Raw genomic sequence first — 288,358 nt, forward strand, 5'->3', positions numbered from 1 at the left:
CCAAACAATCACCATTGGCCATTCAAGTGCAACCGATGCAAGAAAGGTACGCATCAATGTTAGCATAGAAGGACAGCCATGCGAGATGGAGGTGGATTCCGGCTCATATCTGTCCATGGTATCATGGAATACCATAAAGAACTTGATACCAGACATACAAAGAAAAGAACTAGAAAAGCAAAACCTGACCCTGAAAGACTACCAGGGAAACAGAATCCCTGTAGTTGGACTCGGACATTTCAAAGTCAAGCAAGAGACATACTAAGATCCTCCCGTTAATGATCGTCAACGGGGATCGTCCTAGCCTGCTTGGACTCGAATGGTTCACACCCCTGGGAATCGGAGTGACCGGAATTAACAGCGTCACCGAGACGGACTGGGAGGAGAGCCTGATGAAGGAGTTCCAGGATGTATTTGACAGGAAGCTAAGCAAGTACCGAGGGACCCCTATATCATTTAATTTGAATCCTAACATAGCGCCAATCAGGCTAAAGGCCAGACGAGTCCCCTTTGCATTAAAACCAAATATCGATGAGCAATTGAATAAACTCATCGCACAGAGGGTGTTGGAACCCATCGACCACGCAAGATGGGAAACTCCAATTGTGACTCCCGTTAAGCCAGATGGGTCCGTGCGCATCTGCAGAGACTATAAGGCCACCCTCAACCACGCGCTACAACAAAGCGCATACCCAGTTCCGGTAGTCCAGCACCTTTTACACTCATTAGGGGGAGGAAAAGTTTTCGCGAAGCTTGACCTCGCGCAAGCATATCAACAATTGCCAGTCGACCCCAAGACAGCAGAGGAACAGACAATTGTGACGCATAGGGGGCATTCAAATGCAACAGACTGCAATTCGGCGTCAGCGTGGCCCCAGGCGTTTTCCAAAGCCTGATGGAGTGCCTTTTGAAAAGACTCAAGGGGGTGGTCCCTTATTTTGATGATGTATTGGTATCTGCCAGGGACAAAAAGCAACTGAAAGACCAATTGAGGGAAGTCTTGCAAAGATTTAGAGAAGCAGGACTCAAAGTCAAAAGAAAAAAAATGCCAGCTAGCCACCAATCAGGTTTAGTTCCTGGGATACCTCATAGATGAAGCAGGGATCCACCCCACTGGAAAAAAAATAAGAGCTATCAAAGAAGCGCCCAGACCCAAAAATAAAGCAGACTTACAGGCATTTTTAGGACTCATTAACTTTTACAATGTCTTTTTGCCGCAGAAGGCAATGATAGCAGAACCATTGCACAGATTACTGGATAAGAAAGCTACCTGGACTTGGGGCCGACAAGAGGAAGCCGCATTCCAGGGAGTTAAAGACTTATTAACATCCGAATCTGTGTTAATTCAATACAGCGACACCCTGCCACTAACAGTCACCTGCGATGCATCGCCTTTCGGCGTCGGTGCCATACTCAGCCACACCTTACCCAACAGCAGAGAAGTACCGATCACCTTCTACTCCAAAACACTGTCAAAAGCTGAAAGAAACTACAGCCAACTGGACAGAGAAGCCCTAGCCGCAATAACGGGGGTCAAGCAATTCCACGAATACCTTTACGGTAGGACATTCTCTCTAATTACAGACCACAAGCCACTATTGGGAATACTCGCGGGGAACAGGGCCACTCCCAACATCCTGTCACCATGGATGACACGGTGGTCAGAGTTCCTCGCCGCATACAGTTACAAGTTAATCCACAGGCCAGGAAAGGACATCCCCCATGCAGATGCCCTGAGCCGTTCACCCCTACCAGAACTGGAAGACGATCCGGCACCTACCACGTCCACTCTACAAATTGAGACATTACCGAACCTTCCCATCACCGCATCACACATCGCGAAAGAGACCGCAAAAGATGCTCAGATGGTGCGGATTTTAAACTGGGTAGGTAAGGGTTGGCAGGAAACCAATAATGATGAAACTTTTAGACCCTTCCGTAACCGACAAACTGAACTCTTGATTTTGAAGGGATGTATACTGTGGGGGGATAGGGTTGTCATCCCGGAAAAACTACAGGAAAAAGTACTGTGTATGTTACATGAAGGACACCCGGGTATCGTAAAAATGAAATCCCTGGCCAGGAGTTACATCTGGTGGCCAGGGATGGACAAGGACATTGGGACATGGGTGGGAACATGCACTAAATGCCAAAAGTCCAGACCTACCCCCCTCCTGCACCTATCCTCAACTGGGAGACACCCAGGGGCCCCTGGTCGAGGATCCACATAGATTTCGTAGGACCCACAAAAGGTTATACATTTTTAATAATTGTCGACGCTTACTCCAATTGGCTGGAGGTCAGCGTCATGCATTCCATGATGACAGAAGCCGTCATCAAACAGTTAAGAAAATTATTTGCAACGCATGGTTTACCGGACCTATTAGTCTCAGACAATGGGCCACAGTTCACAGCGTTGTCATTTGAAAAATTCCTCGCCAAACAGGGCATACGGCATGCCCTAACAGCGCCCGCTCACGCGGCTACAAACGGACGGGCGGAACGCATGGTTCGGTATACCAAAGAGGCATTAGATAAACTAGACACGGGTGACATCCAAGACAAAATCAATAAAATGCTAACCATCCAACATATAACACCGAACACCTCGACTAACAAGAGCCGAGCAGAACTTCTGATGGGCAGAAAATTACGGTCGCACCTGGATAGATTACACCCCACATACAACCCTGAAAAGCCGCCAGACTCCTCCAGTACCGCACATTTACAACAGGGGATCTGGTATATGCCAAAAACCTTACGGGGGACCCACTTTGGATACCAGCTAGAATAACCCAAATAACAGGACCCCGGTCATACCGACTAGAAACGGAGGATGGAAGAAGCTGGAAGAGACACATAGACCAACTAAGGTCTAGAACAATCGAAAGAAACACCGACAACCCTAGGAACATAGAACACACACACACACAAATACCACACCAAACAGACAATAATAATAAAGCCAGAGAGGGGGGAGATCCCTCAAACGCTAATAAAAGGGGAGGGGGAGACCCTCCACTAACACGACAAAAAACAAATCACCAACCAACACCACCAATAGGCCCATCAAGAAATCAAAACTACTTACCTGCAGGCGACTTCGGAAGAAGGGAGCTGGCAGCGGAAAAACAACACGAAACCACTCCTGGAAGAAGCAGCCGAGCCTACTCAACCAGCCCGGGTAGACCGGGTGGGAGCGGCATGGCTGACTCACCCTTCCAGGAGGTTCCACGGAGAAGGACAGGAGAGACAGCGATCCCGTCTGAACCAGCTGAAGACAACACTGCAACTGAATTGCGCAGGTCAAGTAGGAACCATAAAAGGCCCACCTACTTACGTGACTACGTAACGTAGTTTGGACCAAACCAAGAGGGGAGGGTGTTGTATATATATATTTGAATACTCATAATACTACATTCTGATTGGTCCGCCGTTGCCACCTATTGATTGGTTACTTGAATACTGTTGTAATTGATCCACCTGGCGGCGGGAAGTTTAAGAAGCCTTCATTGGCCGCGAGCCGTGAGCAGCCGCTATAAAAGAGGCTGCCGCGGCTCCGGTTTTGTTGAAGTTACTGATAGCAAATAAAGAGCTGAATTCACACTAGTCTCGAGTCAGATCTTTCCCGCGACAGAACAATTACCATTTTTGCCTTCTTAGCTGCCTTCTGACAAGCAACATCGATGAGGGAGCTGGAATTTGTATATCAACCTCAAGGTTCATTTAACTACAATGATTCACTTAACAAATGTGGCAAAAATAGTCATAAAATTAGGCACAATTCAGCCACCTTGCTTAGCATTGGAAATTCTGGCACCAAAAGGTGTTGTAAGTTGAGAACTAACTGTATAATAAAAACATCAACTTTTGGAACCTAATCAAGGAAATTAAGTGCCAGAGTATCTTTAGTGTTTGAGTGTGTAAAGATGGGGTAGCCATGGCTGCACCATCAAAACATCCCTAGCTAGAAGAATAGGCTTTCACTTTTTCTATCCCAGTTTTTTCAGGCGCTGCATAGTATTCAAATACAGGGGCTTAGTCAGGGGTGGGATTCACTGGTCTCAGAAGAAAATGCATAATTCATATTCCAGTTTTAGAGGGTAGAAAATCTTAAAGAGTGTTTCATCAAAAGGTAGTACAGATAGTCCTCAATTTACAACAGTTCATTCAGTGACCATTCAAAGTTACATTGGCACTGAAAAAAGTGGTTTATGACCATTTTCCACACATATGACCATTGTAGCATTCCCATGATTATGTGATCAAAATTCAGATGCTTGGCAACTGGTTCATATTTATGACTGTTGCTGTGTCCCAAGGTGACTTTTGTGATCTTCTGACAAGAAAAGTCAACGGGGAAGCCAGATTCACTTAACAACCATGTTACCAATTTATTCACTTAACAACTCTGGCAAGAAGTCATATGGGCCAAATGGGCCAAAATTCACTTAACAAATAGGCTCAATTGTGGTCATACGTTGAAGACTACCTGTAATTTAAATATTAAAAAAATATTAAAATATATTTCCTGGGTAGAATTTCAACTTTGTCTCATTAGCTAATTGACAGAAGCAAATAGTGCAGACTGGCAAAGGTATTTCAACATGTAATTTATATTAGCTCTCATAGCTATTTTTTCCTCTTTTATAATGTAAGGCTGTGAAGGATGATTCAATTTTAAAGTTATATTGGCAATAGGATGAAGGTAAGGTTAGCATTAGGCTTCTTTGAAGTCTGTGATTCAGTTTAGTATGACAGATGGCCTTAAGTCAAATGTTTTTGTAGTTTTATACCATGGTAGGAATTATTTGCTTTATTTTTTGTCGTTAGGCTGAAATCAGGGTTAGGTTTCTTTGAAAACGGAGATAATATGTAGTGAGAGGTTAGTTTTTAGATCAGTTATTACTTTTATTGATAAACTTGAAAATTAATAACAGGGATTGCTTGTTGGACAAATTTCAGCATAACAAAAGTATTGGCAAACCAATTAAATTAAGAAAAGGATTAAGTTTGTTTAAGGACTATGACTTAACAGGAACATTAAGTTTAAAGGTAGTTTTTAAGATTAATAGTAATCTTACATTTATGGAACTGTAGTGGTTGTTGTTAGAAAAGCTTTGAGGATGGTGTATTTGTATTAACGCAAAACCCCTTAACATGTTTGTTTAGAAGGGATTATATCTCCTTTTCTTTTAGATATAGATTTATATTAAAATATTAGCTTGTATTATGAATTATTTATATTGATTATTATATTGTATTGAATAAGAAAAACTCTTAGCTCAATATTGTTTTAGTGTAATTTTGGCTTTATATTTATATGATGATTTAATTGCACTGGTCACATTACTGAAACTAATACTACTACTGCTACTGCTGCTGTTGCTGCTGCTACTACTACTACTACTACTACTACTATTACTACTATTACTTGGATGTGGTACTGTAGTATATGCAGAAAAATACTAATCTAACCTATAAATATTGGTTAGTTAGAAGAAGAAGAAATGCAATAATTCTTGGATTCTCCATTTTGGAAATCTAAAAATTATAAAAGTTATAATTATAGTTCAGTTATAAAAGTTGAATCTATTTCCATATTCAAATATTTAGATATTCATACAGGTATAAAAAAAGGAAACAGGATCAAACGGCAGTAATTTCCCTTTTCTAATCAGTACTGCTACAAAATAAGTATTCAAAGTCCACTTTTCTCTGGCCAACCCAGAGCCACAAAACCGTGTGCAAACATTTAGGATCTCTTCATGAAGCAAAATTGGTTTATTACACAATGAGGTATAAGAAGAATGATAGAGAAATCAAAACTGCTTTTGTCCCAGGCATGAGTCAGCATTTACTTATAGTCTGGTAACGGAAATATAGAGTGAGCATGAGCTAACATTTGTTCCAGATTCACTATATTGGCATCAAATTTGAATTGTAACTGGCTCAGATGCAGGCCAGGAACATTTCAGCCTTCTAGCTGAAATAAATTAAATGAGTAGGAACACCAAGCATCCTTGACAACATACTGAGAAGTTTTTAGATTTCACCCACATGTTGTCCTTGGAACTTCCTTATCAGAAATAGCTCTCTGCTTTAACTGTGGTATCTGGAGCCGGTTGAGAAGATATGTTGTTATGATTTACTGACCTTAACAAGGACTTAGCTTAGCATTTTGTTTGCATTTCTATATTCTATCACTTCGCTTGCAGACAAGAAAACCTTTCTTACATAACAGCAGCGAGTGATAAATAATTTCCTTCTTGTTCATAAGGAATGAAAGTCATCAAGCAGCACTACCTGGAAACCAAATTCATATTAGTTAGAGTATGAAATAAATAATAGCAATACTTTGGTTAGTCACAGTTGTGGTCATCACAATATAAAAAGATGTTGAGACCCTGGAAAGTGTGCAGAGAAGAGCAGAAAAGATGATAAAGGACCTGGAGGCTAAATCACAACAGAGAAAGCTAGGTATGCCTCTAGCCTAATGAAGAGAATATTAGGAGGGACATGATAGCTGTTAGTACAGGTAGTCCTCGACTTATGACCACAATAGGCCAGAATTTATGTTGCTAAGTGAGACATTTTTAAAGTGACTTTTGTCCCATTTTACAACTTTTCTTGCCATATTTGTTAAGTGAATTACTGCAGTTGTTATATTAGTAACATGGCTGTTAAGTGAACCTGGTTTTCTGACCTTGCTTGTCAGAAGATTTCAAAAAATGGTCACATAACTCTGGGACATAGACCATCATAAATATGAACCAGTTGTCAAGATTCCAAATGTAAATCATATGACCATGGGGATGTTACAATGGTCATAAATGTGAAAAATGATCATAAGTCTTAAGTCACTAAATAAACTATTGTTAAGTCGAGAACTACCTGTACTTGAAAGCTGTGACAAAGAATGGGGATTGACTTATTCTCTAGAGTAGCAAACGCCATGACAAGAAGTTATGGATGGAAGCTTCTCAAAGAGAGAGACAACCTAGTAATAAGGACAAATCTGACAGAGAAAACAATTAATCAATGGAATAGCTGGCCTCCTGGGAGTTTGTGGGTGTTTACACTGGAAGTTTTGAAGAATAGACTAGCCACCATTTAACTGGGTTGCCCTGAGCTAGGTGAGCTGAACTAGATGACTTCTAAAGAACAAGGAGCTTGGTGGCACAGTAGTTAGAATGCAGTATTGCAGGCAAACTCTGCCCACTACCAGGAGTTTGATCCTGATGGGGCTCAAGGTTGACTCAGACTTCTATCCTTCCAAGGTCAATCAAACCAGGACCTAGATTGTTGGGGGCAATATGTGCTGACTCTGTAAACTGCATAGAGAGGACTGTAAAGCACTGTGCAGCAGTGTATAAATCTAAGTGCTGTTGCTATTGCTATCTTCCAATCCTATGATTCTACTACAGAAATGCAGTTAATATTTATTATATTTTTGTCTCCAGACTAGGTAACATTAGTCAAATTCAGGCTGGTGGAGAGGGAAATACATGCAGTCCCTGATAAGACATTGTTGCAGAACTATGGTTAATCAATCAATCGCTTTTTATGTGGTTATAAATCAGCAACCAAAACAAAAAAAATTCAATTAATTAAAAGAAAAAAAAACTTCTAAAATACTTAAGATGATTAGAAAGGAGGTTATGACATACTGTACAAATAAAAAACAGTACCTAACTATAGCCAAAAAATGTGTAATCAGATTGATCTGAAAATAATAAATCAGATAAAACAAATTAGAATTACCAAGATGATTAGTAAAGAATGAAGACAAAAATTTCCGCTGACCATTTGCAGAATGGGGGAAATTCAAAACACATTTTAACAGATTAACAGAGTTGGTTGTAGGTCATCTAGTCCAACCCCCCACCCGAGCAGGAGACTCTACCTACACCATTTCTGACAGATGGCAGTTCAGTCGTTCCTTGAAAGCCTCCAATGACAAAGCTCTGACAACTTCTGAAGGCAAGCTGTTCTATTGGTTGATTGTTCTGTCAAAAAAATTTGACTGGTTTCCATACCGTAAAAACAGGGGTGGGATTCTACCAGTTCACACCTATTCACTCGAACTGGTTGTTAATATTCTAAGCAGTTCGGAGAACCGGTTGTTAGAAGAAATTACTGGCCTAATCCTGTAAGGAAGGCAGGAAGGAAACATTCTGGTGTTGCTTACAGAAACTGCCTCTCCATTAACCCTTACTACATTCTTGGCAGGATAGACTTCCTGTCTCAGGAACTTCTCTGGAGTTATTTTTCCCTCCTTTGCTGGTACTATGGCCATTTTTCACACTTACGACTGTTGCAACATCCCCACAGTCATGAAAGGCCAAGCGAGGAGATGCATGCCTCGATGTGAGTGATATTGAGTTGGCCACACCCAGCTAATAACATGACCACCAAGCCATGTCCACCCAGTCACATGACCACCAAGCCATGACCACCACCTAAGCCATGCCCACAGAACCGATTGTTAAAAATTTTGAATCCCACCCCTGTGTAAAAATAAAGTAAAGGTTCCTCTCGCACATACATGCTAGTCATTTCCAGCTCTAGGTGGCGGTGCTCATCTCTGTTACAAAGCCATACAACCAGTGCTGTCTGAAGATGTCTCTGTGGTCATGTGGCTGGCATGACTAAATGCCAAAGGCACATGGAACACTGTTACCTTCCCACCAAAGTGGCCCCTATTTTTCTAGTTGCATTTTTACATGCTTTTGAACGGTGAGGTTGGCAGAAGCTGGGACAAGTAACGGGAGCTCACTCCGTTACGTGGTGCTAGGGATTTGAACGGGCGAACTGCCGACCTTTCTGATCGACAAGCCCAGCGTCTTATCCACTGAGCCACTGCGTCCTCTTCTGTGAAAAATAGATAGCCTCAAAATACAATCTGATGTCCATATGGTGTATTTTGATTTTCATTATACTTTTTAGAGATTCTTTATTATATAGTTCTTCCCTCCATACCTTGTTTCATCTTCACAGTTTTGTGACAAAGCTTAGTTGTCTGAACTTGTGCACTGTGCTGAAACATAATGTGGTTTGGTTTGTCTTGGCTTAGTGTAGTATAGTATGCAAAACCAAGTCCTACTGCATGTAAACTATGGTTTATTCCTCTAAGCTCTACGAAGCATCAGCCATTGTCAAACGACTTCTCAAATCTTGCCAAACAAATTGCAGGGTCTTGTTCAGATAGTCATCAAGAATAATGCTGACTCGAAGGCAAATATACACAAGTTCAGGAAAAAAATGATTTAGTGCAATGTGTGAAGTCAGGAACTGTGAAAGAATGAGTGGCCAAATATAATCCACCCAACTGTGTGGTTGGATTGGCTATGAAAATAAAAATTTTCATCTCTACTCCAATCCACTGATACCTGCCTTTCATGGATTCTTTATGAAATAAGACATGAGAATGGTTTGCAATTTCTGCATGTGTTCTTTTGTACAGGTAGCCTTCTACTCGGTGGTGGGTTCAAAAACTTTTACCACCGGTTCGGTGGGCATGGCTTGGTGGGTGCGCTTTGCGCGCATGCACACACTTTGCATGCACGCACATGCCAATCACACACTTTGCACAGGTGCAGAGGCATTTGTGCAGGTGCAGAGGCATTCCAACTCATCTCCTGGAAGCCTGCACTCTCCCGGTCACTTCAGCACTGCCACGCAGCACTCTTCTGTGCTACGCAAAGCAGCTGCACTTCAAAAGCAGAAGATGAAGATGAGTATGGGAGCCCAGTCGGAAGGGCCCGCCCAACAGCAGAGCGGTGGACAGAACTGGTTTGATCTCCGCTGCTCATCGCTGCTACTGGCTCGGCAAAACCGGGCAGAACCAGTAGAATACCACCACTGCTTCTACTTATGACCCAACTGAGCCTAAAATTTCCATTTCTGAGCCAGACAGATGTTCAGTGAGTTTTCCCCTATTTAATGTCATTTTTTGCCGCAGTTGTTAACTGAATCACTGCAGTTGTTAAGTTAGTAACATGACTGTTAAGTGAATCTGGCTTCCCCATTGACTTTCCTTGTTAGAAAGTCTCAAAAAGTGATCAAATGACACTGGAACACTGGAACCATCATGAATACATGTCAGTTGCCAAGTGTCTGAATTTTGATCACATGACTAAGGGGATACTGCAGCTATTGTAAGGGTGAAAAACAGCCATAAGATATTTTAGTCAGTGGTGCAACTTAGCAGCCACTAAACAAACAATTGTAAGTCAAGGACTACCTGTAAGGCATTGTGTTTCAAACTTCATCTCAAAAAAAGAAGCAAAGAGAAATAATATTTGAATAAAGAATTATTGGGACTTTAACTTCAGGATGAAACCCTGTTTGATTTCGTGATTAAAATACCAGACTAAAAACCAGGAGACTGTTGAATTCTAGTCTCTTCATAGACATGAAAACTGGTTGGATGACTTTGGGCCAATCACTCTGATCCTAACCCACCTCACAGAGTTGTTGTGGGGAAAATAGGAGTAAGTGTGTTAGATCTGTTTGCTACCTTGAGTTCCTTATAAAAATAATAAAGGCAAGATATAAATAAAATAAATAAATAACATGTGCAGGACAAGAGGTTGGATACATGTCTGTGTGTCTTTGGGAACAGATTAAAAATTAAATCCCTCTCATTCTCTCTCTGTCAAATCACTTGTTATTTTGTCTGCCTGAATATACTTGCCATGTCTACTATAGCATTAAACAAGACTATGGTTCTAGTCTCTTGCACAAGATGGAAAAGGGCAGCAAGTAGCTTTCTTGCACAGAAATAAGGAGAAATTACATTTCTTCAGCCTTTTTAGTTATTTAAAAGGGCAAATATTTTTCCATTCTTTATAAAAGGAAGCATATTTTCTCAATTCTATGATAGTTTGTGATCCCAAATTGTTTAATTTGAACATTCTGTCATGAATCCTATGAAATACTAGAATATGAATTTATTTGAACATGCTCATTTTGTACCAGCTGAAAGATCAACCATCATTTTTTTGTTTCATGTGTATCTAATATTTACAGCACTATCTAATACACACTGTTCTAAAAGCAAGTCCCTAGGACAAGCTACCTTCATGGAAGTGGGTACTCAGATAAGGGTTTGGGGGAGGGAATCTTGCTATTGTAAACTTTCCAGTTACACTGCAAAATAGGCTGGGTGGAAACTCAGAAAGACTTGCACAACACAGTTAACTGGTTCACCTGTTGTCCAATGAATCCAACGCCCTGGATTTGCATAAAATATTGAATCATAAATTAAATGCATAAGATGGTAAGATTAGTGCCTTAAACTAATTAATGATTTCGTCTGCAAAAAAAGCATTGCAAAACTCTTAGACTAGAACATGTATATCATGGAACTCTTCTGACAACCATCAGCTCTCAAAAGGCTGATTTACCTGCAGAAATACATCTCACCTATTTCTTTGTAAATAAATGAACTAACTGAAAGGAAAGGGACTTGAACCTTTAATACCAACCATGAATGTTGCCTGTATCATATTAAGCCATGTGTGAAGTAGCTAAATTCATGTAACCAAAAAGCTGTACAGCTATTCCTTGTTCATTTAGTGACCATTCAAAGTTACAACATCACTGAAAAAAGTGACTTATGACCAGTGGTGGAATTCAATTTTTTTTACTACCGGTTCTGTGGGTGTGGCTTGGTGGGCGTGGCAGGAAAGGATACTGTAAAATATCCAATTAGAGGTGGTATTTGCCGGTTCTCTGAACTACTCAAAATTTCCGCCACCAGTTCTCCAGAACTGGTCAGAACCTGCTGAATAACGTCTCTGCTTAAGACCATTTTTCACACTTATGACCGTTACAGCATTCCCTTGGTCATGTGATCAAAATTCAGACATTTGGCAGCTGACTCATAGTTATGACAGTTGCAGTTTCCTGGGATCGTGTGATCAATTTTCGCGACCTTCTGACAAGCAAACTCAATGGGGAAGCCAGATTCACTTAACAACCATGATACTTTACAACTGCAGTGATTCACTTAACAACTGTGGCAAGAAAGGTTGTAAAATGGGGCAAAACTCACTTAACAACTGTCCAATTTAGCAATATTAATGCTCAGTTGTGGTCATAAGTTAAGGACTACCTGAATTTACTTTCCCTCCTGAGAGTTACATTGCAGTTGACCTCATCATTAAATTGTTTTAAATTCTTTTGACTAGGCCATAAAAGTTTCACTTAAGAAACATTTTATGGACAGTATGGGACTGAGTACTAAAACTCCTGGTTCAAGGTCTTGCTGAGTCATTTAAAAAAAAAACCTGCTTACCAAAACCTTCCTTACAGAGTTATCATAAAAATAATGCACTGAGATAAATAGATAAAGCATACAAGATAACAGACACTATGTGCCCTTTGGATTAAGGGAACTATTCATTGGCTAGATTTCTAACAATTTCTAACAATTGTACATACTGAAGAACATTTTTTTTTTTTTGCTTTGCTGGAATTTTCTTCCCTCTTTCTCCCACTTAGGAAAACGTTTAAATTCTCAAAGTATTCTCCCCCCACCCACCCACTCCCCATTCCCACCTAACAACCTAATTTTGAGATGGAAGCAATTACAGTAAATCAGATGGCAGCTTCCAGGTGGAATGAGACAACTCACCACAGCCAATTCACCATATGTCAACTCACCGTGGAACAACTTGCCATGGCCAATTTGCCACAGAAAAATTCACCATGGGAGAATTCAACCATTCAATTCAATGACTTAAAATAATTTTTAAAATATTTTAATTTTTGTCATTCACATTTCATTTTGTCCTCCCTTTCCTTTCTTTAATGATTCTATTTCATTATTTTTTTGGTGTTAGGGAAACTCTTATCCCCCAACGAGTTCTGCCATGGTAGTTGGCCATGGCAAGCTGTCTTGCAACGAATTGGCCGGGGCAGTTGGCTGCAATGAATTGGCCATGGTGAGTTGGCCATGGCGAGTTGTTCTAGGCCCACCTCTAGTTGTTTTCTGGACCCTTTTCTCACTGCTAAGCTGAAATGCTACCAAACCATTCCTAAGATAATAGAAAATGATAATGGCTTGAAAACTGCTGCTTCCTGTTGACCGACTTACCTTCCATCCAAGGTAATGAATAGAAAAAAAGATACAGGTAGTCCGTGACTTACAACAGTTCATTTAGTGACTGTTCAAAGTTACAACAGCACTAAAAAGTGACTTATGACCATTTTTCACAGTTACGACCTTTGCAGCATCCCCATGATCATGTGATCAAAAGTCAGAGGCTTGGCAACTGGTTCATATTTATGACCGTTGCTGTTCCCCAAGGTCATCTGACCCCCTTTTGCAACCTTCTGACAAGCAAAGTCAGAAAGCCAGATTCGCTTAACAACCGGGTTACTAACTTATCACCTGCAATGATTCACTTAACAACCATGGAAGAAAGGTTGTAAAACTGGGGCAAAACTCACTTAACAAATGTCTCACTTAACAACAGGAATCTTAGGATCATAAGTCAAGGACTACCTGGGTAAAGGTAAAGGTTTCCTTGTTTAATCATGTCCAATCATGCACATCTCCATTTTTTAATTGGGGAAGTCCATTGGTGCAGTGGTGGGATTCAAAAAATTTTTACTACCAGTTCTGTGGGCATGGCTTGGTGGGCATGGCAAGGGAAGGATACTGTAAAATTTCAATTTTCTCCCCACCCCACTAACCTGCTTTCCAACTCCATTCTCCTGTGCAGGGCAACAAAAGAAGACCCAGCCAATTAGCTGGGACTCGGGAGGCAAAGAATAGAGCAGGGGCGGGGCCAGTCAGAGGCGGTATTTGCCAGTTCTCCGAACTACTCAAAATTTCCGCTAACGGTTCTCCCGAACTGGTCAGAACCTGCTGAATACTACCTCTGCATTGGTGTCTGAAAACACTTCCATGGTCAAGTGGCCAACATGGCTATACTCTGAGATCCATAGAAGGCTGTCTTCTTTCCAACCAAACTGCTAGGAGAGCAGAAACTGGGGAAGGAATGGGAGCTCACCCTGTCATGCAGTACTGGGGTCTTGAACTGTCAACCTTCTGGTCAACAAGCACAATGTCTTATTTGCTAGGCCACTGCAGTGAGTGGTACAAAATACAGTTAGTCCTCAACTTACAACAGTTTCTTTAGTGACAATTCAAAGTTTCAATGGCCCTGAAAAAAAGAGATATGACCTTTTTTTTCACGTTTATGACTGTTGTAGCATCTCTATGGATACATGATCAAAACCCAGATGTTTGGCAAGTGACGCGTAGTTGGGACAGTTGCAGTGTGCCAGTGTCATGAGAACACCTTGTGTGACAAGCAAAGTCAATGGGGAAGCCAGATTCACTTAACAATCGTGTTACTAACTTAACCACAGTGGCAAGAAAGGTTGTAAAATGGAACACAATTCACTTAACAACTATATCACTTAGCAACAGAAATTTTGGGCATAATTGTGATTGTAAGTGGAGGACCGTCTGTAAAGGGGAATTACAATTAAGCACAATTCAAAATTTCCTGGCTTATGGTCTGTGAATGAGATGACAGTAATATGATCACAAGGAGACATGAAAAATTATGTTCCTTGGACTGGTTTATGTGTTGGTTAAATGCAAGCAGGGCAGGACTGTTACAGGCCAAGATTCTGCAGGGAATTCTTTATATATATATATATATATTTATTTTTAACAACAAACATAAACAAGCATAAACATAAACACAAAACATAAAACCTTCTTTCCATTGAACAGTGTGTCAGTCGGTACAAATCTTCTTGTGCACAATATCAACAATCCTTCCCTTCTAAATACATTATTAAAGTTTATATTACATAAATATGCATATTGTATTATATTATTATTATTAGCTACTTATTGGATTTTACTTATAAACTATATCATCCTTTTTGAGCGAATACTCTGCAGGGAATTCTTTTGCATCCCCTAAAATGTAATCCAGTGTCAAATCCCCTTCCTCAGCACCCAGCAAGATCCCTGCACTGCCTCAAATTAATTTTTAAGATTGCTTAAATGAAAAATAACAAGATGGGAAGTTGTTATTCCACAAACATTGCAATTCCTGTGCTTTTTTTAATGATTTGGAGAGTAAGATGGCTGCAGCTAAGTCCTCCTTTTGAAAAGTGCTCACCTGCCCTGGAAAACAAAACAAAAACCCAAGTAGTTGCAATACCCAGCATCCTAGAAAATCAATTATTAGAGAAGTTTGTTTTTTTTCCATTCTTCCCCCTTTCGTACCAGAATTATCATTGTGGTAAAGAGATTTTCATGAGGGACATTTCGGTTGCCAGCCTAACTGTCTCTGTACGTGGGACTTTGGGAGATCATCTTGACTGGACCTCGATGTCTACAGAGGCAGCCTTGAAGGCTGCAGCACATTCTAGCAAATAGGATAGAATATCTTTGTTCTGAATTTTTTGTTTAGTGTGAAAAGTGAATCCTACAGCCTCAAACTAGACTGGGAAATCGGGGACTGGGAGAAATATCTCCCAGTAGAAGATAAAGGGAAGCTGTTGTTTCTAAGAAAACTGCGTCAGTATGTTGCCAGGAGTCTGAGCTCCATGATTCGAGGTCTTCCTATTTACCTTACCTTAGAGAAAGCAGCTGTTCTAGGAAACTTTTTAGCATCCTCCCCAGCCTCTCCAGCTCCGGTGGTGATTGGTGTAGAAGGGTGACATTGGGAGTTTACCTCGAAGTGTCACTCCTGAGGGAGGCGCTCCGTAGTTGGTTCTTCAATATCAAGCCAAGCCGAGAGCATCAGGACCACATTTCTCCACGGAGCTCTTCGGCTCGTGGGTACCGAAATCAGGCTGCACCATGGGGAAGCTGTTGCTGTTGATAACAGTCTTCATTGTCTTTTGCGCCTTGTTCGTGGAAAGGCTGATAGTGTTTCGGTAAGTACGGCATCGGTTTTAACCGGTTTGCTTCAGCACGAAATTATCTAGACACCGCGCGATCCTACGTGGCAATTTCGGCGATTTTCACCCGTTTTACTCGAGCAGGTATACGATTGCGTGTCATTTTTTTTTCTGTCACTCTTTCTCTTTAGCGCTGCAACCTGTTTGAATACAAGAGGCAAGGGTAACCTTCGACACATTCAGTTGAGAGTTCTCGTTCCTGTGCGCGTTTCTTGTTTTTGTGCATTCTGTGCTTATTTACTTAGAAATTAAGATAAAACTCTACAATAATGCGGTGTAATGCTTGCTGTGAAATTACTAAGTGGCTTGGAACAAACGCCGCCGCCTTTTCTTTTTCTTTGTAATTAGGATTTTTCCTCCAGGACGGCAAGACAGGTGGAACCGTTTTCTTCACTTGGTTCTAATATTTATTCTTTGACTTTGTGGGGTTGTTTGTTAATGAGAAATAAAATCTAAAGGTGTCCAGCGAGTTTGGATTTAGTTCTGCGCAATCCATCATTTTAATGCAGCCTTCTAATTGCAGTTCCTGTAGCCATCTAGAGTGATGTTTTGCAACATTAACATATATTAATTATACCAACGCATTTTAGGTTGAGAAGAACTTAATGACTATGAAAGCCCATCTGATTAAAGAACTGGTTTTAGCTGTGATTTCACATATTTGTATATATCATAGTAATAAGAATTGTTGGCTATTCATATCACCCTAGCAATGCATCACACAAACAGGTGTATTTGAAACTATGGCAAAGCTGCTTTTTTATTTGAAACACTGGGCTGTATGGGGTCCATTTCCCCAATTATAGACGGTCTTGCATCACTCTTGCAGCATCCCATTGTAGACGCTGTACCTGTGTCTAAGACTGCAGGTGGGGTAAGCACAGAAACCATTTTATGTTTTCAGGGGTTTGGTTTTTTTAACCACAGCAGTTTTGTTTCCATAGCATTTCAGGTGGGGAATTGCTTGTGTAGTGTTCTTTGCTTCTTTTCACATTTTGACTTTGGTAGAAATGAAGACCAAGGAATTGTTTTCAGTTTGCTTTTCAGGAATTGGGCTGGACAAACAATAGCAGCATGGAAGTGCCTTTTATTTAGCAACAGTGTCTTGATGTTGGGTGAATTTTGTAGTTTTTTTTTTTCCTTGAGTGGTTCTGAGAGGTGGTTTCAATGTATCCCATCCTTACTGCTGCAGCCAGCTCAAGAGTGTGACTTTTAATAGCATAATTCAGTATTATATTTATGTTTTGCTTTTCCTTTGTGAATTATTCTTTCCCCAACTTCTTCCCTGGATTTGGTGGAGAGGACCAGTCCGTTCTGGACTCTTGGTGAGCTCCTTATCTGTTTTAGTACTTTAACCAGACTATGTTGGCTGTTTCAGAATTTTGTTCCTTAATAAGCAAAAAATATTTAGTGCCTATGCAAAAATGAGTCTGAAATTAACAAGTTTTTGTTTATGACTAATAAAATATATGCATGTTTTGCACAAGTTTATAAGGCAGTAATTATTGAAATCCTTGCTATCTTGGCAGAAAGGCTTAATGCATGCATGATTATTGAAAAATCAATTGCTAATGTAATTTTCTTTTCTATCCAGGCTGATCTCCACTAGACGATCCAGCGAGATTGTCTATCAAATGAGGAAAAAAACAGACATACACTCTCATGCAAGCACAACCCTGAACATACAAGGCTGCTACAGATGTGGTTTATTGATATGTGTTTCTCCTTGTGCTATTTCATTTATCAGAGTGGAATAGCTGGCATTTCCCATCTTTACTTTCTATATGGGTTGGGCTTCAGCTGTCATAAGCCCTATTGCCCAGAGTGGGGTATTGTTATTAGCATACAAGGAGGAGTGGCTTGCAGTTTTTAACTGTACAACTAAGCCAGAAGAGCAGGTTTTTCTGTCCAGATAATGGTTTTGGCTGGGGATAATGGGAGATTTAGTCTAACAAATAGGGAAGATAGACAGTGAGGAAAAGCTGTTTTAGCCTACACAAAAGATTTTCAAACTTGGCAAGTTTAAGACTTGTGGGCTTCAACTCCCAGAATTCCTGAGCTAACATGACTAGAGGAGGAATTCTGGGAGTTGAAGTCCACAAGTCTTAAAATTGTCAAGTTTGAAGACCCCTGGCCTAAACTAAGGAGATGATGGGGGAGAAGCTTTTGAAATGTAGCATTCCATCTATAGCTAGTGGAAGGATAAAATTAAAAGTGAACTTTTAAATTGTTTGTACTTACAACACATACCACTTTGCTTATTAGCAGCTAATTAGCAGAGGACTTCTGTAGCTTTCATGTAAATTTATAGATGACACTCTTTGTAGTAATTTAACATTAACAATGCTTGAACAGCAAACAGCATCCTAACTTTTATGTATTTAAAGGATTTTATTTTGCTGTTTAAAGTTTTGTGAATACAGGTTATAAAAAATAGCTTAATACAGTAGGGCCTTTTTCAGAGAATCAGTCTTTCTGTGGTGGGATTCAATTTTTTTTACTACTGGTTTTGAGGGCATGGCTTGATGGGTGTGGCAACGGAAAGACACTGTAAAATCTCCAATCAGAGGTGGTATTTGCTGGTTCTCTGAACTACTCAAAATTTCCGCTACCAGTTCTCCAGAACTGGTCAGAACCTGCTGAATACCACCTCTGTTTCTCTTAATCCCTTGAATCCAGTTTAAAATGCCTTTGAGATTGATCTGGGATGTGCTCACAGATATATTCAGATATCGGAACGCTAGGAGTACAGAATTGATAACATGATTGTTTAGCAATGTTTGTCAATACCTTAGCATCTTTAAGACAAATAGACTTCAACTCCCAGAATTCCCCAGCCAATGCTGGCTAAGGAATTCTGGAAGTTAAAGTAAAAACATCTTAAAATTGCTGATGTGTTGAACTTAAGAAAAGCTGCCAGCTAATAGCTTTCTGACCAGTAGCTGAGCATAGAAAACCTGTTAGTCTATTTTTATTTATTTATTTATTTATTTATTGTCAATTGCTTACAAGATAATAGGTATAAGTAAAAAACATAGTTATGAATACATGGATACATATGGTATAAGAAAAATAAAAAAAATAAAAGAAACAATAAGACAGGGACTGTAGGCATGTTGGTGCGCTTATGCACGCTCCCTACTAGTAGTAGTCTAGTAGTACTCACTTGCCAAAAACTGCCTTAACCTACCTCTTCAGACTCCTGCCTCCATGAGTGCCTTTTACACACAGACACACACACAAAAACTCACCACAAACGTACAAAATCTAAAGAACAAGTTTTCCCAATATTTCTTTGCTAACCATTGTTGCAAATCTCAGCTATCTTCCAGAATTTGGATTCCTTTCTCTGTTCATGCTGGTTTGCAACTAGAGCAAGATCTCCGGATCTGGAAGAGAGACTAAGACAGGCCTTCCTTCCCCTGAGACCAAGAGAACATTTTCAAGCACAAGGCTGCCATTTCTGGGGGAGCATGTCTTCAATTACAGATTTGGTGACATGAACTCAGGGTTAAGATGTCAATTGCTTGCAAATTGTTATGTCCCCCCAATTACAGCATCATATAATTGTGGGGTTGTTTTTGTGCCCTTCCTTCCCAAAAACCAAACTTAAAACTGACAGTTAAAAAGTTTTCTTCCCAGCTTGTGTTGGGAAAAATAAACAAAACATTCTATCTTATGGATTGGTGACAGGTATGTAAAGGAAAGGAGCCAAATATCTGTGAAGCTAAATGCAATCTTGATATTTCCCCAGCTGAATGCCCTGCAAAAATATAGAGCCTGAGGTCTTTCATAAATATATTTCCTTTTCTTCCATCTCCAGATACAATTTTTTCTTTAATACACCACTGTACTACCAATATTGCATATATAAGGGAAGCAAGGAGCAAAAGAGATCAATGCACATTTGTCACAATCAAAAGCCAAGTCACTCAGAAAGCAAATGCCTATTGTTGTAGATTATAGCAAAAATTTCAGAGACTGCCTACATTATTAGGCAGAGAGCATTAATTGGCAACCCCAGTGTGTAATCATAGGAAGCAAATATAAAAATATCATTTAAAAAAATAGCAAAGGTTAGTCTGTACTAAAGTACAAAAAAAAAATCAGAAACATATTGCTTCACTGTTTGGTTTGGCTGAAATTAACTTTCAAAATTGTTTTAAAAAAACCTCCTTTAATTCTTTTTTATTTTTGCCACAGAGGGAGCCCTAGCAAAAGAGCAAAATGAACTTTTGTTGAGAATTACAATGGGTTTAATTTGTAATGTTAATGCTAATACTAAGAGCCTTCATGCTTTTATCCCCTTTCCTTGTATACTAATCATATACAATGTTATTGACCATTAGTGAACTTTCTGTTTGGTTTTTTTTTATTCTGAATATTTTAATCTGTTTGATTTTAATTTAATGAATAGAATTCTATGCATAAGATTACTTTGTTTTTTTTCCCATATAAGGAGAAAGCAGAGCTGAGACTTACTCAACATGGGACAAATCTAGTTTTATCCCTCTGCTTCAAGTGATTCAAGCAAATGCTTCCCTAAATCACTGAACTGGAAGAGGAGGAGGAGATACAGCACAAAACTTGCAAGATTCTGTCATTACAGCCAATTCAATAAAATTAGTTTTATATTTGCTGTGAGGTACATTGTCCAATTTTATTTGTCCATTTTATTTAGCATATTGTTATGTTTACTGCTTCTCCTTGCAGGAAGAAGCTGTTTGCTGACCGAGAATTGCCTCCCAAGCGCCTTCCTAACTGTCATCTCATTCCAGGAATTGGTAAGTCTGTGGCATGTTTATTTATTGTTCCTTATGCAGAATAATTGTGCATATGTGCAGGGAACATTCACCAATAGCTGGTAATATATTTGCCAAGGAAATCATATAGTTGTTCTACTTTCTATACAGTTAGATGTTTCCTATTTTTTAATTCAAAGATTTCTGTGCAGAGAAAAGAGTAAAATGCAGGGGAAACATCTCCCACCAATATTTTTTCTTAACTATCATTTAGAAATATTAGGCAAAGCATACATCATACACCACCATAAACAGTGGTCTTCAAACTTGACAGCTTTAAGACTTGTGGACTTCAACTCCCAGAATTCCTCCTCCAGTCATTTTAGCTCAGGAATTCTGGGAGTTGAAGTCCACAAGTCTTAAACTTGCCAAGTTTGAAGACCCTTGCTCTATGAGCTTTCTGACTGACTAAGATTTGTAATCAATTCTCTGAAATCAATCTTCAATTTGAAGATGCTAAGCCAGGAATTACATACAAATCAGGCCAATGGTTTGTTCAACTAAATGTCTACATAACACTAAACTAACATTCAGCAAACCACTTTCCGAGTTCATATTGTTTCAATCAGTGCTTATCTAGCACTTCAGGAATTGGAAATATGAAATGAACTCTGCCAGCCTCTGCTACTCTGGTATGTAGAAGCCTGTGGCTTATAAAGTACAAGTAGCCTTTGATTTATGACCATAATTGGGACTGGAACTTCTGTCATTAATTGATGCACTCATTAAGTGAGTCACACAGCTGATTTTACAATTTTTTGCTGTGGTCATTAAGTGATTTACATGTTTGTTAAGTGAATCCAGCTTTCCATTGACTTCGCTGACTGGAAGCCCCTAGGAAAGGTCATCAATCACAAGAGTCTGCACAGAATAAATGACTTCTATGTCATTCAAGCATCAATTCAAAACAAGCACAACCTTAGAAAGATGAAACAGGGCTTCAGAAAATGAATCCTTCTCAGACAAAGATTAAACGAATTCCTTGTGGCCTTTCTTTATTCTGCAGGATTTCCATAGCAACAGAATTTTTGTAGCCTTTAGTTACAGAAAAGGAAACTTACCTTTGGTAGCTCGTTCTCGTTCTACAGATTTAAAAAAAAACCACTTTTCAAAAGAATGAAGCTTTTCTTGCAGCACAGGAATGATTAATTTAGGAGGGCAGGCTGAGATATTCTTGAAAAGACTGGACAAGATCAGCTACTTTAATTGACTGTTTTTTTCTTTCTCAAATGGATGTCAGCCCAAGGATCCTGCTCTTAAGAAATCTTTAAATGGAGTGTTGCAAAGATTTCGCTGTAAGGCTGTTTATTGCACAATCTAATGATCCATCTCTCCTATAATGTCTTACACAAAGGATGTCTTGCAGTCACAACTTTGTGAGGGAGACAGTAAAGGAAAGGTTGTATAAAACCAGGTAGAAGTGGTACTTAGTCCTATAGTCAGAGAGTGATACTCATGGACTGCTCTGGTTTCAGTACAGCTAGTTCTCAACTTAAAACAGTTCAGTGAATGGCCATTCAAAGTTACAAAGCACAGAAAAAAGTGACTTACTACCATTACAGCATCCTCATGATCATGTGATCAAAATTCAGATGCTTTGCCATTGTTTGACATCTTATGATTATTGCACTGCCCAGGGGTCATGTGACAAAGTCAAGGGGAGAGACAGATTAACTTAATCACGTTAGTAATTTTACAACTGCACTTAACAACTGTGGCAACAAAGGCTACAAAATGGGGCAAAACTCACTTAACGACTGTCTCATAGAAACATAAAATTTGGGCTCAGTTGTGGATTACCTGTAACTATATTCTTCCCTGAATTAGGATTTCATTTAAATATCTCTAATAAACACTCTCTTTTTTTTTTCATTTGTAGACAATGGTGCAGAAGATATTGATGTACTTCCTAATGGGTTGGCTTTCATCAGCTCTGTAAGCTGTCATGGTTGCCTTGATTTCCCTCCAATTCCTCCTATGTAAAAAGTTGTGCTTATTATGGATTAACTTTTAAGGTTGTCAGAATGGGTTAAGTGAGGCTCAGTTTTCTGATAATCATGAGGTATCCTGTATTGCATCTCTGCACTTGAGTTGGATGACACGGGGGGCTGAATTCTAAGCAATGGTTGGAGCCAAGATAAATATATAGGCAGGGGGCCAAAGCTAAATTTTATTTTATTTATTTCTGTGTATGTTTTGTCATTTTTTTCTTTCTATTGTTTTAAAATAGCTTGCCTCCAGAAGTTGTGGGTGTTCCATCACGGGACTTTTTTTAAAAAAAGAAGAGATTGGCAGCCATTTGTCTGAAATGGTATAGAGTTTCCTGATTGAACAGGGGGTTAGACTAGAAGACCTCCAAGGTCCCTTTCAACACTGTTATTCTATTAAAAATGATAGCATCGAATTCCTCTGGTAGAAGAAATTCCCAGAGTTTTGGAAGCCTCAAATTAGTCACCCCTGCAAATAATTAATGAATGGAGTGTTTCACTCTAAGCCCCAGCTGTATTGACAAAATGGTCTATTGGGGCAATGCAGCTTTTATTTGGGGCAAGTAAAGAAATTATTAGACACTAAAGGAGTTCAGCAGGAATACTGGAATTTCATTAACCCACATTTTCAGCAACTATGATAATCTGTGGATCATTTTCTTTCTATACACACAATACGATGAAATAAAGTAAAATAATAATAGAAATAAATTATAATTTGTAAGGATAATGTTTATTGAGGAGCTAAAGAAAAGAAGAATAAGGTACATTGATTTCTACTGTAATTGTTTCCACTAGCTTGTATAAATTATGAGAGCATGCTTAGAGCAAACGTGGCTTTGGTTGCATTTTTCACTAGCCAGAAGATGTCAAAACTGTCCCAATACTAATAGTTTACAAAGTTTGCTGCATGTGATATAAATATATTTGTTGCTAATAATTTAGGGATCACTTTCTTTTCCAAAAGTGATCATATGAAAGTCAAAATTGATCAAGGCTTTGCTAATTGGCAGTTACAGTAACAACTGTTGTCATACAGAAAAGGGGGGGGGCGGAATTGTGCACTGTTCTGAATTAAGACAATCCAGGGGAAACAATTATTCCTCTATGTTACATTACATTACAGGAACTTAAATATGAGGTTATCAGAACATGCCCTCTTGTAGCTAGACTATCTGGTAAAGAGCTAGTTGGAATATCAACTGAATTATTGCAAAACCGCCTTTGGACTTTGCATTCATTTTTGCTGTGGTTCAGGTAAAAGGTGTCCAAACAAAAGGGAAATCCTTAATCTCAGCAATTTTGATAGAATATTGATTGTCGTTGGACCAAAATTCCTTTTACATTTCTATTTCAAGGGTCTGAAATATCCTGGCTTGAAAACCTTTGAACCTCATAAAGGAGGGCAAATATTACTGATGAATGTCCTGGCAGAAACTCCTCGTCCAGTTGAACTAAAGATTGAAGGTGGATTTGATCTGGATTCTTTTAATCCACATGGGATCAGTTTTTATATGGACAGGAGTAAGTAAGGGAACTTTTTGCATGTCCCTAGTTTTCTTCATGTTAGCTTTGCAATTTGAGTGGATTATGTTGATTAGAGTTAGCCTTTGTTGGTAATCATGATCTTGGGTTTGCCAAAAGGATAGGCAAAATTTTCCACATTGCTTAACAATTGTTTGAAATTAAGATGGACCAGGAACAGATGCTTTGTGACCCATAATGCACTTCTGGCCATGGTAAAACATCATTCTACTCTCCCATGGTCATATGATTGAATTTTGGATACTTAGCAACTGATTTGTCTTTACAACATGCTCCATGGTCATGTGACTATGATTTGCAGCCTTTTTTCATTTTTAGCAACAACAACAAAAATCAGAAGCACAAATTTGGATTTACAGCTGCAACATTTGTTTAATTAACTACAATGGATTACTTAATATCTGCTGTTATTCACTTAACAATTGCCACCAAAGTTTTATAACATCAGATCCAGCCAAATAGGTGCCTAGACTTACGACTTACAACCAGCAACCCAGCAGAAAATTATGATATGCATGCTAATAAGTTCTGCATATTTCAGGAAAAAGTTAAGGGAGCTTTTTAATTTTGATCATCTGTAGTTCTACCTCTAATAAGGGATATAAGAGATTTAGAGTAGCATGAAGAAAAAAGAAGAAATTGTCTATATTTATTATAATAATAGATGACTAGGTGAGGGTCGGTAATTCTATCTCTATCAAGGGATAGAAGAGATTTAGAGTAGCATGAAGAGAAAAAAAAGTCTATATTCATTATAGTAGTAGATGACTAGGTCAGCGAAACAGTTACTTTAGCTTATTACATGAGTTCTTAGAAAACTATATGTTTATGTTATTATTGTGAATTGCATTAACTTTGCTGAAATATTCATTTTCTCTAGATGAAAGTATATATCTCTTTGTGGTAAATCATCCAGAAGGCAAGTCAGCAGTGGAGATATTTAAATTTTTTCAGGATGAAAAGTATTTGCTCTACATAAGAACTGTCACTAATGAGCTCCTAACAAGGTATATTAGAAAAAAATATATTTTAAATGTGTGTTTGTGATTGGAAAGAGAGCGAGAATAACTGGAAAAGGGGATTGAAAGGAATATGAAATGATGTGATATACATGCATAATGACAGCTCACAGCAATCAAACAAATGGCAATAAAATCAATAAAACATAAAAAAGATAAAGGCTGTAAAAATAGGTGTTCAATACAATATGATTTAATGCTAGTACATTTCAGCAGAGTGCACAAAAAAATCCAAAAACAAAAAGTTTGTAGAACTGATAAATATTATAAAATAAAGCAATAATCAAGTTGATTCCTTATTAGCTGCAATGTGAACTTTAAGCAAATTACATGTTGCAGAAAACAATTACTTAGGAATATGTTGTGTTACAAAACTTCCAAATGTTGCTGAGTAGGAAAGGGCAGAAAGAACTGGAATGAATTAACTGATTGCCCAGTAAGAAGCGAGAAGCTAACATTTGGGCCATTAAGGAAATATTCACAACATGCATGCCTTATTCAGTATTGTCAAGTTACTGTTGGCATGTTACAATCTACCACCTTTCTCAGACAAAGAAACATAATTTGTACCAGGGGATATAAATCTCTGGTATAGATACATTTATACATTTGTAGACTATTACACTCAATTTCACCCTTAGGATTTTGGGGAATATATTCATTTGGACACCTTATGTATGCTTATCTTTTGTAACATTATTTACTCTTAAATAACTTTTCTGCAGACAGCAAAGTCGAACAGAGCCTAATTGGGTGCAATTGCACAAAATTCATAAGAAATTTTAAAAAGCAACTAATGCAACATCATTTGTATAATGTTATGTTTTATATTTTTCATTTTTGTCATTAAAGTGTCAACGATGTTCTCGCTGTGGGCCCTGAACATTTCTATGCCACCAATGACCGTTACTTCCATTCAGAGACTGTCTCAGTATATGTGGAGATATTTTGGGGGTTGAGCTGGACAAATGTTGTGTACTATAGCCCAAAGAAAGTTAAAGAAGTAGCATCAGGATTTTACAGTGCCAATGGCATTAATATGTCACCAGATGGAAAGTAAGTTTCTTTTTTTAACTCAGTTCTTCCTTAACTTAGTTCTTTATGACGTTGGGCTTTCATCATTAAATTTGAGAACACATAATAAATTGAATTGGGAAAGTTTTTTTAAAATCGAATCAATATTGGCTTCTGAGAACCACATTGGCATGTCATTGTTTTTGTATTGTCAGCAATAAGTAAAAGAAATACCTTCGTCTTATTCTGGGGCTTTTTCTCATCTTTCTACTTTTAAGTCACTGGGAGAATCTATTCTTGGATCCTGCTTAACTTTATTAAGATCAGCAAAGGTTGACTGGTGATGTTATCTGTTGTGGTTTAGGTTAGTTAACAAGGCAATAAATGTTGTTCCTCAAAACTAATTTGAAATATTGTTGTTTTGAGGAAAAAACTACAAATATAGTTGAATGGTTTCCCCAACAAATACAACTTGTAGCCTTCTAAATATATTGCATTACAATCCCTGTAATTCTGGAGTTCAACTATATTTCTAGTTTTTTCCTCAAAACAACAATATTTCAAATTAGTTTTGAGGAACAACATTTATTGCCTTGTTAACTAACCTAAACCACAACAGATAACATCACCAGTCAACCTTTGCTGATCTTAATAAAGATTTTCTTAAAAGAAAACAGAGTGGTATTAATGAAATAAAATTAATTTTAATAATGATTTTAAAAGATGTTGTGATTAGAATTCACTAAAAATATGGAAATTCTACCTTAATGCAATAGTAAACTATTTCACAGGGCAGGGGCCCCAGTGGAAAAGGGGCTTCTCAATCCCACCAATGCCCCACCCCTTTATACCAAATGGTTTTATAGTTGGTCATTTTATCAGATTCTTTTTAATTGATTATTTTTCTATATACTCTGGGACAGGGGGTATAGAAGTAAGGACAAATAATTTACAAATGAAATAAGTAAAATTAACAATATGTCATTTCAAGGTTTGTCTACGTTGCTGATATTTTGGATCATAGCATTCACGTCTTTCAAAGAATGTCTAATATGAATTTATCTCCTGTGAAGGTAAGTTTGGTTCTCTTTGGCTAAAATCAAAGACTGGTATTCTTTATATCTGAAACAAAAATTAGATCTTGAATATATTTTTTTAAATTTAAGCTCTCTTCTATGATATCTTATATATTTCTGTGAATATGTATCTTCTGTTAATCCTAGTGAATTAATATTATTGGCATTTGGTAAGTTTATGACCAATGTCAATGGAATATTAATACTGGTAACTCAGGACCACTAATAGAATTGGGCCTTTGTAACTAGAAGAGTGATCAGTCAGAGCCATTTATGAAGGATAGATATTTCCTGACAGCATATGGTGTTATCTGTAACTAAAGGAAGATGGTGTTGGAATAAGAGAAAAAAGTGGATAAAATTGTGTAGCAAATGTCTTGTATTTATTTCAAACCTAAGAGATATACAAATGTTTTTGTGTTCATTGTAGGCCCTAAAATTGGAAACTGTCCTTGATAACATATCAGTTGACCGTAGAAATGGAGACCTTTGGTTAGGATGTCACCCCAATGCTGCAAAACTCCTTTCTTATGATCCAAAGAATCCTCCTGGCTCAGAGGTTAGTTAGTAAGAATTATTTTGACAAGATATACTATAATTTATCAACCAGAATGAATATGGGTAGTCCTCAAGATACAACAGTTCATTTACTGACCATTCAAAGGCACGTCACTGAAAAAAGTGAATTGTGACCATTTTTCATATGACCATTGCAGCATCCCCATACATGATCAAAATTCAGAGTTAGCAACAGGCACATATTTATGACGATTGCAATGTCCCAGGATTGTGTGTGATTCCTTGTGGTGACCTTCTGAGAAGCAAAGCCAATTCCCTTAATAACCATGTTACTAACTTATGATTCACTTAATAACTAAGGTAAGAAAGGTTGTAAAATGGAGTAAAATTCACTTAACCAATGTCTTGCTGGCAACCTATATTTTGGTTTCAGTTGTGGTCATAATTCAAGGACTACCTGTAAATTAGCTGGTAAAAAAATCTGCAGTTATTTGAACAAGAACAAAATGCTTCTTTAAATAGAACAAGAAACATTTCAGAAGAGTTGCACTCAACCAGTCTAGCCAATATCCTATTCCATGTATCGGACATTACCAGAATTCAGGAACTCAAAGCAGTGTTTGCAGTGTTTTTGCCAGAAACCAGCATTTATTTTCAGTTTCTAGCAAAAAATGTCCCATAGTGAATAATGAGTTTGCTTAATGACAGCCACAACACCATAAAAAAAAGCTTATAAAATCCATAGCAGCCATAGAATGACCTGCTTTATGACCATCATGATTTACAACCAAAATTACAAGCTCAGTTTAGGTCATAAATTGAGGATTACCTCTACATCATGAAACATGAAATGAGAACCTCTTTTCTTAGTTCTGTAATTCATTCTATTTTATTTAGTCTTCTGGTATTCCTGAATTATTCTTTTAAACCTAGCAGAATGGAAAGTTTTAGCAGGATTCTTATTATAAAGTTTTATGCAAGTGTTTGGCTAATTTATTTCTGTTTGATTTCTTCCAGGTCCTTCTTGTCAAAGATATTCTTTCTGACAAACCTAAAATCACTCAAGTGTATGTGGATGATGGGTCACTTATTCAAGCAAGCTCAGTTGCTGTCATGTATGGCAGGCATCTCATCATTGGCACTGTGTTTCAAAAAGCCCTTTTTTGCCACCTGTAATTGGCACACCCACTAGCTTTGCCTCAGATGAAATAGTCGTAGTCACTGAAATCTGAGCCAAGCTTTCTGGCACATGTGGGTCTGTCATGGTAACAACAAAAATTAGCAAAAATATTGTTGTACTCAAAGAAATCTATATAATCTCAAAATATACCTACTGATCATTCTGTCCTGAAATACTACTTATAATTCAGGCTTGATGGAGAAAAACTTGATGAACTCAGATTTCAAATCCATGTTAGCCAATCCATTTATCTAAAAGTTATAAGTGTAACCACATCTATCCAGCAGTTGTCCAAAATATCAGAGATCTGGCATATATTCCCTGTCATATCTGAGGAGTCGTCTTGCCCCAATTTGCCCCTGTCTTTTGGCCTTCCAGAGGTATTAAAACCTGGTTTTTCCTGGTTTTGCCTTAAGGCTTCATGGGAGGGTACTGGAGATGGTTAATGAGCTAAGGAGATCTTACCCCTGTGCCATCCATCTCCTGGGTTCTAGTTTTTTATATAACTTTTTAAAATTGTATTTGTTTTTATATTCATCTTTTTACTATTTGTAAGCAGCATTTAATAAATAAATAAAAATATTCCACTTGCCTTTGTTTTTCACTGTTTCCAAAAGTGTAAAAAATGCTATATAAATATAAATTCATTAGTTTTAGGGTTACGATACCTCTTAATCTTGCTTGCTGGAACTTGGAACCAAATGGATTATGTTTCTCCACTGATGGTATTTATCATTCAAGGCAGATTCAGATATTTTCCAACCAGAAACAGAATCATGGAAGTATGCCTTACCCAAAGCCCTGATAGACATTGCTGTGGTAGCCTTTTGTGTCTTACATACATTGTTTAATTATGTTGCTGATCAACTCCAGTATTTTTTAAAAATGCTTAGCCACTCTCTGTTGTCTGCAGCCACAGATATTAAAAGAAGAGCTCTGGATGAGTCTGCACAGTTTTATAACCAGTCTCATATATTCAAGCCTTTTTGTGGCTAATCTACCTCCATTTTCCTAAAGTGCTGCCAAGTTTTAGCATGAATATTTAGTGCTGCCAATATCTGCTACCTTTACTCTTTACCTTTTCTTTTTCTACTGAAATGTAGGAAGAGATTTATAAATATATTTTTGTGTATAAGTACACAAAAGCTTTCACATTTGGTTCTACCTCTGTGAAGCTTTTAAAATGCTGCAACTATTTCTGATTTTTTTAAAAAGAAATGTTCCATTTCAAATTAGCCACCAATAAATAGTATACCCAGAAACAATAAAATACTGCTCCTCCCGAGTTTAGTATATCAACACAACATTTAATTTTTCCACTCAAAATCTTCCACTTTTCCATTTTCTGTATGTCAAGATATCTGCAGCTCTATTTAATTATTCTTAACAGTAAATGTTCATGGCGTCAAGACAATCTCTCAACAATAAAATGTAGGCAGAAGGACAGTGAAAATATCTTCCTGCTATATAATCTCCCAATTTTGTTTTCAATTATTTTCCACTGATGTTTCAGTACCATTCTTTTAATTCTGAGATTCTTCCTGATAGTACTAGCCTAGTCAGTTGAAGTTACATTTTTTTAAAAAAAAAGTTTCACTACATATTATGTAGGTAATTTAAGATTATTACTTTCTCAATCTAATTTATCTCACAGAGGTTTTGTTGAATAAAGTTGGAATAAAGTTGGAGCTGCTGTTATGCTTTTCGGGGACAGACTGGACACAGTAACAAGTAAATTACTCTGGGAAGGAAGGAAGGTGTACTTTCATTAACCAGGCAGTGGATCAATTCCCTGTTGTGGCACAGAATTCTTGCACTTTCAGTGTCCTGAAAAGTTATATAAGACAAATCACAACAATGCTGAACATAATACAAATAGGCATTACACTTTCAAAGCATTTTGGAAACCAATCTGGAAGTACATCCATACTCTTGGCCCAGCTACACATTAATTCATAATTTGATCAGATAAAAGAACTTGATTAGCTATACTTTCATGTGTGGCAACCCACTACTGTTTCCAACTAAATTAAAAGGCAATCAATTATCAATATGTTTCATTTATGTTACATCGAGATTGACCAAGGATTTTAATCCTATCTTACATTTTTGTACCCTCAAATGTAATTGTGATGTGGGAACAAACAAAATGCTAAATTCAAAATTAATTTTAGAACAATTAAACAGTTGGCTTGTGAACCTTTGTTAATAGTCAAGGATGGTGATTTATGTCTTTCAGGCATATATACAGGTCATAATGCTGATGTAAATGAAAGTTCATTTTCACCTACTTTCTCAAATTTCTGTGGATTATTTCAGGATTAAATCCAATCCAGCGATATATGCTATAGTTCTGTGTCGCCCAGCTGAAGGAACTCAACGGGGAAAATCAACCAATCACACTCACCTCTGAATCTCAGACTTTTTTTTACGAAGCCAGAAACAAAATATTGATGTTTTAAAAGCCAGTTGCAGTGCTAAAGTTCCTGGTGAAAAGAGGCGTAAAGAAATGAGACACCATTTGCTGTATTTATTTATTTTTGTACACTATCCATACATCATTTAATACAGTATTTTACTCTTTTTTTAGACTTAGAATCTTTTCTTTGAGAAACTCATCGGCCCTATCTAAGCATGGTATTCCTCCCCTGTCCTTTTAATCAATTCATTTTTTCTTTATATATTAATTTTGTAATCATTCTCATTCATTCTTTGTGACTCTTAATGTACTTTTTTCATACTGATTTTGCATTCAGTCTGTACTCAGTCTTCACTCTCTTATGTTGAAGCACACATACTTCCATTCCTACTGCATTCCACTTGTCTTTATGGTCTTGGCATACCCAAAGCTCTCTCCTATATAATGTGGACAGAGGCATATTTCTATTGATAGATAAGTTTGTTTCTTCATTACCTTTCTCCTATTTCTCATTACCTTTCTCTTAGCTTTTGTGGATCTTAAAATCCTTCTACCTTTGTTTCCCATTTTTAATACTTGTGCTGCCAAGAAGCAAATATTTACTGACTAATTCATTCAGCCTTGTGTGACTAGGTGGTTTATATTTCAGTTCATTGTGTATACAATCCATTATGAGAACAAACTAAAGATTTAGATCAACAATTTTCCATATAACTTTTTGCTAGCTTTTTACTTGCTTTATGTATTTTTTCCTGCTATTGATGGGATTTTTATATATCCAATCATGCATATTCCCCAGTCAGAGTTCCTACTCAGTGGGAGCAGCTGCAAAGATGTGTCAAGAAGGCAACTGTGACCCTGCTATTAAAGCTCTGCCCCTTTTTATTATGCATCACATTGAGACTTCTAGTGGTGATGTCATGGTGAAAGGGGGAAAGGAGAACGGTCTCCGTCCCTGGACCCCATTTTTCCACTTTTGGGGACCTTCAGGGGCGTGAAGAGCCTGGAGAACTGAGCAGAACAGAGGGGAAGCCTGGACGACGGTGAGGCGAAAGGCAATCACCTGCCACCATGAAAGGAAACTCCTGAAATCTAAAGTGAAAGTGCCTGTCATACCAGTATGGCAGACCCAAGGCCATGACTAAGCTACAGATGAGAAGGGAGTGAAGATATTGTTGATTAGAAAATCCCAGAGGCGCAACAGTGGTGATTTGCCAAAAAGAAAGTGAGTCCTGAATATTTACTGAAAAAGGAAGCTCTGGCAGGTGGGGAATCCCTGAAAAGCGGGCGGCAATTTGGCGGAGTGAGCAGTGAATCAGCTCATAGATAATTAGGTTCTTAATTGTAATCATATTCTCTTTCTCTTTGTAATAGACATTTTGATTAATTAGATTGTTATATTGATAAAAGTGTTATTACTATTTTACCTATTGAAACATTGAGTTATTTTTAAGAAGATTTAAGATAACTATTATTTAATAGAATTAAGAACATTCAGCATATTGATCAAAAAGAATTAATGTAATATATTGTATAAATAAGATAAGAACAGTGTGAAAAAGCTTGGCTGAGAGGTAAATATTGGTGATAAGTGTATGCTTTGTGATTAGTAGAGATATAGTAAATTTAAAAGTATTTAAGTATTTAAAACAAGGAAAACCTGAGGGATTGGAGTAAGTTATAAACAGAAATAAGTAGAGAAATTAGTAAAAAAGGAAAAAAGACTAACCTAAACTAATTCTTAAAATAAAATATAAAGTGGATGGTAATGTGGGCAGAAGTAAATAGAAACTTAAGAAATATGACAAGTGCCATTACACAATGACAAAGACAAAGAAGACAACATCCAACCCAGCACTGACAGTTTCATCTCCAGCTGGCCAGAAGACAATTGAGGGAATGCTGGGGCCAAAAAACAAAGCACAACATCTAATATGTAAACAATACAAGCATTGTTGTTGATGACCCAAGAAACCATGATGAAGATGCAGGAGAATATGTCAAAGAATCATGCAGAAATTAAGGGGACCATTAATAAACTAGAAGATAAAGTAGACACTGTACAACAAACTATTGAGAATAATGAGCAAAAACTACAAGTAGTGGAAATCAGATCAGAACAAAATTAGAAGAAACTGGAGTTAGTAGACAGAAAAGTGATGACAATGAATAAGGAATTAGAGGAACAAATTATCCACCTTGAGATGGATCATGCTGATTTTTTATTTGAGGTTCCAGAATGTTATGGAGAGCAAAGAGAAAGACCTGAGCACCATCATGGCAGAGCTAATTGCACCAGTTCTAGAGAGACAGTCACGAGATCCTACTAGAAATCGACAAAGGTTATAGAATCCAAACTAGCTACACGAGACACAATAGACTACCACGAGAAGTTCACATTAGGTTTGCTAGGAAGAAAGTAAGGACATAATATATAAGATAATGAGGGATGAACCATTAATATACAAAAATAAAGAGATACAAACTTTAAAACAGATCCCAAAGAAAGTAAGAGAGCAGAGAATTTCTGGCAATGCAACTGATTAAAAGAAATATGTTCCAGTGGCTTACCCCAGAAGGGATGTTGGTATCATGGCAGGAGAAGAGGATGAAGATAGACAATCTGGATAAAGCACAGGATTTGTATGATTAAATAGTAGGAGTGGAAGAAGAAACTAGCAGCAGGGATGAACTGGAGACAGGAAGCCAAGAAGACCAACAACAGGAATTGGGAGAAACAGAACAGGAAGGAGGAAACAAAGAGGAAATTAAATAAGGAAAGAAGGAATAAAACTAAGAACATGCCCACAAAGAGAAATAAGAATCAATAGAAGACAGATACCAACCTGTAAGTAGGATGACGGAAGAAGAAATCAGGCTAATATCATTAAACATTGACGGACTGAACTCACCCACCAAAAGAAAACAAATATAACAAGATTAGCAAAAGAAAAAGTAGAAATAATATGTCTACAAGAAGTACACATTAAAGAACAATTTCGGAAATTTTTAGAATATCCAAAATTAGGAACATTATTTACAGCCCTGGCAGAACATAAACAGAGAGGGATAGTGGTATATATCAAAGAAGGAATTAAGGCACTAGAAAAATATGTGGATCCGAATGGAAGTGTCTTGATACTTGAATTAGAGATATGTCAGAAGCAATTTACAATTTAGGCCCCGAATAAATCAAAGTGAATTCTATAGTAAATTACATAACAAATTTTTAGAAATTGGTCAGGGAAATATATGTATAGTGGGGGATTACAATGCAGTGGTAGACATAAAAAAGGATTATACTAGTAGTACAAAAAAGAAAAAAAAGGAAAACTCTGCCAATATCCTTCTTTGATATGATAAAGGAACTAAACTTGTTGGACCAACGGAGATTAAATTTGGAAAAAAAAAAGAATAAACTTTCTACTCGAACTTGCATAAGTCATGGTCTCGATTAGATATGGCATGGATGAACATAGATTAGGAAACAAATTAGAATTAATAGAGATTATGACAAATATATGGGCAGACCACAACCCTTTAAAAATAATTTGGAAAGGAAGGTATTATGTATCACATTTCCCAGTGCATGCAGAAAAGGGCTTGGAATGTGTGGGTCAGAATCACCATTTTGATATAACAGAATAACAGAATTGGAAGGAACTTTGGAGGTCTTCTAGTCTGGCCCTTTCTTAAGCAGGAAACCCTATTCCTTTTAGACAAGTAGCTGCCCAAAACCTGCAGTGAACATTCAGTAATGGAACATCCACAACTTCTGAAGGTAAGCTGTTCCACTGGTTAATTGTTTTCACCATTCGGACGTTTCTCCTTAATTCCAGGTTGCTTTTCTCCGTGATCAGTTTTCATCCATGGCTTCTTGTCCTGCCCTCAGGTTGTTTGGAGAAGAGATTGACTCCTTTGTGGCAGTCCCTCAAATATTGGAACACTGCTATTATGTCACCCCCTAATCCAGTGGTGGTATGCTACCAGTTCGGCCCGGTTCAGCTGAACCGGTAGTAAAAACACTACCAGTTCCTCCGATGATCAGCTGAGAGGATCAAAGAAGCGACATGCACATGGGCGGGTGGGAGGGTGACTCCTAGCTTTTCGTTTCTTTGTCCTCTCAGCTGATTGGCGTGTTAGGGGCGTGCGTGCAATCACCCACCGAACCAGTAGTGACCAAGGTAGAAACCCACTACTGCTCTAATCATTCATTAAATTAAACACTCAATTTCTGCAACCATTCTTCATATGTATTGATTTATATGAATCGAAATTCATATTTTGATTTCCCCTCTTTCATGCAGTGTATGTAACATAATGGTGAATTTAACAGAAAAATATGCTCACCTAATTCTCTTCCAATTCTAATTCTGGTGGAGAATGGTGCCCTCTAATGGACAAAGATAAGTAGAGGTTTTTCCAGTTGTTCTGTTGAATTTGAACTGTCATGATCTCTTTTTATAGACTTCTGGGAAATGCACTTTTACACAAAACTTAAGTGTACAAGTGCAAAATGCTTTTCTAAGAACCATTTTCATTTGCAAGTGACATAACTATGACCTTTTAATATTATTTGGGGTGATTAAGGGCATATTTCTACTTGCCCCTTATAACGGCACAAACATGGCCTACTAACTCAGTTTTGCTCTTAACGTTGTCTTCCTCTTCTTCTCAGCCTATGAATATGATAGTTTAAATTTTCCTTAGCTGTATCACTTTGTAGATATTTTGTCTCTTGCCTGGCATTGTTCAAGAGCAACTTGAAAGCATGTGAGATCTGCTGGACACTTGGAACAGAGACAATAGGAAATAGGGCAAAAATTGGCAGTCAGGGAAGCTCATTTCAAGGTAGTTTAGCTTTCTATTGATTCTATGATACGTGGATTACAACTGAACTCTTTTGTAAGAGAAAAGGCCTGGTGGAAAAATGAATTCTATTTATTTATTTGTTTTATAAAATTTATTGGCTGCCTTTCTGTAATATTTTTATTACTGTTTTACTCCCCATTGCCTTTAAAAAACTGTAATAATTGAATTGCTTGTAATTTCAATCTTGAACTTTTCTGTTTTACTCCTACCTACCACCTCCTATTAGACAAGCAACAATACTTCCAACCATAAATGATTGGTGCCTACGAAGTAGAAAAGAACAAGGTAAGTTGACATGGTAGCTGATTATATAATGATTATGTAATCAGCATGATAGGGTTATTGTTGTTTTTTGAGGGTTGCAAGAACCCTGTCAGTCCCCCTCCTTAGGAAGACTGGGACTAATTCAGGGATGGCAAACCTATGACATACATGTCAAAAGTATCATGCCGTATTTTGGGTGACATGACAGCATTCCACAAGCTCCAACAACTATTCTCAAATGCACACATTGTTGTCCAGTTCTTGTAGGTGATGGAGGCAAACTGGAACCTCCCAAAATTGCATAGCAATGGGGCATGTTTTTTACCCACAAGTCCTATAAAGATTATAGGCATTTTCTGAAGAAAAAACCAAGAATTACTGGGGGAGCAGCATACTTTTAGGTCAAGATTGAAGTTCATTTCCTTTTCCACTATAGACAGAATTACGTTTCAGTCTGATTTGGATTTTTTTTCCCATTGCATAGGTAAAATGATAACCATACACTTCAAAATGACAAATTCAACTGATGAGTTTTAAAGTTCTTTTATTGCATTCATTGTCTAACAATACTTGTTGGCAATAAAGTAACATACACTAACAAATCAATCACAAACTTTAAAAATCTGTAGTACAAATGGAAACTGGCTTTTTTGTTTTATGCCTCCAAATGTAGACAGAATATTTTTCTGGGAAGTTTTTTAAGGAAAATAGAGAAAGTACAAACATAATGTTTCACATCTTTCATGCAAAAGATTTGACACCCAGATGTACAAAATTAAAAATCAGGATTACATGCAATTGATACATTAAAATCTCTAAAATAGCTCTGTCATTTATTTCTTTTAGACCAACAAACCAAAGTTTTAAGCTGAAGAACCCAGGCACAGAGAGGATTTGAATTTAAGCTGCGTTAATTTAGGAATATAGTTTGTTCTGAAGTATGGCTTTACAAAAACAGGAACTAAAATGTGAAAGTGAGAATGTTTGAGAATTTCTCAGTGTACTGATTTAGTTTCCTTCCTCTTCATTTTATTTTTGTCCTTTATGGGATCAGCTTCAATAGTCTCAAATTAATCCTAGCCTAAATAGCAAAACTCCATCCAAAATTAACCACTGTGAATTATCTCAGGTTTCTGAAATTATTGGTAACACAGCAGTACTTCAACCAAGAATCAGCAAAATTTCACTAGATTCTGTAAGTTTTCTTACTTCTTTTCTGTCTTGATTGTCACAGCATTATGAAGACATCAGGAGAATATAAACAAGTTATGAATACATATTTTGACATTTTTCTAAGGTGACCACCCAACATGCTTGGAGGGGGGAGTTACCATAAGAAAGATATGTATTACGATTGTCTTCCAGTTGACTTGCATCTTCTACTGTTACCATCACAGAATCATATAAATGATAAGGATAGCAAGTTTATTGAAATAACATAATATTATTGCATAATAATGTTTGGTAGAGTTTCTCTTCTAAAAGTTCATATGAAAGAAGCAGTAATCAACAATTAAAAAAATAAATTTCAGTGATTAATAAGCTACAAGTACTGCATAATTTACGCCTACAAAAGTGTCTTCCAGTACAAGAATGTCTCTTCTTATGTCCAAGAGACTATTGGAAAGTGCTTTTTCAAGGCCGTATCACAGACGTCTAAATAGATATTGTTCCAGTATCATACAAATATAATAAAATCAAGAAGAGTATTAATTGAATATAATTTAGCAACATAAATATGGTTGATACTAAAGATACCCAGAAGCAACATTAACAAATGTAACTTTGAAATGTAATTTTCTTAAAATCTCAGATCCCACATTATTAAAACGGGCAGTTTCACTTACTAATTCACAGGACAAGGCATGACTAAATTCATTCTGTGCCTCATGGCTAAAAGCAATTCTGTGGGTTGTATATATGATTAAATGTACACACCAAAGTGGACTCTTCTCTAAAAATATATAAATGAAAAAGTATCTTCCTTGCTTAAGAACATTATAATGAAAGTAGTTTCCTGAATGGGCCATTGACAGAAAAGATTCAAATCCTTAACTTCTATCTATGCAAACCATTCTTCAGTCAGATGCTTGCTTGACAGTACTCTAGAAACTGCTAACTGTTACTGTCTCACTGGGTTGATAGTAAAGCAAACTCTTGAACAAATTATTTTTATGCCAAGGACTAAATCCAGTGAGTCAATCAAAGTGCAAATGCTAGGCAGTAAGACAAAGGTAAGCCTATGTCTTTGTAAATATATCCTTGCTAAAGATTTTTCCTCTTCACTTTAAGTTGAATAATTGTAAAATGTCAATGCCTTTAAACAAAAAGCTTTAAAAGTTAAATAGTAATTCAAGGAATCCTTCTGGATTTTAAGTTTCATGACTGTTTCATGACATGTGAGACTAATAAAAGCTTTCATTTCTTAACCATTTCTGCCTTAGTTCAGGAAAGATGCAAGCATCAAAGCAACAAAGGTCATACTTCAAAAAGGGAAAGAAACTTTGAATGGTACCAGTACATGGGATTATTTGGCAAGTAATTATTCTTCCAGATATTTTAGCTGGACGACCTGTAGGCTTTGGCAAGTTCTTACATGGGTTCCCTCAGCCCATTCAAGAGCCATGGTGGTGTAGTGATTATAATGCAATACTTTTGCTGACTGCTGATTGCCAGCAGTTCAGCAGTTCAATTCTCACCGGCTCAAGGTTGATTCAGCCTTCCATCCTTCCGAGGTCGGATAAAATGAGGACCCAGATTGTTGGAAGCAATATGCTGACTCTGTATACCGCTTAGAGAGGGCTGAACAGCACTGCAAAGTGGTATATAAATCTAAGTGCTATTCTCAGTAGGTATCTTGAGTCAGACCTGTATCATTAAAAGTTTTATTTTACTAGTACTGGGATCCTTGTGATGGTTTACTCAACAACCAAAATACAAAAATGTTCTGAATACAAAAGTGAAGGTTATGAAGAGGTGAATTAGAGGTGAAACCTAAATAAGAGAGGAATGGAGAAGGACCTCAATCTTTGAGGCACAGGTTGCTAATCTTCTTTACTATTAGTTACTATTTTTCTAGTAGTTTGGATACAGCCTGGTGGTGGGTACACTTATTTTATTTATTTAATTTTTTTTTTTTTTTTGCATAGCTGCCCATTCATGACTCTGGGCAGCTTACAAAAAAACCCAATATACAAACAATAAAAAACATTAAGTCCCCCCAATGTCCTGGTAACACCAATCAATCAGACCAGCCACTTGATGGGCTCTATCCCACTCTGGGTTTCCCCAGCCCATAGACAAAACCAGGATCTTTAGGGCCTTGTGAAAGAGTATTGAAGGCCATTCTAATCCCTGAAGGAATGATGTTCCAAAGGGAGGAAGCCACCATGGAGTTGGCTCTTCTTTTGGGTCCTGCCAGATGTATCTCCTTAGGATAGGAGACATGCAACATATCCTGCCTGCTCACTCTGGTGGGCCATCAGATGTGACCAAGAAAAGTCAGTCCTTCAGCTAACCAACTAAATATTTGATCTGTTTGGAATCTTCCAAGATTTTCAATTTCTGAGTTAACAAAGGAATGAAGGAAGACTTGATTCTGCTTCCGGTTAAAAACTACTACAAGCAATCCATATAATCAATACATTTAACTATTGGTTTATTTATATGTTATCCTGCAACAATTCAAATAATCAATAGATGTCAGCAAAGAAATATTACCACTCTAATTTTTTCCTTCAATCTAGTGGTCATTGAATGCTTACAGTCTGAAGTAGCAATCCTTCTCTTGTTGAAGTATCTATTCGTTAGATTCTGCCAACATCTAAGGTAATTTAATGGCTATCTAATGGTACCTTTAATGCACTGGTGGGATTCAATTTTTTTTTACTACCAGTTCTGTGGGTGTGGCTTGGTGGGAGTGGCAGGGGAAGGATACTGTAAAATCTCCAGTCAGAGGTGGGATTTGCCGGTTCTCCGAACTACTCAAAATTTCCACTACTGGTTCTCCAGAACTGGTCAGAACCTACTGAATACCACCTCTGCTTTAATGGTTGTCCAACAAGCACTAGCTAAAGAAGTGCAGGTCTTCCACAATGTATACTTGTGAAAGAGAATAGTGTTGTTGTTGGGCAGACATGATCAGCCAGACTCATCTTTACTATATATATAGATTTAACAGGCAGGGATTAAAAGCATTGTCACAAACACCTGGATGGAGGGAAATGAAGAGGAAAAAAGAAACACAGCAAATAAGATATAATTTAGCTCTTACCAGTGGAGACCAAAGTTTGGTTTGATCCATTCTCTATCTTTTATTTATCCAACAGGAATGTTAATTTTATATATTTTTTTCTTATGTATAAATAATTACTTTTACTTTAAAAAACTTAAAATTCAATGCTCAGGTCTAAAATTATCACAAACACAAAAGAAAATAAGGGGATAATTTGCAGAACTTATGTCAAATTAGTTATCTGCAACATCACACACTTTACACAGAAGGAATGTAAAATCCTTCTACAAAGTAATATATAGCCTCAGGAATCTTATACAAAATAAAGAATATAAATTATATAAAGGAGAGGAACATGTCCTTAGATGTTACTGATATATACCTGTACATCCATCTTAAATTACCAGCCTATAAATCTAACAAAAACAGAAAAAATGCATTTAATTCAATTACCAATTTCAGAGGTAAAAGAAAGTTGCTTTTCAGATATCCTTCTTTTGCTCAAACAGAGCATTTAACCAGTACAATAAATCAAACAGTTGAATTTGATCATTCTCAGAGTTTTTTGTTCAATCTTTCTCCTAGAAGGCAAGTGTCTTCTATTTGTTTTTGTTTTTTCTTTCTTTCTCTCTTGGTCCTTTCTGGCTCAAAAAGAAATGTTAGGACTTTCAAGTTATCAGATATGCTGGCAAAGTTTGTTATTATAGCTGTAGGTTTCAACTTGAATATTGCAATACAAACATAGAATTACTGAGTAGGATTGCAGGGAAATGAGGATCCTGGCAATTATAAAATGCATATGTGATATAGAGCATTGCAAGTAGAACAGTCATAACAAAGCTACTGAGACTGAAATGGAAAATTGAGCTCCTGTAGTTAAGAAATTATCTTGTAAAAATTCCAGAATTAAGTCCAGAATTAAATAAAATATGAATGCTAGCTAAATGATAATAAGTGGTCATTCTTTAAAGCCATGTATGTTTCCAAAACATTCAGTTTCAGTTCATAGTTTTATGTCATGGGTATCAAACTCACTTCGTCGTGTTGCTGTCACGTGACGCTTCACGATGTTTTTCCCATTTGTGGAGCTGGGATGGGTGTGGCCTGTGCGTGATACATTCAACCTGCAGGCCACCCGTTTGACCCCCCCTTTTCTATGTAAAGTAGTATCACCAAAACCAAACAAAAAGAAAAGCCTATACTAAATTTGGTTAGAATCAGATCTTATTTATATTATTTTAATCAATTAAAAGGGAAGAGACCATAGTTCATCATTTGGCAAAATATTAATGGCCACAACTAAAACAAACATCCTATTGATTTTAAAGGAGAGATAAGTTAAGTGCATGGTTAAATCTCTCCAATGAAATCAATACAATTTTAAAGAACCTACTTTCATCTGGATCATGTCCTCAATGCTTAAAAATTATAATTCTTCTTAAGTCAAAGATTATGATGTTTTTTGACTCACCTATTTAAGTCTGAGCTTTCAATTCTACCTGGTTATTCTGCTTAAGGGGAAAACATCCAAATTACATTTTTATAGCTATAGCTTTTTTACTCCAGTATTTTATTACAGGACAGTTTGCAATACTTTATTATTTGGCAGTTTAAAAAACACATTGCTTTTTAAATGGCAAAAAATCCTTCTTTCCCTTAGAAAAAAGAAAAAAAAAATATTTGAAAGTGACTTTAAAAGTCAATTTCAGCAGGTGAAAACTCGGCTCGCCAAGGAATATAATTAACTCCAGCTTCTGGTTTAAGGAAGGTCAAAAGGTAGATCATCTTGCTAATCAGAGAAATGTTAATTCTTTTAGGAAAAAGAAAAAAATAAGAAAAGAGTAGCATGCTACTGGAAAGTGTAATTAAATACCTTCCTAAGGAAAACATTGAAAAATTGTACTTTATTACAAACGGACTTAGATTTAGAAATCCAACTGTACATATAAATTCAGAGAATAAATGTTACTCTCTAATGTCACACAGCACATTAAGGCCTTGCTTTCATCGTTCTTTAGCTACAGTACCTGGGAGGGGAGAAATGTGGGATGCTAATAACAAAAGGATTGCCTTCCCCATTGGAATGCAAGAGGGTGCAACTCTGCTGCACTTGCTATTTCGGTATCATGTCAGATCCTGACACTGCACCCATGCTGGGATGAAGCAGAATCCTCTCTGAGCACAGATGTGACATAAAGCCCACTTGCGGAGGAAAAGATTGAAATTTCGATGTGTGTTGTTATCCATGTGTAGCCACTAATACACAGTTTAGCTGGTTATTCACCTTTGCAGGTCCATTGAATCTCTTCTTTTAAACCTGGCCTGTTTCCAGGGCACTTTAATTTATAGTGTAAAAGTTACATAATTCTGTGTCTGAAGACAAAGAAAGAGGCCCAGGACAAACAAGGACAAGTATGTCAGGGCCGCGTTGATTGGTGAAAGAAGTAACATCCCATCCTGGATTGCTGAGTCATTAAAAAATAAAGTGTAACCATGGTCTGAATTGCCAAATATATCCCAAGTATCTACATGTCTTCACGGGCAGAAACTATAGCAAGTCATGATTTGTTTCCCTTAAGTAAACCTTCAAATGCAGGTGCAAAGCTTTCTTTTTAATGAAGAAAACAGCATTCACTGTTGCTTCTCAGAAACTGTCTTCATGTTCTCAGAAAGCACAATTAATTCTGGTGTCTCACTGCTCATTAGCCCCCTGAATTGGTTCCATTGATTGCTTTTCCAACTTTCTGCACTTCCTTTGAAATCGATCGTTTTCTTTCTTCTTAAGTTTCTCCCTTTGCTTTTCCATCTTCTCTTGAGCTTTGGAGGCTTTCTCTAGATTTGCTTTCATTTCTTTAATTTTCTTTTTAATCACAGCTCTCTCCTGGGAAGATGTCATGCCAAGAAACTAATTTTTTTTTTTTTAGGAAAAAGATAAACATTTTAATGTATGGCAAAATTACAGGTCCTTTAAAATATAACTGGGATGTGTATAGATCACCGTAAGCAGCGGCATGGTCTTTAATAGAACAGTAAATAATAACATTCTATCAAAACAACCCATCCAGTGAAGAAGAGCAAAATTACTATTACTAATACTATAACAGTGAAAATATGCTTACACCTGGGCATTAAGAACAAACACAATTCAATTTTGATTCACATTTGAGTTTCTCCAGATCAAAGAATTATTATGAGAACCAGACTGATCTAGTAGTTAAGGAGCTGGGCTACAAAACAGGAGATGGTGAGTTGTAGTCCTGCCTTAGGCATGAAAGCCATCTGGGTTACTGTGGGCCAGTAACTCTCAGTCCAACCCATTGCACAAGGTGGTTGTTGTGGGGAAAAGAGAGAGAAGAAGTAGTATTAGGAGTGCTGATTTATTTTTAAAGCAATAAAGGTGAGATATACATAAGTATGCTGTGAGGGTTGGCTCTTTAAAATTTAATTTTAACCAGTTTCCTTTTCCATGTGTCCAATATAAAGGAACATCTCAATCATTATTCCTCAACTATATTAATGCTACCTAGCTTGGCTGGCATCACCTAATGTACAAATGCTACTAAATGCTACTAAAGCTGATTTCAACTACTTGATTTCCCATGGAACTTGGTTCTTGGCTGTCTGGTATGGTGAGACAGAGTGCCAGATGTCAAAATACTGGCAGCAACTATCAATGATCACATCTAGTTACAAAAGAATTAGGAGCCTTAATATGAGTAACAGATATTATGGTATGCTAGAGTGTTTTTGCAGATCAATAAAAGTGCAATAGGCAATGCTTGATCTAATAAGATGTAACTTGCTAAGCTAAAATCTGGTCATAATGTTAAACAGTGATTTATGGGACAGTACAAGGCCATGTTCTAATAAGGCAAAAATATGTGTAATATTTTGTAATATCTGTAATAGATAAAGGTACATCTATATTTTCATGCATATTTGTCTGGTACATATATTTCAAAGGAAAAAAATTGTTCTGTATTAATAAATTACTTTGGTAAGGCTTTTGCTGTAAGAGATGGTGTAAAAGCATTTTAAATATACAACTGTGTTTTCTAAAATCAAAACCACCCAAGGAAAAAATATATACCCGTGATGGCATGCATGCTGAAAGTAGCATGCAGAGCCATCTCTCCGGGCATGCTAGCTGTCACCTGTTGTTCTTCTGGATTCTGCCAGTTGGTCTTTATGCACGCAGGAGTGCCGGAAACCAGAAGAGCAGCTCCCTGGCGTGCATGTGCATGCCAGAAACCAGAAGGTCATCTTCCCTGCACATCATAGTCCTTGATATATGACTGTAACTGAGTCTGGAATTATGGTAATAAGTAATGTCACTTGTTATACAGGTTAGCATGTGACCAACCCAATTTTATGACAGTTTTACAGAAGTTGTTAAGTGAATTGCTATGGTCATCAAGTGAACCTGTTGCCTGCAATGGGCATTTTATGTCAGAAATCAAAAAGGCACCTTTGAACAGTCTTTAAGCAATCGGTTGTAAATCTAGGACCACCTGTAAACTTATAGGACTAACATTCATTTAACACTACCAAGAGATGCACTCAAGTATGCAACTAAATCTCCTGAAATCAGGAGTTTCAAGCAGTTCAAATAAGTATAAAGATGTATTGCAAGCTTAAGATCTCTACAAGAATCTGAGCTACTAACAGTCAAGGGAAATTCACAGGATTTAAGGATAGAAAGGAGTTCAAAGTGGGCTGGATTTAGAACTCTTGTTAGTGTAGCAGGGAGTCATGACTTATGATGCATTTGACCCCTCCCTTGGACACAGACTAGTCATCTCTTATAGCAATATGGGTCAGGATTAAATTCATGATCATGCCACGTGTAGTATCTCTGGCCATTAATTTTCAAAATAAAAAAATATTTTGAAAAATAACAAATTAAACTATGAATATTAAATTGTTTATTAATTTTAATATATAGTATTGTGCATCTAAGTATGTTTTTAGAGGTAATGATAATTTCATAATTTTAATGGTTAACACTTTCGTTGTATCACTTACATTTTCAGTGATTGGATTGCTATAACTTATTGCTATATCTTATCATCTCTATTTATCAAGATTTTAATTGCATTTCCCATTACACAATTTACATAATAAAATTCTAAATTATTTTTCCAACACCAAGAAGCAATTACCTTAAGTTTACTGCCATCCAGCTGAAGGAGACATTCTCCATTTATATTATGGGCTGTGAATTCAGAAATATAATGTTCTAAATTCAGGCTTTTTAACCAATTGGAGACCTGCTGCACACTCCATTCTGAAACAGCATGATTTGGAAACTGGCTGTGCTTGGGAGATTGTCCATCATCAAGAATCTATAACAAAAATGTTTCACAATATGAAGTTAGAAGAGCTGAACCATCAGATCATGGTGATTGTAGCATATCTTCAATATAATTTCAATAACATTCGCAACTAATTGTGAAATCATATCAAAATTGAAAAAATATATCATAAAAATATGCCTATAGCAAAACAACCAGTTAGGTGCTGGGTCCAACCTAACATTCAATTGCTTAATATTATTTGGAGGAAGCAAAAGTTTGCAAAAATCCTTTTAATATATGAACTAAAGTCTATTCCTCATATTATTTTCACCTATCAGAACTATCACATGATAGGAATAGAAAAATAACTTTGGCGGCATCATATAAAGAACACTTGCACAAAATGTTTATCGATGGCATATTCCATCATCAAAATTGGCAAAAATATACCCGAAACTATCCCCTAAATGTTGGAAATGCAATAAAGAAATTGGAATATACTACATATGATGGAAATGTGAAAAAGCCCAAACATACTGGCTGAAAATTAGAAATTGGTTAGAAGAGATGTGTAAAATTAAAATAGAATTCAGACCTGAAATTATTCTATTGGGTATCAATGTGGGAAAATATAATAAAGAGATAATATATTTAATAGTCCATGTCACCACTGTAGCGAGACTAGTGCTTGCCCAAAGATGGAAATGTAATAATATTCCAGATGAGATGGAAATAATTAGAAAAATTTGGACTTGTGCCGAAATGGATAGAGTAACTCAAGAGTTAAAAGATAGGACTAAATCTGATTACAAAATCTGGGAGAAGTTTTACCACTGGTTTAAAAAAAGAAAGGAGTAAATGTATTAATGACGATTAACATTTATGTATATTTGTAAATTTGTATTCTTTGTTATATGTATTATTTGAGGATGTAAGACAAGTAGGTGTGTCGGGATATATGCACCACGTTCATTGTTTTTAAATATTTTTTTCTTTTTGTTGTTTCATTAATAAAATATTTTTAAAAAGTTTAAAAAAAAATTAAAAAAGAACTACCACATGCTGATTTTGTAGAGTGCACCTGGAATGACAAAGATTCTATCTGCCAAAATTTCATGTGATAGTTACCATGTTGAAAACCACATCTATACCTAATACCACATTTTATTTATTACCTTTTACAGTACGATATATTTGAATGAACTCAATACACCATGCAATAAAACGTTCACAAATAAATAGCTTACTATTGTCTCACCTCATCATCAATCATATCCAGGCTCTGAGAGATTAAGCATTAAAAACAATGGGAAAAAAACATTAAACAAAGAAACAGATTCAGGAAATTTAAAAGTGCCTACATAGAAAGCTTCCAGATTTAGGCTGTAGATGTTCAGATGCATTGGATGTCAACAGAGAGATACTGAAACCATTTAACATTTTGCTGCCATTTAGTGGTCTCTTAGATTTCTGCCCTCTAAATCTGAAAGTTCAAGAGCTAATGTTGCAACAGATTTCATAACTGAAGGTACCATTAGCAATCTATTTTAAAACAGAATTTTATAGAAATATACAACCAATAAAATCTTCTTTCTCATTTTTATACATATAAAATGCGATATACCAGTATCATTTTATATTTATATTGCAATTTAGTAATATAAATGGCTCTTCTTTAAACAGTGTTAAAGATTCAGTATGAATTTGTTGTAATTTCTCAGGAAAGAGATATTAAACTAAAAAAAAAACACGTGTGTGTGTCTGTGTGTCTGTGTGTGTGTGTAATATGCATTTTAAATTTTATATTATGTCCCTTTTGAATTTATGTACTAGGTTACAATTTTAAAGATTCTACATTGTTATCTATGCATTTTCCTTGTTCCTTGATTTAAAACTCATTAGGTAATAACTGTTTTCTTTCCTGCACATGTTTTAGATTTCATTTCATGATCAGTAGCTTAACATATCTATTAAGCTAATGATTATAAACAGCTGATCTAAACATATATACATACATACATACATACATACATACATACATGTGTTTCCCCAAAAATAAGACCATGTCTTATAATTTTTTTGCCACCAAAAAAGGCACCAGGTCTTTATTTTTGGGGATGTCATCCTCACTTGCACGCGTTGCCCTTGGCCTCCTTTTCGCTCTCGGAGGCCTTCAGGAACTTCTTCTTTTGCGGCCGGCAAGGCTTTCCTGAAGGCCTCTGCAGCCGATAACAGAGCTCCGGATTGATCCAGAGTTTTCTTATCAGCTACAGAGGCCTTCAGGAAAATCTTGACAGGCTTGCTGGATGCAGAAGAAATGGGCCGGCAAGGCAGGTGTTGGGACATGCGAGACCTGGCTACAGATGTACAGCTACAGTAGGGCAGCTGTACCATCCTCATCCCCACCCTAGCTTAATTTTTACCCATCTACTCTGGAGTGAACAGGATCTTAATTTGGGTTTATTTTGAGCATAGGGCTTATATTGGGCACATGTGTAAAAATCAAGTAGGATTTACTTTCAGGGTAGATCATATTTTGGGGGAAACAGGTTACACACACACTCACACACACACACACACACAGAGAGAGAGAGTTCCTCATTTCCTGCTCTTTAAGTACATGTGAAAAAGATACCTCATCAGAAGATACAGCTGTGGATTGTGAAAATCCTGGGGTTTTTAGTCCTGTCCCTAAGCCACTCAAATCAGCTGAACTTGTGCTGCTTGGGCTGAAGTCATCATTGAAAGTGATATTCTGTATGGGAATAAGAACAAAACAAGGACAATCAAATCCAACAATAAAGATTGGCCTGCAAGATTAAATTTGAACCTGCTAAGGTTTCATTCATTGTGACGATTTGTTCATCTAGATTGGAAATATGAATAGTGACCTTAGTTTAAATATTTTTAAAAATATAATATAATGTATACACCTGTGTTAACAATGAAGATTTATTTTATTTATTTTATTTGGTTTGTCAATTGCTTACAAGATAATAGGTATAAGTAAAAACATAGTTATGAATACATGGATACATACGAGAAATATAAAAGAAACAATAGGACAGGGACGGTAGGCATGTTGGTGCGCTTATGCACGCCCCCTACAGACCTCTTAGAGGTTAAAGTTTTTGGGGTTTGGGGAAGAAACCACAGAGTCAGGTAGAGTATTCCAGACATTGACCACTCTGTTGCTGAAGTCGTATTTCCTGCAATCAAGTTTGGTGCGATTAACCTTGAGTTTGTATCTATTGTGTGCTCTTGTGTTGTTATGGTTGAAGCTGAAGTATTCATTGACAGGTAGGACATTGTGATGTATGATTTTATATACTATACTTAGATCGGACCAAAGGCGGCGTAGTTCTAGGTTTTCTATGTCTAGAATTTCAAGTCTGGTGGCATAAGGTATTCTACAATGAGTAGAGGAGTGGAGAACTCTTCTTGTGAAATATTTCTGGACTTTCTCAACTGTGTTAATATCTTTTTTCTTTTTTCTTTTCTTTTTCTTGTGTGTTCCTCCACGTTTATTGAAGTAGATATGCTGAATTGAAAGACCCCCAATAAATTTCAATATGGATTTATGCATCTTTAAAATTATATACAAAGACCGGAAACTCTTTTTGTAGAACTTTTGCTGAAAATGGATAAAATGAACTGCTGATTTCCGGATTTATTGATTAAATAAACTTGTTTATAGGCAGAAGGGAAGTATAATGTGTAATATGGGAAGATAAAATGGTAATTATGTTTGCAACAGTTGCAAAGATTGGAAATTACAGTAAATATCTTTTTTGATTGCTTTTTTATTAATTGCTTTTTCTTTTATAATTTTTTTTATTTCTCATTCTGTAGATGTTTAAATTTTTAGTAGATCTTCTTTTAATAATAATTAATTTTTTAAAAAATCTGGAAACCTGGTGGAAAAGGTTTAATATTCCTATCAATTTAATAACAGCAGTGGCCTTTTGGTCTTTCCCTACTTTAATATTTGTTATCAAGACAATTTGTCCAAAGTGATACTGCAAATTAATTAGCTATGGGTTACATTATCATGTTGTGACCTATAAAAACTTCAAAGTCTTTTCAGCAGATTTCTGCACCTGGTTGTTGAAAGCAAGAAAGATGATCTGTATTAGAGTTTTAATTGCCAATATGGTTAGAAAAGTTCCCTGCTTGTGGGACAGTAAATGGGCAAAATAAAGACAACTAATCAAAAAACAATGTTTCAAAGAACATTGGAAAATGACCAAGTTCATTCGATGGAAATTGACATATTCTCCATTTTGCGTTCTCAAAAACTCTGCACAGCACTTCAGTTATTCCTACTTTTACAATATTTAGGGGCCTATATCCATGTTCTCAAACCCTTCTCCAGTTTGACCCTCCAATCTCTGTGAAGTTTCTCTTCCACTTCTCTTCCCCAACAATTCAGTGGTAAGTAAATCAAATGAATGAATGAATAAAAAAAAAATGAATCAAGCAAACGTAAACTCATTTACACTATAAACTCACTCGCCAAAACCAACACCAACCACAAAAACCTCCGTTGCCGCCCTGACTTAACCATACAGCAACGTGCCCGCTCCCGTGCACTCCGCATCGAACTCAAAACCCGTCTAGACAATGGAGAGAAGGACCTGTACATTGACTACCATGCTGACTGTATCAAAAGTAAGACACGTAACCCAATACCCAACTTTTACCCTCAACCACCACCCTACCTCAACCACCTACCACCACCCACCATCACCCAAAACTACCCACCACCCACCATCACCCAAGACTAGGCACGCACGCCCAACTACCTCAATCCCAACTGCTGCCGGACTTAAATGCAAACTACTCAATGCAAGAAGCCTCGTGAATAAAATACCTGAATTTCTCATCCTCTTAAATATGGCTAACTTCGACATTATATTTGTCTGTGAAACATGGCTCAATGCATCTCTCCCCGACTCCATTACCACAGTAAGAGACTATCATGTTTACCGATCAGATCGTGAAAATCGTCGAGGAGGTGGTGTTGCTATATTCTATAAAAATCCTTACATCTAAAAAATATCCAAGTTACCCAGGAGCTTGCCCTTCCTGAAACCATCATCTGTGAACTATCCTTAAATATCACAATTCGATTCTTACTATGTTACAGAGCACCTGATTATGACATCGAACATGTAAACAAGCTAAATACACTACTAACATGGGCTACATCCTGCCCATACCCTTTTATCTTTCTTGGAGATTTCAATCTACCTCATATCGACTGGACCCTAAATAATTGTACAACTGAAATCATACACACAACCTTCTACAATGCTATTACAAATCTAGGTCTTGAACAACTAGTAACCAACAACACTAGACTGAACAACTGCCTCGATCTCATCTTCTGCAATAGTTTGAATTTAATTTACGGAATACAAACCAAAGAACCCTTTTCCAGTAGTGACCACAATATGATTGACTTTTGCCTCAACATACGTCCATACAAAAATCACCACAATGATGTCATCCCTAATTGTAACTTCAAAAAAGGCAACTATGATCTTATAGATAATGATCTCTCATCCCTCGATTGGCAATCTCTATTCACTGGATGCAATACTGTTGAAGACCATTACAACATATTTTTACTTGAAGTCAAAAGAGTCATCAAACTATATGTTCCAACAACAACTCCAAAAACAAAACAAAAAAGCAGATTACCCATATCAATAAGGAAACTTCAATCCAAAAAGAGATCACTCTGGCGGAAAAACAAATCTGGTCACGTTGCTAATTTCAAAAACCGATACAAAAATTTATGCCACCAGATAAAGACCGAATGCACCAATTACCACATTAAACAAGAGGAAAACCTTCTAAGCACCAATTCCACCCGTGCTTTTTACAATTTTGTAAACAACAAACTAAAAGACTCAAGGTCCATCCCTCCCTTGATAGGACCCGATGGTAAAGACTGCAGCGACGACACCATTAAAGCCAACATCTTTAACACATTCTTCGGCTCAGTGTTTGTAAACAGTAATGGATCATGCCCAATGTTTCCTAGCCGTACCACAGATAACAACAATGATCTAATACATATCGATTTTACAGTAGACAACGTTGAAAAAGCACTACGCAACCTAAAACCATCTCTATCTATTGGACCGGATGGAATATGTGCCTACTTCTTAAGAAAGCTATCCACTGCCATAGCCAAACCTCTAAGCATAATCTTTGAAAAATCTTTCAGGACCAGCTCCTTGCCCAACCTATGGTTACAAGCCACAGTCATCCCTATCTTCAAAAAAGGAGACCCAAGCCTAGTTGAAAATTACAGACCAATCTCCTTATGCTGCGTCACCTGTAAAGTCATGGAATCAATTATTAATCAATCCATCATCCTCCATTTAGAGACAAACAACCTACTCTCCAATAAACAATTTGGTTTCAGAAAAAACTATCCTATAATCTGCAACTCTTACACTGCAAAAACATATGGACTACACAACTCGACCAGGGCAAAGCAATAGACGCAATCTACATAGACTTCTGCAAAGCCTTTGATTCAGTGGTACATGACAAACTACTCCTAAAAATAAAATCTTATGGTATCTCTGGACAACTGAATAACTGGATAGAAGCATTCCTGTCAAACAGACAACAAATGGTCAAAATTGGGAACGCCCTATCAAATCCAGTACCTGTCAATAGTGGTGTTCCCCAAGGCAGTGTTCTAGGACCAACTCTCTTCATAATCTACATAAACGACCTTTGCGATCATATCAAGAGCAATTGCGTTCTCTTCGCTGATGATGTAAAGCTGTTCAATACCACAGACAATGCTACTACCCTACAAAAAGATCTAGACTATGTATCTGAATGGTCTAACATATGGCAACTTCAAATCTCAACAAATAAATGCTCTGTCTTACATATTGGTAAAAAAATCAGAAAATAAAATACAAGCTAAATAGTCAAGATCTTGTTGATGACCCAAGCTCTGTAAAGGACCTGGGAATACTCACCTCTAATGATCTAAGTGCTAGAGCCCACTGCAACTACATAGCCAAAAAGGCATTAAGAGTTGTTAACCTAATCCTACGTTGCTTTTTCTCTGGTAATATCTCACTACTAACCAGAGCATACAAAACATTTGCTAGACCAATACTCGAATACAGTTCATCAGTCTGGAATCCTTATCACGTATGTGATATCAACACAATTGAGAAAGTCCAGAAGTATTTCACAAGAAGAGTTCTCCACTCTTCTACCCGTTGTAGAATACCTTATGCCACCAGACTCGAAATTCTAAAACTAGAAAACCTCGAATTACGCCGTCTTCGGTCCGACTTAAGCATGGTATATAAAATCATACATTGCAATGTCCTACCTGTCAATGAATACTTCAGCTTTAACCATAACAACACAAGAGCACACAACAGATACAAACTCAAAGTAAACCGCACCAAACTTGATTGCAGGAAATACGACTTCAGCAATAGAGTGGTCAATGTCTGGAATACTCTACCCGACTCTGTAGTCTCTTCCCCAAACCCCAAAAACTTTAACCTTAGACTGTCTACTATTGACCTCACCCCTTTCCTAAGAGGTCTGTAGGGGGCGTGCATAAGCGCACCAACGTGCCTACCATCCCTGTCCTATTGTTTCTCTTATTCTTTTATTTTTCTTATATGTACCCATTTCATATATTCACAACTATGTATACACTTGTACTTATTATCTTGTAAACAATTGACAAATCAAATAAATAAATAAAAAAATAAAAAAATTGGGAACAAAATGAGTTTCAAATAATGGTCTGCAGCAACAGAATTATAGGATCAGCATAAAAGTCTGATTTTCAGTGGGAGGGGAAATTTTATCATTCTGGGTCAGATATTAACCTTCTTTAAGACATGTTAAGAAGGCCTGACAGTTGGGAATGAGGGAGCATATAAAATTAAGTCTGACATAAATTAATGGAGATGATGATAAATGAAATTTGATCTCGAGATCACTATCAAATTCAAAATCCCTACCTTTTTTTTAACCTCTGATAAAATGCTTAGCTTGGTAAATTCTTTTTTAGCTTGGTAAATTTCCATTTTTCCCTGCTAATAGAATCCTGTTTCTAGACAGCTCTGTTGTATGTTATTAAAAATGCTAATAAGGATTCCATATCTCTTTGTTACACTTGTATTGCTCAAGTAAACAGCAATCACCACCATAAACATAAAACTGGAGCATAAAATATATTTTGTTCCTAGCAATGCAGTGAAGCAAGAATTACATTTTATGGATGAAGAGAAAGAAGCAATTTCTTCTAGAGTGGCATGTGCATTTGGCAACATTAATCTGATTGATTTTTAAAAAAAATTCAACTAGGTCACATATCAGGTTTTAAACAGAACAGACAAATAGTTCCCCAAATCAATATGCTGACTCTGTAAACTGCTTAGAGAAGGCTGTAAAGCACTATAAAGCGGCATATAAGTCTAAGTGCTATTGCTCTTGCTTCTAGTCCAATCCCCTGCCGAAGCAGGACCTCTGTATCATTTCAGACAAATGGTTGTCCAATTTATTTTAAAAACTTTTAAAATGGAGCACCCAAAACTTTTGGAAACAAGTCATTCTATTGATTAACTATTCTCACAGTCACGAAATTTCTCCTTAGTTTTAATTTGGTTCTCTTCTTGAATAATTTCCACCCATTGCTCATTGTTCTGCCTTTAGGTGCAGTTAAGAATAAGTTAATCCTCTCTTCTTTGGGGCAGCCCCTCATCATATTGGAACACTGCTACCATATTCTTTTTATTAAACTAAACATACCCAATCCCTGTAGTTTTGCTGATTTCTCTTTAGGAGTTACAAATTCTTAATTGCTCAGGAGGCACTTAATTCTTAATTGCTGAATATAGTATATAACTTACTGATGTATCCAAGAAGCAGTTGTAACACTGAAATCAGGATCTGATCGTTCAAAATGAGAAAATTAGAGAAATATTTTCTTCTATTTCACAACTAGGATTCATCCTTTTGTTTCCTTGCCTTGCCTCTCCCTTCCGTCCCTCCCTCTGTCCCTGCTTTCCTTTTTCTTCCACACTTAAGTACTGCTTTGTTCAAATGAGGTTCTTTTATATTACTGCCTGCAACACAAACTATAAAACATAGAATAACATTGTTCCAGTTCTGATTTCTTGGTACAATTATGACATTTCTTCTGACTATCTTGGAAAAGTACAACTTGTATCATCAAATGACTAGTTTATATATTCCGAATTGCAGCTAAGTCAGAACCAAGGCAAAGCATTCCTACAGTGCCCTTGATATTGGCCCTTGAAATGTACTGAAAATCTTTTCAGATTGAATTTCATTAATGTAAATGGAAGAAATATAATATGATTCTGTTTCAGCAAAGATTGAAATAATGCTAGCCCTCCCCCCTGTCCCCTATGTATATGTTGTATAAATATCAAAGCAAGACAATTACATCTTTTGTTCCCAATCTTATATGTTATGAGATTCTGAGATAATGAATGCTATAATAATAAATGAAATATGTAATAAACACACATTTAAACAGTACCTTTTTTCTTAGTTCAAATAACTTCAAATTTTAATTTAACTTCATACCCAAAGATAAACAACAGGAACGGGGATTGTAAAAGAATTATGATAAACAATAAATACAACCCCAATATTTTACTATTTGCCCATTGATCTTTAAAAACATTGTTGAGATGGCTCAAATGCATTCTGATAAGCTAATTACAAGACTTTGGCCCATAAAAGCGGAAAATTACAAAAATAAAATGGTCTCTTTTTTTTTAACTAACGGAGGCTGGAATTTAAGGACCTCTTCCAAACCAAGCTTCTTTACACTTATGATTTATGTTTATTACAGTGCAATGATGCTTCCTCCACTCCAGAGGGAAGTACAAAGAAATACAAGCTCAAGAAAGAACAGAGCAAATTGCATTTTAACAACTTGTCTGAGAGCCTTTGATGACCAAGATGTACAGTATCAAGAAGCCAAAGTGAGCAAATAACTGAAAGAAGGAGAACTGGCCCCCCATTCCTTTTCTAGCATTTCATTTGGCTTCCATGCAAAGGAAAGATCTGTCTCTCATCTGCCAACTTGGTGGATGAAAAATACTGCTTTTCTAAGCTATATCTGACAGTTCTTGGTGTGACATAGTTTCCATTCTTTCATATATAGATAACATATACAAAAGCCATCATTCAAAAATCCTACAACAAAAAGATTAGAACACCTTCCTTCCAGTAGGTAACATTCAGAAATCATCACCAATTTTGAGACTGCATCTCAAACGATCCATCTGTTAAAATACTGAAGTTTGCTGATGACACAACAGTGATTGGTCTCATTCGAGACAACAATTAATCTGCATACAGACAGGAGGTTATACAACTTGCCTCGTGGTGTAACTGGAACAATCTGGAACTGAACACACTCAAAACCGTATAAATGGTGGTAGACTTTAGAAGAAACCCTCCTATACTACCACCTCTTACAATACTAGACAATACAGTATCAACAGTAGAGACCTTCAAATTTCTAGGTTCTACTATATCACATGACCTAAAATGGACACCTAACATCAAACACATCATCAAAAAAGGACAACAAAGAATGTTCTTTCTGCGCCAACTCAGAAAGCTCAAACTGCCCAAGGAGCTGCTGATCCAGTTCTACAGAGGAATTATTGAGTCTATCATCTGCACCTCTATAACTGTCTGGTTTGGTTCTGCAACCCAACAGGACAGACACAGACTTCAGAGGATAATTAGGACTGCAGAAAAAACAATTCCTACCCACCTGTCTTCAATTGAGGACCTGTATACTGCACGAGTCAAAAAGAGGGCTGTTAAAATATTTACAGACCCCTCACATCCTGGACATAAACTGTTTCAACTCCTTCCCTCAAAACGACGCTATAGAGCACTGCACACCAGAACAACTAGACACAAGAACAGTTTTTTTCCTGAAAGCCATTACTCTGCTAAACAAATAATTCCCTCAACACTGTTCAACTATTTACAAAGTGTACACTACTATTACTGTTAATCTTCTCACCACTCCTTATCACCCATCCCCTCCCACTTGACTGTTTCCTAGTATGATTTGATTGTTGATTGTACCCTATGATATCATTAAGTGTTGTACGTTATGATTCTTGATTCTTAACGAATATATCTTTTCTTTATGTATACTGAGAGTATTTACACCAAGACAAATTCCTTGTGTGTCCAATCACACTTGGCCAATAAAGTATTCTATTCTATTCTATTCTATTCTATTCTATTCTATTCTATTCTATTCTATTCTATTCTATTCTATTCTATTCTATTCTAAAAAACAAGCAGAACCAATACTCTAAACCAGGGATCCTAACTCCCAGTCCATTGGCTGGCCACAGCCTGTGGCATGCCAGCAACTGGACCATACAAACAAGTGAAGTTCTAGTTTTCAGGTAGCACGCAAAACCATGCCACCTCCAGTGTGTGGGAAAATCTTTCTCCATGGAACCGGTCCCTGCTGCCCAAAAGGTTGTGGACCGCTGCTCTAAACAATGAACCAAAAAACAGCAACTGCTCTTCTATCAAAACTGGTAGGGAAGCTGTATAAGTTATAAAAACACGGTCCCACATTCATAAACATTGATGATGTTACCTAGATGGATATTTAAATGTCTTCAAGCAAACCAACAAGCTTAGAGAGCACCAAGAATACCACAGTTTAACCCTGTGGTATTCTTCAGTTTGACCCTGTGGTATTATTTCTTCTATTGAAATACACACATTATATGGCAATGGACACTTCATACTACTTATGAAACTATGTTCAGGTTTTTAGTTTTTGCTATTTTGGCAGTCCTGTATAAATTAAATATTTCAATGCAGTTCAGAGCTATTAAGGCCCCCTTTTTTTTAACCATCCAGTGGACCCATAAACTGCAATCTGCAACTGCTGAAAACAGATTTGATTTCACTTATACATGCCACCTTAACTATATCGCAGCAATTAAGAATGCTTGGCTACTGTTGCCTGGGCTTTGGACTGGTTAGTACTCCAGGCAACACTATGGTTAGACTGATATTAGAAAAAAATACTTCCATGTTGTTGCCATAATTTGAGGTCATCTTAATTTTTATTTAATATTGAATTACACTATTGAATTGTTTCCCCTATTGTGCTGGTGCTGTATAAAGTTTGATTGGAAATTAATTGCAAAATATAGTGTCCAAAATGCTGATTAATCAGGAAGCATTGTACTGTTTATGACAACTGGGTAAATACTCATTTTAAAATATAATGTTTATAACACTTCTATGGTTTGTAACCAACTTAGCTGATGGGCTATCTTCATACACATTCTGCTCCTGGTCTTTTCCAACTCGTTATATGGTTGACAGGTTCAAGCATATAACCACTAAATTTACTATAAACCATTAAAAAATGTCAATGACGGACTTCTGATGGTGATGTAAAGATGAAGAGAAGTGTTGGAGTCCGTTGTCAGTTCTTTACTTATTGCTGGTGCAATCCTTTGGAGTGCACGAATCCTGTAGAGAAGCGTGTTGGAGTGGGGATAGTCGAGGTGCAGTGTGGGGGTAGGTGACTCTCTCTGCACCAAAGAGAGACCCTTCAGAGCCCAGCAATCAAGAGGCTGTCATTCATTAATGGCGGCCCCGAAGTCCATACAGCCAGCTGTAAGAGGAAGCGAGTGAGTGACAGATTGTGGCAGATACCAGGGAGGGAGAGATTGTAAGTGAGATTGTGACTGTTATAGAGCATGAAAGAAGATTCGTAGATACTAGCTGAGAGTTTGATCAGAGCCCTGAGAAAGCAGCAAGGAAGTGGAGCTGAGATTGAATGGAAAGTGATGGGGCCACGAGAGATGGCTAGAGAGGATTAATTAGACGCTAATCTCAAAAAGTTTTAATACTCTGAGGTGAGATTGCGGAATAGACTGCTTTCATCTTGTAAAAACTGACTTTCAAAGAGTGTCTGAGATGAGAGGAGTAGTGGAAGTAGTGGATTTATTTGAGACAATGAACAGCCATAGACATTATTCAGCAACTTTTTGGAGGTTAAGTGTGTTAATCTTTGAGAACCCTCTGTGATAGAATGAATTAAGGATGGACTACTGAACAATCGCTTTAATACCTTTCCCCCTTTTTCTTTCCCTTTTTCTTGCTTTTTTCCCTTTTGCCATTCTCTTTTTCTAGCTTTCCATTTTATAGACTGATTAGAAATTAAGGAAGTTTGGAGATGAGTATCTAATATTGTATTAACTAAAGTATAAAATGTATATTTTTGGATAAGAGAAGTGAATAAGCTTAGCAAGTTACTTAATTATAAATTTGGAACAAGAAATTTGATTATAAGAGCTGATAATTGATTATTACAATTGTGATTTAATCTAGTTGATTTAGCTGCTATAATATGATTAATTAGCACACATTAATACCTGAACATATCCTTTCTGGGCTACCTAAATTAATTAATTGCTTTACACTGATGTCAATTTATTTCTATTTATACTTATAAATATTTATAATATTGTTTTATTGATATTAAGATTTATATTTAATAATTTGTATATATGACTAGAGACAGGATTAACTATTTATAAGATATACATACATATTGATATACAATTATTAGACACTAGACACCTATATATTTGAATTTGCATATTGATAATACTTACAATAGTGTTTAATTTATTAATGTCCTAAGTATTTTAGACCCTTACTACTTAACCCTTTTACTTACCACCTATTACTGAATGCTGATTTGGGACAACGTCTATAATATAGTACAAAAACAGAAAGATATACTAAAAGAAATGACAAGCATAACCACTACAACACTCAAGGCTGGAAGAACACTATCCTGATGCTAACAACCTCGTCGACAACAGCCTCACCTTTGTCCCAAAAAACAATTGAAGAAATGCTACCATCTGAGAAGCAAACTTCCACCACAAGTACTAATATTCAGACAACTCTGCTTACCTTACAAGAATCAATGTTGAAATTACAAGAAATAATGGTCAAAAACCATACCAAGACGAGAGCGGATGTAAATGAGTTAAAGGAAGAGATGAGGAAACTAAAATCAGAAATGAAATTAGATATCTCTAAGTTAGATGAGAAAGTGGGATCAATACAACAAGCCTTTGAGAAAAATGAATTTACAATCAAAGAGGTGGGAAAAAGAACAGAACAAACAGAAAGGAATGATGGTAGACCAACAGTTAAAGAATATTAGCAAAGAAATGGGAGACTCATTGGTCTATTTAGAGATGGATAAGGACGCATTATACTTGAGATTCTAGAACATAGTGGAATCTAAAGAGGAAGATTTGGAACAGGTGATGGCCGAAATACTAGCTGAAACACTAGAGAAGGACAAGGATGATGTTTTGAAAGAGTTGGATGATGTTTATAGAGTCAGCACGAGTTATGCAAGATATCATAAGCACCCTAAAGAAGTTCATGTAAGTTTTGCGAGAAGGAAGGTCTGCGATATTTTCTATAAAATAACTAGAGAAGAAGCAATTACATACAAAGGTAAAGAGATCCAAGTTCTCAAGCAAATTCCAAGAAGGATTAGAGAACAAAGACATGATTATAAATTCTTGGCCGCGCAACTGAACCAAAAGATATTTTATTTAAATAGTTAGTCCTGGAAGGGATGTTAATTACGTGGGAGGAAAGGAAAATTAAAATAGATAACCTGAAAAAAAGCTCAAGAATTCTATGAACAACTAGTGGGACTGGAAGATCACAGTAGTAAAGATGACCAAGGTCAACAAGGAAATAGAGACGGGAATCAAGGAAACGGAAAAATAACTCAACAACAACAAGAAGGAGAAGACTATAGGATAGTCTATCAGACACAGAGAAACTAGAGCAACTACAAGACAAAGAGCAAAACTTAATTAAGAAAATGGAAGAGGAGGTGAAAATATTATCTATTAATATAAATGGCCTAAATTCAGCAATGAAAAGGAAAAAAATATTATCGAAATTAATTGAACAGATATAGTATGCTTACAGGAGACCCACATTAGAAAATCAGACAAAAAATACATAGAATGTCTTAAGTTAGGGAAATTATTTACTGCACCTGCAGATTCAGAGAAAACAAAAGGGAAAGCTATATATGTTAAAGATAATATGAATGCAGGTTTAATTCTGACAGATCCCGATAGAAGAATTCTGGTTATACAAGTCTGGATTAATCTAAAGCCAACCTTATTAGTTGTAATTTGCGCCCCCAATGAAAACCAAAAGTAATTTTTTAAAAAAATCTACATGAAAAAATAGCAAGATTAGAAAAAAGAAACATCTGCATCATGGGGGATTTTAATGCCATAGTAGATCATCAAAAAGACCATAGTAGCAGAGGGGGAAAGGTGAAATGATGGCCGAATTAAATCTGATAGATATTTGGAGGAAGCTAAACCCGGATAAAAAACAATTCACATTCTATTCAAATCCACATCAACTGTGGACATGGATTGATATGGCTTGGATGAATGGAGAATTAGGAAATGAAATAGAAGAAATAGAAATCCTACCAAATGCGTGGGCAGACCACAACCCCCTTTAGATAATTTGGAAGGGTAGAAAAAAGACAAGAAGGTGGACCTTAAATACCCAATTAGTAAAAGATAAAGAATATATTAAGAGACTCAAGGAAGAACTAAACTACTTTCTGAGTGAAAATAATAAGGATGATACTACTACACAGAACTTATGGGATACCATGAAAGCAGTTATAAGGGGGATTACAATATCATATAGCACAAAAAGAAATAAAGAAAAATATGCCCAACAAAATAAATTACAACAAAGGATTAAGGAATTAGAAACCCAACTACAAAATACACCAGAAGATGTTAGTTTGCAAAATCAGATGATAGTAACCAAGCACTAAGTAAACTTAATCTAATAGAACAAGAGGAAATGATTAAAAATTTGAATATAACTAGACAGACATACTTTGAACAGCCAGGGAGATGGCTTTCTTACAGACTTAAAAAGGAAAAGGAAAAGAGATTAATCTATCAATTATTAGATGAAAATGGGGACAGCCACTACAGGATAGAATAGAAAAAAGAAATTGTATATAAATATTTTGAGGATCTGTACAAAAAGGAGGAGGTGGATGAAGATTTGATAAGGAAATATCTTGGAGAAGTAAAAGATAGGGTAATTGAGGAGGAAATGAAAGAGTCTTTAACTAAAGATATAATGTGGACTGAATTGAAATTAGCAATAAGAAACCGGAAAAAAAATAAAACCCCAGGTCCAGATGGTATCCCAGGGGAACTCTAGAAGAAAAAATAGGACCCTTAATGGTGGAATTATGCAATGAGGTACTGGTTGCAGCCAAAATGCCGGACTCATGGAGGGAGGCACTGATTTCATTGATCCCAAAGGAGGCTACAGATGCCAGATTGATATCGGCCAATTTCCTTGTTAAATGCCGATTGTAAAATATTTGCCACCATTATACCAAATAGACTAAAAAGAATTCTGAGTGAATATATCCATAAGGATCAAAACGGATTTCTCCCTAACAGGCAAATTAGGAATAATTTAAGAATTGTGCTAGATGTTCTGGAATATTACGAAACTCAACCAGAGAAACAAAGAGCCCTTGTATTCCTGAATGTCCAGAAGGCATTTGATAATTTAAATTGGCAATTTCTGATCCAACAAATTTATAGTATGAATTTAGGCACTAATTTTGAAAATATCATAACTACAATTTATTCCACACAAAAGGCGAATATTATGGTAAATGGGGAATACACCCAGACACTAAAAATAGAGAAAGAAGTCAGACAGCGGTGCCCCCATCACCTCTGCTCTTCATATTATCTCTGGAAATATTACTAAGATGAATTAGACAAAACCCAGAAATAAAAGGATTGAAAATAAAGAAAGAAGAATATAAACTACAATCATTTGCAGATGACATGGTCTTTTAATAGAGAGAGGACAAGAACTAATTAATGAGATAGAACAATTTAGAATAGTGGCAGGACTTAAAATTGATGGAAAGAAAACAAAATTAATAATTAAAAATTTAACAGAAACACAGACATTAGAGTTAGAAAAGGTGATGGGACTACAAGTGACAAAGAAAATCAAATATTTAGGTATATGGCTGATGGCACAGTGTAAGACATTAATGGAGAATAATTATAATAAACTATTACAACAGGTAAAGAAAGATCTAGAATTATGGGTTAAACTGCAACTCTCTTTATTGGGGAGGATTGCTGCTATTAAAATGACTATCTTGCCAAAATTTACAGATTAGACAATACCGATTAGAATACAGAAAAAATATTTTGTAGAATAGGACTATTGCAAAATTTATCTGGCAGGGCAAAAAACCTAGAATAAATCTAAAAGCGTTACAAGATATGAAGAGCAGAGGTGGTATGAGACTCCCGATTTGGGAACTATACCATAGCGCAGCATCTCTGGTATGGTTGAAAGAATGGGTGAATCTAACCAATAAAAGAATATTAGTATTAGAAGGCCATGACCTACAGAGGGGCTGGCATGCCTTCCTGTGGGATACACGGACTACTAAACAGAAATATTTTCTTTTTTTTTAAATAAAGTTTTATTTAAGTTTTCACAAAACATATAAATACAAATAAAATATCTTTTTTTGAGAACAGTGTGACCCCGGGTTATCACTTCTCCATACAGACATAAACTCAATACATATTTCTTATACATTCTAATCCATATCTTATAACTATTTTTGCAATTTTTTCAACAGCTTTTCCCTTTCTTTACTTCCTATAGCCTTATTTTAAATTATATCATTCCTTTCTTAATTCAATTACACATCTTTTTCTAATTTTTAAAATCTTTCTAATCAATGTTTTTATACTTTTGTCTGTCCTGTTTACAATTTCATATTACATTTTCTCATAAAACAAATTTTCCCCTGTAACTACTAGACTGGAGTGTAGCACCTTTGTATCTTTTTTCAAATCTTGTTTAAAAATTTAAGTTACACCTTTACAGTGATAACATTCATTTTTTAACCTCTATTTTATAACACATACCTATTTTCAATCGAATTCTGCTTGGTACATTCCCTTAAAAATACACACTAAATTCTTAAAAGAAAAAAGTATATATGTATATATATCTGTGTATATAGGTATAACAATAGTAAATGGAATAATTATTCTATTCAAGTACAGCTCTGCCATTAATATTAATAACAATCTTTTAATTTCTATTTCTTTTAACAAACATTACCTAGTAATATCAGTTGTCTTTCACTTTAATCATCTATATTTCATATTTTACTTATTACTATCTTTAAATAAAAAGCAAAACAATAGTTATTAACAGTAGTCAATAAAATTATTATTCTTATTCAAATTCATCTTGTCAACTGATAAAAATCTTCCATGTTTCTTTTAGTTTTTTTTAACTTTCTTTTTAAATCATTGAAAGCCTTATTCTCTTTACAAACAAATATTCCATTACATATCAATACAATTTTTTTCTATTACTTTAATCATCTAAATATATTTTCTAACCCTACCCTAACCCTAATATAACAATGCTATCCCATGCACCCTTGCAGAATCCTCTCCTTAAGTTAAATTTTAACCATTGTCTCTGTGTCTTTTAAATAGGTTTATACTTTTAATTCTTGTACGCTTTTCCTGTACCTTTATAGCTTGTTTCTGTCCTTTGTAGCTTCTTTTCCTTTCCCTCTTCCCTCTCTTCTTCTCCCTCCCCTTTTTATTCCCTTTTCTATCTGATTCTCCCTTCTGTGATCCTCCCTCTGCTTCTTCCTGATATTATGATTGCTTTTCAAATTAGTCCTTTTTTTTTTTTTGGTTGTTGCTTCAATGCTTAAATTTTTAACTCCCTTTCCCCCCTTTCCCTTTTTTACCCTGCTTAAAGTTGCTGGGTCATTAAAGATGGCTTCTTCTATATCCCGCCCTTCTTGTTCTGCCAGCGTTTCTTGTTGTTTTTCAAAATTTCCATTTCTAAAAATTGAAATATGAAGCCAAAAGATCCTCTTCCCTCTTGTGCTTCTTCTTTTTGTTCTTTAAGTCTCATTTTTAACTCTTTGAGGAGTGATGCCATTTTAAAAAATTTTAAACAACCCCCAATTGATTTTATTTTGTTTCATTAGTATCCACCATCCAAAATTCCAGGAATCATCCAATAATCCAAAACTGTTTCTTGCTTCTTTTCTCAGTTTCTCTTTCCAGGGGCTTTGTTATCTTGTAACAAAGTTTCAGCTACAATGTATCTTTTCCAAGCCTTGTTAAAATTCCACTATTGATTTTTTAAAGTTCCAGGTGGTCTCTTCCATTGTCCAGATTCCACCCTCTTGTTTCCTTATTCGCTCCTCTGCTTTCTTTCTTTTTTTTAATAAAAATTTTAAATTATCCAAGAATCTTTATCCCTTTGACACTTTATTTTCAGCTAGAAATAGCCTATTAATGTCAAAGTGGATTAGTATCAATTTCTTATTCAAATCTCTTCTTCTTAACATTCCAAGTCAATTAAAACTGTCAATATGAGAGGAAAAAAAGCCAATTCCGTTTCCTTTCCCTTTCTCTTTTGCTGCTTAACATCTTTTTTAGGAATAGTATTAGTCTTTAAAATTCAGGTTCCAGGTACCTTAAATAGATGTTCTCCATTCAACCTGGTCAGTAAAACTTTCTCCTTTAAACTTCCTCCTGCACAATCTTGTACGGTTGGGTTCTTCTTTGAGGTGGCCATTTCTGACCACCGCTGCAACCGCCTTTGGGAAAGGGAGTAATGGCCAGCTGAGGAGGAGAGATGTGGCTCTCCTCAACCCTGCTGATAGCTCCACCTTCTTCACCACCTCTACGGGGTGGCTTCAGCCCTGAATCCGGGTGGCTCGGGGTGCTCCAGCGGCGAGCATGGATCAAAACTGTGCATGATCATGGATTTTGGTCCGTCGCCGAAGAAGCCTGAATCGGTAGTCCAGAAATATTTTCATAGACATTTAATCAGAGATTCCTTATTGTGTAATTGGATTAAAATTAGGAAAAACACTATATAAATATTCCAATTTGGATATCAACAATGGAAGCGATGATTCACCCCAATAATTTGGACATGAATAAGATGATAAAATATAAAGATTTGCTAGATATACAAGGAAATTTGAAAACATGGCAGGACCTCCAGGAACAAGGACTACAAATTGATTGGTGGGCTTATCTCTAAGTGCAGAACAGGTATAGACAAGATATGAAAGAATATGGAATTCATGTGAAACTACAACAATTAGATAAAATTTTATTAGGCCCAGACAAAAAAGTATAACTACATTTTATAACTACTTATTGGATATAGAATTAGAGGAAGAGATAGTCAAAGGTAATATGATAGCCTGGAGCTGAAACATTGGTCGTAATATTAGTCTAACAGAATGGGAAAGTATTTGGAACAGGAATAATAAAATTACAAAATTGGCAACATACAAGAAAAATAACTATAAAATGTTCTATAGATGGCATCTGCCCCCTTCGAGACTGGCAAAGATGTACCCCAACATGAGCCCGATGTGTTGGAAGTGCAAAAAAATGGATGGTACATACTACCACATGTGGTGGTCCTGCACAAAATCTCAAAAATACTGGCTGAGAATTAAAAAATGGTTGGAAGAAATTACGAATGAACAAATTGAAAACCAGAATTGTTCTTATTAGGGATATTTAGGGAAAATATGCAAAAAATGTTAAATACATAATACTACGTATACTGACCGCGGCCAGATTGGCCTATGCTCAATGTTGGAAACAGCACTCCACTCCACCAGAGGAATTGATAATTCAAAAGATAATGAGTTATGCAGAAATGGATACATTAACCCTAGCCCTAAAAGATAAACAATCATCAGAGTATTACACGATTTGGGATTATTAGTATGAATGAATTGAGCGAAGACAGACTATATAGTAAACCGTAAAGGAAGATAAGCAGTAATTGTAGTGAATACATATTTGCATAAGATATCAATTGCACAAAAATAATGTTACAAATGGGAAACCACAACCTGTCGTTGTTGAAACCTTTTAATTTTTTCTTCTATGTTGTTTGTTTTGTTTTAATTGATAAAATCAATAAAGTTTATTTCAAAAAAATGTCAATGACATAAGTTTAATAACTAAATAAGCCACAGATTGCCTCTAAAAGAAATGAAGCAGGTCTTGCCTTCACTTATTTTTAGCTTGCTTATTTCAATTGATTACACAAATTTCTGAAGGGGAATTGCTTTTGTTTAATTGTTTTGCTGCTGTTTTTAAAGTTATGTTAGGTGGCTTGCTTTTTATATTTGCCTTAGTTGATTTGGATTGCATGTTATTTGGAATGGAGACTATCAGTCTCTCACTTTGTGTGTATAAATGTGGAAAAATAGAAAGGACTGTAGGTTCTTAATTTGTTATAATATCCTATGAACTTTGTCAAGATAAAACTTTGTTACACAGTTTTGCTACTTTAAACAACATATTCATTTTACTTGAATAAAAGTAGTAATGCTTCCAGCAGAGCTAACAATTGGGTTTTTAGTTTCCACTATGCTGAGAAAGCAGATTCTGTTTCCAAGAAAAAGGATCACTTTGATCCATGATTGAATTGTGCTTTCTGCTGTAGGCATGGGAACACAGTAAATTAGGCTTTTTAAAAAATTGCTTGTGAATAAAGCCTAGCTAAACATTTAATCTTGCATTGTTCGGCATAGATATGCAGGTTTAAAATCAGTTTGCAATCAATCTATAAGTGAGGATGGGGAAAGGAAACTGATTTCTTAAATTAAAAAAGCAGCATAGTTATATATAGTTAATTAGGAAAACCACTACCGTTCTATTGTAGATTCTTTTCCTATTAATTGAACAAAAGTTATTATTTACTTATCATTTAGTCCTGATGAGTAAACATATTTTAATATAAATTTTGATCATGCCTTGGTTGCTCACATGCCCTCAGAGCAACCTTCTCTAATCTAATAGTGCATTCATACTGCATTGAATTACAGTTCCATTGTCTCTGTTGGAAGGGGATTTGAGAATTGCAGTTCAACAGACACAGAGGCAAAGAACTGAGAAAAGTTAGCATAGAAGATGGATGACTACATGCATAGACACAGAAAGAAATGCATTGTTCCAAAGTTCAAAGAAATTGAGACTATAAAAAAAGACTAAATTGATCTGTGCAAGAAAATTACTTCGAGATCATGAAATGATTCTCTTTTTTGTAAATAGATTGCAGCAAGAATAATTTAACAGAAGTCCATTGTTTTGATATTCTTAAAGGAAGGGAACATTTCTTCATTTTGAAACACAGTAAAATATTCAGATCCAAGGGCAAAATTTTTGATCCAGAAAATTCAACTCTATTGAAATAGTAACAGTACCTCATTATAAGTACCTTTGTCAAAATTGTGCAACTTTTTTTGATTGGGAACTTCGCTTTATTTTTCAGCCTCCCAAGTTTACAAAACAGATGCCTTGTGCTAAATGAAAAAGAGCCTAATTTTACTACATAAATGGAATGCATGTCTGATTTATTTTTCTCTGTAGCAGCCCAATGAAATACTGAACATTTGCGAAAGGTATGTTTTGATTTTATTCTGAACCTTTATCTAAGGCAGGGATGCCCAACCCCTGCTCCATGGAAAGGGGCTGGTCTGTGGCATGCCAGAAACTGGGCAAGCAAGAAAAGATCCATTTGTAGGATGTTGGCATGCAAACCCGGTATGATCCACAGTGGTGCCCCAAAGGTTGAGGGCTGCTGATCTAAAGCATTTATCTAAAGAAATATATTTTCCCTTGAATCAAAATTCAATACCATATTCATTAGTACTACATATGGAAGAATTCTTTATAAAACACAAAGGTGTAAAGAGATAAAAATCACTCAAAGGTATGAAGAGAGATAGCAGTGCTTGGCTCAATGAAACTGCAATGCCCTATGTGTGTGTATGCGTATGTACGTTATGTGTAAGAGAGAGAAAAAATAACAAACATTATATCCCTTCCAATCCCTTTTCTCAACATTAAACACTGAGGCCGGGGGAGGGCGGAGCTGACGTCACGACGATACGGCATGCAATCTCGAAGGTCTGAGATTGCAGCCAATATCTTTGCCCCTGGTCAGTCCAAACGGACCTAAACTGTCCCGTAGAGATGGTGATAGTGAAGGGCGCATCCTGTGGATCCCAGGGATATCGCAAAGTCCCTGGTTGATCCAGGAGAAGCCCTTTTTGCCAGCGGTGGAGAGGCAGCCATTAAAGCTGCTGAAGTTGGGACAGCTCCAGAACGGAAGAGACTGGAAGAGAAAGTGTGTCGGTTTGGTGAGAACTTTTTTTAAAATCATTATTCTAAGACTTAAAAGGACACCCTAAGAAAAAGAAAAAATCTGTAAAAGTTTTGACAGAACTGAATAAGCGGCGGTTTTTAAACAGAAACGTCAAAGTGAGGCTTGGCTTTTTACTTTTTTACTTTTTTTTATTACTGGACTTCTATCGCAATTTAGCATTTGTTAACTGGACTGGTTTTTCTCTTATATATATCTATTTTTTCTTCTCTTTTTTGATTTTGCAGCTTTTTAGATTAGAGGCTCCCTTTAGTTACTTTTCTTTTTTTATATACATATACTTTCTCCTTTTTTAAACTTCTATTACATTTTGTCTGGGAAAGGAGAGGGAAAGTGAGAGCAAAGAAACCTTGTAACACTGCCAACTAGAGGCTTGAAAATATCTTAGATGAAGCTGAGAAAACTGTGAAAGACTCCCTTTCAAGGACATTGCAACTTGATAAGATAGAGGGAAGAGCATGGGAGAGTGTTATTGCAGGTGTTCTTCTGGATTTCTATCAACAATTGAAGCTTGGTTTTGAAGCTTGTGGAGAAGAGAGTTATAATAAGAGCCTTGGATAATTAAATAAAGTGTAGTGTGTGTGTTTTTTTTTAAGTTGTGCTATCCCTCCTTACCAGCTCTACTGAACTCCTTTCTTTAAAAAAAAACTTTTATTTTAATAATATTTCTACTTTTGCTTTTTTATTTTAAAGGGAAAGCCTCAAAAATTTTCCCTTTTTTTTCTTTCTTTGTTGGGATTTTTGCTTTTTCCATCTATACTTTTGGTTCATTTTTATGTTTTTTTTTATTTTTATTTTTGAGACCTCTTAATTGGATTAAGGTGTGAAGAACCTGAAGAAATTTTTCTCTCATCCTTTTTTTATTATTATTGGACTTTTTTCTTTTTATTATTTTTATCTTTCATCTTGGATTACAATTGACTACTTCATAATTGGATTAAGGTTCAGAAGAATCTGAAGAAACTTTTCCTCCTTTTCTATTTATTATTATTGGGCTTTTTTTCTCTCTACCATTTTTACTTTCCATTTTGGATTATAATTGGCTACTCCATAATTGGATTAAGGTTCAGAAGAACCTGAAGATTTTGAATTATTTAAAATGAGCAGGAAATTGATAGCTTCTGGCCCTTCAACTTCCGCCTCCCCACCATCAGGACAATGTTCAATCCAGACAATGTTAAAGCAAGACAAAGAACAAGAAAAAGTGACCTTACAGATGATTATGCAAGGAATTCAAAATATTCAAGTAAGATAAGAGAATATCGAAAAGAGAATAGAGAACATTGAACAAAGAACAGAGAACATTGCACAAAGAACAGAGAACATTGAACAAAGAACGGGGAAAACTGATGAAAAAGTGGAGAACGTCCAACAAATGATGTTGAAGTATGATGAGAGATTCCAAAAAATTGAAGAAGAAGATAAACAAAGAGACAAGAAGATTGGAGATATTGATAATAGATTAACAGTGGTTGAACAAGATAAAAGTGGGATGCTGAAATGGGAGATGGATAGATCAGAACTTTATCTCAGATTTCAAAACATAGAGGAAGAAAAAGGACAAAATCTAGCTGAGATAATGATAAAAATTCTAGCTGAAGCTTTGGAAATAACAGAAGAGAAGATGATCGATGGAGTAGATGAAGTATATCGAGTTTTTACAAGATACGCAATGAGAAATAATCTACCAAGAGAAGTTCATATTAGATTTACAAAAAAAGCCATTAAAACACAAATATTGCAAGTGGCGAGAGAAAATGCTGAAAGATAAGGGCAAGGAGATTGTGGTTTTAAAGCAAATACCCAGAAAAGTGAGAGAGATAAGAAGAGAATACCGATTTTTAACTAAAATGCTACTGAAAAAAGAGGTGAACTACAGATGGCTAATTCCAGAAGGATTAATGTTTACATGGCAAGAACAGAGACATAGAATTGATTCAATTCAGAAAGCAGAATTATTTTATGCAGAATTCTTTGGAAAGAGAGAAGAAGAGGCAGAAAAAGAGGTCTCATTAATTGAATTTCAAGAGGACCAAATGGAGACTGAAAAAGAAGAAGGCGCAGTAGGTGGACAGATGGAAATTAAAGAACAACGTGAACCAAGATCCACGAGAGCTACCAAACCTAACTACAAAGTATAATCATGGAAGAGATAAAACTGATTACAATGAATATAAATGGACTTAATTTGGCTGTTAAAAGAAGGAAAATTTTTCATAAATTAGAGAAATTAAAATTTGATATAATTTGTCTACAAGAAGTACACATTAAAAAACAATATGAACAATTGTTGGTCCAGCCAAAATTAGGAAAAATATTTACTTCTTTGACTCAATGTAAGAAAAGAGGAGTGGTTTTATATATTAAAGAGACTATTTCAGCAAAATTGATTCATACTGATGAAGATGGAAGAGTATTAATGGTAGAAATAATGGACAATAATATGAAAACACTCCTGATTGCAATTTATGCTCTGAATGATAAACAAGAAGAATTCTATAAAAAATTACATATGAAAATAATTGAACTGGACTATGTTAATATAGTTATGATGGGAGATTTCAATGGAATTGTAGACAATAAATTGGACTATACAGCAACAATAACAAAACAAAATAGAAAGACTCTTCCTAAATCCTTCTTTAAAATGACAGATGAAATAAACTTAAAAGATATATGGAGAGAAAAAAATGCTAAAACCAAACAATATACTTTCTACTCAAATAGACATTTATCATGGTCTAGAATAGATATGATTTGGATTTCAACAGAACTAATATCTAATATTCAAGAAGCAAACATTGAAACAAGTACTTGGGCAGACCACAATCCAGTGACAATTAAATGGAAAGGACAAAAAAGAAGATCGAGATGGACGTTAAATAATACTATTTTAAAGGAAAAAGACTTCACACAGCGGATGGAGAAAGAATTGGCCTTCTTCTTTAGAGAAAATAAAAAAGAAGATACTTCAACTCAGAATGTTTGGGACACAATGAAGGCATATGCCAGAGGCTTGATAATAGACTATACAAGGAAAAGGAACATCAGGAAAAGGCAAGCCACTAAAGTTTTAGAAGATGAGCATAAAAGACTTGAAAAAGAACTACAGAAAACGCCACAGGAAAAAGACATTAAACTAAAATTGGACATAATTAAACACAAAATGGGTCAAATAGAGAAAGAAGAATTAGCAGAAAATTAGAAGTGCTAAACAGAACTACTTTGAAGATGCAAACAAACCAGGTAGATGGTTAGCATATAAATTGAGAAAGGAGAAAGAATCAAAGAAAATATTGCAGTTAATAGATGATCAAGGTCAAGTTTGCTATGGCAATAAAGAGAAAAAGGAAATTATTTGAGACTTCTATGGACAACTATATAAGCAAGAGAATATTGATGAGGAAAGAGTCAAACAGTACTTACAGAATACTAATTTACCTAAGATACCTAAAGAGACTGAAAAAATGTTAGAAAGCAATATAACAATGATGGAATTAACTGAAGCACTTAAGAAGCAAAATAATGGAAAGGCACCAGGTCCAGATGGACTTCCGGCAGAATTTTATAAAACATTACAAGAATCGCTGAGCCTTCCACTGCTAGAAGTTATGAATGAAGTTATGTTAAAGAAGAAGATACCTAAAACATGGTCAGAAGCCTATATTACACTTATTCCAAAAGAAGAGGCTGATCCACTGCAAATTAAGAACTATAGACCTATTTCTTTACTAAATGCAGACTATAAAATTTTTGCTTCAATTTTGGCAGAAAGACTTAAAAAATACTTAAATAACTTTATTCACCCTGACCAAAATGGATTTCTGCCAAAGAGACAAATTATGGATAATATGAGAATAATTTTGGATACTTTGGAATATTATGAGGCACACCCTGAAAAACAAATGGCATTGATATTTTTAGACGCACAAAAGGCATTTGATAATGTGAATTGGAGATTCATGTTATTATTATTGGAACAGATGGGTTTTGCCAGAAAATTCATTCAAGCAATAGAAGCCATATACCATAAGCAAACGGCAAAGGTAATGATAGAGGGAGAATTGACAGATCCCATCAATATAAGAAAAGGTACAAGACAAGGATGTCCACTATCACCTTTGCTATTTGTATTAACTTTGGAAGTGTTGAATAGAAATATCAGAGATGATAAGAGTATAAAAGGAATGAAAATTAAAAAAGAAGAATTTAAATTGCAAGCCTTTGCAGACAATTTGGCTTTCATATTAGAAGATCCTTTAGAGACAGCACCAAAATTATTGGAAAAGATAGAGGCATATGGTAAGGTAGCTGGTTTGAAAATAAATAAAGATAAAACAAAGATCTTGACAAAGAATATGCTACTAAGACAAAAAGAAGAACTGGCAGACCTATTGAAAATTCAAGTCACAAACAAGGTCAAGTACTTGGCGATACATTTGACAGCAAAATAGTACATTAAAAGAGAACAATTACATTAAACTTAAACAACAGATAGCGTTAGATTTGACGAAATGGGAAAATCTACAATTGTCATTAATAGGGAGAATCTCAACAATCAAGATGAATATTCTATCCAGAATTTTATACCTGTTTCAAACAATACCAATTAGGCTTGGAAAGGACTATTTTGAAGATTTAAATAAAATTGTCTTGAAATATATATGGGAAGGTAAGAAAGCAAGAATAAAGTTAAAACTTTTGCAAGACACTAGAATTAGAGGAGGATTTGGTTTGCCTAATTGGGAGTTGTACTACCAAGCTACAAACTTGATGTGGGCTAAGGAATGGATAACATTAAGAAATACTAGATTGTTGACACTAGAAGGACATGATTTGCTGTTGGGGTGGCATGCTTTTCTATGGTATAAGGGAACTAAAACACAGGGCTATTTTAGAAGACATCATATACGGGAGTCTTTGTGGTTAAATTCAGAGAAGATTAAAAGACAATGTTATTTGAAAATTCCAGTTTGGTTATCGACCATTGAAGCATTTTCCTATCCTATAATATATAAGAAGGAACAAACAGATATGGGGAAATATTGGATGAAAAGGATGAACTTAAATCGATGCAAAATCTAGAGCAACAAGGTATAAAGATGAATTGGTTTTCATATGCACAAATACACTCAAGGTATGATGAAGATTCCAAAACAGAAGGATTTTATGACAAATTGACTGACTTAGATAAGATTTTGACAGGTACTGGTGAAAAGGTGATTAAAAATTGTATGGTTATTTATTGGAAACTAAACTAGAGGAAGAACAAGTTAAAGAAACTATGATTGCTTGGGGGAAGAATTTTGGAAGAATTTCATTCCTTTTTCTGACTCTGTAATCCCTTAATTCAGGGTAGAACCAGGGTGATTGGGATCAAACTGATTGCTTACTGGCCAGAAGCCCATCCTGATACCATGCAGAGTTTAACTAATATTTTTTCTTTGCATCTTAAGAGAGAAACATCTGCTTCTAGATAGGATTGAACTCTCAACCTTCCAAATGGAAGGCAAGTACCTTCATCACTAGGCCACCACGCCAGTTATTTAATTAGATCTTCATCATGGCAGATATTTCTGTTTGTTGGAAGATTTCATAACTTTGGATGTTGAAAGAAAGAAGAGCAGAAGGAACGCTCCCCTCCTCTATTTTCCTGATCTTTATGCTAGTTTTCAGTACAAATACAAATGTAGCATTGCTAGCCACAGGGGAGAGGAAACAAGTACCAGCACCTGATGTTAATGAGATGGGCTGAGAGGAATCCATAATGTAATGTATATTACATTGTAATGTATATGGGGCCATGATAACTATATGCAGGGTGTTGGTATAAGAGATTATGAAGCAGATTCAGGCATTTGGGAACTAATCAAGTTATTCTGAATAATTAAAAACCATTACTATTAAAGAATATTTTCCAGCCCACGTCTGCTTTTATTTTAACTTTTTATTTTGCAGCATTTGCATTTCTTTTTTTGCACTGGTGCACCTTAAAATTACTTATTAAATTACCTGTTTGCAGTATTTAATAAGAATTAATAATATTACAAAGACTGGAGGGAAAAAAGCATATTGCAATGTACATAAATTTAATTCAGACAACTTGGCATGACTGCAAAGAAATGTATGTTTCACCTTCAAACAGAAAATGGAATATTTTTCCATATGCATATTGGAATACTTTTCTATATAAAGTTTCATCATATTTCAGTCACTTCAGGTAATCCTTGACTTAAGACCACAATGGAGTCCAACATGAGCCTTGGTGGCGCAGTGGTTAGAGTGTAGTAGTGTAAGCTACTTCTACTGCAACCAGCTGCCTGCAATTTAGCAGTTTGAATCTCACCAGGTTCAAGGCTGACTCATCCTTACATCCTTCCGAGGTAGGTAAAATGAGGACCCAGATTGTTGTGTGCAATATGCTGACTCTGTAAACCATTTAGAGAGGGCTGTAAAGCACTATAAAGCAGTATATAAGTCTAAGTGCTATTGCTATTGCTATTTCTGTTGCTAAGCGAGACAGTTAACAACATTTTGCTCCATTTTATAACCCTTCTTGATACAGTTGTTAAATGAATTACTGCAGTTTTCAAGTTAGTAACACGGTTATTAAGTGACTCTGGCTTCTCCATTGACTTTGTTTGTCAGAAGGTCCCAAAACATTGAGCCAGCAACCATCCCTTCAACCATCTTAAATATGAATCAGTTGCTAAGCATCTGAATTGTGAGCAGCAGTGCCAAGCAGCAGTGTGCAGCAGCAGCCAAAAAAGCTAATGCAATCCTAAATTGCATTCACAGAGGGATACAATCAAGATCAAGCGAGGTACTAATACCACTCGATAAAGCCTTAGTAAGACCACACCTAAAGTACTGCATCCAGTTTTGATTACTACATTGTAAAAAAGATGTTAAGACTCTAGAAAAAGTGCAGAGAAGAGGAACCAGGATGATTAGGGGATTGGAGACTAAAACATATAAAGAATGGTTACAGGAACTGGGCATGGCTAGTCTAGAAAAGAGAAGGACCAGGGGAGACATGATAGCAGTCTTCCAATATTTGAGGGGCTGCCACAGAAAGGAAGGGGTCAAGCTACTTTCTAAAGCACCTGTAGGCCAGATAAGGAATAATGGGTAGAAACTGAACAAGGAGAGATTTAACCTGGAAATAAGGAGAAACTTTCTGAAAGTGAGAACAATTAACCAATGGAACAGCTTGCCCTGGAAGTTGTGGGAGCGCTATCACTTGAGACTTTCAAGAAGAGATTGGACTGCCATTTGTCAGAAATGGTGTAGGGGCTCCTGCTTGGGCAGGGGGTTGGACTAGATGACCTACAAGGTCCCTTCCAACTCTGATTATCTGTTTTCTGTGATCATGTAACCATGGGGATTGGTGCAACGGTCGTAAGTATAAAAATTATCATGTCACTTTTTTTCAGTGGTTTTGTGACTTCAAACAGTCACTAAATGAACTATTGTAAGATGACGACCACCTGTATTGCCATGACAGTGAAAGTTGAGCAAAATAACAAGTAATGTTTGTCATAGTAATATACTCACCTTTCTTTCAAGACTGTCTTCTCCATCTGTGGAGCTGATGCTGTCATCAAGTCTTGTTCGCATTGGCCGTGACCTTTTGTTTTTCACTGAAAGCTGCAAACGAGTTTTCACAGCTTTAGAATCCAATCTTTCTGTTTCAGGGACTGCTTCATTGAAATCTTTTGGGAAAAAACAACAACACTCAACTGTCTCAATACTCAGGAATATCCTACATGATAAGATGCACAGAATGAACAATATTTTAGTGATATAGAGCAGGAGTCTCCAACCTCGACAAGCTGGGGAATTCTGGGAGTTGAAGTCCACCAGACTTAAAGTCGCCGCCGAGGTTGGAGACCCCTGATATAGAGGAAGTAATTTGTCTTTGCACATGGTCATCAAAGTGAATTCATCATTTGTTGCACGGAAATTAAAACTGTGCTAGAAAATGTTGAGACATCCTGATGGTTTTTGAAAAGCTAAAGAATAAGTTTTTATTTAAAAATTAACATATGCTAAATCCTTGGTGATAAAAATGTAATTTAGATAGGTATTTTTCCAGAGAAATGTTGTTTAGCTTAGTTTATTCCAGAGTGGAAGACAATGAATGATTATTTGTATTCTAAGAAATGTAAACCACTCTAGATACTAGGGCATCCCCCCTATTGTTCTTATAATTCATTAAATTGATTTTTATTTATTTAGTTTGGTCTAGTTGTTAAAGCACGAAAAGTGGGAGACTGAATTCAAGTCTCATGTTATCCATGAAAGCCAGCTGGCTGACTTTAGGCCAGTCACGCTCTGTCTCAGCCCTACCTACCATACAATAACGGGCTATTGTTGTGAGGAAAATAGGAGGAAGTTGTGTTGGATATGTTTGTGTCTTGAATAATTTTTAAAAATAACAGTGGGATAAAATAAATAAAATTAAAGCAACTAATAAGTTGGCTTCCCATTGCAACTCAAATTTGCATGGAAGTTTCAGATGAAAGCTTTTCTTCCAAAGAGAGATATCAGGCCAATTTAAATTGGGATTAAAAGTTCCCTGAAAATGCCCAGATTCCACCTTCTTTCTCAAATGACTCTTATATCATTTGTATAGTTGCTCTTTATATGATAGGATACTTTTATTTTGGTTTCTACTGGGGAAAAAGTAAAAAACACAGAAAATGTAGTAAATATAGTTTGAGCATGTCACTAATATCCACATTTCTCCCAAACCTAAGTGGCTGTTGATTAGTGAGTATTTGGATATTAGGAAGTACTGTATTCTTGAGCAGTAAGTATGTTAGGTTTCAGAAAACTCAAAATCAAAGACTATTTTTCAAGATAACTTTTCATTAGCCTCTTTTGAAGAAAGGGTGACAGCAACAGTAGATACAGTATTTTTCTTCATTTATCCAAGAGATTCAGGAACTAACTTCTATAAAAAGTGTTTTAGGTTCATTCTAGGTCATTTTTACTTTTTTTGCAAACTCCCAAGCCTTATTGACAGAATTAATTAGTAAATGTAGGTATCAATGAGCATGTAATGATAACCACATGACTAGTTATTTTAATGACAAAGCAAAGCAAAAAAAAAGTGATAATTTGGGCTATGAAATAGTCATATATTGCTATAGAGCTAGTTTGGTTTGGAGATTGGTTATTGTGTTAGGTAATCCCATTCAAGTCTGGGGTTGTTTTTTATTTAATACAAGAATAAATAAAGAATAGAAGTGACGAAAAGCAAATTTTTAAAGTGACACCCCAAAAAAGTAATGAAAAGCATATTTTCCTTCAGTACTGTGTTCTTTCTTTCTTCCATCAATTATTCACTTTCCTTTCCCTTCCTTATCAGTGCTGATATTCTAAAAGTATATTTAGCTGCAGAATTAAAACAGGAGTGCTATAAAAAATAAATATGGATTTTTAAGCATACGGCTTACACAGAATTATTTTCCACACAGCAATAAGTAATGTAACCACCTCTATGCTCTACCCCAGGGATATCAACCTCGATGCCCATGGGCTGGATAAGTCACATGCTGGCCCTGCCCCCACCTGGTTTAGCAAAGGGCAGGGGAAAGTCCCAATATGTCATGTGACGCTGCCATGACAATGCGAGTTTGACACCCCTGCTCTACTCTGTGCATCTTGTTCCTTTCCTTGCAATCTTTGTTAACTTTAAATAATATTAATGTTAGTATTTATTACTTTATTATTTAATGTTTTAACTTTGTTTTAATTGGTTGCAAGCCTGGTAATGTTTTATTTATTTATTTTATTATTTTATTTTATGATGAGATAGATAGATAGATAGATAGATAGATAGATAGATAGATAGATAGATAGATAGATAGATAAATAAATGGATGACAGACAAGAGAGAGAGAAACAGACAGACAGATACATAGATGACTATATATATAGATAGGCAGGCAGGCAGGCAAAAAAAAAAAGTAAGAGAAGATATAGTTCAGCTCCAAGGATGTTAGAGAATGGGAGCATGGGAGACCTATAAGATTCAGATTTTGAAGATGGCATCAACTTGTCTCTCATAGTCAATGGATTCCTCTCCCTATCCTAGAATTAATGTTTCAAAGTCCTATAGATTTATAGAGCAGAACTGTGAGGTTGTGGCTAGCAATACCAAAAAAGTAATGTAAGAAACCAACACATTATTTTTTCTCCATGTTAATTTTGAAATGCTCAACAAATATGAACTGAGAACTGTGAACAGTGGAATTGTGAATTGTTTCAAGTTATGTAATATGAAATTTTTGCCCACATTCCACATTTTAGTTTTGATTCTTTGACCCTGGCATGCTCCTCAGGTCCGGATAATTTTTTGATATATACATGCATTTATATGCATTTCAAAGTACTTATGTAAATATATGAAATCAAAATCTAATTTTCTCCACTTTGGTTTGTGGTGGAATCAATGACTGAAAGCAAAGAGGCCCCAGTAGGGGCAGTTAAGAAATATTGCAACTTGGACTCCAAACAGGAAGGAAGTAAATGGAAGACCAAATACTTAGGACTATAACAAGCGCTTCTCAAGGAAAGACAAACAGTCTGGAAAAATTCTTGTGAGCTGATGAATCTAAAAACAAACTTCTTGACCTAACATTGGAGCTGTTTTGGTTGCTTGCATCTTACTCTGATGCAACTACTGTATAAGTCGAAGAGAAATATTTTTCTTCTCCTCAAACCTTCTTCTTAAGATTTGTCACAAAATGCATCTCACTTCAACCAGGGCTGGCTGAAAGTTTTGATATCTGATAAAATATCTCCTTCTTTCATTCTGTGCAGAAAAGCCATGGATTGAATCTTTTTAAATATGGGATGGAGGATTAGATCCCAAGCATACTTGATAGCAACCAGTTCAGAGTGTGAGAAGACTATTAGCACGCAAAAGCAGAGCAGAAACTCAGTGGATTAACTAGAGGTAAAGTGTGCTGGGTTTTGTCTTATTAACTTATTTACTCAGTGCTTTTCATAGGTATCAACCACACAAGCACAAAGCAAACCTTGACACAAAATACACCCAATCAACATAACCATAAATGTTTCACAATACCATATATACATATGTGTGTGTGTGTGTGTGTGTGTGTGTGTATGTATATGTGTACATGTACACTTATATGTATATATAATATGAGTACAATAGTCTTTCCCAACTGGTGCTGTAAAAGTGGGGGAAATTACCAAAAATCATAATGAAAGTATTTGTTATAATAGCAATAGCACTTAGACTCATATACCGCTTTATAGTGCTCTACAACTCTCTCAAAGCGGTTTACAGAGTCAGCATATTGCCCCCAACAATGCTATAATGGAAAATATAGTTGCACTTAGGAAAGACTTTACATCAACAAGACAAGTTTTAATCTTGTCTTATCATATGACTTATCATATTCTTTATTTCCAATACAAAAGATTTTTTCAAAATTTATGAAACAAAGCAATAATAGGAACATAATTGAATTGTCCAACTTTAGGCTTTAGTGGCATGGGTATATTGTATTGTAATTCATGCTAACATTTTATATCTAAGGTAAGGCATAAGTACTTATATGAGCTTTATGGCCCTCAGAGGCTAAGTAGGTTATGTCCTACTTAGTACTTGGATGGGGAACCACTTGGAAAGTCAAGGCCTATTGATAAAAAGGCAATGAAAACCACTTGAATAAGGCTGCCAAGAAAACTATTTGGATAGAGTTATCAAGACTTAAGCTTGAATCAATTGTATCTTTATTTTTAGCTATATACAATAAGACACTTTCTCAGTGCCCTATCACTATTATATTTTTGAAGAAATGTCTTGCCAAGAAGCATTTTCACTTTGTTTGCTCATAATATTGAAAAGCAAAAGAAAGACTTCTGTATATCATTTAACCAATGAAATATGAATTTGCTAGCTGAATTCCTATGTTATAAACTGTCAAGTTTAATGGAAGATGAAACTTATTCTGATTTACTGAACAGGGCAGGTATGTAGAAGCATTAAAAAGTGATATCAATGCAGTTAAAAGGTAAATGACTTGACTGAAGCCTTCTTCTATACCTTACTTAATTATTTACTTAAGTCTGACAAAGCCAACCTATATGAATGTGGTTATAGACTCAAATTTAAAAGAATCCTCTATGTAACAAATGATCAATAGAAACTCTATATCCTATACTTTCCTTTTTCTCTGAAGTAAAAATCAAAACTTCTTTTAATGAACATCTTCTTTTGTTTCTAACCTTAGACAGGTTAGAGGACAATATTTTTATCTACATGGAAAAAGTGCCAACTGGCAATTCTAATAGAAAACTTTATAAAATGTATTCCTTCTGGACAAAAGAGGAATTATATAGTTTGAATTTTATATATTTAAAGAAGTTGCTCTTGCAATAACTGCCTTTTACCTTAGTTATATCATGATATGACTCAGGAAGCCCCACAGAGTTAGGCAAGGTTGAAAAAAGACTCTTGATTGTGTGCAGTTCTTTCCTAAAAAGCATTTCATACTTTTGGTGATGTATAGTTGTAGCATTCTGTATACTGGCAATATGGTTAATGTATCAAGAGTCTGATCCTATGCATTTGATAATGACTCTTCGCAATATTTAATCACATAAAGATCAGGATGTTTTATTACAAAACACTGGTTAGCATAGCAGTGTCATCTTTCTACAATGTTGATTTCCGAAATGGAAACCAACTTTTTGATCAGGAAATAGCAAGAAGTCAGAAGTCATGTCTGCATACATATATTTAACCAGCATATGAGTGGGTATAACAAAACATGTTCACAAGGTTGTACAGGCTATGAAGTACATATATAAATGTGCAACAGCCAAATGGAATGGATCTACAACATATGTTTTCACATTATTTATTTTGCCACACTACTTATGAGTATTATGGGATAAGGATATGATCCCATAATTAAGCATCCATTACACATTTATAACACTAGTGGAAAGCTCTAGCAGACAGGAGACGTATTACATCAGCTGTCATAATGGACATACTTCTACACTGAACATTAGATCATGTGCTCTAGAAAAAAACTTACCAAACACCTTATCAGGATCAACCCCCTTTAAAGTTCCTTCTGCAAACATGCACAGGAGACCTATTAGCCAATATCCTGTTATACCCTATCTTTAAAATATAAATATCTTCTAAAAAGAGATTTTAAAAAAGCTAATATATACAATGACAGTCAGAAAACCTATTTTCTATCTGAAACACATTACCAAATAGCTACTTTACTCTAGAAAAATTTGGTTTATGTAAATGAAAAAGGTGCTTTCACTACAAGTATTAATTATATAAATGGGATAGCATTTATACAACCTAAAGTTCATGTGTGTATGGGAATACAGGTAAATCTTTAGATTATAGATTTAATTCTATAGGAGCTCCATCACTTGAGACTTTCAAGAAGAGATTGGACTGCCATTTGTCAGAAATGGCATAGGGTTTCCTGCTTTGGGGGGTTGGACTACATGGTCCCTTCCAACTCTGTCAATCTGTAATTCTGGATCTGCCAAAACTACACTGAAAATCAGCGGTATCTTATTTTTTTATCTTCTAGAGTCTGACTCCACCATTTTTTAAATTAAATACACCTATACTTGGGTTTGTTGCTATAAATTAAATGCAGCCATACCTCTCTTCCATCTGTTTCTACACTGGAGTGACTATATAAACAATGCTACTAAAGGCTCCCTTTGCTCTTTTGCAGCTGACTATTATATGATAAATGTTTTTTATTTATTTAAAACATTTATATAGTTGCTGATCTTGAACCAAACTCTAGCCAGTTTACAACCCAGTATTTTCAACATAATAGAAAGAGAAATTCATGTCATGTACGATTCCTTGCCCAAATAGAGATGTCCACCCCTGCTCTGCACACATAAACACACAGGTGTCTATATTGTTCCACAAGTCTTTGGTTTATTTTTACAAATACATAAGTCACTGCATTTTCCACCTTGGAATAAGAAATGTAAAACATATAAGAGTCTGCAAACTCTTTGTTAATGTGTTCATTAACATAATAGAGAAAACAAATCAGATATAAAATCAAACAAAAAAATGCAGTTATACACCTTACAGGTATTTTTTATATAACATTATTTGACATGTTCAGCAAAACATTTATTACATTCTGAAAATAATCATTCCAAGATTGTATCACACAGTAGTAACAAGACCCTCATCTGATTCAGATTCAGACAAACCTTGATCTAAGGTAGCCAGGCCAGATATTTCCATTCCATCAAGCTTTTCTGTTGTATCTCCTTTTGAAGAGTCTTCAACAGAAGACTGTGGTTCAAAAATGCTGTTATTGTTGTTTATCTGAGACTCATTTTGCCTCAGCAGCCTCAACACTTCTGCTTCAAGTCCTCTAATCTGAAAGAAATATATGCAACTGTTAGGAAAGGATTTGTGACATTTCGCTTTCTTGAGGCAAATAAACAAAACATCTATCAATACTTCAGTTCATGAGGGTTGCTTTAAGTCCCTGTTTTAATGCAGGGATAATCTCCATGCCTTATAGTACTACAATGTTGTCATTTATTTAAAATATGTATAATCTGCCCTTTGTATCTAAATTATAACAAATTAATAATGCTTCCAAAATAAATAAAAGTCACAAAGTTTTTTACCCGAGTTTGTAAATGTTGAACTTCAAGAAAGTGATCTTTTTCCAGATCTTCAATTTTTTTCTTGTCATCATCATGGTACTGGATATACTCAAGTTCTCTTTAGGGAAAAACATATTTACTGGTTAGAGCAATCTTTGAATGGTGATAAATACTGAATCAACTTGCTGAAGCAGTGTACTTTAGTTTGTAGTTTCTCAGAGAATTTCTGCTGATAAAGAAGTTTAATACTAATCTTATAATAACTACGGAACAATAAAAGGTGGAAAGGTATTTGTTTGTTTACTGAGTGCACTGAAATAGCATTTCAGATTATCCTTTATGAAAAATGGTTAATTAGCACTATCAGAAAACAACGAAGGAAAATCAATGTTATTAAAAGTATGTCGTACAGTTGCTCCACAGGAAAGTTGTGATATAAATGCATTAAATTTTCAGTTAGTGTTAATCATTTAGAATATGTTTAAATATTTCAAAAGCTATATATCAACCTGTTTGGTATATTGTATAAATTTGTAAATTTAGCTTAAATGGTCATATACATTTTAGAAGGCTTTAAGCATACAGGCACTATTTGATCAATCAAATTTGGATGTTTATATCCCAATCTGTTCTTCATTTTAAAATCTCTTAGCTATAACCTTACAAATGTTATCAGGTGAAATGTCTCACAGAACAGTTAATATTCAGCCTTTTTTCTAGAAGCTTAGGGTGCCACATATATGGTATAACCTCATATTACATTCACAAACCCCCTGAAAATTAGGCAGAGGGCTAGGGCTGCCCAAAGTCAACCATATAATTCATAGCTGAGCCAAGATCCGAATTAGTCATTCCCTCAATCAAGCTTAACAGTTATATTGTTCTCTGCTTCTCCTTATACAGTCTGGTTCCTGACTAAGCACAAGGATATAGCTTACCTTTGTTGAAAATCCTTAATCACTTTCTTAGCTTTGTTATATTTCTTCTCTAAGGCCTGATATTGGTCCTGTGAATCTTTCAAGTGGTCATTTACATTATGACACAGAGTCTGTGCTTCAACCCAATAAGACTCAATTTTCGCCATCCTTTCCTTGTTTTCCTTAATGCTCTGCTGAAGTAAATTCCTTTCCACCTGCCATCTGAGTTTCTCATTTTCAGCAATCTCCAGCTGGAGTAAATTAAGTTACAGATTTATGCAGGTTAATTGACTTGGAAAGAAGGTTGGGAATATGTCTACTATTGTGTAGAATAACAATAATTAGAACAGTTCCCCCTCATGTTTTTTTAGTTCTGCAGACTTCAGTTGACAATTACAGTTCCAAAATATTTGGAATGAAACAGGTTTATTAAACCAAATAAATAAATAAACAAACAAACAAACAAACAAATAATCTTCAGCAATCTGTTGGCCTCCAGTTTATTGATATTAAAACTCTCAGATTCCCACTGACCATTGCAACTGAGAATTTTTTTAAAGTTATAGTTCCAAAACTTTTAGAAATAAATGCTTGATGAAGTTTGCTGATACCATGTTAACAGTACTACTTTATGCCTATTTACTCATGCACTACGTAGATGTCTGTAGTTAAAAATATAGCATGTAAGTGCTTAAAGAAACATTTATGAAAACTATTGATAACAGTTATTAAGGAAATTAAATTTGATGTACAGGTAGTCCTCAATGTTTAGTGACCATTTAAAGTTACAACGGTACTGAAAAATGTGGCATGACTATTTTTCAAAGTTACCACCTTTGCAGCATCCCCATGATGATGTGATCAAAATTCAGATCCTTGGCAACTGGTTCAATTTATGATCATTGCAATGTTCCAAGGTCACATGATCACCTTTTGCAACCTTTTGACAAGCAAAGTCAATGGGGAACCCAGATTCACTTAACAACTAGGCTACTAACTTATCAACTGCTGTGATTCACTTAACAACTGTGGCAAGAAATCTCATAAAATAGAGCAAAACTCACTTTAAAAATGTCTCACTTAACAACAGAAATGTGGGCCTCAATTGTGGTCTTAACTTCAGGCCTACTACATTTACTACATTAATACTAGGTTCAAAGCATTTTGTATGTTATGTATGATGTTGTTCCAATTCTATGTTCTTTCACACTAAGGAACAATTTATTTTTAACAGTAATTTCATGTCTAGCATTTGCTTCTAAAGAAATTACAGAATTATAAGAGATGTGTGAATACATTTAAAATTAGAGCTCCAAAAATTATTGGGCACAATTCAAATGCTATAAACATTGTGGTTTCATTCTGAATTTAAATATAAAATCAAAGATAATAACATAAAGACATCTGGATGTTCATCAAGATAGATAAATTGACATGGGTTTGATTCTAAAATGTAATATTTGATCAAAGCAGGAAAAATTAAAGTCTCCTAAAGCAGTTTAGAAGTAACATGGATTATTAAAGTGATTTAAAAGTCTCTTGTTAAATGACAAAATAATATATTTAAAAACATACATGTTTTTTTTAAATACAAAAATAAACAAATGCTTTATAATTTCCTTTCAGGGTGTTAATGATTTTGATAGGGAAAGAAATAAAAATGTAGCATGTGGATGCAGTAATTAGTAATATTGCAGTAATAATAATATCTGCAGCTCACAGAGGTTCGAATACAGGTAGTCCTAGACTTACAACAGTTCATTTAGTGACCAGTTGAAGTTACAAACTCATTGGAAAAAGTGACTTATGGCACTTACAACAATTACAGCATCCCCATAGTCAATTCAGAAGCTTGGCAACTTACTCAGTATGGTTGCAGTGTCCCAGAGTCACATTTTGCCACCTCCTGGCAAGCAAAATCAATGGGGCAGCCAGATTGTCTTAACAACTGTGTTACTAACTTAACAACAGCTGTGATTCATTCTATAGCTATGGCAAAAAAAAAAAAAAGATAATAAAACAGAGCAAAACTCAATAAATGTCCACTTAGACATTTTGGGGCTTAATTTGGCCTTCTTGTTTCTATAACACAATTTCTCCTAAATCAGCTAAGGCTATTACTTTTTCTTGTCATTTCTTTCTGAAAAGAACTTTTCTTTGCCTCCCCTTTAATCCATCTGAAAGTAGGAATATTGTCATTTGATGGTGGTAACCATCCTTACCTTTCTTTTTAGCTGCTTAACCTCTGTTCCTGTAACTGCATACTGGATTTGCAACTAAAAATGCAAAACCACAAAGCAAACAAGTCAGCTGCAAATGCCATTATTCTTATATACATATATTTGTGCATGCATGCGTCTTGTGAGATATGTCTGTCTATCTCAGGTTTGTTGCACTTGCAGTGGGAACACTGCGTTGCAGAAGAAGATAAATTAAAATATCTAATCTGAAAAATAACTCAGTCTATGCAACCTAATTAAAGAAAAGGTCTTGCTAGCTAGTCTCTCTAAATATAAGATTAGGATATGCCTAGTGAAGTCATTTCTCCTTAAAGATTTAATATATATGTCATTTCAGTTTTTTAGCCAGACCAGATTTAAATTTTCTAGTACATATTAATTCTCTAAAAATATTAGTGCAATTGTTTAAGCAGACATGTTCTAAAGAAGCAGCAAAACCTGGAAGAATCTATGAAATGCATCACGACTAGATGATGCATTTCATAGATTCCCGAATACAAGCTTTTATCATTTCTATCTACTTCTAATTCTCTAGCTTACCTCTCTAAATTTTTCAGCCAATCTCTCTATTTCTTCTGGAGAAAGCATGTCATTATTTTCAGGACATTCAATGAAGTGAACAGTTTTTTGGCCTCTTGGATATGCTGCCCCAAAGTCTTCATCTTCGTCAGTAGCATATTCCTCTGTCTTGGAATTCAATTCATTTTTATTAACAATTTGTTTTAAACAAATTTTAAAATACTTTAATTGTAAATTGGTTTTACTGCCAAAAAAAAAATAAAAATCGCCAGACAAGTAAATCTAAACAATTAACAGCAAATAAAATCAGAAAATCTGTAAGGAATGTGGAGCCTTCTAGAACAGTTCTAGATGAGAAGTAAAGCAATTCTTAATATTACTTCACAATAACTTTATTACCTAAGTGTGAATTATTCATTTATATGCTTCAAGATTGGGGATCCCTACCTCTTCTTTTTTGCAATGGTCACTAGAGTGAAAGCTAGAAGCTTTTAAAAATAATTAATCCTGGATTCTCAATTTTTGACTTCAAAAAAGAATCAGAAAATAGTAAAATAGTCAACTTTGGAAGAAGGTATTATTTCCAGTTGCAACTACCAAAAATGTTAAAGTAGAAAGAATAAAATATAAATAAATAAGGAAGGAATGAACAGGATACCTCGTCGTCATCATCATCTGCTTCATAATGTGCATAATGGTGGCCTCTCTGGCGCTGGTGATACTCTATGGTCTGTTTAATCAATTTACCCACTTCACTTACTTGTCCTGCTTTTTCTCTGCCTATTATAAACCTGAGGAGAACATAAATGAACAAGGATAATTTCTCCCCTCTTCTCTTGGTTACTAAATATCCACGTATAGAAAACAATAGTGGAACATCTTACAACTAATATGCTTTAAACATTTGTGGACTAATATTCACTTTATCAAATACGGCATAATCAAAGCCCAAACCTTTTGTTTAAAGAAGATATTTTACACTGCATTGTTGTTTGCTACTGAGTTATACTGAATTTGTTTTAAATGAGGGATAGCAAATCATTTACATTCTTGATGCAGAACAAATTTACAAATTAGATTCTCTTAAGCAGCAGAGGTGCCACTACTATCTGCAAATTTAAGTACCTTTAGTGAGCACATGATATACCTTTAGTATATCAATTTGTGTATTTTTTTTTCCTTAATGGTTTAGGACTATGGACTTTTTTTGAAAAGAATAGTGACTGTATTAAGAGGTCAAAGCCCTTTTAACTGGATAGCTGTATCTGACTGTTCTATGCAGTAAAGGAGAAACTGTTGAAACAACACTTTGAATAACAACATTCAAAATGGCATATAGGGCTAAAGGACCATGCAAGAAGCTGCACACAAAGATACATCCCAAAACAGGAACAAAAGAGTACGTAGTTTTCACTTACCTTTCTAATCCTGAGGTTGTTTGCATGCCCATCAAAATTAGAAAACTGTTTTTACACAGTAAACGTAATCCTCGAGTTATGACCATAACTGAGCCTGGCAATTATGTCATTTAGCAGGTCATCATGTTACCAGGACCAATTTTATTATCTTTTTTGTGTGGCAATCATTAAACAAAGTCATAAAGGAAAGCCATTTTTCACTATGAAATATGGTGGGGGGGGGAGGTTTGCCAGTTTTCAGCAAAACCATCATAAATTGTAGTCAGGGTGACTGCCACAAATGGCCATAACATTTGGGAGCTGGTTTCAGAGCCCCCAAATGTTGTCACATGACTGCAGATGGGGGGGGCAGCAACATGGAAACTTCAAAACTAGATCGTAAGTAACGTTGAGTATCTGTTATAACTTCAAATGGTCAGACTTATATAACGTTTCATAGTGCTTTTATAGTCTTCTCTAAGCAGTTTACAGAGTCAGGCCTATTGCCCCCAACAATCTGGGTCCTCATTTTACCCACCTCAGAAGGATGGAAGGCTGAGTCAACCTTGAGCTGGTCAGGATCAAACTGCCAAACTGCTGGCAGCCGGTGATCAGCAGAAGTAGCCTGCAGTACTGCATTCTAACCACTGCGCCTCTAATAATAAACATGTCACACAAACCTATGATGTTGTGACATAAAGAGTAATGGTAACCTTCTTCAATCTTCTGACAAACAAAGTCAATGGGGAAACCAGATTCACTTTATAATCATATTACTAATTTAATACCGTGTTTCTCACATAATAAGGCCGGGCCTTATTTTTGAGCCCGAAAAACGGCTAGGCCGTCTTTTCGGGGGTAACTTAATTTCCCCCTTTCATCCTCATCTAGAGCCCCCCGGGTGCAGCCTCGCCACCAGCTGCTCCTAAGGGGCGATCATGGCGAAGCGCAGAGAGCTCCCTACTCCCACCAAACACCTTTGCTGCAGACCCAAGACCTTTGGCACCTGCCTCTGTTGCTTTCCTTCTGCCCATTCCACTGCCGTTTGGAGTGCCGTTGGAGCTGCTGCCGCCGTTTGGAGCTGCCTCTGCCGTTTGGAGCTGCCTCTGCCGTTTGGAGCCGCCGCCGCCGTTTGAAGCTGCCGCTTCGCGTTTGGAGCACTACCGCTGTTTGAAGCACCACCGCCACTCCAAACACGGAAGCGGCAGCTCCAAACGTGACGGCGGCACTCCAACGGCGGCGGCGGCTCAAATGGCAGAAACGCTCCAAACACGCGAAGCAGAGCCACCGCCGCCATTTGGAGCTGCCGCCGCTGTTTGGAGTACCATTGGAGCTGCCTCTGCCGTTTGGAGCTGCCTCTGCCGTTTGGAGCTGCTGCCGCCGTTTGGAGCCACCGCCGCCGTTTGAAGCTGCCGCTTCTCGCGTTTGGAGCACTATCGCTGTTTGGAGCACCACCGCCACTCCAAACACGGCGGCAGCTCCAAACACGGAAGCAGCAGCTCCAAAGCGTGACAGCGGCACTCCAAACGGGCGCCGGCGGCTCCAAACGGCAGAGGCAGCTCAACGGCGGCGGCGGCTCCAAATGGCAGAGGCAGCTCCAAATGGCGGCGGCGGCTCCAGCGGCAGAGGCAGCTCCAAACGCGACAGCAGCTCCAAGGGCACTCCAAATGGCGGTGGTAGCTCCAACGGCACTCCAAATGGCAAGTCCCCCACCCTTCCCCTATTTTGCATGTTTTAAACTAGGCCTAAATTTGGGGGAGGGGGCTAATTTGATTTTATGCCTAGAAAACATGCTGGGTCTTCCTATTGGTGGAGGCCGTATTGTTGGAGAAACACGGTATATGTAGTGATTTGCTTAACAACTGTGATGAGGAAGATTGTAAAATGGGGCAACTTGACAACTGTCTCGCTTAGCAATGGAAATTTTGGGCTCAATTGTGGTCATAAATCAAGGACTACATGTATGTCTAATTTTTTTAAAGGAAAATTTTAAAAAGTAATAGAAATCCTTACTCTTCTAACCAAGGAAAGTCAAATGCTTAGAAACGAACACTGCAGGGGAATTAAAAATTCACACAGATGACTAAGTGAGAAAGACAATACGTATTATCCATCTTCACAATATGAGAGAGTGCAAATCATAATTTCAAGCCAGTTGCTGAATGTCTGGATTGTGGTCATGTTACTGCAGGGAGGCTGTGATGGGCAGAAAGACGGTGTGATGGTTTACCTTACTGTCATAAGTTTAAACAGTGCTTAATGAGTGGTTATTAAGCAAGGGCCATCTGTTTCACACTGTGAGGTAACAACCAGTAGAATAATATTTAATATACTTACATTAAGTATAGATATATTAAGGCAAAGGGTTTTTTGAAAATGTTAATTGTTTTCACTCCATTTATTTGGATTATGCTATTTGTGTTATTGCACAGTGACATAGTTGCATTAAATTTAACACTTCTTTTCCATGATTTCCTAGAAAATGTTACCTGACTCTTCCTTTGGAACGTCTAAGAACTGTCGAAGCAAAATCTTGTGAGACACCAACCATATTGATTCCGTCTACTTCTATGATTTGGTCATTTAACCGGATCCTTAAGAAAAAATAAAAATAACAGACATGTAAAGAAATGCATAACATTTTCATAATCTGCATAGTGAAAGATAAAGTAGGTTGGCCACTGCTGAATCTACTGCTGAAACCTCTTTTGAAACTTAGGTCAAATGTTTTTGCACTAATTCTTTACTTAAATCAAGATAAACAATTCAACATCAGGTACCATGACAAGTTTATAAGTACAGCTGTGTAAATTTTGAACCAATAACAATAAACAACGAAAAATGTATACTCACTGGAATAAAAGCACAAGTGGGGAAAAAGAAGCAGAATATTGCACAGTACTAAGGCTCAACAATTTTTCATCATTCAATTGCCTTCTGGTTTTTTTATGTTTGCATTTAAATAGAATCAAATTATAACACAGCCAGTATCTCATAAAACTTGGCTCTTGAAATAAACATTTTATTCGTACCCAGTAAACTTTTCTGCTAAATGCAACTCAATGTACACACACAAAACCCAGATGGTATGGCAGGTGGAGATATCTGAACACCTTCTAGTTGATTCATTGCTATTTTGTTTTTTTCGTATAATGTGTTGAGACATTAATAACAGTTGAGTGGGAAAAGAAAGCACTAAAAAGGCTAAGAGGCTGACACTTCAGTGACCTATGTCTTTTGGGGTTTATGAGCCACCAAGAATTTTTTTGTGATTGTGATTTCATATGAATTTTCTAGGGGAAAAAACAAGCCGCCTTCTAGAAGCTGTAGAGATAGCAGATAAAATGATGTTGCCATGTCTGTATATACCAATCTAGATTTTGTTTTATCTGAAACTCAGACCAAATAAAATATTTATGGTTTTGGTAGCGCCTAAACTGGGGTTGGCTTGGAGCAGTTTGACTGAACCTCTGGATCAGAGGTGTCAAACTTGCATAATCACATGACATATCAGACTTTTTCACCCTTTGCTAAACTGGGCATGGGCGTGGCTAGCACATTACGCATCTGACCAGAGGGCTGTGAGTTTGACAGCCCTGCTCTAGATTCCCACTTTTCTCCAATTTTATGTACATTCATTCTCTTAATTGTTAGACTCGAGATGGAATTAGAGATTGATGTCCCCAGAAAAACTTCAGAAAAGCCTACAATAAGGGATGTAAGATGAAACGATTGAAGAGTTTTGTTCAAACTTGGGATGGCACAAAGGTGAAACCTAGAGCTCTTAGGCTATTCCTGAAAACTAAAGGCTATTATTAATTCTGATTTGCAGCATTAGGCTATTCCCAAATATAACTGCTTGACCAAGTCCTTCTCTTTGTAACTAAGCAATCCACCTTTCCCTATCTCTTAATTCTGCAAAGATGTCATTATTCCTTTTGTTTGGGTAGCTAAAACTCTGGTTCAAAGTCTGAATTACCACTGTGAGTGTCACAAGAATTGGGGTCTAATGTTACCTCTCTAGACCTACTGGGGCCAGGATTATTTGTATCCTGAGTAACTTATTTTGGTCCTCTTTACCTGACAATTACTTCACCATCAAGATCATAACAATAGGTGGGACATTAGGATGTATCTTCTAGAGAACTATTGAGGAAGAATATGTATTTTTTCCCTCTCCTTAACAACTATTCTACGAACATGCAACTCCTTCGTGATAGCCACTGTGTGACAACATCCACAATATGCTCCAAAAATGCCAAATATGCTAACTGGTTGAAAAAGTTGCCTGTTTTTGTGTCTTTAAGTATTAAATTTCAGAGACTTTTCAATGCTGCATTTTTTGCTTGCCACTGACTACCTCTCATTTATGACTCATTTTTTGAAATAAGTAGGAAGGATTGACACAGCCTCCTTCATATAACAGGATTTTCATAAATATCTATAAATAAGAAGCTACTTTTCTCTCATCAGAAAGGGAAATATATTTAGAGAATCAGAGGTTTTTCAGTTGAATAGTTTAAATATTCCATGTAAAAATTATAAAATCAGGTCTACAACACTAAAAAATTATTTTCTGAGTTAAACCATTACTCTGCGGTTTGAACTACATTTTTTTTCTATTTATTCAAGTTTTACAAAACAACTAAAAACTAACAAACTAATAAATACAGCAGTAAAAAAGAAAAGTAAAAGTGCTAAAAGAAAAAAATAGTTCCTATTTCTTTTGCATCAAATTTAAGTATATTTACAAAATTATTTCTTGTTTGATGATTCCAAAAATCCTTTTTTATATCATTCATTTTTTATCATCAAAACCACAAATTGTAAGTGATTTTTTCCTATTTCATAGAAAAAGTCTATAAGGAGTTTTCATTCAATCATAAATATACACTGCTCAAAAAAATAAAGGGAACACAAAAATAAGACATCCTAGATCTGAATGAATGAAATATTCTTATTAAATACTTTGTTCATTACATAGTTGAATGTGCTGACAACAAAATCACACAAAAATTATCAATGGAAATAAAATTTAGCAACCCATGGAGGTCTGGATTTGGAGTTACACTCAAAATTAAAGTGGAAAAAAACACTACAGGCTGATCCAACTTTGATGTAATGTCCTTAAAACAAGTCAAAATGAGGCTCAGTGGTGTGTGTTGCCTACATGTGCCTGTATGACCTCCCTACAATGCCTGGGCATGCTCCTGATGAGGTGGCAGATGGTCTCCTGAGGGATCTCCTCCCACACCTGGACTAAAGCACCCCCTAACTCCTGGACAGTCTGTGATGCAACTTGGTGTTGGTGGATGGAGCGAGACATGATGTCCCAGATGTGCTCAATTGGATTCAGGTCTGGGGAACGGGCGGGCCAGTCCATAGCATCAATGCCTTCATCTTGCAAGAACTGCTGACACACTCCAGCCACATGAGGTCTAGCATTGTCATGCATTAGGAGGAACCCAGGGCCAACCACACCAGCATATGGTCACACAAGGGATCTGAGGATCTCATCTCGGTACCTAATGGCAGTCAGGCTACCTCTGGTGAGCACATGGAGGGCTGTGCGGCCTCCTAAAGAAATGCCACTGAACACCATTACTGACCCAATGCCAAACCGGTCATGCTGGAGGATGTTGCAGGCAGCAGAACATTCTCCACGGTGTCTACAGACCCTGTCATGTCTATCACATATGCTCAGTGTGAACCTGTTTTCATCTGTGAAGAGCACAGGGCGCCAGTGGCGAATGTGCAAATTTTGGTGTTCTCTGGCAAATGCCAAACATCCTGCACGGTGTTGGGCAGTAAGCACAACCCCCACCTGTGGATGTCGGGCCCTCATACCACCCTCATGGAGTCTGTTTCTGACCATTTGAGCAGCCACATGCACATTTGTAGCCCTCTGGTGGTCATTTTGCAGGACTCCGGCAGTGCTCCTCCTGTCCCTCCTTGCACAAAGGCGGAGATAGCGGTCCTGATGCTGGGTTGTTACCCTCCTACAGCCTCCTCCACATCTCCTGATGTACTGGTCTGTCTCCTGGTAGTGCCTCCATGCTCTGGACACTACACTGGCAGACACAGCAAACCTTCTTGCTACAGCTCGCATTGATGTGCCATCCTGGATGAGCTGCACTACCTGAGCCACTTGTGTGGGTTGTAGACTCCATCTCATGATACCACAAGAGTGAAAGCACCACTAGCATTCAAAAGTGACCAAACCATCAGCCAGAAAGCATAGGAACTGAGAAGTGGTCTGTGGTCTGTCACCACCTGCAGAACCACTCCTTTATTGGGGATGTCTTGCTAACTGCCTATGCTTTCCACCTGTTGTCTATTCCATTTGCACAACAGCATGTGAAATTGATTGTCAATCAGTGTTGCTTCCTAAGTGGACAGTTTGATTTCACAGAAGTGTGATTGACTTGGAGTTACATTGTGTTGTTTAAGTGTTCCCTTTATTTTCTTGAGCAGTGTAGGTTGTGTTTTTCCCTAAACAAAGAGGTTAACTTAGCCATCTCTATCTTCATTAATCAGCAGTGTTGAACCTGAACGCTTTTGAATATATAATAGTACTACTATAGTTGTTATAAAGATAATTAACAGAAATTCTGATGCCTGGATTTTCTATTTAGCTTACTAACAAATTGTATCAAAGCATTTTCTTCAAAAATAAAAATAAAACTGGAGCAAAAATAGTATTTCCTTATCCACTGAAACCTTTTGTATCACGAGTCGTTCCTGCAAAAGGGATTATCTCTTCAGTTGTAATTGATTATTTATTTAAGTGGCTAAGAGATGGGGAGTGTTAGAACTTAAAATCTCAGCTCCTCGCAGATCAACTTTCAATCTGGCTGCAGAAACTTTTCCATTTCGGCAGTTAGTTAGAAGGAACTGCTGTCCAGAGCCCATGTGGCTCTCTAGATCTCCCTTTGATCTGGGGAGATAAAAGGCAAGCAGAAATCAACTTCCAACTGATTTTCAAAGGCTGCAGCAGCTCTCCTCACTTTTGGAGAGCACCAGACTCTCATTCCACACTGGAAGCAACTCCCAAAAGGCCACCATCCTAATAGGTATAGTACTGTTCCATATAAAATATTCACCCACAACACAATCCATTTCACTGTGTCAATCCAGTGAAGATTCCCTTTAAAGATGCATATACAAGTACATAGATAGCATTTTGAGCCATTAATAGAGAGCTTATAACTTCACAGAACTATACTTTTCTATCCAATACAGGCCATTTTCAAAATAGAGAATGAGGCCTGGATATGGGTGACATGAAGACTTCTCCAAATACCCTAATGGCATTTCATGCTATTTGCATGTACAGTAACAATTCATAGTTGGAAGAAAAACTGCAATCTACTTACCCTTTCCAAAGTCTACCCATAGGAGTGTTGCAGAGCTGGTAAACTGGACACTACTTTTATTCCTTGTAACTGCATTTACTAAATATAATATTTCATTTGGAAACATACTAGATATATAAAAGATATATAAAAGCATTTCAAAGCTGTTATAGTCTGGGTTTATTGCTCCCATGAGTCCAGTCTACTGGGGTGTCAAATTCTTCTGAGAAGGTAGACAGTCAGCACTTGAATTTTCATTCGCATAATGGTTGCTAAATATATTGTCAGTTGATCTCTCAGATTAGTAAGACACTGATGAGGTATCATCACTATTTGCCACATATTTACTTGCTTAGTTGGAAAAAATAGCCTAGCAATTTTCTTATCCTTTAAAATCGTAAATTATTCTCTTAGCTCCATAAACAATATTACTTATTTTTCTTTCATTTCACTTGTTATATCTATTCTTTAACATTTACTCCTCTTATATTCAAAAATCACAGCCTTCCATACCTCATGGTCCTCACCAGATGGACCCAAAGATATTAACCTGTAACTCATTATGGTTTTGATTTACTCATATTGTCCCTAGAGCCCTTCTTGTTCCAGATATAGAATTAAAACCATATAATAAAGATCCCAACTAGGATACAAAATCGTTTTTCTGTCTCTGTCTTCAATTTATGTTTAACTGATTACCTGTGCTATTCTAATAATGAACAGATGCATCAGAATCTCTGATGATCACAGTTTCTTTTTTTCTGCAGTTAGCTTTGTATTTGTCTATATGAATTCAATTCATGAATGAATGAAATTAATATTAATAGTTGGCATGTTGATTTTTTTTTTTCAAACTTAATCCAAATCACTGATCTTCTTTGGAAAGCAAATCATTTCAAATATTTGATCAACTTGGCTTCAAGTTGAATGTCCAAACTGAATCTTTGTATAAATTCTTGTATGTAATACAAGAGCTTTATGTTCTTACTCAATGGGAAAAATTGTTGGCAACTGATATCAACTGTCTGAATAGTTTTCCAAATGACATTCTAAGTCTTGGCATGTTATCCTTTCTACATTTTTAGACTTTTTAATTAATTCTTTGTGATTTGTTTATATCCAAACTTTGATACTCTGAATATAGCATCAGTACACTATTTTGTGTTTGATAATAAGTTTCCCTTATACTTTTTATAATTAACTTGTGTTCCATCAATGTTCATTCTTTATTTTATCTTGAATTTCTCCCTGTTTATATGATTCATTTTTTTGATCTCCAAATTTTATCCCATGGATTCAATTAGAAGTAACTAATCATAGTTTCAGTTTGCCTACAGATGTACAGTAACTTCAGGATAAAAAGAATTAAATGCTTGATAGAGAAATAAGTATTTTCCTCAATGGTTCTCATTGCTTATTTCAGTTTACTGTATATTCAAAAGTAGATTTTCTGTGACATTAAAATAACAACTCTTCAAAGAGTTGCCTTCTCACTAATGTTGGATGGTTGATGTCATGTTGATGTAAGTTTAAAAATGTTCATTCTTTATTTTATCTTGAATTTCTCCCTGTTTATATGATTCATTTTTTTGATCTCCAAATTTTATCCCATGGATTCAATTAGAAGTAACTAATCATAGTTTCAGTTTGCCTACAGATGTACAGTAACTTCAGGATAAAAAGAATTAAATGCTTGATAGAGAAATAAGTATTTTCCTCAATGGTTCTCATTGCTTATTTCAGTTTACTGTATATTCAAAAGTAGATTTTCTGTGACATTAAAATAACAACTCTTCAAAGAGTTGCCTTCTCACTAATGTTGGATGGTTGATGTCATGTTGATGTAAGTTTAAAAAAAAATTATGTGATGAAAGTTAAGACACTCAAATATGTTTAATTTTTAGATGTTTACACTTCAATATGATTTAATTTTCAGCATGAAAGGTCAAAATAAAACCAAATGTGATGTTTGATTAAATCACTAATAAAACCACAGAATTTATAAATACTAACTTTCAATGAAAAACACACACTTATTATTTATAGGCTCTATTAATTTTGTAATTTTTAGAAGTGTACACCACAATACACTTTAATTTTCAGTGATACGTCAAACAATGATCATTCATATTTACCTGCCATCTTTTTCTGCAGGCCCATCTTCTGTAATGGTTTTTACAAATATACCTAGCTTCTCAAAACCTGTTTCTATTCCAATTCCCATTCCAATAATAGTAATACCAAATCCTTGCTCATCTGAAAAACAAATTGAATGAAGCTAATTAGGAATTAGTGCCATAGGAATAATCCTATACTTTCTAATTGATTTCAAATTTTGTGTACAAAAGTACATATAAATATACATAAATATTTGCAGCTCAGGATTGAATTGTGGAGTCCCTGGTGCTTTCTGAGCTTGGTGGTTTTCTTGCAGACGTTTCATTACAAAACTAGGTAACATCATCAGTGTCGGTAAAATATACATTCAATACAAAAATACTTTGTCACGAAAGGGACTGCCTGCGAAGGTTCCTAGATTGGGGCTGAAAGGTGAGAGTGGAAGCAATATGCTCCCTCCCTTAGTTGGGTAGACCAGGTTTACCTGATAGACTAGTCTCACCAGAAAAAAAAAACATCATCAGTGCTAGGTTATACTTATACAGATACAATAGTGATTCAATGGATGGTCTTCCACCCGTGAATTTTTCAAACTTACTTCATTTCTCACTGTTTGGTTTAACCCTATAAACCTTTGCAATAAAATCCAAGATTCTAATACAGGTTTCAGCCACCAACTACCCCAATTTATATCTGTACATTATGAGAATTGTTTCAGAAAAGTTAGCTCATTGCAAAATATACGTTCATTTTGTAGAAACTGGTACAGGTATTTTTTTGTTACACAAAAACAACTATATCATTAAGACTCTTTTTCTGCAAACTCAAAGATCCCAGTAATCATTTGCAAGCATTCGAGAATCTTCCTCACTATATGACCACTGATCTCTTTGGAAATGAATGAATGAATGAATAATAGAAAGAAAGAAAGAAAGAAAGAAAGAAAGAAAGAAAGAAAGAAAGAAAGAAAGAAAGAAAGAAAGAAAGAAAGAAAGAAAGATGTGCCATCAAGTTAGTGTTAACACTTAATCACTATGCTGATAATATTTTCTCTAAAATGAGTTGTCTCAGTTTGGTCCTTCTGTTTTGTTTCTTTCCACTTTTCCCAGCATTATAGACTTAGCAAAAATCCTCTGGCAATATTGTCTAATATAATCTTACATATACATATATTTAATAATAGGGCCATATTAGGATTAAAAGTATTTTTTACAGATCTGCAGATAATTTACAAAAATTGTTTGCAGCACAATAAATGAGACAGGAGAAATTATTCCCTTAAAAATAGAGAAAAATAAAAGGTTGGCATATATGTCTTATAAAAGAAATGAAGAAGGAAAAAGAATGGAAAAATGGAGCACAGTGGCAAATGACTGTTACTAGGATGACAGACAGTGCTGTGGTGCCAAGGTAACTGATTTGTTATATATTTATTAGATTTATACTGCACCTTTCCTCTAGAAGCCCCAGATAGTATATCTTCATCTGGTCCATCTGTCAATAATCAATCACTCCATATGTTTTTAATTTATTGAAGCAAATATTAAAAAGTGGCGTTGTAACTGCTGTGGAGACACTCTGCCTTTTTTCTGATGATAAATGTTCACACTTCTTGGAAATGGAACTTCACAGAAGGTTTTTAACTGGAACAGTGTGAGAGGTGACACTTTCCCTGCTTCATTTTAAAACATTTAATTGCCCCTTTCAATACCAACTTTGAACTTTGGTATTGGTCAATCTATACATGTAGGCAAAAAAGTAGACCAAGGGTCTTCAAACTTGGCAACTTTAGGACTTGTGGACTTCAACTCCTAGAATTCATGAGCTAACATGACTGGAAGAGGAATTCTGGAAGTTGAAGTCCACAAGTCTTAAAGATGTCAAGTTTGAAGACCCCTGAAGTAGACTTACATGGCCACCTGTTGAATTCTACTGTATAGTACAATGTTGGTGTGGTGTCAGGGTTTTTCAATTCAATGTGTGGAGTGTGAAGGATGTGTGTTTCTGTTTATTTTCATGATCGTGATGTGCACTAAAGATGGTATTTGATTTAGTTGTACGAGGTGCAATGACAATAAACTAAACTAAACTAAACCCTGGGTGGCGCACAATGGCACAATAAAGCATAAAATAAAACCATTGAACCAACACCAAAGTAATTCCTAGTAATGCAAAACAAGATCTGCCTACATCTGAACTTATTGTTTATTTATTTATTTATTTATTTATTTGATTTGCCAATTGTTTACAAGATAATAAGTATAAATGTATACATAGTTGTGAATACATGAAATGGTTACATATAAGAAAAATAAAAGAATAAGAGAAACAATAGGACAGGGACGGTGAGGCACGTTAGTGCGCTTATGCACGCCCCCTACAGACCTCTTAGGAAAGGGGTGAGGTCAATAGTAGACAGTCTAAGGTTAAAGTTTTTGGGGTTTGGGAAGAAACTACAGAGTCGGGTAGAGTATTCCAGACATTGACCACTCTATTGCTGAAGTCGTATTTCCTGCAATCAAGTTTGGTGCGGTTTACTTTGAGTTTGTATCTATTGTGTGCTCTTGTGTTGTTATGGTTGAAGCTGAAGTATTCATTGACAGGTAGGACATTGCAATGTATGATTTTGTATACCATGCTTAAGTCAGAACGAAGACGGCGTAATTCAAGGTTTTCTAGTTCTAGAATTTCTAGTTCTAGAATTTCGAGTAGAGGAGTGGAGAACTCTTCTTGTGAAATATTTCTGGACTTTCTCAATTGTGCTAATATCAGATACGTAGTGTGGGTTCCAGACTGATGAACTGTATTCGAGTATTGGTCTAGCAAATGTTTTGTATGCTCTGGTTAGTAGTGTGATATTACCAGAGAAAAAGCTACGTAGGATTAGGTTAACAACTCTTAATGCCTTTTTGGCTATGTAGTTGCAGTGTGCTCTAGCACTTAGATCATTAGAGGTGAGTATTCCAAGGTCCTTTACAGAGCTTGGGTCATCAACAAGATCTTGACTATTCAGCTTGTATTTTATTTTCTGATTTTTTTGCCAATATGTAAGACAGAGCATTTATTTGTTGAGATTTGAAGTTGCCATTTGTTTGACCATTCGGATACATAGTCAAGATCTTTTTGTAGGGTAGCAGTATTGTCTGTGGTATTGAACAGCTTTACATCATCAGCGAAGAGAACGCAATTGCTCTTAATATGATCACAGAGGTCGTTTATGTAGAGTATGAAGAGAGTTGGTCCTAGAACACTGCCTTGGGGAACACCACTATTGACAGGTACTGGATTTGATAGGGCGCTCGATTTTGACCATTTGTTGTCTGTTTGACAGGAATGCTTCTATCCAGTTATTCAGTTGTCCAGAGATACCATAGGATTTTATTTTTAGGAGTAGTTTGTCGTGTACCACTGAATCAAAGGCTTTACAGAAGTCTATGTAGATTGCGTCTATTGTTTTGCCCTGGTCGAGTTGTGTCGTCCATATGTTTTTGCAGTGTAAGAGTTGCAGATTACAGGATAGTTTTTCTGAAACCAAATTGTTTATTGGAGAGTAGGTTATTTGACTCTAAGTGAAGGATGATGGATTGGTTAATAATTGATTCCATGACTTTACAGGTGACGCAGCATAAGGAGATTGGCCTGTAATTTTCAACTAGGCTTGGGTCTCCTTTTTGAAGATGGGGATGACTGTGGCTTGTGACCATAGGTTAGGCAAGGAGCTGGTTCTGAAAGATTTTTCAAAGATTATGCTTAGAGGTTTGGCTATGGCAGTGGATAGCTTTCTTAAGAAGTAGGCACATATTCCATCCGGTCCAATAGATAGAGATGGTTTTAGGTTGCGTATTGCTTTTTCAACATTGTCTTCTGTGAAATCGAAATGTATTAGATCATTGTTGTTATCTGTGGTACGGCTAGGAAATATTGGGCATGATCCATTGCTGTTTACAAATACTGAGCCGAAGAATGTGTTAAAGATGTTGGCTTTAATGGTGTCGTCGTTGCAGTCTTTACCATCAGGTCCTATCAAGGGAGGGATGGACCTTGAGTCTTTTAGTTTGTTGTTTACAAAATTGTAAAAAGCGGGTGGAATTGGTGCTAGAAGGTTTTCCTCTTGTTTAATGTGATAATTGGTGCATTTGGTCTTTATCTGGTGGCATAGATTTTTGTATCGGTTTTGAAATTGGTAGCGTGACCAGATTTGTTTTTCCGCCAGAGTGATCTCTTTTTGGATTGAAGTTTCCTTATTGATATGGGTAATCTGCTTTTTGTTTTGTTTTGGGAGTTGTTGTTGGAACATATAGTTTGATGACTCTTTTGACTTCAAGTAAAAAATATGTTATAATGGTCTTCAACGGTATTGCATCCAGTGAATAGAGATTGCCAATCAAGGGATGAGAGATCGTTGTCTATAAGATCATAGTTGCCTTTTTTGAAGTTACAATAGGGGATTACATCATTGTGGTGATTTTTGTGTGGATGTATGTTGAGACAAAAAGTCGATCATATTGTGGTCACTACTGGAAAAGGGTTCTTTAGATTGTATTCCGTAGATTAGGTTCAAACTGTTGCAGAAGATGAGATCGAGGCAGTTGTTTAGTCTAGTGTTGTTGGTTACTAGTTGTTCCAGTCCCAGATTTGTAATAGCATTGTAGAAGGTTGTGTGTATGATTTCAGTTGTACAATCATTTAGGGTCCAGTTAATATGAGGTAGATTGAAATCACCAAGAAGGATAAAAGGGTATGGGCAGGATGCAGCCCATGTTAGTAATGTATTTAGCTTGTTTACATGTTCGATGTCATAATCAGGTGCTCTGTAACATAGTAAGAATCGAATTGTGATATTTGAGGATAGTTCACAGATGATGGTTTCAGGAAGGGCAAACTCCTGGGTAACTTGGATATTTTTTAGATGTAAGGATTTTTTATAGAATATAGCAACTCCACCTCCTCGACAATTTTCACGATCTGATCTGTAAACAGGATAGTCTCTTACTGTGGTAATGGAGTCGGGGAGAGATGCATTGAGCCATGTTTCACAGACAAATATAATGTCGAAGTTAGCCATATTTAGGAGGAAGAGAAATTCAGGTATTTTATTCACGAGGCTTCTTGCATTGAGTAGTTTGCATTTAAGGCCGGCAGTAGTTGGAATTGAGGTAGTTGGGGGCGTGCGTGCCTAGTCTTGGGTGATGGTGGATGGGTTGAGGTAGGGTTGTGGTTGAGGGTAAAAGCTGAGTATTGGGTTGAGTGGTTTACTTTTGATACAGTCAGCATGGTAGTCAATGTACAGGTCCTTCTCTCCATTGTCTAGAGCGGTTTTGAGTTCGATGCGGAGTGCACGGAGCGGGCACGTTGCTGTATGGTTAGGTCAGGGCGACAACGGAGGTTCTTATGGATGGTGTTGGTTTTGGCGAGTGAGTTTATAGTATAAATGAATTTACGTTTGCTTGATTCATTTTTGCAAATGACCCTGCACAAGCGTGGGGCCACAGAGCCATCTCTATTTTTGAGCTCTCGGTCAATGCGGGAAATTGTGATGAAATGTAGTACAAAGTAAGGAGAAGGCCTTTCCAAGAAGCAAAGAGACAGCTCAGCATGGAATCTTTGATATGAAGGAAAACAGCCAGAGTGAACACCCCCAACCTTTCATAGGATATATCTATGCAAATGTATGCTTTAGCCTGGCAAGATTCCCATCTATAGGAGAATAACAATGAAGAAACTGTTCTGGAGTAATGCCTTGTACCATTTTTTATTCCTTGCTCTGACAGTTACAACCTTATTTTGGCCCAATACTTTGGGGAAGACTTACACACCAAGGCTTTTCAGAAGGTCAAAAGAATGAGAGCCTTACTTGATCTCAAGGAGACAGCTATTTTACAGGGCAAGGGCAATTCTGGAGAAGACATTCCTTCTAAGTCTTACTAGATGAAACTATTTATAGAGAGTGTCCTGTAGTACACTCACTCCATACAACGTAGTGGAACAAGTAGATACATTTAGGGAGAAGTTCCTAATGCACAGTCATTTTTAAATTGTTTATCTTCCAGAAAGTGGAAAGCACTTACCTTAGTTCTTCTGATTTCCTTCCTAGAAATTGGAATTCAAACATGGGGCTTAAGGCCCGACATTTTTACAAACAAAGATTCACTAGTGTCTCAGTGGTTAACTTATCATCATTTAATAATTTATATTTTTTGGGATGCATACTAACCAAATATCTCATCTCTTTATTTAAACATATGTAAACAGTATATACATTAAATTCTTTTTCTCAACTTGTATCTCAAGGCATTTAGTTAAGCTTCTTTAAAAATTACACTGAAGCCAATGAGTTTTAAGGGCTGTGAGCGCAGGATTAAAATTCATATGAATTTACTCTCTCACAAAAATAAAAAACTCATGAAATTATGTCAATAAATTATATTATGGATTACTTATTATAGATTCAAGGAGCAATATACAGCTAATTTTTATATCCAAATGCCAATTTTTTTAAAGGGCACATCTAAGTAGCACTTAATATATTAAACCATTCAACTCCTGCCCTATGGCAATTCCAGAATATATACCTTTTTCAATGTCTACTGGGAAAAGATCCAATTTTTCCACACGTTTTTCTAATTCATATTCAGCTGATGAAGATATTGGATCAACTGTTTCATTTCTCCGGTCGTATTCTTCATCAGAGTAGGTACTGAAAACCTAAAGAGAGATTATAATCAAAGTCAGTTAAATTCAAATGCCTACAAAAAGCCTCCTCCCATTAAACTAAGCAAAAATGACTATTTCCATGAAGTGAACGTGAATTCATCCAAGATTCAGTTTCTACTATTGAAAACACGATAGTAGACCAAATGATTCTTTGGTTAAACCCACTCTAATGAAAATAATGATCAGTAAAAACTGAATCATCTTAATAAATTTATAAAGTTAAGGTATTTCATTAATGGATCGAATCTATCATTCTTCCATATGGAGTTCAAATTCTGGAAATGACGAAGTATAAAATAAGTGTCTTTGAAGTAGAAAAGCACGGAAGTTCCAAGTAATACTCAGAAACCAGTCAGAGCTTCTTAGCATGACTCTCTTCATTATTGCTACCCCTTCAAATTAGGCCAAGTTGGGAATATCAGACACCACAAGAATGCTGGAATTCTGGAACTCGAGTGGCTTTCCTAAGAAATAGAAAGTGTACTTAGATTAAGCATCCAACAATTGTAATAGCACTTAAATAGAAAATATATTTCTTTTAACAGTATAACTATTAAAATAATTACAATTTTCTCTTTTGTTTGAATTAATTTGACAATTGTTTGAGTATAAATTAAGTGTTTTAGTTGCATAACAGAATTAAGAATATAATCCCATTTTATTCTGTTGAATTTTAATATGTACTTGACAACAATAAAGTTTTCTTTATTTAATCATAGCAAGGCCATACTTCTCTTGCAACAAATAAATTTCTTGTATTTTGTTTAATAGAAAAAATTAAAGGAAAAAGAAGCTGGTGTTTAAAAATTCTTAATAAAATCAGCACAAATAATTAAAGTGCTAATTTTATTGCATGCATCCAAGTAAAAAAATTAAAAATTATCTTTTCTTTTTGCAAAATTGATGAGTTGAAAAAAGTTTATTATGTTTATTTCATCTACATGCTAACTGGGACTCTGATATTTGTGTTCCAGGATGAAAAAATGCTTTAAATAATTACACTTTTCAATAATATATCAATACACTGAAATGTTGTAAACTATTACTTTAATTTTTCAATTAATTGTATACTTTTAACTTGATACACATCTTAGTCATTTAAAGTAAATATCGGAAATCATCAGCTAGTTTGTAAAGGTTAAGAAGAAAGGAGGAGAAAATCCTGCACTGCCTTTGGCAAGTCTTGTTGTCAAGGAAACAGATGAGTATGCTGCACTGTTTTATGGTTATCTCCAAAAGAGCACCAACATGATCCTGAAAAGGAGGAAGATTAGGACAATCTTGCTTTAAATGCAGGGTTTTTTTAGCTTCTATTGACTTTGGGTTTGGTATTTCATTTATTTGGAATAACAAAACAATGATTGCACACAAACAGTTTTTGCTGGATTTATTCCAAAAGATATTCCCAGATTTATAATCCAGTCCTAAAGAACTATATACAAAACTTAAGATCCTCAGGATGAATGCATCCTTTTTCTAGGTAAGGCACAAAAAGCAACTGGCTACTGATTATTCCATACATGTTTACATATTGAATGTTTAGAAACCCATTTCAATCCAATCTTTGGCATAAAAGGTCTTTAACCAAGAAGGGAAATTATAGAGTGAGGAATTATAACTTTAATTCATTTTTTTAATCTCTTGCTAGCTCTCAAGAGTTTTCTGAGCTCTCAACTGTAATGATCATACATAGGAATACAAAATCGTATCTCCTTTTAGGAACAACTATTCCCAAGACCTGTGGGGAATGCTGTCTTTTCTTCTAAATGTTTCTTGCTTTAGTTCCAAAAGATTGTGAACAGGAAGACAATAGAGGCCACACTAGCCAAATTAGCAATCATCCAGTTTGTCTTCTCCCTCTTCTCCACATCCCCAAATCACGTACAGCAACTTCTCTTTTGTCTGTTTACTAACCTTTTCCATGCCTTGACCATCGACCACCAATTTCCTCTCTCATATCTACTGGCCACGACTCTAGCTTGATTTTTCAATGTAACAAAAACACTGTAGAGAAAATTACTGATGGAACATCAGTGATGCTAATGATGAGCCACCAAGTTGTTTTCTGGTGATCACCTAGATGAAATGTGACCTAAACTATATTTATGTACCGACCTGCAATTTATATTACAGCAAGTCTACTCCATTTCAAATGCATAAATAAGTTAGTAAGATTAGGTGAAAATATGACGCACCTCCAACTCCCTAGGGAAGGAGTGAATTATTCTCCAATTCTATCTATATTATAACTATGAATATAACAACCTTTTTCCTTACATTACATGTAATTTAATGTTTGTTGGTAGTTTCAAATAACAATTTAAAAATCAATTTAAGCAAAGACTTAAGTGTGACAATATGTAGGCCTGAGCTGATCTTTAGCAGCATGATTAAACCAATTCTTTTCAAGCTAATAAACATTTATATTGATTTCAAACAAAAGCATTTTTTTCTCTATCTACCTAAAGGGCAAACAATTCATCACCCAGCAAGGATTGTATTTTTCCAGCAAACTCTCAAATTTAGCTAAAACAAAAGATTGTGAACATCTATGAACTTTCATGAACTTCTATATTATGCTATGTTTATATGCATACGGAAATTTGCAAACATAAAGGCCAATAAATAAATAAACGTGATTAAAGAAAAGATTTTTATGGTGTGATCAAAATGGCACAGTAAGTTTCTTCAGGAAATCTGTAAGAAATCTCCAAATGCCAGACCAGTAATTACTAATTTTTACAGATTTAGATTTAGTTCTAATTGCACCTGCAGAACTTAGAAGCATTTTCTTTCTCCTAATTACAGTTTCTTACTCTTGCTCTTTTTCTGATTAGTGCAATGAGTAATAAGCTAACAAGATGCAAAATCTTATTTTTTTAATTTGTAAATTTCAATAGAAATCAGTGCTTCAAAAATCAGAAAGGTTTCTATTTTAAGCATAATCTAGCTACATAGTGGCTCCAAAGGCAACAAGCAGGGCAAAAAAGGAAATGATATAAGCCAAAAGTAGGAGTTTATCTAGGATAGGTGCCTAGCTGGTATAGCTCCATCAGCTGTAAATACAATACAATGCAGGGGGGAAAAGAAGATTAGACAGCAAATAGACGGTCACAGAAGTGCATGAGAATGTAAGCTGCCTAAACAAAGTGCAAGGTTTAAGTGTTTTTTAAATCACATACCATATCAAAGAGATAATATTAAGGGAAAAAAACCTGGGAAATATCCAATAGTTATACATAACTGAGGATTTCCCTACTTTTATTATTTTCATTATTTTCAGGAAAAGTAATCACAAGTCAATCTACAAGGTAAATGCTGAATAACTGCTCTGTTCATGCTGTCATTATAGATAGGGGTGTCAAACTCAAGGCCTGGGGAGCAGATCTGGATCCTGAAAAATATGACCCAACTCACTGAACAACTACCTTGCTTGGTGATGGAAATTTTGTGCTAAATTGTGGTTGTAAGTCAAGGACTACCTGTACACAACATAGTGCATAAGTCTTTAAACTCTTTCCTCAACTTTAATTTTCCTTCAGGCACATCAAAGTTCCCATAATTCCAAGACAAACAGGTTGGATATGATGGCCAGAATTTGTAGATTGCTGCCTAATTAGTCTTACATCGAAAATTTAGAGAAAAGTTAAATTCAGATATATGCTTAATTCTGTCCAACAATGTGCTATTTGACTTGTAAGAAACATGCACTTAACAGATTAGTCCTCTACAAAAATATTTCTGTACAAGATTTAGACTAGCTTTTTCACTGTGGCACTATATGTATCCCCCTCACACTAACTAGCACATTGTGGTTCACTCACCCACATTTCTTCCCCAATGAGTCAACATTTTCTGTATAATTCCTAACGTTAAAAAAAATGGGTGGGTGATTCAGAGCATATGCATGTATTTCTGGGGATAAGACAACAAATACATATACAGAGCTTGTTAGACTAAGGTAATTAAGAAAACACCTTCTTAGAAAGTGTGATTCATTAAAGGCAAAATGTAAAAATGCAGAACAAAGGAAAAAAGAAGGCCTACACATATAATTATGGATGACCTACAGAAATAGTCATTATGTTGGCTATGATTTCATGCCCCTAATTTATGAAAACAAGGGATTCCTTCCACAATGATATTTTCAAAAGACTTGCAAAACAAGCATTAAAAAAAAACCAAAGGCAAGAAGGTGAAATATCACCATTAAGAATGTTTGATGTTTCGTCAATTATAAACCAGTGGTTTACTCTTCATAAGCCATAGCAATTAACTAATTGTAAACCATAATTATTGTTTTGAAATGTCAACTAGATCAAAACATTTTATTTTATTGCTTCTCTCATACAAAAAAGAGCAAAGGCTTATTAAACCAGAAGTATTATTCTACCATATTAGACTTCGTAAGAGTTAATAAATCCTACAGTTTATGCATTATAGTAAAATATCTTAATTCTTAATTTGCATGCATGTTTATTTCTTTAAGAGCAGAGACTTCAATTGAAAGTAAAATAAATTTCCTTTAAATATGTGATACAGGCTAATAGATATTGGGAAGGCAATAAGAGAATTAGATATGTAACATAGACCTTCTTATACTATTCAGATGTATCTGTGTGTGTGTGTGTGTGTGTGTGTGTGTGTTTGTGTGTGTGTACACTGCTCAAAAAAATAAAGGGAACACAAAAATAAAACATCCTAGATCTGAATGAATGAAATATACTTATTAAATACTTTGTTCATTACATAGTTGAAATGTGCTGACAACAAAATCACACAAAAATTATCAATGGAAATCAAATTTAGCAACCCATGGAGGTCTGGATTTGGAGTTACGCTCAAAATTAAAGTGGAAAAAAACACTACAGGTTGATCCAACTTTGATGTAATGTCCTTAAAACAAGTCAAAATGAGGCTCAGTAGTGTGTGTGGCCTCCACGTGCCTGTATGACCTCCCTACAATGCCTGGGCATGCTCCTGATGAGGTGGTGGATGGTCTCCTGAGGGATCTCCTCCCACACCTGGACTAAAGCATCCCCCAACTCCTGGACAGTCTGTGGTGCAATGTGGTGTTGGTGGATGGAGTGAGACATGATGTCCCAGATGTGCTCAATTGGATTCAGGTCTGGGGAATGGGCGGGCCAGTCCATAGCATCAATGCCTTTGTCTTGCAGGAACTGTTGACACACTCCAGCCACATGACGTCTAGCATTGTCTTGCATTAGGAGGAACCCAGGGCCAACCACACCAGCATATGGTCTCACAAGGGGTCTGAGGATCTCATCTCGGTACTTAATGGCACTCAGGCTACCTCTGGTGAGCCCCCTAAAGAAATGCCACCGAACACCATTACTGACCCACTGCCAAACCAGTCATGCTGGAGAATGTTGCAGGCAGCAGAACGTTCTCCATGGCGTCTCCAGACCCTGTCACGTCTGTCACATGTGCTCAGTGTGAACCTGCTTTCATCTGTGAAGAGCACAGGGCGCCAGTGGCGAATTTACCAATCTTGGTGTTCTCTGGCAAATGCCAAACGTCCTGCATGGTGTTGGGCTTAAGCACAACCCCCACCTGTGGACGTTGGGCCCTCATACCACCCTCATGGAGTCTGTTTCTGACCGTTTGAGCAGCCACATGCACATTTGTGGCCTGCTGGTGGTCATTTTGCAGGGCTGTGGCAGTGCTTCTCCTGTCCCTCCTTGCACAAAGGCGGAGGTAGCGATCCTGGTGCTGGGTTGTTGCCCTCCTACAACCTCCTCCACGTCTCCTGATGTACTGGCCTGTCTCCTGGTAGCGCCTCCATGCTCTGGACACTACGCTGACAGACACAGCAAACCTTCTTGCCACAGCTCACATTGATGTGCCATCCTGGATGAGCTGCACTACCTGAGCCACTTGTGTGGGTTGTAGACTCTGTCTCATGCTACTACTAGAGTGAAAGCACCGCCAGCATTCAAAAGTGACCAAACCATCAGCCAGAAAGCATAGGAACTGAGAAGTGGTCTGTGGTCTGTCACCACCTGCAGAACCACTCCTTTATTGGGGATGTCTTGCTAACTGCCTATGCTTTCCACCTGTTGTCTATTCCATTTGCACAACAGCATATGAAAATGATTGTCAATCAGTGTTGCTACCTAAGTGGACAGTTTGATTTCACAGAAGTGTGATTGACTTGGAGTTACATTGTGTTGCTTAAGTGTTCCCTTTATTTTTTTGAGCAGTGTGTGTGTGTGTGTGTATGTGTATACACACACACACACACACACACACACACACACATATCTTCTCTCTTGATTCTTCTTCTCTGCTGCAAAATTTCCCAGACAGCATAACAAGATTTGTACTCTCCAAACTGGCTTAGATTCCAAATGAAATATTTAACAGTATATGATTAAAGGAATTTCTACATTTTACCCTAAATCTGATCCTTATCTAATCTACTATCATAGTTCCAACAAAGAGAAAACTTAATAGTGTTTGGTGAAATCTGTTTATACTTTTTTATAGTATTAACATACAAACAGATAAGGACCAGGTTGTACCATCAATATCCATAAGTGGTTAAGGAATGAGGATATTTATTTTCATTCATTTATATTTCACATTTCTCAGCTACTTATTTCCCTCAAAGAGTGATTCTTTGTAACTCTTTGTTACAAGCAATAAAACCATGTCTTCACAAGCAGCAAACGCAACAACTGGATTAACCTTTTTTGTAAAAGTGCCTTTGTTACAACATTACAGCATTACTAGGCAAACTTTATCATAAATTTATTCAGAGAGAAAAGCATTTTAAAATTATTCAGAAAAAGGAATCCAGAGTAGAAAGGAAGGTAGAAAGAGAGGTGAAAAAAAAACTGAAGAAACAGTTCTAAGGTAACTAAGAACAAAATAAATATGGTACACAGGTAATTTTCCTGATTTTGTGTGTGTGTGTTTTAAGACAAATATTTAAGGCTATTATCTTACAAAATATTTAAATATAAATATTTAACAGTGTGTAGGTCAACTGCATCAAAGTATAAATAGCTACATTTCATCAGCATGTATTATTCTAAAGCCAACCTAAAACACATTTCCATAACTGCCAGCTGATAGGGAACTTTTAGTGAAAAGTCAACAATTGAAACTTTTCTTTTTAAGTAAATGAAATGGTCCTTTTAATGATTTTGGAACTGAAACTTCTTAAAAGAGCAGTCTCTTACTCAGCATTACTCTTCCCTTCACTATGGGAACTGTAAGAACGTCTTTTTCCTACTTACTACCTTAATCAGAGATTGGGTTCAGCTCCCATAATGTCTAGCTAGAAGGACTCAAATTCCTTTAATTGGTTGAGCACACTCTCACTGAGAGGTAACTAAGAATTAATTATTGCTCCCAAATCCATTTCAATACAAGCCTTAAAAAATAAAACTAATGTAGATGCCCATGGAAAGGAAGAGAAACAAATAGTATGCATAGGATAGCCCAAAACACACAGTCAGTTGCCTCTTGAAAAAGGACTTTGGGGACATTCTGGTGAGGGAGAAGTTCCCTGAGGACAGGGTCCAGTATGAGTCCAAAAGCTCGGAAGACCGTGGTTCTGGTGACCAACGCAGATTGGATTGTACAACATTAACCTGGGACATGTATATTTGCCTTCATTCGGAAGGGGAGCACATGATGAAACATGCGTGGCTTCATTATACAAATAGTGTAATTTGTGTACACGGGTCAGACATTGGGATCCAAGTAGGTAAACATATTTGTGTAATGATGTCACTGCTCATCAATTTTATATCATTGTAGTTTGCTGCATAATCTACTGTTGAGAAACGTGGAAAAAGAGGGAAGATGGCACTGAGTGATTAATCCTTGAACACTTGGAAAACAAAATGCAACACTTTGGGCAAACATTATGAAGTTTTACATAACTTAATCTTTCAGATGTTAATTGTCAGAAACTAGGTGGCTCTCTGTCAAGCATGGTTTTCAAACTTCGAAATTTTTAAGTGGTGTGGACTTCAATTTCCAGAATTCTAGGAGTCCATAACTCCCAGAAGTCTTAAGCTTGCCATCTTAAGCTTGCCAAGTTTGAAAAACACTATTCTAGTGGATCCTGTATTGAGCAAAGTATTCAACTAAATGACTTCTAATAGACCTTCCAACTATATTTATGGGAAAATAATGCTTTGCTTTTCTGTTTTAAAAACAGAAATGTCTAAACTCTGTTAAAAGAATAATAGGTTTCTTCCTTTTGATAATCTTACAGAGTTAAATGAAACAAATGCTTACAAGATTAAAAGAAAAATTAACTATGAAACAAAATATATGGCATCTTATAATTCCTTAATATTCACTTGGTATGTTTAAAATGCCACTAGGGTCCCTTAGCCATAGAATAACACTTCTAGTATCAAAGACAGGCCAGCATCTAGACTAAAAATGATTTTTAAAAGTAATTCTGATATGACTAAGATATTAAAATGATGCAAAAGTTGAAGTAATATAAACAAATTATTATTGTTTTATTGCAGGCCTTTCCTGGTTATAGTATAGTTATCTAGAAAATAAAAGTAATATAAATTGGGAAAGGGTTCTTATCTATTTATTGAGGCACCTACCTCCTAGTGCAGCTAAGTCTCAGCCTGAAGAAGCAGCCTTTATCATCCTTTCTGATCTAGGATTTAGCGGCTTATACGTTTTAATGGTTAAATGTTTTCCCTTCTAAGCTGTTAGCCCACAGCTAATTCAGGCAGTCCTTATTTAATTCCCTCTGCCTCAGTAACCATTCTAACTTAGAATGGCGCTAAATGAGGACTTGTATTTCTGTGGACACTGTTAGATCTGGGAGAGTGGGTGCAAGGAACGGAGACGAGGCATCGAATAGTGACTCCAAACTCTTTATTAGTGAATTCAGAACAGAGCGAAAATACTCGGGCAGCAGCAGCTCCTTTTATAGAGCTGGCTGCTGTATCATCAACCAATGATTTGAGTTTGCCGCGCTTTGGAGCGTCCAATCATGGCGGCCCGCTATTAGCCAATCGGATTAGCCCAAAATGACCAATCACGATCCACTATTCATGGACCAATCAAAAGTGCAGGATTACGATCCTGCCGTGGAAAGAAAACTATTAGAGTTGCAGGCTTACGAGTCTGCTTAGTTCGGAACAGACACAATTGCAATCAACGTAACTGACTTGCAATTTTAATGCTTGTGGTGTCCTTAGGTCACATGATTGCTATTTGCAATTTTGTTAAGTTTGGGAAATAATGGAGACCAGACATCTGACCAGTGACTTCAACTCTTTAATAATCGTAAATAGAACAGAACAGAGCAAGGCTATGGGCAACAGCAACCCTTTTATAGGGTTATCTGCTACCTTATTAACCAATGACATTTGCAATAAGTTCAACTTATAACCAGTGAGAAGTGTCAAAATAGTGGCCAATCAGGGACTACTTATGGACCAATCCCTAGTTGTTGTATAAGGGCCAATCAGGTATGCAGGTTTCCAAACCCTGATTTGCATTTATGCTAGTAACATTTATTGATTCACAACACCCCTCCCCCTTGGGTTCCGTTTGAGGGGAGCTGTAATAAAATCCTCAAGATAGACAGGCCGTTTGGTCTGTCTGGATGATTTCCGTGGTTCCACCTGGTTTGGTCTAAGGTCCGGTTCCGGTGGAGCGTTTGGATGATCTTTATTAACTACAGTTTCGCTGCACGGTGATTCCGTGCTGCTTCCACTGTGGTTGTCTCTGCTACTCCGTGTTTCTTCGGGTTTTGCAGTTCGGTTTCCCCGTATTAAAGTTCCCTGAAAAATTCAACTCCTCCCCGCTTCAAGTTCCGGTGTTTCGCTGGGCCGTAGGGTTTCCGTTGGCCTGTTATTTGTCATATCAAAGTCAATTTCTCGATATTTCCTCCCCTTGAGTTGGTGAACCCGGGAGTCATGGGTGCTGGGTGGTAATCTCGATCGGAGTTGGTCTATGTGGCGTTTCCACACCCTCCCATCGTCCGTTAGCAGGCGGTAGGATCTAGGCCCGGTAAGGTGGGTAACGGTTGCGGGTATCCATAACGAGTCGCCGGAAAAGTTTTTGGCAAAGATTAAATCGCTTACCTTAAATTCCCGGCATTTGCTGCTGGAGCCGAAGGGGCTTTTCCGGTGCGAATGCGGGGTGGAGCCGGTCAAGGTGCGATCGTAGTTTCCGCCCCATAAGAAGTTCAGCGGGCGTTTTGTTGGTCACGCTGTGGCGTGATGTGCTGCAACAAGAGAATTCGATTGATTTTCTCGTCGATGTTGCCAAATTCCATTTTGTGAAGGGTCTTTTTTACAAATTGTACCATGCGTTCTGCACGTCCATTCGCCGCAGGGTGCGCGGGCGAGGTTAGCGCATGGCGGATGCCCTGATCAGCAAGATATTGTTCAAAGGGTAATGCAGTAAACTGTGGGCCGTTGTCCGAGACCAACACGTCCGGAAACCCGTGTGTGGCAAATAGTCTGTTTAATTTATTGATGACTGAGTCCGTTGTAGTTGTGTTCATTCGATGAATCTCGAGCCAGTTTGAATAGGCGCCGACAGTAATAAGGAAAGTGTGTCCTTTGGTAGGCCCCGCAAAGTCAATATGAATACGGGACCAAGGTCCCCTCGGAGTTTCCCATTCGGTTGGGCTTGCTTTAGGCGGGCGTTGCTGGCGTCCTGGCAAGCGTTGACAAGTAGCGACCCAGGCCTCAATTCTTTTGTCGATTTCCGGCCACCAAGCGTAGCTGCGCGATGCGAGTGCTTTCATCCGCACGATACCCGGATGTCCCTCATGCAATACCGCCAAAACAGTTTGTTGCAATTTGCCAGGGATTACGACTCGATCGCCCCACAAGATACAGCCTTTTGGGAAAACAGTTCGGTTTGGCGGGCTTTGAAAGGCGCCCATTCCGGTGCTATTTGGTCCGTCGGCCACCCCGTTCAACCCAGCGTAGGATGTGTTGCAGAACTGGGTCACGTTTCGTTTCAAAGGCAATGTCTCTAGCCATCAAGGGTGGTGCATGTAGAGCTTCGATCTGTAGTGTTGAGATGGTTGGGGCTGGATCTACAACAGAGTCTGGGAGCGGTGTTCTGCTCAATGCATCAGCATGGAGAATTGATTTCCCCGGGCGATGTTGCAAGGTGTAGTTGTAGGCCGCCAAGAATTCAGACCAACGGGTCATTCTGGGGGACAATATATATGAGGTTGGTTTATTACCCGCAATGATCATTCAGCTTTAGCTAAGGTTCGCGAAAAAAACGCGATGGGGGCTTCCGCTCCGTTTGGTAACACATGGGCCAGAATTGCCCCAACCCCAAAAGGTGATGCATCACACGTGATAGTGAGCGGCAGAGTCTCGTTGTACTGCATAAGTACTGAATCAGAAGTTAGCAATTTCTTTACTTGTTGGAAAGCATGTTGTTCCCGTTGTCCCCAAACCCACGTTGCTTTTTTGTCTAATAGTCTATGCAATGGTTCAGCTACCGTTGCTTTGTGGGGTAAAAAGACATTATAGAAATTGATAAGTCCAAGGAACGCCTGTAGGTCTGCCTTGTTCCTTGGAGTGGGGGCCTTTTTAATCGCCCTTAATTTGTCTTCGGTGGGATGGATTCCTTGGCTGTCCAGGAGGTATCCCAAAATTCTACTTTTTCGGTACATAACTGGCATTTATCTTTTTAACTCTGAGGCCTGCGTTTTGGAATCTTCATAAAACCTCTCTGAGTCGTTTTTCTAGGATGTCTTTGTTAGGGCGGCGATGAGTACATCGTCGAAATATGGTACGACCCTCTGATCCCTTGTAACAACCTTTCCATTAAACTCTGAAAGATTCCGGGGCAACGCTTACCCGAACTGGAGCCAGTTGCATTTAAATGCGCCCTATGCGTTACGATAGTTTGCGCTTCTGCCGTGGTAGGATCTACAGGCAATTGCTGATACGCCTGGGCTAGATCTAGTTTAGCAAAACTTTCCTGCCACCCAGGGAATGGAGCAAGTGTTGCACTACCGGCACTGGATATGCACTTTGCTGTAGTGCGTGGTTTAAGGTGGCCCGGTAGTCTCCGCAAATTCTTAGTGACCCATCAGGCTTGATAGGTGTCACTATAGGGGTTTCCCAGCGGGCGTGGTCAGTGGGTTCCAGCACGCCCTGCGCTATTAGCTTATCGAGTTGTTCATCGATTTTAGGCTTCAAGGCGAATGGCACCCGACGTGGCTTAAGGCGGATGGGTGCTATCTCAGGGTTCAAGTTAAACGAGATCGGGGTCCCCTTGTACTTGCCTAGTCCGTTCGCGAAAACGTCTTGGAATTCTTGCACGAGTGCCTCCTCCCAATTGTTGCTCTCGGCTCGGTGGACTCGGCACAGTAATTCCGGCGGCCTGAACCATTGAAGGCCTAAAAGACTAGGCCTGTCGCGGTCCACGACAGTCAGTGGTAGAAGCGACGGCACGGTCCTTGAAAGAGATCTGGAATCTGCGGGACCCGACGACGGAATTCGGTTGCCCTGATAGTCTTTGAGTATAACCCTTTGAGGGTTAAGGTCTTGGCGGCGAATCGTTGGAATGAGCTGTTGGAACGTTTTCCACGACACCATCGAGAGGGAAGATCCCAGTCTACCTCCATCACGCAAGGTTTGTTTTCGATGGCGACCTTTACTCGGATTTTCCCGGCATCAAGGGATGTAAGCGTGGCCAATGGTGATTGTTTGGTGGGTCTCTTCCCGCCTGGTTTCTTCACGCCTGGTGGAAGTGGTGGACGGCTTGTTTCTGTAGGAGTGGTTTCCCCATCGGTGGTTCAGTTTTTCTCGGTGTGTGCTGAAGAATCCTGAAGATTGGCATTCGGCCTGTCGGGGTTTGGAGTTTTGTTTGCTTCTGCAAACCTTTGCGATGTGACCTCATCTCCCGCAATTTCGGCAGAGTGCATCGAGGAATTTGCAGCTGGATCGTGGGTGATTCGCCCCACATCCTGCACACGGTCGGAATGAGGGTTGTGTGAACTGGTCTCATTCCGTTCGGAGTCGGTTGACCTCTTCCTCATTGCTTTCTGATGGGGATTCTAGGTCTTCGTAGTGAGTCGATACCGGGTGTCTCTCTGAGCGAGGCGAGGTATCATTGGCGAGTTTATGTAGCGGTGCGTTGGTGCGGCGCATTCGGGCTGCCGAGTTCTTGGTCGCCTCCGCTGCCGAGGCTTCTTTAAGGGCATCGTTGAGGCTGATGTCCCCCTTAGCCATAATTTTGCTCTGGATCGTGCCGTCTTCTAGGCCCAGAACCAGGCGGTCCCGGAGGGCTTCTTCTAAGTCGGCGAATCCGCAGAGGCCTCCAAGGTTGCGGAGGTCCGCGATGTAATTGGCAAGGCTTTTGCCCTTCCGTTGGTCCCTCTGGTAATATTCGTGTCTTCTGACTAAGGTTGGCAAGGTGGGCGCGTAGTGAGCCCGTAGTAAAGGCTCGAGGACGTCCCAGTCCATCTCTTTTACCTCTGCTGGCTTGGCAAGTGATTTTGCCATTTTAAACACGGTAGGCCCGCAGTGAGTTAGAAAGATAGCTCTTTTTTTGCCGGTTGTTGCATCTTTCAAATTGTTGGTCTCCAGAAACATCTGGAACCGATCCATGTATGCCTCCCAGTCTTCGGTTTCTGGGTTGAATGGAGCGGGTGGTATGGCACCGCTGGCCATGTTGCCGTTGATGGTGCGTGTTCGACCACGTGCTCTGTTGGTTGCTCTGTAACTCAGTCAGCTCTTCGGTCTCCGCATCCCACCCTCGTCGCCAGTGTTAAGTTTGGGAAATAATGGAGACCAGACATCTGACCAGTGACTTCAACTCTTTAATAATCGTAAATAGAACAGAACAGAGCAAGGCTATGGGCAACAGCAACCCTTTTATAGGGTTATCTGCTACCTTATTAACCAATGACATTTGCAATAAGTTCAACTTATAACCAATGAGAAGTGTCAAAATAGTGGCCAATCAGGGACTACTTATGGACCAATCCCTAGTTGTTGTATAAGGGCCAATCAGGTATGCAGGTTTCCAAACCTTGATTTGCATTTATGCTAGTAACTTTTATTGATTCACAACAAATTTCATTGCCAACTTCCAACAAGCAAAATCAATGGGAAAGCCAGCAGGAGGTTGCAAAGGATGAACACCTAACATCACCCCTAACGAATGTGCAGGATTAATTTAATAACAGCAACCTGAACTGTTGCAACCACCATAGGAATCAGCAATCTGTGACATTATGTTTTACTAGTATATTGCTAAGAGACAGAGTTGCCCATTCCAATTATTGTTTTTAAGCAAAGGCTACCTGTAAAAACAGGTACTAATATAAGAACAATTTCAGTTCAGTCTTATGTAAGCCCTAAACAAAAGATTCACTGAACATCAGAATTTATTTCTAAGACATAGATTAAAAATAAATAGCATACTAGTCTTTCCTGTAACATACCAAGTACTGAAAAACTCAGAAATCGGAAAACTAAACTGACAATTATATTTCCTTAGTGATTAGTGCAGCATTTGTATTTAGCATAAACTATTAAAACCTCTTTAAAAAATTAAAATATTAAATACCCTCCATGACAGCAACACAACTGAGGTTGAACAAAGAGACTCATTTAATAGGACAACTGAGAAACAGAGGAATAATGTGTAAAGACTTCATCCCCCACCTGCATATGCAGGTTGTCCTAGAAAACTTGATAACTCCAAAGACATGACTCTAACAATTCTGACATTTTTAACAACAATTGTGCTTGCAGAGAATGTTTTTCTTTCATGAAATAAACAATTTCCTTTTGTTCACAACTGGTTATCAGGGTGTTGACTGAAAGAATAAAAATCCAGACTTAATACAATGATATATTCCGTACTACTGCTATCGGTGTCCTTGCAGCTGCATCAGAACTTTGATATTTTTTGGATTCAGACAATTAGTTTTGCTAGAGTAGGAGTCAAATTGCCCAGATGCTTATGACATTGAACTAGGCTTTAGGGCTATGTAGAAGACAGCAGATAATGAAAGAGTATTGGAACCGTTTCAAAAACCCAGATTTGCCATTACTTCAACACTGTTATTAACATCCACAATCTTGAACAATTTTAATTTTATTATAAATGTTTACCCATTTGTTCTATATGCCATTAAGCTTACTGCTTAATAACTAATAGATGCAAAGGTTTATATTCTACATAGCAAAAATTTTATATAGTAGAGTTTCTAATTCAGAGTATCTTTTCTTAATTGCAATCTAACTATGTAGAGTAGTTAAAATGACACTCTTCCTAATATAAATTAGTATTTATTATCCAGTTAAGTTTAAATCCATATACAGTTTTCCTAGTTCACTTTCTTTTTTCCCCCCAGACAAGGTGGGTAGGATATGGAAAAGTTCTATTGCTTATATCTATTGCAATAAAAAAGAAACTTGTTTATTTTAGTATATTCATTAACAGAATTATAAAATAGATACTAGAAGAGCAGAGGGATAACCTTTTTTTTTTCAAAAAAAAAAAAGAACATTTGTTTTTCAGAAATTGTATCATTTTATTGCAGGTAGACAGTCAGATTTGCCAACTCTTAGTAACTAGGTAAGAATAAATTAAATGTGGGAGTATTTAACAGAAAACTATGAAAATATGTTTTAAGAGCTAAATGTTTAAAAAGAAGAATTTGACTATTCTTTCATAATAGCAGGAGGACTGATCTAAAACAGGAGTCGCCAACCTTTTGGACCTCAGGGACCACCAAACTCATTATTTTAAATCCCGCAGATCACTAATGTGAATTCTGACTGACGTGGCTTGCTGACATTGGTGGGAGGGAGAGGGAGGGGAGATATATACATATATATACTGCTCAAAAAAATAAAGGAAACACAAAAATAAGACATCCTAGATCTGAATGAATAAAATATTCTTATTAAATATTTTGTTCATTACATAGTTGAATGTGCTGACAACAAAATCACACAAAAATTATCAATGGAAATCAAATTTAGCAACCCATGGAGGTCTGGATTTGGAGTTACGCTCAAAATTAAAGTGGAAAAAAACACTACAGGTTGATCCAACTTTGATGTAATGTCCTTAAAACAAGTCAAAATGAAGCTCAGTAGTGTGTGTGGCCTCCATGTGCCTGTATGACCTCCCTACAATGCCTGGGCATGCTCCTGATGAGGTGGTGGATGGTCTCCTGAGGGATCTCCTCCCACACCTAGACTAAAGCATCCCCCAACTCCTGGACAGTCTGTGGTGCAATGTGGCACTGATGGATGGAGCGAGACATGATGTCCCAGATGTGCTCAATTGGATTCAGGTCTGGGGAACAGGCGGGCCAGTCCATAGCATCAATGCCTTTGTCTTGCAAGAACTGCTGACACACTCTAGCCACATGAGGTCTAGCATTGTCATGCATTAGGAGGAACCCAGGGCCAACCACACCAGCATATGGTTTCACAAGGGATCTGAGGATCTCATCTCGGTACCTAATGGCAGTCAGGCTACCTCTGGTGAGGGCTGTGCGGCCTCCTAAAGAAATGCCACTGAACACCATTGCTGACCCACTGCCAAACCGGTCATGCTGGAGGATGTTGCAGGCAGCAGAACGTTCTCCACAGTGTCTCCAGACCCTGTCACGTCTGTCACATGTGCTCAGTGTGAACCTGCTTTCATCTGTGAAGAGCACAGGGCGCCAGTGGCGAATGTGCAAATTTTGGTGTTCTCTGGCAAATGCCAAACATCCTGCACGGTGTTGAGCTATAAGCCCAACCCCCACCTGTGGACGTTGGGCCCTCATACCACCCTCATGGAGTCTGTTTCTGACCGTTTGAGCAGCCACATGCACATTTGTGGCCCACTGGAGGTCATCTGGCAGGGCTCTAGCAGTGCTCCTCCTGTCCCTCCTTGCACAAAGGCGGAGGTAGAGGTCCTGATGCTGGTTGTTGCCGTCCTACAGCCTCCTCCACATCTCCTGATGTATTGGCCTGTCTCCTGGTAGCACCTCCATGCTCTGGATACTATGCTGACAGACACAGCAAACCTTCTTGCCACAGCTCACATTGATGTGCCATCCTGGATGAGCTGCACTACCTGAGCCACTTGTGTGGGTTGTAGACTCCATCTCATGCTACCAAGAGAGTGAAAGCACCGCCAGCATTCAAAAGTGACCAAACCATCAGCCAGAAAGCATAGGAACTGAGAAGTGGTCTGTGGTCTGTCACCACCTGCAGAACCACTTCTTTATTGGGGATGTCTTGCTAACTGCCTATGCTTTCCACCTGTTGTCTATTCCATTTGCACAATAGCATGTGAAATTGATTGTCAATCAGTGTTGCTTCCTAAGTGGACAGTTTGATTTCACAGAAGTGTAATTGACTTGGAGTTACATTGTGTTGCTTAAGTGTTTCCTTTATTTTTTTAAGCAGTGTACATACATACATACATACATACATACATACATACATACTTATTTATTTATTTATTTATTTATTTATTTGATTTGCCAATTGTTTACAAGATAATAAGTATAAATGTATACATAGTTGTGAATACATGAAATGGGTACATATAAGAAAAATAAAAGAATAAGAGAAACAATAGGACAGGGACGGTAGGCACGTTGGTGCGCTTATGCACGCCCCCAACAGGCCTCTACATACATCTGATTTAACCTAGGAGGGCTAGTGATGTTCTCTCTCTCTACCCCTCCCTCCCTCCCTCTCTCTCACACAGACACACAGACACACACACACGCACAGATGCCTCACACACCCCCACCCCCTCCAAGGCAGCCACATTCCTAGCCTGCTTTTGAGCTCCGCTCTCAGCTTCATGCAAGGAAAGCAGCAGAAGCAGCAGAAGTCTTTCTTTCTCTCCCCCAAACTCTGCCAGAAATGAGCCTTTACCAGTGCAGCCTCTTGGAGCAGGATGCCTTGCAGGATCCCAAAGACTCATTTCTGGAGGAGTTTGGGGGAGAGAAAGAAAGACTTTTGCTGCTTTCCTTGCATGCAGCCAAAAGCAGAAGAAGAAAGAAGTGGAAGAAGCAACCCTTGGCCAAGCAAGTTCCTCCCTCCGCCCTTTCCCCCTTCTCACTGCCTCGTGTTGTTCCTAATGCAAGCGATGCAAGCCTTGTATTCCCATGGGCCATGTGGACAGCACAGTCTGGTGTTCCCCCGTAGCCTGGATTAATTGCTCTGGGGTTGACATTTCTCTGTGGACCACCAAAATTTTCTCACAGACCACCAGTGAGCCCTGGTGGGTCTAAACCAGTGGTTGCCAACCAGTGGGTCGGGGACACTGTGGTCCGTGAGAAAATTTTGGTGGTCCATAGAGAAATGTCACCCCAAAGCACCCCCCCCAAAAGCAATTAATCAAGGCTGCACGGGAACACAAGGCTTGTGTCTCTTGCATTGCGAACAACAAAAGGTAGTGAGGGGAGAGGGTAAAGGGTAGAAGGGGAAAACTTGCCCCACTCACTCTACGTGCCTTGCCTGGCTACCAGGCTGCTTCTTTCCGCTTCTTTCTTCTTTTGCTTTTGGCTGCACACAAGGAAAGCAGCAAAAGTCTTTCTTTCTCTCCCCCAAACTCTGCCAGAAATGAGTCTTTGGGATCCTGCAAGGCATCCTGCTCCAAGAGGCTGCACTGGTAAAGACTCATTTCTGGCAGAGTTTGGGGAAGAGAAAATAAGACTTCTGCTGCTTCTACTGCTTTCCTTGCATGAAGCCAAAAGTATCTCTCTCTCTCTTTCATTCCCACTGAGAATAGAGCTGGAGATGGTATTCTGTGATCCCAAATAAAGAATTATCTATCAGTAGGAAAATGGGGAATTTTTCTGCAGACTTTTTTTGGGATTTTCCCAGAGTCTCTGATATGTGGGATTTAAAATTATGAGTTTGTTGGTCCCTGAGGTCCAAAAGGTTGATGACCCCTGCTCTAAACCACTTCTTATTAAACATTTTTGAAGTACAGGTAGTCCTCAACTTACGTCCTCAATTGAGCCCAAAACTTATGTTGCTAAGTGAAGCATTTTTATGAGTTGTGCTTCATTTTATGACTTTTGCTATTGTTAAGTGAATCACGGCTCATTCAGTTAATCTGGCTTGCCCCATTGCCTCTGCTTTTGTCTGGGAAGATTAGAAGTGGTGATCACATGACACCAGGAGAGTACAACTGTCATAAATACATGCCAGTGGCCAAGTATCACTATTTTCAATGTTGATGTACCTTTGAACTGATCACTAAATGAATGGTTATAAGTTGAGGACTATCTGTACAGTCTGCACAGTTCTAAAAATAATGTTTGCATCTCTACTTGCATAAGGAATGTTCCAAACCTAACAATTTCAATTCAGTATCCCCAATAAAGAAAAGTGATATTTTCTGGATGCTTATTATTTGCAAGCTTCTAAACAAGTGTTTTCTTTCTACAAAAGCCTAATATAATTGTCACATGATAATCTGATCTGTTGAGTGTACAGGAACAAGCTCCTTTTCAAAAATACTGGCTGCTACAAAGCTTCTTATTTTCTGGACAAATTAGTTACTGTTCTTTGAAGTTTCTTGCCTCAGAACTATACACATTTATTTTATTTCAGTAGTTCTGCAAAATAAATAAAATGAAATGTCTCATCCTGATGCTATTTACACATGAAGAAATAAATTTTAAAGCAAGTTATTTTGATAGCCTTAAAAGGAAAAGGGTCTATAAAACAGTTCAACAAGTGAATGCAGGTTTATATAACACTGAAATACAATGAAGATTGGCTTCCCTATATATTCCATGTCACACAATAAGGCCAACTTAGAGTATGATTTCATGTAAGAGAGTAATCATAAGGAATTTTAATGTTTTAAATATTTTTGATGTAATCACCAGTTGTGAACAGAAAGGACTTGGTATGTATGTGTGTGTATATATATGTATGCATGTATGCATGCATGCATGATGGCGGGTGGATATAGGAAAAGGTGGTTCCTCACCTAACCAGATCTAGAGCCATGTAGGGTCTAGACTCATTTAGGATCTTAAAGCACTTTGAATTACATATGGAAACATCTGATAATCAATGCAGCTCTGAAGCAGCAGGGCCAGATGAATATATTGGATTACACCTATATTTGCTCAGGCTGCATCAAAGTAGCTTCTGGATGTTCTTCTGGTCAGTCTTACATGCAGCATATTATAGTAATCTAAGTGGTAAGTGATTAGAATTCTGTGAGCAACAGCCTCTGTGGCAATATGGAAAATCATTGTTTTTCAAGGAGTTTAGTCACATAATTTTTATTTTTCCTTTATATTAAAAAAAGTCTAGAAGTTTAGAACTCATTCTGAGCTAATCTACTTGGTTTTACTCTTAATTACTGAATAAAAAAGGAGAAGGGGAAGAATCTTAATGTAGTTTCAAAGCTTTTCCTGCTGTGAATGTTTCACTTTTGATTCCCATTGAAGAGTAATAGTTAAAGTTGGGTCTTATATTGACCATAGCAGGGCCCAAAAGTTATGGTGCCAGGTTTTGATTAAAAAACAAACAAACAAACCTGGGAGTTATTGCTTAGTGGAAGATTTTGCACAGAACTTAGCCCTGGGTACAGCAGAAACTGGGCTACAATCTTGGGCTATTAAGGAACTCCTAGCAGCTGCTAGGAGTTCCTTAATTTAAGATTTAAGTATCATCTTGCTTGATATGTTTTTTATGTTTTGCTTTTAATTGTTTGCTTGACCTAGTAACAAAATTCAAATTTCCCTTGATTTACTATGTTTATTGTGGTTCCAAAATTGCCTGGCCACCTGATCACTGCACTGACACTTGGCAAACCAAGGGCACACAAAGGTAAATGTACAAAACCCCTCCTAATTACAATTGATTCATGTCCTTCAAATGAAAGCTATAAATCTCTTCCCCAAGAACAGGAATGTCTCTATTACAAACCCACCCCATTTTGCTTTTCAGAGAGGATGAAATAGTCGTTGATTCCAGCTGAAACAGTGATGAAAGGAAAGGGAGATTTCTGGGACTTTCTCATCCTTCAAAGGAGAAGGGAAAGGATTGAATCTCCTATCATATCCATGGGATGAGGGACAGAAGGGGGAAAAAATAAAGTGGAAGACAGCTGGAAAGCCAGAAGGACAAGATAAGAGAGATTTAGGCGTGCCCATTGCAATGACAATGGATACTCCTCTTACTAAGGCATGGCTGGCTTTTAGTTCATTAGGACAAAGAAGTAGTAAAAGGGAAAAGATCTGGACCTTGAGACTGTTTTATCAATATAAAATTGAGGCTCGTAATTGGCAGGTGCTGGTTTTCTGCTCTAATTACAACTTTTCCCCTATCCATAATCTCTGTTTACTTTCTTTATTCCTGTCAGAAGCTCCTACAGTTTATAGGCACACAACCTTCAACACCGAGCAAATAAAATAGATATAAAAAGGTCATAGAAATGTAGCATGTGTAAACAGGGTCTCTTCTTATCGGCACTGGTGAGGAAGAATGAAACAACATATATTTTACAATAAAAATAATTCATTCCTCTGTAGTGTAACTAAGTGATAGCATCTTTTGCATCTCCGTACTTCATAACCTCCCTTCTGGCCTTGGAAGCGAGTACCAAATTCTGTCGCTTCTGGAATAAGCCAATTAGCCAGCGAAGTACATATGGTTACTGTTTGTTTGAGATTAGGATTCCAAACTAATTTGCTGTAAATTAGATTTTTTTTTCCTAACTAAACAGTCCAAGTGCAAGCTGTTCTACAAGACAGAAGTTCCCACAAAGAAAAGCTACTTTGGACCTCCTGTTACACTTCTAAATAGCAATGGCATTTAGACTTATGAACTGCTTCACAGTGCTTTACAGATCTCCCTAAGTGGTTTACAGGTCAGCATATTGCCCCTTACAATCTGGATTCTCATTTTACCAATCTCAGAAGGATAGAAGACTAAGTCAACCTTGAGCCAGTGAGATCGAATGGCTGGCAGTCAGCAGAATTAGAATTACTGCATTCTAATCACTGTGCCATCATGGCTCTCAATAGATGCAGACATTCATTGGGCATTCTCTATATCGTTAGATTGGGCAGGCAGAACCTGGATGGGATAGGTAGTCTTACACAGATTTGTGATAACCAGTGCTCTGAATTGTAATATAAAATACATAAACAACCCAATGGTTAAACTCACCATCAAAGCCTTACACAAGTCATATAGGTCCCATGTTATGTACCAAAAGATTACCATAGTAACTAATCAGAAGATGAAGTTTCTTTATATTTTCTCACACTATCTGAATGTCAGCCACTCTGTTTTCTATAAGGTTTGATTGCCTTGGTTCAAATTGTCCCATATACTCTGCTCCAAGTTTGCAGTATTCAAGCTGTACTTTAAAAAAAATAAAATTTGAAAAGGGATTCAGAGATCCCTAAAAACAACATGTAGGATATCTAATGAATTTTTTTTTTATCAGTCTTTGGTTTAGTTCTAATTTATAAATTGCATCCAATTTGTTTTTCCAATATATTCTGTTATATATTGAAACTGAGTATTTCTACTCAGTATTTCTACTCAGTTGCATTAATGTAGAGAAGTGATGGTTCATGTTTCTATATATAGATTTACATATGATTTCCTGACTAATGTTCTGAGTCAGTATCTTTGGGGTTTCTCATCTGATGTGACATGATCTGACAATTAAATCAAAGTATCTAGGAAAAGAAAGTTAGAAGTTCACATCTAGGTTGTTGGTCTCATTTAGCAAGAATCTACTTTCATTTGTGACTGCCATTCTTGAGCTTCTCTTTCAAAACAAAACCTCATAAAGAGAACTTATTTAAATATTTTTAATTAAATATTATAGAATCATTTAGAACAACAATAGAAAGCTGCTCAGTCTCCCAAGATCCTTCCACGTTAACTTCACTAGCTACAATTGTTTTGGGTTGTATTTCAACAATATTTGGAAGAAGGTAAGTTGCCCATTCTTATTTTATATTTACTAAGAATAAATAATGAAAGCATTCCAGAAATACCAGAAAAAAATGGAAAATAAATAGGCCAAGACTTAGTAATTAGGCACAATTCCCTAATAAAATTGTTATTAGCTGTTTAAAATATTCTTGGAAATGAATAGTACGTAGTTTTACTGAAATAGATATTTTCAGTCTAGTATGAAGGCAGGAAGGAAGAAGTGAAAAGATATGGGGAAAAATAGCAAAAGTCCAATGCAAGGAGCAATGGATGTGACCTTAAGAAAAATATACAAAGAGATTATTACCCAGATATGTGAGAAATATATTGCCCTGACTGATCAACTTACAGAAGAATTTCCTAACAGGCTGTGAATTGTATTGGTGAAACAAGACACTTCAGAAAATTTGAAAAAAATTGTTTTAATATTGTCTGATAAATAGACAGCAGATGAAAGAGATGAGACAAAAAAATAAAATTGAAAAATTTATAGTTTCTTTTCACTTTGTGAACTGAGCTTTTTTTTCGTCCAGCACAGCATCAGAATTTATTTCCTTCCATTTTTCAAGCTCCAGGGCTGGACGAAACAAGCTCAGATTTTTGTGATCAAAGTTTTTTTTCTTCCACTTCCAGTGCCAGAATTTACTCACCACTACAAGTCCAGTAAAGGACTGGGAGGAAAAAGATCATGAAGATCTAAAGCATTTTCCCCCCTTCCTCTTCAGCCCAGCACTGGAGTTCCCTTTTGTGCATGGATGTGAAGAAAATTTCCCGTTAGTGAGAATGGATTGCCAAATGCTCAGCACGCAATCACAGGGACATTGCAATAGACATGGCTTGAGGCATGTGTGATAAGTCCCTTTTTTCAGCATAGTCATAATTTCAATTTATCTGAATGAATTGTATGGATTACCAGTAACCAACAGTAGGCAGGCACACATTATTGTTCCTGTTACTCTTTTACTCAAATAGGAAAACACAATACTCTGCTGCTGTAGACTCAGGATCTACTAATTTCATAGATGATACTATGGCACAAGAATTACTTATTTGGACTCTCAAAAAGTTAATGATAAAGATTGAGAGGCTAAAAGCTGGACTATTGGTGCAATATAACTGGCTTCAACCTACAAATTAACACAACTCTATTTATGCTGTTGGGATGAATAAGAAGAGTATGAAATGGAGGCTATTCTGGACTCCATGCATAAGGGAAATATTTGAAGTACCTGATATATTGGAAGGCTACCTAGAATCAGAGCAATGATGAGAAAATGCAGCAGACAGACAGGCCCTGTAACAGTTTCATCTGCTATCCCTAGGAAAACCCAACTATATGTGAACTATCATCTCTATAAGATGCTTGTACATCCCAGGACATTTCACAGACCAGATTGGTGCACAACATGGGAAGGGATAAGATTTTTCTGGTTCTATCTATTACTGGGCTACAAGACTAGAAGAATAGGATACACAGAGCAGCAGAAAGGGGGAGGGGAGGAATGTATAGCTGTGTTATAGGACTTGCTTAGGCAAAGAAAGAAAACCCTGAATCAGAAGTTTGTTCCTATGGCTTCTACCTGAAGATTTCTCTGCAAATGGGAAGGGAAACTGAAAATAACAGAGGAAATAGTATAGATGATAAGAGAGATGACTTTAACAAAAATGTATAATAAGCACTAATTAGGCAAAGAGGGCTGAAGCATCCTTTAAGTTCTGGCAAGTCACATAATATTCGGAAGCAACACACCTGCCTGATTCACTGGCGTATAAGGAGGGAGGACAGTACTTGAAAAAACTCTGTTATTGTAACCTATTTCAATAAAGTACAGGGAGTCCTGTTTTACTGAGTGCAACTCAATAGTTAAGTGGCTACTAATTGGAATATCTTGTGACCACAACTGCACAGCAATGCATACTGACTAAATGATGAACAAGTGATTGGGAGAGATGCTGTGAATATTGCAAATCTACACATTAGTTGCAGTTATTTTTCTTTGCCAACATTGTAACCGTCAACAAAATGAGTGAAAACTATCAAAAGCTATTCTTCATCCTTACAAGAATACTATTAGAAAAATTTCCCTACACTGAATACTGTTATCAAATAAGAGGGGACTTCCCCACTTTAGTTAAAATATTAAATTGTAATTCTTTAAGAAATATGAAGCAAGGGATTCAGTTTCTTAGCTTATATTCTTAAAGAAAGAAAAATCTACATTCAAAAATGTTTGTGCACTATTAGTTACATACATAGATTTCTAAATAGAACAAGGCTCCCCAAACTTGGCAACTTTAAGACTTGTGGTCTTCAACTCCCAGAATTCTCCAGCTAGCTAGCGAGGGAGTTCTGGGAGTTAAGTCCACAAATCTTACAGTTGTCAAGTTTGGAGACCTTTGAAATGGAATACATATTAGTATAATGCCTAATTATTTGAAATCTATTGCACTACTTTCTGGAGTAATCTTAAAGCAATTTGTAATATTACATCATCCTTAAAATAATATAATTTATGTCGTGTCAATTTTAGTAAGACAGAGAATAAATAAGGCAATCACTTAAGGAAAACTACAAGTATTTAAAAGAAAGCAGCTTTCAAGTATTTCCAAACATGATTTCTTGCAAAATGTGGATGGGGAGGGAGTTTTAAGTATTAATAAATTTATTAATCAAATTATTCAACCCTCCCCTCCTTCTAGTTGTTAAAATGAATTTGATTTTAATAACATTTCCATTGGTAGTAAGGTGAAGTTAAGGTTATACTCCTATTGGCAGCAAGGTGAAATTAGGTTACCTAATGAGCTTTTATTAGTAGTAGTAGTTTTGCCTTCGTGTTACAGTACAGGTTATTTGCTATGGAAACTCTTAGGGTAAAAAATTCCTTTTGACATACCACAGAGGGATTTGGCTGCAGAGGATTTAGTATTTTAATGGTTTTCTTATGCACAGTTAAAAGAAATGTTTAAGGTAAATAATATGACATTCGTCTGCTGACATTTGGAACTGAGCAGCAAAAGGCAGCATTTGAAATTGAATTATGTACAGGTAGTCCTCGACTTACAACTAAAACTGACCCAAAAATTCCTGTTGTTAAGCAAGACAATGCCCCATTTTATGATTTTTCTTGCCACAGGTGCTAAGTGGATCACTGCAGTTATTAAGTTAGTAACACAGTTGTTAAGTGAATCAGGCTTTCCCATAGACTCTCCTTGTCAGAAGGTCACAAAAGGGGATCCCATGACCCAGGGACACTGCAGCCATCTTATAAATATGAGTCAATTGCCAAGTGTCTGAATTTTTATCATGTGACTATGGGGGATGCTGCAGTGGTCGTAAGTGTGGAAAACAGTTCTAAGTCAGTTTATTCAGTGCCATTGTAACTTTGAACTAAATGAACTGTTGCAAGTCAAGTACCTGTACAAATGATGAACATATAATTGCTAAAAGATATAAATGTTATTAAAATTTGAAACTGAACAAGAGTAAGTAAAGGACTGTATGATAAAATGAGTTAAGAACTTTGGACATATTAATGGAATAGTGAGAAATTTACGTGTTATAAATTAAAATTATTAAATACCAACAATACATCATTATTAATACATGTGGCTCCAGAAAATTTATCTAAAATATGTAAACGATAATCAAATTTATGTTGGAAATATGGACAATATTAAGAGATATTTTATTATGCCTGTGGATATGCAGAAAAGCTAGATGATTTGAGGTTCAAATGCCCTAATTCAAAGAATTTTAAAGATTAACATATAACCAAAACCAGAAATTTTCATCTTAGATTGATGGATAAATAGTTGGGGGAAAAACATCATGGCTCAGTTTCTATATATGACGAGATAACCTGTGCTAACCCTGGATCATCATTTCAGAGATATATCTTCCATAAACAGAGAAACAAAAGGATCAAAGTTATAGCTGTTAATCAAGGACTATCTATATTTCTTCACTGGTATAACTGAAATGACTGACATTCATTTGAACGATTAATGATTAGAAATAATCATTGGAAACAGAATGTATAATGCATTTAAGTATTTTAACAATTAAAATATATCTAGTAATTTGAAGATATTTTAGAAACAAATAATTCTTTAAAGGAATGTGAGAAAAAGTTCCAACACAAAATTTAAATATTTCAAATGATGCATTTCCGTAATTTAGGCATTCTAGAGCTGATGCATATTTATGCAGATTGTGTCTCTAATAATAAACAGTATTTTCAAGTATGTTTTCAATATATTTCAATATATTTTCAAATCAGCAGAAGTGCTGAATTTTTCAAAAGTTGGTATAGCCCACTCAAAATCAGAGCACATTGTACATTGAAAGCTAAATCTAACAAGAGGTACCTCAGACTAAATCTCTACACTGAATTACAGGAAAGGTGCCAGTTACTCAAAATCTGATGAAAATGTGAATTCAATCAGAATAATGAGATAATGGGAATCAGCTTAAATAGGTCATTCAGGAAAAAGTGGCTACACACATGTAAAAATAAACTCATTAACAGGCACCCAAATCAATCTGAAACATTGGCTCAATTAGATGATTTGTTTTCAGGATTTAATTCAAAAGAGTGGTTTAACTAAAACAAATTGAATTTTCATAGAGCCATGCTGTTTAATTAGGATAGAACCTCATATTGGAACTTCATGTTGGAAACATATGGGAGTATGTGCCCATTTACTCAGAAGTAATGTCCCACTGTGTTCAAGAAGATATCCATACTATATGGATATATAGAATTGCAATTTTAATTATATTTCAACAGAGATTGTCTCCACATGATGGCAAGTTCAACTCCCAACAACTGCTGGCCAGGACAATCCATGGAAAGAGATACTTAAATTTGTTGCTCAGAAGAATTTGGAAGATCAGCTCCCTAAGAGAACATTTCTGCAACTTCTCAGATCATAGAAAAAAGGGGAAAGTAACTATTTTCTCAATGCTGTGTTTCAAAACAATGCTGTGAATATTTTTAATACAGCTTTCATTAGGCTTAATATTAGTTTACAATAGTTTAGCATGACTACCAATAGTTGCATATGGATTACTAGAAACAGTTTTTTCCTTTCCCTAACATCAAAAATGTCATCAAAAAAGCACAACAAAGAATGTTCTTTCTGTGCCAACTCAGAAAGCTCAAACTGCCCAAGGAGCTGCTGATCCAGTTCTACGGAGGAATTATTGAGTTTATCATCTGCACCTCTATAACTGTCTGGTTTGGTTCTGCAACCCAACAGAACAGACACAGACTTCAGAGGATAATTAGGACTGCAGAAAAAACAATTACTACCCACCTGCCTTCAACTAAGGACCTGTATACTGCATGATTCAAAAAGAGGGCTGTGAAAATATTTACAGACCCCTCACATCCCAGACATAAACTGTTTCAACTCCTTCCCTCAAAACAATGCTATAGAGCACTGCACACCAGAATAACTAGACACAAGAACAGTTTTTTCCCGAAAGCCATCACTCTGCTAAACAAATAATTCCCTCAACACTGTTCAACTATTTACAAAGTGTACACTACTGTTACTGTTAATCTTCTCATCATGCCTTATCACCCATCCCCTCCCACTTGACTGTTTCCTAGTATGATTTGATTGTTGATTGTATCCTATGACAATCATTAAGTGTTGTACGTTATGATTCTTGATTCTTAATGAATGTACCTTTTCTTTATGTATACTGAGAGTATTTACACCAAGACAAATTCCTTGTGTGTCCAATCACACTTGGCCAATAAAGTATTCTATTCTATTCTATTCTATTCTATTCTATTCTATTCTATTCTATTCTATTTCTATTCTATTCTAAATAAAAATAAAATATTAAATGTCATTAAACAATTTAAAAGAATTATATTGGCTCTTCTGCTTGCTAAAATTAAAAGCATTTTTGTTTCCTAATATTTAAGAAGCTAATACCTAATTTTTTTAAAAAAATGATATTAATGTGGGGGAGAGTCAAACTAATGTATTAAACTTTTTAAAAAAAAAAAACAGAGCAAGGGACGTAGGGAAATAGATGTATATTTTTCATATCACCAAATAATTTTTCAGTATTAATGAACAAGGTTGAAAAGAAACAATATATTCACTTTCTCAAATACTTTTTAAGCTGTTTCTCATTCATTTCTATATTTACAGTGAACTGTTGAATTAAGTTCCTTCATGGCATGAAGCTGCATTGAACAACTTATTTTCGCTTCTCATGCCCATTCAATCAGAATTCTGCCAAAGATATTCCCAGGCATACTTAATCTAACTATCCTGTAGATTTTGCATGTACTTTTGCTATTTTCCCTTTATATGGGGAAATAACAGCCTGATACCAATTCTGGGCACAGATGCAGCCTTTGAACACACATTAAAAACAAACCCTGCAGCCTCTCCAAACCATATTTAACTTTGCTCCATTTACATTTGCAGCTTTATCGCTTTTCAGAATTCTCACACCATTTATAGTTTCCTTTTAATTATTTTAAGTGGATACTAACATTTATAGCATTCAATTGTGACATATTATTGTCCTTACACAAACCCTTAAGAAACTTTTTTTCAGCATTCCTTTCATTTTCGATCCAAATCATTTCACTGTTTTTAAGTACATTCAGTCTCTGGAGGCTGAGGAGTAGAGTAGAGTAGAGTAGAGTAGAGTAGAGTAGAGTAGAGTAGAATAGAATAGAATAGAATAGAATAGAATAGAATAGAATAGAATAGAATAGAATAGAATAGAATAGAATAGAATAGAATAGAACAGAATAGAATTCTTTATTGGCCAAGTGCAATTGGACACACAAGGAATTTGTCTTGGTGCAAAGACTCTCAGTATATAGAAAAGATACATTCATCAAGGGTCAAGAATCATCAGGTACAACACTTAATAATAATCATAGGGTACAATAAGCAATCAAATCATACTAGGAAACAGTCAATATAGATCATAAGGATACAAGTGAAAAAGTTACAGTCATACAGTCACAAGTGGGAGGGGATGGTTGATAAGGAGTGATGAGAAGGTTAATAGTAATAGTAATGCAGACTTTGTAAATAATTGGGCAGTGCTGAAGGAATTCTTTGTTTAGCAGAGTGATGGTGTTTGGGAAAGAACTGTCCTTGTATCTAGTTGTTCTGGTGTGCAGTGCTCTATAGCAGTGATCAGACAACCCACAGGTGGCCTGTGAGAAAATTTTGGTGGTCCGCAGAGAAATGTCACTCCCAGAGCACCCCTCCTTAGCAATTAATCCAGGCTGTGGGGGAACACAAGGCTGCGCTGTCCACATGGCCCATGGGAACACAAGGCTTGCATCACTTGCATTAGGAACAACACGAGGTAGTGAGGAAAAAGGGGAAAGGGCGGAGGGGGGAACTTGCCTGGCCACAAGGTTGCTTCTTCTACTTCTTTCTTCTTCTGCTTTTGGCTGCATGCAAGGAAAGCAGCAAAAGTCTTTCTTTCTCTCCCCCAAACTCCTCCAGAAATGAGTCTTTGGGATCCTGCAAGGCATCCTGCTCCAAGAGGCTGCACCGGCAAAGACTCATTTCTGATGGAGTCTGGGGGGAGAGAAAGAAAGACTTCTGCTGCTTCTGCTGCTTTCCTTTCATGAAGCCTGAGAACTCAAAAGCAGGCTTGGAATGTGGCTGCCTTGGAAAGGGTTGGGGTGTGCGAGGCATCTCTGTTTGTGTGAGACAGAGAGAGAAAGAGAAAGAGAGAGGGAGGGAGGGAGGGAGAGGGAGGGAGGGGGAGAGAGAGAGAACATCACTAGCCCTCCTACATTAAATCAGATATCTCTTTCTCCTCTCCCTCTCACCAATGTCAGCAAGCCACATCAGTCAAAATTCACATTAGTGGTCAGCAGGATTTAAAATAATGAGTTTGGTGGTCCCTGAGGTCCAAAAGGTTGGTGACCCTTGCTCTATAGCGTTGTTTTGAGGGAAGGAGTTGAAACAATTTATGTCTGGGATGTGAAGGGTCTGTAAATATTTTCACAGCCCTCTTTTTGACTCATACAGTATACAGGTCCTCGTTGGAAGGGAGGTTGGTAGTAATTGTTTAGCTATCTTCACTCATATCCTAAATAACTTATTTCCATAAAATATTTATTCTGCCTCTTTTAATGTAATGATACTTACACTTGATTAATGCATGTATTCCTCCTCACAGGTGAATCTCCCAGAGTTATGATTCTTGGAAAACACAAGAGGATTTTCTTTTTTTAAACATCAGACTGGTTTTACTTTTCCCACACTAGTCCGTGATTTTAGCTGGGGATTTCAGTGCCAGATATCATCTGACAATGAAGTTCTCTTTTCATATTTTAAACCTCCTCTGTATTATTTACACATGCTGCTTCCACTCAATCTTTGCCAGTTGTCTAAAGATAACTTTATCTCCTGCAGCTAAACTATAGCATTCTACTTAAAAGCAAACTCACTCAGACTATACAAATATACAATCCTTCAACTAAGAGATACTGCAAATGCTGTATTGGTTACCCAATTTTTAATCTTTCTATGCAGTTTTAATATTCAAACAGTTCATGAATAGTCAACATCCTTGAAGCATTAAATGTTTATTACATACTCACAATGCCTTTTCGAACTCTATAGGTGTTGCTTGTTGAATGACTGGAAATTGGAACTGGAATTTCCTTTACTAAGTGATATGGTTATAAAATGCAACATCATACAGCATGTTGCTTAGCAATAGCACTTCAAATTTCCTTCAAATTTCTAGGTTCTACTATATCACATGACCTAAAATGGACACCTAACATCAAAAACATCATAAAAAAGCACAACAAAGAATGTTCTTTCTGCGCCAACTCAGAAAGCTCAAACTGCCCAAGGAGCTGCTGATGCAGTTCTACAGAGTAATTATTGAGTCTGTCATCTGCACCTCTATAACTGTCTGGTTTGGTTCTGCAACCCAGCAGGACAGACACAGACTTCAGAGGATAATTAGGACTGCAGAAAAAACAATTACTACCAACCTGCCTTCAATTGAGGACCTGTATACTGCATGAATTAAAAAGAGGGTTGTGAAAATATTTACAGACCCCTCACATCCCAGACATAAACTGTTTCAACTCCTTCCCTCAAAACGACGCTATAGACACTATATAATTGTTACACACCAGAACAATTAGACACAAGAACAGTTTTTCCCCAAACGCCATCACTCTGCTAAACAAATAATTCCCTCAACACTGTCCAACTATTTACAAAGTCTGCACTACTATTACTATTAATCTTCTCATCACTCCTTATCACCCATCCCCTCCCACTTGTGATTGTAGGACTGTAACTTTGGCACCTGTATCCTTACTATTTATACGGACTGTTTCCAAGTATGATTTGATTGCTTATTGTACCCTATGACTATTATTAAGTGTTGTACCTTATGATTCTTGACTCTTGATGAATGTATCTTTTCTTTTATGTATACAGAGAGCATTTGCACCAAGACAAATTCCTTGTGTGTCCAATCACACTTGGCCAATAAAGAATTCTTTGCACAAAGTCCCCAGTTATGGTCATTAAGTGAATAACTTGTGGGTTATTAAGGGAGGACTACACAACTGCATCTTCCTGATGACTTTCCCAGTAATAATTCTGCTTGTGGAAAGCCAGCAGAGGTCTCAAATAATGATCAAGTGACCGCAGGATACTGCTATTGTCAGAAACCAAGGCTAGTTGCTAAGTGCCAGGATTGCAAGTATGTCTGTGGAGGCAGCAAAAGCCAGAATATTGAAGACCTGTCATAAATCATTTAAACCCATTGAAAATTGAAATGTTAAATGAACAAGTGGTTGTGAATAAGGATCACCGGTACTTAAATCTATTCTAGTTCTCATCTCTCCAAGCAATGTATTTTCAAAAACTTCATTCAATAAGGCAAGAGTCTTCAAACTAGGCAAGTTTAAGATTTGTGGACTTCAACTCCAGAATTCCTGAGCTAACATGACTGGAGGAGGAATTCTGGCAGTTGAAGTCCACAAGTCTTAAAGCTGTCAAGTTTGAAGACTCCTCCAATAAAGAATGTATCCTAAGGACTATTTGCCTCCAGATAAACAAACCCAAAAATGAAGCGCATGTACATAGTAAACACATGCAGAGTTTCTTGTGCAGTGGGTAGACTGACAGTTTTATATAGGTGGTTCCTGAGAAAAATTGCAAATCATTTATTATATATTTATGGAGAAGGGATATAAGCATAATAAATGTTGATGTCAAAATTTCAGCCATCATAAAATCAGTTTGCATCTAGACACCTGATTAATGGTTCCAAACTTTTAAGATTTCTAAATTATCAGATACACTGAAAACAAATATTCTAGTAGTATAGCTTGCTTGCTGGGCAGATATATGGAATTGAAGTCCATATATCTTAAAAGTTGACAAATTTGAAAACTCTTGATCTAAATAGTAAGGTATACCTGAGTAATAATGGGTTATAGTTTTAATAAGACAAAAACCAGTTTTGTGGGACTGCCAGAATTTACGTTTTAAAATTAAAAATAAATGTGTCATCCTGATAATTTCAGAAGTAAACTAGCAAATGCGAGTCCAAGTTAGAAAGGAAAATAAGAAAATATGGTATAAGTACCAATTCCAAGCAAAAAAAAAAATTGTTATTCTTCAGTGTTATTCTTCAATGTATTCTACACATGCAACGCTTTCTTTCCCTTTATATTTATCTTTTTAAACATTATATTAGGCTGAATTGCAAGCTATTTTTACAATATATACAGTTGTTAAATATAGGGAATTAAGACTCTAAAAATATTTAACATTAATTTTCTTTCAAATTATAGTTTAGCAGTTTTTTAATAACTACTCATAGTCTTCAACATACAATTGCGAGTGTAAAATTTCTGTTGCTAAACAGAATTATGACCCATTTTATGACCTTTTTGCCACAGATGAGTGAACCACTGTAGTTATTAAGTGAACCATGCAGTCAAGTGAATTTAACTTCTTCCATTGAGTTTGTTTGTTGGAAGCCACCTGGGAAAGTTATAAAGGGTGATCACCTGACACCATGACAGTGCGAATGTCATAAGTACATGCTAGTTATCCAGCACTTGAATTTTGATCATATGACCATGGGGGTGCGGCAATGGTTCTTAATGTGCAAACTGGTCGTAAGTCACTTTTATACCTGCTTATCTTTTTCATCAGCTCTCATAACCTTTTAACCATGTTGTCAAATGTGTTTCAATTATTTCTTAATAGATAAGTGATTACTACACCCACAATAGATTAGATTGAGTTCTCTACACTTTTGAATGTTGGTTTTCCTTATACATATTAATATTTTATCCTAATAATTCAGCCTCCTCATTCCCTATTAGAAGGCTAATAACAAAAAAAAATTACATAGAGAAATTGGCTTAACAGACATAAACTTAACCTGAATAAATTGCAGAATAGGTAAACATTATGTGACATTGGCTTAAATGTTTCCTAAATTAACATTTAACAACGGGCCTCAAAGCACAGAACTTGTTTAATTTAAATCACTTTCTAGTCAAATTATCCATTACTCAGTGGAATTGGACAAAATCTCCCATTATCAATATTCATTAGGAAAACAATAACCATGAAAAATCAACCAACTTGGAATAAAAAATATGCATGCATATACAAGAGAAATGCTAGTGAAACCTACCTTAATTGGAGCAGTACTAAATTTAATTTTTCTGGTTGGTGGGATTTTTTCTTCGTCTGATAATCCACTAATTTCAAAAGATTCGTTGTCATGGATAATAAAGGTGTTATCATCACTATCTTCTTGATCATCCTCTTCAGTTCCAGCCTCCCAATCAAAATTATATATTGATACTATCTTGTGGACCTTGCTATCAGTATCCCCAGATCCATGAGAGCTCCAAAAATCCTCTGGTTCTTTTTGCATTTCGCTTTCACTTCTATCTTCAACTGAAAATGAAGCTACATGGAAAGCACTGTCCTGGATAAGGACAGGGTTTCCTGGCATTTCTAAATTCTGAGCTCCCTCCAATACCATTTTTTGCAAAGAGGATGCATTAGATTCTGTTTCTGCCTTAGTCTCACCCATATCCTGTTTGTCACAACTATCCACTACTATCTCTTGTTCAAGTGCTTCAGAGGGCCCAGAAGAGGCACTTTTAATTTGTGTTTCACTTGTTTTTAAAACAGACAAAGTGCTTTCTGACTTTTCATTAACTAAAGTAGGGGTTTGTAGAGAATTCTCAAGAGTTACTGAACTAGTATTCTGTGTTGAGGGCCAAGCACTGGTCTCTTTTAATGGACTAAAGCTATCAAGACTTCCAACTGTGGGAGACAAATCTTTGTTGACTGCAGACAGGTTTAGAGGATAGTGGCCAGTTACAGTAAACTCTTCACTGCTTTCTTTTTCTGAAACAACTACATCTTTTTGTGAGTCAATGTCTTCAAACACTGCACTAAGTTCAGTCACAGTTGGAAAAACAGCCTCTGTTTTTGAACTAGAACTGTCCATTGCAGCTTCTTGGGCAGTTTCTTTGCTTGACTTAGAAATACACAATTCAGCTTGCTGTTCATCAACAGAGACTGTTTTCTCCTTCTTTGGGGAACAGTATTTGGAAGGCTGTGTTTCATTTCTTTTAAACTCCTTCCTGATTTCAGTAAGTTTGGAAGACTCATCGTGCATAGCAGCAAATCTACTAATCCTTTCTGAAACAGAAGCTTCTAATTGTACAACTGATCCATCTGCTTTCTCCACAATTGCTATAGGTTTGTTCCGTCCTTCAGGGGATAGTAGACTACTTCTACGTTTCACTTTTGTTGTTCCCTCAGCATTCTCACTAGGCTCTGAGCCCATTTGCATGAATAAATTCTTAATCCTGTTGACATTGGAGCCATATTGCCTTCCCCTGGTTTGCTGAGTTTTTCCTACTGCTCCTTGTTCTTCATCAAAGTTCCTTCTCAGGGCTTGGAACTGAGCTCTATAAGTATTCCTGTGAGGAGAGGCACTTCGGTTGGTTGATTTTTCCCCTGAACCAACTGGCTTCATGTTTATGAATTTCAGAAAGTTACACTAACTTCAGAAAGTTACACCAACATATAAAACAGCTAGCTAGGTCTGGTTAGAATTGAGGATGCATTTAATAGAAAAGAGATTCTGTCCGAGTCATACTCTTAGGTAGCAGATAATCTTCCAGATATGGATTGTAGTAATGGGGGGCGGGGGAGTGGAACCAGATGGGAGATGGCAGGTGATGTTTCAAAGAAAAAGTTGGTGTAACCTGCAATACAAAAAATAGGATTTTGACTTGTACTTGGGTTTGCAGCTTCCATTTATGTGGTTTATATATTTATTTTGTAACACTTGGCAATAAAGCGAAACATTACAAATGCTGTACCTTATGAAGTAAGCCCACTTCAGCTTGGCAGATATTCATTCTGAATATCCCACTGATAATTAGGTTCTTGGAGGAAAGGTAAAATTCAAAGAAAATAGAGACTTTTTAAGCTTTAATGATAGTGATAAATATTATACATTCAGGGCTTATTTTAAAACAAGATTAAGTCAAGGCTCAGTCTCTTTTGAACTCCATTGATCGAGCTTGAACATTCAAATTAAGACCAAAACAATTTAGGTATATTTCTCTCACAAATGAATAATTACTATGTCCCATACTTGAGATTAAGGAATAGAGATTCTATGGAAGATTAAGTTTAAAATCCTCTTTTTTCTGTTAGTCATTTGATATCCTGTGAATAGGTCCATTACCATATCTTATAACACCATGGAATAAGTCTTTGAGAAAAATCCAACGATTACAAGTTCATGTATGTTGGTGTTATGAGTTCATTTATATTTATGTTACATATTTTATCACATGTATTGTTTCCCTATTTTATATAGCATCTTGTTATTTTGTATTATATAAATAGCATAATCACATAGAGAGAGAAAGAGAGAGAGAGAGAGAGTTCAACTACAAATATTTTCTTCTATCGCTACTACATATGGGCCTCAAACACTTCAGACAGCATGCAAATGGGAGAAATTTGCATTAAGGCACACTTCCACTAAGGAACGACTATTTTTTCCTGTGTGGATGCCTATGATAGCATGCCCTACTCACCAGTTTCAGATATAAACTTCCAATAAAATGCACAACTGGATGGAAAATAACCAAAGAAACTGCATGAAACAGTATACAGCTCGTGCTCATAGATATCCACCTCAGATTGAATAAATGTCAGCATACCATGGAAAATCTCAGGGAGCAATTACAATGTACCATCAACACCAGAGCACACTGAAAGACTAACAATAACCATCGAGAACAGTTCCCAGAGACATGCCAGAAAAAGGAAAACTGAGCTACAAGCCAAACTATTGAAACTAAATCCCAGAACCAAAGAAGCAATGGAACCTGAATATGTGGTCAACATGTCAGCTGCCTACTATCTACTGCAGAACACAGTTTTCTACAGAAAGGCCCCAAGTTCAACACAGATGATACTAATCATCTAGAATTCTTTCCAGCCCTAGAAGAAGCATTTAGAACCACAGAATTTTCCACAGAGACTCATAAAGCATAAAACTATCATACTACAGATCAAAAGGAGATTGAAAAAAATAATTCAAAGCAGAGGACAAGCAGCATTCAAAAATATAAAGAAGGACCAATCTGTTATCATCCCACCAACAGACAAAGGCCAAACCATAGTTATTATGGACAAATTCCAACACATATAAAAAGGCAAAGAATTATTGGAAGACAAAGAAAGTTATACCCTAGTAAACACCAATTCAACACAGAAACTAGACAACCAGATCAAGGTAACTCAGTGACCTTACCAAGAAAAGAAAAATCACTAAAAAACAATAATGCTGGATGAAAAACAGTGATCATTAAAGAAAAAACATGATGGATGAAAAACAGTGAACACTTGATTTTATGGACGCCCCAAAGGCATACCTCTTTGGCTAATTGTATCATTACCAGTAACCACAATCTACAACACTGTTAAAGAATTAACAAATTAGCTTGGATGCTTCACAAAGGGAAATATATACTCCAACTCCCCAATACAGTATCTCCAACAGATCAAAGATCCAACCATAGACAAAGATGAAATTATGGTCTTATTTCATTTCACAGGATTCTTCACATCTGTATTAAATCATAACACTAGAACACAATACACCCTACATAACACACCAAGACTGCATTACCCAGAATAAGGAATTGTTGCCTGACCCCAATAATGGAACACCTGAAATCTACAGCATTCCCACATATAGAACTAATGTTTGGCTCCAGTACAACTTATAAGTTTGTTTAGTGACAATTTGATGTTACAACATTGAAAAAAAGTGATTTATGAATGAAGGCAAATATATTTGTCCAAGGATAATGATGCAAGATGGAATTTGGGTCAGTCATTGGAGTTTTCCGAGCTTTTGGACTCATGCTGGAGCCCATCTTTAGGGAACCTCTCTCTACTGGAATATGTGCTTTGGACTATTTTGTGAGTCATATTTATGTGGTGTTGGCTGATTAGTGTCTTGATGACTGGCAATTGACTGTTGTTTCCTTGAGCTGCCAGGCCAATCCCCTCCTAAGTACTTGATTAGCTGGGGGTGATTAGCATTGCTATTAACTGACAAGGGGCCCATTTCCCAGCCTTCAATCATTTCCCTAGCTATTTTTCTCACCTTGCCATATTCTGACACAGCTCAGAACCCACTGTAGTACCCAGCAAGCTAAACAACTGAAGAGAAGTACCTACATGAACAATTCAAGCAGAATGGGTACCCACAAGGATTTATTACAAGATGCCTGCGCAAAATGCAAAGGAGAGAGAGAAAGACTAATTATATAGCACACTCTGCCATGCCTAAAACATTTTGGAAATGCTAGAACACAGTTTCTGACATCTGAAGTGGGCATCACATGCCTCCCAGAGGCTGCCATGCAAGGATGAATTGTGCATTGTGAAGATCACTGGGAGGTGACAGATACTTCCAATGTAATATACCGGATCTCCTTCATGGATTGTTCCTGGGATTATGTAGGACAAACTGAGAGGAAGCTAACCACCAGATTGCAAGAGCATAAACGAGCAGTCAGATGGGGTCAGGTGAGACTCTTTGGAAGACTCACATTGAATGAATGAAGGAAGGACACACATTTAATTTTGCAGCTATTAAGGTCATTGGCCATACAGGTACAAAGATAGCCAGGGAAATGACTGAAGCCTGGGAAACTGGCCCCTTGTCAGTTAACAGGAGTGCTGATTTACCACCAGCTAATCAAGTACTTAGAAGGTGAGAGGTTGGCAACACAAGGAAACAACAGCCAATACCCAACCCTCAATACACCAATCAGCCAACTGGAAGGCACCACATAAACATGACTCACAGAATTGCCCAAAGCACATATTCCAGTAGAGAGAAGCTCCCTGAAAAGGGGCTCCAGGATAAGCCAGAACGCTTGGAAGAGTCAATCTCTGGTCCCAGTGACCAACCCAGATTCGATCTTGCAAAATTATTATGACTGTTTTTTATACTTATGACTGTTGCTGTGTCCCAAGTCATGTGAGATTCCCCTTTTGTGACCTTCTGATAAGCAAAGTCAATGGGGAAGCCAGATTCACTTAACTTACTAACTTAACTGCAGTGATTCATTTAATAACCATCTCACATACAAGTAATCTATGACAATTGAGCCCAAAATTTTTGTTGCTAAGTGAGACAGTTGTGAAGTGAATTTTGCTTCATTTTATGACTGCTCTTGCCAGAGTTGCCAAGTGAATCACTGCAGAATGAATTTAAGTTCCACGTTGATTTTGCTTGCCAGAAATAGCAAAAGGTAATCATATCACTGCCCCCAAACATTATAGCCATCATAACTATGTGTCAGTGCCAAGTGTCTGCATTTTAGTCCCATGACTGTGGGGATGCTGCAATGTTGTAAGTGTGAAAAACAGTTATAAGTAACTTTTTTTCAGTCCCTTTGTAACATTGAATAGTCACTAAACAAACTGTTGTAAGTCAAATAAACATCTTAGTCATAATAAAAAAGTGCCAACTAGAGAAAACACGCAAGATTATCAACATCTTCAAAAGAAAATTCACAGACGAAGAAGCTGGAAAAAAAACCGTGCTCTCCTTCCTAGATATTCTCATCAGCCTAGCCAGTGAAAGCAAATTAGAAGTACAAATTTATCAAATAACAACCACCTACACACACCAAGCGCTCCACTACCAAAATAACAATCCAACCTTCTACAAGAGAAGTTGTGTAAAAATACTACTTGAAGGAGACAAATGTACTGCAGAAACCCTGAACATTGGAAAAGGGAAACATGTGTGTGTGTGTGTGTGTATACACAACATCTTCCAACAAAACGGATATCCATACAATTTTATCAAAAGTGCCTGACTGCTTAAGCTACCATAGCTCAACCAACAGAAGCTGTTAAAAGAAAATTTGGCCATTCATCAGAAATATTTCAGAAACCATCAATAAACCATTACAACCACATGGCATCACAAACCAACTAAAGCCCTCCAAAACATCTTAAGTAAACCAAAAGTCTCAGGAGGCCCAGAAGAAGAAAAAAACATACAACGTACAATGTAAGGATTGTTAACAGCCACTATGAGAGACAAACAGGGAGAAGATTAGCAGAGCCCATCCATGGACACCAAATAGCAGTCAGAAGAAATGCTAAACATTTCAAAACACATGGACAGATTCAACCATAGTTTCAATTAGCCAAGTCCAAAGAACGCCAGAGAATTCCTGGAAGCCTGAACTCAGATAACCTGACCATCAAGAGGCACATAGATATAAACATCTATACACCACTCAAAAGAGGCAATAAAAAGGAAAAAAGGAAGCAGAGACCAGAACGCCTGCTCAGTAGCAATTAACATTCATATGAGCAGAGATTAACACCAAGATTAACATTAGACCAACAATCCACATTAGATATCAACAACCAATATGGTACTTGTTTATTTACTTATTTATTATAATTTACTTATTGATCCTAAATAAATCTCTTCTTAAAAACCAGAAGTTGTGAGTGCTTCATCACTGGAGGTTTTAAAGAAAAGATTGGACAGTTACTTGTCTGAAATAGTATAGCTTTAGTAGGGGGTTGGACTAGAAAACCTCCCAGGTCCCTTCCACCTCTATTCTGATTAAATCAAGAAACCAATTCAAACAAGCTACTATTAAGTAACAAAACTAAACAATAAACCACCAAGAACACTCCTGCCCACTGACAGGGCAAAGCACTATAATACAAAAATAAGAACAAACCCCATTCCCTCCTATCACTAATGTTACCTAGTTTGATAATGAAATGTCTGTGGGAAAAATTACCAAGTTCACTGAACACTATATACAATGTATTTTGCTGCAATATTCCTGTACTAGAGCTTCACCAAGTGGTGACACATAATCAGATACTGTACCTTCATTTTTGTCTTACAGAAATGGTGAAATACACTCATCAGTGACAGGATCCTTTGAAATACCAACACTAAGGCAATAATACCAGTTTTTTGGAATGCCAATCAATGCATCAGCAAATGCACAAATTAAACACTGGCTTCAATAAATCTGAGTAAGAATCAAATACAAGAATCAGCAAAGAAAAATAATTTGGTATGAAAAGACTTGCCTGTTCCCCTGTTAGCCTTGTCAGCATGACAAAGAACTGGGAAAGGTTCACAGAAGTGGCATGAAGAATTTTAAGAATGAGAAGCAGAACACTCTCAATTTCCCAAGTTGGGTCTCAATATTAGGAGGTCAGCTGCATTTTGCAAACATTGACAATCACCCCTCTTAACAGGGAACCAGTTGGCAGCCTTTGCCATGGTGGATGGACAAAAAGGAGGAAATGATTGTTTGCTTCCAGCTTTAGTTAAACACATGACCAATAATAAAGAGAGCAAAATCTTTCCTTAGTGCCGTTTCTGCCTTCTCCGCGGTTACAATTCCGTCAACATCTGCGAGCACCCCCTAGAGAAGGTGCACAGATACATCGCTTGCCTGGCGCCCCCTCAGAAGTGGGGAAGCCTTTCAGAGCTGCTGGAACTCGCGCCCATATTGCATCCAGAATTGACGAGTCCGCCTTTTGCTCCACCGGCAAGGTTTGGATGTGGCTGCCTCTGCCCGTGTCCCTAAGCCACCTTCTGGGAACAAAGCTTGTTCCCTGCTCCCGCACGGCCTTCTTCCGTTCCAGTTCGTGAAGGGACGCTATTTAAAAGGAGGGACGCCAGGTAGAGAGAGAGAAGGAAGGAGAGAGAAACCCACAGGGTGAAGGGCTGCCTGCAATAATGAGGAGGAGGCGGAGAATACCGCTCGGTCTCAAGGCAGCGGAGGAAAAAAAATCACCATGCCCTTTCGGCGCCGCTTGCGCAAGAAAACCGCTAAGGAGGAAGTCTTGCGTGGGGCGAAGGGTGGGGAATTAGGAGCTCGCTAGAAACCATGTGGCAATAAGAGGGGGGGGATGCACATTTTCTCTTCTTCGGTTCTCGCGCTCTGCCCACCCCTTCCGCGTGATGAAAGTGAGGTAAAAGACTGAACTCCCGTGGCGGAAAACGCCGAACGGAGCGGCACCTTGCAACAGGGGATGGAGCACCGGTACCTCTGGATAAGCAATGCAGGATACCACGTAGGGGAAAAAAGAGCAAGCTGGCGCGGCTCTAGAGTCACCGCGTAGCCCGTCTGCTTTTGGGGGAGCAAGGGGGTGCGGAGTGCCGAAACAAAAGCGGTTCGCGCAGCAGGCACCCTACGCTCACTTTGGGCGTCAAAAAAATTACCATAGCTCGCTGCATGCCGCCCTACCCGGAGTGTGGGCGTTTTTGCCTTCTCTTCTATTCTAGGGCTGTTGCCGCGGCTCAAGCAGCCGTCCCGTTTTAATTACCATCGCTAACACCCCCGCGCACAGCACCACAGTTACGATCACTGCCACCTACCCGGCTTTTTGTCCGACACGACTCCGCAACACCAGTAGAGACACACTGCTGATAGGGGAGATAGTTCCTGCACTGGACTGTAGTCTTCGTTCTCTCCGCTCGATCAGTCAAGGAAGATGGGCCGGCGGGAGGAGGCTCCCGGAAAGCGCCCTGACAAACCCCCGAGGAGTCCGGGCTACTCTCGTCCACTTGAGCCGAGAACGCCTGACAGGTGTTTAACCTTCTAACGCGTTGCAATGGTTTGCTCCGCGGGAGAGAAGGCAAGGCACAGAAACCACGCTGCTCCTGCTGCTACCGCCGAGGCTACAAAAGCCCAGCGATACCAATGGGCCTTGCCGAAGCTAGCGGGAACGAACAAACGAACGACTACAGCTGAAACACTCGGACACTACAGCGTGGCCTCTTTTAGTACCTTCTGGCTACGATTTACCCCGCCCCCTCAATCAGTCCCACGCACGTGCATTCATTCTGAACGCTGCTGCGGAGACCGGCGCGCTCTTGCAATCAAGGCTAACTGCAAAGCGTTGGCTTTGACAGGAGGTGCTGAGAAATAAATTGAAAACAGTAAGGGTTCCTGGAAGTGTCCCCTGTGCTGGACTTCTCCAGTTTCTCGCAGCGACTTGTCACCCGCTACCAAAGGAAAACCCATCTGCAAACGTAAGATGGAGGCTCCCTCTGGTTGACATCCCCAGCTATTGAGACATATTTCCATCGCTATGGGCACGTAGTATTTTTGAACGCTAATATTGCATATAATATATCCAATATACCTATGAAATACAGTGCATACATATAAGCCCCAGTTCTTGGCACATAGTGTTTCTGAATACATACAATATTTCTAGTATATTACATATGCAATGTAGGCATATAATTCCCTGATATTAATACGCAGTGTGTCTGAATGCTGGAAATTATTAGAATTTTAAAAATTCTCTATATGACTTGTGCTTATTCGGGTCATCTATTGCAACATCCTCAGTTATTAATATAGTATGTCCACTTGTTTTTTTTACTAAAGTAAACATGTAATGAAAATGTAACAAGCAAATTTTAATTATATTTCAACATACATTGCAACTTTCTAGCCAATATATATGGCTAAAGTGAAATGTGTGAAATGACACAACTTTGCTGTTCCTTTCCATCACTTGTGAATGATCTGCACAGTAACAGCTGAAGGAGAGCAAACTTCACCTCCAAACATAGATTTAATCTGGCCATCTAAATTCAAACCATGAGTTTGATCATTCTTGTATAGGAACACTGTAAGCACAATTCTGCATAATGGTACTTCTTTGCAAACTTTTAAACTGAGTCTTGGTTTAAAAAGGAACAAATTATTCCTCTTTTTTTGTGAGGCTGTAAACTTTGTTTTACTCCCATGTTATATTCACAAAATACCATGAATTAGCAAACCACACATTTAGTCTAATAAATTGCGTGAACAGCCTTATGGTTAGTTTGTGGTTTGAATTAATTCCAGAATCTACATGAGGCTGCCCTAGAAGAGCATCTTAAAACAGAGCAATTGGGTAAGCAACTCCAACAGCACTTACAGATACAGATAATCAGAGTTGGAAGGGACCTTGTAGGTCATCTAGTCCAACACCCCCCCCCCCCGCCCAACCTTACACCATTTCTGACAAATGGCAGTCCAATCTCTTCTTGAAAGTCTCAAGTGATGATGCTCCCACAGCTTCTGAGGGCAAGCTGTTCCATTGGTTGATTGTTCTCACTGTCAGAAAGTTTCTCCTTGTTTCCAGGTTAAATCTCTCCTTGTTTAGTTTTCATCCATTATTCCTTGTCTGGCCTACAGGCGCTTGCTACACTTCTGCTCCACAATCTGCATTAGTTGCCAGGTTCAATTCATAGGACTTGTAAACCCTATAAACCTATAAAGCCATGTTCTTTGAAGGTCTATCTCTCCCCACTTACACCTACCCATTCTATCAGAACTGGCATAGAATGGTCGTGCAATTGGCAACTCCAAATTTCAAATAACAAATGCTCTGTACTACACATTGGCAACACCAAATACAAGTTAGGAGGAAATAATCTCATAGACTCTCATTCTGTCAAGGACCCAGGAGTACTTATCTTCCCCCTTCTGCCCTGTAATTGCAGATTGGCTCTCATCCTTCCCAGGCTTTAGGAAGGCTGTGCAGACAGGTCTCTCCCTCTGTGCCTTGGAGATATCTGGCAATGGTGGGGAGCCAATAGGAAAAATATGGTATGTAATTCAGGATCAAACTGTGGAGTCCTTGATGCTCTCTTAGTTTGGTTGTTTGCTTGCAGGCTTTTTATTACCTGATTAGGTAACATATAAGTGTTAATGAGTGTGGGATTTCCTCTCTTTTTATACAAGTAGTTGTTTTGGATTAGGGTTAGGTTAGGATTGGCTGAAATGGCAAAAATGACTACTTTGTTTAAAGAAAAGAATATAATTACTTTCGCTTCCACATGGAAACTGCTTCTGAAGTTCTTGCTTGATGTGGAAAAGAATGAAACTTTGATTTTGTGTTTTACAGATTAAACTGATAGATCTTTATAGAAATGACTGGTTCATTCTAGTATGGTAAAACAAAAAGTTGTGACCTGTTGTTAATGCCTTATTCTACTATAACAGAGAGAGTTGAAAGCCAGTGTTTCTTTTTCTTTCGCTATCCTTCCTCACCTTTTTTCTCTTTTTCCCTTCCTCCTCACTGTCCTCTTATTTGCTTTTGTATTTAGTATTTTATAATACCTTATAACTTAATACTTGCAACATTCCATGCTCACCTGTTTGCCTTGGAAGATAAAGCCTGTCAATACCACTGCAAGGATGAAGGCCATGATACATTGTCATTATTTTTGAAGTCTTGCTATCCATTGCTTTTAATTCTGTTTGAGTCCAATTCACTATTCCAGCTGTGTATCTAATGACTGAAACTGCCCAGCTGTTGATTGCCTTGATGGTATTTCCTCCACTGAGTGTGGACTTTAAGATCTTTTTCACTCTCTTGATGTATTGACCTCTATTTTTTTCTTGATTTCAGTGTGTTTGATATTGTCAGCTTGAAAGATACCCAGGTATTTGTAGTAATCATCTTCATCCAGATTCTTAATGGCATTTTCATGGGGCATCTTGATTCCTTCAGTTTTGACTATTTTTTCTTGTTTGATAGGAGGTATGGAACATTTGCCCAATCCAAACTCCATTGTAATATCTTGGCTATATATACGAATAGTATTGAGCAGCGATTCTATTTCAGATGGTGTTTTTCCATACAGCTTCAGATCATCCATATAAAGGAGGTGGGATAGTCTGTCAGGTGTTTTTGATTTTTGATAGCCTTGGTCTGAGTATTGTTGACAGAGGAAACAATGCAATAACAAATAGTAATGGTGACAGTGCATCTCCTTGAAGTCTCTCATCATTGACCTGCAATTGGTCTTCCATTGTGCCATCGATCTTTGTACAAAGCTTCTGATGCTTCTATTGACTCCTGTTATTTCTAGGCATTTGATTATCCAGTCATGTGACAGAGAGTCGAATACCTTTTTGTAGTCAATCATGCTACATTCAGATTGGTCTTCCTTCTCCTGCAGTTTTCCAAAATCATTTTGTCAATTTGAAGTTGATCTTTTGTTCCTCTGCCATTGGAGCGGTTTCGTTTCTGCTCAGTGGAAAGAGATTGTTTTCAACTAGATGCTGTTGGACTGCATCAACTACCACATCTATTAACAATTTGAAAGTTGTTGGTAAGCAGGTGATTGGCCTGTAATTGCCTGGTGCTGCCCCTTTTGCTGGATCTTTCATTATCAGGTAAGTTTTAGAAGTTAGCCACTCTTCAATTTCACCTTCTTGTAGTATGTCGTTAAACTGCTTAATAATGAGTGGGAATAAACCAGTTAGATGTTTCAACCAAAAACTATGCAGTTCATCTTCACCTGGTGCTGACCAATTCTTGATCTTCTTTGCTCTTTTCTCTACCATTTCTGCTGTTATTACTATTTCTTTCATTTCAACTTCTTTTTTATTCTTATCCACCTCTTTTAACCAAGATGCATCCTTGTTGTATTTCTTTGGATTATCCCATATCTGCATCCAGACTGCACTGTTTCTTCCTTGTGAGATTATTTATTTATTTATTTGATTTGTCAATTGCTTACAAGATAATAGGTATAAGTATAAACATAGTTATGAGAAACATATAAGAAAATAAAAGAAACAATAGGCCAGGGACAGTAGGCACTTTGGTGCATTTATGCACCCCCCCCCCTACACACCCCTTTCTTAGGAAAGGGGTGAGGTCAATAGTAGACAGTCTAAGGTTAAAGTTTTTGGGGTTTGGGGAAGAAACCACAGAGTTAGGTAGGGTATTCCAGACATTGACCACTCTGTTGCTGAAGTTGTATTTCCTGCAATCAAGTTTGGTGCGGTTAACCATGAGTTTGTATCTATTGTGTGCTCTTGTATTGTTATAGTTGAAGGTGAAGTATTCATTGACAGGTAGGACATTGCAATGTATGATTTTATATACTATACTTAGATCAGACTGAAGGTGGCATAGTTCTAGATTTTCTAGGTCTAGAATTTCAAGTCTGGTGGCATAAGGTATTCTGCAATGAGTAGAGGAGTGGAGAACTCTTCTTGTGAAATATTTCTGGACTTTCTCAACTGTGTTAATATCAGATACGTAATGTGGGTTCCAGATTGATGAGCTGTATTCGAGTATTGATCTAGCAAATGTTTTGTATGCTCTAGTTAGTAGTGTGATATTACCAGAGAAGAAGCTACGTAGGATTAGATTAACAACTCTTAATGCCTTTTTGGCTATGTAGTTATAGTGGGCTTTAGCACTTAGATCATTTGAGATGAGTACTCCAAGGTCCTTGACAGAGTTTGGATCATCAACATGATGATCCAAATAATCCAAAGTAATGACTGATTCACTGCAGTTTCTCCATTGATGGATTGATAGAAACATTTCTGATTGGATTGAAATTGGAGGTTCTGCCTATAATTTGCAATTTGAACTTTGTATCTGCTAATCTTCTTGGCTATTGCTGTTATTTGCTGCTTTATTATTTCCAGTGCTTCCTTGATCTTCCTTGTCTCTAGGTGATATTTCTTGATTAGGTATTCTTTGGTCTTCTTTTTCTTCAGCTTCTTTTCTTTAATCTGTTCTAGCTTGCTTGAATCTGATCTCAACTTGCTAATCTTATTTTCCAATCTAATCTTCCATTTTTGTGGTGCAGAGTTTAGTTTTTTTTCCTTTTCTGTTGATTTTGCATCCCAGATATTCAGTTATAACTGCAGCTGTGCTGTATATTAGTTGACTTGTTTCGTGCAGCGAGTTGGTGGTTATGCTTGATATTGCAATATTTGCATCTTTTAATGCTTGTGCTAGCTGTTTCTTTTGAACAAACTTCAATGCAGGGAGACTTATTCTGAGTTTTTGTGCTCTTCTAGATGCTCAGTTATTCTTTGTTTCAGTTCTTTTACTTCTTTCATTACAGGGGTTTGTTCTTCCTGTGGCAGAGGAGTGGATGCCTGATTTCTAAATGAAAACAATCTCTGTTGAATTCTTCTACTACCAACTTTCTTGGTTTACCTCTACATTCTGAATTACTTCTGGCAAGGCTTTGATTTCTCTGCCATAGGTGAACCTTTGCAGTTCTTCCAATTCTGCTTCTGTGAATACTTTATTGTAAATTGATATTGATCTGCTAGCCTCTGTTCTGTTATTTCTGATTCTGGATGTTGTTCTTTCCAGAACTGGTGCATTCTTTTCAAATATCCTCTTCTTGATGGGCTTGCTCTGTAATAACAGATCACTATTTCTTTGTTTTCAATCACTGTATATTTGTGACGGATGGGTAAACACCTTTTCTTCTAGTGGTTCTGCCACTGCTGGCCCTGGTTGCTTAGCCAACAGTCCTGAGTCCATTTTTCACTTGATATCCAGGAATTCCAACGTAGACCTTGTTAACCCGGGTGACATCTGAGCTGGCATGGTTTTCCAAAATTTACATCTCATCATATTTTTTTATAAGAGAGGCACTCTTTGTCTGACTCCTCTGATGAGACTTGTCCAATATGGTTGAACCTCTGGCACGGCTCTCATCTTCCACAGAGCACACAAGCTCCACAACCACATCAAGGTAATGCCTCACTGGGAGATAATGATGTTGATAGTTAATCATCACACAGTCAAGCAGATGTTCAGCCTGGGTTGGCATTTTTGTCTACCTATTAACTCCTTACTAAGGTACTGGGATTGGCATATCTGGATGTTGACATTACAGATATTGTCACAGTATGGAAGCTGTTCCAAGACAAGCCACCTTCTGCAATTGATTGATGGCGAATTTGTCAATGTCAATGATGTTCAAGTGGTGTTTCAGTTGTTTTGGGACTGGACCCAAAGTGCCAATTAATATTGGTACTACACTTGCTTGCCTTTGCCATAGCCATTCTATTTCTATTTGTAGTTGTTGTAGTTGTAGTAGTAGTAGTTGTTGTTGTTATTATTATTGTTGTTGTTGTGGTGGTGGTGGTTAATCTGGTGAGATTCAGAGTCTTTGCGGCTGGTTGGTAGCTCAACAGCTTGAGTTGATTGGTAGCTCAACAGCTTGACCACAGACCTAGGAACTGTTCAGGTAGCATAGGAGAATATAAGTTGTTCCAAGTAGGGTGATTTTTTGTAGAATCAAGGCAGGGGTGGGATTCAAATTTTTTAACAACTGGTTCTGTGGACGTGGCTTAGTTGGTGGGTGTGGCTTGGTGGTCATGTGACTGGATGGATGTGGCTTGGTGGTCATGTTATTGGCTGGGCGTGGCCAACTCAATATCACTAACATTGAGGCATGCATCTCTTCACCAGGCCTCTCATGACTGTGGGGATGCTGCAAAAATTGTAAGTGTGAAAAATGGTCATGTCACTTTTTTCAGTGCCATTGTAACTTTGAATGGTCAATTCACACAAGCAAAGTACCAGCAAAGGAGGGCTAAAAAAACTCCAGAGATGTTCCAGAGACAGGAAGTCTAGTCCTGCCAAGAATGTAATAAGGGTTAACGGAGAGGCAGTTTCTGTAAGCAACACCAGAATGTTTCCTTCCTGCCTTCCTTACAGGATTAGGCCAGTAATTTCTTCTAACAACAGGTTCTCCAAACTGTTTACAATGTTAACAACCGGTTCTAGTGAATAGGTCGAACTGGTAGAATCCCACCCCTGAATCAGGGTATTCAAGTCTGATAAATTCAGGATTTCCAAATAGCGAGGCAGCCCTTTAGGTATTGTTCCAAGGGCTCCAATTACAATTGGGATAATTTCTTTCTCCATGATTTCTTTTTCCAAAGTTGCTCATCCTCAATTTGTAAGTCCTGATACTTTGTGATTTTTTTTTGCTGCGTGTCTACAGTTCATGCATCACCAGGTATTGCAAGTCAATGAACCAAACCCTTTTCTTCTCAACTATTGTTATGTCAGGCGTGTTATGGGCCAAATGCTGTCCGTCTGAATTCTGAAGTCCCACAAGATCTTGACTTTTTCATTCTCCAGAACCTTCTCAACTTGATATTCCCAGTAGTTGTTATTATACTCAAATCCAAACTTTTGGCATAGTTTCCAGTGAATGATTTTAGCAACTCAGTTATGGCGTTCTAAATAGTCTGTTTGTGAAATTTTGCTGCATCCACTGATTAAATGGTCAACTGTTTCATCTTTCTCATTACAGAGGCGGCATTTGCTGTTGGTGGTGACATGCTGAATCTTTGCTTTCATGCAATTTGTGGCTAAGGCTTGTTTTTGAGCAGCCAAAATAAAGCCTTCAGTTTCTTTTTTCAGTATTCCTGATTTTAGCCAATTCCAAGTAAGCTTTTGGTCAGCTTTGCCTTCAATACTTTTCAGTTATTGGCCATGCATAGCTTTGCTTTTCCAATTTTCAATTTGCTTCTCAATTACTTCATTTTTGTATTCAGCTTTTGACTTGGTTGTCTTCAAAAGACCTCCTTTATGTACTTCCTTAATCATTGACTCTTCACTTTTCTGGATGTAGTCATTCAAGCCATGTCTTTCTTCTTCTACAGTCTGCTTTACTTATAGGAGACCTCAACCACCCTCTGCTCTCAGTAGATATAATGGATCAACATCACTTTTATGATGCAAAGCATCATTCATAGTCATAAGCTTCCTTATTTTTCTGTCCAAATTGTCCAGCTCCATCTGGATCCAGTCAATTATTTCTGCAGAGTATCGAATCACAGGTGTAGCCCAGATATTTATTGCTTTTATGATGTTTCCACCACTCAATTTGGACTTTAAAATCTTGCAAATTCTTCGAAAGTACTTGGCTGAAGTTTATTATTATTATTATTATTAGTATTACTTCTTTTATTCATTAAACATAAAACTCAGTCAACTGAACATTTAAAAATGTATCCCAAATGTGATTGACTGGCTCTGATGGTTGATACTTAGGATTGCTGCCAGCATCCTAGGTATTATTATTATTATTATTATTATTATTATTATTATTATCATTATCATTATCATTATCATTATCATTATCATCATTATCATTATTGACACCAAAATGACAGTGTATACAGTAAACAAGATAACTATGCCAGATTTCATATCACAAATCACTAGTCAACACTTCCTAAGTGTTTACGACTGCATGATGTATCGGCGAATTATGCGAGCAGAACCCAGTAAGATGGCCTTCTGCAGCTGACCAATGGTGATTTTTGTCAGCGCCAATTGTTTTCAAGCGCTTGCCTAGGTCTTTAGGCACAGCACCCAGTGTGCCGAGTACCACTGAAACCACCTGCACAGGTTTATGCCAGAGTCTCTGCAGTTCAATTCTCAAGTCCTGATATCTGGTGATTTTTTTCAAGTTGTTTCTTGTCGATTCTGCTGTCACCAGGTATGGCAATGTCAACGATCCTCACTTTTTTCTTCTCCACAATTGTGATATCTGGGATATTGCGTTCCAAAACTTTGTCAGTCTGTATTCGGAAGTCCCACAGTAGTTTTGCAAGCTCATTTTTGACCATTTTTTCAGGCTTGTGATCCATCAGTTCTTTGCTACAGGCAGGTGGTAGTTATGACACAAGTTCCAGTGGACCATCTGAGCGAGTGTGTTGTGATGTTGTTTGTAGTCAGTCTGAGCAATTTTCTTGCAACAGCTCAGTATGTGATCAATGGTTTCGTCTGCTTCTTTGCAGAGTCTGCATTTGGGGTCATCAGCATATTTTTCTATTTTGGCTTTGATTGCATTCATTCTGTTGGCTTGTTCTTGGGCTGCAAGAATCAGACCTTCTTTCTCTTTCTTCAGTGTTCCATTGGTCAGCCATAACCAGGTCTTTTCCTTATCTACTTTTCCTTGGATCTTTTCAAGGAACTGCCCATGCAGTGCTTTGTTACACCAGCTGTCAGCCTGAGTTTGCATCACTGTTTTTCTGTATTGATTCTTGGTTTGCTGCACATTGAGCAGCTTCCTGTTGTTAACTCCATCAAAGCTGGTTCAACACTCTCTTTCACATAATCTGCCAGAGCATGCTTTATTATTATTATTATTATTATTATTATTATTATTATTATTATTATTATTATTATTATTATTATTATTATTATTATTATTACATAATTGCAAAGGTCTAGTTCAGATGTAGTCAAAAATACAAGAGACTGAATACAATAGAACCTCTGGTCACGATCATAATTCATTCCATAACTTTGGTCGCAATCCGATTTGGTCGTGACCCAAACCTAATTTTGGAAATTTGGCACATACAAAAAAAAAAACATTGGCTCAGAAGGGGAAATTGGCCGTGAAAAAAAAAAGTGAATATTTTGGTCAGAACCTAATTTGGTCATGGTCAGAAATGTTCGTGATCAGAGGTTCTTCTGTAATTTGTGTGCTCAAAAGAAAGATGCCTTGTAGCAACTGAAAATGGAAAGGAAAGTCAGGATACAATAAACGGGGAAGAATATTTTATAATAATGTAGAATATGCTATATTTTCATCCCCTTTCCGTGCTGCTATTCAACATTATAATAATACCAATAACTATGAGCAATAGTCACCTTCACTGCTAAATTTCCCTACTGTGAAAAACTGGTGTTTTATGCAGCAAAATACATGATAGCCAAGGGTAATATTGAAAACATGGTTTTCTTACAGGTATGTTTGCTGGGAGGCCACAGTTGCCTATTCCAACACGTATATGCTATAGTTACAGTTGCGCCACAAAATAACAATTGACACAAATTATTTATTTAATAGATTGTTTTTAAAGCCCGCCTTTATTACTTTATAAGTAACTCAAGGCAACAAACATACATAGTACTCCTTTCTCCTATTATTCCCAACAACAACCCTGTGAAGTGGGTTGATCAGAGAGAAATGACTGCCATTATTGTATAGTGATGCAATAGTGATTACATGCATAACCACAATCTTCAATGTGTACTGTAAGCTGAAATGGTAGCACAAAACAGAGCAATTTAAAAAATACAGTGGGAATAGCTAAAAGCTTCCCTATAAACACTATTGTCAAGGGTTTTTTGCATATAACCCAAATTGTACATAAAGGAATCTTTCTCTTGATTACGGATAATTTTATCAGTGCCATTGATCTTGTGTCCTTCCTTCTGTTTTGGGAAGATCAGAGTTAACTGACTGACCCCAGAGAATGCTGATTTGTCTTTCAGGTGCATAAAAGTGTGATGTAGGAAGATGCCTAAAAGGACAATTTTTCACCATAACAGAAATTAGAATCAAAAATACTGGATGTAAATTGCAGTTATCTAAGTTTTGTTGAAATATAAATTTCACGTTGGTAAGATTTGTAAAGGAGTGGAACAGCTGCTTTGCAGACGTTATGTGTTTCTCAACTGCGGAGGTTTTTAAAAAGAGACTGAACAGCCATCGCTTATGGGTGATTTAATTGGTTTTCCTGCATATTGTTAAGGGGTGGAATAAATAGAATTACAGAGTTGAAAGGACCTTGAACCTTCTAGTCCAACCCTCTGCTCAAACAGGAACCCCTATACCAGGGGTGGGCTCCTGAAGGTTCGGGAGAGCCCCAATTAAGATTCTGCGCAGTTTGGAGAACCCCCAAATCCCACTCCTGGCTGGTCCCACCACCCCTTCCTTCCCAAACAGTCCGTTTTGGATGCAAGTAAGTGCAAGGTGTGCATGGACGCTCGGAGAGGGTGGAAAACTGGCCTTCTGGGAGTTTGGGAAGGCCAGGAATGGGCCCATTTCCAGCTTCCAGGGAGTCTCCAGAGCTGGGAGGCCGGTTTCTCCCTCCTGGAGGCTCGAGGAAAGTCTCCGGAGCCCGGGGAGGGCAACCCCCCCCTCCATGGTGCAGGAGGTTGACTAGGCCACACTCACCATGGTCACGTCCACCCAGGAACCAGGCAGAGAATGCTTTGCTAAAATTTTTGAAGCCTACCCTGTCCCTAGACCATTTCAGACAAATGATTGTCCAATCTCTTTTTAAAAACCTCCAATGTTGGAGTACCTGCAACTTCTGAAGGCAAGATGTACTGTGGATTAATTGTTCTAACTGTCAGGACATTTCTCTTTGTTTCTGAGTTGGTTCTGTCCTTGAGTAAATAATGCTTGTGGTCCCTATTCTACAATTCTGTTGTATTATTAATGTTCTTGAAAATTGCATTTGCCTTTTAATTTGCATATTCCTACGCATTTGATTTTATCTTCATAACATCTCATTTTAAAAAGCCCTGTTCACTGAAAGTTATATTTCCCTGATATAGAGGCTGAAGTAAATTCCATTAGAGGCTAAATCACAACAAATAGATGCAGACTGCAGTCTGACACACTTTGCCCTGGTGACCAACCTTGCATTCCTGTTAGCTGAAACTTAGCTAGCTTTCTATTTAGAGTGTGCCAAGCATTAAACATTCATGATACTATGCCAACTTAGCTTCTCCACACACAATTTCATAGATGACTATTCAAAGGTTTTGTTTTTTGTCAAATGCTTTTAAAGAATTTCGTGGCACTTGTCTGCAGATTCCTCATCTGCATTTACCTGCATCTATTCTGAAGCTGGTAAATTCATGTATTACAATAGCAATTGTGCCAGTACAACCTGTAGGATTCTGTTTTGAAAGGGGCTATAGATCTGGATATTTCTTTGTGGAATTCTCAGTTAAGGAAGAGAGGGGTTTTGTATGCTACGTTATCATAACAGTAGTGTTATTCTTGTGGATAATTTTGCCAAAATTTATTTCAGGCATTCTAATTTAATTTAGAGGTTTTTTTATGCTTTATCGTACAAGTAATCCTCAACTTACGACCACAATTGAACCCAAAATTTATATTGCTAAGTGAGACATTTGTTAAGTGCACTTTGTCCCATTTTATGACTTTTCTTGCCACAGTTGTTGAGTGAATCACTGCAGTTGTTAAGTTAGTAACATGGTTATTAAATGAACCTGGTAATCTCATGACCCTGAATATTGCAACTGTCATAAACAATGTGTCAGCCTTCAAGATTTTCTCCCTTTGCTTTGCATCTTTCGGCTGTCATAAGTAACGGGGGAGGAGGGGGGAATGGTTATGGGAAGTGAGCTGGAGGTGTTACAAACCAGAACTGTATAAACTGGGGGGGTACATTCTTGCTTAGGTTTCTATCCTATGCTATGCGCAGCTGCAACCCTTTATCAAACTATGTCAAGGTCAATGGACAGAAGCCTCACCACCACCTGGAGATGCCCACATGATATACACAACTTTTAATTGGATGAGCCAATTGAACTATTGGGGGTGGGAACGTTGCCATTACTTTGTATATATGATTTACACGCCCGTTTTCTTAGATTCAGAATTCCACTTGATTTCCAGTAAAAGATATCTTTTCTCTGATTAAAGGAGTCTAAGTATTTCTTTCTTGGATTTTGAATGGAGCACCAGCTGACACAGTGAGTTAGTTGACAAGTGTCTGAATGTTGATCATGTGACCCTGAGGATGATACAATGGAGTGAAAAATGGTCATATCACTTTTTTAATGCCATTGTAACTTTGAACAGTCATGAACTGTTGTAGGCCGAGGACTACCTGTACTTATTTAAATATTTTGCTTTGTTTATTTTGTTGCAAACCATTTTAGAAAAAACTTTGAAAGCTTGGTTTCCAAAAAAATATATATATATATCATTAGAAAATCTTTTCTTCTGTAAGTTTTCACAGCCAATAAAGACATATACTCAGAAGGGATTTTGTTATCTTTGATATTACAGGCTGAATCTTATGAATTTTGTTATCTTTGATATTACAGGCTGGATCTTATGTTTTCATTTTCTGTCATGCTCTATGGAGTTTCCTTTGTTTTTATCTGTAGTCCATTAATACTATCAAAGAACTATAAACATCAAGTTGACATCACAATTATAGCCAATTAACTGCCGAATAATCCTAATGTTTACTTATCTTAGTTATTCTCTATTCATTAGGCATCTATCTTTACATATCATATTTCTAAATTTTGCCATTATTTCTACTATAGAATAGTTCCCGAATCAAAAAGGTGATCTTCTCCCCATTTCTAATTTCTATCTTAGTACTAATTCTTGACAGTCTAGCTTCTGTGTTAAACAATATTCTGCATTTATCCCTCATCTCTTCTCTGTTTTCATATCTCAACTCTTGTTTGACTTCTTGGCATGTCTCCCATATGCCTCCGATATAATCTTGTATCTTCTTATCTTATACATATTCAGTCTCAGTATTTCTTCTATCTCTGTTGCTTCTTCTCTCTTTTGGACCTTCCATATACCTTTCAATGGTCTTTTCCTCACTTCATAAGTATCTTTCTGTGTATCCCCTTCTAACTCTGGTTTCTCACAGTATAGTTCACCATTCCTATTTCAGGTTTAACTATCTCCTCTTTTTTCTCTTGTATCCCTCCCTTGTCCATTCCTCTATTCTTTCTATTTTATTTTATATTTCCTGGACTTCCTGTTTGTTGTTTAATGTCTTTTGGTCGTAGTTTTCTGGTCTCTTAATCATATGATGTATCTTTTCTGTTATCTCCCTATGGTTCCTTGTCACCATTCCCTGCATACCTTGAATGGTCAATAATATTTCTTTTAATAGGACATTTGTTTCCCCTTGCCTTACTTTAGTTAATTTAAAATTTAACTCAGTAATCAGTCAGAATCTCACTCTCCCATTATTCTCAATAAGATAGCCAAAATTAGAGCAGTTCAGACCTTCCTTCCATTAATTAATCCCTTGACAGCTCCCTCTTTGTTTCAAGACTCCAAGACTCACACACTGTCCAGTATAAGGTATAATTATAATCCTCAAGGTTCTCACAAATGTCTTCACAATCTGTCTCCAAGCACCAAGTATAATCAGTTGCAGATGTTTATGTATCCAGCCAATCCACCCAATTTGTAACCACTTTCTCTTTATCCACTTTTTTCAGCTTTATATTACCTTCTTTGACCAGCAGGTTCACTGTTACTTTTTTCCCCTCTCCACTTTTATTGCAATCAAAATGTCTCTAAATAAGATGGTTTTCCAATAATTTCCCAAAGTTCTTCAAGTTGAGGAGGTAGTAAGAATATAGTCGAGAAATCTGAGACAATTTTAGTTTTCACAGAACTAACCAATCCAATCTGTCCTTTACTTTTAAAGTTGCTTCTAGCTACAATCTCTTTTCTTTCTTTACCAAATCTGACAGTCACTCTAGGTCAGTGGTTCCCAAAGTGGGTGGTACCACCTCCTGGGGGGGCGGTGGGATGCCTTGGGGTGCTAAGAGGCAAGGGGGCTGGCAGGGGGCGCTAAGAGGCAGCAGGGGGCGCTGGCAGTGGGCCCCTCGCAGGGCGCAATTCAGGGGTGGGATTTTGCAGGTAGCTTGGCTGAAGCGTGAGCGGCGTGGGAGACTTTGGCCAGGCTCTCAAGAGATGAGAGTGACTCTGGCCGCTTCTCTCCGCTAACAGGCGGCCAAGATATCTGCAAACTGTCAAGTGCTCCTCAAGAGTGATGATTTTGCAGGTAGCTTGGCCGAACTCCTTGCAAAGGAGTTGCACAATGTTGTTGCACCTCACTAACACAGGGTGGGGGTGGGGGGTGAGGGAAGGTGGCTCATCCCCAAAGCACCAGCATTGCTCCATTGGCGCAGCCCTGAGGACGCTACCTTTGCCTGCACCCGTTACCAAAGCATGGCAGCCAGAGAAGCACTCGATTCAGAAGTGCTGAATTTCCAATCGGCGCTGGAGGCAGCACTGGAAGGCAAGAAGCGGCACCCAAAAGAGCTTCCACAAAGGGGAAAGAAAACCCTCCCTCTGCCACCGCTGCTGCTTTGCCCCTCTCATAAACCCTGCCAGCTCCTGGGTATCCTGTTTGCAGTCCCACCCGAAGATGTGCCCTCTGCCCCCTGTTACGTGTCTATCGGGAGCACACAAGCCTGACTTCTGGAGTCCTTTAGGGCATCGGGTGTAAAATCACATCCAGCCGGCCACTCCTTTGTCTGAAGGGGAGATTCCTGGTTCTTTATGTTGCCATGTTTTTTTTTCCCCCATGGACGGTGGAGGAATCAAGAGTTTCACGTATTTGTGGCGTGGGTCCCTGTCACAAAATCGGAGCCTTTTGGCAAGGCTTCTTGTATTTTATGTTACTGGCCCATTGCAGGCTGATAAATATAATAGTTGCGTTAGAGAGGTTGTTGAGAGAAAGAGAAATTGTAATATAATGGCAAAATAGTTCCATTTTATTATACTGGTTGGAGAGTGGCTTTTGATAATCAAGAAATGCAAAACAGTAAATGTTTCCCCCTCCTAATCAAGGTGACAGTATTTAATACCTGAGGCAATAAGCCATAGAAATTCAACAATACAGAATGAACCATTTTATGTGACACCTCACTGTTGATACTTAGAGAGAGAGACAATTTTGCCTGTTAGTGGAGAGAAGTAGCCAGAGTCACTCTCATCTCTTGAGAGCCAGGCCAAAGTTTCCTGCGCCACCGTCAGTCAAAATTCAAATTAGTGGTCCATGGGATTTAAGTTTGGTGGTCCCTAAGATCCAAAAGGTTGGTGACCCCTGGATTAGGCCACACCTGCTTGGGCAGAAAATGGGTAGATAGGTTAAGGAAGGGATAGAGAGAGAGGGAAAAGAAAGAGAGAGAGGGAAAGAGAGAAAGAGAGAAAGAGAGAGGGAATGAGAGAAAGAGGGAGGGAGGGAGGAGAAAGTGAATGGGATATGGAGGGAGGGAGGGAGAGACGGAGAAAGAGAAAGGGAAAGAGAAAAGGAAGAGACAAGAAAGAAAATGAAGAGAAAGGGGGAAGAAAAAGGGAGAGAGAAAGGAAGAAAAAGGATAGACAAAGAAAGAGGGGGGATGGAAGGAAGAGACAAAAAGAAAGGGAAAAAAGAAAGGGAAGGAGGAAGGGAGGAGAAAGTGAATGAGATATCTAGTCCAACCACCTGGTCCAGCAAGGTTAGAAGTGTGTGTGTGTGTATGTGTGTGTGTGTGTGTGCATGCATGCACATGGCTGTCAAAACTCCAAAAACAGGTCAAGTAGCTCTGGGGAGTTAGTCATAAATTAGAACACTTACTAAGCAACTGGCCATTAAGTGAGGACCACTTATATTTGGTTTGCCAGTCACATGGCTACCTGGCCACACCCACCCAGTTACATGACCACCAAACTATGCCTATCCAGTCATGTGACCACCAAGCCATGCCCAGCCAGCAAGCCATGCCCAGCCAGCCAGTCACATGACCACCAAGCCACGGCCACAAATTAGGCTACGCCCACAGAACCAGTTGTTAAGAAATTTGAATTCCACCCCTGGGTAGGGGCACTGAGGGTGAGTTTGTAGCACCAACGGGACGGTGGACTGAAAAAGTTTGGGAACCACAACTCTAGGTTGTTAATCACCACTAATTTTCTTTGTTGAGTTACTTTCCATTTTCCAAATGGGTTATTTTAGGAAAAATTCCACTGCAGAAATTAGAATAATTCTTACCCAGACTGAGCACGCTGTTACAAGATCTTTCCCTCCTTCATTTCCTGGCTGGATTCCCGGCTTTGGTTTAGTCATTACGGCCGTTCTCTCTTCTGTCCAGATCAAGGGATTTTCTTCAGGTCATTCGAGGAGACTGTGCTTTCCTCATGACCACCAAAGCATCCCCTCTACCTTCATCATCCCTCCATGGTGACTTTTGGTTCGGCAGAGCCTCCAGGCTTGAAGAAATCAGCGGGACTTTGCGGAGCTGCCACTTTTCTACACTGCTTCGCCGTGAGGTCAGCTGCCTTCTCTCATAACAAATAACTTCTTTTGTTGTAAAATAGGTAGGTAAATATCATGTCAAGTATTTGTGATAGTTTCCTAGCTTTCCTGAATGCTCAAAATGGAAATTAATGTTGATCCTTCTAACATAATGGACACAAAGGTTGCATCCAACTGTTTTTGTTCTTCGATTCAGTTGTGTCCGCTTCTCAGAGACTGCCTAGACAAGTCCTGCAATTTTCTTAGCAAGGTTTTTTAGAACTACTTTGTCATTAATCCTTCCTAGGACTGAGAGAAAGTGACCAATCCAAGACCACTTCGCTGGCTTCATGCCTAAAAACTCACAATCTCGTCTACCAAACTGCTATTTAGATTATAGTACTGTGAGTTGTCTTAGAATGGGTATTACCTAATGTATGTTATAAGCAATGTTAAACAGGAAGGGTCCTTACAGATATAGAACCAACCCCATCTTTCTATCCTTTCTTCTTCAGTTTAATTGTGTTTGATTCTCAGAGATCTCATGGACAAATAAATTCCTGACATTTTTCTTTGCAGGACTGCAGAAGTGGATTGCCACTACCTCCTTCCTAGGGAGCTGAGAGAAAGTGTATGGCCCAAGGTCACCCAACTGGCTTTCTGCCTAAGGTGGGATTAGAACTCATGATCTTCCAGTTTCTAGCCTGATGCCTTAACTACTACACCAAACTAAATATTTAGGGATCTAGTAACGGGTAATTTTTAAATTTTTACAATTAATTGTTGCTTGTAAATTATTTAGCATGTTTTAATTATAATGTAATGTAGGTGCTATGGCAGCTGTTTTGTAGGGATTATTGGAGCCTATGTGTTGCTGAGTCCTGTTGTACTGTAATGATTAGATTAATGGAAACAGCAAACTGATTCCTCAAAATAAAGCTGCCTGAACATGTTTTGAGTGTACAAAGGATTGAGGATCTTTTGTTTTGTTTATCTCCCAGCCTGAAGAAATGAAAGTTAATGTACCCTCAAACATTAATTTCTCAAGTAGTAACTCTTTATCAACTTTGGAAGAAAGCCTAAAATTTGTAGTTTATTGCATAGCTGCCGAGATTAAATACAGGTTGAAAAATAGGTATAGAGGGCCCAGAGGGACCAAGTGGTTGGTTATTTCAAAGAAAAGTAATGTATAGTTTGTGGCATAGAAGACAATGAAGTGAGGATATCTTCCTTCCTTCCTTCCTTCCTTCCTCCCTCCCTCCCTCCCTCCCTCCCTCCATTACCCTTTTAAAAGTTCTTCTGCTTTGCAGAGTTCAAGAAGGAAAGAATTTCTTTCATGCCTTCCTAAGGGGGAAAAAATCTACAATTCTACACAGCTGCATAAGGAGATTCAAAATCGTACAGGCTTTAAATTTCAGACGAGGTTAGTAAGGTTTAACATTAAAGTTTTTAACACTAATGCTGAAGGATTAAGGGAATGTCCCTAGGAATTTGCAAAGACTGTTATTAGCATCCAAAGTCACAAGCCATTATTTCCATATTGTAAAGAGATCATGAAACAAATGCCATCTGCATTTATTAACACTTTATACACAGCAATGTTAGAGCACCTACAGAAAAACTTGTAATAGCTCAAATTTTGAAGTACTTTACATCCCATCTGATCAGTGAAATGCCACCACTTTACCACAACTGCATGACCTTGTTCTTTGTCTGCAAATGCTTCAGGACATACTTATAAGATTTTGCTGCATCATCAGACAAAGGGCCAAATGATATTTTTTCACCCTTCCCAATTTTACAGTTGACTAGACTGACAATTGAATCTCATTTTCGTGATGGCAAGACAACACCTGAGGGCATATACAGAAGTACATCATCAAATGTTCTCGAATCTCAGGCATCCAATAGAGTCTCCAAAAGTTGTTAGGATAATTTTTAGCAAGATAAAAAGAGGAAGTGTCAAATCCATGTTTGAAGAACAATTATATTAATTATATAATTCCTCACTTGCCAGCTGAGGTATCTGCCTCACTCTGGGTAATTATAGGACAGTCTTGGATATATAGGTAGTCAACATACAACTACAATTGAGTCCAAAAATTAAGATGCTAAGTGAGAAATTTGTTAAGTGAATTTTGCCCCATTTTATGACTTTCCTGCAGTGAATCACTGCAGTTGTTAAATTAGTAACCTAGTTGTTAAGTGAATCTGGTTTCCCCATTGACTTTGCTTGTCAGTAGGTTGCAAAAGGGGATTACATGACCTGGAACACTGCAACCATCATAAGTGTGAAAAATGGTCATAAGTCACTTTTTTCAATGCCTTCAAATGGTCACTAAATGAACTGTTGTAAGTGGAAGACTACATATATTGTACAAACCTATTCTGAAGTTAGTAATAAAGCTTCCACTGAGTAGGGCATTCTGGCATTCTTAGAAGATAAATTGAGTTTGACTACTAGGCATCTCATGGATATATCCTTGCAGTTTTCTTGGCGCCTATATGGAAATGCTTCGCTAATGACTTTTTTCAACCTATTTTTTCAGTCTTCCAGTATAGCCAACATCCTGCAATTACATAGTAATTACCCATCCAGGTTTTAAGCAGAGCCATCCCTGCTTAACTTTTTGAGACTCAAAAGTTGAGCCTTGAGGTTGGCTATGCTTTGATTAAGGGCTTGCAACCATTTATGATGGCTGCAGTGTCCAAGGTCATGTGATCACCTTTAGTGACCTGATAAGCAAAGTCACTGGGAATGCCATCCATTAACAACCATGTTACTTACAACTGCAATGATTCACTTAACAACTGTGGCAAGAAAGATTATAAAATGGGGAAAAACTCACTTAACAACTGTCTTACTTAACAATAGAAATTTTGGTTCAATGGTGGTCATAACCTGAAGGCTACCTATACAGATGGAATAAATGCACTTTGTATAACATATTTCTGTGGATTTATCTGAGCTTGCTCTTCATGCATTCTGTTTTCCAGAGTAAAAATACATTTTGCAACTGTTGTCTCTGCCTTATTTCTCTAAAGGGACTGCACACCAACTCAGATTGAATTAAACAAGATTAAAAGGACTGATAGATGCAATTCTGTTTTTTAAAGAAACAGCTAAATTGTTCTTGAAATCAATCTTTCCCATTATTTCTCATTACACTCTGCTTCCTATGATCCTCACATATCATAAAATATTAATAATGAGTATCAGACTAAAACAATGCTTCCAGATTCTTTAAAATATTTTCATAGTCTCTATGTTTCTATATGTAACAACAGCAACCAAGGATGGCCTTTTGGTTCCCAAAACATTTGAATCATCAAAACACTTGAGCTACATCCCAAAAGAGGAACATAATAATATTTTTCTGCAACATTGTAACTAATTAGACAAGTCCATTAAGTCACTATGAAACAAACTCCATGTTCAATGTTACTTACATTATTTGCATTACTATATGTTAGCCTTTAAGATGCATAGATGATACAGAATACTAGTTCATTTTGTAAATATATTTATAAAATTTTGGCAGCCTGTTCACAAGCGTCACTGCCTCTTTTAAGAACAAGGTCAAAGGCAGGACTTTTCTGAGTCTCTTTTTCACACCTTATACTTTTTCAGGATGGAGAAACCATTTCATCTTTGCTCTCTTTTTCAGGGCTGGACCTAATTGTCTTTTGACTAGGGAAGAAAGAGAAGGAAAAGTGTTTTTTATTTTGTTTGTTTATCAAATTTAAAAATCACCATTTCCCTCACAGAGCAACTCTTGTAACTATTATGTAATCTCTTTATAAGTTATGAACATTTAATAATATTTAAATTAAATATTCCTGACCAATTCCTATATTTTTAAACAATGGAAGTTAAAGAAATCACTTCAATCACAAGAAGGATGATGTATTTCCTTAATGAAAGGCATAAACTAGTGTCTATAATGGATTTAACTGCAATTAGAAAATGGTTAATAACCCAGAATTGAATCCCGTATAGCCTCAAACCTTGTCATTTACATTTAAAAGGATCAAAGGAGGGAAATATTTAGTAGATATCCAATGTGTTATGTGTAATGAACCCCATCTCCACACATTTTTCAATGGGAGAGAAAATGTTCAAGAATAACAAGAGGCAGAAGAGAAGAAAAGAAAGATAATCATCCATTAACATGGCTTCAGTGAACCAGCAAGACTTTGAACAAGATGGATCATCTAACATAAAACTTTCCCTTCTGTGGACTGCTATTAGTCTGGATTCAGCTGGATAATTCTAGTTATTCATGAAAGGGACAAAGAAAATTTGATGCCATGTAGTTGCATGTTAAAGGAGCTGTGAACGCTGCCATTAGGCAAAACCAATTGGGGTGGAGACATTATGGCACAACTTAAACAGAGGAGAAGGAGAATATTCCATACGAATTAACCAATTTTCTTTTATATTGTTGATAACTAGGTGTTTCTGAGATAAAACAGAATAAAATACACACACACACACACACACACACACACACACACAATTTTAAATAGTCATACAGCATCTTTTGGAGTAGGCAGCTGTAATAAATTTAATAACAATATAAATAAAAATAGAAAAGATAGATAACTGTATAGATGGATGGATATAGGTAGGTAGGCAGGCAGATAGATAATATTTGACAGAGCAATTGTTTGTATGTGTGTGAGGGTTTTTTCATAGTAACATCATCACCTTATACTGTATCTGCTATCAAAGATAAACTAAGCAATTGATAAAATGAACACAGGATTGTTTGGTTGCATAGCTTAAAGGTGTGTTCATTGTTTTATTTATTATTAGGCATTAATAGTTCAAGTTTGTTAGTTGTGCAACTTTGCTGAAATCTTAACTTTATGAAAAAAAGGTAGACTGATTTAAATATTGTGGCAAAAAGCCACAACAAAGTACATATTTCCTGCTTTGGCGGAGAAAGTTGAAACCAGGATGGAGTTCATCAGTAACTGAGGAACTGGACTGTACACATGTGTGTTTTTGAGAAGGCAAGGATAGCCCTGATTCTATCTCATAGTGAGATAGATGCTGATGGATCCAGGGAAAATTATCTGCCACTTCTCCCTAATATGTTTTCCATTAGAACAGGGGTGTCAAACACAAGGCCCACAGGCCAGATCTGGCCCACGATGTGATTGGATCAGGCCCAGAGGGTCATTTTAGAAAACAAAAGGTGCCATCCCGCAATGCTTCAGCTTAGTCTACCCAATGTGAAGAGGAAACATCGGGCCAGCATAGCTTCAGCACAGTCTACCCAAGGCGTAAAAGAAACATGCCAGCAGTTTGGGAGTGGCGTCACCTAGTCGGCCATGCCCACCAAGTTGGCCATGCCCACCGAGTTGGCCATGCCCACCGAGTTGGCCACACCCACCTGGCCCTCTGAGGTCAACCATAGCGCTGGTGTGGCTCTCAAGGAAATTGAGTTTGACACCCCTGTATTAGAATGTAGCCTACAGTGACCTCCTGACCTAGGCCTCAAGTATAATGTGGAATTCTGTCCTGTAGTTGGTATTGAACCAATCCGTTAGCCATCTACTTACCAGTTGTTTACTAAATGGAAGAGAAAGAATCATCTTGTCCTTCACATCAGGAAACCTATTGCCTCGATGAGATATGCTGGTTATCCAACATCTTTTTAAAAACTTCCAGTGTTGGAGCATTCACAACTTCTGGAGGCAAGTTGTTCCACTGGTTAATTGTTCTAACTGCCAGGAAATTTCATCTTGGTTCTAAGTTGCTTCTCTCCTTGATTAGTTTCCACCCATTGCTTCTTGTCCTGCCCTCAGGTGCTTTGGAGCTTGACTCCCTCTTCTTTGTGGCAGCCCCTGAGATATTGGAACACTGGTATCATGTCACCCCTAGTTCTTTTCATTAAACCAGACATACCCAGTTCCTGCAATCATTCTTCATATGTTGTAGCCTCCAGTCTCCTAATCATCTTTGTTGATCTTCTCTGTACTCTTTCTAGAGTCTCAACATCTTTTTTGCATCATGGCAACCAAAACTGAATGCAGTATTCCAAATGTGGCCTTACTAAGACATTATAAAATAGTATTAACACTTCATGTGATCTTGATTCTATCCCTCTGTTTATGCAGCCTAGGGCTATGTTGGCTTTGGACTCAATACATTTCTGCAGTTGTGCATGTGTACAATAGTACGGAAAATTATTCTACTGGACACTTCCCATATCAGTTGATATTTGGGAAGGAAGCCCAATTGCTGGTGGATTTAGGATTTTATATCTCCTTAGACCTGGCCCTCTGACCAGACATCACTTATCCCCCACCGGGGCTATATGGACCAACTGAGAAGGAACCTGAAGACTTTGTATGAAAAGCCTCAAGGTGCTTCAGGCAGCTGAGGCCAAAGAAATAAGAAAAAATATGGTCTGAAAATAAAGGTTTGGGACTTGCAACCTGGTAACTGAATGCAGCTGAAAAATGTAGGCATTCCCAGAAAGCATAAATTAGCTAACTGGTGGGTTTCCCAGCTTTACTTGATCTGTGAGAAGCTAATTGGGCTGCCAGTGTACTGAATTCACCCAAAAGGATGCTATATGGACTAGTGGTGGCCATCCGAGTCTATCGAGGCCACATCATCCTCATCTGACATGAATATTTGTTCAGGGACTCTTAGGCTGCAGGCCTCTAAATTTGTGCCAAGAACAGGAAATGCATAGAGTGTCCGGGGGGAGAGCCTTCTCCATGACAGATGGAGCCCAGAGGGGGAACCCCAATAAAAGGGACCCCTGAGCCTACTGAACCTTTGGAGAAAACCCTTTCCATCTTGGCTGAGCCCAAAAAAACAAAGAATAAAAAGGGCAATACACCCTTTTTTCTGTAAAGTGCTGAGAAGAGCAACCAAGATGATTAGGGGACTGGAGGCTAAAACATACGAGGAATGATAGCAAGTATTTGGTGTGGCTAGTATAGAGAAGAGAAGGACTAGGGGAAACATGATAGCAGTGTCCCAATATCTGAGGGGCTGCCACAGAGAGGAGGGGGTCAACCTGTTTTCTCAAAGCACCTGAAGACCAGACAAGGAATAATGGATGGAAGCTGATCGAGGAGAGATTCAGCCTAGAAGGAGAAATTTTCTGACAGTGAGAGCAATCAACCAACGGAACAGTTTTCCTTCAGAAGTTGCGGGAGCTTCATCACTGGGGACTTTCAAGAAGAGATTGAACTGCCATTTATCAGAAATCCTAACACCCACCCACCCAAGATTGATTTATGGGCCATGGCATGGAGGAGACTGTTAACTATCTGAAGATGTATTGCAGTTCAAATGCAGCCCGTTGGAATGTTAGAAGAAGATACTTTGGGTCAATGTGGGTCATCCCTGATGCACGTTGTTGGGAGTTTTGCTCAACTGTCCCTGTGCTGTCCAGACAGTATATAGTTAATGGGAATTTGAAGATATAACTACCCTTTTACTATTCTGTCCTCCATAATTTTTGACTGAAATGTATAAAGGCTGAATGTATAAGGATAACTCCACAAAGCATCCATACAAAGTCTTTTTATTGGTTCATCAGGCATCCTCAATATAACTTACAGTTATGTCGAGAGTCATCTCAATGTCCAACTCTTTGCATAGCTGACTTTCTGGTGTAAAAGGATAGTTCTCCTTTCATTCCAATAATAAGGAGCAAGGGAGTGAAGCAGCAGCATGATGCTGGGTTAAGGCAAGAGTGAAGGAACCTCCCCCAACCCACCAAGGGTCAATTCAGTGACCAATCAGGATTAGAGATGTGGCCACATGACATGGACTACATTTCCCAGGATACCTTAGCTACAATTACCATGATGCATTCCCTTAAGGGGACAGCTCCCAATTCCTAACTAACTATGCCAATTCCCATTAACTATATACTGTCTGGACAGCACAGCCCCTTTTGGGTAGGAGGGTATTATAGGATTAGGAATAGCTTCCTCAATAAAAGGTATCTAATGTATAAACCTTTGATGTTTAAATCTGCCATATTATACCACTTCACAAATTAGGATCTAGGATGTGGAAGGCGGGGAAGGAATCTTCTTTTTTAAAACTTGCTATCTTCTAAGGCTTTCTAATAAGGTGACATTCAATGTTTGATCAGTAAAATAAAAAATAAACATACTCATATCTGCCTGTTTTGAGAATGCTTGTGCCGAATCTTCAGTTTCCATGGAAACGGTATCTAGTGTCATTTGTAGAAACAAAATGTCAACAATTTTGATGAGACTGAAGTTGGCAGAAGGCTGAGAGAGCAATTTATATGTTCTTACTACCTACTGTTTTAAAAAAGTCTGTGGTATCTAGTTATCAATTGTCTAGACATACATGACAACAGGGGTTTTAAGATGCCCATAGAAAAGAAACATTATGAAGTAAAATACTACAGTGAAATTGCTAACCACAAGAACTTGACACTCATTTCTATATTTCCTTTATCAAGTACCTCAACTAATTCCCAAATTTTAAGCCTATTAAGCCTAAACTATATTGGACTTTATATTCATCATCCCCCAAAGGGAAAGAAACATCTAGCTCAGGAGCCAAATGTGTTCTCCATCCAACATGTAGACGTTTGTCCTCAACACTGTTTATCCTGTGCAGAAAAGTTAGGTTTCAATTAATGAATAGAGAGAGATTTTTCTCAAAAAGAAATTCTATGGGTGCAAATGAGGAAAATCAATATCTGAACAGGAAGGAATGGGAATAGCAAAATAATTAGGCTTTCATAAAGCTTGTATTGATGCTTCCTTCTCCCAGGTAAATTATAGGAGGCAAAAAAAGGAAGGAAATTGGATTATTACAATATATTACTGTATGTTGTCCAGATATCTGATTACCTTATAATAATCAAGGCACAGGTGGTATTCAGCAGATTCTGACCAGTTCTGGAGAACCGGTAACGGAAATTTTGAGTAGTTTGGAGAAACAGCAAATACCACCTCTGATTGGAGATTTTACAGTATCCTTCCCCTGCCATGCCCACCAAGCCATGCCCACAGAACCAGTAGTAAAAAAATTTGAATCCCACCATTGAATCAAGGTAATCAGATATCTGGACAATATACAGTACAGGCAATCTTTGACTTGTAACTGTTCATTTAGTGACAATTCAAAGTTACAATGGTACAGAAAAATGTGATTTATGACCATTTCCACACATGATTGTTGCAGCATCCCCATGGTCAGGTTATCAAAATTCAGATGCTTGGCTACTGACTCATATTTATGACAGTTGCATCGTCCCAGGGTCATGTGATCCCCTTTTGCAACCTTCTGACAAGCAATGTTAACGAGGAAGCCAGATTCACTTAACAACCATGTTACTAACTTAATAACTGCAACATTTCAGTTAACAAATGTGGCAAGAAAGATCGTAAAATGGACAAAACATTGTTAGCAACAGAAATTTTGGGCTCAATTATGGTCATAAGATGAGGATTATCTGTAGTTTGTTGTTTCATTTGTTTCTCTACTCTGAACCACTCAATTTCTTACATTAGCTAGTTTGCTTAAAGGTTTCACCAAAGAAGAATCAGATGTGCTGATACTGTATGTGCGTTAGTCTTAAATACTGTATATTCCATATTTTGGAGTGATTTACACAATCAAAGGTCTTGCTGTAGTCAATAAAAAAAAGATAAAACTCTTTATATTGTGTTGCACTATTACTCATTTAATGTGAGTTATCTGATCTCGTGTCCTTAAGCATTTTTTTTAAAAAATCTGACTGTTCATCTGGTATTTCTCATGTATGGCTCTATTCTTCTTCGTCAGTTGATAAACAAAACTTCGTTTGCATGAGGAATTTATGCAATGCTGAAGTTTTAGCACATTTCTCTTTATACATTAATCACTTCTAATCTTTAGTCCTCATATGGTAGTCTTCTATATTTTTGACAAACAATTGTTAGCCCTTTCACTGCTTTTTCTTTTACATCTTTAAACATTTTAATTATTATCTCATTTGCAATTGGTGCTTGATGATGCCAGAATGATGACTCTCACACAGCAATTCTCACACAGCAACAGCATCACACAAACTTTTATTCCCTTGCATCTTTATAGACTATTGTGGTACTTTCCTTCTAACAGCTACCTTATTCCAATTTACTTCTTTTTCTAGTGCAGTACACTCAATAAATCCCACCTAATATTTCTCTCTACAAAAACATGTCATTTTACAATCTTTTGTCTCCTTTGCTTTTATTAGTTAATACAGGCTGAAATATTTTGTTTGATTTTTCTGACCTTCTTAAAAACATCTCTCATTTTTCTTTTTGTTGTTATTTACTTCTATTAGTTGACATATTTGATTTGTCATTTGTTGCTTGACACTAAAAGTTTGTGTTTGGTTTTCATATGCTCAAAACATCATGGAGCATCAAAAATAGAAGACACTGTGCACACTGAGACCATAACAAAATATGATCTTATTTCCTTTAAGGCACAAAGCGTATGTAGTCATTATAACTATTAAGTTTAGGGCTAGGGTTGTTCAATTGACAGCTGATTATTAGATACAATAAGATACAATAAAACAAAATTAAATAAAGTAAGAGAAAGATAAAATAGAATACAGACAGATAAAATGTGTACTAAAATACAGAACACATCTAATTTTATTATAACATTGTGGCTGAAACCTATTGTTTTCTTATGCTCAATTAACTAATCAATAAAGGTAGGTTTACTTACTTGTTCTTCTGAGCATTTATGATCTATCCTTAGCTATCTTGATAGCTTGTTCTGAAAGCCACTTAAATCTTTCTCTTTTGAAATTTTGGAAATATTTGGCAGTCTATCTCTTTAGATTCCTTCTGCATAGATTGTATCAAATATGTTCCTTATATTGATCTTATAATGTGAGTATAAATGAAATATTGCTGTATGCCTACTTTTTATTTTTTTGAAGTTTAGCATATATTTGATTCCAGTAATTTGTGATATGTCTATATTTTGCACCAGGATTGTTGCACTTTTCCATCACCTGCTTCCTATTACATAATACATTTGATTCCAGTTTTGTCCATCTGGTGTCAGACAGATGTGGAATTTGGAGTTATTTATTTATTTAGTACATTTATAACCTGTCACAAATTTTTAAAAAGCATTGCATGTAGGTGTTCTTACAATGAAAAAATAATTACCTTAGCAACATTCTATTAGTTTATCTCCTCCATTTTGTATTTGTCTAATTCAGATTTTCCTATAAATTCAGGTTTTTCCATTCCTCTAACTCAGAGGCGTCAAATTTGCGTCGTCACGGTGTTCTCTCATGACATATTGCGACTTTCCCTCTTTGCTAAACCAGGTGTGGACATGGCCAGCACATTACGCATTCAAATTACAGGCTGCAAGTTTGACAGCCCTGCTCTAACTTAAATTTTCCAATCATCTAATAATAGTACCATTATGTTATAGAGACTACATTGAAAGTTAATTGAATTTGCCATAGAACTCCTTAATGCCTTCCTTCGTTGCAATTATAATAGCTATATATACTTATATGGTATTGATATTCACTGATTATCCATTAATTCTAATGCATATGATCTTGTTGGCTGTGAGGCTCTAGTCAACAACATAGTTACCTATGTCCTTTTGGTGTATTATAGCCATTTCATTTATTTGCGTGTTCCTATGTTCTGAACAGTATACTACTGTATTTCAAAGTATCTGTTATGGCATTCAAAAGCTGACTTCTATGGGTAGTTCTCGACTTACAAACATTCATTTAGTGACCTTTCAAAGTTACCATAGCACTGAAAAAAGATGATTTACAACCCACCCTCATGCTTACAACTGCCCAGTTTCTCCAAGGAACATGATCAAAATTCGGGCATTTGGTAACCAGCAGATATTTACAGCAGTTTCAGCCTTCTTGGGTCAGGTGATCACCATTTGCAATCTTTTCAGCTGATTTCCAACAAGCAAAGTGAATGGGGGAACTCAGATTCCTTTAATGACCATGTGATTCATTTAATAACTACAGTGATTCATTTAACTTTAGCACAAAGGTCTTGTTCTGACCCAGCTCCCAAACAGGACAAACCCTCTGTAGTTAAACAAATGTTCCCTTTATTAGGACTGCCAACAGCCCTGGCAAAAATCTCTCTCTCTGTCATACAGCAGGCTAACAGGCCTGTCCCGCAGGGAGATGAATAGTTGTCTCCTATGCCTATCCATCTCTGCCCCCTGCCTTTTATCCCCAGAGCCAGAGTGGGGCTTTGCTAGCAACGGTGGCTCTTCCATCCCAAGGATGGGAGCATAGATTTCCACTGCTCTCCTCTCCTCTGCCTTCTGTGCATCCACGCATCAGGCACTGGACCCAGCTATTCCACCTCTTCCTTGTCGGTCACCTCCAGACCTGGGGCAAAAATATATCATTTAGTATTCTTCATTTCTATCTTAACAATGTTGAATTCATTGCTTTCCACATTCCATATTTCAGTTAGGTGTCCTTGTAAAACATTAAACTTCTTTTTCTGAATGACTTTGGTATGGCCACATCATGTTTAAGTCTTTAATTAATTAAAAGGGTGCCTTTCAACATGGGGAATTTCCTCGGTGACGTTTAAACTTGTCTAAATGTTTCCAATTTGTTAATACGCTTTTCTGCAAAAGAATCCAGAAATAGTTATCTTTGCTTTCTTCTTTTATAAGTTGACTTCTCATGCCTGCAGAGTCCTATCCAATTTCACCATGTTACGGATTATCCAAAATTTGACTCTTCTTTTGAGGTTATAAGCAAGAGACCATTCTAGAGGTTTATATTCTTTGCTGGTGTAATTCTCCCCTTCTACTATATAAAAATGCAGCATTTCCTGCATATCATTTTATTGTTATTTGTTATGTTGTTTGTATTGTGTATGTTGTTATTATTTGGTTACATAAAACTAGTATTTTATTTTTTTACCATATTTTTTTCATTAAAAAGAAGCCCTGTGCATCTCATTTTAAAATAAAATGCAATGATTGCTAAAGAGCCATGTCAATTTATAGATTTCTAGAAGTTGTAGAGTTCTGTATACTGGTAATAGTTTGCCAGATAGCTTTTCATGTGATTAACTTCATTATAATTGAAGTTTCAGTATTCATTATTCCTTTTGGCCTACAGAGGGCTCCAGAAGAAGTGTTATTGGAGAATATTGTCACAAATTATGAGTTTAAAAAATCCACAAAGGAATAGATGTAAAAATAAGGAAAAAGCATTTGTAATATTTTCTAATAGGAAAAGAATGGAAAATACTATGAAAGCAACAGATAGGAAGTTAAGGATCCTAAAATTTTATCTGAGGCAGGATGTATTGTTTTACAGGTAGTCAGTCCTCGACTTAAAATAGTTCATTTAGTGACTGTTCAAAATTATAATCGCACTGAAAAAAGTAACTTACAACCATTTTTCACACTATGACTATTGCAGCGTCCACATGGTCACAGATGCTTGGATGCATAAATTCACATTTATGACAGTTGCAGTGTCCTGGGGGTGTTGGTCATTTGATCCTCTTTTGCGACCTTCTGACAAGCAAAGTCAATGTGGAAACCCAGTTCACTTAACAACCATATTACTAATTTAACAACTGCAGTGATTCACTTAACAAATGGGGCAAGAAAAGTTGTAAAATGGGGCAAAGTTCATTTAACAAATGTCTCACTTTAGCAACAGAAATTTTGGACTCAAGACAAGGACTACTTGTATTTTAATCATCAGTCACTTTTTGGAATGTGGTTGTAACTTTGAATGGTCACTAAATGAACTGTTGTAAGTTGAAGAGTCCCTGTATTTATGACAATTGCAATGTCCCAGGTTATGTGATCACCTTATGCACCTTAGGCAAAATCAATGGAGAAGCCAAATTCACTTACCAGCCATGTTACTACCTTAACAACTACAGTGATTCACTTACCACTGTGGCAACAAAGGTGATAAAATGAGGCAAAACTAATTTAGCAACTGTCTATCCTCTTGTTTTATAACCACATTTCTATCAAGATTTTATTTCCATTACACTTAATGGCATGGATTTGTTTATGAAACCATACAGAAATGGTTCATAAATACTTGTGTCTTATAGTTATAAGATCTTTATCATAAATCATCATAAAGATGCATGGCTTAAAAATGTTCAAATCGTTTGAAATTACTTGCACACTTCTTTGAATAAAGTTTCAATGAGATATTTCATTGCTTCAGTTTTTAGATATGTGCTACGTTCTCTTTTTGAACATGTGATAAATTTTAGAACTGGTATACTATTGAAGCCTGTAATGATTCTTGTTATCACCATTCTGTTTTGTCTTTTATGCAAGGATTGTGTGTTCATACATATTCATTACAATAAAAAGTAGAATTAAAGCATGTTTTGAGTAATGTTATAATGCTAGATAATGCTAAATTTTTAGATCTGTTGCTATAAATCTATATTTATTGCTAAAGATAAGTATAAAGTCTAATCTGAAAAGATTATGGTGAAGGTTTTGTTTTGGAAAATTTCCTTGATAAAATAATGCTAAGAAATAGGATGACTAAAACCAATATTTACATGAATTTTATTTCATAAATTAACTTATCACTGTTATACCAATTGAAATAAAACTACTTATGAAGCAGTCATATTAAAGGCATGACTTTATGACTCTTTCAGTGTCTGAGGAGAATTTGAAAGTCAGCTGTTATTGCTGAACAAAAAAAAGTCAAGTCTTAAAAATGCTATCAAAGCTGTTTTGTTTATTGAGAATAGTAAATTTTTCAGACAGAGTTCTGTTAAATCTGCTGGAAAGCATAGGATCACACAGCTGCATAAGAATAGGAATCAGTAACATGATTTGCAACATGTATGCTCAACATATTAATAATTTTCTTAATTAGCCATTCATATCTTCAAGGAGAAAGTTACAGAACTCTCCCATTTCTCTGAACAACAGAATATAAATGTTTTCATTGTTTGGCAGTAGAGTACATAGCCAAGTTACCATGGAAAGTTAGTTAACAATTGACTATACTGTAGTCACAACCCCAGGAATGTCACTGTTTCCATGGAAAGATTCAGAAACAGTATGCAGGTAGTCCTCAACTTACGACCACAATTGAGCCCCAAATTTGTGTTGCTAAGCAAGATGATTGTTGTGAATTTTATGACCTTTCTTGCCACAGTTTTCAAGTGAATCACTGCAGTTAACTAAATAACATGGATGTTAAATGAATTTGGTTTCTCCACTAATCTTGTCAGAAGGTTACAAAAGGTGATCATATGACCTGGGACACTGTAACTGTCATAAATATGAGTCAGCTGCCAAGTGTCCAAATTCTGATCATGTGACCATGAGATGCTGCAACGGTGGTGTGAAAAAGTCACTTTTTTCAGTGTTGTTGTAACTTTGAATGGTCACTAAAGGAATGGTTGTAAGTCAAGGATTACCTATATATTATAGAGTTATACTGCAAATTTTATAATATGCATGTGATTATATGTGCATTAAAAACAAGAGAATACTATGGGATGAACTTTCTTATCAGTATTGCAGTAATATAGCACAAAATAATTTACAAATATAATTATTTTAATTGGACTAATATGGCAGAGTAGATTAGTAAAGTTTGATATAAATAGATCACCTTTTTCCAGGCAGAAAAATATATATTCAGCATCTCTTGAATCTATATTACATTCTTTGCCAAGTTCAGGCACCCTTACATGAAGGAACACATTACATCTTTCTCTTTTTTTAACATTTGAAATAAAATTTATTTCTGTAACTAATATTTCTATTTTTTTTCCAAATCTACTAATTATAATTACTAAATGCTTGTAAAACTAGATTGTTGTGCCTTTACTTTTATTTAGCTCTAGTTGGGCACTTTTTCTTTCAACTATTAACGGAGGGAAAGAAGAAATCTAAGCAATAAATAGGTGATAAAACAGTGATAGGTGATAAACAGATAGGCTAACCATTTTGGGCTTCTGTGCTGAAAATTGTGTGCATGCTTGTGCGTGCATGCTTGCGTGCCAGCACCCAGAAGGCAATGTGTGCAGGAGGGCACATGAGCCCTGCGCATGCATGCATGACCCCTGTGCCTGCGCCATGCATCTCTGTGCATGTATCCCCCATGCACACCGCATGTCTCTGCGCATGGACATGCGTCTCCCGCGCCCCCTGCCCCCTGCACATGGCGCCAGATACCCAACAATCAGCTGTTGGGCAGGTGGTGCGCGCGCATGCGCAATAAACCTGTTCTGGACGAGGGCTCGCATGCCGGCAATAATGGCTCTGCGTGCCACTTCCGGCATGCGTGTCATAGGTTCGCCATCATGGTGATAGGATATCTGTATATTAAGTGACTTAATATATTCTACCATGTCTCAGAATTTGTGATGTATAAAAAAAGCGTATCATCTTATTGTTATTTTTCCACAACAAAAATGATTGGATAACTAGAAGATTCTATAAACGGTTAAGTGGCGATTCTGCTGTAAGGCTAACAGACCAGTTGTCTTTCCTCTATGGCAGGGGTCTTCAAACTTGACAGCTTTAAGACTTGTGGACTTCAACTCCCAGAATTCCTCCACCAGTCATGTTAGCTCAGGAATTCTGGGAGTTGAAGTCCACAAGTCTTAAAAGGGCGTTGGTACTTACCTGATATGCCCGTTCTCTTTGAGCTGTGAAGAGCATCCAGTAGTGGGAGGTGCTTCAGTCTGCACGTCTAGGCTGGGCTTAATTTCTCAAATGCTCCTCCTCCTCCATAGGACTCCTCCCCAGCGTTCTCCAGTTTTGGCAAAGACGAGAGAATAAACACCCTCGCTGAAACGGGACCCCACCAGATGGGAAAAGGGTGGGGCTGGATGCTCTTCACAGCTCAAAGAGAACGGGCGTATCAGGTAAGTACCAACGCCCTTTCTCCTATGAGCTGTTCAGGGCATCCAGTAGTGGGACATACCAAAGCTTGGCCTGTCCTATGGGAGGGACTTCATCTGGCTTGGAATCCCCTCCTGGTCCCTGTGGACCCGTTGCAGAACTCTTCTGCCAAAGGAGGCCTCAGCAGATGCAAACACATCTATTTTATAATGCCTAATGAAGGGCGATGGAGAGGCCCAGATTGCGGCTCGACAAATTTCAGTTATTGGTGCCTGCGTGGCCCATGCTGCCGATGTTGCGGCACTCCTTGTTGAATGAGCTGTTATGGCCCTGGGGACCTGTAGTGATTGAATCTGATATGTTTTCGCTATCGCAGCCCATAGCCAATGGCCTATTGTGGAAGATGAGACCTTTCATCCCTGAGTGTTTCGCTGAAACGACATAAATAAAGCTTCAGTTTGTCCAAAAGTCGCTGTGCGGTGAATATATATTTGCAATGCTCGCCTCACATCAAGCTGATGCCATTGCAGTTCCAACCTTTGAGATGGCCTGGAACAAAAGTTAGGAAGTATCAGTTCATGTGCCCTGTGAAAAGCCTAATTAATTTTGGGTATAAACGTAGGATCAGGATGAAGGACCACCCAGTCAGAATGGAAGACACAAAGGTCTTTTCTGATCGACAAAGCTGCCAGTTCCAAAATATGACGAGCCGAAGTGATTGCTACAAGGAAAACTACTTTATACGTCAGAAATTGGAGACTTGACAATTTCAAGGGTTCGAAAGGGTACTTAGTGAGTGCAACGAGGACCTTGTTAAGGTCCTAAGTGGGATAACGGTGAACCACTGGCGGGTGTAAATTTGTGGCTCCTTGAAGGAAACTCCGTATGCGTGGGTGATGAGAAAGAGACAGTAAACCCTCACCAGTGACAACCAATGCCAAGGCCGCCACCTGCCTTTTCAACGTATTAGGTGATAATCCCTTGTCAAGCCCCTCTTGTAAAAACTCTAGGATTTGAGCCATTGATGGATAGATGGGATCAGTTTGAGACTTAGTACACCATTTGCAGAAACTGGACCATGTGGCATTGTAAATGCGGGTTGTTGAGGGGCCTCTGGCAGCTTGGATGGTGGCAATAACTCTGTTGGAAAACTTTTCGCTCTTCAGATGTCTTCGCTCAACCTCCAGATGGTCAGGTGCAACCATTGAGGGTCTGGATATTGAAGAGGTCCCTGGGTTAGCAAAACCCTGTCCGGTGGAATTCTCCATGGTGTTGATAAGGATAGACTGCGGAGGTCTGCAAACCACAGCTGTCTGGGCCAGTAAGGAGCTACTAGCAGCAGCTCCGCCCTCTCATCCAGCAGCTTCTGGATGACCTTGGGGATCAGAGGAAGTGGTGGGAATGCATACAGAAGACCCTGGGGCCAATGGCAGTGGAGCACCTTGAAGTTCTCCACTCCTTGCGCGGGGTACCTGGAAATGAATCTGGGGAGCTGAGAGTTGAGGGGGAAAGCGAACAAGTCTATCACCAGCTGCCCGAATCTCCTGACCGACTCTTGGAACAGGTTCAGATGGAGGTGCCACTCCGATTGATCGATCATGGTTAGCCAGTCTACCTGTGTATTTGACAGGCCCGAAATGTCTTCTGCTCTGATGGAAAGTAGGTTGCTCTCCGCCCAACAACACAAGCGCTCCACTTCCCGCATGAGGTGTTTCGACTGGGTGCCCCCGTTTGTTTATGTGAGCTTTGGCTGTTACGTTGTCAGTCAATATTAGTATGTGTTGATTGCGTACCTGTGGAAGGAAGCTGTGAAGAGCCAGGTGTACTGCTCGAAGCTCCAGCCAGTTTATGCTGCACGACTGTTCTATGGCGGACCAGCAGCCTTGGGCTATGAGCGATTGAAAGTGAGCTCCCCATCCAAACAGGCTGGCATCGGTGGTGATGGTAAGTCTGTGGGGCTCTTTGAAGAGTGGAGACATATGAGGACCTTTGATGGTACCTTGACCTTGTATTTGGAGTTGCTTCGGCCAGAGCACTGGTATGGGAGCAGGAACCACTGGAAGGATCTAGTGTGGAGCCGGGCCCAAGGAATGATAGATATACATGAGATCATCTTGCCTAACAATTTTGATAGTTCAGCTAGGGACACCCTCTTAAGATCCCTGATCTCCTTAACTAATTGCTGAATGCTGTTTTGTCTATCTGGTGACAGGAAAATTTTGCCTTCCACTGTATCTATGACTGTTCCCAGATGGATTAACCGAGTCGATGGTGTTAAATGACTCTTTTTCCAATTTATTGAGAACCTGTGTTGTTGTAGGGATTGTAATGTGTTCTGAGTAATCTCTGACTGCTTGATGATTGGAAGATGACAAAATTAAGATGTCATCAAGGTAACACTGGAGTCGTACAGGGATATCACAGAGGTGAGCAGCTAGAGCTGCAGGAACCTTTGTGAAGGTCCTGGGGGCAGAAGCTAGTCTGAAAGGAAGGGCCACATATTCGAAATGGTGGTTATTATAACAGAATCTCAAAAATTTATAGTGGAAAGGCTGAATAGCAATATGTAGGTACGCCTCCATCAGATCTATAGACGTAAGGACGTCACCTTTTCTGATGCTGAGTAAGATAGATTGCAGGGTGTGCATTTTAAACTTGCGATATACAAAGAAACGGTTGAGACATTTCAGATCTAATATTGCTCTCCACCCCCCTGAACTTTTGGGAACAACAAAAAATGTGAATAGAAACCTCGCCCTCGTTGGTTGGTAGCTACTGGTTAGATTGCTCATATGTCCAGTAGATGTTGGATAGCTGTTTCCATGAGATTACGTTTAACCAGATCTCTGGAAAGAGGACATGACATGAAAAAATCTGGGGGAGTGGATTGAAACTCCAGCGCAAGGCCAAATCTGATCGTGTCTCTGACCCAGGAATCAGATGTTGAGGAGTCCCATTAGTCCATGAATAATTTAAGGCATCTGCCAATGGGAGCCAGGTCCAGGGAGTTATCTTGGACACTGGAAAGACCTGTTTCCTGCTCTTTGAAAGGATCTCTTGGATTGGCCACCCCTTCTGCTCCTATCCCCGAAGTCGGACCTGTCTGGCTGCTGCCCTGGTCTGAATGATGGGGGTCTCTGGTATCTGGGTGAGAAGGGTCCCTGATAAAAGGGCCGAAAGCATCCCCTCCGAAAGGACTGAGGGTTTCTAGAATCTGACTTCCGAAAAAGGGAAGGAAGAATTTTCTTTTTGTTTCGTGTTTAGATTAGCAGCAGGTCGAGGGCAGGGCCAAACAATCTGTCTCCCGCAATAGGAGATGAAGCCAGCTTGCATTTGTGCTTAATGTCTGCTTGCCAATGTTTTAACCATAGTAAGCATTGTGCTGTGACATGTGAAGTAATAGCCCTGGCTGAAAACTTGACCGCATGGTAAATTGCATCAGCTGAAAATTCAGCGGCTGCTATAAGTTTAGCAATATCTTGGTGCACTCTAATGTTGGAATTAGGACATGCTCCCATAAGAGGCAGAGCCATCTGAGAGAAGAATGGATAAAGGAGGCGGCCGTGGCTGCTCTGATGGCCCACACATCAGATGGACCCTGTGTAGGGCTAGCTCAGCTCGTTTTTCCTCCAGCTTTAATGCCTCCAGTGCTTCACTGGGAATGGAGGAAGATGCTAATCCCACTATAGGTTTGTCTACCTCGGGAGTATTCAACAATTTTGAGAAATCAGAGGCCAAATTGAAATATTTCCTGTCATATCCAGCGGGGGCCGGGTACGCCGCTGCAGATGCCCACTGTTTCTGTACCAGGTCCGAAAACATGCCTCAACTACTGGTTGATTGAAAATTAGATCTTCTGGTCCCTCTTCTGAAGGAGTTGGAGTGGTAGAAAGGGTCGACTTGTTCAGGCACGCAATGTTTTTTGCCTTAAACAAGAGTGATCTGAAAAGTTGTGGGCGGAATAAGCCTGTAAATACAGGTTGATCAGGAACAAGGCCCTCATCCTCAGACATCCCCCTTTCTAAGGGGTCCGCTTCTGACAGGGGCTCACTGTCATGTATTGATCCTGATTCAATCTGTTCCATTTGATCAATTTGATCCAGTTCTTCTTCTTCCTCCTCTTCTTCCTCCTCCGTCGGCCCTTGGAGGGGCGCTTCCCCTTGTAAATGTACCTGGGTATAGTGTTGCTCCAACCTGGTCAACGACCTCAGCGATTGGGAATCATAATCAGCGGTTACAGGATGTTCCCTGGTCAGAACTGCGTGTTGAAGACATGCTGCGATTCCCTGGAGGATTGCCAGCTCCATCAAGGCCTTCATCCTCTCTGGAACTTCCTCTGGAAGAATGTCGTCCTATCAAAGACCGGCAGCCATTGGAATGAATGTAGCTTCAGGAGCCCTTCGTGTGGTCGGTGTTCCAGGTAACTGGACCTGTTGGCTCTGGGGAGCCAAGCTGTGCCTGGATGAGGGAGAGATCTAGGGGAGGAGGATGGGAAGAGGTAGACGGACCTGGACTGGGGGGTGGAAAGTCCTGTGAGGCCCTATGCACCTCCCGTGTGCTTTTCTAATGCTTTTCTAATCTATCTGCTTTTCTAATGCTTTATGGCGCCTGTTGGCACCTTTTCTGAAGCTTTAGAATTCCCTTTAGTCTGCTTAGGTTTGTGCTGAGATTTGGCTTTGACCTTCAAGTTTGAGGTCTGAGAGCTACTACCGCCTGCCATTTCGATTGAAGGAATTACAGCATGCTTGTTATTCAATGTAATACTGGAAGGCGGTTGGCATGCCCAGGGACCTGATCTAAGAACAGACCGGTTGCCCTGATGATGTTTTATTCCCCCGCCCCTTTAAAATACCTATCTATAATGAGTTGTATCTCAGTAATATTTTATTGATATTAAAATGTTATACCGAATAGATGATGATGATGATGATGATATCACTAATATATAGCTATATATATATGGATATCAAATAAATAGCACAAAGCTAAAATTATTGAAAATCCAAACAGCCAAATTAAGAATGCCTAAAGGCCCAAGTTGATGAAAGTACAGGCCTTCAACAGCTTCCCTGCACAGGCGGACACAGGCCTAGGTGCTCGCTGTTGTGCCACTGGGTTGATTGGGCTGTGAGGGTTAAGCCAACAATTTAAATGTACAGATAGCCTTGAATGTAGTAAAAACAAGATGAGGGTGTAATGATCCCAAGTGTTCCTAAAGAGAAACCTCTGCTTGGGAAAGAAAGTACCTCACACGGCATGAAATGAAATAAAGTCAGCATGGCCACGAGGTCTTTGTCAAAAAAAAAAAAAAAAGGGCCTCCAGCCATTAACCTTTGGCGCACTCCCCAGCAGCAAACTCCCACCCTGTGGGAGTAGACTCCGAGGACTTCTCCTATAAGGCTAAACAGCGGGGAAGGGTGGAAGGAACTAAGTGTTTAAATCTTCCATCCCCAGGCAGTGTTCAGAGGGGGGAAGGAGAGCGATACGACTCTGTTGTGAGCAAAAAAGCTCACGCCGCTGTTCAGATGTAATAAACTGCCGCTATCTATCGGAATGGCAGGAGTAGAAAGAGGGTTGTGGGGAGGGGGCGCGGAGCAACGCCGAAGCTTCCTTCCGCTTCGGGGCGCGAATCAGCGCTTCCCTATAATGTGAGCAATCTCTGACTGCCTGATGTTAAAGAGCCAACGTCGAGAGATCGTAATGCGATTAGGAGGCTAGAGTCCTAAAGACAAACTGGTCAATTTTCAAACATGCTAGTAAAAACGAATTTTCCTGTTTCGGCCAAGGAAGAATCACAAGCACTGCCTATCCCTCATGAGGCTGAGCCAAAACTGGGGAACGCTGGGGAGGAGTCCTGTGGAGGAGGAGGAGCGTTCCAGAAATTCAGCCCAGCCTAGACGTGCAGAGACTGAAGCACCTCCCATTACTGGATGCTCTGAACAGCTCATGGGAGAACTTGCCAATTTTGAAGACCCTTGCTCTATGGGCTTGAAATCAGACAATAATTTCTAAGTTTAATAAAACAGGTTTAGAAAACTAGGAGTACTAGCAGACTACTAACAGAAGATATGTTCTCCCACAATACTCAATTTGTGGAAGCCACTACAAAAAGATGCATGAAGGCCATTAACTTGGGTGGCTTTAAAAGGGGAATTGGATAAATTCATGGAAGGCATATCTATCAAGTGTTAGTCTTGTAGAGTTAATGTGACCTTTATGGGTGGGGAAGCATGCCTCCAAATTACAGTATGAGCAAGCATATGGAAGTAAACACAGAAAATGTCAGAACAATACCATACAGAAGAAACTACTAAGTATAATTAAAATTGCCCTGAATTTCTTGAGCATTTATTATATTACAATCATCTCCAATCCTGAGAAATTTCAGACTTCTGGATTGCATCCTTAGATGCAAAAATATTGTTTTGAGAATGGGTATAAGCAACCTACCCACTTTGGGGTATTATAGATTTTTGCGTAAGTGCCTCTGGCATTTGTTATTCCATCTCAAGAAACTCTCTTTCAGAAATACTTATTTCATATTTTTGGTTCCACCCACAGCTAATGGAATGGGGCAGGGTACCAAAGACATACCAATGGGTGCTTCTGCAGGGGGGAAAAAACCCCTTCAGAAGGTCATGTTTGCCCCAACACATAAGGGTGTTTGTGTATGGAGGCCCTCTGTTTGGCCTTAGGCCAAGCTTGGAGAGCGCCAAAATGCATTATTTGTCTCTGTCTCTCCTGTTCAGCCGGATGCGCGCTTTAGCAATCCCAGTTCCAGGAGTCTGGAGCGAAAGCAAGTCAGTACCAAGCCTGCCAGACAAAAAGCAGCTCCCCTGGGCGAAAGAAGGCGGGCCTGGCTTTTGCAGGCCTAGCTGGCTTCTGCCTTGGCGATCGTTTCTATAGAAGGAGGAGGGAGCGATGCTGCTGCTGCTGCTGGGATGGTTATGTCAGGCGAGAAGCCGGAGAAGGCGGGCGCCGGCGGAGGGAGGAGGAGGAGGAGGAGCAGCAGCAGCGAGAGGATCGCATCAGCTTCAGCAGCAAGAAGCAATGCCGCACCGCGGAGCAGGATTCTGGTTCCAGTCCCAGAACAAACCCAGCGGAGCGGCTCTTACTCTCTTGCTGACAGGTTGGTTCCTGCCGAGCCCCCGCTTGGGCCCAGCCCTCCCCGCTTCGATGGCACAATCCTCCTTCGGCCACGGCCTCCCACACCGTTGCTGCTCATGCCCGACCCTTGCTAAGCGGAGGTCCCCTCCCTGCTCCTCTCTGCCCTGATGCCAGCCTTCTGCCGCTGCCCTCTCTGCAGCGGCACGCTGTTTTTCCTGTACGAAAAGACCCGCCCTTCCTAAAGTAGCTGCCCCGGGAGGGTTAAAAAAAATGCGGGCAAAAAAGGAGGAAGCAGTTGGGATAGTTGCCTGTAAAAGGCATTGCCTTCCCTTAGCCAGATGCCATTCCCCATCCCCCTTTCATAACAGGGCATGTTACAGAAAAATATTTTAAAAGATGTATTACTAGTGTTTTTTTTAACGACCATGAAAAAACAACAACGTCACGAGCAGATTACCCTATAGAGGAATGTTTAAGGATCAACTGATTTTGATCAACTGATGAATGTATCTTTTCTTTTATGTATACTGAGAGTATTTGCACCAAGACAAATTCCTTGTGTGTCCAACCACATTTGGCCAATAAAGAATTCTATTCTATTCTATTCGGTTGGATGATAACACATGGTGTGTTTAAAATATATGCAGAAGCTCCAATAATTTTTAAAATCTTGCATTTCAAAGAAAATATAGAGAAATTTGCTTTTAAAAAAAAACAATAACAACATGTAGGCAGGGGTATTATCCCCACCTTTTCTCCTCCATTTAGTTCTAAACTGTGTGAATTCTGATTGTGTTCTGTAAAAGCTGAAAGATAGAGGATACTTTGCTCTTTTGCAGATCAGACAAATCATTAGCAAAGCTTTCTGTCATTCCTGAGCTTGGAATAACAGGCACATTTTTCCATTCTTGGTTATGTGGATAAAAGCTGAGCAATACTAGCAAATGGAGATGAAAATATTCTGCTAACCAAAAAAGGAAAACATATGTAAATACTTGTCTCAGGAAACGAAGACATAGTACAAAATCTCCATTAAAAAAAAAAAAACCTTGGACGGGGTAAATTCAGAATAACAACAACCTCAAATATAGAATTTAGTTGTGTTTTTGTATCTCCCCACTTGGTTAATTGTTCACATTCTGATATGTGAGGGCAACTGTATTTATGATTAAATAACTGCCTTAAATGTTATGATAAGAGAGCTAAGGATACATAGTACAGGTAGTCCTTGACTTTACAACAGTTCATTTAGTCACCATTCAAAATTACAGTGGCACTGAAAAAAAGTGACTAATAACCGGTGTTCACAGTTAAAACCATTGCAGCATCCCTACGATCATGTGATCGAAATTCAGAGGCTTGGCAACTGGTTCATATTTATGATCGTTGCGCTGTCATCATGACCCATGTCCCAAGTTCATATGTTCACTTTTTGCAACCTTCTGAGAAGCAAAGTCAATGGGGAAACCAGATTCACTTAACAACCATGTTGCTAACTTAGCAACTTCAGTGATTCACTTAACAACTGTGGCAAAAAATTCTCATAAAATGGGGCAAAACTCATTTAACAAATTCTCAATTTATAAATTTTGAGCTCAATTGTGGTCGTAAGTCGAGGATTACCTTATTAACTATTAAAGTAAAAGAAAATATATAAATTGGATATATGTACCTTTGAGATTGGCCCGTTTCTTCAGGTGGTCCATGTTATTCAATTCTGGCTAAACTACAACTCTCTAGAGATGTTTTTTCTACCATAAGTAATTGATATATGAGGCATGCACTATATCTTTGAATGATGTCATTCTCAGTGGACCACAGGTCTTATTTTTTAATTGTGAAAAGCTATTAAAAAGTGAAATTACTATAGTAAATTAATACAAACTAAAAATAAAAGAATAAAATAACAAAGATTCAGAAACAAAAGAAGAAAGAAATGGAAAAAGAAAAGAAAAAAACATAGTAAAGAAAAAGAAATGAATAAACAATTTACTTTTCTCCTTAAACAAGTATAAATAATTTTAGTAACTTAACACCTCTTCTTAAAAGATGACAAATAGTCTCTCCTTAGCATATTTGTAAATAATACTTTAAAATCCTTCATTTCAGTGTTGATGTCAGCAAAAGTTCATTAAAGGTCAGTAGAGATAACAATATATCTATTTTAATCTTGATCAAATAAACTAATTTTATATTCCTTTTACTTTTAACAATTTTGATTTTCAGTTCGCTCAAATAATGTTGTAGAATTTGATTTGTTTTCATTTTTCTTTCTCCCTTCTCAGAGATTTTTACAAAGCTTTACACAAGCTACTTTTGTAAATTTGAATATAGGAAAACGATCCAGATTTTTTTCCTGGATTGTTACTTGTGTATCTCTTTTAATTATTAAAACAAAGGGTAATGTCTTTGTCCAGTGTAGTATCATTATCCATATCATTCTTGTAGCATGTCATTTTTAAATTCATTTTCAGATCAGTCTTGGAAGGCAAAATGTGTTCTTCTATAACATTTTACATACTGTCTATCTACTATGACAGACACTTTTAAGTCAATTTTTCAAAAATATTCTTCAATATGACCAATGTTAAAATATTTTGCTTGATGCTGTATCTATAAGTTGAATCTAATGTTCTTCTCTTTTAACTGCAATCTTTGGTTCCTTCTACTTTCCTCTAGCGTCCTACTCAAAGTCCTATTCTATCCATTTTTTTTCCTAAAAGAATTCAAAACAAAAGCATTTTCCTGTGGGGATGATAGTTATATTTAATTCCAAAATCTTATTTCAAATCTATCTGAAGCCGGAGTCCATTTGTAACTTTGCCAAAAACAAAATTCTGACTCTCCTTTTGCTATTTATTAAAAAAAGTCCTTAAAATTTTGTTTAAAATTTCTTTTACTAACTATTGAAGGAATCTCATCTGATCTTATCTCCAAAGATTTTTAAAAGCTGAAAAGCAGTTAATAAACAATTTCCAAAAGTGATAGAAAAGAAAGTATGCGAACTTTTAAAGATGACCATGGTTTGAGTAAGATGGCTCCTTTCTTGTCCCTCATAGCGCTAAATGTATTCGAGACTGGTATGTTGTGGTCTCCTTGCAAGCAGCAAGTGTCTGGAGCGCTAGTGGGCAATCTCAAATTCTTTCTTCGTCCAGAGAAGAATTACAAAGAGCCACTCAGCTGGCGGTTTGTCTTGCCAAATAGACCACATAGGAAACACAACCAGATAAGTTAATTCTATGTTATTGTAAAGGTACATTAACAGAATCTTGCAAGTATGAAAGTACAATTGTCCCTCTCCCCCCTTTACAGCCTGAGAAGCTATTGAGAGTCCCTTTTATGGCACTTGCTCTGCCCACTATCCAATGGTAGCTATTCTGTCCTTATGTGACTGTGCCCTAGGCAGCATCTCTTCGCCCCATCTCACATAATATTATACCAGGTCTTTATTCTAGTTGTCCCATGCACTGATGATCTGAAAGGAGTTCATAAAACCATTAAATATCCCTTTGCTAGATTTACAAGATTGTTTGATGAGAACTTTATGTATTACCTCTATTTTTCAACAAGCTTTCAGTTTTTAAATCTTGTATGAATATACATAAAATAGGAAGATCAGTTCCTGCAAAACTGAGGAGAAATAGCTTTGAACTTTTGGTACTAAAATCCACAAACTCTTAAAGAAAACTAACCAAATACTTTAATAATTATTCCTTATTCTGTAATTACAAATCACAACAAAGATGAAAAGACTGAGTTATTGAAGTTTATGAATGAGAGCGTTAACAATTTTAAAAAACTGGGTAAAAGAAGGTATGTATATAAGTCATTTTATTAAAAATAGAACTTAGAATTTGGAAAGCAAATTTTTATATTTTCTTATTGAAGTATATACAGGTATTTTAACATGAGTATATGATCCTAGATAAATAAATGAAGTAAAATAAATGAAGTAAATTACAGAGATTTAAAGTTGTAGTATAGTGATATAAACTTTTTTCCTTTATCTCATTCAGCAATGATGTTTGCTTAACATTTCATATTTTTGCAAGATTCTGACACTCATTTGGTTGCATGCAAATGGATATTTGGCTGTAAATATCTCTATCCCCAGGCCTTTGCATTTGAATAGTATGCACCAGAGGTGGTATTCAGCAGGTTCTGACCAGTTCTGGACAACCGGTAGCAGAAATTTTGAGTAGTTCGGAGAACCAGCAAATACCACCTCTGACTGGAGATTTTACAGTATCCTTCCCCTGCCATGCCCACCAAGCCATGCCCACAGAACCGGTAGTGAAATAATTTGAATCACACCACTGATATGCACAAAGAATTGCAAACAATTTTTAAACAATCATGCTCATTCATCAGAACGTTCATTTTTTACAACACCCTTTTATATGATCATAGGAGATTGGAAATACCTTGTGCTCTTGGTCATAAGCTAAAACTAATTTCAGGCCTGGCCTTAAAATCAGGGTTGATTGTATTTAATAACACTTTTATAAGCAGGGTGTGCAAATATTAGCCAATAAGTTCAAATGGAAGGGATATCCTAAGTTAGGTACCTGTAATTCTGGTAATGTTTCCAATCTTTTTTAGGACTCATTCAAATTTTAGAAAGTTTTGTGAACATTATTACAGTCACAGAATAGCTGCTTATTTTAGGATTGGTAAATCATAAATTTTATTGCATAAACACTCAAAAGGATTTCACAAAATACATTCCCTTTTAGAAACCTCTCTCATCTTTCTCTCCTATCTCACATTTTCCTTCCACAAAGTCATATTCTTTCCCCATATAATGCCTAAATGGTTTTTTCTTTGCTTGTTTTACACATGCATATTGCATACATACACATCCATGGATCCTTTTAGTCAGGGGCACAAAATATATACTTCATGAATTCTTCTACAAAAATACATATTTTTGCATAACTTCTGTAATCACAATGTAGCTGAGTGATTAGTATGGGAATGTAGTGGCATATTATCAAAGAAATCAACATACAAGAAAAATAAATGAAAAAGTATGCATAACAGAACATTAGAAAATAATGATAATGCAACACATCATATCAGCCACTGGGAGGCAATATGCAATTGCTCTTATCCTTGATGGGGATTCTTCAGTTAGTTCTTTCTATTGACTTCAAATGTACTTGAGAATTGAATGTATGGGCCATTGCACTTTAGATGATTTGGTACAGTGCATTAACTTCAGGAACTATCTTGTCCTGGAGCTTAGTAGTGTTTGAGGAAAAATATATGGAATCTATCAGAAAGGTATATCAGTTCATTTTTATTTAAGTTATTAATGCAGAAGAGATATGGATATTATTTTAAGCGATGTCCCTTTGTACAATGTTGTAAAGACTTGTGCTTTACAAGTAAATGTAAATAAAGATATGAATAAAGTATAAATTAAAACACATCATATAGGATAACTTGAAAACCAGGCTTTCTTCCCAGACCTGGGATTGATACATGTCATTGTTTAATGGCCAATGTTTGTGTGAATGTTTCTACGTGTTTGTATGTGATTTGTTAGCTGAGTATTTTAGTATGGATTTCCTGTTGTTTTAATGTTGCTTCTATTTTTATGGTTTTGGTTTTTTAAAGTTTTGCATGACACCAGAGTCTACTGGAGTTAGGCAGGCAATACATTTGAATAATTAATAAATAAACTGGCAAATAGTTAAAATTGGCATGTGATTGCTTATGGCATGGATGCAATTTTAACATATATGTAAAGACTGCTTCCATACTTGGCTATAGAAACAATCCATTGTTATTCTCCTGCACCAGTGATAGCAAACCTATGACACATACCTTGCCATTTGGGGTGACATGCTACATCTCCAGACTTTATGGAACTTGTGTGAGAAAATCTCGCTCTTGCACAGTTTCTGGGGTGTCCAAAAATTGTGTGAGCATTCTCATGCAATTTTCTAAAGCTCCAGAGGACCCACAAAACCACAGGTCTGGAAAGGAGCTGCGGATGGAAGAGCAGATGGTGGCAGGAGAGGGGAGGAGATCTGGAGAGGCTTTTTTGTCCAGGTTGAGTGTGGGAGTGATACACCAGCAGAATCAAGACAGACATTTTTTGACTTTTTGACATAAGGAGCCCAAAAGGTTTGCCATTGCTACACAAAGAAAAAAGTATCAAAAAAATGAAGGCAAAAGCTACATGTGGATCAGAGTATCTTGGAAAATGTCTAGAGAAATTCTGATTGAAAGACATGACAATGAGCAAAAGTTGATAAGTATTATGTTGTGCAATGGTTGAAAAACATTTTTTGCTCTTCAGCAAGTATGGAGATGTATCATTATGACAAGCTTTATTGATTTAAATAAAATATATGGCAAAATGAAGAGTCACGAATAATGGACCATTTTGCACCAATATGAAAATTATTGAATACTATTAAGCATTAAGAAACGTTTCGATGAAGTCTCATTCATCATGAATGAGACTTCATCGAAACGTTGCCTAGATACTTCCAATCTTACGCGGGAGAAAACCCGAATAACCAAAGATCCACATGCAATTATCCGCGAGAACCTCAGAAAACATATATATATATATATATATATATATATATATATATATATATACACACATACATACATACATACATACATACATACATACATACATACATACATACATACATACCGTATTTGCCGGCGTATAAGACGAGCCCCCAACATTTCCACTCAAAATATAGAGTTTGTTATATACTCGCCGTATAAGACGACCCCCCACTTGGAGGCATGTTTTCAGGGCAAAAAAGTCATACGCCGGCAAATACGGTAAGTTGTAACACTTGGGGTATTCTGGATATAATTCTTGATTGACACCCCCGCCCCTTTCCCCCAAACTTACAAAGCCACCAAAATGCTTTAGAGGCAGCTTCGCCTTTCTCAGGCTGGCACTCAATTCCTCTCCTTTCTTTGTGACACCGTTGAGCGATCTGCTTTTTTCAGGGAAAATAAATAAATAAAAATAAAACTGGACGAAAAACAGTCGAGTTGTTTCTTAATATCTTTCCACCTCCCCAACCAATTTGTCTCCAAGGGTGCACCACACTGATTGCGACATTAATTATTTCAGAGAGAGAGGGTGGGGGGAAGAAATCTTTGCTTCCTACTGTGGCTTTTTCCTGCGCATCGTTTTTCCCTTGGCTTTGTGGTTGTTACTTCTTACAGGGAGGGATAATGAAATACCCACGCTGGGAGAAAGCGGAAAGGATGTCTATTTTCCTGCTCACTAACTTTCCAGAAAGCGTCGAGTTCCTACCCGAGACTTGCCAAAAGTCCAGTTCATTCATTTGCTACCTTTCTCCAATGAGATCCAGATCTGTTTCCACAACGCGCTTAGGATCTTATCTTATTATCTTATTATTATCTTATTAGCCTTGCTCGGTCCGTCCAAGAGAGAAGAAGGCAGACGGTTTTGCGCTCAGGGAGAAAGGAAAGAGCCTCTCGCTCACGCTGCACACTGCCCCCCTCCACCCCAGCAACGCTTAGGAAAAGAGTTACACAAGCATCCTTTCCAGAAGTGAATCGGGGGAGGATCGAGCAAAGGCTGAAACCGGGAAGAGAAAAATTCCCAAAGAAAATCGGACGAGCAGCATCCCATTCCTGGGAGAAAAACAAAAAACAAAAACACGAACTCTTCCCGAAGCACAAAAGCAAGGATGGCGCTTTCTCAGCTTTGAGCTGCGTCGCTGCTCTCCCACCCCTCCACTCGTCCCCACGTGCGGCAAAGTTTCTGCCACTGGGGGGGTGGAGGGGATGGAAGGAGGTGAGGGATGGGGGCAAAGCCTGGAGCCTGCCTGTCCGCTCGCACGAGCGGAGTGGGTGGGTGGGTGGGTGGGGGAGGAGGAGGAAGAGAGACTCCGGCTGGGCTTGAAGGGGCTTCGCAAGTTGCGGAGCTCCGCCCCGTCGCTCTTGCACCGAGTGACAACAACGTATTTGCCGGCGTATAAGACGACCTTTGTTATATACTCGCCGTATAAGACGACCCCCCACTTGGAGGCATGTTTTTCAGGGCAAAAAAGTCATCTTATACGCCGGCAAATACGGTATGTATATGTATGTATGTATATATATATATATATGGATCTTTGGTTATTCGGGTTTTCTCCCACGTAAGATTGGAAGTATCTAGGCAACGTTTCGATGAAGTCTCATTCATCATCTTCAGGCTTCTGTCTTCAGCTCTGTGCTTCTCAGAGTGATGTGAGCTTGCAGCTGCTTCTTCCTTTTAACTGCTAGTGGGGTGTGACTTGATTGGGTGGGGGCTTGGCTGTGTTCTGATTGGGTGGGGGTGTGTTCTCATTGGTTGGGGTTTTGGCTGTGTTCTGATTGGTTGGGGGTTGGCCATGTTCTGATTGGCTGGAGGTGTGTTCTGTTCAGGTGGGGGCTTGGTTGTGCTCAGGTTGGTCTTAGTTACTGGGGGATTTGAGCTGGTGAGCTGTGATCTTGCTGTTTGGCTTGAGTTCGTGGTGGTGCTGCATCTTCATGGTGGGGGTCAGTTCGCTTCATGTATGGCTCAGAGGGGTTTGAAGTGGGTAGTGATGCAGCTGCAGTGCGGCTTCTGGTCTGTGGTCGTGTCTCATCTGTGTGGGTGTGAGTCTGCTTTTTACGTGGAAGTGTGGTGGTGGCATCTCGTGTGGCCCTCGTGGTGCAGGAGACACCACCACACTTCCACGTAAAAGACTCACACCCACCAGAAGATGAGACACGACCACAGACCAGAAGCCGCACTGCAGCTGCATCACTACCCACTTCAAACCCTCTGAGCCATACATGAGCGAACTGACCCCACCATGAAGATGCAGCACGACCACGAGCTCAAGCCAAACAGCAAGATCACAGCTCACCAGCTCAAATCCCCCAGTAACTAAGACCAACCTGAGCACAACCAAGCCCCCCACCTGAACAGAACACACCTCCAGCCAATCAGAACATGGCCAACCCCCAACCAATCAGAACACAGCCAAAACCCCAACCAATGAGAACACACCCCACCCAATCAGAACACAGCCAAGCCCCCACCCAATCAAGTCACACCCCACTAGCAGTTAAAAGGAAGAAGCAGCTGCAAGCTCACATCACTTGAGAAGCACAGAGCTGAAGACAGAAGCCTGAAGATGATGAATGAGACTTCATCGAAACGTTGCCTAGATACTTCCAATCTTACGTGGGAGAAAACCCGAATGCAGATGATGCCATATTGCTGCCTGTAAACTGTAGGGAAGCTTAAATGACTGCCAGAGTCCACCCCTCTGTCACCTCCTGGGAAGCTTTCACAAGTCAGGAGGGTCATGGGTCTAAAACACAGGTGCTTGCATGCATACTCCCTAGGATCCTGTCCATTTCCTTGGGAACAACAGGATCAAACTGTTTCCAGATAACAGGGCAAGAACCTGCTTCAGGGGCTTCCACCAGGCTAGCAACCACGGCAGCATCTAACTGGAAACAAAGTTGAGTGATTTTGTCTTCCAGAACAGTGGTCACCATCCAGTAGGCTGGGGACCACTGGTGGTCCACAAGAAAATTTGTTGGTCCGCAGAGAAATGTCACCCTCAAAGCATCCTCCAAAGCAATTAATCCAAGCTGCATGGGAACACAAGTTTGTGTTGCTCACGTGGCTCACGGGAACACAAAGTTTGCGTCACTTGCATTGCAAACAACACGAGGTAGTGAGGGGAGGAGGGAAAGGGCAGAGTGGGGGAACTTGCCCCACGAGCCTGGCCTGGCCACTGGGCTGCTTCTTTCCGCTTCTTTCTTCTGCTTTTGGCTGCATGCAAGGAAAGCAGCAAAAGTCTTTCTCTCCCCAAACTCCGCCAGAAATGAGTCTTCAAGGCATCCTGCTCCAAGAGGCTGCGCCAGCGCCACAAGTCTCACAAAGACACATATCTGGCAGAGTTTGGGGGAGAGAAAGATTTCTGCTGCTTCTGCTGCTTTCCTTGCATGAAGCCAAAAGTTTCTCCTCTCTCTTTTCCCCCTGAGAACGGAGCTGGAGATGGTATCCTGCGATCCCAAATAAAGAATGATCGATAGATAGGAAAACAGGGTGGGGAATTTTCCTGCATACTTTTTGGGGGATTTTCCCCGGGTGTCTGGTCTGCGGGATTTAAAATTATGAGTTTGGTGGTCCCTGAGGTCCAAAAGATTGGCGACCCTTGCTCCAGAAAATCTGCAGATTCCTCAGCGCGATCCTTCAGGTGGACCTCAATCTCCTCCTTCCGCAGGAGGAGGCAGCTCACCCTAAACAGGGTCGCTGGGCAATTATCTACAGACGCAATTAGTGTGGAGAAGTACTATATTTACACTTGACCACACAGATTGCTAAGAAGTAGGCCTTAGTACGTCTCCTCATGCGTTTTATCCGTCTCAGTTCCTCTGTATACCACGGGGAACAATGAGATCTACGGGCAGGGAGAGGTCGCATGGGTGCAATCCTATCCAGAGCCTCACTCACCTTCCTATTCCAGCTCAGTTGGACTGCACAGTAGATCTGTAGTTATAACCCCAGCTCCTTCAGGAGTGCATCTGGGTCCATAGGACATGATACATGAGAATGGAATTGCAAAATAAATATATAAAGGGAAGATGAATGGATGAAAGAGAAGGGAAAAATTGAGTCAATTGTAGTTGAATGAATTGATGAGATGGCAAGGAAAGAGAAGCAGGAAAGGAGAAGCAGGAAGTTTAAAGAACAAAATATATGAAGTAATGCAAAGATAATGATAAATTTAGCTATATTTTCTTTTATATCACATATCTTTAATTTCTTTGTTTTATTATTTCTTGCTCCTTTCTTGTTTTCTCTAACAGAGATTGTGGGAATTTTTTGATATTTTCATTTGCTGAGGTTTTGCCATCCGAATTATGGCCACTCCTGTGTATTGTCTGAGTACCGTATTTGCCGGCGTATAAGACGACTTTTTTGCCCTAAAAAAAATTCCTCCAATTGGGGGGGTCGTCTTATATGCCGGGTCGTCTTATACGCTGGCAAATAGTAATTGGGAAGCACTGCGGCTGCCCGTGGCTGAGGCACTTTTGCGCACCGTGGAAACGAATCCCGTGAAGCCGAAAGGAGCAGCCAGCCTTCTCCCAGCTCCCAAGGAAACGAGGCTCGCACCGCCCGAGCTCCGCTGAGGTATCCGGCTGGGGCTGTCAGGAGTTGTTACCGCTGGCGCGGCTCCGTGCGGCTCCAGTCCCGCATTGCCTCGGGAAGGGAAAGGCAAAACCAGGAGCCGCTGCTGCCATTGCAAAGCGCCTCTGCGGCTCTTCCTTTTGCCTTTCCCTTCCCGAGGCAACGCGGGACTGGAGCCGCGCTGAGCCACGCCAGCGGTAACAACTCCTGACAGCCCCAGCCGGATACCCTCAGCGGAGCCCAGGCTGTGCGAGCCTTGTTTCCTTGGGAGCTGGGAGAAGGCTGGCTGCTCCTTTCGGCTTCACGGGATTCGTTTCCATGGTGCACAAAAGTGCCTCAAAAAAAAAAGTGCAAAAGTGGAAGGCGTGCGGAAGAGGGGGCGAGTATATAACAAACTATATTTTGAGTGGAAATGTTGGGGGTCGTCTTATACGCGGGTCGTCTTATACGCCGGCATATACGGTATATCAAAATATGTGCTTGTGTGTGCAATGTGTCTATCACTGCGTGGAGATTGGCTCTTCTTTTATAGGGTTGATAGGGATATCAACCCTATAAAACTCCCATGCTGTTATATAATTAATGAGAACAATGTGAGGTTCATAGATTGGTTTTGCTATAATTTGTACAATGCTTGTTTTTCCTTAGTGTTTCTACAATTGTATGTCCTTGCATTTTTTCAGTCATTGTGATAAAATATATATAGTATCCTAGACCAACTTGTTAAAATTATGTCTTGATTCTAGATCAGGGATCTCCAAACTTGGCAACTTTGTGGACTTCAACTTTCAGAATTCCTCAGCCAGCCGTGCTGGCTGTGAAATTCTCAGAGTTGAAGTCCACAAGTCTCAAAGTTGTCAAGTTTGGAGATCTGTTCTAGATGGTCAGCAAATTTAGTTTACCAATTAGTTATAAAAAGGTGTAAAGGTCAAAAGTGTCATGTATTAATGAACTTGAGTAATAATTCTGAAAGTCTGTTTTAATATCCTGCTGAATTTAAAGGAATGATTTGACATAAGAAAATTATTATCTTCCTTTGCTTATTACACAGCTGAATAATGTACTTGTCCTCAGTCATAATCAACAACTTCTAGAACTGTGATGAATTTTAATAGACATATGCATATAAATGAATGGTCCACCCACAGATTGTTACTAATGTCTTTTGCCAATAGCTATCAACCTTCCTTCCAGAGTCAAGGCCCAACTAGCAAGAAATTATTCTTTTATTATATGTAAAATAAGTTTAACAATAACAGACAATTGATAGTCTCTGAACAGGTGGGGTTGGTGGTATAGAATTTTATTGCCTTCCTTGCAATATGGACTAGAAGTAGTAATAACAACAAATAGATTACAGATTAACAGAGTTGGAAGGGACTTTATAGGTCATCTAGTCCAGGGATCCCCAACCTTTTCGACGCCGCGCCCGGTTCCAGCGTCAGCTGGCGCGCCGCGGCCCGGTTCCGGCGTCAGCTGGGCACCGCCATCTTTTTGACGAAAAATCACTTCCGGTGGCGTCACGGAAGTGATTTTTCGTCAAAAATGGCGGCGCAGCGCTTCTGGTGAGCTTTTTCGGGTAGAAATGGCTTTCTACCGGAAAAGCTCACCAGTGCTGGCGCCGCCATATTTTTTGACGAAAAATTGCTTTTTTACCAAAAAAGATGGCGGCGCCCAGCAACCAGCGGCCGGTAAGGCTTGTTCCGCTGCCCGGTACGGTCCACGGACCGGCGGTTGGGGACCCCTGATCTAGTCCAACCCCCGCCCAAACAGGAAATCCTACACATTTCTGAATAGAAACTACATCTCTAGTTAGTATTTTTACAGAAGAAAACGAAAGGTTACAAGAATTTCTGTAAGTATTCAACCAGTAAATGTTCAGCTCCATCCAATCGCCCCAACTCTACCCTGAATAAGGACTACATAGTCATAAAAAGGGATTTTTATTTTACTCTATAGAATGAGACACCTATATATAGGAAAATTTGAGGCAGAAGAACTCTTGTATATTTTCTCTTATTCTTTTCATGAAAAGGGCTGGAGCCCTACGTAAACAAGAAGCAGTTTACATCTGTTTACTTTGATAACTGGCACCTCTTTTATCAGTTTGAGAAGTGATACTCACACTTAAAACCTGATATTTTTCAAATCTTCCATATCAAGTTTCATATCTATCACTGGAGATTTTAAAGAAGAGATTGGACGGCCATTTGTTTGGAATAATATAGGGTCTCTTGCTTGAGGTGGGACTAGAAGACTTCCAATGTCTCTTCCAACAACTTTGTTGTTATTCTTTATTCAGCCTTAATTACCCTGTGATGCAGAGGCTAATGTTAACTTTCCTATTTCTACAGTTTTCTTACTCACTGGGCAAAACACTTTCAGATGTGGGCAAGTTGCACGTGACCTCATAGTTTCTCTTTCAGCAGTGTGCACTTGGGATGCAGTTTTAAGTTTTAAAATTGTATAATTTAGAAATAGACTTTTTTCATTAACTTGTTTCACTGGTACTTTAATTATTAGTCATCCCTTTGGGACAGCTTGCTGTTTAAACTAACTGTGAAATTACTCATTAAATAGCTAATTAATATTCCCTGTTACTTTATTGTTTTGTCACAGAGGCTGTCTGTAGTAATCAAGATACTAACAGCAAGCAACACTGGATATATTTTATCAATAGATTTATTTTTCAGAGATCCCCAATGTATAAGATGCTTAGTTCTCTGATCTGTGTGTGTTTTAGCAAATTCTGCCAGGCAGCTATAGGGTCCTAATGTTTCACATTCATTCAGTGTCTCTATGTTTGAGCCAGAGATTAAATTATTTTAAAAGATGGTTCGATTAGATCAGGGATAATTTGGGCATCATCTCTTCATCTACCTGAAATAAGTTTGTTACTCAGCGGTATGTGTGGTATACAGACACTTTTCTGAAGATACACAGGCTGCTATGCCCTCTGTCTTCCTCTCCTCCAAATCTCTACTATGATAGGTATTTCTAATCTCCTATTCTATCAACATGGTTTTCATGGAAGCTGAAGGGAAAGTTACAGGGACTTAAGGACCTTACAAGTCTGTAAGGGGCATACCTAAGCGCACCAATGTGCCTACCGTCCCTGTCTTAATGTTCCCTTTTATTCGTATCTATTTCATCATGTTTATACTTATAAATATTATCAAATGCATGCTTGACTAAATAAATAAATAAATAATAAATAACTACATCCATGAGCTTGTCCTTCTGGAGGTATGTTTTTTTGTCTACTGGGTTGTAGAAAATTTCAATCAAAATTTCAAGCTACTGTATCCAAAGCTACTTGTAGAACCAACTGCAGGTGAGCTACCCAATTTTTGTTTTTAAAATGGTTTTATGACTTTACTCTGAATGCTGCAGATTTTATGTAATTTATTCAAAACATCAAAAACATGTTTTAAAGTCAATGTTTCAAGAAAACAAAATCTCAAGACAAAATGTTATGGGTGAAACCAATGTTTAAGAAATATGTGTGAATTTTAAGGAACCGTATTAATGTTAGGTTAACAGTAATAGCTCAAACTCCATTTTTGAGATGAATTGGAGAATAATTTAAATTTATGACATCTTTAAGTGATCTGTTCTTAGTGTGTTTTTTTAATGTCAGGAATGGCTTAAACGGTCATCTTTACATTTCTTTGGAAACAAAAATATTCAGTAGCTATTAGTATCTTAAAACAGATTTAGTAACACTTCTTAAAAAATATCAGCATTTATGAATGTATCAATAAAGGAGACTATTTGTAACTCAGGGTTGACATGAGGGATCTGTAGTGCTCTCTGAGATTGCTTGTTTTCTTGCAGACGTTTCATCACCCAAACTAGTAACATCATCAGTGCTAGTTTGAAACATCCACAAGAAAACAAGCAAGCTTAGCGAGCACTTATCTATGAATTTTCCTCTTATTCTCCATAGTGCTTCTTGCAAGAGCCAGGCAAGGGTTAACTCCTCCAAGCTTGAAGGATTGAGTCTGTCAAAGCTGTTAAGACCTGCCTCCATTGCTAGGAAACCCAGTTTCTATTCAGTCCCTCGCTTGGACTAGATGTGTCTGGCTTCATCTCTCGCAGTTTTTCAAAGATAACATTTTAATAGGACTTCATTTTTTTCTCAAATTCGGCAGGCAGGCTTTCTAAAAATCAGATAGAGCCACCGCTGAAATGGGTGTGACAGGCTCCGGCCCCATTCTACCCTCGTCGCCATGCAGGGCCTTTCCAGGTCAAGCGTGTGGATAGCCACAAGGCTAGCGTCCAGCAACAAGATGTAGGAACATCACTCCACAGGAATCAAGCTGTGGGAAGCTTAGCTCCAGCCTACAGACACCGTGGTGGATACCACACCTCATGGCAGGACCGGCTGGAGTAGCTGCGAGCCCAGGCAGCCAAGGCTGCACACTCATAGCAGCAGTGAGCCCCACCCTCATAGAAGAATCAGGAGCCATTGAGCAGCGGTGAGTGAAAATGGATGGCGGGCCTCCATTTCAATGTGGAGAAGGCCCAGTTGAAAGGCCCCTTTTCCCCCTGGACTTGGGCCCAGCAAACAGGCTTACTGGGTGAACTGGGGCAGGCTCCTCAGTGAATTAACCGATTATAGATAAAATTAAAAAGAAAAAGGAAAAGAAGAGGAATTAAACATGGCAGTAAGGCCCAGACTCTCCCTGAAAGAAGGACCCATTCTAGGGTGATTTCAACCTTCCAGTCAGCAGCCAGAGGATCAGCAAAAAAATTAAAGGCCAAAGCTGTTGTCTCTAGGAAGCCATCCAGAGCGGAAGAAAGGAGGCATAGGCTGGAAAAGCTCATCTCCAGGAGCCAGAAGGAGAAGAAGAGACAGAAACCAGTTTCTTCCATTTTAGAAGTTCAGGAAATTTCCCTCCAAAATTCCCTCAGTCTCCAATTTCTCAAGGAGAGAGGCCTGGTTGCCAGAATCTGTCTCCAGATGGTGCAAGGGAGCAGGCTCTTCTATCTACTCGGGAAGGGAGCAAATCTGCCTCTGGGACCATAGCAATAGCAATGGCAATTGGTGGTATTTGCAACAATCTATCCCTAGAAAGAGGCCTGTTGCTGAGGCCTCATATACTCCTACTGCTGCAGGCCTTCACACAGAGTGGGAAGACATTTCCCCTGCCATCAGACAGCTTATGTCCCAAACCATCAGGCAGGAATTTGCAGAAACCCTTCCAACTACTCTGGACGAAGATGGAAGATTATCAGAAGTCAGTTTTGACCTACAAGGCCTACAGGAACAACATGCAAGGGGACGATTGGAGCATAGTGGGTCCTCAGTTTCAGAAGAAGGTGAGGTACGAGATCAGGACCTTTCTGAGGATGAGGGCCTTAAACCAGAATTACTTACCTTCAGAAGCCTTTTCTGCCCCACATTATTCAAATCCCTGTTACCTAAGGCCAATAATGCTGCCTGCATGGAATCTTCTTCCAGCACAGAGACAGTTCAGTAGATTTCTGCTCCATGTGTCACTCTTTTTGTAGAACCAACTATGCAGATGGACATCATCCCATCACCAAAGTTATTCCTGGACGTCATATGTAAACAGTGCTCTGCTCCAATATCAGGTCCCTCCCTTAGTAACAACGACTGAAAATTTTACAGTGTAAGCACTGATATGGATTCGGCACTTCAACTGCCTACTGTAGATGCACCTGTGGTTGCGCTGGCCTCCTCCTGCACCTTACCAGCTGAGCCAGAGGAGGCGCTTAAGACTGAAAACAAAAAGACCAAACAGATTCTTCAGTGTTCATATTAGGCAGCTGCTTGGACGGTGAGAGCGTCCACAGCAGCTTCATTCTTCACCAGGAGAGGATTCTGCCCGGAGATGTCCGTGTCCATCAGGACATAAACACGGTGGCAGCTGCTGAGTTTTCAGCAGATGCCACTCTGAATGCAACTCACTTTGCTTCAAAGGCGGTGGCGTCCTCTGGAGCGGCCTGGTGCATGCTATGGCTTCAACATTCTGGATCTCAAACGTCTCAACATCTTTGTGGCATACAGAAAGTTCAAGATGCAGTCACTGTGTTCCATCCTTCAGAGCGTTCGAGAGGGCGACTTCCTCACATCTATTGATTTGATGGAAGCCTACCTTCACATCCCCATTTGGGCCCCTCACTGTCGGCTCCTCTATTTTATTACAAGGGTCGGCATTATCAATACAAAGCCCTTCCTTTCAGTCTCTCATCAGCTCCAAGGGTCTTCAAGATTTTGGCAATCCTGGCAGCCTTCGATCTCTCCCAGTGAGATTGCAATGTTATTTGAATGACATATTAGTCCAGTCATCATTGGAACCCCAGGCCAGGGAGGATCTGCAACTCACCATTCAGGTCCTGCAGGCCCATGGCTTCTCCATAAACATCAAAAAAGCCAGTTTGTCCCATCCAACCGGCTGTTGCATCTGGGGGCAGTAATAGACACCCTTTCTTGCAGGGTTTTCCTTTCCCAGGACTGCCTGATGAACCTACAGGCAATGGCAAAACAGATAAGGATGGAGAGAATGGTGACCTCTTGTCAAGGTTCCTGGGGAAGATGGTGTCGTGCCTCAACATAGTTCCCTGGGCTCAGACCTATTCCAGGACTGTAGTGGTTCCTCCTGCCATATCAGAAGGCAGGCAGGAGCCATTACTTAGTCAGGATCACTGTCCCCCCCGGGTGATCAGGTCTCTGATTTGGTGGTTATCCCCGGCAATCAGCAGGGGGTGTTTGTTCCGGGAGCCTCATCACCTGACCATAACAACAGATGCCGGCTTATTCGGTTGGGGTGCTCACCTCTTTTCGGAAATGGCTCAAGGTCAGAGGACGGAACATCAACTGGCTAGAGTTGAGAGTTGTGTTCCTGTCACTCAGACAATTCTGGAACAGTGTGGAAGGGGCTCATATCCTTATCCTCATGGACAACATTGCAGCCAAAGCCCACATAAATCGACGGGGCACTCAAGATCTCTCATGAGAGAGGCCGAGAGGTTAGGCCTCTGGGCAGAATGACATCTGCTGTTCATAAATGCATATCACATCTTGGGAGTGTACAATGTTCAAGCTGACTGGTTGAGAAGGACAAAGATGGACCACTCAGAGTAGTGGCTCCATCCATCTCTAGTTCAGGAGATGGTGGACCAGTTTGGCCTGCCGGTCGCAGACTTATTCGCCACTCCGGAAAATGCTCAACTGTCAAAGTTCTTCTTCCCTACCCTAAGGGAAGAAGGAATCAACACTCTCAGGTGCCAGTGGCCTCTGGGCCTGTTGTATGCCTTCCCACCCCTGCCACTTATCCCCAAGGTGTTAGAGAAATTGTTGGAGGAACGGGCTCAGGTGTTGTTTGTAGCTCCACATTGACCGAGGAGGTCCTGGTTTGCAGATCTCATGGGGTTGTTGGTGGCCCGGCCCTGGAGGATTCATTCAGCAGGATCTCCCTCTCCCAGGGGGTTCTGGTGCACCGGACCCCCAGTGGCTACAGTTGACCATATGGAGATTGAGTGGAGATCCTTGAGGGAAGTCCATATCTCCTCCAGGGTCATCCAAACTATTCAGGCCTCAGACGACCTTCAACAAACCGCATCTACGATGCTACCTGGAGGGCTTTTTCTGACTGGTCATCTGGGTTGGGGATTGACCCTTTGTTGGCTACCATAGCCCAAGTCCTGGAGTTCCTCCAGGACGGACTAGACAAAAGTCTGGCAGTAAACACCATCTGTCGTCAGGTGCCAGGGAGTCTATCTTCGGTTCTGTTGTGTGGTAAGATAGACTCCCTGACATAGAAACCCATGGTGCGCAGATTTATCATAGGAGCTGGGTCCAGCTGTAGTTTACAGGTATCCCACCTGAGACCTGGCTAAAGCTTTGTTATCCTTGTTACCTTCTTATCCTTGACAGAGGCACCTTTCGAACCTCTCAGGTCTGCCAGTTTGAGTTTTCTTTCTTTCAAAGTTTCCTTCTTAGTGGCTGTCACCTTGGCAAGATGTATTTCAGAACTGTCTGCTCTGTCAGTCCAAAAGGACCTAGTATTTTTCACCCTAACAAGGTGGTCCTTCGACTGGATCCTACATTTCTACCTAAAATAAACTGGTTCCACAGGGCACAGGAGGTTGTGTTGCCGGACTTTTGTCCTAATCTGAAACATAGGTTGGAAAGGACATGGCATACTCTGGATGTGAGAAGAGTTCTCCGGATATATATTAAGTGGACTGCTTCCTTCAGGAAGTCAGAGTCACTCTTTGTCTCATTCCAACCAGCAACTTGGGGGAACAAGATCTCTCCATCTACCGTGGGTAGATGGATTAGGTCCTGTATAGCCAGAGCCTATGAATCTAAGGCTCTTTCCTAGCACACTCTACCAGGAGTGCTGCCACGATGGCGGCCTGGGCCACGCAGACCTTGCCAGAAGAGGTCTGCAGAGCGGCCATTTGATCTCCCTCCTTTTATAAAGCATTATAGATTGGACTCTCTTACTTAAACTGACACTGCTTTCGGCAGACGTGTGTTACAGCAAGTACTTTCGGAGCAGGGATCACAGGACCGGATGGCTGCCCTCCCATAGGACTCTACTTTTTGGTATGTCCTTTGCCTGGACTCTTACAGCAGCACTATGGAGAAGAGGCATTGGTCCTACCTGAACACATCTTCTCGGAGTGCTTTGGAGAAAGTCCAGTTCCACCCTGTGGACCATCCGGTCTTGCAAAAGGGGGAAATTGTTGATGTTTTTTTTCTCTTGCCTTGTCCTTGGTTGTTTTCTTGTTTTTCCAAGGTAAACAGACACGTAGAGTCTGTTTCATTGACTTAGCCGAAGCTGGATTTCCTAGCAATGGAGGCAGGTCTTAACAGCTTTGACAGACTCAGTCCTTCAAGCTTGGAGAAGGAGTTAACCCTTGCTTGGACTCTCTCGCAGCAATCAGAGAAGACGCGTTCAGGTAGGACCAACGCCTCTTCCTTACCATGTACGGAACTGAAACATTGTGTCTGAACATTAGACTATGCTGTATTATTAGGAATTCTTGCTTAGCTATAATAAACTTACCAATATTCCAGTATTTCCAATAACTTCCATTTCCCTCCTCCTTTAAGTTAGTCAATTGAAGCAATTCCATCCATGGCTTGTTTAGTATTATGTATGAACTAAGAAATCTCTTTTGTTTCTCTTTTAAAAAGCCAAAGATAAGAATATGCCAAATGAAATATTTTCTGACTTATGGCCTTTGACCACTGAAAAACAGTTGTCCCAGTATTAATTTATTTATCTTGCATTTGTTTTACTTTGGAAAGCTTTTTTCTTACACCCTGCTGCTGGCGTAGACGGAATGATTAAAGGGAAGACAAAGTACATCATCAAATATATTAGCAATAGCATTAAGGCTACTGAGAAAAATGGTGAGTTTAGGTATTTAAATGGGATGTTTCTATTTTCTGCAATATTCTGTGTGATAAATCACTTCTGTTGTGTTTTACTGACAATGTGTGCTACAAATATATAAACATCTAATCTTCTAAATGTTGTTTTCCTCATTCTAATTTTTTTTTGTTTGCTACTAAATTTTCAGTTAAACATTTTGTGGTTTTCCTCATTCAAATAATAGCTCCATGTAAAAATATTGTGCATTCCTCCTTACTGGCATTTCCTTAACCACATGAGTAAACTGGTGAGTGAGATAATTTGTTTAAAATGCTGCTTATTCATATTATTCCCATTTATAGATCTTGACTTAATTCATTTTAAATGTCAATTAGGGAAAAATGTTCCTATCATTTTAGGCTTTGGTTTGAATTTTTTGTGATAGTTAGCTATGTTACATAATTTTTTTAAAAAATGAAAAGAAAATTAGAAGAATATAGTGCACTACTCTGAGAATAGCTAGATTGAAGTATGGTTTGGGAAAGAAATGTTTCTGTAGAATAACTACATATTGGCTCAGTTAATGAATTAGATACAGTAATGGTGTAACTTATAAAATAAAATAAGGCAACTTCCTATGACAAGGCAACATTTCCTGTATTGCAGTAGGAAAACAGACCATCCCAGAAAACTGGAATGCAGCAAGATGGTTTGTTTTATTGGCATGTGTGGAGTGACCCAATTGAAATAAGAGTTAAGAGTTTCTTGAGTTAGTTTAGGATATGAACTCTAGAATAAGAGTGGTGCGGGGTGGTGGTGTCTAAAGGTGAAGACGTTTGCCTCCTACTTGGAAGGTTGAGAGTTCAATCCTAGGCAGGGAGAGATATTTCTTTATCAGGGTGCAAAGAGAAAATATCTGCTACAAACTCTATGTAGGTGTTAGGGTGGGCATTTGGCCAGTAAATACTCAGTTCCATTCAGTCGCCCTAACTCCACCCCGAAATCAGGGATTACAGGGTTGTAAAAAGAACTCTGTGGAATAAAGCAAGGATTTGTACTGTAGGAGACATTGCACAGTGGGGTGCAATGAGTTGATCCTGCAAGCATGACCTTAATGTGCTTGCAGAATTACACAGAACCCCCCTCCTATGTTTCAGCTTCTCTAGATCTCTTCTCCCACAGGAGACAATGGTTCCCATCAGCCAACTGATGATATTCCAGAGCATATACTTGGGATAGAAGAAATCACTAATTAAAGATTTTTTTGCATATCTAAGGCTCACGTGGAAGATGTGGATTTGGTGTAGCCAACCTGCAGTGTTCACTCCTTAGGCTTACCATTAGGTAATTTCATTCTGAACACCCAATGGACTATTTGTCAAACCCCAAAAACTTTAACCTTAGACTGTCTACTATTGACCTCACCCCTTTCCTAAGAGGTCTGTAGGGGGCGTGCATAAGCGCACCAACGTGCCTACCGTCCCTGTCCTATTGTTTCTCTTATTCTTTTATTTTTCTTATATGTACCCATTTCATGTATTCACAACTATGTATACACTTATACTTATTATCTTGTAAACAATTGGCAAATCAAATAAATAAATAAATAAAATAAATTTGTAAAAGCTTCTACAAGTTATCAGATTTCTGTTAACGACTTGTACGTTTCTTATCTGTAGTCTTTGGCTTAAGACAGAATGAAGAAACATGTCAGATTTGCTCCTAACCCAAGCAACATATGAAAAAACTTTGTTTCCAATAGGTATGGGTTATACCTAAACATTCATATGCTTGACAACTCATGCAGGGCATTAAAGGACCCTTAGATTTATAATCAGCTGCTTAGTGACCATGTAAATTTGTGACAGGCCCAAAAATTATTATCCTGCCCCTTCTACGGTTACATGATTGCAATTTGAGTGCATAGCAACTGGGCTACATTTATGGCCGTTTGCAACATCCATTGTAGCATTGTGGCTACAATTTTTTTAAAAAAATAAAAATAAAAAACCAGAGTTTACTTTTGATTTCTGGCAAAGAAAAGCCCATTGCAGACAATGGGTTTGCTTAATGACAGAGTTTCCCTTAATGATTATAGCATTCACATTATGACTACAGCATTTATTTTATGACCAATGTAAAATCGGGCACAGTCCTGAGATAATTTGCTTAATGATTGGCATAACTTATTATCAAAATTCTGGGCTCAATTATGGTTGTAAGTTGAGGACTGCTTATATTGGTTGATTAATTGAAAAGTTTTGCATTTAAAATAGGTTTTGCTTTACCAAAGATGGCTAGGTATCCTAAGTTGGTCATTAGAATTATTCTTCACTTTCAGTGGAGTTGAAATTGAAAGTAGTGTTCTGACCCAAACCTTGTTTCAGGAATATAAACAGAGGTAAAAACAAAACCTTTTAATGGTTCTCTGCGAATTCCATTCATTCACAGCTAAAAGGCTATGAAAACTAATTGTCTCTGATAAAAACGAGCCTTGCCAAGGTTGTGCAAAGCTGCCAAGAACACTAGATTAAATAGCCAAGAACTATTCAAAACAAAAAGTCTCCAAACACAAACCAGGATAGTCCGAATGTCCACAAGGCTTGAAGTGCAAGAACTTCTTTGCTTCCTGCAAAGAATCCCGGTCTCTCAGGCTGGCTTTTATCTCTTAAGGGAAGGGCCATTATCTTGTAGCCTTACTCCCAAGTTGCCCATGCTACTGCTGCTGCTCTTTCCTTCGAGCAGCCCTGCGTGCACGCGCACTGGGCACAGGGTCCCTCGGAGTCCTCTGCATCACTGCTGCCAGCCTCCATAATCTCCGAAGGCAGCATTCCACTCTCTGATAGTCCTGGCCCCATCCTTGTATCACAAGCAGGCCCCTAATCCAAGGCCCCGCTCTCTGAGGCAGTTTTGTTATATGTATGAAAGATTAAATAACAACTTATTGTCCACCTCAGAAAAAGTCATAAATATTGCATCTAATGAATTATGTATTTCAATTATTTTAGACATTACACATTCTGTGTATCTTTCATTCACTGAAGGGGTGGGTAATGGGGGGGTTATCTACATATATCTTAAGACACAATGAATAGAAAATAGGTATTATCTTCCAGGTTTGTTGAATGTAATAACCTAATTGTACTAGCTTTTTACTACCACTTGTTAGTAACTTTTATTGTTGAACTTTTAGAAGCCAACTAAAATTTTGTCCTCTTTTATGAAGTAGCAGTTCTAAAATATAAACTCAGTCTTAATATAATAGAGGTGAACAAATGATAAAAGAAGTTTATGAAATGCTGATGCAGTTGATACTATAGTCATGATGTGGACAAAAATCAGAATTTAATTTAATAGTTCCACATTATTTATGTTGAATTACTGAGAAATACTTCACTGGAATATTTATTACATGAATGATTTTAGATTGATTGATAAGACATTTCAATGAGAGAAAAAGTTAAAGAATGTTTTTCCATTAAACTTTTCCTCACAGTTTCTTTTTTTAAAAACTGCATTTATTTTTTTTAATTTTATATAGATTATTAATGTGTTCTTTACACAGTCAGCCAGATATTCAGACTGGCTTTGTCACTATTTACTTAGTCCTTCCCAAGAACCTGAGATAGGCAGATATAGATTATTATTATTATTTATTTAGATTATTATTTAGACTATTTAGATTATTTTTAAAAAAAAACCAAGAAAAATAATACTGAAAAGAGAAGAAATAAAAGCAATATAAAACTTGCATGTAAAGTTCTCATAGATATATATTCATATATGAAATTTTACAGAGTTTTAATAAAGTATAACCATAGATTTAGTGCACTTAACGCTTATTATTCATACTGATTATAATGCAGGCTTAAAAACAGTGGGATATATATGCCTTTTTAAGTGGTAGCGATCAGAACTGTGCCCCCAACCATTTCCTCTGAAGTTGAGAGATGCTTTTGATGAGCTGGAACTCATGAAGGAATGCAAGTTGCATTTGTTATCAGTTATCTATAGTTCCTGAAAGATTGATCATAAAATATTTTTAACAAGAGGATTGTCAGGACTAAACAATGCATTTAGCCATAAATTACAGGCTTTCTGAAAGTTCTTTCAAACAGAGCCCTCCTTTTGTTCCACTTCTCTGTGTTGTTTACTTTTAACATACTAAGAGTGCAGTAACAAGCATATTTGGAAATAAAGTTGATTGCAATAACAGTCATTTTATAATGACTACATGAATTGAGAAATACAGTACCATGAAAATGCTTTTCTTCTTTTTATCAAACTAGTCAAAAGATGTAGCTGCTTTGAATGACATGTTTTGCTACATACAAAGACTTGTAAATTGTTTCTTGGATTTTATAAAATTAAAGATTAAAATTCTAAATTGTTCAGTACCACATACTTGAAGAAGAGCTGTGAAGATATTTAAAAACGGCAACAAATATTTTGTGGTTTGTATTGCATTTCAGTTTGCTTTAATAAACATATATCACTATTTTCCATGGATCTATTTTTTTTCATGTTGTGTTCTATTCTCCTGCTTTCCAGTGTACACAATTCTCTCTAAGGTGCACTCTGAACGAAATGTTTATCCTTCTGCTGGAGTTCTCTTTGTTCATGTTTTGGAGAGAGAATATTTTAAGGGAGAGTTTCCTCCTTATTCAAAGCATGGTAAGAAATGTTTACAATTGTAAAGGCATATAAATACAATTTCCATTTTAACTTGTCTTTATGAAGATCACATATTCATCACATTCTCTACAAAAATGTTAGCTCAAAAGCTATTGGCTATAACAGAGAGAGAGAAGAATGGAGGTGTGAAAATATTTAATGTGCTAGAGGCACTGTTAATTTGATGTGAAAATATAATCTCTCTTGCTGTCTCTTTCTGATTAGATTTACAACTGACACATTTAGCATCATGAATCTTTTGGCCTTTACACTAACTTACATGTGTCATGAATGATTGTAGCATTAAAAAGCCTGCAATTTTTCATGGCTATCACCTCTTTTCCAATTTTCATTTTATAAAAAATATCTATTGTGATACATGGATACATATTATTATTATTATTGTTTCAATGAAATCACATCAGACTATTATGGTAAAATTAACAAACATACTTTCTTAACCAAATATTAACCTTAATATTTGTTCCTGTAGAGGGATACAGCAAAGCCTTCACAGTTAATTAAAACAACATCATCTAAGCTGCAATTTCCACTTAATTAGGTCCAATTTAGTATTTATACTGGTATTTATGCAGTATTAGGAGTTAATGGTGGTTGCTGAATATTCCATTTTTCATTTTGTTTTCAAATAGTTCCTTATTGTTGGCCAAAACTATAAAGAACTATAGCTATACTTTTTGGGGTTTATTACCATAATGAAAATAGGACTTAAATTATTGAGGATCTAAATAGTAGGATTTTACTATTAGAATGAACATAAAAATATGGTGTATAAATGATTAAATTGTATATTAACATGATTGTCTCTATTTATCCAGGTGAGATAAATAATGATCCCATAACATTTAATACAAACCTAATGGGTTACCCTGATAGACCTGGCTGGTTGCGCTACATCCAAAGAACACCATATAGTGATGGTGTGCTCTATGGGTCACCAACTGTAGAAAACATGGGCAAGCCAACTATAATTGAGGTACTTACTTTGCAGAATGTTTATTTAAAAAAAAATTCATTTTGATAGAAACAGCCATCAGTACTGGAATGTCTCATAGTTCTCAAAATTTCTTTAGTCACATTATAACTGAAAGGCGAGTAGATGATATTATCCCTGACATAGCTTGTTCTGTGATTTTCTGTTTTTCAGTAAAAGATTAAACAAAAACCTTATTTGTGGCAAATTTAAGAGAACCATTATTATTGTTTATCATATTATCCTTTAAAAATGTAATAATTAGTTACCATTTTACTTTTTTCCCATTATTAGATTACTGCTTATAACAGACGTACCTTTGAGACAGCAAGACATAATTTAATTATTAATATAATGTCAGCAGAAGGTATGTCTTCAAGAATTATCTCAGCATTTTGGGTGATTCAGTTGATAAATAATATGAATCGGTTAAGCTTTACTAAATAATTAAAGGCAACAGTAATGGGAAAAGGATATTTGATACCTTGTCTTGTCAAATCATATAATAATTTCTCTGATATAGTATCAGTTTGCATTTGCACACTATTTTTATGCATTTATACCCCTCCTTTATTTTTAAAAATAACTCAAGGTAGTGAACATGCCTAGTACTCTTTCCTCCACTTATTTCCCCACAACCCCAAACCCATGTGGTAGGTTGGACTGAGGAGTGACTGACTCTTGCCAAAGCTGAATATGCTATGATTGGTTAAATCCAAATTATGTGAGTCATGGCCTATTACTAAATGAGAGGGGGCCGTGGTGGCTCACGTGGTAAGACCCTGGGCTTGTGCACTGCTGAGGCTGGTAGCTCGGCAGCTCGATTCCTGTGAGTGAATAAACTATGGAGGGACAAGAAAGGAGCCTCCCCAACTGCCTACTGGCATTCAGGTGTTCCACAGGTAAATAACACCGCCCAAAAATTTCCTTTCACAGAAGCAGCCAGCCACCTTAATGATACCTGGCTAACATGTGCCATATGCTAAATAAATAAACTAAATGAGAATGATGTAGTGACCTTTCAGTATTGGTTCAAAAGCAGTGCACGAGAGGTGCCAGCACAAATAATCAATCCATGGGATGTAGCACTCTGGCTCTTATAACCCCACTTAAAAGACTAAGACCTTCTTAGCCATGTTTACATTTATTCATGCAAATAAAAAGACATTCATACTACTATACATGTATCCTTAAATTACAACAGTTTATTTAGTTATCATTTGAAGTTAAAATGGTGCTGAAAAAAGTGACATGACCATTTTTCACACTTATGACCATTGCAGCGTCCCCAGGGTCATGATCAAAATTTGGACACTTGGCAACTGATTCATATTTATGATGATTGCAGTATCCCTGGGTCATATTTTGCAACTTTCTGACAGGCAAAGGCAGCAGTCATTTATTTAACAACTGTGGCAAGAAAGATCGTAAAATGGGGCAAACTCACTTAACTGTGTTGCTTAACAACACAAATTTTGGGCTCAGTTGTGGTTGTAATTTGAGGATTACCTGTGTTTATGATTTACTAGTCCATCTCTTTTAGTAAATTTAAAAAGGGTCTAAGGCACAATTACTTTTTTTTTTGGCAACTAGATCTTCTTTTGCCATATCAAGCAGAATTCTTTATTAAAAACATGAATGTAGAGGAAATGTTGGCCAGTGAGGTTCTTGGAGACTTCCTTGGAGCCGTGAAAAACGTATGGCAGCCTGAGCGCCTGAATGCCATAAACATCACATCTGCTCTTGATAGGGGAGGCAGAGTGCCCCTTCCTATTAATGACATGAAAGAAGGGTAAGAAGTTATATTTCTGCAGTAGCAATTATTTATTAAGTTGTTTAGTATCTATTTTTAAAAAACAATTCAGTAAAAAGCAGTAGTGGCATCTGGACTAATGAATAATTAATTCCTGTTTTGTGAATTTAATCCAGGGTCTCCAAACTTGACAACTTTAAGATTTGTGGACTTCAACTCCCAGAATTCCTCAACTAGTCATGCTGGCTGGCAATTCTGGGAGTTGAAGTCCACAAGTCTTTTTTTTATTGGTTTTAAGACAAACATAGACAAACAAAACATAAAAACATCAAGCCATCTTCCATATATATACATACAGTGTGTCGGTTGATTTACAAATTGTTTTGTGCTTCCATTTCGTAGTCTTCAATTACAATTACATTGTATATATTCTCATATTTTCAATCAAATATTAAATACATTAATATCATTGTTAATCATTTGTCTATACTTTTATTCATTCATGTTTTAAGAAATAATCCATATTTTACTTAATTTGTTTTATGACAGTTCATATTATCATCTCAAATCTATGCTACAATCATTTTGTAGATATAATAAGAAAAGAATACATCTTTATATATTTATTATTTTCTAAGAATCTACATATTTCATTGCCATGTTTTATTGTCTAACCATTGATAGAATAGATCCCAAATTTTATAAAATTGTTTATCATCTTGTTCTCTGATTTCAAATGTCAATCTACTCATTTCAGCACATTACAATATTTTCTTAATGATTTCCTCCTGTAATGGTATTTTTCCAGTTTTTGGCAAATACAATCCTAGCCGCCGTTAATACATTTACAATCAGGAATTTCAATTCTTTACTATATATTTCAGGTAAAATTCCCAATAAAAATATCTCTGGTTTCAAGTCTATATGCTTTTTTGTCATTTTTTCCAAACACATGTAGATTTTAGACCAATATTTTTTAGCATAAGTCCACAAGTCTTAAAGTTGCCAAGTTTGGAAACTCCTGGTCTAATCCATCTTTCTCTGCTAGAAGGAATTATTCTTTAAAACTTAAAGCTGCAGGAAGAAAAGACCTGATGATTTTAATTTTAATTGGATGATGTTTTGCCTTGGCATGATACCTGACTCCAAAGTGGAATGGATACTTCAGGTGGTTTTTAACTACTCTCATCAAGACGAATATTACTAGTTCTCCCCAGTTTGAATTCCTATCCAGAGTTCTACCTCCAGTCTATAGTATGGGAGCTCATTAGGTTCAAAAAGACCTATCTGCTTGCCAAGAGTGAAAAAAGTAAAACAATGCCTAATATAATTTATTTTTGCAACTTCTTGATGGGGAAGGGTGGGAAGAGGAATAGCTTCAGAGATCAATAGTCCTGCATTCTTAAACTGTCCATTATTTAATTTATTTTTCATTAAGCAAATCATGTTTCTCAACCTTAGCTAGTGTAAGATCTGTGGACTTGAACTGTGGCTGGTGGAATTCTGGGATTTGAAGTCTACTCATCTTAAAAGTGTCTGACATTGAGAATCACTATTATAGATTATTAGAATCTACCATTTATAATGAATGTTAATATTTATCCTTAAGTTGTAATCACCCTTGTAGTATATTTCTCACTTTATTTATTTATTTATTTTATTTATTTGATTTGTCAATCACTTACAAGATAATAGATATAAGTATAAACATGAGTAAGAATATAGGAAATAAGCAATAAGCACTTAGACTTATATACCGCTTTATAGTGCTTTACAGCCCTCTCTAAGCGGTTTACAGAGTCAGCATATTGCCCCCAACAATTTGGGTCCTCATTTTACCCACCTCGGAAGGATGGAAGGCTGAGTCAACCTTGAACCTGGTGGGATTTGAACTGCCAAATTGTAGGCAGCTGGCTGCAGAAGTAGCTTGCAGTACTGCACTCTAACCACTGCACCACAGAGGCTCTTCATATGTAATATATATTAATATAAAATATATATTGATATAAAATGGGTACGAATAAATGGGGACAATAGGACAGGGACGGTAGGCACAACGGTGCACTTATGCACGCCCCTTACAGACCTCTGAGGAATGGGGTGAGGTCAATAGTAGTTAGTTTGAGGTTAAAGGAGTGGGGGTTGGAGGATGTAACAACAGAGTCAGGTAGTGCATTCCAGGCATTGACCACTCTGTTGCTAAAGTTGTACTTTCTGCAATCAAGTTTGAAGCAGTTTACATTGAGTTTGTATCTGTTGTGTGCTCTTGAATTGTGGTTGAAGATGAAGTAATCATTGATTGGTAGGACATTGTAGCAGATAATTTTGTGTGCTATGCTTAAGTCTAACCGTAGGCGGTGTAGTTCAAGGTTGTCCAAGCCCAATATCTCAAGCTTGGCGATATAGGGTATTCTGTTGCGAGCAGAGGAGTGTAGTACTCTTCTCGTGAAATACTTCTGGACTTGCTCGATTGTATTAATGTCCAATATGCAGTGCAGATTCCAGCTGATGAGCTGTATTCGAGTATTGGTCTGGCAAAAGTTTTGTATGCTCTAGTTAGCAATTCGATATTTCCAGAGGAGAAGCTTCGTAAGATTAGATTTACAACTTTTAATGCCTTTTTGGCAATGCTGTTACAGTGAGCTCTGGTGCTTAGGTCATTTGATATGAGAACTCCAAGGTCCTTGATAGAGTGAGGATCATCAACGAGGTCATATCTGCCTAGCTTGCATTTGGTGTACTGATTTTTTTTTACCAATGTAGTAGTACAGAGCATTTGTTGGTTGAGATTTGGAGTTGCCAGATGTTTGACCGTTCAGACACATAAAGCTCACTTGCAGCCCTGTGGATAGACAGCAGAAACATGAAGTGTAAAGCCCTGGCCAGCATGTGCTGCATCCGGTCCACAGACTGGGAGTTTGACAGCCCTGTTATGCAACAACTTAGCTAGGCCGTTATACAAGGCTCTTTTGCAGTTTCATTCACATTGTACATATTTCCCCTGATAAATTTATATAACACATCTCTACAATATTTTTTTCTTGCATATCTAGATTATGGGGTGTGTATGCATTTCTAGTTGTTGGGCCAATTGGGTTATACATTTTGTTCATATTTTTAAAAAATAAATTTGAATGGAAACAGAGCTGGACCCCTCCAGAAGTTAACAGAATAATAGAATAACAGAGTTGGAAGGCACCTTGGAAGTCTTTAGTTCAGTGGTCCCCATCTTTGCAGCTTGGTGGCCGAGCTGGTGTGGGGAGAGGTGATCAGAACAGTGTGACCAGTAGGCTGGCGTGCAGATGTGTACACAGCTTGACTTGCGCAAGGGGTGGGTCAACATGCACACGTATGCACACGCAGCATGACTGCAAGGTGAGCTGTGCATGCATGCATGTGTGCGCTGACCTGCCACCCATGGGAGTTGAGTTGCATGTGCACGCATGTGTGCCAGCCTGGTTGAGAATAGGCCATGGTCCAGTAGTGGGCCACAGCCTGGGAGTTGGGGACCCCTGTTCTAGTCCAATCCCCTACTCAGGCAGGAAACCTCCTACCATTTCAGACAAATGGTTGTCCAATCTCTTCTTAAAAACTTCCACTGTTGAAGCACCCACAACTTCTGGAGACAAGTCATTCCACTGATTAATTGTTCTGTCAGGAAATTTTTCCTTAGTTCTAGGTTGTTTTTCCTTGATTAGTTTCCATCCATTGCTTCTTTGTCCTGCATTCAGGTTTTGGAGAATAGGTTGACTCACTGTTCTTTGTGACAATCCCTTAGATATTAGAACACTGTTGTCATGTCATCCCTAGTCCTTCTTTTCATTAAGCTAGACATCCAAGTCCAGCAACCATTCTATATATGTTTTAGCCTGCAGTCCCCTAATCATCTATGTTGCTTTTCTCTGTACTCTTTCGAGAGTGTCACCATGTTTTTACATGGTGGCATACAAAACTGGGTGCAATATTCCAAGTGTGATCTTACCAAGTCATTATAGAGTTGCATAAACACTTTCCATGATCTTGATTCTATCCCTTTATTAATGCAGCCTAGGACTGCATTGGCTTTTTTGGCTGCTGCAGCACACTGCTGGCTTGTATTAAGTGATTGTCCTCTAGGACTCCTAGATACCTCTTGTTCTTGTTGTTAAATTGCAACTCTTGTTATCTATCAGCATGAGCCATGCTGGCTGAAATAGATTGGACAGCCAAAAATTCCTACCACTAATTGGTAGAGAAAATTGGTCATTCAGTAACACAAATCATATTATGACTTTGTCAGGGACCTTGGAGTACTCATCTCAAATGATCTAAGTGCTAGAGCCTACTGTAACTACATAGCCAAAAAGACATTAAGAGTTATTAATCTAATTCTACGTAGCTTCTTCTCTGGTAATATCACACTACTAACTAGAGCATACAAAACATTTGCTAGACCTATACTTGAATACAGCTCATCAGTCTTGAACCCATATCATGTATCTGATATTAACACAATTGAAAAGGTCCAGAAATATTTCACAAGAAGAATTCTCCACTCCTGTACTCATTGCAGAATACCTTATGCCACCAGACTTGAAACTCTAGACTGAGAAAACGAGGGAGGGAATAGAAGGGGAACTTACCAAATTTGCAGATGATACTAAGCTGTCAGGAATAGCTATCACTCAAGAAGATAGGCTCAAGATCCAGATGGATCTTCACAGACTAGAACACTGGGCCATATCTAACAAAATGAAATTTAGTGTAGAGAAAGGTAAAGTCCTACACTTAGGCAAGAAAAACCAAAAGTACCCATATAGACTGGGTGAAACCAGGCTCAATAGCAGTAACTGTGAGAGGGATCTTGGAGTCTTAGTGGACAGCCAGCTAAATATGAGCCAGCAGTGTGCAGCAACAGGCAAAAAAGCTAATACAATCCTAAGTTGTTTTAATAAAGTTTTATTTGGGTTTTCACACATACAAAATACAAGTAAAACATCTTTTTTGAAAATAGCATGGTCCCGGGTTGAACTTCTTTATACAGACACAAAACTCAATTTCATGCTCCTTTTTGTGTTGTATTCCATATCTTATACTATTCTACATTTTCTATATAGTTTTTCCCCTCTTTTAATTTTCTCAATTTTATTTTGATTATCTCATCTCAATTCAAATCATTATATTTATACTTTTGTCTGTTCTGTTTCAATTTCATATTATCTTTTTTTCATTAAACAAATTTTCTCCTGTAGTTACTAATTGGAGTATGACACCTTTATATCTTTTAATTACATCCATTCAACTCTTATTAAACTTCAGTATATACCTTAAGGTTATGACCTTCAATATAATACATAATATATAACTTCCAATCGAATTCTGCTTGGTACATTCTTATAATACACATTATATTCTTTTTTTAAAAAAAAAAGATTATAAATATATGTAATTATAAACCCTCTTTCCATTCCAATTCAGTTCTATCATTAATAATCATTAAAATCTTAACATCTTTAACACTTCTTTTCAATTGAATATCATACTTCCTTAAAAACACATATAATCTCCATAATTAATTTTTCCCTTATTTCTCTTCACGTATGTTTTGTAAATCATTAAATATTCATTTTGTTACATTTATTTATTGACAGGCATTCCACTGAATTACGATAGCTATTTTATCAAACATTTTAATCATACATTGTTTCATGTTTTCTAAAATTATTTCTGTTTCTAATATAACAATACTATCTTATGTACCTTTGCAGAATCTCTTTTTCCATTAAATTTTCACCCATTATCTCTAAATAGGCCTTGTTTCTCTATATTTTGCTTCTGTCCTTTATAACTTATTTTCCTTTCTTTCTTCCCTCTCATCTTCTCCCTCCCCTTTTTACCCCCTTGTCTCTCTAGTTCTAATTCTCTCTTCTGCATTTCCCTCTTCTGTTGCTTTCTGATTTTATACTTATTTTTCACTCTATATTTTTTTTTGGAGTTGTTTTTCCCAATCTTAAACTTTCCATTCTCTTTCCCCCCTTTCCTTTTTTTCCCCACCTAAGATTACTTGTTCATTAAAGATGGCTTCTTCTTTGTCGCAATCTTCTTGTTCTGCAGGCATTTCTTGTTGTTTCTCATAATTCCAAATCTCCATCTCTAAAAACTGAAATATGAAGCCAAAAGAACACCTCCCTTCTTGTGTATCTTCTTTGTACTTTTTAAGTTCCATTTTCAGTTCTTCTAAAAGTGGAGCCATTTTAAACAGTTTTAAACAACCACCCAGTTGATTTTAGTCATTCAAATACAATAACCAAAAATCCAGAAATCATCAAGTAATCCAAATAGTCCCAAGTTATTTCTTCTTATTTCTTTTTCCACTTTCTCTTCCTGGGGTTTTGTTGCGATATTTCAGTTAAAATGTATCTTTTGGAAGTCTTGTTGAGATTTTGCTGTAAGTTCTTTTTAATTCCAGGCAGTCTCCTCCCTTCCAGATCCTGCCCTTTTATTCTTTTTCTTTCCTTTCCTATTTTCAAAAGTTTTTGATTACCCAGAAATCTTTATTATCCCTTTGACTTTTTATTTTCAGCATTAAATGCCTATTAATGTCAAAGTGGATTTTTCAATTTCTTGCCTAAGTCTCTTAGCTGTCAGTATAGGAAAAGGAGGAAAAACAAAAACAAATCTTTTCCCTTTTCTCTCTCCTTCGCAGCTTAAAAATCTTCTTAGGGAACAATGTTATTGTGTTTTTTTTTTAATAGTTTCAATTCCAGGGTATCTTATTTGTTGCTTTTGCTGTTTGACCCGGTCAACCAAAACTTTCTCTTCTTATCTTCCTCCTGCACATTCTTTTCGGTCGAGTTCTTCTTTGTGGTGGCCATTTCTGACCACCGCTACAACCGCCGGAAAGGGAGTAATGGCCAGCTGGGGAGGAGAGATGCGGCTCTCCTCAACCCTGCAGGCAGTCTCCCCCTTCTTCACCACCTCTACGGGGTGGTTTAGCCCCGAAACCAGCCGGCTCGGGGCGCTCCAGCAGCGAGCACGGATCGAAGCCTTGCAGAGACAAGGTTTTGGTCTGTCGCTGAAGAAGCTCAAACTGGAAGTTCTCATAAAATTTTTTTGGAGAATCTAGAAAAAGTACAGAGAAGAGCAACCAGGATGATTAGGGGATTGGAGGCTAAAACATACAATGAACGGTTGTAGGAACTGGGCTTGGCTAATCTAGTAAAGAGAAGGACCAGGGGAGACATGATAGCGGTCTTCCAATATTTGAGAGGCTGCCACAGGGAGGAAGGGGTCAAACTATTTTCTAAAGCGCCTGTAGGCCAGACAAGGAATAATGGATGGAAACTGAACCAGGAGAGATTTAACCTGGAAATAAGGAGAAACTTTGTGACAGTGAGAACAATCAACCAATGGAAGTTGTGCTTGCCCTCGGAAGTTGTGGGAGCGCCATCACTTGAGACTTTCAAGAAGAGATTGGACTGCCATTTGTCAGAAATGGTGTAGGGTCTCCCGCTTGGGTGGGGGGTTGGACAAAATGACCTACAAGGTCCTTTCCAACTCTGATTATCTGTTAAATCTGTTAAATCTGTCTGTTAGAAAACCTAGAACTACGCCACCTCCAGTCCGATCTAAATATAGTATATAAAATCATACATTGCAATGTCCTAACTGTAAATGAATACTTCAGCTTCAGTCATAACAATACAAAAGCACACAATAGATACAAACTCAAGGTTAACCACACCAAACTTGACTGCAGAAAATACGACTTCAGCAACAGAGTGGTCAATGTCTGGAATACTCTACCTGACTCTGTGGTTTCTTCCCCAAACCCCAAAAACTTTAACCTTAGACTGTCTACTATTGATCTCACCCCCTTCCTAAGAGGCCTGTAGGGGCCATGCATAAGCGCACTAATTGTGCCTACCGTCCCTGTCCTCTTGTTTTTTATTTTTCTTATAAGTATCTATCTCATGTATTCAAAACTATATTTATTCTTATACCTGTATCTTGTAAGCGATTGACAAATCAAATAAATACTAAAAATACTAAATTATGGTGCTAGACTTAAGACTAGAAAAAAGAAGTTCAGGCCATTTGCCGCCTTGGAAGTACACTGGTTAGTTTTGAACTACTCTCTTAAAGCCCAATCTGTGTTACAGAGATGTAAGGAAATCCCTATGAAATCTATCTTGAACTTCATATATGAAATTACAATAGGATAAAACAACAAAAACATATTTCTCTTATCTACCTAGGCAGATTGTAAAGCCCTTTTTTCCCCCTCTTGTGTTAAAAATTCTATCAGGGAGATAGAAGACGGCATAGTAAGAGGCTAGAGTAGATCTATAGAAATTTGAGAAAACAGCAGATGTAGGAGAAAATTAGAATTCCACTAGGGCCAAGAATGGAATAATGTTAGTTCAATCTTTTATCTAAATAAAATCACACCCATATTTTAATAGGAAGGAAATAATAAAAGAGAGCAAATATGAATTAGACAACAGTGGTCAAAATGCTAAGACTGGAACCCATTTTCATTCACAGAAAGGAAATGAAACAAATGGTTAATTTAAAAATTGTCAATGACTATCCTAAAACTGTTTCCACTTCTTTCCCCCAGTGTCTATGTTATGGTTGGTGCAGATGTTACATTCTCCTCCTGCTTACGGGAAGTAGAAAACCCACAAAATCAGCTGAGATGCAGTCAAGAAATGGAACCTATAATAACTTGTGATAAAAAGTTTCGTACTCAGTTTCACATAGACTGGTGTAAAATTTCTTTGGTGAGTTATTGAATGGAGATATTTTAAAAAACATAGCTGCTCAATGTTTAAAATATTATGTGATTAATTTCATGGGATGGACATAATTTCTGTTACTTGCAGCCTTAATGCTCTGCCATGTCCCTGCTTGGAAAATTTATGGTGCTTGTCCCCAGTATGCCATTTTGTGACTGATGAAAATCTAACTTAGTGAAAAAAAATTTATTGTGCTTGTTAATTCTATGGTTATTCTTCATTTTAATGTTAGGTCATGTCCGATTCTTTTTTTTTTTCAAATAAGTTTTTTATTTTCAATTGTCATATCTGATTCTTGAAGACTGCCTGAACAAGTCCCTGCTTGGGAAGATTTTTCATAAGTAATTTTTCATTGCTTCTTTTCCAGGCTGAGAGAAAGTGACTGGATCAGGGTCACCCAGCCGGCCTATTATCCAAGGCAGGACTAGAATTCAGTCTCCTGGTTTCTAGCCTGATGCCTTAACCACTACACCAAACTGGCTTTCATTTAGCATACTGTTTCATTATTTGCATCTTTGCTTTTAACCAGTTCCCCAGTAGAAGTAAAACAGATTTTAAATTTGGATAATAAATGGCTTTGATACACAGTACTTGAAAGCAGTCAGAGAAAAATAATTGTACATAGACACATGGATGTATAGTGAGTAATTTTCTTCTTCTTCTTCTTTTTTTTTTAAAAGCAAAATTCCTTTGTTGCATCTCCAGTGCAGATATGATATTGTTGGTCAGGATCACCCAGCTTCTTTTGATGACAGCCAGGAAGAATAGGCTAATGGTCTATTATGCTATTTATGTTCTTACACTTATTTACAACTAAGTGTTATTGTTCAAAGAAAAGCCTTTACTTATTGTAGAATAAGAAAATTACAGCTTGTAATGCTTTTAGCAGCATTTGTGATATATTTTCCTATTGGTAAAAAAAAAGATACAAAATACAGTGTTGGTACAACAGGTTTTAAAAGTTAAATATGTAGACATCCATAAATTGAGACTCATTCCAGTAATTTCATTGGCATTCAGTTTTCTTAGCAGCAATATGGAAGACGCTTGCCATTGCTTTCTGGAGTTTTTCTCTTTCCTAATTTGTTTAAAGCAGGGGTCTCAAACTCGTGGCCTGCGGACCAATTGCGGCCCGCAGGACGATATCCTGTGGCCCCCACCATGATATGAAAGTATAATATTAGTGCGGCCCTTGAGAAGAGATGGACCTCTGAAGGAAGTCCCGCCCGCCGTTCCTCGTCTTGGCTTCTTCTTCACCCTGAACTTTAACAAGTCCAAGTACAGGTCCAGACTTACTGATGATCATCTTCCAAGCCATACTGAGGGTCTCAAGTGCCTCCTCTCTCAAGTCAAATGTGGCTCAGATATGTGAGGGGAAGCGTTGTCAAGTCTCTGGCAGCAAGGAGTAAGCTGGAGAAGCCATGTTCTGAGGAACTGTTCATGATCTTCATTCAACGTTCCATTCATGTGTTCAGGACAGTTCATGTATTGGAGAAATCATTAACTGTTGATGACATTTGAGGATATTTTTTTAACAACGTTTTTTGTGGAATCCCTTATGCGGCCTAGCCTCACCCAGACTCTGCCTCCAGCGGCCCCCAGGTAAATTGAGTTTGAGACCCCTGGTTTAAAGCCTTACAGGCTTCCTTGTTGACTTCTTTGCAAATACTCAACCAGCTACATTCAAGAATTTTGGATAAAAGTTTGAACCTGGTCAATGTAAGGCTTTATTATAAATAGTTCTCGGCTTATGACCACAAAGGTTTTTTTCCCCCTAAACAAGTTATTCAATAAGTTGTGCATGATTTTATGATCTTTTTGCCAGGATTGTTAAACAAACCATAGCAGTTTTTCAGTGAATCATGTAGCCATTAAGTAAATCCGGCTTCACCCACTGACTTGCTTGTCAGAAACTGTCTGGGAAAGTTACAAATGGTGATCACATGACTTTGTGACTCTGCAACTCTTGTAAATACGTGCTGGTTGCCAGGTGCCCAATTTTGATGATTTGTCCGTGGGAATGCTGCAACAGTCATAAGTCAGAGGACCAGTCAAAACTCACTTTTTTTACCACCATTGCAACTTTGAATGGTCACCAATGAATGATTGTTAGGTTGAGGACTACCTGTATACAGGGGTGGGTTTCTACCGGTTCTGTCCACCTCTGTAGAACCGGTAGCTCTGAATAGCAGCAGACATAGAACCGGTTCTATGTCTGCTGATGTTTTGCCCACCTGCCCACCGGGCTCTTGCCTGACCTTTAATTCCTGATTTTTTCAACTTCAGCTGCCATGCGAGGCACAGCTGCAGTTAAAAAAGCAGGAAAAAAGAAACTTTGAAAGAGCTGCTTCTCTGCACGCAGCATGCTGATGACGATTTACAGGCGCCCACTTGCAGCGTGCAGGGACGCACATCATAAATCACCGAACCTCGTAAATGACTGAACTGGTAGTTAACCCTGTCGGATCCCACCCTTGCCTGTATATCCTATTCATACTTCACCTGTGATTGTGTGTTCAGGGATGAAATATATATATTGATCAAAAGGAATTAAAACCTTTTAAATCAAAACAGTGCTGCTATTACATACCATTTTAATGGCTGCAAACCAGTTATTTGAATCTATAGAGATTATAATACCTAAACCCCTGCACAGCCTCTCTTGAGAGACTTCAGCTCTTCACCCACCCATTCATTTAATAGGTCATGTTTCCTGGCGGGGGTAGGGGAAATAACTATGACATAATTGGAAATGCATGCCAGAAACGATGGATCCTTATTTCTGGCTTTTCAGCTCACCATATTCCAGGAAGTAAAAGTCAGCGGGTAAATATTCAGTTTGAGCAGGAAAACATGCTACTGCACATATTTCTAGAGAAAGCCTATGCTTTTGTCAGCATTACTGGAACATTCTTTCATCAGCTACATCGGGCTTCAATAAAACAGTGTTGAGAGTCTGCAAGAGCTTTTTTAACAGTCTCCTTATTTTGCAAGGCTAAGCTCATCTTTCTAGGAAGTGCTTGGATCCTCAAGAATTACAGATTTGGTGAAATGATCGGATCTTCAAAGGATATTGAAGATGTTCTATGTTTTCAGGGGATGTTGGGAAAGGAAGCCTAGCATTTCTGCCTTTATATCCATCTGTTTTTCTGAACCAAATCAGAATAATAGAATACAAGTTGGAAGGTTCTTGGAGGTTTTCTAATTAGAATTAGAAGAACTTTATTGTCATTGTACAAGTACAACAAAACTGTGGATGCACCCCAGCAACTGTTCGCAATACAATAAAACCAAAGCACTTAAAAATGAAGATAAGAAAGACCCACGTCTCCATTTTCAATTTGAGAATACAATATCTACAAATATACACAAAATATACATCCAACACTGACTGTAACGCTTAGCCAAGTATAATACACAAGAGATGGATTGTACTGTAATATGTTATTATACATCTAAATGGGGTATTGAGATTTCATCTTTTCACATCTTAATGAGGTAGTCGACTTTGTGTTTGTTGCAGTTCGGATGGCCCAGGAAAGAAACTATTTGTTAGTCTAGTGGTGTGGGATTTTATTGACCTAAAATGCCGTCCAGGCAGCAGGTCAAAAAGATAATTGCCAGGGTGTGAGGGTCTTCTGTAATGGCCTTGATTCTGCTTTGGCAGTGGGACCTGGCTAAGTCTTCCAGGGAGGGCAGAGGGCAACCAATGATCTTTTGAGCTGTGTTTATCAGCCTCTGTACAGTTTTCCTGTCCTCAGCTGTGGAGCCTGCATACCATACACCCAGACAATATGTCAGAGTGCTGTCCACAGAGGCTTTATAGAAATCCAGCAACAGCTTCTTAGCCAGATTGTTCTTCCTGAGAACCCGCAGGAAGTGCAGCCGCTGCTGAGCCTTCTTCACTATGGCCTTGGTGTTGGGGACCAGGAGATATCAGCTGAAATATGGATGCCAAGGAATCTGATCGTGGGGACAGTTTCCATTCGTTCTCCGTTGATGATGAGTGGGGCGTGGTCCTGTCCATGTCTCCTGAAGTCTATAATCAGTTCTTTGGTTTTATGGACATTCAGTGACAGATTGTTCTGTGAACACCAGAATCTAACTGTGAACACCATAATCCAATTGACTTGTCTAGCTGGAGACCCTATACCATTTCAGACAAGTGATTGTCCAATCTGTTCTTAAAAGCTGCAGTGATAGAAGGCAAACTTCACTGATTAATTGTTCTGACTGTCAATTACTCCTTTTTTCTAGGATGAATCTCACCTTGGTCAGTTTCTGTCAAATTGTTTCTTATTTTGCCTTCAGGCACTTTAGAGATTAGATTATCTTCTCCTTTGATATTGGAAGACTGATATTGTGTCACTCCTAGTTCTTCTTTTCATTAAACTAGACATACCCAATTCCTGCAACAGTTCTTCATATATATTAGCCTCCAGTCTCCCAATCAACTTTCTTGTTCTTCTTTGCCCTCTTTTTAGAGTTTCAGCATTTTCTTATATTGTGGTAGCCAAAATTGAATGCAATATTCCAAGTATGGTCTTACCAAGGCATTATAAATTGGTACTAATGTTTCATGTGATCTTGATTCTATCCCTCAGTCAATGGGCAATTGTTTCATGCAGTATAGGCAAAGTTTAACAAAGTCATTGTATTTGTAAGTTTGGGATAGGTTTGTTGTTGCAATAGATTATCTAACAATTGACTAGCATGCTTTTAAATTACAGTTCCTGGCTCATGCATAGGGAGTGACCACACATAATATCAAGATTATTTATAAATCAGAATGTATTCAACAAGTCATTATATCCTTATTTGTATATCAAGATAAAAACAAACTACACTGTATCTTAAATGTAAGGATGAATCAGGCTACGACAGTCCAGAAATCTAAACAGAGTAATCAGTGTAGTGCATAGATGAAGGTGATGAGCTGGCATTAGAGATATTAGATGCAAGTCCATCTTGGGGCCAGTCATTCTTTGTCAGCCTGTATTAATTCACAGGGTTGACATGGAGAAAAATAAGTGGAGTGGGCTCTATGTTTGTTGTCTATTGCTCCTGAACAAAAACAAACAGGGTATAAATCTAAGAAATAGAATAAATCTAAATATATTGGAACCAAATCTAGTTTACTTCTGCTATCTGAGCTACAAGGAAATGAAAACAGAAGAAAAATTGCCCTGATATCTTGTGGGTTTATGTTTCATGCAAGGACTTCCAAATATTTTTGTAATTTGGTCTCCAGTGAAATTATTTTTTATGCTGTTGGATCAAACTGTGAATTCTGTAGAGTATTTCTATCTTGATTAATTTTCTTGTACAAATCTCTGGTCTTTGAGCCTTTGAACTGATTTCCTATGATATTTTTAACAGACCTCATGCTGTATATTAAAAGTAATTGGGTAGATTACAGTATCTTACTTTGGCCGCAACAAAAAATTAAGATTAAGATTTTGTAATAAGCAAATGTATATATTTGTTAAGCTGTTGACTTCTTTTCTAAAGAAGTCTAAAATGCTTTTTGTACTTTTGGTATCAGGTTGATAAAACACAGCAAATTTCTACTTATCAAGAAGTGATCCGTGGAGAAGGCATATTACCAGATGGTGGTGAATATAAGCCACCTTCTAAGAATCTGAAAAGCAGAGATTATTATTCAGACTTCCTCATTACTTTGGCAGTTCCCTCTGCAGTTGCCCTGGTGCTTTTTCTAATACTTGCTTATATTATGTGCTGCCGGCGGGAAGGAGTGTGAGTACTTTGAAGCATTAATATGTGACTGCATTTTTGTAAAGTTCTATACATGAAAAAAGATCGTTAGGCTCAACTTAATTCAGTTCATAAAAACAGTGTTTCATATTTTCTAAAACATGCACTAAAATGAAGTTTCTACCATTATCTTTCAAGCTAGCAATCTTAATTTGTTAAGAAACCGCAAAACAAGGTATCCTTCTTAAAAAAAGAAAGTTGACTTGTCTCATTTGGAATTAAAAGTAGGAAAAAATGTCTTTCTAATAATTAAAATAAACTTTCTTGAGATTGTGAACTGAATTTTAGGTCAATAAAAGCCAAAGAAAGCATTACTAAAAAGCAGCAAGCAACATATCATCAAATTCATTTTTTATTACAGTCATAAGGAAAAAAACATAGTCCTCTTCCATTTTACATGCACATGTCTGGGGACCTTGTGAGTCCATCATTTGTCCTGTATATACATGTGTTTATATCTGTGTTATTCCTTTTTTTCATTTCTTTCAATGCCTTCGCTCATGCCTTTTCATAAAGTTGTGGTAAATACTCCTGAAGGACATGAAGCCCAGGTTATGATTCAAGCTTCTTGTATGTAGCCAGAAGCTCACAGATCAGACCTAGCTGAAGTGTTCTGTGAAGGGCCACTATTTCTGTATCAGGACAGCTTGGCTTGTGGCTGCTGGGACAGCCCTTTGGGAGCCATGTCAATTTCTGGCTCTTTTATGGCTTTTTTGAATCACGATTCTGTTGTAATAAAAGCCAGCATTTCCATATCATTCCCTGTTTCCATCAGCATTTAGATTTAATATTCCAAATATCAATGCTATTATTTAATTCATAACTTTTGTTTTATTTTTAGGGAAAAGAGAAACATGCAAACACCAGAGTAAGTGTCTTCTTCTTTCCTGTTATTTTCTCCCATCTTTTAAGCATTTCCTAGGAGCTTCTCATGCTTCATGTACATGTATACCATTTTCATCCTCATTATCTTGTCCTTCATTGCCAAGTTAGCTGCTTTTGAAAGGAGTTAAGTTAGCTGCTTATAAGGAGTTGAGTAGGGCAAAATAAAAAGAGATAAAATTAATAATAAAATAGATTAAAACCAAAATCACTCCTCGGCCTTTTGGCTAAGGTCAGATGTAGTAAAACCAAAATTTGTATTTGGGGATTTTGAAAGGACTAAATCCATATCTAAAAGTAGTTCTTCAACAATCTGCTGAACTATAATTCCAAAATTCCTAGTAAGCTTCCTCTTGCTAATTGAGAATTCTGGGATTATAATTCTATCCTATCTGTAAAGTAATTCCTTTTGATAAATATTCATAGGATAATTAAAAGATTAAAATTCTGATTTGTGAAAGGAGTACCTTACATTCAGAATGTTCCTTTTCTGAATAAGGATCCGAATAATTATAAAACTGAAAGTAATAAATGAGCTTGATTATACAGACTTCTTTCAGTGGAATAGATTTCTAATACTTAATAGCAGAAGGAGGAAATTCTAACTCTCATAATATTGCCAAATTATGAATTCCTGGAACTCAAGCAAAATAGTCCAAGCTGGGAGCTGTATTACAGACACATCTGAAAAGATATGGATTGCTCATTCATCTAAAACAAAAATTTGTTGCCCTCTCAGTGTTGCTAAATACATCTCCCAGTACTCCTTAATATTAGCAATGCTGGCTGTGGATGATGGAAATTTTAATTCAGTAATGTATGAGTTTTATAATGTTAGTTCTATAGAACAAATAGGCTAAACAAACATGTAGATTATATTGAAGCTATAAAGTTTTTCGCATAATTAAAAGTAAAGTCAAACTTGAAACATTGTAAATTGTAGGACTGAATTTTAATAGGTTCACTGTTCTAAATAACAGCCATGTATGTTTATGGCAGCTCTTCATTCCATTAATTTTTCAGTGTTTTGACACTAAGAAAGGCTGCCTTTGGTATCGGTGGAAATTTCTTCCCTGAGACAAATTTCAGCTGGTTTTGAAAGAGGGAGATGTTAACCATAATTAAACCTCTACCTATCTATCTATCTATCTATCTATCTATCTATCTATCTATCTATCTATCTATCTATCTATCTATCTATCTATCCTATCATGTATCTATCTATCTCTATTATCTATATTGTTTGAGGCATATCAAAAAATTACTGAATATTATTTTGGTATAACGTAGTCCTTATTTAGTGACTATCCTAGTTAGCAACTGTTCCAAGTTATGACAGTGATGAAAAATTAACTCTACAATCAATCTTTGCATTTGCAACCTTCGCAGGTCTATAAAACAAAGGAGCACAGTTTCACTTATCTGTTTCACTCAATGACACGAAGGATGATTGCTAAATGAGGATTATCTTTCACAGTGGGTATATGTTTATATCTATATACTATTAAAACAATAGTGTCTATTTGATAGTTTGTAATCCTCCCCAAAACACAGCATCATCGGGCAAAACTTTGCCAACAAGGTTACTTCAAATGGGCTAACTTACAGAATACAAGGACCTATTACTCCCAAAGGAATAAAATTCAGATGTTTGGTTGCTGCATCAGTGCTGCTGCACTGCTGCTATTCGGGCTATCTTACTCACTGTCAATTGCAGTCATGTGAGCCTCATTTTCATTGTTCCCTGGCAGTTTCCCATAAGTCCATGAGGAACCAGAAGGAACTGGTATGATCGTCAACACTCCTTGCCACCTTCCCTAGCAGACACTTTGCTTGTGGGAAGCTTGTAGGAAGAAAGTCAATGAAGAAATTGTGCATCCTTGAACAGTTCCTCTTTGGTTGCACCATGCTACCCACCTGCACACTCTCTTGGTCCTTTTCCCATGTGGCAGCAACTCCTTACCTGCCTGCAGAGAAGAAAAAAATATAGGGAGAGAAGGAAAAGAGGGGAAAAGAAAACAAGGAATGGGGAGAAAGATGGGAGAGAGGAAAGGAACAAAGATTTCCAATGTCAACTAGCAAGTTCCCACAAGGAAGCTCAGTGAAGAAGCCAACAGGAAGTTGGAAATTGCCACTGGATTTTTGCCTTGCCTGTGGTATTTTTCTTTGTTTTGATGAGGAAATAGGTATAAATGTCATGATTTCCTCTCTTTCTCTCTCCCGTGTGTTTCGTGTATATATGCATGTAAAATTTCTTTGCCTCCCAAAATAAAATTCAGTAATTTTTTTTCATATGGATCATATCTTTTGAATTTATTTGACAATAATTTGAGGTGTTTTTTTTTGCAGCACTCCTTATGATAAGGCCTATTTTTAAAAAATGTTTCCTTTTTATCTAGTATTCAGCTGGTCCATCACAGTGCAATTCAGAAATCCACAAAAGAACTTCGGGAGATGGCAAAAAACAGAGAGATAGCATGGCCACTCTCAACACTTCCTGTTTTTCACCCAGTCACTGGTGAGATTGTACCACCTGTTCACCCAGACAATTATGACAATACTAGCATGCCGCTGATGCAAACACAACAGTAAGTATCAACACAGATTGCTTGAAATAAGGTATTTTAACTGAATTTTGATAGACATCTGCTAACCTTTTTCACTACAAAACTATTATTACAATGTAGTTTTATAAGACAAAGTCCTAGAGTTTGTGGTCCTACAGGTGTTAAAACTACATTCTCAGAATGTTATCTGAGGATGCTGAATTTTATTCCCAGCTCTTCTAGAATGTGCGGAAGATGGGGAAACCTCTTGTAGAATGCTTTGCATGTAGAACACATTCTTGTAATTTATTTTTTGTTGTATGTTTCTGAAACACTAATTTACAGTTTTTAAAAAGAAAATGATTGAACATTATTACTCAGTTTATAAGACCTCAAATAACATTTGGTTGTCTAATTTCATCCCTTTAAGAAAGCGCTTGGTATCTTTCTCCATATGGGACCAGAGACCATGCCATTGTTATCATTTCTGGGGCTATTATTGCTCTGCCTCGGCTGAAGCAAATGGTGAATGGCTCCCCAAAGAGCAAAAAGCAGTCTCCCTGTGTAATGGGAGCATGTTACTTTTTGGTACCATAGAACAGATGACTTCAGATGGTGGGCCCTCTGCAGCCTATAGGCAAGAGGCTCATGACTCCTATCTTAAGACAGTGTTTATAGCTGAAAAAAAACTGAATATGTCTCTCAGAGATACTTCCAGGGATGAGAAAAAGGATTAAAGAACATATATTCCAGTTTTCCTAATATTGACCTGTAGTATCTTAGATTTTCATAATATCATATTCAGATACATTGTAGCTATCAATAAGATATGCTATCAGATATGCTATCATATATCTATGATATATGATGTCTGACTAGTTAATGTGATTTATTCTTTGACTTGATTTGAGGTAGCATCACCAGGTTGCACAACAATCATGCATGTCAATAACGGGGAACAATGATCAAAATGAGCACAAGATGGAAAATGAGATTTGATTCAATGGAAAGATATTCTGGGAAAAGAAGCTCTAATTATGCTCATTAAAATGTTATAAATTGCTCCTTGAAAGATATATCCAGAATTGTTCAATGTGTGCTTCATGTAATAAGAACCAGCTTGAGGAGGTCATTTTTGGCATTTATACATCTAAAGTTTTAAGAGGCAATAGAGGCAATATTAAATATAAATATGCACCATTTTGTGATATTAAATTCCATCGGGCAATTTTTTTAGCAATGTTTCATTTGTTGATGAAATAAGTTCAGAAACAAAAAGTTTCTTAAAATTATTAAATTAATTCTTATTCTTAAAATTAAAGTTACTAAGTCTAGATGATTTATTATGTGTCATTAAGTTGGTGTAAATTCCTAAGAATCAGATAAATTTTTCTCCATGATGAACTGTCCTTAACAGAGTCATGCAAGATTTCCAATCGTGCATTCAATGCTATTGTAACTAAGACAATTCAACTTACAGCTTGTCATCTTTTTCTTCTCGTCTTCCACCTTTGCAGCATCCTTCTGCAGAGTGCTAGGTCTTCACGTAATCTGAAGAAGCATAAATTGACCCTGGTCATTTGTGCTTTGAATGAGAAATTAGGGTGAATTGTTTGTTGACCCATTTGTATGTTTTTTTGACTGCCTAGGCGATTTTCAGAAGTCTTTTTCAACAGATAGCTATAGGTATTTTTAAAAATTAAGGTTACTTATTGCCTACAACTAGAAAGATCCATATCTTGAATATCTAGAGCATGGATCTAGAGCAAAGGCAAATTCGATTGGGTCACCTGTCGTATCATGACATATCACAATGTTTATTGCCTTTGCGGAGCCAGGATGGGTGTGGCTTGTGCATGACATCTGGCCTGCGGGCTGTCACTTTGACAGGCCTGATCTAGAGGGAGATTACTCCTAATTTTAATGGAAGATCGGTGATAGTATTTTACTACTTCTGTTTGTTGGAAATCAACAAAGAGCTCTTCTGGTCTCATTAAAACTAATAAATTTTGGAGAAATTTATCTTTAAGGAATTAGATGTATTTAATAAGATATATGATTATTTGGCATATATCTTGGCAGTTGATAATGTGTTGATAAAGAGAAAAATGTTATGCAAATAATAGACCGAAAGAAATGCGAAGGATAGTAGAATGATCACAAGAGCATAAGATGTTGAAAAAACTTTATTTTTGCTTTGTAATAATAGGTATGATAGGCAAAATGACTCAAAATGTCATTTTTATAAATCCCAATTAGCAAACAATTGTACAGTATAATCTTTTCTGTTTGGAGAATTACAGTCTTAGATTATTTTCTGAAATATGTCTCTAATGTCCTTTTACACATAACACATAACATCAATTATTTTCCACCATGTATGTATGAATATAAACTGCTACCTTACAGTAAAAATAAATGCAGTATTTTTGCATTCTTATTTTTATGGATTCTAAATTATATAACAAGGCAGAATAATGGCATTTCTTGTTTACAAACATAATAGTATATTAAAAGTTTTTAAAATTATTATTTATAGGAACCTGCCTCATCAGACTCAGATTCCTCAGCAGCAAACAGAAGGTAATTTTTATTTATTTATTAAATAAAAATAAATGAGCTAGATTATAAAGGAATGAAATTTATACAAAATGGAAATTTTATGGAGTCATACAAAATACTATGTTCCAGAAGTTCTGACAATCTGATATCAGACTAACTGTAGTTCATATTAAACAAAATTTGGAAAGAGTTGTTTCTTCCTAGTTTGGTTAAACGAAACACAAAAATGGTTTGGATGCTCTATTTCTAGAAAATAATGGGATTCAGAACAAGTCTCATGTTTTCTACTGATCTGTTGAATAACCAGTTCTAGGAGCCATCTAGGTTATTGTAGTTCACAGCGACAATAATAACAGTAATAGCAAAACTCAACATGGATGATATCTTGTTGAGTTTAGCTGTGAATATCCTTTTGTTGATTGTGGAAGTTCCAAAATATCTTTAAAGGGGAAATATATATTCAAAGACTCTAGAAATTCAACCCCAAGAGGAACTAAAATGCACATACATTGAATCACCTAAGTTGCAGGTTAACCAAAACAATCAGTACTGGTACTTTTTGTATTTTCATGTCTTGCCTGTGAACAGTAGTACATATGCATGAACACACACCTTTAATTCAATTTCAACATTACATCAGCTTATTTGAAAACCATAGGACATTAATTCACTAACTTGGAGTCCAATTTTCATGCATGAATCTATACAAGAAACAGCAGTAGCATATATTCTGAGAAACCAAAGCAAAGTATGATAGAAAAAACAATCCACTTTTTTCTTCAGCCTGGACCAGTGGTCTGCTGCTGTCAAGAGCATCATCCTTTTGAAAAGAAACCCCCGACTAGTCTAGTCAAGATCCCTCGTAGCAATTTCTTCTTTTGTTGCTCACCCTTTAGTCACCATCTGTTTAAGGATGGTTAAATCCAGAATGACTCCCTTGCTGTACCATGCACTCTGTAATGCCTGTTGATATTAACCAAAGCTCCAGCCAGATCACCTCACTCACCATCCAACTTAAACCAGGATAGAGACAAAACTATTCCCTCCTCTTCTGTTAGTCCAAACTGAAGCATTCAAGATATAACAGTTTAACACCCAAAAGACAGACAGCAAATCTAACTATATAACTGGAACAGAAGAGAACACTAAAAAGTTGTAGACTACTATAACATTTTGGACTGCATCCAGATTCAACCAGTCCTGCCCTGGATTCTGTCTGCAACAGAAGTACATGTTTCAGTTAACCAACACAGAATCCAAAATGGGCTATTAATTGCGTGAATACATTATGCAGGAGATTTTGCAGATCCTTATTACTGTATTGCAATCTTTTTTTCTTTAATTGCATAGTTCTTGGACCATCGTTCACAGAGCAGAGTGAGAAGAGATGGAGAGATTTGCATTACTGTTAATTATCAAAATGCATTTAAATGCAGTTACGTTGGCATAGATAGAATTGTGGGTTGTTTCTAATTTCTGTCTAAAAATTGCAGGCAGGCAAACAAAGTAAACTTTGAGCTATGCAGACCACAAGGAAAATGTTTTATTTTGAATCTGGAGGTTCATCTAAACCATTTCAGGTCAGGTATGACTTGGCAAAGCCAAAACCCAGAACACTTGATTTTTCAAGTATTTGGACAAAATAAAATCCAGATGGGTCTAATATTTGTGCAAATCACCCCATCTTTTGTCTCTGCATGTCCCAGTTGTCATATTCCATTCATCAACTCGTTTTTTCTGTCTGAGAGGCTGCCAATGTCTCACCAACCTCCATCCCACTAGCACCCTCACTCCTTTCAGCTGTACAGAATGTCCAATATGGCATATTCCATCAGCTCGCTCCTTCTTTCTTGATCTTCTGAATGCTTTCCCTTTTTCCCCTCCCCACATCTTATGAGCTATTATGGGATTTCTATTGGCTCTTCCCCTGGAACAAAACAGCTCTATTTCATCCTACGCGTGAAGGAAAAATCCCAATTTCAGTCTGGGAAAGCTACCTGAATCCAGCTGTGTTTCTTAAGTAAAGGATTTTTTTCCATTTTGCAAATGCTTCATAAATGGAAAAAACTAGATAGAAGGTTCATTTAAAAGAAGAAATTGAGAGCAGCATTTTAAAAAGTAATTTATGCTAAGCTTTTATGTAGTATTATCCATTTCATGCAGCCTATGTGCTTGGTAGCTGTCAGTGTTGGATACTTCATATAGCTGATATATAAGAGATAAGCCTAAAAATCTATGCTACTGTAAAGCGTTCATCAGTCTTCAAGGTGCCACAACACACTAGTTTTGGCTGTAAAAAACTTTTAAGGCCATCTCTCTGGAAAATTATGATAGGAATTCATTTAAGTGGGAGATCTGTATTCAATTTACTTGTTACTTTTATTGCTGCTTTCGGGGATTAAAGGAGAATTTCGCATGACAACATTTCAAAGATTGGAGGCAAGTATTACATTAGTATTGCTTTTTTTCTATCTGGTGATAAACAATGATAAAAGAAGAATCTAAGCTCTCCTTTATTGCTAATCAAGTTTCCAGCAGTTGCAGGCAGCATGACCTGTAATAAGAGGTGCTGGGAGTCATAGTTCAAGAACACCTGAAGAACTACAAATTCTGTCCTCCAGTTTATTTTGTCACTGTTTTAACTTTATGCAGAACAAGTTCAATATATAAGTATCTTTTAAATCTGGTCTAGATTCATCACAATTATCCTATAATTTAAAACTATATTAACTTCTGAAATCTAATACACTTATGAATTGTCATTTCCAGGTAAATGGTATCCCTGAGGAAAGAAAATTTACAGAAGCAATTAATTTGTAATTAAATCAAACTCCAATACAAGATTTCATTTCCTTATTTGCTCTATTGACACATGAATGTTTCTAATGCATGCCTAAGAGAATATTCTGATGTCAAATAATATCATTTCCATATTGTTACATGTACTGTATCTTTTTATACTGGGTATTTTCAACAAATTTGTAAAATACTAATTTTCGTATGTTAATTAAATCATTTATACAGTACTCAGCTATTATTTCAACTAGATAATTGTTAAAGTATTCTTCTTTTATACTATGTTAACAATGTTCAGTATTCATGTTAAGGTTTTGTTTTGTTAGAAAACTAAAAAGTGAAGTTAAAGCATGTTGCATTTTAATTTAATGCAGTCATTTTGCAGGACGTTTTTAACTAGCATAATTCTTTTTCTGCCATGTTTCGTATATAGAAATTGTTAAATCAGAAAGTTACCAATACTAGATATTGCTAATTAAGAATATATTCTATTCTTAGCACTAATCTTGATTTCCTCTGTACTATTATTCCATACTGTATTTTTAGAATGAAAATGCATTTAGCATTATTTTTCATTACTCCAGCTACATCTAGTTTTAATAAAGTTTTTAAATTGCAATTTGCTAAATATTTCTAATTCCTAATGACCTCTCCCCAAATGAAAAAATATTAGTCTTCTGTTGCATATTCTAAATAAATTGAACCAAGATTCTGACTATTGAACAAATTTTGTCCAATAAGATACTGATGGTGCTGCCCCTGAGCACCTATTCTCATCCACACAAAACAATGAAGTCCCACTTTTAAACCTCATGACATCTTACAAAATCTTTTTGCATAATGCACAGAACTTGCCTTACTGTCATGTAGTTTCTTCATCAAATTTTAGAGATATTCTTTCATATTCAATTGTTGCAATTTCCAAATATTAACTGAAGAGGCATCTAATTGCTAAACAAATTTGATCTGCTGAGTAAAGGATTCTGGAATAGTTGAATTATTATTCCAAAAATTACTGGTGAATGGTGAGAGAACTCTCTTGCATTCCTTGAGAATGCAGTGATGAAAAAGTGTTGTTGAAAATTTGCAAATAGAAGGGAGACGCAAATAATAAAATGAAGGAAAATATAATACCCCTGCTGATGGATCAAGAAATGAAGATCCACAACTGATATATACACTGTTATTTATTTTATTTTATTTAATTATTAAATTTGTTTGCGACACATCTCACTGCAATATGTTCTGGATTTTTTAACATTTTTGCAATGTTAAAAAAATAATACAAAAAACATGAATATAATAAAGCACTATACAATTTCAAATTATCAACTATAACTAAAAGATGGAGGGAGTAGGATGAGCAAAGGGCATTGGTAGGGTCTGTTAATCTATCAATCACATCCCACATGATAGTCCCCCATTGCAATCTCCTGGGGAAACTGGCAGAGTCAGTTTTCAAGATCTTGGCATCCCAGAATGCCTGAAGATTCCTAATTCCTTTAACCAAGCAATTGACCTCAACATACTGACTTGGCAGCCATTTTAGCCATCATCCTGTGACGAATTTTACTACGGATTATTTTATTGTTAACAACCACACAAAACTGACCAATGGAGACATCATAAAATTTGTGATGATAAAACTACTATTCACTCTGTCTTATGATCTGGGCAAGTTGCCTGAAGATTTGTTGAAGAATGTGAAAAATCCTTTATTCTTTGTTAAAGAAGGGTTTAGATTCTAAAACAGTTATCAGTGGGTGAAAGCAGAGCTATTTTTCCAAGTTGCTGTAGGAATGTAGTTTAATTACATAAAACTTTAAATAGCCATTTAATTTTTCAACCAAATTTAAGCAACAAAGTTTTGCACAATTTGTGTTTGTATAACACTTTGCACAATCACCATTCTTACTCCTATAGCTATGAGAAAAAAACCCAAAGGATAATTGAAACATTGTATCAAAACAGTTTTTTTTCTCTACCTAATTTTTCTATGAAGGGATTGTAATTCAAGGTCATTTTCCTTTTCCACAAATCTGAGACAGTAATTTTAAATGATACACAGCAAAATAACTATTAGGTCCTATTTTTTTACTGGAGCCTTTTATGAAAGGATTTATTTATAACAATATTTTTGCAATATTTTATATAAGAATTGTACAAGTAATATTGTAGTGTTTTCATGTATTTTATGTCAGATGATAAGCCAGAGATGTTTAAAAGACTTCAGAAAGGTGTTTTTTTAAAAAAAGACACACATACACATAACACTCCTTTACTTAATTGATGCTCCTTTAGTACAAAAATAAGCACACCACATTTATTTAAACCTTAAATTACTTCATTTTTTTCACATAACTTTGAAATATATTCTTTAAAAAATATATAGCAAACAAGTGCAATATTTCAAACTTAAAAAATAATCTTTAACCAAACCTGTACAACAGATAAATAAAATATCTATATACTCAGATTATAACAACAAAACACTTCCATCCTAACATAAATTCTCACTGGATCTCATTTGTACATTCAACTCCTGACTTGCCAGCCTATCCATGTTAAACAAAACTGAAGGGAAAAAATGCAAATAATTAATGGTAAAACAGAACTTTTCACACCTTATGAAATAAATGAACACAGGACTTAGACAAGAAGCTAATGTAACAAACATTTAACAGTTTGAAACCTATTTTTCCCATTATTATTTAGTGGGATTTCCTCTTCTTTCCCATTGTTTAGTATAATCTATTACAACGGGAATTACGAGTTTCTAATTCCATACATCAAAACACATTAATAAATAAAAAGCCCTATAATTGTACATATGCATAGAAAACAATACTGTCTATTCATTCTTCAAGTGCTAAAACTGGATGCAACATGCAGACATATTAGGGACATGTTGCAACTGATATCAAAGCTAAGTCCCCAATTAACATACCATAAACATACCTCCCAACGTGTCACTTTACCCCCAAAAGATAGACATTTCTTTGTTCAGCAACTTTTCCCAAGCACCTCAAAATGCTTTTTAGTTTTCAATGCAAAATAAATTATGTAGATTACACACACTATTTCACCACAAGTCTCCGGTTCCCAAACTTAGTGCTGAAAATTCTGAATGAAATTTTAATGTGAATATGCATCTTAGAATCTACATATTCCATACAAATGTTAGTATACTGGATAATACTTATATTTTGACTACAAATGCCCAGGAATACACTCCAAATTGCCAGAATTAAAATATTAGAATTGGCATGTTCCACTTAAATTTTTCAGATTAAGTCAAATTTCCTTCAAATTCAATTACTGTATATTTAACATCTGTATAGCATGCTTGTGAATAGGAACAGAAATACTACTGAGAATGTAACTAATTATTAATGGAATTTGAAGGGCATATGCAAACCATAAGCATTTTATATTTTAAAACTTTGTAATATTATTCCTGAACTACCTATTTTGCATGGGATTGTGCATGATCAATTTCAAAAAGAAACTGCAACCGCTTTATAGCCCTTTTAAAACAGTGATTGGTAAAATAGCTTTGAAATTCCTATATTTGAGGAGGTAATTTTTTTGTCCTTCTCATGCAGTCCATGCAAATTCTGAAAAGAAAAAAAAAAACTTTCTCCCAAGCCAAAAAGTAATTCTTACAGAAATCACAGAGCAATCACAGCTAAATGCCCAACTTCTTTGCAGAAGTGTGTCAGATAAAAACTTCTCTGGTTCCAATAAAATTATTTTCATGAAAAGAAGAAAAAACTAATTCAATGGTATACCAGAAAGGAGAATTCAGAAGAAAATCACAGGAAATATTAAATTTCCAATTAACGTTTGAAATTAAAGAGACTTGAAAATACTGATTAAAAATAAATAGTGAAAGAAAAATAAGACTGCTCAAAATATTCAAAGTAAACATCAACTATTAAACTCAGAGAAATTGCTGAAGATCTAGTGAACTGAAATGCAGTTTGTAAACATTATTATATTTCAGTGTCTTTTTATCCCTCAGTTCTTGAGAAGTTCCCCAGAAATAATACATGTACCCAGAAACTTAAAATAAATCACTACAGACATTTTGTTCCCAGATGCTATGCAGTACTGTTGAAGCCTAATAGTCTTCAATGATTTCTCTATGTGGTTCCAGGAATTCAAAATGCTATCAAGAGGTGGGTTATGTAATTTGTTGCAGCATAAGCAGTTTTGCTTTTCCATGCAGTGGATGTAAATAATTATTAATCATTTTAAGAAATGCTTCCAGAAAAAGTCTTAAATGCCTCTAGCTGAGCTGATTTTGCTCAATTGTTACATTAATTTTAGAAAGGTTTGTAAACAGAATAATCATCCAGCAGAAAAATCAATTTTTTCTCCCCGTACAGTTGTATATAATGCACTCCTATTTTCTTGAACGGCTGTTATCCTTAGGCAACATATACATGTTTAGTGTACTTCTTATGTTTCTTTTTCTTGTGCTCCTCAGGAACAGGAGCAAAATTGAGGGAGTATGTAATTCCTGCTGATTATCATTTGATTCAGGAGGTATAAAATGAAGCTAAAGCAATGACTGAAGGATTTTGTGGAAGTTAACATCTTCACTGTTTTTGAAAAGATGATAAAAAGAGAAATCCGGAGAAAAACACACATGCCCATATTAACCTTTTCAGCAGCATTACATTATCTTTTGGAACAACAATCTGTGCAAGATCATTTGTAATCTGGGAAATCTCATGAGCCACACAGACAAATATAAAAGTGCTGACAATAATATTGAGCATGGGGGTTCCTGGAATAAGGACCAAGATTCCCTTTGTATCTGCTGCTAGCCAGATGTGATACTGACAGATGAAGAGCTGGAAAGAAAATATAACAATAATTAGAACTATGTGATACCATAAGACATTTGAACACATGGACTGTTACCACATATTCTAAGCTTAGTGGAAACAGATTATGTCTACAACAGTAATGCACCATCTCTACCCCACCAACTGATGAAAAAGCAAACTCCCTCTAGTAAGGGTTGGTGACTTTTATTCAAGTGGGAATCCAAGTTGCTTTCTTTATCCACAATGAATATCAAATCTGAATTCTTTTGTACAAATGGGTAAAAATCACAATTAATTTTACCACTGCGTGGTGGTGCAGTACTTAAGAGTGCAGTATTATAGGCTAACTCTGCTGATTGCCAGAAGTTCGATCTTGATCAGCTCAAGGTTGACTCAGCCTTCCATCTTTCCGAGGTTGGTAAAATGAGGACCCAGACTATTGGGGCCAATATGCTGACTCTAAATCACTTAGAGAGAGCTGTGAAGCACTGTGAAGCAATGTAAGTGCTATTGCTTTTGCTATATATTAGTTGTATCAAGGCAACCCAATAACGTTCTCTTCTATTTTTCCCACATAAATCATGTGGTGACGTTTGTTGCAATGACAGAATGAAACACCAGCCAAGTCATTCGGGAGGCTTGGATGCCTAAGAGTAGATTTTAATATAAGTTTCCTAGTGGTACTCATGTTAAACTGCTACAAGACACTCTTTTCAAAACTGTCCATATTTGTGTAATTGTCCATGTGGGTCACAAGGCTTCATTTTTACAAAAAAAATATCAGGGGTCAAAACTATGGGATGAGAGGCGAGGTAAAACATAATTTTCATTTAACTCTAACTTTACTTCATTTTGCATCACATTAAAAATTACAATCCATGAGTAGTAACATATTTTTTGCTCCATAAGATTTACTTTTTGTCTCCCCAAAGTGGATGAAAATGTCTGTGTGTCTTATGGAATGAATATTGCTGAAGCCTCACCCATCCATCAGCCCCACCCTTTGGCCATTTTCCGCCTCACGCCCCATTTTCAGCTTCCGCACACCCCTTTTTGGCCTCTGTGCCTGTCTGCTGCCTCCTTCTGGCTATTGCTGCTGCCTATCGGCAGTTGGATCAGCCTCCCATAATACTGATCAACTGTTCCAGGCGGCAGGGATCAATAGGCGGTGGGGCCAACAGGCAGCAGCGATCCCTGCCATTTGGAAGAGCTGATCGGCAGTATTCTGGGAGGTTGATAGGCAGTGGTGGCGATAGCTGGGTAACACTGGCGAAGGCTCCAGTGTTCCCTGGAGGAGGCAGCAAACACAGAGGAGGCAGCAATAGTGCCATTTCTGGTTGGACAGCCCGCTGATTGGCTGGAATATGGAAGGCCGGGGTCCAACTGTCACTTAGCTGACCAGTGGTGGTGGAATGGAGCAGAGCCCTGACAAGCCACATGCTGGGGCTGAATGACAGAGGCAGATTTTTTGTTTTCTTGTTTTCCTCCCCAAAAGCTAGGTGCGTCTTATGTTCTGGAGCGTCTTATAGAGCAAAAAATACGGAATTTTAAAGATTTTGGAGGGCTCATATGCTTGCTATATGATGCTATATTAATGAATTCTTATTACACTCACTTTAGAAATTTCAGTTTTAAAACTAGAACTGTGATGCTACTTGCCTCAAGAGAAATTCTGCCAAACCATGCAAAAAATGAACTGTATACTGAACGAGCATAGCCAGGTATATTCCTAATTAGGATGAAAGCTAAAATCTGAAAGACAAAAACCAAGTACCATATAAAAATATAGTCTGCTTATGCTATGCATTTAGGTTACACAACCTATGGCCATGGTGGCAAAGCTATGGCACGTGTGCCGGAAGTGACACGCAGAGCCATTACTGCTGGCAAGCGAGCTCTCGCCCAGAAAAGGTCTACTATGCAGGCGTGCGCACCGCCTGCCAGCTGATTGCACAGAAGCACGTGGCATGTGTGTGGGAGATCGTGCACGCATATGCAGAAGCACGCAGTGCGGATTGCATGGGTTGCGCATGCGCAGGGAGCATGGGGGGTCCCTGCGCGCATTGCCTTCTGAGTGATGGCACGCAAGCATGAGCAGACAAGCGTGCACGCAATTATCGGCACGGGAGCCCAAAAAGGCTAGCCACCACTGACCTATGGTATAAGAAATTCAAATTCTGTTAACATGAAAATTATCAAGGAATAACCAAAAAGCTAAATTTTATCATATAAAAAATGACAACCTACACTTGAATAACTTTACAAATACTTCCTCAAAAATGAAGATCTATTAGTCATAAGTTGAGTTACAACAAATTGCTGACCTAAGTTTAGGCCATAGTGAATTCAGCACACAGTGAGCAATTCCTGCTCCAAGGGTCGCATATATTGCTAAGTATTAAAGGATTGCAAGTGTCTATATGGTTATCATGCAATAGTAGAGTGCATACAATAGTTTGTTGAGGCTTTCATATGATACAAAAAAGAAATTTGGAACAAAGATTTACTAGAGATGCTGAAGAATCCTATTCCAATGTCTACCAGGCTTAATTTGAAAGAAAAAAAAAGTCTTAAATCCAAAATATTTTTCTGTACAGTTGTGAGGAGACTGAACGCTGGGATATGCACTTTTTCATTTTACTCCCAAAATATTTAATTTAGCCCCTGGAATGGATGTGATTTGTGCTTTTCCAAAAGTACATTCATCACAGATGGTATTCCAAAAGATTATTTTGCAGGGCAAAATGAAGAATGTCAAAAATGCTCATACTGACATACTCTTAGGAATAAATATAAAATTTCATGAGAAAACACTGAATATTCCACTGCTAAAATACCCCATTTTTCACATCTCTGATTAGAAATATTTAAGTGGTAGAATCCATAATTTATGTCTAATGAAAGTAAAATTAACCAGGAATGTCTGTTATAAAATGTACAACAGCTGTATACTCCACTGAAGTGGTACCCAACCTTTCTGGCTCCATAGCAGCGGCGGTGGAGAGGCAGGTTTTACACATGCAACCTAGCTCCTGTGAATGCACAAATAAAGTTTTGTGTGCTCGCCCGTCATTTGAATGGCCTGGTTCCCAATGGGCAGCCTGAGGGTTAGGAACTCCTGCTTCACTGATCAACAAAATGCTTAATTATTGCGGTAATTAATTTGACTCTGCTCTCCTTAGAAATACCAGTTCAAAATTGCTTTACAAAATATAATACTTTATACTTTATTAGCTATGTGTCAATTTAATCATCGACATGGCAGATAATATAATTACCTGCACAACTGAAACAGAAGGATGCATTTCATTGCATTCAGTTTTATTCTTACAGCTACTTGCCCAGATGGAATATGTCTACAAATATAAAGCAAAGTTATGAGCCAAATAAAGCAACTATTTATGAAAACAGATATTGCATTCACCCATAAGATAAATATCCATGTAATCATTCAAATTTAAAACTCGTCCCTTTTCAGACTAGTATATATAGATGTCTATTCTTGATCACATGTCACTTAAGCGTCTAATTTAATAAAAATTGTATTTAGCCATTGCAGTTTAAAAACTTACCAGAAAAAACACTACTGAAATAAATAAGAAAATATTTGAAACTTTGGTAGGAAAGAGTGGCTCTCCCTTTCCTTCTGAGAGAACCTGTCGTTTCTGAAAAGTTAGATAAATAAAAGCAAACAACATTCCATGGAAAACAACCTGTAAGAGAAAAGAATATTGCTTTATCTCAGCATTTAGCAAATATTAATTTAACATTATAGTTGGAACATTAAATTTCTGTTCCCCTTTTAAAATTTTATTTTGCTTTGAAGCTGAAATTATAATTCAAACGTAATTTTCAGCAATGAGAGCATAGCTATAGTCAGATCACATAAAAATACTTATGAAAAATTTAAAAAATACATACGTATCGATCTAATTTCCATCTAAACCACCATTCATAGATGCTCCCATTTAGTTCAAAAAACATGGACAATGGCCATATAGAAAAAACCTTTTCAAACAGATCCTGTAAGAAACAAACATATATGTACACAACAGCTATGTTAGAGTACTAGGTCCTCTGATACAAATACTCAATTTCTGGGAGTAGAAATATATTTGGATGAAAATACAAAATTCTATAGTTCATCATGCAGTTGATAAAAAATCCACACATCCATTCAGATTTTCAGGATGTAAAAAAATAAGATGAAGATAAATCACTTCATATTTTCCTCACCTTTAATATAACATGTAAGCTGCACAATTCAATTAAAAAATATTGGATTTAAATCTTTTTTAGTGTGAAAGATAATAAAAACATAAAATAACCTGGTTGCATAAGTGTGCACACTCTTAAACTAATACTTTGTTGAAACTTTTGATTTTATGACAGCATTCAGACTTTTGGGGTAAGAGCCTATCACCATGGCACATTTTGATCTTTGCCTACACTTCCTTGCAAAAGTGCTCCAAATCTGTCAGACTGAGAGGGCATCTCTTGGGCATAGCCGTCTTCAGGTCACTCCATATATTTTCAATTGGTTCCAGGTCTGGGTTCTGCCCAGACAACTCCAAAACCTTGATCTTCATCTAGTGAAGCCATTCCTTCCTTAATCTGGAGGTATACTTTGAATCACCATGTTGAAAGATGAAATCCCTCTTCGTCTTCAGCATTTTAGCTGAAGCCTGAAGATTTGGACAAAATTAATTGATATTTGGAACTGGGTATAATTCTGCCCACCTTGACTAAAGTCAGCTCCAGCTGAAGAAAAGCACTGCAATCACTATGCTTCACTTATTTTTTTACATCTCATAAATCTGGCATTTTAACAGGGATGTGCAGACATTTTATATCCACTATATATGAAAAGAAAACATCCTGAAAATATAGTTAATCTGATTATTTAATAATAGGAAAAAGTTATTTAGCATCAGACTCCATCTGGCATATGTTAACATTTTCTTTAGCAAAACATTACATTCATGAAGCATTATACTCCATTAAGATCTTATGCTAGAGAAAAAACTTGTTTTATTCCTTAACACCTTTTATTCCTAAATATTTGCAAAATGAAATAATTTCATATTTCAATATAATGGGCAAATATATTAATTCATTCACTTCCCAAGTCTTAATATAATTACATAGTAATTATTAGTACAATAATTGCTTCTTTGAAAAGGAAATAGTATTTTAAGATTAATCATAGAGTGTGCATTTTTATAAGGCTGAATTCCCCATGTCCTCAATAGCCTGCAGACCTTTGCCTATTCAAGAGTATATTTACTGTACTAAAAATCTTCAGGATGATTAATAAAAAGGCTAATTATAAAGTTGAATGCTAAAAAATATGGAAATATAGTATATTTTTTTATATTTATATATATACATTTATAGTATATTTATTTATATACAGGAGCCTCTGTGGCGCAGTGGTTAGAGTGCAGTATTGCAAGCTACTTCTGCAGCCAGCTGCCTACAATTTGGCAATTCAAATCCCATCAAGGCTCAAGGTTGACTCAGCCTTCCATCCTTCCGAGGTGGGTAAAATGAGGACCCAGATTGTTGGGGTCAATATGTTGACTCTGTAAACCGCTTAGAGAGGGCTGTAAAGCACTATAAAGCGGTATATAAGTCTAAGTACTATTGCTATATAGCCAGCAACATTTGCAAACCATGTCATCAAAAGGATATACTTGCAGTGATGTAATCATACAAGTTTCATCATGTATATTCCCTGCTCTCAACAGACATCCATCTGTGTATAGATTTATATTACAGGTAATCCTTGACTTATGACTTCAACTGAGCCCAAAATTTCTGTTGCTAAGTGAGACATTTGTTGTGAATTTTGCCCCATTTTATGACCTTTCTTGCTACAGTTGTTAAGTGAATCACTGCAGTTGTTAAATTAGTAACACCATTGTTGAGTGAATTTAGCTCTCCCATTGATTTTGCTTGTCAGAAAGTGGGTAAAGGTGATCACATTATCTTGAGATACTATAACTGTCATAAATATGAATCAGTTTCCAAGTATTTGAATTTTGATCATGTAACCATCGGGATACTACATTAGTCGTGAATGAAAAAAGTCATGTCATTTTTTCAGCATCGTTATAATTCTGAACAATCACGAAATGAACTACTGTAAGAGAACTATTTGTAATATGTCTCCATGGACATCCATATCTGTATATAAAATTCCTATTGCACATATCTACAAATAGTACAGCATTTGGTAAATAGCAATGTATGCATGCATAAGTAAATTATTATATATAACAACGCAACATATAAGCATGCGTCTCAAACATGAAAAATATAAACAACTCATTCTTCAGCTGTGTTTCCATAAGTGTCCATTTTTATTACAAAAACTTTCTCATTTTTTTATAGTTTATTTTGTTAAATAAACTATACACAATTTTAAACATTTGTGAACCTTTCTAAAAATATTTTTTGGATAAATATCTCTTTTCCTGACAAGTCCTAAAACTACATAAAGAGAACTCAATTAAATAAATGGGTCAAAATTATACTTGTTTATATAGGGCATATAAAGAATAGATCATTTTGAGTCACATTTATCCAGAAATATTGAAAAATTCAGTACGATTCACAAGACCATAAGCTCCATGATATGCTTTTGTTTGTGGTGGTTTGGCAATTCTTGTAGTTTGTTTCAGAATGTGCTTTGTTTGTTTGCTTGTATGTGTACACGAACACACATATCCTTAATAAAACATCCAAGTATTCTTTTCCTTGACTTCTCTTTAGAACATTTTTTGTTCCTAATATTCTACCACCATGTTTACTAATAGTAAATGCAGAAAAATAAAAACATAAAAGCTTTTAAATAACTAACGCCCTCTCTCTATAATTAAAGAGCATAGACTAATGTGCATTTTGAATACAGATGCATTGTCTTTGGACTGTCAGGCATTTCAACACCCAATTTATCAGAAAACAATTAATGCATTACCACAGATCTAAAAGCATGTTAATTGTTTTCAACGAAAATACCCTGTTCTTTTCAGACACATTAGATTTTTACCTTGCCTGTTCCAACATTGTGAATGCTTTCTCTTAAGTGTTAATTCTAGCTTGAATTTGTATTCTACCACACTTAAAGTACAATACAAACCTCAGAGTATGCTAAAAAATAAATGCAGACGAACAGGAATCCTAATTTTAACAGCAAGCTAGAATGCCAGAAGAAACTACCTGTAGAAAAGCAACAAAGAAGAGAAATTGTTATTCATTTTTAGAAAATTCTAAAAATTCTGTATTATTTTTAATACAGTAAACACATTGTGTAAATTCCGTGAATAGGTCAGTACACTGAATGACTACTTGGTAGGATTTGGACAACCATATACTGAGCTGCAAGAGAGTACTGTGTGAATGCTTTGTCCTTTCTAGTGCATCATCTCTATGTCAGAGCCCCCAATCTTTCCCTCCAGACATTCCCTTCAGCCATCACCACAACCATCAACAACATCTGATCATACCATCTCCAATGAAACCTTTTAACTGGAATTTTCTACAGACGTGAACACTTCTGTCTATAGTAATCATATCTAAGAAAAGAAGCTCATTTTACTCCATTTATTGTACATTTTTTTGTTTGGGCCACTTGAAAACAATTGTTTTGTGCACAAAAAGAGCCACATATATAACTTTTAGTAAATTCCCACTTAGCAAAGATGGGGAAATGAATAGAGCAATTTTAAGATATTCAAATGCTGGTAGAAAAAATGAGTATTAGTTGGTCATTGTTAGCTATGTTAACAGTTCTTTTGGTGTCTAAAATGAAATATTTACCATTGGCTTTCTTCAGGATAATTTGAGGCCACAGAGCTAATGTAACATATATGATTAAAAACCAGAAAGTGACTAAAGGAACGAAGTAATAGAACTGGTAAGATCGATCCATTACAATGCATAGCACCACAACCAGGAAGTTCAGTCGAAACAAAACCTGTTAATATTGAGAAAAATACCTAAGTATTTGGCAATGAAATAGTACAGACATTTGTTTGTATATTTTAATATAATCTTAATCTGATTGTAATTTCAACAGAAGTGGCAGACTATTTTAAGCATATTTGTAGTTTAGATTACTTCTATTACAATTTATATGAGAAACAATTTTGTAACTTATACTCTAAAAAAGTTGAGTTAAAATTCAGTTTAAAAAACCCTAAAAGTCTCTAATAGAACATTTTCTTGTTTAGGCAACAAGAAAATCTGTGTTCATTTTGGAATATAAATTCAAACTATAGATGTTCAGATCTAGGCAAGATATCTCCCTTTTACTGTGATAGAGCCAGTCAGATGGTCTAAAGCAGGGGTCTCCAACCTTGGCAACTTTTAAGACTTGTGGACTTCAACTGCCAGAATTCCTCAGCCACCTTTGCTTTGCTTAGCTGGCTGAGGAATTCTGGGAATTGAAGTCTACAAGTCTTAAAGTGGTCAAGGTTGGAGACTCCTGGTCTAAACAGATTTGCAGAATTCCAGTTCAACATAGAAGTTTAAGATTAGTTATACTGCCAGTGCTGACCGTATTCCCCACAATTCCTATTGCTATGCAGGGACTTTAACATTAAAACTATTAACTAATAGCACTTGAATAGTAAAATAATGGAACAAAAATTAATATACCAGTTCACTTATTTTGGAGAAGGATTGTAGAGCAAAATAAGATAATTTAGAGATAACAAGCTCTCTGTTCTCTGCTACTGAAAATCACCCTATGACACAAAAAAGGCATATTCTACTTTGAGAGGGGAACACATTACATTAATTAGTAGAGCCAGCTAATGATTAGAGATTTAGAAACACATTGATCATATCAGTTTTGTTATCTACAATTACAGCGCCTGATATTTTGTGGATGGTAAACAAAAACAGAAACAAGATCTTGCTATTAAAGGTGTATCATCTGAAAAGTTCACTTCTATTTTAATAAATGAAATGTCTACATTGGAATATAATCTCAAATTGCAATGGTAGCTTAGTACTTTGACTTACACCCACAGAGCAATTTCCAAGTTCTCCAGCTTAACCAGTTTGCAGTCAAGAACATACAAATTGCACTCACAAGGAATTTGCAAGATTTTAAAAAATCTGTGCCCAATGAAATTAGAAATAAATTGGATGTTAAAATAAAGATCTTACTGTGAAATTATCTGTAATCTAATATGGTTTGCTTTTAAATAAAAGTATTGACTTGCATTTTGGTTTTAAACAGCTCTTAAGGGATTGAAAGTATGATGGGATATATAGTGGGCAAGCCATTACAAGATGACTAACACTTTTGGTGCAATGTTTTCTTGTGACCATGGATGTAGAAAGTAGCTTTTCCATGGCTTTTCTTGTTGGGAGGGAGAGACAATCACTATCATTGGTCTGCTTGGTTCTCAATCTTAATCCTCTCTATCACTATCCTTAAAGACTGAAAAAAGTAGCTTGATGCAATTCACACATCATAATGGTCCACATCTTGCCTATCTCATCTAGTCCACTGCCAGCTTTCTCTATAAAGTTGTCATGTTGTAGGCTTCCTGTAGTTGGCAAGCCCTCACTTGGGAGGGAAACCTCCCCACTTCCGATACTGGCATCAATCTTAAACATAGCTCATGGTCCCCAGTAGTTTGAGCCAGTTCCCAAACTATCTATGGCTCCAGAGGATCCCCTTCTTTGAGATCATTGTGTGGTTCTGCCAATTTTGCCATCTTCTTGTTTCCAGTAGCATCTTGGTAAACTACAAGATCCAATTTCTTTCTTTGATTTTTTCCCCCGTTTCCATCTTTTTTTGGTCCAGATGCATATGTAGTATTGCTGCTGTTATTGTTTTTATTACTTAATGCCAGACACTTCATAAAAAAATTTATTTGATTGAAAATAATAGTGATTCAAGAATTCTAGTAGGCAACAACTTGGAACCAATATGTTTATCTGAACTTCAGTTAGAAACTAGAGTCTTTTTTTTTTCTAAGCTTTATAGTGCTTGGGAAGGAGGTAAGTCTCTTTCTGAAAGAGTTACCAGTTTTATAAAATAGTTGCTTAATTAGGCTGAGAACAAAGTCTTTCCATTTTCATAATTTCTTATCTCAATATAAAATTAAAGGAAAGTCCTCTTCTAAAAGGCACAGCTATGTAGAGAGGTTCCTCCAATGGATACAAAAGTCTAGGCATTCTAAGATAGAGTAAACCTTTTCCTGTAAGCTTTAACTTTGGTAAGAATAGATCCACTATTTACAAATTAGCACTAATGATGAATTTGAATGTACGCCTGAAACTTTGCTACAACAGAGAGATAATTGGTTCAGAGACAAAAACATGATTCTTTGCACAGCTTCAATGGATGTTACAAGAATGTACCAAATATAGAACTTTACCCAATTTTATGACTGTAGTCAATCTTGAATGTCATACATAAGCTTCTTACCTGACACACTCTACAAATGCCAAAATCTCCTTTGATCCAAAAGTATGAGAAATGTCCATAGCCTGTTTGGAATAGATATGCAGCAACCAAAACACGGATATGCATGTACACTGGCAAGAACTATAAACAAAAACATGGGAGCATTAAAAAAAAACCAAGTAATCAATTAAATTCCAATTTAAAAATAATGATTTATGAAATCCATTTGATTTTAGTTTTGCTTCAGTAAATATATATAACTAGATGTTAAAGCTCTATTCCCTACTTATTTTGTGTTACAGGTCTTTTCAATACATCCCCAATTAACCATTCATTGATTTCATGATGTAAGAGACTGATCCTTTTACACGTATGCATGTAGGATTTAGTCAGATAATGGAAATAACATAGAAGCATTTATAATAAATAAAATAATAAAATGGTTTAGATATGTAGACTGGGCATTGTTCCAACTACTCCATTAGAAGACCAAAATAGTGACTCTTAAAACCATACACAAAGAGCCATAATTAAAACAGCTCTCATAAAGAGATGTCACACCAGTGAGGGGATAAATGATATTACATTTCATTTGCATCAATTAGTATTGTTTGCTAATATTATCTTATGCAGAGATAAAATTAGCACCTATTTCAGGACTGTTTTCAAATCTCCCCAATAGAAAATCAAATCCCTCTTCCATAAGTGAATGTACTCCAATTTGAGAACCATAAAGATAAGATGAAGGAAGGATAATAAGGGTAGCAATAAATAAATAAAAATATAATGTTATTTTCAAATTATCCAGTCATTCTGATTAATTGATATTTTTATTCACATTACATCACTTCATACTACAAGAAAATAAGAAAATTGAGACAAAGGTATATCTTTCAAAACAAACTTTAACCATCCCAATGAAACAAATGTTTTAAAAGATTATTTTAAATTTAATATTGTAGTCCAAACGTCTATTTTCCTGAAAAATAATTATATTAAAAAAAAATTCTTACTGTGCTTGCTCCAGAGATATGGTAGATCAAAATGACAAGCTGCATCCATCCTTTCCATTCATCAGTTTGCTCCCTATTTAACACTTTAGTCTGTGCAAAGTAAATGAAAAAAGAACAATTAAGTAAACCATAATACTATTATAAGTAAATACATCTGCAATTATCATGCTAATAATTACAACAGCAATTAACCATAAGTATGCATGCTGAAGTATTAGACAGGGACTGCAAGACAAAGGACTGCACAGAATGCTATGAATAAGCTGCAAGGCCATCAAACCTTTTCATTTTCATTTCAGCTAACAAACTTCATATACTTCTTGCCAGTTAGCTTTTTAAACACAGCAGAAAGTGATTTGTGCCGCAAAACTGTATGAAGAAGTACTTTTAGGGGAAGAATGGACACAGGCATTTTAGGAACCACCTTGCTTAAGAGCTCTCTGGCTGACTAAATGTTGTCCACTGAAACAACATTGTCAATAATTTTGGGTAAAAAGAATAAAAATAGGATTAAATAATATATATATAAGAAATATATATTTGTTTTCTTAAGTTTTCGCGGGTCCTTACATGTATGGTATTCAACTTTGTTCGGGTATTTTCCCACGTCATTGTAGTTGTGCTTTTAAAGTTGTAGCAACGTTTCGGCAGAATCTCATCTGCCATCATCAGGCTTCTGTATAGTGTTCATCTGTGAGTCAGACTTTTATAGTGGTTTCAGATTTAAATTTGGGGCAGCCTATTGCTGTGCCAGAATGGTGTTTTCTTCATCCTGATTGGTTGGGAGTCTTAGTCTGTGTTTATTGGTCTTGGAGTTTGCTGTGTTCTGCTTGATTGGTGTTTCTAATATCTTTTGTCTGTTTTGGGGCTCTTTTTGTATCTTGATTGGCTGGCAACATTGTATTCCTTTATTGGAGGCCTTTAGTGCAGCTTGGCTCCGGGTAAATGGACGGCTATCATTTGTTAGGAAGCTAGGTTTCATCTGGGTGCCTGGTTGGGGTGTGTTTGAGCTGGAGGTATCAGGGGAGATCTGTTTGTGCCCAGGTGCTTGTCTGGCTAGTGGTGTGGATATTTTTTTGTTTGTGAGTGCAGGCTTCCAAATGATTGACAGTCTGGTGGAATCATCTCTTCTATTCATGCTTTCTGGTCTTTTTTCAATCTCTATGGCTTCTCTGATGATTCTGTGGCTGGGGTTTTCTATAGTGGCTAGGGTTTTGGTGCCATTGAAGTTGATTCTGTGGCTTCCAACACATGGAAGCCACAGGTCATAGCATCAACTAAAGCAGAAACGTTGCTACAACTTTAAAAGCACAACTACAATGACGTGGGAAAATACCCGAACAAAGCTGAATACCATACATACATACATACATACATACATACATACATACATACATACATACATGTTCATAAAGTGCAATTTTATTTTAGTAGTTTTACAATATAATCACTTTAGTTTATTATGCTGATTCAAGTCCCTGAATCCAATGAGACTGGCTTCCAATAAAACATATGGGACTAAACTCTCAATTTGTATTTCCCATTTAACTGAAGATTATAATATCTAAAAGCAGTAATAACAAAGCAATACAAAGGTTACTACTGTTTTCCATTACTGTTTGTTTTCATTAATCTAAGTTCATAATTTTAGCACAAAAGAAACAGATACCTCTTTAGTATTTTCTGTGTAAAATACTCCTAACACCAAGATATAAATTATTGGTATAAAAAAAGAAGAATGAGTATAAAACTTGTTCTCTTTCATAAATAGGTTTGCTCTATCACACAGGTAGAAGTAGCCCATAATTAAGCCAAGTTTGCACAAGGACTGGAAAAGTGTCTCTAGAGTAGAAATTGTTGGAGAATTAGTGGCAGGTTTTTTTTCTTCTCCACTCTCCATATCAGTGCACAGCTTGTTCTTCTGGTTATTGTTACGACGAATGAGAACAAGAACCAAATATCCAATTACAGATGAAGCCAAAAAGCAAAAAGCTAGCTTTTGTATCAAAGTCACAGGAGGCTGAGGTTGGCAGCATGAGCCATCAATAGGTTTAACAATCTTGTTGCAGTGGTTGTTCATTAGAATCATTGCACTCTATTGAAAAACAAAAATAGAAAGCATAACTTGGTCATATGGAATTTTGTTTATCTTTGTTAAATTTTAAAGTGCTTTTTATTAAACCAAATACAATACCTTTATTTACATAAAATTAATTTTGAAAAAGTTAATTTTTCAGCAGTGAAAATAATAATACAGTATGGCATAACAAAATACTTAACTCTTTATCTTATCAGCAAGTTGGATGTTGGAAATCCATGATAAAATCCCTTTGATTACATTACATTATAGAACAGTTGGCATATCTCAATGCTTTTTAAAACTGGGAATTCCTAGACAATATAAGAATTTTCTGGATTTTAACAATCCATAGAACAACCATAAAATACAGAATAATTTCTTTGTTACATTACAAGTGTGCTGTTAAAGTTAACACCTTGCAAGTTTTACAGTGCTAGTTAAATGAATTAATGGCAAAACTGAATTTGAATCAATTTTTTCAGGTCAGTTTAACTGTTGCATACCTGAGAGAAGGGGCGTTGCTCCTACTTGAATGCTTCTTCTCGGGGAGCCGAAGGGAGAATTCAGGATGGGTAGTCTCTAGTCTCATAGCTCTGTAGACCGAGTTGAAAAACTGAGGACACACCCCTTGGTAACGGTCCCCAGTTCTGAACGACGTCGAAGTGAATCCAGCTGCTCCTTGTCCTCTAACAGATAGACTATTTGATACTGCAAGAAGAAAACATTTCCTTCCTACTCTGACCAGACAGAATACAGGGTGGGACTGGATTCTCCCTTCGGCTCCCCGAGAAGAAGCATTCAGGTAGGACCAACGCCCCTTCTCCACTGAGCCGAAGGGAGAATCCAGGATGGGACATACCAAAGCTGTCTGATGGCTGTCCTATGGGAGGGAAATGGATTGGTCGGAGGTCCCCACTTCTACATGAACACCCTGCAGGACTCATCTTCCAAAGGACGCCTCTGCTGAGGCAAAGGAGTCAATTTTATAATGTCTTATGAATGGGGTCACAGATGACCAAGTCGCAGCTCTACAAAAGTCCAGAAACGAAGCCTGCATTGCCCAGGCTGCGGTGGTCGCCGCACTCCTGGTTGAGTGCGCAGTGATTCTCCTGGGCACAGGAAGAGCCAGTAACTCATAGGCCTTTGCAATACAGGCTCTAAGCCAGCGACCCACAGTAGATGGTGTCACCCTGTGACCCAAAGTTGACAGCTGAAAGGAAACGAACAGGGATTCAGTCCTCCTAAAAGAGGAGGTCCTTTTGATGTATATACGGAGGGTCCTCCTAACATCCAAGGTGTACCATTTTCTCTCCAGTGCATGGGTACAAGTGTCAGGCAAAATCAACTCCTGTGAGCGATGGAATAAGGAGTTCACCCTGGGCAGAAAGGTAGGACCCAACCGCAGAACCACCCTGTCTGCATGGAAAATGCACCGGTCCTTTCTGATGGATAAGGCCGTCAACTCCGAGATACGCCTGGCTGAAATAATGGCCACTAAGAATGTAACCTTGCGCGTGATTTCACGCAAGGGTTCAAATGGGGGAGAAGTCAGTGCCTGCAGGACCCTAGGCAAATCCCAGGTGGGGTAACGGTGGACCACCGGTGGCTTCAAATTAGTGGCTCCCCTAAGGAAGGCTTTCACCCTGGGGTGTTGGGCCAGAGTGGTTGAGTCCTTGACCGAAAAAAAACGCGGCCAAGGCAGCCACCTGTCTCTTCAAGGTACTGGGGGCGAGACCTCTGTCCAACCTGTCCTGCAGGAACTCTTAACACATTTGTCACAGACACAGCAATAGGTTCCAATAGGTGACTGGCACACCAGCCACAGAAAATCCTCCACGATGTGTCATATATCCTGGTCATGGAAGATCTTCTGGCCACCTGGATGGTCTGAATGACCCTCTGGAAAACTTCTCCTGTTTCAGGAGCACCTGCTCAAGCACCAGACAGTCAACCGAAACCAGGCTGGATCTGGGTGCTCGATCGGGCCCTGGCTGAGGGAGATCCTGTGCAGGTCTGGCGATCGACAGGCCCACCAGGTGGGTGAACCATGGGCACCTGGGCCAGTTAGGGGCTACCAACAGAACCTCCGTCCTTTCTGTCAGTACCTTTCTGATTGTCCTTGGAATCAGGGGAAGGGGGGAAGGCCATCTGCACTGGAGAGTGTTGACCCCTTCTGCTCCCAGTGCTGGGAACTGTGCAAAGAACCTCGGGAGCTGCGACTTCTCCAGAGATGCAAAGAGATCCAGAATCGGATGGCTGAACCATTCCGTCATCTCCTGGAACAGACTGGGATGCAGTCGCCATTCCGACTTGTCGACTGTGGCCCTGCTCAACCAGTCTGCTTGCACATTGGAAACTCCCGAGATGTTTTCTGCTCACAGGGACAACAGGTGTCTCTCTGCCTACCTGCACAAGTCGCCTCCTACATTAGAGATTTGGAGCGAGTGCCTCCTGCCGGATTATGTGGGCCTTGGTGGCCGCATTGTCTGTGAGGAGAAGAACCTGTCTCCCCATCCCCTCCTGCCTTAGATCCTTGAGAGTTAAGCAGGCAGTCCCAAGCTCTAGCCAATTTATGTTGAGGGCGAGCTCCTCCCATGACCACCTAACCTGGACTTCCAGGTGGGCCCCCCAACCATACAGACTGGCATCAATGGTGATGGGAATCCTCTGGGGCTCCCTGTACAAGCAACCCTGATCCATGGTTCAGGACTGCCACCAATGGAGAGAATGAAGAACCAGCAAGGGGACGCGAACCCTCCTTGATGAGTCGCCCCTGCCCGCCTTTGGGTAGGGGAGCAGGAACTACTGCAGGGTTCGGGCATGGAAGCAGGCCCAGGAACGATCCCGATGCACAATATCATCTTGCCGAGAAGTTGAGACAGCAAGATGATAGGTGCCTCTCTGGCAGACAGGATCTGTGATGTAACGTCCCTTATACTGTCTCTATGCTCCTGTGAGAGAAAGACCTGGCCAGTTAAGGTGTCTATAATAGCCCCCAAATGCAAGAGACGGTTCGATGGTACTAGGTGGCATTTGTCCAGGTTTATCGAGAACCAATGCTCTCCAAGGATCCTGATTGTCAACATCATATCCTCCTCCGCCTGGGGTCTGGAAGAGGATCCTATCAGGATGTCGTCCAAATAGTATTGGATCCTTATGGGTAAGTATCTGAGGTATGCCGCTATGGCCGCTAGGAGCTTGGTAAAAGTCCATGGGGCTGATGACAAGCTGAACGGGAGAGCCCTGTATTGAAAATGGTGGCCGCTATAGCAAAACCTCATGAACTGACGGTGTTTGGGGTCTATGGGCACATGGAGGTAGGCCTCTGTCAGGTCTACCGAAGCTTTAAAAAAAAAAAAAACTCCCTCCCGCAGGCCCTGTAGGATAGAGGGAGGGAGTGCACCTTGAATCTTCAGTAGATTAGATGCCTGTTGAGCCCTTTCAATTTTAGGATTGCTTGCCACCCCACCCCCCCCCGAGGCCTTTGGAATCACAAGCCAAATTGAATAGAACCCCTGTCTCTCTTGGTCTCCAGGAACTGGCTGGATGGCCCGAACGTCCAGCAGATGGTGGATTGCCGATTCCATGAGATCCCTCTTTGAGGGGTCCCTTGAGACAGGACAGCACACAAAGGCACTGGGGGGGGGGGAGAGGAACTCCCGAGAGAGACATGACCATAAAGTTGTCAGGATCCAAGCATCCATCGTAATCTGTTCCCACCTCTGCCAGAACAGTCCAAGATGGCCCCCTGTGGGAGAGGAGGCTTGGATGTCACTTGTTGTATCTAAAAGGTCTGTTGGAACTTGAAAAGGACCTTCTGTCATCTTGCCTCTGATGCCCTCTGGCGGCAAAGGCCGGTCTATCAGCCTGAAATGAGGATCTTTGGATGAAGGGCCTACTTTGCCAGGGAAAGCTTGCCCCAGCTTCCCCGTTTAAAGGAAGGCTTTCTGTAATCGGGTGGAGACCTGTAATCAAAACGCCTCTCCTGGGAGGGCAGGATCTTTCACTTGTCCCTGGTTTCCATCAAAAAAGGGATCCAGGGCCTTCCCAAAAAGCCTCTCTCCCTTGAAGGGAGCAAACACCAGCTTCCATTTGTTTCTGGCATCCATCTGCCAATTTCTTAGCCAGATGAGCCTACGTGCTGTTACAGATGAGGCCATGGCTCTGGAAGAAATTTTGGCTGACTTGTGGGTGGCATTAGATGTCGATTGAGCTGCGGCTATTATCTTATTTAAGTCCTGATGCACCTTGAGGTCCTCAGGTGGGATTCTACCCTGCAGCTGCCGCCGCCAACCATTAAATAAGGTAGACTCAGACCCACTGGGGCGAGTGTACCCCCCCCAAGGGACTCCCACTGCTTTTTAATCACATTCATAAACGTCTGGGGCACAGGTACAGCGTCCACTACAGATGCTTTCTCAGTGAATAGGTAACCTTCCTGATCCTCCTCCTCTGGGGAAGATCCCAGGTGACCTTGTCCCTTTTTTAAGATGAGCTGTGCTCTTAGCCTTAACCAGCAGAATCTTGAAGAGCCAGCTGGAAAAGGTCCTTAAAGGAGGGGGGGACCTGCTACCTCCCACTCCCCGTCCGAAAAGCCCTCTCTGGAAAGAGGTCTCTCTCGGAAACATAAGACTGGCTTCTTTCTGAAGGGGATGCAGAACGATTTCTGAAGTAGATCGGCTGTTCTGCAGAAGCCTGCCCCTGAGGAACACCTCTGTTGGTGCCTAAACCAGGTAGCTGGCGCAGCTGGTTGACGTAAGCCTGAAATTCTTGACTAATTGTTTGGGAGATCCAGGCTCTCATGAAGAATGGCATCTCTTGCCTGTGGGTCTCCTCAGGCCACAACCCAGCCACTGTAGGGGTAAAGGTGGCTTTTTTTTATTTTCAGGCGCAGGTCTGGTTCTGCTGGAGGCTTGGCTTCTAGGTACAGCAATCAAAAATCCTTGTGGTGGCTCAGAATTATTATGAGTGCCTTTTGCCTTGATTTGGAGGTTTCCCTACAAATCAATCCTGCAATACTTGAGCCACTAGTAGATCAGGCAGTCAGATATTGTCTATCTGCCCATTGGTTTTGCTGCCTGCCATCTTGTGGGAGCAGAGGAGAGATGGCCTGTTTTCAGCCATCTTGGAGTCTCTCACCGCCTTATCAAACTCCTTATCTAGGGCTTTTTGTCTATGCCTGGCCTGCCTATCCTCTGCCCTGGAGGGTGTTTTAGGGGCTAGGCTCCTAGCTTTGATCCTAGCTGCTGCCTCCAGCCCAGCAGACCTGGAGTTAGTTGATTCCCTTGCAGCTCTCTCCTACTCTGCTGAGGAGCTGATAATTCTTGGCCAGCTCCCCTGGTGGCCATTTTGAGCCCGTCCAAAATAACTGTCACTGACAGGGAGAGAGAAAAGGAAAAAAGGGGCAAAGAAAAATAAAAACAAAATTTATTGGATCTAAAGCTGCCTGCTTTGGTCACAGCAGTTGTCCACCACTTCAGGAGGCTAGTGAGACCCAGAAGTGGTGAGCTCAGCACAGCTCCGCAATTTAAGGTAAGAGTCAAAGCAAAAAGGAAAAAAAAAAACAATGGCTGACTCTTTAAAATTGCTACAAGCCCTGACAGATCAGAGGCTTGCAAGCCAGTGCTGGCTGCACCGCAATCAATTTGGCAGTCTCAAGCATCTCACAGCTGCCACGGTGCTCTGGTGACTGGACAGGGGGCCAGGATTCAATCCAGATGGCCAGTATTCCCCCAAGGAACAATCCTGGAGACGAACTGCAGAATTGTCCCGAAACGTCTGAAATGGCCACCGACGCCGAAAAGGGGCAGAAGTGCCTTGCGGTTTTCACGGCTAGCACAAATCAATAAGAATGGACCAGGAGAAAGTGAGTTGAATAAGACACTGACTCACTTCCCCACAGCCTGGGCCACACGGGCTCTCAGGGGCACCTCCAACCAAATTTACAATCACAATTCCAAAAACCAGTCCACCAGCAAAGAATTTTTTTTAAACAAAAAAAAGGCAGTTAAAAAAAACCCGAAAAACAAAAGTGCTAATCAGTAAGCCGGCTAGCTGTCAAACCTGCTCTAAGCCTTTCGAAGAGAAAAAAACTCAATTCAGGGGGTGATTCTTCTACTATCCTAACTATTCAGAGCCCTTAAAGGGTGGTCTGAACACGCTGAGACCAAGTGAAGAACTGGGGACCGTTACCAGGGTGTGTGTCCTCAGTTTTTCAACTCGGTCTGCAGAGCTATGAGACTCAGTACCCATCCTGGATTCTCCCTTCAGCTCAGTGGAGAATATAAGCGTTCAATCAAATGATCTGAATTAACTAGGAATGATTTATGCAGGGAAAGAAAAATCATTAAGTACATGAAGAAATTTAATTCAATTTGCTATATTATATCTTACAAAATTTATAGGGTATTAATTGTTGCCTTTGCAAAAGATTTCCACTGTATATAATTGAAAATGGTTTTGCAACAGTTTTTCAATACCTATTAAAATAGTAATCAAATTCATTCAATTAGTCATATTATTTTAAGTCTAGAATTATTTTTTTGTCATTATTACTTCTAATGGCTGTGTTTCAGAGAGATTACTCACTGTTTCTCTGCTTGATTCAGGAAGATGTAAGCCGTCTGATGACTGAATTATAGTTTCTTCTGCTATTAGTCTAGATGCACTAAAAACTTTTACTTTAGCTTTTGAATTTTTTGAGCTGCTGTTCAGAATACTGACCGCTGCTTCATTGTAAGCATCTATTTTCTCATTAGTGATCATTTTCCTGCTTTCGCTCAACATATCTTCATAAACTGGATCTGAATTGAAAAATATATCTGAGTTACTACTTTATAAACCAAAGCAACAAATAAATAAATATTCAGTTCCAAGGGAGTAAAAAATCACTACTCTATACCTTTTTAGCAAGAAAGGCATATTTGACTGTCACCAAATTTCAGTGAAACAAATTGCCATTTAATAACAGTTCAAATAACTAGTGTGTCTGATGACAAATGATATAGTTGGGATAAATTAATATTAAAATATTCCTTCACACAAGGAAGCAAAAAAAAAATTCTTACTGAATTCCTATAATTTTAATTAGAAAACTGCTGAAAAAAAGACTATTATCTGTGCTTCAAATGATCTTTGTTCCCAGTATATAGGAATAAATTCAAGAATAACTCTGACAATGCCTTCTCCAATTAGAATAATATGTCACAAAAGGATTTACAAAATACATAAAGCTTGCTGCTTAATTCACCTATCCAAACTAAATTATACTTGAAAAATGATTGTAGATATAACCTATTCTTGAATTTTTTCAACCAAATGAATTTTTTCATTTAACCAAATGAAGTCCCACTTCTATAGATAACTGATTTCTGCAATTGAACAGTCCACTTTGGGGAAGGCTTTCGTAATTTTTTTTTTACTGAAGACCTTTACCCCGATAGTTATTCTGGGATTTCACATAGCAAAGAGTCTAACAATAAACCCTATTTTTTAGCTGACATATAATTTTTTCCCCTCATAGGTGATCAGAAAAATTGTAGGTTGTTATTTAAATTTGCATTTTGGGAAATCAAAAGAGAAAATTACAGTTGCATCTCTAATGCAACTTAGAGCATATCATCTGTTCCAAAGGAAGTTAATAATATTTTGTTCAGTATTTGCTCAGATATCATGTTAAGAATTATTTCCAGTGCAAATTATGATTTCATAGAAATTTAATAATGTAGCAGTAATAATCCACAATATGAGACAAACTTCAGCAGCTATTCCTAGAGAAAAATCTGGCATTCCGGTGCTAAATAAAAATTACAAGCATTTTGGATAACTTATACATCAAAATGCAATACTATTTAAATTTTACCTTGCAAGACCCAATAGACATCACTATTCCTTGCCAGCTTTTCCAGAAGGGGTACAATTGAAGTGATGTTGATCCTGTATTGTGTGAGTGCTTCATTGCTGCCATTATGAATTTTTATAGACCACTGAAAAAGATGATAAAGGAAAATGAATTAAAAGAGATATTTCAGAAATCTTATAAGCAAAACATTGAGATATTTTATAACAAATAAATCAAAAGAATAGTTGAAGCAAATACATACACAGAATATTATATAGAAACTGCAAACTATTAAACAGCTTTGAGACATTTCTAAAAATAAAACATTTTAAAAATATTAATACCACTGGTAATTCAAATCAGATTGATACTACTATCACAATATTCATATATATGTGTGTATATGAGGGAGAGGGAGGGGGGGAGGGGGGAGGGAGGAGAGAGAGAGAGAGAGAGAGACAGAGACAGAGACTGGAGAATAGGCATCCTTATTAGAAGTTCTATTTTTATATGTAGGTAATCTTCATTTAATGAGCATTCATTTAGCTACTGTTCAAGTTACCATAGCACTGAAAAAGGATATTTATGATTGGTTCTTGAAGTTGTAGCCATTGCAGTGTTCTATGGTAATATGAACACCATTTGAGATTTTCACTACTGGCTTTTGACAAGCAAATGGTGAAGACAGCAGGAAGTTTAAATTGTGGTCACGTGCCATTACATTAAATAACTGTGATTTGCTTAATGATTGCAACCAGAACTGTCATCATTAGTCAGTGCATGACAATACTGCTTAACAATGGAATTGCCAGTTCCAGTTAGTGCTTGACTTACAATTGATCATTTTACTACCTTTCAGAATTACGACAGCTTGGTAACGGATACTTTATGGCCTGTACAGCGGTTATGGCTCCCCCCATGGTTATCTGACCACACTTTGGATGGTTGGCAACAAGCTTGCTTTTATGATCAGTTGCAGCGTCCCATGGCCATGACTGTGAGGTTTTTGCCAATTTCCAGTAAAAAAACACTCATATGTTTAATGACCATGTGATTTGCTTAATGATTGCAGTGATTACAACTGCTAGAAAAAAAAAATTGGGAAAATGGGACTGGTAGTGTGGGTGTCTCAACTTATAACTGCAATGATTTATAACCAGATTTCCGGTTCCAACTGTGGGCATAAGTCAAGGACTATCTGTGTAGCCCTCAACTGAGAACTACCTGAAATGAGTTTGAATACATGTATTAGCAGTCTATAAGGGCATAGCATTAGTAAAAAAATGTTCTGAGTCCAGTTGTCAGTTAATAAGTACACTACACTCCATTAGCTGTAGGAACGGTAGCAGTGAGAAAAAGAAATAAGTTGCTCAGGTTGGCAACTTATGCAATGTAAGTCGTATACTATATTGATAATGATTGGGCAGCCAATAACCTAATTATATGGGTAACTTGAAATAATAGAGTGAAAAAAAGAAAAAAACAATATCATAGTTTATATGAAATCTGAAACAGCTGAAATCAGAGACTGTCATAATTTTATTTGGTTACTGCAATGACTAGTATACAAATAGCTTACCGTAGCAGCTCCTACTACAAGTATATGAGGTTTGGATGAAGAACCCTATGACATAATAAAAGACAAGTTAATTCCAACACAAATCATTATCACCGACTGATTTAATTAGAAAGAACATTTGTAAAACACACATGATCAGAATCATGTTTACTAAAATTACCTTCAGGACTACGAATTCTAGAACCCATTCATTTGTTGGGATTATCATAATAATTTAATAATAATAAAGATAATCTATACAACTCACTTCAATCCAAGCCTTGATACATTGCTTCATAGAACCATTGACTTCTGGATACCACAGGAAATCCTGAAGAGAAAAGGGCATACTTGCGTGAGTATAAAAATCTTGAAACCTCTTATTTATTGCATTTTGCCATAGATCGGAGGAAGGACCAATCAATGGTTTAAATTTGAAATATTTTCTCTCAAATATAAATGCCTGAACTACACTGTAATGCAGGGCTGTTAAACTCCCAGCCTGCAGGCCAGATATGTCACATGCTGGCTACACCCATGCCCGGTTTAGTGAAGGGGGAAAAAGTCTCAATACATCATGTGACACTGCCATGACGCCATGAGTTTGACACCTTGCTGTTACTAATTCCAAAAATTGGAACAATTCCTAGCAGTTACTATGTCTACGACATTTATAATTGATTGAAACTATTAAAAATATGATCATTTTTATTCTAATGGTTATTGTCTATTTTGGGGGGGCAGTCAGTTGCCCCAAACTTTCAAAGCATTTCCCTCCACAATTGTCTTGCTACCAAAGAGAATGGAAGATAAAAGTTGCTTGTTGAAAGTTAGCTAAATACTCCTTCCACTGCTGGGCATGTATATATAATTTTCAACTACTATTTCCAGCAAGACTAACTCTTTCTCTTTATTATAGTTAGAAAACCAGCAATACTTACCACTTTAAGTGAAGATGATTTGTCTTCAAAAGGAATGTTTTCATGCTGTCAAAATAAAATGCGCACATGTAACGTTTTCCATAAACTTGTACATTTACATGCTGACTACAAGCACCATTTAAGTTAGCAGCAAGCCAAGTACTATAGCAGTCCAGTCAGCTTATCAACGTTGAAATACTCTGGAGATTGTTATTCAGCAACATCTGAAGGCTTACAAGCTTCATATCCAACATTAATTTGGTGTTTTATGTTTATTATCATTTTTAATCTTTAGTCAGAAGATGGTAAGAATATACAAATATATTACATATAAATATATGAATCAGTGATAAAACTGGTGCAAGCAAGGGTTTTTTAAAACCCTTTTTTCTCACTTCACAATCTTGATTAAAACCATTCTCCTCTGAAACCACTATTTATATCAGAAAGTAAGTTGCTTTTTCTATCAATGGGTTTCTAAGCCAATAGAAACAGCATCTGGGGAATTTCTTAAAAACATTCTTCCCTCACTGTGGTTTCAAAAGCCGTTCCTACAGCTTTTTAAAAAAGTAAAAGTCAAATACGAAATATGGCCCTTGCTTAATAAAATGTCTAGCTACTGAAGGTGCATTACAAATATTTCAAGAAAGTACACCATATTCATGGACAATTTGTTCCATGGAGATTAAGATGTGGCAGTAGTGATGGAGTTAAATCTTAATCAGGCCATTTTGAATTCCTGGGTTCATCCATTTCCTTCCTTCTAAGACAGACCACAACAAAGGCAAAGGAACATGGAGCAGGATATTCTTTTCTATCAGTCATCTATTTTTAATCTATTAAACTATCAACTACTTATTTCATTTTCTAATGCTACTATAATTATAAAATCCAGTTTTAAAAAATCACATTTGTAGTCCAAAGAACACCTAGTTTGCAGGGAATTCCAAGTTATAATGAATTAATTAAATAATGCCTGAACCCTATTAAAGCTAGGAACTATGAGAGAAAGAGAAATGAAACAAATGGGTATTAAGTATGTATGCACTTTAGCAAATTTTTATACTTAAGACAAGGAAATAACTTTTCTAAAGAAATGTTACAACATTTAAACTCTTAGAATATATAGCTTTCTGTTCAATTTTCTCACCTAGTAATATTTCAACCCCAATAATTGGTATATAACACAAATTATGTCAGATATATTCATCTAATTGAAAGGACTCATAAAGCCTTTTCTCCAGAAATCTCAATGGCGTCCTGACCACTATTTCCCCATTAACAATATAATATCTGCAATATCGAGATGATGATTACAATGTCAAAGACTGCACAGCAATAGCTGCCCAACATAACTATACTTTTAATGGCCCATCTGATCCTGGACCAAAGCAGGAGATATACTGAGAATTATCTCCTCTAGTTCATGTTAATACATACATGGGTGCAAAACACAGAAAAATATTAAAGGATAGCATACAGTACATTCTTACTTATCATATGATACTTATTATAAAATATGTGTCAGAAGATGCACAAAAGTTAGAATTCTCTTTTAAGAATGTTTCTACAACTTTCCCTTTTCTCTTTTTCCTGATTGTTTAAAATACTTGCAAGTTTTATTAGTTTTTTTAATTTAAAAAATTGAAGTTTTTATTAAGGTTCTTGTGACATGAACACATGCTATGAATTAGGGACATCCTGCATAGTAGTAAATGAATGGAACAGTGATAATGGTTCTGAAAACATTTATGGCTCCACAGCTATAAAAACAATGAGAACAAAAAGTTATACCTTGTTTCCTTCCTCCTTAATTTGAGGGTTTATGAGTTTTACAAATGAGTAGAATAGCTGACGAATCCTAGAATCGCCTATAAATGCAATGTATTTGTTTTTGAGGCATGATTTTGCTTCACTGTAAAAATAAACATCAATATTAATTAGTTTCAAGTATGAGAATAAAAATGAATTTAATAGAATATACCGGTGGGCAAATCCTATTTATTCCAGAAAGGCTTATAAAATGAAATATACCAAAATATTTGAACAATCCGAATAGCTATATTCACAATTACCAACCCAGTATGCAAAAAGCCTTGTTAACAACAATAATAATAATAACCATACAAAGTCAAGATAAAAAAACCTAAGCGCACAATAGTCTCAGATAGCCTCTAAAAAAACTTAACAGTAATATCCAACTGTGGTAGCTACTGAGATCCTATAGATGCTGCTAGATGCTAAGCAGCAAACTGCCATCTAGAAACCCTATGTGGGCCTCTTGGCTATTGGCATGATCTCATATCCTATATTTTGGTAAAGGTGGAAAGTCCCTAACTTTTCAGACATATAGGTGACCTCATTTTACTAACATCACCATTAGTCTTAAGGATTGGTTGGGAGGTTGTACCAATCTGGTTGGGAGCTTTCACCCATGTGGCATCTATTCTCCAATCCAGATGCTGTATCTATGTTGCCTTTGTCTTCTTGTAAAAACCCTATAAATGTAATAAACACTGCCCATGCAGTCAGACATCTTGGCACCCTGCACAATGACTGGTCTTTGAAATCTACATATGGTGCCCGAACAGGGACATCAACCCTGCGGGGCGGGCCACAACCCTCCGGGTAGGCAACAGCCAACATGCTTACCATGTCTGGAATAGACCCCTAAGGTGCGCACCTTCGTCCTATGGGACCCCGGGTCCTTTGGGACCCATCAATGGTAAGTATGGGTTGCAATCTATCTCAGCAACAGCATAAGCATGTACAGGAACTAAGATTCCTGTTACACAAATCAGGCGTTACAGCGTCTGAGGGGAACATAAGGAAGCTGGTTGAGAGATAGGGAAATGGTATCCTGAGCGCAATAGAATAGAAGCTTCAGGATACCCAAGGCTCTAGTACAAATATTACATCAATGGTATCAATGCTGTTATGCAGTGGAAACATCTGGCTCTGATGTCTCAGTAAAACAATAATTGGGCTCTGATGTCTCAGCAAAATAATAATTGACCTTAAGCCCCCCTCCTGATTATGATCAAGTAAAAATTGTCACTCCAAAATCTTCTCCAATTGGACTTTCAGCTCCTTCTAAGCAGGCTAATTTTTTTGATTTTCCAAGGCCATTGTACACCCCCATAAGGAAAGTATTAGAGAAACAATTAGAAAAAGGGGGAGATTCAAGCTAGAAACCCAGGACAGAGACACATAAATTTGTTTAAAATGTTTATGTTAATCCTTTTTAATTATTTCACGTTTAAAGAGATAGAACAATGGATGTAACTAGAATGCAGGCAACTGCTGTCTTCTGATGCACTGGGTGGCAGAATTGAATGTAGAAGGCATGCCCCATGAGTTCAATGGGCACCATATGTAGTTAGCTCTGCTGTTCAGAAGCATGGAACGAGACACAGATCTGTGTTAAGAAGCCCCTTCATATAGTACAATGGGGCTGTTCAAAGATATGAGTATGTAAAAAGAACTAAGAGTAGAAGAAAATGTTTACTATTCTTTTCAGGATGTGATTTCCATTAAAACTCTTAGATGTGTATGTATAATAATGTATAATAATTGCATGCAGAATAGAGCTTAGCTGTATATGTATAACAATGTAAAATAATTGTATACAGAATTGAATAGGATTGAATTGAAGAAACATATATTTTACCTGTGTATAGCCCTAATTGGAACTGCTGCAGCTCAAAATAAATTAATTGTAACATGTTTGGCAGCCAGAGAATTAAATTGGTTTTTTGGATTGGACTCAGAGCTATGGGAAGCAGATAGGCAGTGGCTCGGGCCCACAATCTGCTTTGTGATTGGAACCACTCCTTGAGTTATCCCAGTGCTCTGAGAACAAACTATAGGTTGTCCAAAAAAAGAAAATGTGAAGATTTAAAGGGACAAAACCTCCCCAGGTCTAGAGGTGTTGTGTGTGAGAATGTGCCTGTATGTAATCATTTCCAGACCTGGAGGATGAGACTCTCTCATAACAGTATGTTGATGGTAAAAAGTTGGTATAAATGTTTTGTGTGTTGACCCCCAACCCAGATTGAAATAGTGTGTAAGAAATAGCGTGTGTAAGGAAATGAGAATGGTCCGGACATTATAAAAATCCCATGGAGAAATGTATGTGATTTACTGGAAAGACAGGATTATTTGTGTATGTAGTTGTGTGTGCTTTACTGATAATAAAAGTTATTTGTGTGTGATTCCCCCCACACACACACTTCTTGTCCTCGCTGGTTGTTGTAAAAGCGGAGGCAGGAGGAGGGCTTTTGATCACTTTAACAATTTTTTCCCTCTGCTTTGAGTTTTTGCCTTGACAAAGATGAGGCTAGAAAATAACTTTTTTATAGCTTACATAGCTTCATTTCCTGATTTTTTTAGCGATTTTCACACAAAGGAGCCTCAGATAGATAGGCTGAGATTGGCAAATTGCCTGGAACATTATCTGTAAAGGTGGCTCAGTTCCCAGGTTGGCAGTTGGCCTGGAACCATTATCTTTGAAGATGGTTCAATTCCCAGTTTCAGCAAGGGGAATCAAAATTTAAAATTAGCTGCACTCTGTACATGCTCTTAATCCATATTTTGATTAAAGCAGAGAATTGACAGTAAAATTTGACTCCATCTGGAGGGTTTACAACAAGAATGTGAAGAATGCATGGCTATTGCCAGCACAACAGGTAAAATCATGAAAGGTTTACAATGAACTTTGCAAATAACTTTTTCTTTGTAATTTTTGATAAAGTGCAGTAAGGTATAAATGGTGGTTATGTAAATCTAATTTTCAATTTTATTTTCAGAATAACTTATTTCTTCAATGTGCTTTACCTGATTGCCTAAAAAACTTTGGCTTGCTTACTTAATGACTTCTTCCTTTACAAGGATCCTCATGATGATACCTGGAAAGTGTCCTGCTATTTTAACTTTCAAAATTTTTTCTCAACAGCCTTTTGATTTAATCTCTGACTCTCATTATGTGTGTTAACTTCTTTTAATCTTCCAGATGTTAACTCAATTGAATGCAATTTAATGTTTCCATTTACCTTACATTAATTGAATTTACCTTAAATTAATTGAATGTTTCTATTCAAAATTTAACTACTTGGGGGCGAGGGGGCAGGGCTGTGTTGTTGTGTTTGCTCCTACAGGACCTTTGTGGATTCCAGCTTGTTGTGTCCACCCAGCCAAGGATGTCTACACCAGTCCCCGGATCCAGTCCCAGGAATTTGACTTTACAGATGGCACAGTGTCCAATCCGGGCTCATTTGCTTATGTTTGATTGTTTAAAGCTGTCCTTTGGCATCAGCGGGCTGTCATTTCACACAAACACTTGAAAAACGAAGTGCAACAGGCTAACATCACACAGAATAATGTCCTTTGCTTATCTGAAACTTATGATATGGAAAATTTGCTTTCCACATGTTTAGTTCCTGTCTGCACTCCTTCTATAGTAATTCAAAACTTCACTGGCTTAAGTGGATTTTTATTCCATAGGAACTTTAACTATAAGACTATATCTAACTGGGGATTTGCTGCTTATTATCCACCCCTTGATGCGATTGCTTGACACACCCCAATGGTAGCAGTCCCTGTAAATATAACTTGCGCAAAAGTAGTTAATTGTACATCTTCAAGTAAAAAACCTCACTGTCATCGCATTAGCTCACCTACTTTGAACTGCACAGCTTTTGAAGAGATTTTCTTTCACTTTGCCCATGTTTGGCTACCGCAAGGATGGATTTTTACATGTGGTCAATAAACTTTTAATTATATTCCTGCTAATATTAGTGAAGCACAATGCTGCCTCAGCTGGCTGATTCCTGTTTTGCTTTCTAAACAACAAATTCATCAATCGAATCGTTCTCGGTGTATAGTCATGCTAGATAGCACTTGTGACTCTGAAACAACCTTACTTAATAAAGCAGAATACGTAGTGCTAGCTTTGTCTATAGTGGGCGTGCCAGCAATTATTGCTTGCACTCACCTTAACACTAACTCTGTTGCATGTAATTTAGCAAAAACAATTATGTAATTTAGCAAAAACAATTATGTAATTTAGCAAAAATAATTATGTTACTTCTTCAGCTATCTCAACAATCAACCACGAGATGCAAGCGTTGAGGAAGCTTATTCTACAAATTCTATATTGTTTTAATTTGTTTGATGGGTCATGAACCATCCAGCACCAGCTTAATATTTTCAACAATTTGGCCTCAGATTTGAAAATTGATAATTTAGGACCTTGGTGGGAAAGCTTTTGGGCTTGATTGCCCACAGGCTTAAAGGGAAAAATTCTATGCTATGTAGTCATTATTTGTGCTTTAATTAGTGGGTGCTGCTTTGTTCAATGTCTCCCTTCTCTTTGCAACATATGTATCACAGCTTTTCACTCTACACCCTCTCCTACATTGCCTCAGGGTCAGGTATATGCCCTGTATAAACAACTGCAAGCGTGCTCTTCTAATGATTATTATGAATCCTCTCCTAACCCCTTTTATGATTCTTCTTTAACTAATAAAATAAAAAAGAGTGAAATGTGGTAGCTACTGAGATCCTATAGATGGTGCTAGATGCTAAGCAGCAAACTGCTATCTAGAAACCCTATGTGGGCCTCTTGGCTATTGGCATGATCTCATTTCCTATATTTTGGTAAAGGTGGAAATGGGCGTTGGTAAATTTACCTGTGAACACCCTTTCTATCTGTGCTGCGAGAGAGCCCAGGATGGGTAGACTCCTTATGATGTCATTAAGCTGAGTTTGTACTTGTATATAAAACCCCAGCTCCCAGGAGAATCCCCAGCTTTGGCGAAGATACTTGATAGACTGAAGAAGTGTCTCTGAAGGCAACAATCCAATACATTAACATGCCTTACCATCTTCGGACAAACCAAGGGATGGGGCTGGGCTCTCTTGCAGCATAGATAGAAAGGCCGTTCACAGGTAAATTTACCAACGCCCATTCTCCTCCATGCTGTAGCGAGAGCCCAGGATGGGACATACCAAAGCTTGCATGTCCACGGGCGGGTCCTCTTCCGGCCAATCACTCTGACGGTGGAACCACTCGCTGAAGAACACGTCTGCCGAAGGCCGCCATCGCCGAGGCAAAGGAATCCAGACAGTAGTGTCTGATGAAGGGAGACGGGGATGTCCACGTGGCCACTCTGCAAATCTCTTCCAAGGATGCCTGGGTGGCCCAAGCGGCTGAAGTGGCCGCACTTTTGGTAGAGTATGCCGTTAGACCACGGGGTACTGGAAGAGCCACCATTTTGTAGGCTTGTGCAATGCACGTCCTGACCCACCTCCTAATAGTAGGGGAAGAAGACTTGCTCCCCAAGTGAGGTGAAAAGGAGACAAACATGGCTTCTGTCTTTCTAAAAGGGGAAGAGCGCTTGATGTAAATTCTAAGAGTCCTTCTGACATCTAGAGTATGCCACTTGCGCTCTAAATCATGGTGTGGAAGGAGACAGAAGTCAAGTAACACAATGTCTTGGGACTGGTGGAATCAAGTGTTAATCTTTGGGATAAAGGAGGGGTCCAGATGGAGATCAACCCTATCATTGTGAAAGATGCAAAGATCCTGCCTGATAGAAAGGGCGGCCAGTTCTGACACCCTTCTGGCTGAGGTGATAGAAACGAGGAAAACTACCTTTAGAGTTAGGAATTGGAAAGACACTGTTCTAAGGGGTTCAAAGAGGGGCTTCGTAAGGGCATTAAAAACCAAGTGAAGGTCCCATGAAGGATACCTGTGCACCACAGGAAGGTGTAGGTTGGAAGCCCCTTTCAAAAATCTCCTGACTGAGGGGTGATGGGACAAGGAAGGAAGCAAACCCCAAGAAAGAACTGAGGAGAGAGCTGCTACCTGGAGACATAAGGTATTGGGGCTAAACCTTTCTCCAAGCCACCCTGAAGGAATCTGCCAACTGGGCTGAGGAAGGAGAGAGACCCTCCTTGAGGCACCATTGGGAGAAAACCCTCCAGGTGGCATCATAGAGGTGCCTCGTAGAAGGTTTGCAAGACGCCTGGATGGTGAGGATAACCCCCTCTGGGAGATTAGCCTCCCTTAGCTGCTGCCGCTCAAGCGCCACACGGTCAGCTTCAGCCACTGGGGCTCTGGATGGATCAGGGCCCCTTGGTGCAGGCAGATGAGATGGGCCGGGATCCTCCAAGGGGAAGCCACAGACAGGTTGACCAGGTCTGCAAACCAGGGCCTCCTTGGCCAATAGGGTGCCAAGAGAATTAACTCCACTCATTTTGCCAACAGCTTCCGTATGACCGCCAGAATGATGGGAAGAGGGAGAAAGGTGTAGAGGAGACCTGTGGGCCATTTGCAACGAAGAGCATTGGTCCCCTTCGCTCTCTGGCAAGGAAACCTGGTGAAGAATCTGTTGACTTTGGCATTTTGAGGAGTGGAGAAGAGATCCATCTCCGGAGTTCCGAATCTGAGGGAAAGATCCCTGAATAGGGACAGAGGAATGGACCATTCTGCCTGGTCGACTAAACTCCTGCTCAGCCAGTCGGCTTGGAAATTGTCAACTCCGGAAATGTGATCTGCTGAGATCGACAGCAGGTGTTTCTCTGCTCATAACCCCAAACGTTCTGCCTCCCTCATAAGTGCCTTGGATCTCGTTCCTCCGTCTGTTGACATGTGCCTTTGTGGCCATATTGTCCGTCAACATGAGAACATGGGAGCCGGTCATCGAGGCTCTGAAAAGCTTGAGAGCCAGAGAGATAGCTCTAAGCTCTAACCAATTTATGGGATGGGTGCTGTCTGACCTGGACCAAATCCCTTGAGCTATCTGACCCTCCATATGGGAGCCCCAACCCAGAAGGCTGGCATCTGTGGTGATTACTAGCCTGTCTGGTTCCTGGAATTGGAACCCCTTCCAGAGGGATGGGGAGAGCCACCAGTTGAGGGATCGCCGGGCCTGTTGAGAGAGCAGGACTTTGATTGACGAGTGGCTGATTCCTGCTCGTTGAAAGGGGCGCAGGAACCATTGGAGCGATCGGGAGTGAAGCCGTGCCCACGGGACGATGCCAATACAGGAGACCATCTTCCTCAGTAGTTTGGACAGCAGCGACAGTGGAACAATCTGTTGTTGTTGAATCTGGCTGATGATCTCTGCAAGGCTTTTTCCACGATCTGGAGACAGGAAAACCTGGCACAAAGTCGTACCGATGACTGCTCCCAAGCGTAGCAGTTTGGTCATGGGTAAGAGATGGCTCTTCTTGGTGTTGATGGAAAACCCGTGGCTTTGGAGGCAAGACAGGGTAATTTGTAAGTCCTAATGGGCCGAGTGGATGGAGTATCAACATGTTGTCAAAGTAGCATTGGATCCTCACTGGAACAGAACGAAGTGAATCCACCAATGCTGCTAGAATCTTTGTGAAGACCCTTGGAGCTGATGAGAGGCCGAAGGGAAGGGCTCGATACTGGAAGTGGGCATTCTGGTAACAGAGAAACTGGCGATGATGAGGCCAGATGGGGATGTGGAGGTAAGCCTCCGTGAGATCAATGGAAGAGAGGAGGTCACCCTCCTGAACGCTCTCTAAGATAGAATGCAGTGTCTGCATTTTAAATCGCCTGTATTTGACAAATTTATTGAGAAATTTTAGGTCAAGGATGGCTCGCCACCCCCACCCCCCCGAGGCTTTGGGAACAACAAAAAGATGAGAGTAAAATCCACGTGCCCGTTGTAAGGTGGGAACTGGTTGAATAGCCCTTATGTCGAGTAGGTGTTGAATGGCCAAATTCATAAGGGCTCTCTTTGAAGTGTCCCGTGAAACGGGACAAATCGAAAAATTTTCTGGGGGGTGACGATAGAAATTTCAATTGTAACCCTGACCTAACAGTGTTGAGCACCCAGGCATCCGTCGTTGACTCCTCCCATTTGGAGGCAAAGAAGGCTAAGCGACCTCCGTTGGGTGGGAAGAACAAGGTATTACTTAGAGCGACGGAAGGCATGACCCCTCCCCCCCAAAAAGGGCCGTTTACCAGCAGAAGGTTGTTGTCTGCCAGGTGATTCTTGACGTTGGTCTTGGCGCTGAGAATACGCCCTCTGTGGCTGAGGAAAGCGGGAGGTGGACTCCGCCCAAAAGGCAGGTGGCCGATAAGGAGTTGGGCAATAGTCAGCTTTTTTCCCTGAGGAGGAAAGGATTTTATGTTTATCTCTGGTCTCGATGAGATACGGCTCTAGAGCCTCGCCAAAAAACTTGTCTCCTGCACAGGGAGCAGAAGCCAGCTTCCATTTGCGGCGTGACTCCACCTGCCAATTTCGGAGGCACAGAAGTCTTCTTGCTGCCACCGAAGATGTCATGGCCCTTGATGCAAATTTGGTGGAATTGAGGGTGGCATCTGTAGTGAATTCCGCCGCTGCTATAATTTTGTTAAGGTCCTGATGAGACCTGAGGTCAGAGGCAGGCAATCGATCCTGCAGTTGGTGCAGCCCTCGTAGAGATGTCCTTGTGAAAAATGATGCAGCAGTCGAAGCCCGAACAGCCCACACAGCTGCTTGGTGATTGCGCTTGAGGGTCTGTTTGGAACGCTTGTCCTCTGGTTTAAGGACATCCTCTGGCTCAGTGGGAGTGCCAGAAGAGGAGAATGATGCCACAACTGGAGTGTCTACTGAGGGCACTGCAAGGGTGTGGGCTAGGGATGTGCTAACATTGTAGAACCGCTTGTCCAAAGATGATGGACGAGGACCTGCCGAAGGGGAAGCATTACCATGTCCTTGACCATGTCGAGAAACAAAAGGGAAGAAGGCAAAACCTCCATGTGTACTACTGGCTTGGAGAAGAGCGAGTTTCCTTGCCCGGAGAGTTCCCCTTGTGGTTCAGGTGCTGTTTCCTCGGGTGACAGCTTGGCAGTAACCAGGGCCTTGCTAAGTAGGGGTTTAAAGAGGGCTGGTTTAAAGACTAACTGATCTGGACGAGTCTTCTTCCTCTGAAAGATTGCGATCACAGATTTCGCCCTCTTCGCGCTCTGAACCAGAGGAGCAACTGTGTTCAGATGGGGAGGCACCCTCTTCCCCTTCATACTCCTCCATTCTGCCTGTGAAGAATGGACCCTGAGGTCTTGGGGTCTGTGGAAATCTCATTGCGGAGGTAAGGAAGCCATAGATTGAGAAGGGAGAAGGGCCTGAACCCTCTCCAGGGGCCGAAGAATCTGTTGAAAATCTTCAGCCAATCCCTGCCTAATGGCTAAAGAAACAACATCTTGGATCTCCCTGGGCCTGTCATCAAAGGTAGTGGAAGGCCGAAGGCCAGCTGCAGTGGGCATGACGGTGGCTTCCGGCCTGATCTGGGAGGCCTGAACTCTAGAGGGAAGAGGAGGCATAGGGCCCAGAAGTTTGCTGGAAATATGGCCCAGACCTGCTAAAATCCTGAGGTTGTTCCTCAAATGCCTCAGGGGACCAGACCGGGGGGGTGTCCAAAGGCTCTATGAACAACTTCCCCTCCCCTGGGGGGCTTTTCTGGAAACCCTGATGTTCAGTGGCTGGGAAACCTGTTGCAGTTGCCCTCTCATTTGTTGATTAGTCTTGTTAAATTGTCTCTCTAGAGCAGGGGTGGGCAAACTTTTTGGCTCGGGGCCGCATTGACTTTTAAAATTTGACAGACGGGCCGGGTCAGCACAAGATTTTTGGGAATCGCCCCCCTTTTCTCCTCCTTCCCCTCCCCTCGGAGGCCCCTGAGTCAGGAGTTGCTACTGCCAGTGGGGCTCAGCGCGGCTCCAGTCCCGCGTTGCCTCGGGAAGGAAAGGCAAAAGGAAGAGCCGCGGCGGTGCTTTGCAATGGCAGCAGCGGCACCGGAGGCTCAGGCTCAGCGGCTCCTGGTTTTGCCTTTTCCTTCCCAAGGCAACGCAGGACTGGAGCCGTCTGAGCTCGCGCAGCAGCGGTAGCAACTCCTGACAGCCCCAGCCAGACACCTGAGCGGAGCCGGGCGGAACTGCCTGTTGCTGCTGCCGGAGCACCGCCGGTGCGCCTCCTCAAGCAGCCCGCCCGCCCGCCCGGGCTTCCCTCCGCCCGCGCGGCTCGGGGCCAGGCGCGAGCGCCCGCGAGTTAAAGGAAGCCAAAAGTTGCTGGGAAGTTGCTCGGGTTTCCGGGCTTCCAGGCTTAAACTTTGCACAGGCAAAGTTTGCAGGCGGAGCGTCTTCCCGCCGAGGAGCGGGAAGGGTTCCGCCCGGGCGGGCGGGCGGGCTGCTTGGAGGAGGCGATGCGGCGGTGCTCGGGTTTCCCCTCCGCCATGCGGCTCAGGGCCAGGCGCGCGCCCGCAAGTTAAAGGAAGCCGAAAGTTACTGGGAAGTTGCTTGGGTTTCCGGGCTTCAGGCTTAAACTTTGCACAGGCAAAGTTTGCAGGCGGGCGTCTTCCCGCCGAGGAGCGGGAAGGTTCCGCCGCGGGCGGGTGGGCGGGCTGCTTGGAGGAGCGACCGGCGGTGCTCGGGTTTCCCCTCCGCCCGTGCGCTCGGGGCCAGGCACGGCGCCTGCGAGTTAAAGGAAGCCGAAATTGCTGGGAAGTTGCTCTGGTTTCCGGGCTTCCAGGGCTTTGCAAAGGCAAAGTTTGCAGGCTGGAGCATCTGGCCCAGAGCCACATGGCAACCCGCTCCAAGCAGCCTGCCCGCCCGCCGGGCGGAACCCTTCCGCTCCTCGGCGGGAAGATGCTCCCGCCTGAAAACTTTGCCTTTGCAAAGCCCTGGAAGCCCGAAACCCGAGCAACTCCCAGCAACTTTCAGCTTCGTTTTAACTCGCGGGCGCTCGCACCTGGCGGAGGGGAAGCCCGGAGCCTCCTCCAAGCAGCCTGCCTGCCCGCCCGCCGGGCTTCCTTCCGCCGCGCGGCTCGGGGCCAGGCGTGGCGCCCGCGAGTTAAAAGGAAGCCGAAAGTTGCTGGGAAGTTGCTCGGGTGCTGGGAGCAGGCTTTTAAAGTGCCGCCCGAGCAGGACCGCCGAGCCGGGAAACGGGGCACCAAGGCAGGGCAAGGCTCCACCAGCAGCGGCCTAGCTTTAGGTGGCTCCAAGCAGCCCGCTCCAAGCAGCCCGCCCGCGGAACCCTTCCCGCTCCTCGGCGGGAAGACGCTCCAGCCTGCAAGCTTTGCCTTTGCAAAGTTTAAGCCTGGAAGCCCCGGAAAAAAAAGGGGATCGGCGGGGACTCACCTTCGGAGAGGTCGCACTCGAAGGTGATTTCGAACTCCCAGCCGAGGCCTTTGCAAATTTCTTTTCTTTCCTACCCTAGATCGCTCCGCACTGTTTTGCAGCTTTGGGGGCCACGCGGCACAGGGCAATACGCCACGCCGAGCAATTTTTTTTCAGGGGCGGGCCGGATTGGACAGACCAACCGCAGCGATTTTTTTTCAGGGGCGGGCGGATTGGACAGACCAATGGCAGCGATTTTTTTCAGGGGCGGGCCGGATTGGACAGACCAATGGCAGCGATTTTTTTTCAGGGGCGGGCCGGATTGGACAGACCAACGGGCCGGATGTGGCCCGCGGGCCGTAGTTTGCCCACCCCTGCTCTAGAGCCACGTCTGCGTTTCTCTGCCTTCAACTCAGCCTGAGTTGTCTTCTTAGGGGCTAGAGCCTTAGCTCTGATTTTTGCAGCCACTTCCCTCTGAGCAGTACATTGTCTGCATCTTTTCCTTTTAGTGGGTTGGAGAGTCTGTTCCATTTGGGGCGGGGGGGGGGAAACTCTGCATGAGCACTGTCCTGATCCATTTCAAATAAGCAAGGCTCAAGCGTTGAGAGAATGGCTCTCAAAAGTGCTTAAGGATGGCAGAGGGTGGAATTGGGTCTTTGGAGCCCTGAAAATGGCCGCCAGGCCACTTAAAATGGCCGCTCACCTCGTGTCTGAAGAGACTGCACTCAAAGATGGCCGCTGCTCATTGATGGCTCCGAGAAGTGAATTTCGCTCCTTAGGTTATTGCAAGCCCCGAGCGATCAGATCAGCCAGAGAAGGAAGAGATGCCTCCCACGCGATCAGCTGGCTGGCTCTGTTATCAGTTTGCCGATCAGTTTTACGATCAGACAAACTGCGGCTATGGGGAAGGTCTCAGACGCTTCCCTGCTTGCCTAGCAGCGCTTGGGAAAATGTTTATCCCAACGTTGCAGGAGAATGGAGCCCCGCTCTCCTGAAGTTGCAGCTGCCCAGATGCCCGGGAGCTGATTGAAGCAAGGGTAGCTTCTGTAGAAAATCACTAAATAAAACGCTAACGCTTTCAGAGACACAGCTTGTGACTTAAAGAAGCTGAGTCAAAGCTGGGGATTCTCTCGGGGGCTGGGGTTTTATATACAAGTACAGACTCAGCTTAATGACATCATAAGAAGGAGTCTACCCAACCTGGGCTCTTGCTGCAGCATGGAGAAGTCCTTAACTTTCCAGACGTATGTGACCTCATTTTACTAACATCACCACTAATCTTAAGGATTGGTTAGGAGGTTGTACCAATGTGGTTGGGAGCTTTCACCCACGTGTCATCTATTCTCCAATCCAGATGCCGTATCTATGTTGCCTTTGTCTTCTTGTAAAAACCCTATAAATGTAATAAATACTGCCCATGCAGTCAGACATCTTGGCACCCTGCACAATGACTGGTCTTTGAAATCCACATCCAACATCAAATGTTATCGAATAGGTATTTTTAGTTTGTAGAAGATGTAAGATATTAAACCCATGATTAGCAAATTAATCATGGCAAATATTCTACATAAATATGTTTGATTTTTAATTAAATATAAATTAAATTTAGTTTGTGTCTTGCTTTAAATACAAATATTACAACAATATTTTACCTCTGTTTATATCTATGCATCATACAGCTATAAGGTTGCCATGTTTTGTCCCCAAGGAATCTTCCAGTAGAGAGAAGATATTCACAAGTATCATTACCTTAAGAGGGGAAAAAAAGAAATAGAGATATAAGAAATTGATAGGCAGATAAAAATACCCAATTCAGTCTAAATATTTAACTGATTGTATGACAAACCAATAAATTCTGTAAGAAGCTGAACAAGTACTGTATCACCTGGTTGGCTGCTTCTAGATAATTGCACAAGCAATTGGTGAAGCTGGATTCACTTATAACCATGTGATTTGCTTAGTGAACATAAGGATTCACTTAATTGCCACCCAAACTGTTAAAAAATTGGGCCCCACTCGATTTATAACTGCAACTTTAATGACAAAAATTCCAGTTCCAATGGTTGTAACTTGGAAACTATCTGCACTCTTTCTCTCTCCTAACTATATAGTAGTTTTTATATTTATATGTTGTTATATGTAGTATAATTTATAAACTATATGTAGTTTTTCTATTTATTTTGCATTTAAAAATACAAATACATTTTCTCCTTTGGTAATGAAGAAAAAGTAACAGTGCCAGGAAGAAATTACAAGGAGAGCTACCTAAATCCTTTTGGTTTCTTAACTGCATCCATTAGAGTTGCATTCTAAGATGTGTGGCCATATCTTTTAAACAAGTAAATGTAACAAATTGGCAAATTGGCAATTATTAAGATTGCTATCACTTTAAGAATAAGTAGTTATGGAAAATCCCCTTGGTGAAAATGGAATCTAATACTACAACCCCAGAAGTTTTCTTTTTTTTGAGTTTGGTACATTGCCAATACAGAAAGAAAAGCAATTAGATGTAGTATAAAAATATTCTTAACTTGCTTATTATTGCTCCCCTAGGGATATGCAAAGTTCTCTGTTCATGAATTGTTCTATGTGCAAAACAGCGGATTTCAAATAGTCTGTGCCCAAACTGAAAATGCCCAAACTTTGCAAAGCTTTGGTCCATTCCATGTACAGAACAAAACATGGCTGTTCTGTCCTGAACATAGAACAACACAGGGCTGTTTTGTTCCAGACAGAAACTTGGCACTTTGATGTGGCAGAAGATAATGGAAGAGAGGGAGCTGGGAAACTGGGGCAGGCAGATTGGCAAGCCACAATGGAAGCTGCTGAAGGGAAGGGCAACATGCATGAGAATTATCCTGCTTATCTTGTACATATTATTTCATCGAAAACCTTCAATTTTTTAATGGCTAAGAACTTCTCTCCAAGGTTTCTCACAGACTTCTCTAACTAGATTAAATGTTTTTGTTATATAAATTTAGTACCCAAATTATCTCTCAATTCCTTTTTTGAAAATGTCTGGCTTTGATTTTTTTTTTCTTCCTTTCTCCTCAAACCTTGTTCCATGTGGTGTTTTTCATACTGTGAGCATAAGGGTCAAAATAAGTTGTCTTTATCTGTTTTGTTAAGTCACCTAAGAATATTCTTCACTTAAAGAATGTGTTAAAATGCACCAAATAAATATACCACATTCTAATCTAAAATGTTTAGAAAGTATTTTAAAATAAACGCTAAAAATAAGAAATCAGATATGCAACTTTGAAATCAGATTATTTCATCAAAAGAAGAAATCTGCGACTAAGTCTCCACATCCAGAAAGGAAGTACCAGTCAATGGTATGGATCTGTAGCAGCAACTGTAAGTTTTCAAACTCATTATATATTCATTAACCATCTGATTGTGAATCTTGATGAAATAAAGTCTCAACACTTGCCACATGGGCTCAGGAATATGTGTTTGGATTAGAGATGCATTAACATGACGGCAACAAAATGTAACTTTCAGCTGCTCAATATGAAAATATTCATTTTCACCCCTGTAGAAAAATATGATCTTCACTCCTGCATAAAACTTCCTTGCATTTTTCAAATTTTGTATTTATTTCCTTTCAATCAGCTTCTGCCAAGCACCTTTCCAAGCATTTCCCTTTAATTTTTGACTCACTATTATTAGTTTTTGTCTGTACAAAAACAACCACAACCAATGACATTCTTACAAATGACAAGCAGAAGGGCAAGCCCTGAATAAGTTAAGTAAGTTGCCCAAATGTTTTTCCAGTTATACCATTAACATATGCAGTCTGATTGCCAACATTCACCAAATATTTATGATTTCATTTTCATTATTTTCTTGGATGCTAAAACTGATATGTGAATTCCTTTTTAACATTTCACTATCATTACCATTCAAATCTTACAAACAGTTCTTCCAACATTCCCTCATTTCTAGCCTTTCTTAGTTTCAGACATACAACGTAACTATTTTCCCTCCCTCTATCAATATTTATTCTTCTCATGTTTCAATTCAGTCTTCCAAATACCATAATTGTCAAGTAGGTAGATTTACAGATAATAAACTCTGTCATTCACCATAATAATTTTTGCTTTCATATAATATTTGTAGTATGGATATATTGATCAAAGGCCAAAAAGTTGTTTCAGATCAGGCATGGACATGCATGATTCACATCACCTCTTCCTTTTAGCTTCAGATAAGAAACTCAGTACCTTCCTACTTTTCAGTAATACAGAGAAAGTAAATATTAAGTTACCACTCTTTATTGTAGCAAAGCCACCTGAAGCATGCCATTCAAATCGATGGCACTAATCTAGAGACAACATATGATTGATTGCAATCCACTAATTTGGAAGACACTAAAGTATACTCAGAGTACCATGAAGTACAGAGTTCTATTTTGTCAGTATGCAGATTTAAAGTTTCCCAAATGGAAAATTTACTATTTGACACAGAATGCTATAGTCCAGCACACCAAATCTACTGAATGTAACTGTAATTACTAGTTCATACCATTTTCAGAACACTGTGATTCACTAAATTTTAATCTTTTACAGTTTACTTATTGTTACAACTGAAAAAAAAATCCTAAAAACAAATACTGGTTAACAGATATGGTTACATACTGTACAGTATGTAACCATATCACTGTGAGTAAAAAACAAGAGAAAAAAACCAGAAACAGAATAGGGAAGGAGAGCGAGCTTATTTTTCTCTTCGCCTTCTCAGCTCTAATACAAATGCAACCAATCCCAGTATTTTTAATAGATAATAGTGGGACATAATTAAGGTCCACTGTATAACAATTAATTAGTTCCTTCTAATTGAATTAAAATCCTGGGATAATAGGTGGTAAATTTTAATTTTATTTAGGATCTACAGATTGAACTACTTAACATAGAACTTTGGGAGTGATATCAGACATTTCTTATCTACTCAATGATGCAAAAAGTGGATAACCAAGGCTAGACTATCCAGATGTAATATTTGAAAGCAAAGATCCAAAAGGGAAACAGAGCAAAAGCCATTCCAAAGTATTTATTTATTATAGAAGAATGAGCAAGTTTTTAGTGAATAGAAATACACTTAATGATTCTGAGAATAATGATTCTGAGTTATAATGGATGGAGCACTGAGGCAGAGTGAATTGTACTGTGGCATGTAAATAACTTGGTATTGAAATCCCTTATTTGGTTTTTAAATAATGCTACAGACATTAGGCTTTAAACTACAGTTTTCACATGTATCAATCTGAAAATGATTCAAAACTGCAATTTATTTTGTACCTTTACTAACCAATATTTGTTGATTAAGTTAAAAGAAAAGGTAGGCAAAGGTCTTCAGGAACCTATGAATGTATGTAACCTCAATGTATGTAATCAACAATCCTGGACAATTATTCTTTATTTCCTCAAGACTTGGATGAAACAATGTTCATAGCAAAGATACATATGCAGGATTCAAATTCAGATGCTGGTT

At 38.0% G+C, this 288,358-nt stretch overlaps 4 protein-coding genes across 13 annotated transcripts in view; 2 read left to right on the top strand and 2 right to left on the bottom strand.

Moving 5' to 3' along the window:
* Window positions 1-15,610: 15,610 nt before the first annotated feature.
* Window positions 15,611-29,670, top strand: LOC113417335 (serum paraoxonase/arylesterase 2-like). Its single transcript, XM_026675668.2, has 9 exons — window positions 15,611-15,921; window positions 20,659-20,729; window positions 22,627-22,682; window positions 24,094-24,259; window positions 25,161-25,287; window positions 26,152-26,355; window positions 27,305-27,386; window positions 27,820-27,948; window positions 28,926-29,670. The coding sequence occupies exons 1-9, from the start codon at window positions 15,845-15,847 to the stop codon at window positions 29,082-29,084; spliced, it is 1,071 nt and encodes a 356-aa protein (XP_026531453.1). The 5' UTR covers window positions 15,611-15,844; the 3' UTR covers window positions 29,085-29,670.
* An 11,515-nt stretch (window positions 29,671-41,185) lies between these two features.
* On the bottom strand, window positions 41,186-148,826 carry PPP1R9A (protein phosphatase 1 regulatory subunit 9A). 2 transcript variants are annotated; one of them, XM_087945404.1, is made up of 16 exons: window positions 148,516-148,826; window positions 140,209-141,805; window positions 105,411-105,543; window positions 98,856-98,976; window positions 91,855-91,959; window positions 88,627-88,759; window positions 87,990-88,136; window positions 87,432-87,485; window positions 85,231-85,460; window positions 84,314-84,410; window positions 83,885-84,056; window positions 77,174-77,331; window positions 48,810-48,929; window positions 47,433-47,456; window positions 46,040-46,222; window positions 41,186-43,782 (listed from the first exon to the last, which is right to left on the bottom strand). In XM_087945404.1, exons 2-16 carry the CDS (start codon window positions 141,571-141,573, stop codon window positions 43,570-43,572), a joined length of 3,255 nt encoding a protein of 1,084 aa, XP_087801530.1. In that variant the 5' UTR covers window positions 141,574-141,805; window positions 148,516-148,826; the 3' UTR covers window positions 41,186-43,569. The 2 variants fall into 2 exon arrangements, with proteins under 2 accessions (XP_087801530.1, XP_087801531.1); XM_087945405.1 differs by lacking the exon at window positions 47,433-47,456.
* Window positions 148,827-189,563: 40,737 nt separating this feature from the next.
* Window positions 189,564-241,672, top strand: SGCE (sarcoglycan epsilon). 5 transcript variants are annotated; one of them, XM_087947708.1, is made up of 13 exons: window positions 189,619-189,783; window positions 210,227-210,331; window positions 214,845-214,967; window positions 215,807-215,964; window positions 216,256-216,328; window positions 217,555-217,753; window positions 226,317-226,479; window positions 232,040-232,251; window positions 233,111-233,137; window positions 235,551-235,739; window positions 238,237-238,280; window positions 240,664-240,698; window positions 241,029-241,225. In XM_087947708.1, the coding sequence occupies exons 1-13, from the start codon at window positions 189,705-189,707 to the stop codon at window positions 241,077-241,079; spliced, it is 1,458 nt and encodes a 485-aa protein (XP_087803834.1). In that variant the 5' UTR covers window positions 189,619-189,704; the 3' UTR covers window positions 241,080-241,225. The 5 variants fall into 5 exon arrangements, with proteins under 5 accessions (XP_087803836.1, XP_026531456.1, XP_026531455.1 ...); XM_026675670.2 differs by lacking the exon at window positions 240,664-240,698 and having other exon boundaries at window positions 189,590-189,783; window positions 241,029-241,672; XM_087947709.1 differs by lacking the exon at window positions 233,111-233,137.
* A 1,647-nt stretch (window positions 241,673-243,319) lies between these two features.
* The window catches only part of CASD1 (CAS1 domain sialic acid O acetyltransferase 1), a 46,917-nt gene continuing 1,878 nt past the window's right edge, over window positions 243,320-288,358 (bottom strand). The window contains exons 2-18 of one of the 5 annotated variants that reach the window (XM_026675673.2): window positions 284,518-284,614; window positions 271,531-271,651; window positions 269,758-269,802; window positions 269,085-269,147; window positions 268,838-268,882; window positions 267,280-267,403; window positions 266,007-266,221; window positions 259,008-259,433; window positions 257,339-257,428; window positions 256,347-256,466; window positions 253,718-253,874; window positions 253,038-253,117; window positions 249,815-249,916; window positions 249,466-249,606; window positions 249,172-249,249; window positions 247,553-247,645; window positions 243,320-245,917 (exon numbers count right to left, since the gene is read on the bottom strand). In XM_026675673.2, coding sequence (XP_026531458.1) covers window positions 245,660-245,917; window positions 247,553-247,645; window positions 249,172-249,249; window positions 249,466-249,606; window positions 249,815-249,916; window positions 253,038-253,117; window positions 253,718-253,874; window positions 256,347-256,466; window positions 257,339-257,428; window positions 259,008-259,433; window positions 266,007-266,221; window positions 267,280-267,403; window positions 268,838-268,882; window positions 269,085-269,147; window positions 269,758-269,802; window positions 271,531-271,651; window positions 284,518-284,614 — 2,255 coding nt within the window. In that variant the 3' untranslated portion in view covers window positions 243,320-245,659. The remainder of the gene's footprint in view (window positions 245,918-247,552; window positions 247,646-249,171; window positions 249,250-249,465; window positions 249,607-249,814; window positions 249,917-253,037; window positions 253,118-253,717; window positions 253,875-256,346; window positions 256,467-257,338; window positions 257,429-259,007; window positions 259,434-266,006; window positions 266,222-267,279; window positions 267,404-268,837; window positions 268,883-269,084; window positions 269,148-269,757; window positions 269,803-271,530; window positions 271,652-284,517; window positions 284,615-288,358) is intronic. The other 4 variants (XM_026675675.2, XM_087947706.1, XM_087947705.1 and 1 more) reach the window with 4 other exon arrangements.

The sequence above is a fragment of the Notechis scutatus genome, chromosome Z (assembly GCF_049901735.1).
Source record: "Notechis scutatus isolate UNSWTSFEM ecotype Mainland chromosome Z, rNotScu1.2, whole genome shotgun sequence".
Taxonomy (NCBI): Eukaryota; Metazoa; Chordata; class Lepidosauria; order Squamata; family Elapidae; genus Notechis; species Notechis scutatus.

Coding starts and splice junctions, on each gene's coding strand:
- PPP1R9A (XM_087945404.1), bottom strand. CDS start 141,573: ATGAAGCCAGTTGGTTCAGGGGAAAAATCAACCAACCGAAGTGCCTCT. Junction 77,332..83,884: donor CCTGGCTACCTTAGATCAAG/GTTTGTCTGAAT, acceptor TTTTCCCAAAAG/ATTTCAATGAAGCAGTCCCT. Junction 43,783..46,039: donor TGGATGGCAGTAAACTTAAG/GTAATTGCTTCT, acceptor AAAAAAAATTAG/TTTCTTGGCATGACATCTTC.
- LOC113417335 (XM_026675668.2), top strand. CDS start 15,845: ATGGGGAAGCTGTTGCTGTTGATAACAGTCTTCATTGTCTTTTGCGCC. Junction 20,730..22,626: donor TCATCTCATTCCAGGAATTG/GTAAGTCTGTGG, acceptor TTTCATTTGTAG/ACAATGGTGCAGAAGATATT. Junction 24,260..25,160: donor CAGTTTTTATATGGACAGGA/GTAAGTAAGGGA, acceptor CATTTTCTCTAG/ATGAAAGTATATATCTCTTT.
- SGCE (XM_087947708.1), top strand. CDS start 189,705: ATGCCGCACCGCGGAGCAGGATTCTGGTTCCAGTCCCAGAACAAACCC. Junction 215,965..216,255: donor GCAAGCCAACTATAATTGAG/GTACTTACTTTG, acceptor TCCCATTATTAG/ATTACTGCTTATAACAGACG. Junction 238,281..240,663: donor TCCTCAGCAGCAAACAGAAG/GTAATTTTTATT, acceptor CGGGGATTAAAG/GAGAATTTCGCATGACAACA.